Source organism: Pocillopora verrucosa, chromosome 11 (genome assembly GCF_036669915.1).
Source record: "Pocillopora verrucosa isolate sample1 chromosome 11, ASM3666991v2, whole genome shotgun sequence".
Lineage (NCBI taxonomy): Eukaryota > Metazoa > Cnidaria > Anthozoa > Scleractinia > Pocilloporidae > Pocillopora > Pocillopora verrucosa.
Genome location: NC_089322.1, coordinates 12836284 through 13119400, shown reverse-complemented (window position 1 = coordinate 13119400; position 283117 = coordinate 12836284). Strand labels below are relative to the sequence as shown.

The 283117-nt window shown below is 37.3% G+C and overlaps 25 protein-coding genes and 1 pseudogene across 44 annotated transcripts; 12 read left to right on the top strand and 14 right to left on the bottom strand.

The window, feature by feature from the left end:
• Nucleotides 1-703: 703 nt before the first annotated feature.
• LOC131769286 (collagen triple helix repeat-containing protein 1-like) lies at nt 704-2374 on the top strand. Its single transcript, XM_066158523.1, has 4 exons — nt 704-832; nt 1204-1429; nt 1467-1600; nt 1814-2374. The coding sequence occupies exons 1-4, from the start codon at nt 704-706 to the stop codon at nt 2171-2173; spliced, it is 849 nt and encodes a 282-aa protein (XP_066014620.1). The 3' UTR covers nt 2174-2374.
• Nucleotides 2375-6266: 3892 nt separating this feature from the next.
• On the top strand, nt 6267-10796 carry LOC131794424 (G/T mismatch-specific thymine DNA glycosylase-like). Its single transcript, XM_059111949.2, has 7 exons — nt 6267-6420; nt 6554-6740; nt 6976-7045; nt 7504-7636; nt 8229-8311; nt 8788-8861; nt 9914-10796. The coding sequence occupies exons 1-7, from the start codon at nt 6380-6382 to the stop codon at nt 10067-10069; spliced, it is 744 nt and encodes a 247-aa protein (XP_058967932.2). The 5' UTR covers nt 6267-6379; the 3' UTR covers nt 10070-10796.
• A 1575-nt stretch (nt 10797-12371) lies between these two features.
• On the top strand, nt 12372-18816 carry LOC131794399 (unconventional myosin-If-like). The gene is made up of 18 exons (XM_066174023.1): nt 12372-12479; nt 12894-13127; nt 13671-13759; nt 14320-14410; nt 14508-14597; nt 14868-14952; nt 15309-15415; nt 15636-15768; nt 16211-16274; nt 16407-16473; nt 16556-16621; nt 16736-16816; nt 17274-17360; nt 17500-17583; nt 17708-17794; nt 17954-18046; nt 18163-18248; nt 18693-18816. Exons 1-18 carry the CDS (start codon nt 12372-12374, stop codon nt 18814-18816), a joined length of 1776 nt encoding a protein of 591 aa, XP_066030120.1.
• A 289-nt stretch (nt 18817-19105) lies between these two features.
• Nucleotides 19106-23188, top strand: LOC131794435 (uncharacterized). Its single transcript, XM_059111957.2, has 6 exons — nt 19106-19186; nt 19820-19918; nt 20296-20440; nt 20920-21031; nt 22046-22093; nt 22437-23188. The coding sequence occupies exons 1-6, from the start codon at nt 19110-19112 to the stop codon at nt 23186-23188; spliced, it is 1233 nt and encodes a 410-aa protein (XP_058967940.1). The 5' UTR covers nt 19106-19109.
• Nucleotides 23189-24198: 1010 nt separating this feature from the next.
• On the bottom strand, nt 24199-27089 carry LOC131794397 (uncharacterized). Its single transcript, XM_059111911.2, has 3 exons — nt 27007-27089; nt 25694-25809; nt 24199-25196 (listed from the first exon to the last, which is right to left on the bottom strand). Exons 1-3 carry the CDS (start codon nt 27087-27089, stop codon nt 24199-24201), a joined length of 1197 nt encoding a protein of 398 aa, XP_058967894.1.
• A 1525-nt stretch (nt 27090-28614) lies between these two features.
• Nucleotides 28615-43583, bottom strand: LOC131794396 (unconventional myosin-If-like). The gene is made up of 27 exons (XM_059111910.2): nt 43476-43583; nt 43126-43365; nt 42602-42690; nt 42430-42520; nt 41976-42065; nt 41298-41375; nt 41077-41161; nt 40838-40947; nt 39672-39804; nt 39452-39515; nt 38958-39024; nt 36287-36352; nt 35899-35979; nt 35409-35495; nt 35094-35177; nt 34683-34769; nt 33953-34045; nt 33787-33872; nt 33508-33607; nt 32829-32935; nt 32058-32156; nt 31235-31379; nt 30398-30509; nt 29811-29897; nt 29401-29508; nt 28820-28875; nt 28615-28743 (listed from the first exon to the last, which is right to left on the bottom strand). The coding sequence occupies exons 1-27, from the start codon at nt 43581-43583 to the stop codon at nt 28615-28617; spliced, it is 2682 nt and encodes an 893-aa protein (XP_058967893.2).
• Nucleotides 43584-47278: 3695 nt separating this feature from the next.
• Nucleotides 47279-50362, bottom strand: LOC131794420 (protein rolling stone). Of its 2 annotated transcripts, XM_066174542.1 has the most exons (3): nt 50150-50350; nt 48766-48862; nt 47279-48433 (listed from the first exon to the last, which is right to left on the bottom strand). In XM_066174542.1, exons 2-3 carry the CDS (start codon nt 48850-48852, stop codon nt 47570-47572), a joined length of 951 nt encoding a protein of 316 aa, XP_066030639.1. In that variant the 5' UTR covers nt 48853-48862; nt 50150-50350; the 3' UTR covers nt 47279-47569. The 2 variants fall into 2 exon arrangements, with proteins under 2 accessions (XP_066030639.1, XP_058967930.2); XM_059111947.2 differs by lacking the exon at nt 48766-48862 and having other exon boundaries at nt 47290-48433; nt 50150-50362.
• Nucleotides 50363-51975: 1613 nt separating this feature from the next.
• LOC131794425 (protein rolling stone) lies at nt 51976-54334 on the bottom strand. Its single transcript, XM_059111950.2, has 2 exons — nt 54167-54334; nt 51976-53233 (listed from the first exon to the last, which is right to left on the bottom strand). The coding sequence occupies exons 1-2, from the start codon at nt 54239-54241 to the stop codon at nt 52487-52489; spliced, it is 822 nt and encodes a 273-aa protein (XP_058967933.2). The 5' UTR covers nt 54242-54334; the 3' UTR covers nt 51976-52486.
• A 1249-nt stretch (nt 54335-55583) lies between these two features.
• LOC131794426 (uncharacterized) lies at nt 55584-57331 on the bottom strand. The gene is made up of 2 exons (XM_059111952.2): nt 57157-57331; nt 55584-56579 (listed from the first exon to the last, which is right to left on the bottom strand). The coding sequence occupies exons 1-2, from the start codon at nt 57259-57261 to the stop codon at nt 55698-55700; spliced, it is 987 nt and encodes a 328-aa protein (XP_058967935.1). The 5' UTR covers nt 57262-57331; the 3' UTR covers nt 55584-55697.
• A 100-nt stretch (nt 57332-57431) lies between these two features.
• Nucleotides 57432-59352, top strand: LOC131794430 (mRNA export factor GLE1-like). Its single transcript, XM_059111954.2, is given in 3 exon segments — nt 57432-57473; nt 57644-57702; nt 58130-59352. A coding segment is annotated over 1 exon segment (720 nt). The 5' UTR covers nt 57432-57473; nt 57644-57702; nt 58130-58163; the 3' UTR covers nt 58884-59352.
• Nucleotides 59353-59399: 47 nt separating this feature from the next.
• On the bottom strand, nt 59400-60768 carry LOC131794395 (uncharacterized; annotated as a pseudogene).
• Nucleotides 60769-60881: 113 nt separating this feature from the next.
• On the bottom strand, nt 60882-63538 carry LOC131794411 (protein rolling stone). Of its 2 annotated transcripts, XM_059111933.2 has the most exons (3): nt 63159-63538; nt 62128-62679; nt 60882-61914 (listed from the first exon to the last, which is right to left on the bottom strand). In XM_059111933.2, exons 1-3 carry the CDS (start codon nt 63330-63332, stop codon nt 61849-61851), a joined length of 792 nt encoding a protein of 263 aa, XP_058967916.2. In that variant the 5' UTR covers nt 63333-63538; the 3' UTR covers nt 60882-61848. The 2 variants fall into 2 exon arrangements, with proteins under 2 accessions (XP_058967916.2, XP_058967915.2); XM_059111932.2 differs by having other exon boundaries at nt 60882-62679.
• A 4654-nt stretch (nt 63539-68192) lies between these two features.
• On the top strand, nt 68193-72101 carry LOC131794405 (cilia- and flagella-associated protein 251-like). The gene is made up of 3 exons (XM_059111924.2): nt 68193-68641; nt 69292-70362; nt 70832-72101. Exons 1-3 carry the CDS (start codon nt 68521-68523, stop codon nt 71128-71130), a joined length of 1491 nt encoding a protein of 496 aa, XP_058967907.2. The 5' UTR covers nt 68193-68520; the 3' UTR covers nt 71131-72101.
• A 1847-nt stretch (nt 72102-73948) lies between these two features.
• LOC131794407 (uncharacterized) lies at nt 73949-76056 on the top strand. Its single transcript, XM_059111929.2, has 3 exons — nt 73949-74385; nt 75019-75318; nt 75922-76056. Exons 1-3 carry the CDS (start codon nt 74031-74033, stop codon nt 75990-75992), a joined length of 726 nt encoding a protein of 241 aa, XP_058967912.2. The 5' UTR covers nt 73949-74030; the 3' UTR covers nt 75993-76056.
• On the bottom strand, nt 75622-82849 carry LOC131794408 (CCHC-type zinc finger nucleic acid binding protein). Of its 2 annotated transcripts, XR_009340969.2 has the most exons (5): nt 82679-82849; nt 82312-82419; nt 80304-80366; nt 78172-78910; nt 75622-75873 (listed from the first exon to the last, which is right to left on the bottom strand). XR_009340969.2 is itself a non-coding variant. In XM_059111930.2 (4 exons), the coding sequence occupies exons 2-4, from the start codon at nt 82415-82417 to the stop codon at nt 78459-78461; spliced, it is 621 nt and encodes a 206-aa protein (XP_058967913.1). In that variant the 5' UTR covers nt 82418-82419; nt 82679-82849; the 3' UTR covers nt 76148-78458. The 2 variants fall into 2 exon arrangements, 1 of the variants encoding a protein (XP_058967913.1); XM_059111930.2 differs by lacking the exon at nt 75622-75873 and having other exon boundaries at nt 76148-78910.
• On the top strand, nt 82823-102101 carry LOC131794406 (sugar phosphate exchanger 3). 3 transcript variants are annotated; one of them, XM_059111927.2, is made up of 25 exons: nt 82823-82929; nt 83828-83927; nt 86528-86560; nt 87156-87215; nt 88176-88207; nt 88736-88787; nt 89644-89722; nt 89974-90040; nt 90665-90731; nt 91081-91110; nt 91574-91658; nt 92146-92190; nt 92556-92620; nt 93549-93635; nt 94290-94365; nt 95155-95220; nt 95524-95549; nt 96208-96283; nt 96590-96637; nt 97092-97156; nt 97667-97753; nt 98379-98444; nt 99643-99695; nt 100121-100194; nt 101074-102101. In XM_059111927.2, the coding sequence occupies exons 1-25, from the start codon at nt 82868-82870 to the stop codon at nt 101079-101081; spliced, it is 1509 nt and encodes a 502-aa protein (XP_058967910.2). In that variant the 5' UTR covers nt 82823-82867; the 3' UTR covers nt 101082-102101. The 3 variants fall into 3 exon arrangements, with proteins under 3 accessions (XP_058967910.2, XP_058967909.2, XP_058967908.2); XM_059111926.2 differs by having other exon boundaries at nt 100118-100194; XM_059111925.2 differs by having other exon boundaries at nt 100094-100194.
• A 373-nt stretch (nt 102102-102474) lies between these two features.
• On the bottom strand, nt 102475-114663 carry LOC131794409 (glutathione S-transferase Mu 1). Its single transcript, XM_059111931.2, has 10 exons — nt 114563-114663; nt 110966-111041; nt 110313-110377; nt 109938-109985; nt 108603-108636; nt 106131-106180; nt 104684-104737; nt 104230-104325; nt 103329-103439; nt 102475-102691 (listed from the first exon to the last, which is right to left on the bottom strand). The coding sequence occupies exons 1-10, from the start codon at nt 114596-114598 to the stop codon at nt 102587-102589; spliced, it is 675 nt and encodes a 224-aa protein (XP_058967914.2). The 5' UTR covers nt 114599-114663; the 3' UTR covers nt 102475-102586.
• Nucleotides 114664-115545: 882 nt separating this feature from the next.
• On the bottom strand, nt 115546-141362 carry LOC131794394 (receptor-type tyrosine-protein phosphatase epsilon-like). 4 transcript variants are annotated; one of them, XM_066174459.1, is made up of 25 exons: nt 141063-141362; nt 138394-138600; nt 137419-137574; nt 136428-136562; nt 134251-134322; nt 133403-133474; nt 132473-132626; nt 130821-130936; nt 128543-128637; nt 127622-127715; nt 126980-127056; nt 126641-126677; nt 125610-125707; nt 125214-125366; nt 124448-124489; nt 123088-123257; nt 122106-122241; nt 121030-121176; nt 119941-120034; nt 119516-119592; nt 119019-119153; nt 118204-118332; nt 117866-118044; nt 117480-117615; nt 115546-116928 (listed from the first exon to the last, which is right to left on the bottom strand). In XM_066174459.1, the coding sequence occupies exons 1-25, from the start codon at nt 141208-141210 to the stop codon at nt 116857-116859; spliced, it is 2931 nt and encodes a 976-aa protein (XP_066030556.1). In that variant the 5' UTR covers nt 141211-141362; the 3' UTR covers nt 115546-116856. The 4 variants fall into 4 exon arrangements, with proteins under 4 accessions (XP_066030556.1, XP_066030558.1, XP_066030559.1 ...); XM_066174461.1 differs by lacking the exon at nt 134251-134322; XM_066174460.1 differs by lacking the exon at nt 124448-124489 and having other exon boundaries at nt 115697-116928.
• A 1426-nt stretch (nt 141363-142788) lies between these two features.
• Nucleotides 142789-143316, bottom strand: LOC131794413 (pituitary tumor-transforming gene 1 protein-interacting protein-like). The gene has a single exon (XM_059111935.2). It carries the CDS (start codon nt 143314-143316, stop codon nt 142789-142791), a length of 528 nt encoding a protein of 175 aa, XP_058967918.1.
• Nucleotides 143317-148359: 5043 nt separating this feature from the next.
• Nucleotides 148360-160518, bottom strand: LOC131794403 (potassium voltage-gated channel protein Shal). Its single transcript, XM_059111923.2, has 5 exons — nt 159068-160518; nt 154720-154882; nt 154319-154396; nt 153092-153193; nt 148360-151891 (listed from the first exon to the last, which is right to left on the bottom strand). The coding sequence occupies exons 1-5, from the start codon at nt 160156-160158 to the stop codon at nt 151448-151450; spliced, it is 1878 nt and encodes a 625-aa protein (XP_058967906.1). The 5' UTR covers nt 160159-160518; the 3' UTR covers nt 148360-151447.
• A 4378-nt stretch (nt 160519-164896) lies between these two features.
• On the top strand, nt 164897-180873 carry LOC131794401 (potassium voltage-gated channel subfamily D member 3). 7 transcript variants are annotated; one of them, XM_066158608.1, is made up of 9 exons: nt 164897-165295; nt 166493-166946; nt 167657-167741; nt 168333-168363; nt 168776-168853; nt 171205-171268; nt 174487-174666; nt 177327-178215; nt 179051-180873. In XM_066158608.1, the coding sequence occupies exons 6-9, from the start codon at nt 171244-171246 to the stop codon at nt 179274-179276; spliced, it is 1320 nt and encodes a 439-aa protein (XP_066014705.1). In that variant the 5' UTR covers nt 164897-165295; nt 166493-166946; nt 167657-167741; nt 168333-168363; nt 168776-168853; nt 171205-171243; the 3' UTR covers nt 179277-180873. The 7 variants fall into 7 exon arrangements, with proteins under 7 accessions (XP_066014705.1, XP_058967899.1, XP_066014706.1 ...); XM_059111916.2 differs by having other exon boundaries at nt 171158-171268; XM_066158609.1 differs by lacking the exon at nt 168333-168363 and having other exon boundaries at nt 171158-171268.
• Nucleotides 165379-167420, bottom strand: LOC131794402 (protein boule-like). Its single transcript, XM_059111922.2, has 2 exons — nt 166596-167420; nt 165379-166508 (listed from the first exon to the last, which is right to left on the bottom strand). The coding sequence occupies exons 1-2, from the start codon at nt 167349-167351 to the stop codon at nt 166356-166358; spliced, it is 909 nt and encodes a 302-aa protein (XP_058967905.1). The 5' UTR covers nt 167352-167420; the 3' UTR covers nt 165379-166355.
• A 376-nt stretch (nt 180874-181249) lies between the features above and the next one.
• On the top strand, nt 181250-192416 carry LOC131794416 (uncharacterized). Of its 2 annotated transcripts, none has more exons than XM_059111942.2 (3): nt 181250-181396; nt 187356-187493; nt 188685-192416. In XM_059111942.2, the coding sequence occupies exon 3, from the start codon at nt 188884-188886 to the stop codon at nt 191191-191193; it is 2310 nt and encodes a 769-aa protein (XP_058967925.1). In that variant the 5' UTR covers nt 181250-181396; nt 187356-187493; nt 188685-188883; the 3' UTR covers nt 191194-192416. The 2 variants fall into 2 exon arrangements, with proteins under 2 accessions (XP_058967925.1, XP_066014702.1); XM_066158605.1 differs by having other exon boundaries at nt 181338-181480.
• Nucleotides 192417-194306: 1890 nt separating this feature from the next.
• On the bottom strand, nt 194307-244077 carry LOC131794429 (dynein axonemal heavy chain 6). Its single transcript, XM_059111953.2, has 95 exons — nt 243743-244077; nt 243151-243183; nt 242240-242685; nt 240893-241105; nt 239697-239751; nt 239459-239593; nt 238636-238774; nt 237788-237929; nt 237090-237279; nt 236520-236704; nt 236014-236122; nt 235138-235258; nt 234880-235031; nt 234451-234603; nt 233898-233999; nt 233406-233555; nt 232740-232868; nt 232269-232382; nt 231322-231465; nt 230482-230691; nt 229888-230001; nt 229707-229805; nt 229013-229193; nt 228627-228723; nt 228217-228321; nt 228028-228107; nt 227320-227408; nt 227046-227192; nt 226272-226382; nt 225902-226027; nt 225121-225276; nt 224494-224589; nt 223611-223814; nt 223352-223505; nt 222065-222336; nt 221607-221708; nt 220928-221038; nt 220500-220589; nt 220307-220402; nt 219984-220180; nt 219728-219827; nt 218977-219060; nt 218507-218734; nt 217802-218023; nt 217292-217439; nt 216929-217035; nt 216547-216597; nt 216324-216455; nt 216155-216228; nt 215484-215581; nt 215148-215311; nt 214518-214649; nt 214076-214155; nt 213896-213976; nt 213562-213712; nt 212891-212944; nt 212525-212616; nt 212251-212406; nt 211649-211715; nt 211278-211432; nt 210668-210848; nt 210227-210352; nt 209796-209905; nt 209090-209162; nt 208648-208737; nt 207924-208006; nt 207613-207697; nt 206844-206996; nt 206358-206588; nt 206072-206143; nt 205577-205762; nt 205396-205454; nt 205061-205174; nt 204758-204938; nt 204490-204669; nt 204282-204388; nt 203569-203695; nt 203366-203434; nt 202818-202895; nt 202192-202365; nt 201546-201736; nt 201276-201369; nt 200843-201083; nt 199997-200097; nt 199414-199518; nt 198699-198813; nt 198375-198496; nt 197594-197764; nt 197269-197355; nt 196842-196934; nt 196381-196473; nt 196096-196156; nt 195468-195742; nt 195250-195361; nt 194307-195161 (listed from the first exon to the last, which is right to left on the bottom strand). Exons 1-95 carry the CDS (start codon nt 243932-243934, stop codon nt 195058-195060), a joined length of 12561 nt encoding a protein of 4186 aa, XP_058967936.2. The 5' UTR covers nt 243935-244077; the 3' UTR covers nt 194307-195057.
• Nucleotides 244078-245735: 1658 nt separating this feature from the next.
• Nucleotides 245736-249267, top strand: LOC131794432 (uncharacterized). The gene is made up of 3 exons (XM_059111955.2): nt 245736-245875; nt 246041-246216; nt 247411-249267. Exons 2-3 carry the CDS (start codon nt 246093-246095, stop codon nt 248400-248402), a joined length of 1116 nt encoding a protein of 371 aa, XP_058967938.2. The 5' UTR covers nt 245736-245875; nt 246041-246092; the 3' UTR covers nt 248403-249267.
• Nucleotides 249268-251180: 1913 nt separating this feature from the next.
• LOC131794415 (uncharacterized) lies at nt 251181-260325 on the top strand. Of its 5 annotated transcripts, none has more exons than XM_059111936.2 (7): nt 251181-251283; nt 252781-252922; nt 253414-253539; nt 254441-254814; nt 255546-255746; nt 256313-256381; nt 259191-260325. In XM_059111936.2, exons 2-7 carry the CDS (start codon nt 252790-252792, stop codon nt 259527-259529), a joined length of 1242 nt encoding a protein of 413 aa, XP_058967919.2. In that variant the 5' UTR covers nt 251181-251283; nt 252781-252789; the 3' UTR covers nt 259530-260325. The 5 variants fall into 5 exon arrangements, with proteins under 5 accessions (XP_058967919.2, XP_066030660.1, XP_058967920.2 ...); XM_066174563.1 differs by having other exon boundaries at nt 251192-251283; nt 252775-252922; nt 259194-260325; XM_059111937.2 differs by having other exon boundaries at nt 251192-251283; nt 252775-252922.
• Nucleotides 260326-283117: the final 22792 nt, after the last annotated feature.

Genomic DNA, 283117 nt, shown 5'->3' with positions numbered 1-283117 from the left:
GTAAAAATTGGCTTCACCCAAATTTCTCTTGCTGCTTTGCCTAGGGGGGTTTGTTGCAGCCCCCCAGCCCCAATGGCACGTATGCCTATAAATGCTATCACCTATTTTTTCTTTAAACACATTATAGTTTCAGTTCAATTTCATGTTAGTGAGACGGGTCTGCAATTTGTTCCATCATTAAAAATAATCAACAGATTTTTAGCACGAAAATCTAACCCACCACGTCATAATAAGTCTAGATCAAACACGCGGCGTTTGAAAAAGTTTATACAATTTTGGAGTGGTTCCAATAACATGAATACTGAAAAAGAGCTAAAGACAAATGAACATCATATTACAGACCATATCAAACTTTTTTTGCATCTCAATATGTCACGTTTGATTAGAAGGGGAAGATTTTTGTGGCCAGGTTGTACTGCGTAGTTTCTGAATCTGAGTAAAACATTGGTCTGTTGGTCAGTACGTGCTTTATTAGTGAACTGATAAGGATATCACAGTCAAGTTGTTTATCCGGTGTGTGAGTTCGAGTAGCTTTAGACATCCTTATCATTTAGCTCCAGGTTTCTTTATTAAAATTATTATTTTAACATGAGAACTGACAGTTCGCATTTAATGAAATTCAGAAGGATATAAATAGGCGCGTACATAAGGAGATATATATTTCAGTCAACACGAACTATTCGCGCAAAGTAACCATCGGAGTATGGCGAAGCTTCTGATCTTCGCTGCTTTGTTATTTTTCTCATCCAAAACAGGAGTAAGTTCCGTGGGAACAACGACCAGTCCTCAACAACAAAATCCACATACTGTCGCTGACAAAGACCCATGTGAGGTACTCTTAAGCACGCTTTATCCACGATTATTTACGACAAAATTAGCATGTACTTCATGACGCGTTCATTTGTCATACCTCAGTTTATCACTAATGTCTGCCGAGCTAAGCACAAAAAAATCCCTCATCAATCATAAGTTTTCAAAGACAAAGTAGAACATTGCTAAATAAAATTTCTTTTAAGGGATATCTCTACGTATACAACGTTACGAGATTATTCGATGTTCCGAGCTGTTTCTCCGAAAATGAAGCTAAATTCTCATCAAGATTAGTTTCTGAAGAAACTGCTGTGCTACTTCAGCTAACAAGTAAATATCAATGAACATCAAGTACGTCCATCAAATTACAATATATTCTTTTTTCTTCCTCAGAAATCCACTTTTGCTACCGGATTTTCTGGGATTCCAGGATCGAATGGAATGCCGGGAATTCCTGGCGCCCCAGGGCCACAAGGACAACAAGGAAAAGATGGAGCTAGGGGGGAGCCTGGTGTCAAGGGACCGAGAGGTATTCCGGGAACAAGAGGATTAAAAGGAAATCCAGGGTCACTGGGTAAAAATGGTGCACCTGGAATGATGGGAATAAAAGGAGAGAAAGGTTATGAAAGGGTCACGTGGCAACAATGGACCGCCAGGAATCAAGGGTGTGAAAGGAGAGCAGGGATCTAAAGGAGAGAAAGGACAAATCGTGAATAGTGCAGTGTCACAGACCAACTGGAAACAGTGTGCGTGGAAAAATGAAGATGGTAGAGATAGTGGAAAGATTAAGGTACAGAAATATCTGGAAAATGCAATGAAAAATGAGTTAAGCATTAGAGCCAATTTGTCATGGCCATCTCTGAAAGAGACTTTTGAGAAACGCAGCCGAACTAAAAATATAAATTAACAATTCTGTGCATTCTAGCAGGCAGGAAAAGTACAAGGTCATCATCAATTTTTTTTCTTTACCACTCTTAGACTGTATTCATGACACTTTTTATAGGATTGCTCATTTAACAAGCTGCAGTCTGATACAGCTATTAGAGTCTCGTTCCAGGGAAATACGAGAGTGAGAGGCACTTTCAAGATATGCAACCGGTGGTTCTTCAAGTTTAATGGAAATGAATGTAGTGGACCAATGACAATTGATGCTGCTGTGTACAACAATTGGCCATCTGGGAATCCTCAGCTGCTTCATCACAGATCATTTGAGGGATACTGTGAAAACATTCCACAAGGTAGGGTTACTGTTGAATTATGGGTAGGACATTGTCCCAGTGGTTCTCCATTAGGCGATGCTTCCACTGGATGGGCATCAGTATTCCGGATAATGATAGAAGAAGTGTCTAGAGCCCAGTCCTAATCAGCCTTGTCATCTTCACCTGAGGATTGGGGTAGAACATTCTCTCTTCATTCATCCATTATTTTTGATTATCATTTTCTCACATTTTCCATACTGCCCAAACACTGAAGTCAGCATTTATAACAAGTACTATTTTGCCCTGATAATGTTGGATGTTATGAAGATTGCTTTATTCCAATTTAAACCTTCTGCTTCTTTTAATCAAATGTACTTTTCTTTGTATTGTTTAGTTTATGCTATGTACTGTAGATACCTTTGTCCCCTCCTGAAAAGTTTTTCCTGAATTATTTTAAGTCTGTCTCTGCATTACAATAAAACTGTTTGACATGTGTTAGTTGAAAAAATGATCATTTCTTTAATCATTAGTGATACAACTGTATATGCTTCTTTGCATTTTTGGTTACATTACAAACCAGGTATGATCTTTCATAATTTGCCATTATTTCTATCATCTTTATCTCAGTATGTTGTAAAATAGTCTTAAAACCTTTAAAAACATTAAATGAAGACAAAAGATTCATAACGTAATTACAAATTGAAGGGAAAATGTTTTTCATGAAATTTCACAACCGATTCAATATTTTACAATTAGATGGTATACACTAGTCTCTTTTTATGGAAATATATTTTCTCCATCCTGTTTGTTCTGGAAAGTCCTTTGGATCTGGGGGTACATCTGGAATTTCCTTAAAATAAAAAGTAGATACAAAATATCAAAGGGTCAGTGAGCACAGACAGCCCAAGCCTATAACAAGAGTATCTATCATTTTTCTTTTTAATCAAAAGATGAGATGTAAAGTGGCAGTTTCATTAAGCAAAACATTGCTCTTGTCTTGGTGAAGAAGTCTGTTGTATCACAGATTTTGAAATATTTTGAAGTTTGAAAGAAAGTAAAAAGTTTTAGTTACAAAAGTAAGGTTTTATTGTAGATGTTAAGAATTCATGATTATAAAATAAACTTCCTTTGCTTAATCACTTTGTATTTTCCTTTACTTGATCTCACTGAATGTAATTAGGTAAGTTAATAAAACATATTATTCTCATTTTCCTGTTTAATCCTTACTCATTCTCAGTCCTTAGTCACTTTTTGTAACATAGGGCAGAGGAGAATTCAGTTGGAAGCTGATTGTGTACTTCATGAATTACAACTTGCAAAAGGTCTGCTTTAGAGAGAATCAAAACTTTTCATAACAATTTTGCCCAGGGTTTCCATGCCTGAAAGTGGAAAATTTCCACCAACAAAGAGCTTCACCTAAAAATGGCAGCTCCAGTTAATTATAGAAATAAGTGAAACCTACAATCAATTCCAAAAAGTGATTAATGGGAAATTTCTCTCTATAATTCCACTGTATCATTCAGTATGCAAGTGGTAAGAATAATTTAACTTATCAAATACAAGTTACAACTCTTAATTCCCTGAGCTTTATAAGAAATGTTATATATAGCAGCTAAGGAGGATTAAAAAAATCAAATATGAGAAGAAAGAGTCAAGTTTCTGGACTGTAAAGAAAAAAATATGATTCAGTTGATTTTTCCAACAAGTTTTGTTCTAGAAGTGCAAAAAGGGAAACCTTGCTGAAATATAGGTCAATCAAAGGGTAGTTTTTCCAGTCAGGATCTTCTATCTCCTATGCTCATGAACCATAAAATAAACACAACAAAACAACCTCACCAGATTTGGTCTGTAGTACAAGTGTACCATTTGACTTCCTGCCAGGCAAGTTGCTAAACTGACTGCAAAGAAAGTTAAATATCCAGGCCAAGATACCCCAGCAGGCATCCTCAAAAGTTATATTTCTACACTCTGCTGTTTATTTGTGTTTTCTTGTTCTTGTTTTCTTCTTTCTAGACGTCTTTCTGATTCTTTTCTGACATAAACTTCATCTGTAAGACATACAAGTCAGAGGTTTGATCTTCATTTGTCTACTTTTTGGTTAATGTTTTAGCTCTCAAGATCTCATTAGTAATTCTCCTTACTGTCTGGTGCACAATTCTTGTGATGTGAGTTGGGAGAACTTGGTATTAGATCTGTTAAAAATCGCTACTTAATATTTTGATATATCCTCATCACTTTTCTAGTAAATATTGTATTGGTATAGTAAGTAAGTATTTTTAACAGAACTAATGGTTTCCATCTATTATTTTGCTTCAGCTGAATCATTTTATACCAAATCTCTCTCTAAGATAATTTAAAATAAAAGGAAACAGTTAAAGGTGAGAGATTTTTGTAACATTTTGTGACATTTTGTGACTACGAAAGGAAAAATCTGCAAGCGATCCGTACACGGCAAACAAAGTCTCACCATTCAAAGTGGACGTGAATAGTTCATATGGAAACTTATGCGACAAAAATGACCCACTTAAATTAAAATTTGTTCGTACTGTTGATAAGGCTTTAATTAATAAAAAGAAAACAGTACTTTACAAGATCAACGTACACGATTAATAGTTAAGCTCACTTACAAAAAGTTTCCTTTCCAATGCGAACCTTTATCATAAATAGCTCAATTCCAGCTCCAGCAATGAAAAACAGCGGCAAGAATCTATAGACACCGAGGTGCCGTTTAATTGTTCTTATCTTTTCTTGAAACATGGAATTCTCAAAGGTGAAAAAGCCTGCTACAGTTCCATACGTAGTAACTCCCCATACGGGAGTTACTACATCACGGGCGACGAGCGGGGATAGAAAAAACGACCCAAACACGAGTGGTCAGCAGTGAAACAACTTTCATACTTCATATATAGACATATCATTTGTAGTATGAGGAAACAATCGTGTTGTAAAGCCGAAGTGTAAACAGTTTACTTCGCTAAATAAAATGTTAAGCAATTCAAGTGTTGATTGTACATATATCTTTTACTGCTTTAATAAACAATGAAGGCATCGGTGGCATCCGAAAGGTACCAAGAAGAATTAAATGTACGTTTTGTAGTTGCAGAAAACAATCGTGTTGTAAAGCCGAAATGTTACCAAGTTACACTTCGCTACTTAAAAAGTTAAGCAATTTTCCTCAAGCTTTAACTGGAAAAATACTTTTAATGCTCTATTAACCAACGGAGGCATCGGGAAAGGCATAGGTGACACCGGGAAAGGGATCAAGAAGAATGATATTCACGTTATGTAACTTGTTGTGTGACGAAAAAAACGTATCTTGACTTGTTCAAAGCATTAATCACAGTTGGCTTCCTTTTCACTTGAATTTTGTATCCATAGCCTAAGATGAGAAATTTACAATCAAGACCACTCGTTTAGGAGACCTTTTCTCAAAAGATCCACACGTGCAAATAATGCTGTTTTCCGTTCGAAATGTTTTTCTTCCTATTCAATTGAACAACTGACTTAGCTTTTAAGCCGAGAAAAAAATCACAAAGTTTGAATTCTGGGATGTTGTCCACTGTTGGCTCCATCAAGTTACGATTCTGCACCATTGACGCTCGTGAAAATCTATCTTAATTGACTACCAAGGACTGTATTTCTTATCTTGCAAATTAAGGTCTGTACATGACATTAAGTTCATCATCTGGTTCGTTGTTATAGTCAGCTTTAAAAGTTAAACTCTACTTGTGCTGACAAGAAGCCACCCTAAGGGCAGGTGAAATGTTGCGTAAGCGTCTCCGCGAAAGGCACATCCAGACAACTTGCATGGAAAAACTGGCCGCAGCTATCGCACCCAAGCCAATCCTCTCCATCGTCGTCTTTGCAAATCTTACAGACCAGCTAGCTAGAAACCATATATATAATTATTCTTGGTGCCTTTCCAAATGCCACTGACTCCCTCTCCGAAGCCTCCATTGTTTATTAAAGCAGTAAAAGATATGAGTTCAATCAACACTTTTGAAAAATTGCTTAAACTGTGAAGTAAACTGTTAACATTTCGGCTTTACAACACGATTGTCTCTGGAACAACAAATTATGTTTCTATATGAAGTATAAAAGCTGTTTCACCGCTGACCGCTCATATTTGGGTCGTTTTTTCTATCCCCGCTCGTCGCCCGTGATGTAGTAACTCCCGTTCCATACAGGCAACCATGTTGAAAGTCACCATATTTAAATTGCTAAATGCCTTTGACTTTTTACCGCTGGTCTCTTTACTACGGGCGCGTAACTTTCTTGTAAACAGAAAGAACGATAAGCTTTTGGGTTTGGTGAGTGTGAACGTTTGCCCTGGTTCAGGACTAAAACTTAACGCGATCACGGATAACAGGATGCAGAATCAAGAGGAATCTCTTCGTTACAGCCCATACTTGTGAGTAGTATTCATATTAATTTGCTGCCCTAACCCTGCACCAAAAAAAGCTTTCAGAAAAGAAAATTCAGCTGTTATTATACACTTTAATGGATTAAGCATTTTAACCAATTATAATTTTTTTGTTTTGCAGCACAAAAAAATCAGGAGCTTGTGATGAAGCTAAAGAAACAAATAATTTGAAATACGAAGGCAAAAGCACCGGGAAAAGTCCTAAAAAGCCAAGACGTCTACTGAAAAGATTTGGAGAAATGTCTGAAGAAGATGTGTTGAAACTAAAGCTTCCAGAACATTTAGACTACAACCTAGATATTCTGTTTGTAAGCATATTGATGTATCTTATATAGCAGTCTGGAACTTCCGAAAAAAAAGAGCGGATCAGAAACATTTTCATTAACCACGAGAGGGTCTCTGACATCAATTTTCCTGGACTAGTGTTAGAGTTAGAGAATTAATGGGACGTTTTATTTCAGATTGTGGTTGCTAGATTGATAAAACTCAATAAGTAATACGTGCATCTCTTTTGGAAAAATTTATCGCTCCTTTCTCTTACAGGTTGGAATAAATCCAGGCTTGATGGCAGCCTACAAGGGACACCACTATGCGGGAGCAAATAATCACTTCTGTGGGTAAATTATTTATTTGCTCACATTTAATGTATCCATTTTCAGAAATTCATCACTAGTTAATTTAAATAAATATAAAAGTTACACTGAGGCTCAATTCTAAGATTCCCATAAATGGTTCATATTTCTAGGAGATGAATTAGCCCCAGTCCTTTATGCTGCTCCTGGCTAGCTCTTGGCTGACATTTGGTGGTCAGATGATCATTTCGTTTTGTTGATTCGATCATTCGGGTTGCTTCTTTACTTTGCTTCTGACTCCCTGTCCTGGGACTCTCCATAAGTGCCAAGAGAAAATTAATTTTAACCTCCCTGTACCATACCAACCCCTGAAGTACACTAAACTCTCTTTAAAATTTAGGAAAGTGTTTTTCCCTTAATAAAATACATGTAGATGAAATAAAGGAGCAGATAAGAAAATGAAAAGCAGTACCATGAAGTACAAATGTTTATGTTGTAGGGCCTTGTTTATATGAATCAGGACTGGTTCCTGAGAGGCTGACATACCTGGATGATGTAAGATGTCCATCATATGGAATAGGATTAACAAACATGGTGGAGCGAACAACAAGAGGAAGTGCTGACCTTTCCAGGTGAACAAAGCTTGATTGATGAGTGAATGGTTAATAGGTCTTGTTTACAGTATACTGATTGTAATAGACAGTCCTTTTTCATTTAGCAGTACTTGTTTCACCCTAACATCTGTATGCACATTCGCCATACTGTTCTCTATACTTTTCATAAGGTGTTGACAAGGAGAATTTGTTTGACAATCAAGAGTTTCTTTAGTTGGTGATCATTTCCTTTATTGTGGTAACTTAAATGTTTGATTAAGGGATTCAGTGTGGAATTACGCACTAGTCACTTTAGGGGTCTTAGAGTTGAGAAATATTTTGGGCAAAATTAAATCCTGAAACTTTCCTTAAAAAGTGATAAAATGTTAGAATTACACAACTCTAAAACAAATGCATTCCCTTTCTTTTAATTCCTTCACCTGCATAGAAATTAGTTTTGCTTCAGACCCTCATCAAAATATGAAAAAAATATAATTGTTTTCACACCAAGAAATTATTCACTTCATTTTTTCATGTGGATTTCTACATGAACCTCTGTTACAGTCACATGAGATAATCCACAGAAATATTTATTGCTGTCAAATATTCAATGAATTGCGTTGTTTCATAGACAGGAAATGAGAGATGGTAAAGATGAGCTCATACGGAAAGTGGAGCTGTACAAACCATTGATAGTCTGTTTTAATGGAAAAGGTTGGTACATGAATGGCAGTAAAGAAGGCAATCTCTGCATGGAACTCCTTCATCTGTTCAAGAGTCTTGGTGTAAACTTTTAGGAATTATCCGTGTTAAAAAGTTAGTTCAGGACCCAGTTGTTTGAAGGCCAATTGGCACTAACCCAAGGTTTAATTTTCATCTTCATTTCTTTATTTCTTTGTTCTAAAGCCTTTTTCTGGGATAATTTTCTCCATTATTTTTAGAGCATCCAGTCTTCAAATTGTATGCAAAAAGAGTTACTGGTATACTGAATTTCTCTTAAAGCTTTCTTATCTGAAATTATGATTCACACTAACCCTAGGTTATCTTAACCCAGCTTTGAACAAACCTGCCTTGTAGAAAATGGATAGGCAGTGTTTCAAAACTGAGGAAAAAGTGGGCTGTCTTTAGTGGATAGGTAGGCAATTCCAAGAACTTTACTTAATTTGATTTATTTTTCTACATTCCTTCAGTTATATACGAGTTATTTTCTGGATCCAAGTGTACAGTTGGTCGACAAAAAGATCCTATACCAGGAACCAATACAGTGAGTTTGTTTCTGATTTTGTCTCATCTTCATATTAACCCCAAAGGCCTTCCTTAGAGTTTTGTAAATTGACTGGTCTGCATGCAATAAGGAAGAGTCGGGGGTGACCTTTAACATATTTTAAATAAATGTTGTCTTCTACCTTATGGAGTACTTCAGATTATTAATTTGTCTTAGATCCAGTGTGGTTGTGATTAGCTCAAAAATAGATGTGGTCTTGCTGAAGTTTTGAAAGTTCTTGGGCAAACTTTGGGATCACTGTCAGTAGCTGAGTAACTGTACACCTACCTCTTCCCTAACCCTACAACAGTCCAGAGTTACCATGGTTTTCAAATGTCTGCACGGGCTAGCTCCTGAATATCTTAATTCTAAGTTTAGATGGCGTAACTCTGCTTATGACCTCAGGGACTCTGAAAATAAACTCAATGTTCCTCTACCTCGCACTAACTATTATCGAAAAAGCTTTAGCTATAGTGGAGCCACATTATGGAATAGTCTTCCATGTGATATAAGGAACACAGAGTCTCTGGGGTTATTTAAACGCAAGATCAATGCCACTCTATAACGCACGGCATTCACGGAAAACAGCTTTTAGTTATTGGTTAGTGTTTTAATTTTTAAATAGTTTTAGTTAATGTAATTGCTGATGAATTGTTTCGTGCTTAAATAAAGATTATACATTATACATTATACATATACATTATACACTGGGTTAGGGGAGGGGTAGGTGAGCAGTTGCTCAGATACTGACATCAATCCGAACTTTGTACCTGGTTTTTGAAAATGATTACAAAAATAATCAGTAGCTAATTGGTATCTGATGATGGCAATTTCATTGGCCAAAGACTATAAACATAGTTGATAAGGTTTCAAGCTGCTAAAAGGGAAACATCGCTGAAAAGGTCCTTGTTTCCTTCGTCTTCATAACTCCCCATGGCATTTCACATGAATTGTGTGGGTAACTCATGTGATACAAGGGCCATCCTGAGTAGTGCTATAGAACAACTTTTCAACTTTACTTATTGTCTTGTTTTAATTCTTGTCATCTGAAGGTCGTGTATGTGATGCCTTCCACATCTGGTAGAACACAAACATATCCTCGGGCCAGTGACAAAGTTCCCTTTTTCTTGGAGCTCAAAGCTCTTCGTGAAGAAGTGAAACAGAAGTCTGCGGATACGTCTTGTTCAGATGGACAGCAAAAATATTGAGGAAAATTTTATATTACATTTATTTTTTTCCGGGCGGGGGAATGGGGCATTTAGGTAATTTTATTTTGAACAAATGTCTGAGAACATTAGTCATTCGGGTAACCGGTCGAGTCGTCCAAAATTTATCTCACCAGAAGTCGTGTCCCCGAAACTAGATTCATGTAACTTAAAATTTTTAGTCATGTCGCCCGAAATATGAAGTCCTGTAGCCCGAAGAAACAATTAATTTTAAGATCAGACTTATAGACTGTTAGACGTTACCTGTTCAGTGTAGTAATAATCTCAAAATCACCGATCGCTGTTTGCTTTTGTCTCATTACGTATTCAAAATCACTCCGGTTATCACAATTTATCTGTTGTAAACAAATAAGTGTAAAAGTCATTTTAGTTTCAAGGTTTGTTACAAGTTTCAGTCGTTTCAAATTTTCCGATTTATCTTTATTAAAATTATTTCCTTACATTTTTAAACATAAAAAGCGATGCCAGCATGGAATTCTATTTATAGTCAAAACTATTTATTGTAAATTTTCTTATTTCAAATTTATGATAACACATGTAAGGTCTTGTGACACCAAATAACCAAAAATCTGCAGTGTATAACATCAGGAGTTTCAATAAAACCCGGTTACCGGCGGTCTACCGCTGGCCGTAATACCTCTTACCGCCGTCTGTTTAAGCCCTGAGCAGGCTCTCGCGTTTGGATTTCACCTCGTGATCACGGCCCTCTTCCGAGCACAGTAACCTACAGTATTATGCCATCGGCCCCCGCTTACGGAAAAAGTTATTGGAAGCCTTGTCTAAGATAACGGATTCGCTCTGACGAAGGGCTAACGCCCGAAATGTTAGCTTTAGAAACTCTTTGCGGTGGCTAATTTACATTATCAAATCAATTGATAAAACAAATTTCTCTTGTTATACTCCTTCACCGAACTTATTGCCTCTACACTGAATTTGTGTCGACCACTCATTTGTTTCGATAGAAACACTTCTTCTTTCAAGTAAACTCTTCAGACTAAGTCGCCCAGGAGGTTTTTATAAAACAGTCAAATGGCGCACCTATGTGTTCAGCGAGATGCTAGCCGTCCACTAAGCACGTCGTAAATAAAAGAATGTAACAGTGACGTGCATATCCGACCTAAGCAGATTGGAACAAATTTGTGATAAAAAATTTTATTACCAAGGAACGAAAAGGGTTCCTATATTCTAATTTGCTACCCCGCTCAAACGAATATAAAGCATTTACATGTAATAGGCAACCGTATTTGGGGTGTGTCAACACGAGCCGTGTGCGACCCTTTTTGTTATGTCTTGCAAGCAAAATTACAGAAACTCTGAAAGGCTCAAAATATAACATTCAAACAACTAATAATACAAAAAACGCTCTAACTCACGCAAATTCTTTGTAAATATGTATGTGAAAAACTGACAGCAAAATTACAGAAACTCTGAGAGGTTCAAAATACAGCAAGCAAACGACTGTTAGTACAGTAAACGCACTGAGTCTTACGCATGCTCTTTGTAAATATGTATATGAAAAACTGACAGCCCCCACTCATTGGTTATTTAATTTTGAGGGTGCAGAGACGTTCGTATGACGTGAATGAATACGAACGAAAGCATCGCAGTACATATACCAGCTCTCTGCAGATCTGCTATTGAAGCAATTGTAACGACATACGATGCAACACTCCACATAATAGGTAACGTAACCCATGATAACTTCATTTGCAATCGTTTTATCGGTACAATCAAGATTACGAGCAGGCGCCATATTGCACGAATTTATTGCGCGACTAGTTGTGCGAAATGCTTAAAAATACAGGCGAATTATTTCTTAGTTTAAGCATCAACACACAAAACAGCAAAAAAAAATTCACAAGTAATGACGCTATTTTCCAAACTTGAAACATGCTCGCGCTGCAGTCCATGCGCATGCAGTATTGTGAGGCAAGTCCTCAGTGACATCATATACGCAAATCTTCATTTCCAAAGCTGTGAAGACGCGGAAGACTGTGCGGAATCTTGACAAAAAATTTGTGAAAGTTCTCGCATCAGGTAAACAAGATTGATTTTATATAGTTATGATGGTTGTTATTTGTAAACAAATGACCTTTCTCTCTGGTTAAAATTCAAAATCCGTCGCTCTTAGTGATGGCGCGTTCCGCTTTTGTTTTCTATTTGACGACTCCAACGTTTTCCGGAAAAAAGTTTATGTCACGTTTACTCTTTATTAAAGGTATAAGGCTTTTTCTTCCTTTTTTCCTACTTGTTAGATACAAGTGTATATCTAGTTTTTATGAAAATGTGGTCCAAACCAGTTGGTCAGGATGATATGACCATGTTGAGAGATGTTTCAGATGAAGCTGTCGCTGAAAACCTAAAACATCGCTTAAATGCTGGAATTATTTACGTAAGTATTCAATTCAACATTTTACTTACGAGGTGCTTTTCTTGATTCGCGTTTCTCTTTACTGGGAAAAAAGGTGTTTCAACGTACTATTCTTTTCAAAACATTCAAAACCTTAAACACACCAGTCGATTAAAATGAATTTGTATTTTTCTTGAGGATTTCGCGAATGCGGCTAGAGGCAAGAAAATGTTGATGACATTCTCTTGCCAGAGGTATGTTTACTGTCTACAACGGCGCCAAACCGGCGTTAAGTTCCAGACCACGCAAGTTTTTATTTTCCCGCGTTGTTGCTTTGCAGAGGACGGCTGGAAAATGTACAAAGTTATAGCGACGCTTTCGTTGTCTTTGCTGTATTGGATAGCTTAATGTCACTGTTAAAACTTTAACACATTATAGGGGGAATTTGTTTTTCAGACATACATTGGTCGAGTGTTGATTGCCGTCAATCCATACAAAGCCCTGGATATTTATGGCGCAGACACTCTTGAAGTTTATTGTAAAGATGGAAGTAAAGTTGATGAGCTTGAGTGTGAAATGAGAGGAATCACTGTACCTCTTCATAGAGATCGAGTATCACGCTGCTCCACAGCTAAGCTGCCAGCTTTTGAGCCTCACACAAAATATTTAGAAAATCTTAATACGCACAAGGTAAAAAGGCATCCATGTATTGAAACTTTAATCGATACAAATTAAGGATTTCACCATTTTTAGCTTCTAATTAAATCAAGAATCACGATCATATTACTTAAATTCTTTCCATTGGCTTGCAATAAATTACCGTATTATCTTTAAAATTTTACCCAAAACTTACGAGGCTCTTAAAAGTTTGGCACCTTCGTATATACGCGATACTCTTACACCTTCCACCTTTTGCTTAAAAAAAAGGAAGGTGCAAGATCCTTTTCCGAGGCAGCCCCAACACCGTGGAATGCTTTGCCATATAACGTCAGAAACAGTTCGTCACTGTGTACTTTTAAAAGCGGACTTAAAACGCTTCTTTTCAAAAAAGCATTTTAAACGTTTTTTTCAGTTTTTACATCTTTTTAATATTGAAAAGCACTTTGAACATTCGGATACCGGCGCTAAATATATATCTTTACCATCGTCATGATAATTTATAGATTATTTTAGTTTATTTTTGACTAAGCAGGAAGATAGCTAATTGTTATCGCTCTTTTTTTTTGTTTACAGGGACCTAAGCCTCCTCATATTTACGGACTGACAACTGATATGTATCACAATATGATGATAGAGAAAGAAAACCAATGTGTCATAATAAGGTGTGAGGGTTGATAAATGAATAACTATAGCTCAGTTTTAGGAATTATTCCTGGAGAATTCGCTTGTTATAAGAATGGGACAGAGTTAGTATGATCCTGATAAGGATACGAAGCACAGACCTACTACAGACTGTCAACACAGGTCTGGCCAATCAGCCTGTATATTGTGAGAGAATGAAATAATTTCAGTTTAAATTTTCGTTTTTTCAGTTTAAAGACTAATGTAAGTTGTGCCAGATGATAAAGTTTGAACCAGCTAACCATGATCAAGCTCAGAGCGGTACAATCTTTTTTCATGTGATAGGATTTTGAGTTTGACCAACAGGCTCAGTTGGTCAAAGGGCGGATAAATCTATCCAACGAATAAATCCATCGGATAGTGATTTATCCAATGGATAGCGTTATCCACTCTTTGAACAACCGTGGTCAGTACAGACACTACATCTGATTACTGCGTTCATATCGTGTCGCCGACCACTTTATCACTTATTTGTCGTTTGGGAAGAGAAGGCTCATTCTCCTTTAACTTCAACATGGTTTGTTGATTTCTAAAATTGCAGTGGTGAAAGTGGAGCTGGTAAGACTACATCTGCACGGCACATACTCAGTTGTATCAAAAAAGTTTCTGGCCGAGGATCCGATAGAATACAGGTAAATATGCCTCGCTCTGTGAGTACTGATTATTTTCTTTTTCCCCTCTAAGTAATCACAGATACTAAAGAACTTGTTTTATTTGTTTCCTGTTCAGCATATTAAGGACATTATAGCTCAATCTCAAGTTGTACTGGAAGCGTTTGGGAATGCAAAAACCATAAGGAACAATAACTCAAGTAGATTTGTAAGTTAATTTTGTACTCTCAAAAAAAGACAGAGACAGGAATGACGCAAAAAAAATTAGATTGTTTCCTCAATTGACAGGGAAAATACCTTGAGATACAGTTCAACCAGAACGGGCAACCAAATGGAGGAAAAATCTACAAATTTTTGCTAGAAAAGGTCAGCTATCCACTAATCACTAGTTCTGTTTACCATTATGTGTGTGTTGCTCTTTAAAGTTATCAGACTTATTTTTTTTCTTTGTTGCAATTACTTTTACATTAATTTTCAGTGTCGTGTAACTCACTTGACACAAGGCGAACGTAACTTCCACGTGTTTTACCAGCTGTTGTCCGGCTGTACGAGCCAGGAAAAAGGTAACTAAATTTTCGTTTTTATAGACATTTTAAATGCTGCTTTACACCGATGCATTTCCGTAAGTATGGGAAAATAGCTAGAAATCTTCTCGATTGAGTGTCGTAAAAAACAAAATTAAAGAAACCACAAAGGCCGATCAGAAGAATGGAGAATACATGTACCTTGAAGAGCTAATGAGAACATAAAGTAGAAACAACCAAACTGCCTGAAACGCGGGAAAATGCGAGCGATCAAGTCATATTTGGTTCTAGTTTTGCATCTGATTGGTTGAGAGAGTAGCTGGAGTTTTTCTGACCAATCACAGAGCGAAGTTAAGTAAGAGTACAATGATGTTAAGTTAATTTTTGTTTTTCAGGTCAGTATGGCCTTCAAGGAAACGCGGAGAATTTTTTCTATTTAAATCAAAGTGAAGTGTACACTACTGACAATAAAGATGACAAGAACGACTTTTTAGCAACAAGGGTGCGTTGATAAGAAAGTTCTACATACTTTGTGAAGGATAGCGCAACTGTTTTTAGATTTTCTATGTGGTAAAAACAGGCTAAAACACGGCTTACGCCCGAACGGACTTTTTTTGATTAAATAATGTTTACGATAAGATGAAGCCAAATTGATATGGGAGACTCGATTGAAATGATAGAGGAACACTATACTAAATAAGTGACTCACTATTTTATTTCAGACTGCACTAGACGTGATCGGCGTAGACACTGCGAAGCAACAGATAATCTTCAAAGTGTTGTCCGCTATCCTAACTCTTGGTAACATTGAGTTTAAAGAAACTGAAAATGTGGCCTGTCCAACTAAACAGAACTGTAAGAATTTTATTTTCATCTCGTGAAACCAATCTCTTGCGTAAAATTTATCTCATCTAAGACATAACTCTTGTCAATCATCGCAGAGCGTCGTTAAGGTTACAAAATACAGTTAAGTTCAAGTGTTACTTAATTTCCCCTTTGTCTTCCGTAGCTATCACTGTGAGTGACCTGCGCATTACAGTCATTAAACAAGTGCTTTCTGTCTTCTGCCTTAAGATCGTGATACTCAACGTAAAATGTTGATTAGCACAATAAAAGCAAGAACTTCGATTTTACATTTCCTTTAACAATCCTGTATATCAAAATGGTAGTTTGGATTTCTGTTGTTCTTCGTGACTTTTAGAGACACAAATTTTACCTTCAGACTCCGTTGATTTAACTTTTCCATAGTTTGCTATAAAACTGACATGTTCTGCTTCTATTTCGTTGTATACATCAGTGCTTGAAAGCCTCTCTCAAATACTCGGAATTAATAGAGAGAGCTTAGAGGAGAAACTAGTGAGGTAAGAAATAAAGAAAAAGCTAAGAAAAGTAAGGTTGTACCCATATTATGTTAAGAAGTTGGCACTTGAGGTTGAAATGACCCGAAGAGATTATTTTTTTGAGAATTTTTTTTTTTTTTTTATTAAAAATAGTGTCTTCGTGGAAACTCGCCGCTGCGGAAGAGTTGAAATAACAAAGAAAACCAACAACAAATGTCAGGTGGGTATCATTGAATCCCATTATTTTGTTTCTGTCCTGTTTTTTTTTTTATAATATGTTTCATATCTTTATACATCCACAGGCAGTGGCTGCCCGCGATACCCTGTCTAAAGCCTTATACTCACATTTGTTTGATTACCTCGTCAAGGTTCGTAACACTTATGTACTCTTGCTATCCGTTCCGTCCGTCCGTTCGTTCGTACTTCCTTACTTTTTTGTTTCAATCGTTCCGCTTAATTAATCATACTAACTTCGAGAACAGGTTATCAATGGTGCCCTAAAGAAAGATAACGACTATTTATCCATCGGAATACTGGACATTTATGGATTTGAATCTTTCAAAGTGAGTATACCTCTTCTTTCCGTCTGTCGCTCTGCCATGCCCAGTCGAAGTAACTTTTTCGTGTTCGTACTTTTTGTGCAAAAAGTAAGTAAGGTCTGTACTCAAGCCAAGTAGCCCACCTCCCCCCCCCCTCCAAAAGCCGGAGTTTATCTCAGCTTCCCTAGCATGAAGGGACTTGGAGTATCACTTCTCCTTTTGGATGAGATGGTAGTCCATCCTAAGGTGTTAACCCGCAGCATGTCATCAGACTCCCTGGCAAATTGCCTGCACCCATTTATACTCCTGTGTTGAAATAGGCCCTGTGAGAGTGAAGTGTTTTGATAAAGAACCTATCACAATTACCCAGGCAGGTCTCGAACCCGGACCTCTCGACCCGAGAGGTCCTGCACACCAACTATAAGACCACTGGGCTTCCCACGTTACTTTTGTGTAAAATGCGTTTTTGACTCATTACCAGGAAAATAGCTTTGAACAGTTCGCCATCAACTACGTGGACGAGAAACTTCAACAAGTTTTTGTGGAACTTACATTTACAATTGAACAGGTAATGAACGAATTCTTTCTAAATTTGAATTTGCTTTACAAATCAAGTGTCACCAGTTTAACATGGTTGTCATTTGAAGGAATGAAAACAGTTCAGTTGTACAGTGTCACTTATGAATAGCTAACCTTTATCTTATCAGGAAGAATATATCAGAGAAGGTATTGCCTGGAAAACCGTAAATTACTTCAATAATAAGATAGTCTGCGACCTCATCGAAAGCAAGGTATGCTACATTTGTTTTGTAACGTATTGTCTTTCTCAAGATCTGCCTCTCAATGTTGAGCATCGGTCATCAGATAATGTTTCGTGTCCAAGTTGCATGTATAAGACGTTTTCTTCTCCCATAGCGCCCTTCGGGAATCATGTCAGCCTTGGATGAAGCATGTTGCCCAGTGAAAAGCAAAAAAGAAGGATCTGAGAGGACTTTTGAACAGGTTAAACAGAAATTAACTAATTTTGATTTATATCAATTACTACTTGAAATCTATATTTGTTGCTCGAGTGGGTTCTATTATTCCTTACTATTATATATATTTATTATTACTTACTCTTCTGCCTTGCATTTGTTTTTTTTGAATAATTTTTCTCGTCAGAAAATGAGGGAGATCGTTGGTTCCAATAAAGCACATCAGGAATTACTTCAAGTTCACCATGACTACTTTACAGTGAAACACTTTGCAGGGAGTGTAAGTTTGTAAAGCACTTGTAATTCATGATCACCTCACGAAATTGTGTCGTTAAAAAAAAGTAGTCAATCTCTGTATGAGTGCTGAGTCATGGAATGTTTTCTCATTTGAAATAGGTTGATTACGAATTCAGTGGCTTTCGCGAGAGAAACAAAGACGAGCTGTCAAATGATCTAATATCTTTGATGCAGTCAAGTGAAAAGTATGAATACTAGTAATCGTTACGCTATTTGTTATTTGACCGTTAACTTAACAGCGACCGACCTCTACCTTTAATTTTTAAACAATGTTATTTACACCAATGAATCATAAAAGAAAGCTATCGAACGTTGCAAGCACAGTGAATTCATTCTGAAATTATGGACTGCAGGCTTCATGATACCTTAAATTTTTTCTTTAATTCACGGCATCTGAAATTAAACTTACATTGTGAGTTCGCGGGCTCAAGATTAGTTCACTTAAAAGTGAGTGCCTATCGAATTACCAAAAAAAAAAGATTAATAAAAAGGATGGAACCTTCAAAATTATGACTCATGATTGATTTCATTAATGCATTCTGTATTATACTCACGGAAATGGAATGTCGGAAATGTACCTTGTTTTTTCAGTCGTTTGTTTGTTTGTTTGTTTGCTTTTCTTTTTGCAGTTCATTTGTCAGAGACTTGTTTCCTGAAACAGTTTATGGCGTAGGGCAAGGAGGACATAAAACAAACACTGGCTCTGCTAAGATAAAGGTCAGCAAGCAAAACCAATCTAGACTCTATATATAAACCGTTATTTTTTTCCTGTCGGTCAATTTCTTTCTAGTTATTCTTCCACAATTTCAGCTGTGAGATACCATCGTCTGAGATATCACTCTTTCAACGTCGCTGAACATTAATTTTGCCCACAAAATTGTTGATCCTATAATTTGCCAGGTAGCTTAATTACAATTTCTGCAGCATTGATTTGTTTCTAGTTTCCATTTCTTACTCTCTATCCGAAACTTGTCTCCAATCCCAAAATAGAAAATCATTTTTTGTTTCATTTACAGTTTCAGACAAACGGTGTGATTGGCAAGATCATGGCATGTAGTCCACATTACGTCAGATGCATCAAAACATCGGAACAGAAAACTCCACTGGCCTGGAACCAACAAAGGTACACGACATACATATATCTTATTGAACGTTTTGGTATGTGGTATCCCTGGGTATTTTTACGAGTTGTGCCGTATTTTGACGAGCCCGTAGGGCGAGTTAAAATACAACAACGAATAAAAATACTCAGCGATACTACACGCCAAAACGTCCAATAAGTTCTTTATTATCCAATTGCTTTTTTTTTCTGCTGAGTCTTTCAGTTCATTTCTCATTAGGCGGTAAAAGCAAAGCGGATAGAGAAACGTAGTGTGTGCAGCTGACTGGTTAAAAGGTTTTTTTGGAGTACAAAATAACCAACTGTCCAAATAACAAATATCGCAGGATATTTGTACTTTATTCACGCGTTGTTTGTACTCTTCTTTGTGCAGTTTGATAACAATCACCTTTATTCTACTGCTAAACTAAAATGCTAAATTTGCCAGAGAAACAGCGTCTGAAAAAGTGCTTAGACCGCACTCATTTCATTGAACGAGCGGTTTTTATGCTTATCAAGCGCGTAATAGAAAGACTTCGGTAAATTGGGTGCTCACGAGAAAATTTAACGTTAGAAAGTTATTGTCCTCAAATTCGATTGATTAACTGTTACAGTCAGTTAGTATTTCTAAACCAGTCAACAATATTTTTCTTTTAGGGTTATTAATCAGATACGTTATCTTGGACTCAAAGAGAGCATTGTCATCAGAAAAACAGGATTTGCAATCCGCAGAAATTTTGAATGTATCTTAAGAAGGTAACCAAAAAGGGAAATAAAATTCCACCATGTTTCATTTAAGCATAAATATATCAGTGGTTCAAAGGGAGGATAACGACATCCTATTGACAAATCGCTATCCAGCGGATAAGTGTTCATAAAACGTACTGCACTATCCGCCGCATGGAGATTTATCCTCTGGATAGTGTTATATACCCTTCGAACAACCGGGCCAGGTTGTTAAGATTCAATAGTATTACGGGCACCCGACTCGAAAAAAGTATAATCATCTTTTCAAGTGCAATCAAAGTTGTACAAATGGAGAAATATTCTCTCAATAAACATCCACACGATGTTGTCACCATTGTAAAACTTTATCTAACTCAGTTCTTTCTTTAACTGTGCAAACATAACAGGTTTGGAATAATTGCTCCAGAAACCAAACATGGCTGGTCAGGTGACCGTGCTGAAGCTTGTCGCTTTATACTTAAAGCCGCTGGATTTGATTCTGGAAAATGGATAATTGGAAAAACAAAGTTATTTCTTAAAGAACCTGATGCGGTAAGAACACGGCTGGTGCGCCTTAAAGAGATTTTCAATTGAGTTTCGAAAGTGATCCGAGGTTGTTTTGGTTTGGGCTTGTACTTCGCTCTGTGATTGGTCCCTAAAACTCGTGCCACTTTCTCAACCAATCAAATGCAAAACTAAAACCAGCCAGGACTTGGTCGCCCGCGTTTTCCCGCGCTTTAGGCTTACTTTGAGTTCTAATTGGCTCTTTTTTAAAGGTATTTTCCTTTCTCCTGATTGGCCGTTGTGATAACCTTGGTTTTGGTTTTCGAATCTTAATCTAAAAGCGCTCTATTCTCATCAAGTAAATTACTTTTATTTTCTTAATTTCAATTGTTTTGGATACGTATTGCAGTGGTATCGACATAACCGACTGATTGATGTAAATAGGTGGTTATTGATCCTTATGGGCAGAACATTAATACAAATCATGAGCTCCACTATAGAGTTGATTGTTGATCTTTGATGATTAGCTTCATGATCTAGAGAACATAAAGAATAAACGCATCAACGAAGCTTGTGTCGCGATCCAAAGTAATTACCGACGTCACAGTCTGAAGAAACAGTACAACGAAAAGAAACAAGGTACGGCTTTCAATAGAATTTCGGTTGTTACTTTGACTTATGCCGTCTCATGAAGAATACTCGTGAAATACGAAGGCCTCCGTTATTGATTGTGACATTCTAAACATAATCCATTATATTTAGTTGATACCCTCGTAATTTGTCGAAAACATTGAACACAAGAGGTGGATGTCTAAAATATCGTATAGTTTTCACATACCAGACTTTTGGTCTATAAGCTTCCGCCCGAATTTGTTATTTCTTATGTTATTAATTTTCTACAGATTTTAAAATATTTCGTCATACAGTCTTTCGACTATAAAGACATAATTATGTGTTCGCCAACTAAGGCGAGCCGTGGTTACCCTTTAACTTTTAAAAGGGATTAACATGCAACGTCTCCCTAGGGTGTCCTTGAATTATCCAGCAAACAGGCAATGAGAATACTCAAACTTATCAAATAGAAGTTGTTATTCTGATCTAACACCAAATTCTCGTAACTCATGTTTAAAAAGGGAATGTGTAGCAGCTATTGGGGAGAATTTACAATCAGATCTTGGGATTCAAAGAGTTTCAACTCTTTAAAAGTACTGAACGAAAGATCGGTTATTTGAACGTTCATTAGAATGCATATATAAGCACAGGAAAAGCAGGTATGTGATGAGACCTTTCACCTTACGTTGCTCAAATAATTGTGCAAATGAACTGATGTCTACAAGTGAGTAAAGGGGGTAAGTTTCTAAAGAAACTATGGTGCTACGTCGGTGGGGGAGTATAACAAGTAATTTAGTGTTAACAACTGAGTTTAAACGTAAATTGGCCACCGCAAAGAGTTAAAAAGCTGACGTTTCGAACGTTACCCTTCGATTCAATCGCTCTGACGAAGGGCTAACTCTCGAAACGTCAGCCTTTTAACACTTTATGATGGCCAATTTACGTTTTCAACTCAGTTGTTAACAATACATGACCTGATGTCTACAAGTCAGTACACATATTCACAGCATGTCACTTACTCTTGGTTCATTCCTTTTCCAGCCGCTGTTTTAATTCAAAGACGTTATCGCGCTTATCGACTCAAAGTAGGTAGGTTGCTTGCAGCTAAGCTGAGGGAGCCTTTCTTTTTTCAAATTCACATCTTGTTGAGACACCTCATTGTTAACCACTTGTCTCCGAACCACCGACAAGGAACCGATTCTTGGCTAAATGAATTTCCCACATGCTAAGATTGTAAAATTTTAATTTAGTTTAAGCATTTAGAAACGCATCTCAAGTAAACGACAGGGTGCATTGCACGTATCAACAGATAAATTTTAAATACACTTCATCTATTTTTTGATGGCATGGTCATTTAAAATTATTGGCACGAGCTTAGCGATATAAAGACAACGTTGATACTTAAATTCGCCTTTTTCATTTTTAATTGCAGCCTCAGAATTCCGAAGAAACTCATTTGCCTCAGGAATGGAGTGGAAACCTCAGAATTGGGATATACTAGCAGAAATGTTTCAATCCACAAATGAATTTAAAAATGAAAGAAAATCAAATTCTGGATCTTTTACAATATTAATGAAAACGATATTTGGACCATCAGGAGGCGGGGTACACTGCAAAGGAATATGGCTTGAACTTTCGGAGCGATCATTAACAACAGCCACAAAAGAAGTTTGCCTCCATATCTGCAATTGCAAAGAGGAATTTGCACCCCTGAAAACTGGAGAACACTTCATAAGTGAGCTTGTGGCCTTAGGACCAAACAAAGATCCATTGAGAGCTCCCGCAAAATTGTGCCTTCCTCTTTATGATGATATGTGTGCAGATCAGGAATTGCTGCTACGATGGTCACCAACTCAAGTCGGTGAAGGGGCACAATGGAAGGACGTGTTTCCAGGAACTTTAAAAGGAAAATTTGCCGGACCCACCGTAATACTGCAGATTGTTAATACTAAACAAGTCAAAGTAACTACAAATACGTTTGGTTTATTTTGTATTATTTCTCGAGAACCGTCAAAAATAGATAGTCATCAGAATCATGATGAAGGTGAAGCAAGGAGGGGAAGTCTTCTTTCTCAAGGAATATCTGGTTTTATCAAACTAGTGGGTCAAAAGTTTAGGAATGAAAAGGAAGAATGGTTTGAACAAGATCAGGAAAGATCTGAACAAATTGCTTTGATAAGGTAGCGTAAGCACAATAAACGAATGGTATGGTCTGCATTGTGTGAAATCATGTTTCTAGATTTCAAGTTATCTAAGGATAAAATACTTAAATTTTTAACTCCGAATATTGCATTTCCAGTGTTCTGATTGGTTCATCCAACTCCGGTTAACAGGTCATATTCCGAGTCAACTTAAATGGGAATGCATTGCACCAATTGTTGCGGAGCTAAAAAAAGCTGCAAACGTTCAGGATTTAATGAAGTTTGATAAAACAATTAATTTATTCGCACTTGTTGGATACGAAACTAGTTACAGCCAACGAGTTGGCTATTTACCATCTCATATCCAACGCGCGCTCATGGAATAACTGTTAACTAACAATCCTTTGAACACGTCATCGAACTTTTGACAAAGGCCAGAGGTCAAATTATTTTAAATCAGCATCAACGTGGATTAGATTGGTTCGAATGTTTTGCAAAAGTCGTTTCATATTTCGCGTTACGTTAGACGCGCGTTCATTCAGTTTTACCTTAAAAGGCATTAGTCCTTTATAAATCCATATAGACGCTGCTACCCTCTCGTTTGGCCTTATTTCCTTTCTGCCCACCGAAATTCTATTCTTTTGCGAAAACATGTCCCTCATGAACGTGTTTCAGAAGCATTTGTTTATGGACAGGAAACTGCTCTCTGACTGGAAAGTGTTTACTTTGCCAAACATGAATAGTTTTTAAACCAGTTCTCGGTCAAAATTTCCTCCCTCGCGCCTCTTCGCTGGAAAGATCACCCACTTGCGCTGGTAAAGAGTTCCCCTTTATGAAATAGTTTCCCTACACAGTTTGAAAATTATTTTCGTTATTCGAGTTAAAAATATATAACTTTTTAGAAATAAGGTTGTGAGAAGGAAAGATTTTATTCATCTTTGATACGAAGAGCAGATTATTCCAGATGAGATTTTGAAGCTTGATTTCCGGTGAAAAGGAATACATTTTTCAACTCCTGTTCAAATCTTTACATAAAAGTTTTGCCTTACATTGTCAACGATCCATCTTTTTCTTGCGTGTTGCCAACTGAGTAGCCAGTGATTTATCTCCCTTTGAAGTTTTAGAAGATGGAGCCGAGACTGAAGAAGGTTTAGGAGGGGGAGGGGGAGGGGGAGGAGGAGGTGGCGCTGAGCCAGAGGAGGGAGGGTCCGGATTGGGCGGAGCTGGGGCGGAGGGGCCTGGGTTTGGAGGTGGGATAGAGGATACAGGGGACACAGGAGGCGGGGTCACAGCTGGATCAGCTGATGGAGATGTTGCACAGCTATCCTCAGTGTCAGAAACATGTGTTTGCGTGTCGCCTCTCTTAAACATGTTTCCTATTCGTTGAAGCAATGTAGGTGTATCATCCTCTCTTTGATGATTGGTGCTCGTGGAAGGTACATCATCTTTTATACTTGTTTGGTGTGCTTTGGGTTCCTCGGTAGCAATTATGCCAAATATTCCAAAATGTTTAGTGAACACCCTTGCCTTGCCCTCGCTAAATTCAAGAGCGATTTGACTCTCATCAGAGCGGTGTTTCTTGTCACAAACAAAGACGTCACTCCAGTTAGCTTTCTCTCCTGATTGTGTTGGGGTCCAACGAAGAAACTGTGCATGGCTCGCCTCAACGTTCTCTTCAATAGGTAGACAAAGCTCAGCAAACATACACAATGGCTTTCCAAGGGGGCTGAGTTCCACCACATGGCTGATAATCTTTTCCGCGTCGCTAAGTGGGGCAACTTGCTTTTTGTCTCTGCACAGCTGAATACAAACTTCTTTAGTTTCTGATGTCAAGGAGCCTTCTGGAAGGTCTACAAGTACTTCTTTGCATTTCACGCTTCCCCCTGACGGACCGAATATTGCTTTAGCCACAGCTGAGAAAGCGCTGGGATCTGGGACATTGACACCATATGTGGAACTCAGTTTCCGCTCGACTTTGTCAACGGACATACTAATGCTTGGAATTTTCTCAGTTTGCACTCCAGGAATTTCGACATCTTCAACTGAAGAACCTGTTGAATTTGATTCGGAAACTCAGTTCACACTAAAGGGGTAACATGACTGAAATGAATTATAATTGACTATCTGTGTTTTCACACGAAATGTTTGAATAGTTGAATGCATGGAATGTACCATAAGTGGTCAAGCTTTGCTAGTCAAATAACTTCAGGTTATTGGGAGTGGTGTCAACTGGGCAACCTATTTGTTTTTAGCGTTGGCGTTGACGAATAGATAACATTTTGCTATAATAATCAAAATGGTTTATGGCTAAATAGTAACGAGAAAGATTTAGCTTGCGTGCATTTTCTAAGCAAGTGTTAGATAGTGAGATAGTATGCATCTCAGAGGGGAATAGAGGACGAATTGGAGAGTCAACTTTTTTCATCTTATATAACAGGCTTTTCGAGGATAGAATGCGATGAATGATCTTATACTGGAACATTGAATTTTAGTTTCTTTCGAACTTATTTGAAGGTTATAAATGAAAAATCCACGACTTCATTCATACCTACATCAGCAGCAACAGTAAACGTCTTTTTAGACGGTGACGTTTTTAATTTCGATTCGCCTTTTTCTAAGAAACAAACATGGCGGACATCTCCTCCTTTTATGTGAAAATCAACCCTGCAAAACAAGTAGTACTGTTTCGTCAATGCAATGATCTATTAGCTTAATTTTCTTCGATTGTTTTGATCGGCGCCTAGATGTATATATATATATATATATATATATATTGAGCTCGGATAACGTAGATTCGTAGATATTCTCACAGAGAACACACGTATTTTTGTTGACTTGTTTCGTTGACTCCTTTTTAATCCTCAGTTACATGTTTTTTTCTGAAGCAATCCAATTGAATGTAGTCAAAGAAGTTGATCGTTATCATGCGTCCAGATCAACTATTTGAGAATAATTAACCCTTTAACTCCCAGATCAACTGTTTCATTCTCCTTACCGTCAACCATGTAATTGTTATAATGTTAATTCAGAGAATTTAGTATTGGATCACCTAATTGTCCCCGAATTGATATTTTTCTTTATTCTCATCACTTATCTGGTTAATGTTGTATTGATATTGTAAGGAGAAATTCTGTCTTGGTCACTCATGGGAGTTAAAGGGTAAACATAATACATGTTATTAAGCAGAATACTGCGTCATTCCTACAGATAAAGAGGTGTTTGGTATGCCTCGTAATAAACAATAGGGACCTTCACAGTCAGGACGAAAATACTGAGGATACCGAGTGGAGTTCAATTCGGTCTGTAATGATACGAGTGATTGACAAAATCGGACGACCGCATAACTTTAGCATAACGTGTGTGAGCAGCGTTGAGTCCTAAATGGAACCTTAGATAATTTGCCGTCGAGGTTTCTGCTCTCAGACTATGCAAAGTTTGGTGATTTCACGAAGTTGTTTTGCAGAGGACAACTAAGAAATGCACAAGGTTTTAAAATGCACGTGCTGAGGTATTATTCTGCACATTGGATCTCTTGTTTTACCGTGTCCTCGTTGCCGTCGTCGTTGGGGTTTTCCTAAGGTCCCTATAGTCCATTTTACAGTTGCGTGCTTGGTTGCCAAGCCTTTGAACAGGAGTGCGGCTAAGGGTGGCCTTCTTCTGATACAAATCTTGCTGCTTTTCAAATGCAAATGACTTTGTTATCATGCCAACTAAGCTTAACCAGATACTGGTTTTTATCACAACGTGGTCAACTTTAGCCTCACTCCAAATCAAAGGCATGGGAACTAAGTTCACAACTGTAAAATGACCTATTGAGGAATATCAAGTAAACTTGTAAAAGATTGAACAGACTAGTCTTACTTGTCAGACACATTAAGTTGCAGCTCAGAGTTTCTCTCCAGTTGATACACAACAGCTAATCTGTTTAGAGCTTCAGGAAGCATGCGACATTCAAATATGGTATCATATTCCTTGGCATGAAGTACAAAGAAAGAGTCGTCATTGGGGCTGAAACAACAACACAAGAGCTCAATGATTCATATATGAGTGCAAAGTAGGAGAATGCATTCTATTCATGTCGTTTTTCGGTCTCACCGGTTTTATGATATCGCGCGGGTATCACTTTTGATATGACGCCATTTTGGACTTACAAACACACACGTCCTTGATCTCATGCGGGTATCTAAACTTCCTTCGGCCTGGATGCTGTGGTTAGATATGTTGTTAAATTGCAGCCATTTTATTGAATGAAATGAGTTACTCTAAATAAATCAGAGTGCACATCAATCAGAACTGAGAGTCAAGCCACCAATGGATGTTTGTAGGTTTTGTTTTAGGGTGGATTTTATTACAAAAATATCAATGCTCCATGGAGCGCACTTTTATTATCCAGGATTATTACTGGTCTACAGTTATAGCTTTTAATATCACACCCGTTATGGTTTAATTAATTAATCAACGCAATTGTGCAAAACATGTTCGAGCTTGCAGCAAAAACAGCCTCTTCATTGCACTGCTTATTCAGTAAAATAACATACCTCACTGTTACATGATTTATGTTAGTCATGGGTAGCTTCCGTCTAACAGTGAAAGAGGAATTCGTCTGTGAAAGCAATTGTAAACTTAAATAAGTGCACCGCTCGAAGGTGTAAAGATGGCTTGCAGTTTCCAATGTGAAATGTAGACTGATTTTTCATTTACAATTCATCAATAGGCACATCCTTCAACTAATGTCTTTCATTTCATGTAGGATATGGTTAAACCAGCCAAGTATTGGTCCTCTGTGCCAAACTCATTAAAGAAGAAGACTGAGGTTGGTTAGTTCATGTTGTTAGCGCTGGAGTACCAAGCGGGAAGTCGAGGGTTTCAAGCCTCAGACCGAATCAACACTCAGGGTCTTAAAACAATTGAGGAGAATGTGCCACCTTTATTATGATATCCTCGAATATCCACAAATAGTTAGACATTATATAATCTTCTCAGATATGGACAATAAACTGTATACCCCGTCTCTTGCATTTTTTCTGCACTGGTTAGCAGGGGCCGTTAAAGGACTCACGCAATGCAGAGAGTAGGGAAGGCAGCTCCCGGTGCTGTGGTCCGCTGACCTTTTGTTATTAGGGATCTTAAGCAAACCACGACGGCGACGACAACGCGGACATGGAAAAACGAAAGATCTAATTGGCAGAACAATAGCTCAGCACTTGCGTTTTAAAACTTTATACATTTCTTAGCCGTCCTGTGCAAAACAACAACGTGAAATCACCACAATTTGTGTCGTCTGCGAACCGAAACCGCGACGGCAAATTATCTTAATTTCCATTTGGAACTCAACGCTTCTTTTATACGCTATGCTGAAGTTGAGACAGTAAACACATGCAGCCATTTTTTAAATTCTAATTAAAGGCAGAAATTCATTTTTTTAATCGAAGTCTTCATTGGCGTTGCCGTCCTGACTGCTTAAGGTCCCTAATGTTCATACAATCCCCCTCTTTCAGTTTTAAAGCTGAACTGAGCCAGCCTGTCTAAATATCCCACTCTTACTTGAGTAATGACGTATAAGCAACTCGTTGTCAAAATAAGGAGGCGATCTTGTTCCTGTGACAAAAGAAAATGAATGTCTTGAGAAACAAACTTTTAACGATAGAAACGAAAGCGAGCGACCAAGCCTTACCTTCCCATCACGGCAGTATTTTTTGACTTCAGCCGCGAACTCAACCCTGGTATCCGCTAAACACAAAAGTATCACAGTTTTTATTTAGAAAAGGAATTCAAAACACAGTTAAGGTCAGCTAGGTCTCGTTTGGATTGTGTAGGTCTAAGATAGTTTCAGAAATCGAGTTTGAAATTACGTTGATACATTGACAAAAGTCCAAACACGGGACCCGGCCTAAGTCTGAGATATCCGGGATAAAGTTACAGTGTTCATTATACTATCTAAAGTCCATACCCGAGGACCTCGCCCATATTTGAGATATCCAGGGTTTAATTGAAGTGATATACTGACATAAGTCTACACCCGGGGGCATTTACAGTGATGTACTGAAACATCAAGTTTGAGAAATCTGGATAAAATTACAGTGCTGTACTAAAACTAGTCTCTCCGGTTCCCCGCCTAACTTTGAGATATCTCGAATTAAATTGCAGTGATAAAAGGCACAAGCCTACACACGGAGATATTACATTGATACACTGAAAAAGGTCGGAATATTCAAGGTCTGAGTTAACAGAGCTTTAATGTAAAAAGTAACTTACCTATGATTTTCTGCAGAGGTTTTTGGTTCTGAAAACCGACGTAGTCTCCTTTGAAGCCCATATCCCATGAATCTCTTCTCTTCTTCTTATCACCAAGCACATCGACCTCTATAAAGGCAATGCTTAGGGATCGGTCATAATTTATTGCCGGGGTGGGGTGGGTGGAAGAGGCGGTAAGAGAGAGCTAAAAACCAGTAGAACTCGCTATCTTTTCTGAAATACATCATAAACCGCCTTTTATTGCACATAAATATTGTTCAAACGGTATATCGTATAACAGCACCTTAGTTTTCTCACCAAAAAAGTTTTCAAACTTTTCCAATTTCCAACCAAAAGCCCCCTTAGATGTAGCGTCTTTGTTCATAGTATGATTATTGCACTGTTGTTTCTTCTGCCTTGTGTTACGTTACCTTTTAACAATTTCTTAATGGCAATCATCCTGCCGAGAATATGACGGTCCCTGTATCGACGATAACCCTTCTGAATCACAACAACACCTTGAAAATAACATTACAGGAAAAAAAAATTAAATGGAAAAAGGGATCTTGTAGCTGACGTTTCGAGCGTTAGCCCTTCCTTAGAGCTAAAAGAGTATCTGTGGGTTGTGTGTTGTTTACCCAGAGAAGATGGAGCTGCGCTATTGGTGGCAAATGGTGTCGCGAAAAGCACAAAAGTAAATAAGTCGAATGAAAAGCGTTCGTTGATACTGAAGGGAATGACATTGACGATTTGAAAAATAAATTTTTGATTTACAGTTTTGTGGCCTAGATGTAGGGAAAGGCTGCAGAATGACACACTTTACTTAGGATAATACGTCCGAAGCTTTATTGAGAATACAGGTTCAAGATAAGTTCGCATATAGTTCGAATTTCTATGCACCTGTCGTAGCATGTCGTAGCATTTGACATAACTCCATCATTGGTCGATAAGTCAATGGCCTCACGCTACCGTGCAAAGTCCCACTCAGGGAATAAACACAAAAACAATGTGCACGAACCTTTCCGTATCCTTAGAAACCTTTTGCGCAGCCTGTAGGTCCGATAAACACCTTGAATTTTGACACAGTACTTCTCCAGGATTTTATTTTTTATATCCTCCAGTTCATTAAGCTGAAAAAAAATGACAACTTATCTAATCAATGTAATTTTATCTTATTCCTTTCCTAAATCCGATCTAGAAACTAACAATATGTTTACAACGAGTCAAACTGTCGGAGACTTGACATGAAGCGAAATTCATATTGATTAGATTTTAGTAATAGGTTTAGTTTTAGCGAGAGATGAACAAAAATTGGCCTTCGGTAAAATTCGAACCCATATTTCCATTACAAATCCAACGCTTGAAATAGCCAGGTTCAAATAATTATACTCGCGGTAAGTGTGATATCAGAAAAAATTGATGAGACAATAAGTTGCGATGCCTTTGTTTCTTAGCTTCGCTTCGACTTATTGAGCTACGGCAGTCTTCTCTTCGGAGAAAAGCGCGCGTGATCTCCGACCAATGGTAGCCTTCCTGTTTACGCTTCGCCGCTAATATTACAAGGCCCAGTTGTATAAAGGTTAGATAACGTTATCCAACGGATAAATCGCTATCTGGCGGATAAGTAACTGCAAAACGTACAGCATTGTTCACCGTATAACGATTCATCCGGTGGATAGCGTTATCCAACCTTCGAACAACCGGGGCCAGATCTGTAACATTTTCGCCGCTGCATGTAATTGTCGCGAGAACAATAGGGATTCTGCCAATGCGTTCGTCAAATAGCTAGATATGGTGACCTAACAAGAGTCTATAACTATACTAGAAAACAAAAAAAACCTCCTAATTTACTTACTGTATTTGGTTCTTTGAGAAACAACTTTGTTTTGCCAATTTTCCATCGAGAGGGATCGATGCCAGAATCTCTCATGACTATTTTACAACCTTCAGCTGGGTCACCAGTCCAGCAGTTGTTCACTTCAGGGGAAATAATACCGTATCTAAAAATACACACATCCAACTTATCATGGTCATCATAAAACAAATCACTTTCTATGCATATGGGAGAAAATTCATTATGACCAGACAAAACAAGCCATACTGTAAAGATACATTGACAACAGTGGAACAAAATGATAAATCAAGTGTCAAAAATTAGAACAGACAGTTTCATGTACAAATCATCGCTGACTGTTTTCGAGTAATGTGTTTCCAGTTTCGCTCTTTTACGCGGTGTGCGAGAACAACCACAAGTGTCGAGTTGAGAATAACCAGTCTAAATTTTAACCAAGCAGCCATAGTGTGCCAAAAAATGGGCCAGTTTTTAACTGAGAATCGAAAGTGATCGTGGATTTTTGTTTGATTTTTCTTTACTTCGCTCTGTGACTGGTCTAGAAATCTGGCGCTACCATTAGCACCAATCGTATGCAAAACTAAAACCATTCCAAACTTGGTACGTCGCTCACTTTTTCCCGCACTTCAAGCAGGTTGCCTATGTTGACTTTGAGTTGTCATCGGTCCATCATGATGTTGACCTTTGCTCTGATTGGTAAGTTGTGATGTCATTGGTTTTGGTTTTTCGACACATTTTTCGAAAACTGCTCTTATGAAGCAATAAATAATATGTTCTAGTCCTCGTAATATCAAACTCTCATAGTTAATAAGAAATTAAAACTTACCTGCGCACGACCTGTTCAAATTGACGACGAAATGCAAATCCGGCTCGTCTGACGCGAATATTTTCTTTTAAACCGAGGTATTGAATCTGATGAAGAACTCTAAAAAAAAACAACAACAAAAGCAATTTAGGAATTAGTCTTGATCGTCTTTATGTACGCATATGAACGAACCAACAAAGACTAGCACACAGAAAGAGATATATGTAACTCCTCGCTATTGTCACAAGTACGGGAGTGTCCCGCGATACTTCGAATCTCAGAACTTCCCATCTCCGGGTCGGAAACTCTACAAAACAAGGGTTACTCTTAAAAACATCGACGGGAGACGCGATGGATTAATGGTTAGTGCGCTGGACTCCGGCTCGAGAGGTCTGGGTTCAAGACCTTGCTGGGTCATAAGTGCCACTCTCCACCCATGAGTACAAATGAGTACAGGCGAATTGTCAGGGAAGCCTAATGAAATGATGCTGGGTAACGTTGTGATGGACTAGAATCTCATCCAGGATGGGGAATTAATACTCCTAGTCGCTTCATGCTTTAGGCACTTGGCTCGGGTACAGACCTTATTATTAAAACAAATCATCCAATCTGATATCGTGTTTATAAGGAACTTAGTATAAACGCCTTGTATAACAACAGAAAATTTTGAACACGGAGTCTGTTTAGAGGCTCTAGAACAAGGCTGGTCTTTCTTATAGAGTATTGTAACTTTTCAAATTTAACCAATCGAAATTCAAGAATCAACCTTGCACACAAGGTTTTTATATATACCTCTGGTCGTCCCAGTCCAGCGGTTTCTTGGACTCAGTGGGTTTGATACAACGAACGTAATGAGGAGTACATGACATAATCTTGGTGATCAGAGCTGCCGCCTGGGACTGGTGAACAAGTCAAAATAATAACAAGAATAGGTTTAGTGTTCTTACAATTCAATGTTATTATATCCTCATTGTCAAGGTCAATACAGTTACTGACACCATTCTCCTAAAACTCTTTTTCAAGATTTCCGGCCCTGAGAAAAACTGCAACTGCAACTGCAACTGCACACGTGTAAATTTACAATAATTTTTTGCGTTTGATATCGCCAATAAGTTGCTAACACGTCACTCGTCTTTTGCTCCACTCTGTCAGGTTGGCGAATGAATGGCAAGGCATTCACCACTCTCAATCCGAGGTCGTTTGTCGCAATTTTTGTTTTATGATATTACACAGAGAATACATGGTTGCTAGTAGAAAAATAATTTCTCTTCTCGTGTTCAACTTGATGTCTCACGAGTGAGCGCAGTGGAATTCCATTTTTACATGTACGCGCTTTCATGTATTATCCTCTATGTGATATTATATGACAAAAATTGCGACAAAATTACATTGTGACGTTACCACTGATGTAATCTTCCTTAGTTGAGCGTTTTATCGATAGTGACAGGCAAACAGACCCTTGGCGCAGTACCTTAATCTTTGCTCCAGCAGTATTTGATTTCGCACCACCACGACGCCCACCTCCGCTATCAGGGTTCGCAACTACAGGGAACAGGTCCTTAACAAATGCACTGAAACACCAATGTGTGAAATATTGTTCTTGAGAAGCCGTTTATTGTTTGTAGAAATAACTAAATGTCAAACAGTTTTATCATATGCTCAATTTGAGTCCGGCAAAGAGATGACTTAACACACTGATTAACTTATAATTTTTTACTTTCTTTAGAGATTAATATGAATTATGACTCACTCCTCACTAGACTGCATTAATACAACCATATCGTTTGAGAGTATATCTTTGTTTTTCTCACAAAATCCTTTGGCTTCATAATCCACCTGAAAGATAGAGCAAAATTGATCCGCTTAGAGCTACATGTATATCACTGGTTGATTCAATTGCTTTGTTGTAAACTCACATTTCCAGCGTAGTGGGTGATCGTAAAATAGTTTGACTGCGCTCTGAAATAACGACTGAAGTCTTTATTTGAAGCCACAACTGCTCGAAGTTTCTGTTAAAAAAAAAAAATGAAACAAAGTCCAGAATCATGAGCAACCCATCATCCACTAACCCTTTACAGTTTAACTATTATCCGTCTTCTTCATATTGTTTTCTATAATTTTTTTTTGGTACTGACAAGGAGAATTCGTAAAACAGTCAAACCTTCTTCGGTTGGCGATCAATTCTATTATTCTCGTGATCCTAGTGAATGATACAACAGTATTACTGTAACGAGAAATTAGATGCTGATCACTCTCAGGACTTAAAAGGGTTAAAGAATACCTAAGCTATGATTTATACCAGAATGTTACATGGTGTACACGGGAAACTAAAAGAACAACTACTTCCGCGTACATGAAGATGGCACTTCAGCCCTTTTTTGAGAAAAAAAAGAATGGTATAGTGACAGTCGTGCCCCGAGTCACACTGCTCATTCATTCTCAACACAGCTTAAACACAGACTACTACCAAAAAAACTACCATCGCAAAGACTTATTATCATAATTACGGCTGGGTTTATCTCTTTGGATATGTGTTACAAAGATTCCTTTGCCCAATTTATTTCAGTGTGACACACCTTTCTGACCACCAAATCACTCAAATGGAAAACATGAATGTTAACAAGCCCAAGTACTGTACTAAAGTACCTCCATTAGAGTTTTCTCCGAGCCTTCGGTCTTTGCGTGCATTGTACTGCAGACGTCATCAAGAGTGCTCATAACACCTGGGGGACGCTGTAAACATTCAACCAATCAAAACGACGAGCTTCCATAGTCATTATCACGTGGTGAACAGGTAATCGATTAAAAGCCAAGAGATTATCAACAGTTTATATTCCCTTGATTAGAGCACAATGTCTTGAAAACGTTTAATTAAAAAACTTCTGCTTTCATTCATTGTGGACCTTGATGTTCTCGTGTATAGGCGTTATTTCAAAATGAGTTTCCTTTAGTTCAAAAAAGACGTTTCCGATGTCGCAAAATAAAGAATTGAGTTAAAACTCAGCTGAACTACAGATGTTCCATTCTGGTGACCTCCGTATTAGGGATATGCAATACCTTGCTCTCAATAAGTTCGCAGACTGTTTTGTTGTCAAAGTACTTGACTTCCTGCCATGGGATTCCCTCTTGTACATATTCCTCCTTCGAAACAATTTACAGACACAATTCAAGTAAAACTTGAGTCACAGATGGAGAGAAATAATAATACCAAGAAGTGTTTTTTAATCTCTGCAAACACAATAAGGGGATTGAAAACGAAGCACATTTCGCTAGGGGAAAAAGGCTAAGGGTCAAGACATCATACTAATGTAGAGATTTCAATTTTTTTTTCCCATCGTAAGAAGCAGAAGTACGAAAATAAACCAAGCCTACCTGTTCCGTTTTAAGTGTAAGCTCAATAAATATTTGCTGCAGCTTTTCATTGACAAAGTTGATGGCAAACTGCTCAAATTGATTGTTCTGAAAAAAGAAAAGGGTGCATGTGTCAATAATAGCTAAAATATCCAACCGAGCGTGAGGGCCGCACCGGAGAATATGGTCCCGAGGTAGTATGGACTGAACGCAGCGAGAGCCGCGCAAAAACGACTGAAGGCCAACATTCCTCAGTCGGGCTCAAGCAAGCGAGGTTAGTCAGTTGTTTGTTATATGGCACCCAGACCTAGGTTGTTTATTTTGAATTTCCCGGCTTTCGCAAACAAAAATACGGGCTTATGACCGTTTTGGTGGAAACGGTCCGTATGGCAAAGAAAGGACCAACTAAAAACCAATCAGAATTCTCGGACTTACCTCAGGACTACCTTGCCATATAATATAGGTTTTTATTCAGTAGTGGCAGTAAAATCAAGCGATGGCGTGGCCATACCTCAAAAATCTCAAAGCCATAGATATCAAGTACACCAATAGACATTTCGTCTTTCTCTTTTGACATTGCCTCGTTTATACTCTGAAAAATATAAGCAGTTGTAAAATTACTGTATTTGTTTCCCGTTGACTTGAACTTCTCCCAGTCTCTGAATGATTTTACAAAGTATCACCTCGTGTTTTATTTATTATAATTAATTGCTTATAATAAATCACAAGATAAATTCCCAGTTAAAGGAAATACTTACATTTTCAAAACAAAACTATATAATCAATGCTTCTATCGCACTGTCTTTTTTATTATGTTATCATACTATGAATATCGTTTTTGAAATAACTTTTCTGGTGACCCTGAAACATGATAACTCATTGTCTGACCAGGTTCTTACCCGAACAAGATAATCAAAGACTTGTGAATACAATGCTTTCGCCAAAGCATCACGTGCAAACTGAGCCTGGAACAAAAATTAAATTGATTGGAAAAAATGTACAATTAATTAACAAGACGCACACTTCACTTTCCATGATTGAAAGTGTTTATTTAACAAATAGATTCCAAGTTGCCGTGCGTCTGTTCAGTAATAGATCTATTTTTGATGATGACGTCATTTATACGTCTGTCCTCCAATAGATCATAAGTGAGAACCAATCAGAATGCATGCATTACTGAGCTTATTATGTAAATCGCACTAGAGCTGGAATGGTAAAAAGCCTTAATGAAAAACAATGTGATAAGTATGGGGCTTCGTGGCGCGCGCGTCACTCGCTGAGAGCTCCGCGACAAATTTTACGAACAAAACAGGAATACGCGACTTTGCTGATACCGTCGTCAGATCGAACGCTGAGATTGCTTTACTCGGTACCATCTCCCTCAAAGGGCTTGTTGTTCGCGCGGTCTCGATCTTTGTTGTTGTTGAGTCTCGAAAAGTTTTGTAAAATCTTTTAAAAAGTATGTTCGCAAACCTTCTTTCGCTCCATAATGGCCGCGAAGAACATTATACACTTAACCGAAGATATCCCAATAGTTTCATAAATTTGATGAAAACTTTTAACCGGTATTCGCATTTTGCGGTAAAACTTTTTGTTTGTGATATTTCAGTTTTTTTTTCAGAGTGCGCGATAACGAATCCTGTAATCTGATTGGTTCTTTACGCGGTCCGTATTTTCCTATCTCTGCCCACGAGGAACGGTAACGCTTTCGTGAGTCGCCGAGTACATCCCTACTTTCGTTGCCATTTTTCATAAATATATCTCGTTTTCCCGGCTGGGCAGTATTTTTAAGCAAAGACGTCGGTCACTACCTTAGGCCGATAAATAACTTATAAATCCGCTCTTTTCTTTTTTTTTTTTTTTTTTTTTTTTAACAGCTTTATTGACCATTACACATGTAATTGACCATTACACATGTATTGACCATTACACATGTTCTCTCTCTCAAATCACTTTGGTTGACAGAAACATCAATGGTGTCATTACGTTGGTTGACCAGCGGCCTGAAAACTGTCCGCAATTAATTTTAATCGTTCAAAAAAAGTACCAAGAAAGTTAAAACGTGAGGTATTTGGTTACAGTTAAACTAATCAATGGAACTTTCATCCATTTAATATCTGAATTTTCTCAAACAATTTGTTCGTAGTGAAAGGGCGAGCGAAGTTTTAATTTCAGCTCTTCAACAAATAAACGCCCTCAGTGAGTCTCTCCAAGTCCGTTTAATTTGTACCGTAAATTGCACAACCGAAACTGAAGGAATTCAATGAGAAAAGGCCGCATTAAATCCCCTTGTGTCTCGTTGGAGTTTATCATTCAAATTTAGTTTTTGTGAAGGAAAGACCAGATTTACACACTCCATTGCATCAAACAAACGAGCAAACTCTCACAACTTCAAAATAAAAAATTTGAATTTACTTACAATTACTTTTCTCGCTGTTTACTTAATGAACAGAGGCAAATCCTCGTACATTAATTAATCGTCGATGAGAGTGAATGATACTTTCCGTTAGATCATTGACTGTTTTTGAAGAAAACACTGTGGTGACAGTCCTTGCCAAACTAGTTTCGTTGTTTTTCAAAAGTGTACATGCGCTATTTTTTCTTACGCGCTCTCTAACTGAGAGGTGTCAGATTGTGACAGATGCCTCTAAAAATAATGTTTCAAAGTTTGTTTGGAAGTCTTTTTAATCACCTTTATCATTACGCAAATGAAAATGTTTCGGTGAACCATCTCTCTTTAATTTGCATCACCTCAGAGTCTATTTTAACTACCATTTACTCGCTCAAAAATTGTTCAGTTTAAAAGATCTTGCCGTATTTACAGCCCTAAATCATTCAGTTTATTTCGGAAAGAATTTCGTGAAGTTAAAAAAAAAATGTTATTTGCCGGCTAAGAGTCGACCGAGGTCACAGTTTTTCACCATACGGACCTCCCAGCCGGCAAATAACACATGATTCTTTCGCAGTCGTATCAGGGTTTTCTTAATGAGCAGTCCCGTTCGTTTTCCTCTTTTTTGCCCGATTTTTATTAGGAAAAAAATTAGATAGTGATATTCCAAGGGTTTTCCTCAGAAATCACATCACATGCTCAAGGCTAATATGCAAATTTGTCAGGGTTATCAGATAATCGCATCAAAAGCTAACACAAAAATGCAAGGAAAAATGATCATGAAATGTCTCTATATTTAAAAGAGTACTAATACTGACCGCTCACAAACAAAAACCGAACGAATTTCTTTTATTTACGAGACCCGGGTGATGGATTCACCATGCTTCACAGTCAGAAAATTGCGTAGCGTTGTGTTGAAAAGCCCCTTGAGAGACCTGATACTGGGTTGGCCAGTCAAAGCATTCATTTGAACGCAGTCTTAATGAGCAAAGTTGCATACTGTGTTGACGTCTACTCCCTAAAACTGCAGTTACTGATAGGCTCAAATGGCTTTTAAACCATTCCTTTCTTTACTTTAGAATATTCAACTGAGCACAAACAAGGCAGCATACTAATCTCTTTCTCTTGCCAGTATATTTAGTTATCAGAGAACTGAAAAATTATCGGAATATTCACTAAACCTGTTCAGCGTTGTTTGTCTTCTTGGTGATTTCAACTTTGCCTCCCCATCTGGCTTCCATTACGGTGCTGAAACAGAAAATTTCAAAATTTCAAAATAAATAATAGATAAACATAATAATAAACAAAAAACAAATATGCAGTGAGAAACTTACAAAAATAAGGCATCGCTCTTTTTACATTAGGGCTGTGCGCAAATATTAAATTACTTATCCTATTAAATTACAACGAAATTGATATTTCTTAAGAGGAGAATCGATTGATAAACAATCATCAAAGTTGTGAGTTTCTAATTACTCCCGGAAGTACTAATCTAACCTGTTTCTCCGGAAGTACAGGTTTTTTCCGGAAGTACTAGCCTGGCCAGTTTCTCCAGAAGTACAAGTTTTTACCGGAAGTACTAACCTAACCAGCTTCTCCGGAAATACAAGTTTTTCCGGAAGTACTGACCCAACCAGTTTCCCCGGAAGTACAAGTTTTTTCCGGAATCACTAACCTAACCAGTTTCTCCTTGAGTAAATCCTTGTCGACACTGAGCAGTTTCGCGGGCATGGTTAACACTTTGAAGAAACAAACACGAAGTCGAGTGAGACATACAATTATGTTAGAAGAACTCGTGAAAGCATGGGTCAAAAATCAATATCTATCAACAAGGGTAATTATTATGAGATTTTTAGAATGATGATATCAGTAAACAGAAAGTTATGAATACTCACGGTCGTCATTGATAGGTACGGCCACGTTACTTTCTTCTTTAAACTGCACATTACCGAGATGTAAGATGGCCGACACCAGTTTGAGGATGGTCACTTGAGTCTGCGGGTCAAATCCTACCACAGTCATGGCTTTCTGTGAAAAAAATAGAACAACACAGTCCACCTTTTGATCATTTGTCTGTTACCGTTGTCGCAATTTTGTGGGTAAAAGAAAATTAGGAATTTCAATCGTGTATCAACTGTTAACCATCGAGAGATCGGAGCCATCTAAAGAGTCTTTCACTTCAGACATGAAAAAGCAAGAATCCGTGGAAAGTATTTTGCAATGTCTGAACTTGACGCAGATGTTTAAAAAAAGTAGTAACCCTCTCTAAATCATTTTCTTCAAATTATTCTCACGATCGTCTTGAAATGAAGTGGGTTGAATAGATTATGCCTAAATTGACAGGCTTAGGCACAAATAGGTAGATCAGAACTCAATCAATAACTTAACTAAGCAGACAGAGACATTTGTATGATAAGCTCAATTATACGCGCTTCTTGATTGGTTCTTACAAATGATCTTTTGGAAGTCATAAATATATGACGTAACCTTTATCACTAAAAACAAACACATTCCATGCTACCGTGGGTTTACACAGCAATTGGGACCTTTAGCAAACCGCGACGGCGACGGCAACAAAGACGAGGCAAAACAAAAGATCTAATGAGCGGAACAATAGCTCAGCACTTGCGTTTTAAAACTGTGAACATTTCTAAGCCGTCCTCTGCGAAATAACAACGCGAAGTCATCAAAATTTGCGTGGTCCAAGAAAGGAAACCCCGACGGAAAATTATTTAAGTTTCCATTTGGAACTCAACGCTGCTCTCGTACGTTATGCTGAGGTTAAATTGCGGCGTCGTAAGAGATGGTGAACAAATCCATTCAGTCGAGAAATTCCATCTAAATATATATATTCATTTTTAACTCGACGTCTTCCTTGGCGTTTACTCCTAACTGCTAAAAGTCCCTACTAGATCACAAAAGAAGTCAAAATGTGGTAAGTATATCAGTGACACACTTGTCTGGACATTGTGTGCAATTTTATGTTCCACAGACTCACGGTAACATGAAATCTATTTTTTTTTGAAGAGATCTGCTTATAAAAAATCAACAGAAGAGTTACTATTAAATCATGGTAATCATCAGTGTCGTTAGTGCCGTCCACTGTGTAAACACCAGTCTGGTTCAGATAGTAATAAGTCTCTGGTTTGGTGACCTCTATTCCGACATCAGCTAGAAAAAAAAGATAAACCATAAAAATTAAAAAAACAATTATGAATGCAGACAGATCACAAACCAGGTTAAGAATACGATCTTGTTTACATAGTAGGACAACGCATTAGCAAAAGAAACTGCACTCACTTCGATTTTCTTTTGCGCAGCCAGCAAGTAACTGATAGAAGACATGATAGTTCCTCTCATTCTGGTTCAAAGTCACTACACGGGACTGAAATGCAGATTCTACATCAATTAAGGATCATTGAAAACTAAACGGGAAGACTTAGAAGAAATTGTGCTTCATTAACAACAAAGAAAAATAAACGATTTCAGAAATTTCAAATTGATTAAAAGAACCACTTCACCTTTTCTAGTAGAAAGTTTGAAACCTTTCCTCCATCGGGATGGCCGGAATAGTTAAACTGGATTTCCATAAATTTACCCTGATGAGAGACAATGGTTAGAATAATAATAGTATAATAATAGTATAATAATAGTGTAATAATAGTATAATAATGGTGTAATAATAGTATAATAATAGTATAATAATAGTGTAATAGTAAGCGGCATCTATTGAGTGATAACTAGCTGCTTTTACTCTAGAAGAAGAAACCTCGCGTTCAAGCATAGAGTTCTGGTAAGTTGTTTAGGGATGTCTACTTTTCTTTTACATTTAGAGCAATTTCAATTGAGTGTTGGAAGAAATCCCAGATTGCATTGGTTTTGCTTCACTTCGCTCTGTAAATGGTCCAGAAAACTCATACTTCTCTCTCCACCAATCACATATGAAAACTTAATCCAGTCGCTACTTGATCGCCTGCTTCTTCCTGCACTTTAGGCAATTTTTTTTGTCTTTACTTTGAGTTCTCATTGGCTCATAGAGGCATTTACCTTCCTTTTGATAGACTGTTGTGATTCATTTGATTTTGGCTTTATGACGCTCAAGCGAAAAGCGCTGTAACGATGATTTGCCTTTTTGGAAATCTCATGGCTTCAATTATTTTTGTTTTCTTTTAGGTAACTTTGATTTCAATAAAACTTACAAATCTGCTTGAGTTATTGTTCCTCGTGGTCTTGGCGTTACCAAAGGCTTCCAGTAAGGGATTGGATTGAATGATGATGTCCTTAATATTCTGTTGTCACATATTTACACAAAATGACACAACAATATATTCAACATACTTGTTTGCTGTTTCGGGTAAAACATTTTAAAATAATCAAAATGTTCTCAAAAGCCTATTTAGAAATTGATCCAAAACCAGTGATATCTTTAGTCCAACCACTCTTTTGTTTTAGAGTCTCTCTAGTTCGAGCAATAAACTTCCGATTAGGTGTTCGAAGATCCTTTTGTTCTATTCCTGTTTTGTTTGTTGCTTTTGCTTCTTTGTTTTGTTTTGGTTTTTTTTTAGTATTTTAGAGCTCGTTCGAAAGGCTAGAAGTTTTCTCATACTATTAATAGCTTCATATTCACATATAGTAAGTGTATAGTAGCATTACCTCAACTTTTGCTGATCCTTTACCAGAAGCTTTAGAAATGAAGTTCATGATGTGTTTTGCAGAAACTGTCTTACCCGCCCCGCTCTCTCCACTGAAAATAAAACCACATGAGTAGCATAACATTCTAATAGCTAATATCAAAGCAAATAAAAGGAAAAATATTGACATGTACCTGATGATAACACACTGATTCTCATGTTCAATCATCATATTGTGATACATGGTGTTTGTCAAGGCATACAAATGAGGAGGCTTGGGACCCTTAAAAGGAAAATCTTAGCGTTACATTCTTCGAGCTGGTTGCTTCCTGCTTTACAGGTACAATAAACACTATTCAAAGAGAACGAGTCCGAATTTCTGTGAAAAATATAACAATCTAAACGTGGTAAACTTCAAATGATGTCAGGAGTTAAACGTAGAGCAATTTTCAATTGAGCGATGAAAGTAATCCGGGATTGCGTTGGTTTTTCTTAACTTCGCCTTGCGATTGGTCCAGAAAAATCGCACCACTTTTTCTCAACCAATCAGATGAAAAAGTAAAGCCGATCACGACTTAGTCGCCTGCGTTTTCCCGCGCTTTGGACAATTTAGTTGTGACCATTGGTTCTTAAGAGTGTTTTCCTTTATTCTAATTGGCTGTCGTGGTCACTGTAATTTTGGATTCATGACACTCAATCGAAAAGCGCCCTTATGTACCTTTATATTCTTGAACATTCCAGTCTCACTTGAAGTTTCTTTTTGTATACTTCTCCTTCTGCCATCCAAAATGTCTGCAGGCATCTGTGCAGTTGTACAGCGGGTTGCTCGGTCGTCAATTTTTGGTGTACCCATGTCGTCTGCTTCTTCACCCCCGCGGTAGAAATCCACGGCATCTGAGCCATAGATTTTCAGAGCTTTGAAAGGATTCACTGCTATCAACACGCGGCCAATGTATGTCTGACGGAGAAAAGGAATATGGCCATTTAGACAATTTAAACTTGTTTCTTTAGTAGGAGTTGAGGTAAACTTACATTTTGAAATCAATTTTTCAAAAAACACCGACTTACATAAATCACTTCTTTCTTGAGGCGAACGCGAAGGTTTTCCCCGATGTCTTTTTCATTGATTTGCGGCAACTCAACCATATCATCAAAACCATTTGAATTGGACGCCATTCTAAAAGATTAACTACAAACAAGCAAGAAATAATGCATAACCAATTTGTTATTTTTCAAAAAGTTTGTTAAGACTTTATTCCTATCCATAGCAAAAAGTCCTCTTTTGGCAGCGTAGTCTTTTCCAACCCATTCGATTTCTGGGCAATAACGAAATGGTTTGCTTGGAGGTTTAGTCGTTAAAAGTCTAATGATACAAACTCAGTGAGATAATTTCATCAAATTAAAAAGTGGCCTTACTGCATAACAAACTCGCTAGAGTAGTTTTCAATTGAGTATTAAAAGTAATCCGGGATTTCTTTGCTTGTGCTTTACTTCGTTATGTGATTGGTCCAAAAAACTCGTGCCACTTCTTTAATCAATCAGATGCAAAACTAAAACCAATCGCTTCTTTTTAACTCGCGCTTTCCCGCACTAAAGACACTTTGCTCGTTTAAACTTCGAACTCTCATTTGCCTCTCGTTGTACTTTCCTTGCTCTGACTGGCTGCTGAAATTAATTTGGTTTTGTTTGAAAGATTTGTAATATTTTTCTCCTTGTTTGCGTGTATAAAAAATACCAAAGTTTCCTAACCTTTCAGTGGTTTTTTTACGTTCACTTAAAAACTTTCTGTTTGTTCCCAAGGTTTTCCAGCAGTGGAAAAGCCATGTCCTTCTTGTTGCAAGTGTTTACATTGTGCGTATCTTTCACATTGAATTGAAAAGCTGAAAGATGAAAGTCCTCAGATTGAAGTCATTGCAACAATGACTTTCACAATAAATTAACGCAAACACGCGCGCCCAATAATTGCCTACGTTTTAAACGTCATCATAATCATGAAGTTACTAAACGTAATGTCAATTTCGAGCCCAGAGTCATTTTGGCTACTTGTCAGCGGTATGATCGCCAAATAATGACCTCTGGGAGAATCAAATTTTTATCCCAGGAATCGTGGGATTCCGGTTTAACTGCGCATATCTGCATTGTTTAGTTACTTCTGCACGTGTTCAAAATAGAACACACGGTCCGCTACACCAGCGGAAGAAGAAAAGAACGTAAATTACCTTTGTGTAGGTGAACTTAGGACTCTTCATAACTAATATAATGTAATTTATCATGTAATTTATAAACCAGTAGAAGGCGGTGAAACTAGTGCACCTTCCGGTGCTCCTAGAAGTTTGGAAGGGAAAGAAAAAGGGATAAGTGACGGCCTTTTATGCAGTTTTTACGCTGTTTTCAGCTTCTCGCGCGAGGTGAATCGATCGCAAGCTAGTTAGTTGTAAAAATAGACTTTTAGCAAGCATGGATGCAGCAGTTTCATCTACTTTAAGAGAATTGGGCTCAAAGGAAATGAAAAAAGAATAACGCAAAACTCTAGAAGCGATTGGTTTAGATTCCAGAGAAGTCCTCCTGCTTCTTCTCCTGATGCAAAAGCTGATGATTATACAGGTGACTGTACATGAACCGGGATGACTACAAAACAGAGAAAAACAGCAATGTTTTGAAACTCTTATAAAACCACCCGTTTATTCGCCCCTAACATACGGCATACCTTAGACAACTTTTCCAACTTTTCCTTGATCTACTTAACAATAAAAACATGCTAAACAAGTTTCTTTTGACACTGCTTTAGTATGTTCCTTTCGCATCATTAAGTGAGAATAAAATTATTTAACAATTATTGTACCATTTACTTGTTCCAAAATAACTTTAGGGAGTAAAAATAAAAGTTGTTACTTGATCTGTTATATTTTGCAAAATTTTGAGACTATTACTTGACCTTGAGTTTACTTAAAAAACATGTTTATGAATTATTTCTTTCAGTCTGTTACGACTTTTAGCTCAAGTCCCAATTTTTTAAATATTGCTTGTAGTTACTAAAATGATAGTTATATTATGATTAGAGTTTTCAATATCAAGGATGATAGAAATGAGTTTTTGGACAAGGTTTAGCTCCCAGCATTGGGTATTCATCTCATAACTATCTATCACACACACTGGAAGTACTTGACTAACATCTCCTTGTGCAACAGTACACCCACAGTGGCCATGAAATCAAGCAAGTCAACCTATCACTTCTTTAATAAGCTGCTCAAAATATTTTCTTCCCTTGAAATATCCAACGGAAGACTTGGTTACCATTCCTTGTTACATGTAAGACGTAAAAGCAAGCAGCTCCAGGTTTCTGCACACATAGGCTTCTGCGCTATTCATCAATCTCGTCTAGAAACTAGCATTTGGCACGTGCTTTGACGCTACAAGTAGGTAGCAACATAATAAGTTTAATTTTGCTTTTGCAGTTGCAAGGCTTGTCTGTGGTGCAACCCATAGCATATATACTTGATCCCTGAATTCAGTATTTGCATGTTCTGTCAACTAAATATAAACAGAAGGTAACGCTCCATATATTGGTAAATATTTTCATTTTGAATCAATTAAACTCTGTTGAACGTTTCTGATCATAGTAAATTGGACAAAAATATATTGACATGGAATTTTGAATGACATACATGTATATTGTAATTGTGAAAAAAATGCTTATCACAATGCAAACCAGCTGTAAAGGTAGCATCATATGAAACCTTCATACTTAAGGACCTCAGCATTTCTATGGCCAGCCTTCTCGAGTATTTCAATCCCTGTTGATTGCTTGTTTAACTTAGTGTTAAAGTATTGGTGTAAGAAAAAGAGAATTTATTTGTTGCAAGATTCATAGATAAATACGAAACGATTACCTCTGTGTTTCCATCTGAAGTGTCATCTTGGAGTACACGAGACGTGGGTATAATGGATCTTTTGAGTGGTTTACTTACGGTGAAGCAGATAGTGAAACTGTGGCCTGAGAAGGGCTTTGGATGGCGACAGACCTCATTTCTGTTTTTTTAAGAACGGAACCCTTTTCTCTGCGATTTCCTTACGTATTTAGGGTTCTCGAATTCTTCTTTGATACTGAATACTATGCCATTCTAATGTCGAACTATTTTACACTAGCACATTTCCGTATGTTCGCACGACTTCTACGATTCCTTCCTTTCTGCTTGTCACTCAAGTTAACAATTGGTTCAGCTTCAAACAAACTTCAAACAATTGGAACAGCTTCCCGTCATTGCAACACGCCGCGGCTTTAGCTAGATTTTCCCTCACGTATCAAAAGGCAGTTTATAAGTAAAAACTTTCACGCAAAAAAAAACAACAACAACAATAAAAACAATTCAAATTTATCGTTGCTAATGCTCTACTTCCGGCCCGATCGATCCCTTCCGTAAATCACACTTCCTGTGTGGAGTCTATTGTTTTCCTATCAACCAATCAAAAAAATTGAATTAATCGGTTCTCCCAGAGATCATTATTTGACGACTATACCGCTGGCAAGGAGACAAATGACCCTGGGCTCGAGATTGTGATAATGTTAGCTCGTGTAGACAGCGGTCAAACGTTGGGCATGCGCTAAGGGATTAATTTTGACTGGCTGCAAGCCAATTTCCCGAGCATAATTTCAGAGGAAAACATAAGAAACAACCGCTGTTTTGCAAAATAAGCGAAAGCAAATAGAAACGTTTATAGAAATCTGTCAAAGGAAACAAAAGTGGGAAAAAGGAAAACTCGGAATTTCTCCAAAATAAAGCTTATTCAAGTATTGGTATCCTTTTGATCTTTCATTCCTTTTTTTCGCTTTACCAAAAAAAGTTATGCGCTTTTAAAACATCATGACTTACTGGCGTGTGTGGTTGTTTGTAACTCGTGTAAGACAATTTGCCTCAGAGCCACCCAGTCAAACACAGCGGCAAAATGAGTGCGCATACTTGTCATTTACCACTACCACCGTTGTTATGAAATTTCTCAGTTTAACTACGCTATTTGACCAAGCAAACACTTTATTTTAAGCTTAAGATTTAAGACTTATGAATGATATCGGCAAATCTAAGATTTACTATTATCAAAGTGTCAAACAGAGGACAAATCTTGATAAAATTTCACCTGATGGTGTGTTGAATTTTTCCTTCCTTTCACCAAATAAGTTTTTTGCTAAATTTCTTGCTCAACCAATGCCGAACCCGAAACACAATGAATAAAACAAGTTGGGTCAGCGGATGACCAACAAAGAAGAACCCAAGGATGGTCCCAATACTCTGCGTTGGATTTCCGCTGTAGTCTAATTTTGAATAAATATAAGGTTGACCTAAGATGTTTGTACCACCATTCGCCCAGTAAACTACAGTAACCATGATGTAGACAGTAGTAAAAAGCATTGGATGAATTACGTGAAATAAACGAAGTGGAACTGTTCCCAGTAAAGTCTCGATCAAAATAAAAACAGTATTGAGGATTTGAGTGGTAACTATCAATCCATCCATTTGAAAACCAGAGTAGTCCCAGTTTGTTGCAGTAATGAGTAAGGCCGTATTTGCAGCAATGTTGTATATTACCCATAATGCTTCATGATAACGAGACATAGGAAGCTCTTGCATAACTTCCAGCGGATTTACCGAAGCTTTAACCTCCTCTCGACTTCTTGCATTCTCTCGCGTGGAATCTCGAGATTCTGACTTTGCGCGTGTCTCTTCACGCGACTTATCGCGTGTATCTATGTCTGATGAACGCGAAATTCCTGAACGAGATCGCCTCAATGGAATTGGTTCTGGACTTCTGATTTCATATTCGCCCTGTCTACATTCGCCTCTGTAGTACACCGCTGTTATTACAGTGGATAATACGAAGTATAATGTCACAAACAAGAAACTCCAGTTGGTGAGGTAAATAAACCACTTGTGATTTATGTTAGCTGGGTGAAAACCGCTGTAAATAATCCAGGCGAGGCAGTAAACAGCAACTATAAGGCGGTATGTGAATATCACGGAAACATTAAACCACTGAAACAGAGAGGAAAATTTCCTTCAATTTTGAAGGGTTTTTTGGAAATAATAACTGTGATATACATAGTTCTTGTTAACTGAGTTTGAGGTCCGCACTGTAACTTAAGGACTGGGTTTTTTAGCCCGGATTTATGGCCCAAGCGTGAAACGCGCGGGCCATAAATCTAAGCGCAAAAAAAACAACGTTCCTTATAGCAAGTACCGAGAATACGAAGTTAGTAACATATTTATTATATTTCTGGTCTTAAATAGAGGGGGAAGATTTTAATTCAAACAAACTAGCTTTTGAATTTACTGAGTTATACAGTGAAAGCATGCGAGTTTCTAACCTTTACAGGTTGGCTGTTGCTAATCAAATCAGTGAGTTGTGAATAACTGTTAGCAAATTCGGTTAAGTCGGGTACAGTAACCAACATTTGGTACTTTCTGAAATTTGACAATTGCATAAGAATTATATCAGTCAAGAAAAGGCTCTTACTTCTTGAAAGGATATGAAATTTCAGGTCACGCATATCCAAATAACTAATTTATTCATAATTATAGCTGGAGAAGGAATGGTAATCAGCTGAAAACTCAATCGATCGCGTGACACATCATAAAAGTTGCGTACTAATTGTTAATGGAGTTTTCATGGTAATTTTCGAGTGAAGCCCGTTTTCAGAAATAATTTGGGTGAAAAATTGGGCGCTAACAAACACGATTGAAGTACATCACGACATTAAAAAAAAATCAAACGATGTGTTTTCGTCAAAATTATGTGGATTTGTCACCTTCTGTGAGCTTCTGGTACCAGTAGATCTTTCACTCTTCCAAGCCACGATTATTTAAGACGGCGCTTTGTTGCCTTTTGGTTTAAGCTAGGTTTATGAATGTGCTCTAGGCCTTGAACTATGTACATTTTATATCTGGATACTGTTAATAAAGTTCGAAAAAAAAATTTGGACGCTCGTCCTCGAAACGAAATTGAAATGAGTGATGATACTTAAAAACTTCTGGATAAATTGTGTTGAAGCCGTAAATCCAGCGAAGCGTCGAAAAATATTCACATAAGTACTTTTTATAGTTTAATTATATAGTGAAGAGTTCCGGGTCGGGTATGTCGTTTTCGTAAGTATAATCAAAGAGGAAAGTAATGGAAGTGTCGACAAATGAAAACAGTTAAACCTCTATATGTACCTCACTGATCGATCTCTTTAAACGACAGCCGATAATTTAATGCGAACTATTCTATGTGCTAAATTTAAAATCAACAAATTAGAATAGTGACTATCAGAGGAAATAATCTAATGCTATCTCAAGTAAAAAATTCGAAATCCTAGCGATGTTTGGACACAATATTGTAATTAAAACGTGTATATGGACCTTAAAGTTGATTTTCGAAATACTAAGATCTACCGTTTTCAAAAATCTCTCCCGAAAAATGAATGAAGTCATACGAGCGAAATTATTTGCTGTCTTGATTCAGACGATTGAAGATCGATGAATCTGTTCGAAGACTTAACAGGAAACCGCTACGAGCTTTAGTGCCGACATTACACACAGTTTAAGTGAAAGTATTCAGAGATTCTTTAACTGACTATCTGAGTTCAGACTGAGAAGTATGTACTCATCTAAAAAAAGATACAGAGTAACAAGAAAAAACCGATGGCTGCTCATGCAAATACACGAACAATGGCGACATTTGCTGATACTCGAAGTCGATGACACTCTTACCGGGGACTCGGCAAAATCGCCAGAGTTTGAGTAGATTAAACGGAATTGTATAAGTTGAAATTCTTCCTTGAAGTCTTGAAGCTCCGTTCTCCACATTTCATCAGGTATATGAGACTAGCAGAACAAGAGAAGCGACCTTATTTAAAACCAACTGACACATGTCTTAATTCAATGGCGTTACACTGGACACAAACAATTCCGCAATGTTATGTTGATTTGCCTAACAATGATAATGGCATCTCCCGGGTGACTCATCAAGTCTGTGACCACATGCTTGAAACACCGGCACGCCACGGAATGGCTTTACGTCATTCCCGTGTTGTCCTTCTCAACATCGGCTTCTTGCATAGTTTACAGACTTCTTCCGATCTGTTGTTTTGTCAGTAAAAATTCAGAATAAAGGTGAAACAGAGGATAGCTCGTTAAAGATCGTCAGAAAACAAAAAAAGACTCGAAAATTAAATTGCAGCTTCAAAAGACCACTTATGAAAAGACAAGCCGACAAATTGACAGGAAGTTTAAAAATATTGGGCCATCCTAGGAGTATAAACTCTCTAGTGTGGGCCGCACTAAGAGCACGTTTCAGGCCTAGTAAAAAGATAATCTCTGACTGAACTGATAAAAGGAAACAAAAATAGACGCAAGTTTACATATTTTCATTCTTTATTAATTACCTATTTTTTTCTTCGCATAAAATATTCAATGACATTGAAGGACAAGAAAACAGTTAGGTGATTTACCCCTTCACACCCTAACATCAGTATGCATATTCTCCATACTTTTCTCTGTACATTTTCTAATAAGCCGGCAAGGAGAATTTGTTTAACAATCATAAGGTTCTTTAGTTACCGTATTTACCCGCAGATAGGCCGCACCCGCGTATTGGCTGCACCCCAAACTTTCAATGGTTTTCATGGGAAAAAAAAATTGTTGAGGTCGAGTACCGGGTAGTTGTATGTGTTGTAAGTTAGGAACAATTTAAAGCGAACATTAAAACGCCAATTTACTGTACTACCGTGAGTTCTCGTGCATATTAATGAGGTGTCAAAACGCTTGTACCCGCGTATAAGCCGCAACCCCAATTTCGGTCCCATTTTTCCGGGAAAAAAGTGCGGCCTATCCGCGGGTAAATACGGTAATTATCACTTCCTTTATTCTCGTGACGTTAAAGTTTGATTCATGGGTGATATTGAAGGGAGAAATTAGATGCTGGTCACTCTCAGGGATTAAAGGGTTAAGAGAACCGTTTTGGTCCTATAACCAGATGAAATTAAAATCTATTCATAAAATTTCTGATAAAATTAAACTTAGTCATTTACTACGGACAAATGTTAACCCTTTGACACCTAAGAGTGACTAGCATCTAATTTCTCCTTACAATATCGCCCCTGAATCGAACATAAGGGTCACAAGAATAAAGGAAATGATCACCAATTTAAGAACCTCTTGATTGTTAAACAAATTCTCCTTGTCAGCTGCAAAGGAAATGTATAGAGAACAGTATATGCATCCTGATGTTAGGATGTAAAGGGTTAACGCCGATTACTTAAAAAGTTGTGCTTTTATCTGTGCATATATGTTTGTATTCATTTTCTTCACATTCTTCAAGAAACGCGGTATGGTTACACAAAATCAAGATTATTTGGTTTTTTTTCAACTGGGTCGATGATAAGCAATTGTTGGATGAAGTTGAGCACGATATCATGAATTATTAATGCAGTGCGCTGAGATAACATGTTAAAACCGAGACAAAATATTTTTTTACTACCAAGTTTTTTAACACTTCTCTCTAAAATTGCAAAAGTTCAAGAAAACTACACAGACATGCGGCTTGGAAACTAGGTAGACAGTGAACTCGGGATGATAAATTGTATATCGATTGAATGCTCTCGACCAATCAGATTTTTCATGGTAAGTGTGATGCATAATGATTAGTGGCGGCCTACGAAATGAGTTTAAAAGGCTGACGATTTGAGTATTAGTCCTTTCCCCTTTCGTTCTGGCGAGGGGCGAACACTTTAAAGGTCAGCTTTTGAAACTCTTCACGATGGCTAATTTACGTTTATCAACTCAGATGAGGAAACCTTGTGTCTTGTAATACCCCACTGTTTAATAGAGACTCGCCACCTTTATTTATTTATAAAATCAGTATGTCGAGAGTTAATCTGCTACAAGTTTTCAACATCACGACCAAGGAGATATAATGTATTTCAAACAATACTTGGAAATAAATGTTTGTCTCGTCACATTTTTTTATCACTAAATTGTACTACAATCTTGCTGAAAAGCTATAGGAATAAATATTGTAATGAAGTCCTGTTCATATAAAGCTTTCGGTTACGATTTATTGCCACATTTCAGGCCCAGAAAACAGCGTAGTTTGTACAAACCGAAAAGGAGACTTTGAACCACAGGCTGCCCAACTAGAATAAAGCCGCACACAAGACCGATTGAAAAACCCGGGCTGTTGTTGTAATCTATGTAGGAATAGATGTATGGCTCACCACGAGCGTTAGTCGCATCAACTGCCCAAAAGATAACAGTTGTCAACAGATAACAAATACCCAAGACCAATGGATAGACAACATGGAGAATTCTGACAGGAACGCAGCTCAGCATTATGTCTGCAACAATCATAACACTGTTTATCAGATGGGTACTCACATCCAGACCACTAGTTGTGCCGCCAAAAATTAGTGTCCAGTACAAAAGGGTCACCATAATGGCAGTATTGGCAGCAATGTTAAAAACGACCCATAATCCCTTGTGATACCACGACATCTTCACTGCGGATTTATGGACACTATCGCCCAGGCCTTCTCCTCCCTCTGCGTCATTGTCATGGTTGCCAATAGCCTTCATTTGCATGTCCACCTGGTTGTTTGTGATTCCAAAGTGATGCAGAACGCTGACAACAGAAGCCCACAAGAAATACATCGTCACAAAGGTAAAAGCCCAGTTTGTCAAATAGATGAACCATTTTTCTGCGCCATTAGCGGGATGGAAACCGCTATATATGATCCAACCCAAGCAATACGCGCTAAAAATACAGCGATATGCCGTCACCAGGGCAGCTGGGAGCCACTAAGGAAAAGAACAGGAGAATGTGTGAATTATTGATATCAATACCCAACGAGAACAAATATTTTTGCCCTCTCACGTGACGTGCAAAACAAAGAGCTCAAATGAGGCTACTCTCTCGACTGAATAAATAATTCATATAAAGCCGAAGGTAAACCTCTAAGCGCTTCACATTACGAAAGAGGGAGAAACAAACAGTTCGAATAAACATTAAGTGCTTGAAAAAAAAAATACAGCTTTGAGTGACAAATAATTACTCGTCAACAGCGAGTTTTATGACGACACACTTGAACATCTCTCACACCCAATCATGTATCAACTGTGGTTAATATTGCCACAGGTTGACAAACATTTTTTAGATAGTACAAGTTCTTAATGAAGAAAATTCTCACGAATAACAGCTAATAATCTACAGTGAACAGCTCACCAGCAAATTGATAGATCACCTAATATGTTTAAAATGCTCTTTGCTGTAATCAAATTTAGGAAGTGAAGTAGAGCCGACGTGCAGATAGGACACACAGCGGCACGCTGGGTTCCATCCGCTCCTAGATTTTCACCCATAACTCCAATAGAACAGAAACAACTTCACTCGGCCAAGCGATTTAAGGAATCAATAGAATTAGACCATTTCTGCTAAAATTATTTGCTTTAAATATTAGCGTCAAAGTTATGCAAAATCGATCGAACAATAACACGCTTGAAAACAAACAACTGGTACGAATATCAACAGGATGTAGGAACACGAACATTGAGTGCAAGGGGCTGACATCAACACATAAATCCCCCTAATGGAAAATTTATAACGTGGCAAATGTGAGAGCTAAAGGTCAGCGATCATCCACTGAACCCTTCGGTCAACTTTTTGACTTAATAAAGCTAGTTATTTATTCGCATTCTTACAACATCCATGAAATAACTTAGATATGCACTCACCAGTGATCGGATGAAATCTTTGGCGTCAGAATGATACAATTTGACTTGAGACAAACGAAACTCGTCGCGGCACATGATGGACACTTGGTCAGTAACTACTAAATAGGATTCAAGTATACACCAACTCACTGGTTTTGATGTGCGTAAACAAACTTCAATTGTCACAAACGGTTCTTTGACGTCATGCGCCAAATACGCATTTCCGGTTCCAACCCAGTCTCTTCATCCACAGGCATCTCTGATCTCCAGCCCATCCGAGTCATTTTGGCTCTTTATCAACGGTATGGTCGCCATAGAGCTGTATATGAACGGAATTCGTGGGATTCCGGTTTTAACTACGCATGTTTACATTGTTTAGTTATTGCTTTCGGTTGACTTCTGCGCGTGTTCAAAATAAAGCACACGGTCTGCTACGCTAGCGGAAGATGAGAAGAACTCAAGATGATAAGACTCATTGTAACTAGTTGAAAGAGTAATTTTTAAATCAGAAGAAAATAACGAGATTTTTTCCAGTATGCCCTCCGGTGCTCCGAAGTTTGGAAGTGAAAGAAAAGGGGCTAGGGGACAGGTGATGGCCTTTTACGCAGCTTTTACGCTCTTTAAGAAATTTGACAAAAAAAGTCCGGCAGTGCTGACTTGAGTGGAACAGTCGAACTGCCAGACGTTTCAGTTATTGGCAGACCGTGTCCGGCAGTGTTCGAAGAAAATTTTCTAAGTGTCACGCTTGTATCTCTTCGTACATTGTGTACAAGGTCGGTGACAAAGACAACGTTCGAACTTTTCCACTTTCTTGAAGCGCTTGAGGATTCTAAATAAAGGTAGAAAATTATTCAGGGAAAATTGGGGTATTTCAAATAGAAATACGGAGTTATTTAAGGACCGTGTCCGGCCGTTCCATTGAAAGTGTCAAGCACTTAGATGGCTTCGCTCGCTGTATACAGGGTTAGCGAAAAACATCAAGTTCGAAATTTTTGGCTGCCTGGAAGCGCTTGAAGATTTTAAATAAAATTTGAACATTGTCGTTTAAATATTTTTTGGATTTCGAAGAGAAATATGGGAAAATATCGGACTGACGGACGTTTGGTTATTTTAAGACCGTGTCCGGCCGCAGGACGCTTAGTCACTTCGTATTTGGCATGATCCGTGATCCAGTCCGTTTGTTTTTAGTATTACCAAAACAGCTTTACGCTTCCAAAACACCGTGACTTACTAGTTTGTGTGCTAGTTTATAACTAGCGCGAAACAACTTGGTTTTGGCAGCCCGAAAACACGCCACTGTTTAGGACATGGGCAGACATTTGACCCCTGTGTGCAGAATCCCTCACCTTTTAACCCTGTAGGTGTGCAGAGCTTTGGACGAGATACAAAACAAGAATACTAAACCGCAAGATACTACACAAGAAAATATTTCTGTCAACGTCGCGATTTAATCAAAGATGCAAACTTTGGATACCAGTCTACCTCAATGCAGGAACATAAAAACCTATAATTTATTTGTTCTGGATGGAAATACAGAGTTTCTACTGTTCGATTATTGACGACTTCTCATCCTGTTAAAATGACACCGCAGTGTAAACATTCCGAAATTCCACAACTGAGCCAAAGGAAGCCCAACTAGTGCAATGACAGTGATTGCTAGAGCAGTAATATATGGTTTATGCCCATAATCTAGGAGTGGATAAATGTGGTCTTCGCCATTGGTGTCAGTGCCACCACTCTGCCAATACACCACTGTAAATATAACGTATATAATTCCATACAGCTCAGCGTAAACCACATGGAAAAGACATACGGGAATTGAACTAAGACAAGTTTCTATCAACATAAAAACCGAGTTCATTGCATGAAAAGCTATATCTATTTCATGAACAGCGCCTCCTGAATATAAAAAACTCCAGAACACTACTGTTACAACAGGCGCAATGTTTGCAGCGATGATGTAAAACAGCCACGTGACTTTGTGATACCATGTTTGGCAATAATCTACGGTTACAACAACCAATGGAATCTCACTTTCATCAATATCTTGAGCTTGTGCCGATGCTTCGATTTGTTCAGTATCCTCATAAGAGTCATAATACTGTTCTTGCTGCGAACCATCCCCTGAGTCACTTGATTCAGGAGTCACACGTGTGGTATGTGAATAAGGATCTCTCTGTGAAGACGTTTGTTCCTCTGGAGTGCACGCATGCCCTGATTCATTATCCATAAGTTTACCATGATGATGTGCCCAATATATAAGAGAAGTAAGAGTGCTGCACACAAAGTAAGTAGTCACGCACAGAAAAGACCAGTCTGTTAGGTAAATGAGCCATTTCCAAGTGTTGTCTCTGATAACACTGTAGATTATCCAGCTAGCGCAGTACAGGGTAACCAAGAGTCGATATCCTACAACACATGATACAGGGAGCCACTGTGGAAACAGGAAACAACTCAGGTTTATTTTTCAATTTTCGAGTCAAGTGGCCGTCGCTCTAATGCAAATTCGCTTGACGGGAGACAAGTGCGACGGCGGTATACAATACGTGGCCTGTCACGCTCGTGCCTTTCCATGCGTCAGGGCCTGTTCAACAGACTATAAAAAGAATACGTGACGGGCATTTGGTTCGGTGCTAAGCCTGAACGATAAGATTGAAAAAGCCGTTCTTCCGCAATAACTTCTGCCTTAACTGCCTCTTAATTTAGCTGTAACATCAAAAAATGCTTGGGCTTGTTTAAGACTCGTAAGTTTTATGATTTTAAGATTCACAAAGCAATTGCAACCCCAAAGTAATATGCTTTAACACGTTCCCTTTGTCAGCGACAAGTACGAACACTAATTTTAACCGGCATATTTACCTCTGCCCTTTTCTTTCGGCATAGTTTAACGGAGTAAATTTTATCCGGTACAACGAGCATATATTACTGATAATATTTTCCGCTTTACAATGACTCGCAAAAGGAAAATCTATGAATATACGAACGTAAACAGTTCACCCAAACATCCTCACCGGCGATTCAGCGAAGACTCTGCCATTGGGGTAACTCAACCTGAAATTCCGTAGACGAAACTCTCTTGTGAACACATCCATTGTAAGCGACATCGACGACCGCATGCTGTTAAACTGATCGTTCCATGAGAGTCACGAGTTTTTGTCACAAGCATTCAATCATCAACGGTTCAGTCATTTTCTGTCACGCAATAGGGACGGCTACCGGAGGTAAATTTGCATTAGCAAGCATGCACACGAGAGCTCCTCTCTCGCGTGTTTGCCGTCGTGGTCTCGTCGAGGACGCCATTTAGCGAGTTTCGCCGTCGTACGAGAACGTGAGTATTTTGCATCTTGTTTTGACATGAAAAACGTTGTAGTTGATTCCATTTCCAGATATACTGATGGGGATGTTTATAAACATCATATTTTTGGTGTTTTTGTTGTAAATGACTTCAAAAGGAAAAGATATTTATAAATGTATTCATTGTGTATTTGTTTGTTTCAGTCGCCATCCATAGATGCTCCCGCGCAAACGTTAACTACTGCGAGGAAAAGTAAATCAGTGTAAGTATTAAAAATTGAAGAATTCTTATACTAATCAAGTGTTCAAATCGATTAGAGAGAAAAAATAGAAGGATAAATTGATGTTAAATAAAATTTAGACAACTCGATAATAGTCCATTTTACAGTTGTGTGCTTGGTTGCTAAGCCTTTGAACAGGAATGAGTCTAAGGGTGACCTTGTTATGATACAAACCTTGTTGTTTTTCAATTGCAAATTACTTTGTTATCATGCTAACTAGATACTGGTCTCTATCACAACAAGGTCACCTTCAGCCTCACTCCAAATAAAAGGCTTGGCAACTAAGTACACAACTGTAAAATGGCCTATTGTTGTTTACCTCTTGTTGAGTTATACTGTAATTAAACATTTCAGTCCGGATTCACATATTCCGTTTTATTCAAGAATTGATTTTGATTATAATCTTCAGGAAGCCAATAGTGTGGAGTACTGTACACGACGAGATGTTATGCAGAGAAATATTGGTTGCAGATCCCTTTACTGGGACGAAAAAGGGTACAGTGACAAGAGGAACTAAGTGGAAAGAGGTCGCCGAAAACCTAAAAAAAATTCAGCAAGGTTACTTTAAAGTTGACAAGCGGGCAGTCCGAGATCGTTACAACCTCCTTTCAAAGGAACAAAAAAACTGAAAAAACTGAAAAAACAAACTGAAACGAGAAGAAAAAGAAATTGGAATCGAAACTGATATGAAAGAATTTGAAATGGCATTAGAAGAATTAATTGACAAAGAAGATGCAGCTGAGACCGAGCAGAGGGTTGTTGATGACCAGAAGAAAACGAAGGACAGTGAAGACAGGAAAAATGTTGAGAGCGTTCGAAAGAAGGCTATGGAAAGACTTGGACAAACACAGAAAAGGAAAGCAGACGAGAGTGAAAGCGATGGGAGAAAAAGGAAGAAAAGATCAAGCGGCAGCGACACAGTGAGCTTTCTGAGAGAGAAAAATGAACAGGCACAGGAAATGCAAAAACAGGAGTTGGAGTTGAGGAAACAGCAGCTCGAGGTTGAGTCAAAGAAGCAAGATAACTTCATGCAGATGATACTAAATCAGCAGCAACAGCAACAAAGACAGATGCAGGATTTTCAGGCTCTGATGAGTATCCAGACAAAACAGCAAAAGGATTTGATGCTAGCCCTTGTTTCTAAGTTAGTAGAGAAGAAATAAAATATGTAACCACCATGTTGTAATCGAAAAGGGCATTGGTGGTAGCACAAACAAAATTTGGGTTTACAAACTTAATTTTTAGCTGTTTTGCTGTTGTTATTGTTTATAAATCAGATAAGCTTTTTTGTTACTTGCTACGTAGACAGTAGTAAAGAATTTAATAGTCTACCTTGAATTTACACAATTTACAATTGCTGCCACTCAGTGAAGGTATATAGTTTATTTGTACATCATCACTTCAAAATGGTACTGTTGTTGTTGCACTGTAGTGGTTGCACTTTTAAATATTTTCAAAGAAAATATTGTGTTGTTCATCACACATATCTAGATAAACATTTGAAACATCTGTCTGGAGTAATCCTGTGAAAGAAAGACAGATGTTGTATTAAAATGATATGGATTTAACATTTCCATCTCTCTTTTAAACTTTGAAGTCATGTGATATAAAACTATTTTTGATTTTAGTCAATAAAAATTTGCACTGATCAATAAAAAGTATGGTCATAAAGTGAAATCCTATACAAAATACTCTTCAAGGGTTGGGGGATCTAGATCAAAAAATTCTGAAGTTTGAATTCCATTAAAGAAATTAAGGGCATTGCGAAATAGAGCACTGAAATGTACGTTTTCCCCACGGAGCTTAGACCAATTTTTAAATTCTTATGAAAATCCATAAATTTAAAATAGTTCACAATGTCGCCAAAGAGCCATTCTACCGATTCACGCACAGCACTCATGGAGGAATTGAAGGCTTGCATGGCAGGAGTTAGAACTGCGTTCCTGAAGGGAACTTGCAGGTGGATACGAAGAGGGTAGGCAGGGTCACCGTAAAGGCACATGGGTTGACCAGTGGAAGAAAATGCAAAGCGCTGTAGATCATTGAGTAGTCCGGAATCTGCCAACATACCGGCATCGTGTTTTCTTCCTTCTGCAATAAAATTGAAAACCAAAACGGCAAATTCATAGTCAGAACCCAAAATTACAAACATGAAGGGTTTTGAACACTTAGCAACAATTTTATTTGAGGTATATTCTGAACCACAGACTTACCTACAGGCCCGTACATATTTGCAATCATACCATTAGGCAAGGTAAATGATTGCAATTTTAGTGCGTGAACCCGCTTGTGACCATTGTAGACGACTCTTTGTAATTCCCCGGGACGACAGATTAGTCTCACAGTTCCATCTATGAACCCTATACAGTTATCCAGTGCTGCACCTTTGTTATGGATAGCTTCAGCATACCTCTCCAGACTCACAAGATCTAGAATTGTATTGTTCCACTGACTTATTCTATGACCATGTGTGTTGTAAATGTGATACAAAACAATGTTGTAAATCATGCTCAGCTCTGGTATTGGTCGCCCGAAACGAGGTATCAAGTCAGAGTAGCGACAAGGGTAAGTCAGTCGCCTTAACAGCAAACAAAGTCCTTCTATTCCAGGAGCTGTTGTGCCTTGGCAAAAAAATGTTTCAGGAATATCCAATGATTCTGCTAATCGGGGAATTTCATTTTTCTGAAGCGAAATTCAGATTTGCATTCCGTATCATCCATCGTATCCAAGTCGAACATTTCGTACTCTTCGTATGGAAATTCTGGATTCTTCGAAAAGTTTCCTCCATACAACAAAACAAATTCATCATCATCGATCGTTATGGCTTTCCAAGAGAAGATTCCTAGCGTCTTTAAAGGATGATATTGCTGTTATAAAGCGAAAATATCGGGATCGCCGTCGTACACGAAAACAATACCCGCTTAAGTATTTTGTTTTTGGCGGGCACGACGAGAGTCGTCCCAGTCTTACTCTTCCAGTACCGTCGCCGTCCTGGCTTCCCGTCCTGGTATCTTAAGGTCCCTAATGTTTACATCGTCTCAGAGCCATTGTGTGTCGGACTATTGAGGTTTGTACTGAAGATCATTGGGTTTGTATTGTTTCCTTATTCGGAACTGGTTAGCTTAAATGACCACCACAAACCGCATAATATCAAGCCAAGCTTTAATAATTATTCGATCTAAAAGAATACATTTATTATTTGCAATCAGAACAAACGCAAATCAGGTCTTTATCTCATAGCAAAATTAAAAAACTTCAATGTGAAATTACTTCTGTGACGGGTCGTTACAACAGTGTCACTTTACAAGTTAGCAGATTCTCCAGGTAAGCGGATTTAGACAGAGAAATAATAACAAAAACAACTTCTTTCTCATTTCGATTCTGCTGAAAAACTGATTTTAAACATAATAACCTAACGCTTTTAAATTAATTTGTAGAATTAAAGTCAATCACGATTCTCGTCATCGAATGAATCTATCAATAAGAGGCAACGCCTACTTGATAAACGGAACATGTAGTGGGGATCATCCAACCCTCCCCCTCACAGCGAGATAAATAAAATCTCTTACAGAGTGGTACTAATGCTAACAGACGTTAATTAGTTCTTTATAATAAAAAAAAACTGATTACAGTGTAAGATAGAACAAAACAATACATAGCCTGCGAGCAAGACCTCATTAATAGTACTACAGGACGTGCGTTTCTCCGCCCGTGAGAAGATGAGACGAGTCACCGGAGTCGGGGAGACTCCGAAATCTCTAAGATCTCTCAGATCTCAGAAAGCAGTTTTAGTAGTACTTTTAAGCGAGTTTTTGTAAATTTACCAGTCAATTAAGGCATAAGATGGCGATTTTTATCCTTATTTTAAAATACCCCTATTCAGTGGAACTTGTATCAGGCGGTCGCTCTGTATCAAGCGGTCACCCTGCCACTCCCCGCATGTGACCGCTCAATACAGGTTCAAATACACCAAAAAGACATAATGCTTGCGTTGAAAGAAAAAAAAGCACGTAAGTTGAATCTATTGGCATTCGAAGGCACTCCGAAATTTGGCAAAAAAATACAAGCCTAAAACCATTAAGGAGAAATGTCCAGTTCCGATTCAGGTTCTTTTTTCCGGTTAACTGTTCAAATTAGTCGATTCCAAGAGCGGTTCAACTTCAAGCGCAGCTCGTAAAGTCCAAACAGAAGCAACTGCGACATTGCATTACCAACAAAAAGAAACAAGCAAATAATTACAGCAGCCCTCTTTGGATGTCCACTGTAGTCAAGAGCAGGGTAGATGTACGGCTCGCCATATGGATTTGTTCCCCCACAGGCCCAGTAAATAATGGAAAATATCATATAAACAGTGATGAATATGATTGGGTAAATAACGTGCAATAACTTGATCGGAATAGAGCTTACCATGATGTCGATAACAATAAGCACAGAGTTCAGAGCGTGCGAATTCAACGTTACGAAGTCAAAATCTCCAGGTTTGTAGACTAGGCTCCAAAACATCACGGTCACTGGAAAGGCAATGTTTGAAGCGATGTCACAAATGATCCATGATACCTTGCAAGCTAATGGAAGTTGTGGTTCGACACTGAATATGAATTGTTCGTCATCAGAGTTATCATCGCTTTCACTTTCTTCCTCGTATTCTTTGTTACTTCCTTTAATGTTCATTCCGTTAATGTTACTTCCGTTACTGTTACTTCCGTTACTGTTACTTCCGTCACTGTTACTTCCGTCACTGTCACTTCCGTTACTGTTGGGCTGTACCGTTTGGTAATAATACACAAGAAACGCTTGAGTGACAAAATGTAGATTAATGAACGTGTAGCTCCAATTCGTGAGGAAGATCAACCATTTTAGACCCTGGTATTGCCTCTCAATCACAGCAAGTACTGTCATTGCTGTAGTGTATAGTGCCAGGACCACTCGGTATACAATAAAAGCGCGGCCGGTTAGCCACTAAGATAGGAAAAATTATAACAAAAAAATAAGTGAAGCGCCTCGTAAAAACTTACACAAGTGTAAGTGTGTTACGAAGTTCATGAAAGGTGGGAAAGAAACAGGGGACTACTAAAACAACATAGAGCGGACAAGCTTAACATGAGGAGACTATCAAATGGCTGCCATGTTATTAATTGAGAGCGAAGTTACTTATTTCCAACTTAAGCTGGAGCGTGTCACTTGAGGCATGATACAGAATTGTTGCAAGCCACTTCATAGTAGGTATATTTTCCATTGTCTAATTTGAAATTTTAAACGACCGAAGGTGGTACAGAAAATCTACAAACTTGTTGAATCAACGATGGAAATCTGCCAATTACTTTAAGTTAGTCACGAGGTCTCAGAAGTGACTCAGCTGCAGATCAGAACAAGAGGTCATTCTGCATCAGATGTCGATTAACTAGACGTACAGCACCGGCTATTGATGATGAACTTACCATTGACGAAGAAAAATCAGCGATATCTGCATCACATGGCCATAGATTTCTACGACGAAACTGGTCTTTCAAAGATAGGCACATGATTTGTTTTATTCGTAAAAGCTCATGAACCTGAAACCCGAAACTGAAATGAATGGTAATGAGCCTTTTTGGACGAGTCTTTGACGTCATCAAAGTAACACAACATAACTTAACGTCACTCGGTACGAGTCGGCGGATTATTTTTGGACTTTTGTCAACTCGATGTCATCGTGCTGAAAATGTCAGGAAAGTTCAGTGATGCACAATGAAATGCTTTTAGTGACAGACATGTGAACAACGAGAATAACCACAATTACTGATGTTGCTCTCTGTTCCTGCCTGAGCGGAGTTCATAAATGTTTCCACACTGTTTACAATGCATGAACCTTAGCTGATAGGACTCTATGGAAGCAAAAACTGCATTAAAATACTGTTCAAAATACAAAATCATTCAATCTAACATCGCGTTTTCTATTAAGATAGCGTGACAGTTTCAAACGACTCCTTAAAATTGTGAAATTGTGAATATTTAGCTCTTCTTTTGGTGGCTGGACCGCTATATAAATGGCGTTTTAAACCATCCTTATCTTTGAGTATTTTCTGCTTGGCAAAATCAGAATGGAACAAACCTTGCTTAATATATTTTGGCTTAGACGAAGTAACTTATAGATTTATAAATTGCAGATGGATACGATATGAATTATCTGTTTTGTAAGATTAGGATTGATAGGCTTAATCTTAAAATCCACGCTTGCCAACATAGCACATCTAAGAACCGGAATCTAGTCATGACAGGTTAATTCTCCTGCTGGATGGCATAAAACAACGAAAAGCTTTTCGCGGAAGGCAAAAATTGAAATTGTATCCCAAGTTCTAGGCCAAGTGTTCCTTCTTTTTTTTCCTCCATAATATAATACGTTAGATTTGAAGTGACGGTCACTGTTTCAAAAAAATGCTAATCAGGTGACGTTGATGACGTCAGAAATAAGCGATGAACACCTGTTTGTCTGTTCTTGTTATCATCATTTATTTTTCGTTCGCATTATTTCAATATCACAACACTCCGCTCCTCTGTATAGCGCTACTATGGCCCCTTGATCCGTTCCAAATCAGTTTGTCGCTTTGTTTTCGAGTGTCAAGTTATACTGCACAGTTAGCACCTAACTGTTCCAACTGACACTGCATGGCGCAGCGAACAAATTGATGCTCACTGAAAATTGACAACAAATCCGATACCTGAGCCGAAGAAGCACTTCACTTCATGAATCCGGAGTTTACCGAAGACTGAGTATCCATAAGGAGATAATTTTTTATCTTTTTTCTGATGACTTATACCGTGTAACTTTTTTATTCGTACGAGAAAATAAGAAATTTATGGCGGCTACAGCAAGACGAATCGGACTATCGACCCGCTTCGGAAGAAAAACATCGAGAGAAGATGACAGTAGCAATTGTAAGTCAAGAAAAATCAGTTCTGGGAGGCAAATATCACGGGAAGAAAATATTAATACTTTCTCTGTCAGAAAATCATCTCGAGGACTTCAAGAAGGTGAAATTCACTGCCAAGGGGCTTTGGAGGCAGCGTATTCTATTTCACGACCAGAGGCACATAGTTCATTTGATACAAAAGGAACAAGAATCAGACGGAAGATATCAGTGTATGCGCGTCCAGAGTCACTCGAAAGAGAAGTTAACCCGCAAGGGACAAGATGGCAAGAATTTTTGATGAGATATGAACCGATAATATTATCCTCTTTGGTTTTATTGATTGTGTCTGTTTCTCTTTATATCGTGTTCGTTGAAAGACAAAGTTTGTTTTCAAAATAAGAGACTTACTCGGTGATTAAAACCCTGAGTTGCAATAATTTTAATTACACGTTCTTCCAAAGAAGACTTCAAATGTTTATTGCCGGATTACAAATCATGTGATCTGTTCTACCGAACAAATTACTCAAAATAAAAATTTTTAGAAGGAAAAAAAAGTTCATCAGTGCTAAATAAAAAATCGCTGTAGACGCGATGATTAATTTCCCTGTAAAATCAACACAGTCTGGTCGCGAAACACAAAAACCGAACGCAAATAGATATTTCTTTTTATTTAGCTCATCAACTGAGCTGACATTTAGGAAAGGTTTGTTATTAGCAGACCGAATGTTCAGACCCTCAGACCGTTTCCTGGCAAATTGCTCCGTTCGTGTACGTTTTTTTTTGGGGGGGGACTTTTTTAATTATTATCGGATATTTCCATTTTGCGAAAAATTCGGGCAGCTGAACATCATTGAACTTGAAGACGCTTTTAGACGTACGACAAGTTGTTGATCTTGTCCTTTTCAGCTACATCTCATTACGATCTCTGCCAACAGCGATGCCGCAGACAAAACAATCAAGTAATCCACATAACAATAAAACAATGACTGATGAAAGGCAAGGAAAGAACAAAGGTATTGCTATAAGCTCGTTCGATGCTAAAGCAGAGAAGCAATCAAGGCAAGCTATCGACAGAAAAGTGTTGAATAGCCAAAAAATAATATCCTGAGGTATGAATTTCAATTATTTATTGCCTGGGGGAGGGAAGGGGTCGAGGATTTTTGGAGGGGATCACATGGTTTTCAGGGGTACGAGGGGGGGGGGGGCAGTCGTCGCTAACAGAGTATGAAGGGGGGACTTTTAGGAAATTAAAAGCTAATGGGGGGGTCATAAGAACACTACAGAGCGTATGGGGGGGGGGGGAACAGGTAAATTTTTTGGCTCAAAAAAAAATCCTCAAACCCCTGTCCCACTCCCTTACGCAATTAATCATGCTCGGTCCCTCAAAATTGTAGAAATTTTCAACACGTAGTTGAAACATTTGTTAGCTCAGATGAGGGCAGGTGCGAACTGAATGGTGTATGCTGTATTTCCCTCGATCATCAAGCACCATGCAAAGTTCTACGGTTTTCTTCACACATTGAGCTTATAAAATTTCTGTAAGAATACATTTTACCTCTGTTAGACTCGATTTACGTTCGCTTTGACACACTGCATCCGTTAACGGCATGTGACGTCAAAAGTTTCTCATCAAACTTGATTCCAGTGTCTTCCAATAAAACAATGACCGATGAAAGGCAAGGAAAGAACAAAGGTATTGATATAAGCTCGTTCGATGCTGATGCAGAGAAGCAATCAAGGCAAGCTATCGACAGAAAAGTTTTAGAATAGCCAAAAAATAATATCCTGAGGTATGAATTTCAATTATTTATTGCCTGGGGGAGGGAAGGGGTCGAGGATTTTTGGAGAGGATCACATGGTTTTCAGGGGTACGAGGGGGGGGCAGTCGTCGCTAACAGAGTATGAAGGGGGGGAGACAGGTAAATTTTTTGACTCAAAAAAATTTCCCTCGATCATCAAGCACCATGCAAAGTTCTGCGGTTTTCTTCACATATTGAGCTTGCAAAATTTCTGTAAGAATACATTTTACCCTTGTAAGACTCGATTTACGTTCGCTTTGACACACTGCATCCGTTAACGGCATGTGTCGTCAAAAGTTTCTAATCAAATTTGATTCCAGTGTCATGCCAAGCGTTATATAAAAGTTTTTCATCAAACATCTATTGTAATACAGCAGTCTTTGAAAGTAATCCATGCAGTATATCTTCAATTCACTCTGTGCCCATCTTATAGCCGATCAGAAGCAACACTAAAAAAAAATCACGCCTTGGTCGCCCACGTTTTCCCGCGCTTTAGTTAGTCTAGTTGTTTTTAATTTGACTCAGTTCTCATTGGCTCTTAAGGTGACTCCTCAGAAAAAAAAAAATTAGCCAACAATTTTTTTTCAACTTTCTTTAAATGTTCCCTTCCAATGCTTGTTTAGAAAAACAAAATAAAAAGATAGGTTATCGTGCTTGTTTAAGAGATATAATGGGCCAAACCTATCCAATTTATGCCTGTATTGGCACTAATCACGCGCGTCATTTCATAGCTTCAAAGTAAATTTTGCGTCAACTAGAAGCAAGGCTTTTTACAGTAACACTTGATAGGTACAAGGTCTCAAACGAATGTAAAAATTTTAATATACATTTTGAGGACAAATCGCCCAATATTAAACGACTTCGACATAAAGAATCGTGCATCGAGTCGTCGCTTAAAAGGACATAATTTGCGAGTAACGGGCTTCGTGCACGCTAAGATATATCTTATTTTTCCTTCGATTACTTCCTTATTTAATTTCTCCATTTTAAAGGGAATAATTTGAACACCGAAATTATTCGATAAAAAAATATACGTAATCGTGCTCATTTAAGAGCAAAAGACCATCGTACCTCTTTACCTGGTCCACTGATTGAAAACTAATACAATGTTCTCGGAATGCGCGCGCGCTTATCAGCCTGATTTCGTGATTTTTATGCTCAGTACAGCGGATTTTCCTCTCCTCTGATTGGCCATTACGATCACTATGGTTTTGAATTTGGTTTTACGACACCCAATCGGAAGACGCTCTATACATTTGTGGCTTTGATTCTGTTACGAAAGTATGTGTGAATTTTTAATGAAACTGCATTTCGTGAACTTTTTTTGCGGGAGTCAAAACAAAAATTGCTTTCCAGAAAGAACAGATTTGCAGTATATCGGACTAATCCATTTTCTTTCAAAAACAATAGACTATGTTGTTCAAAAGACGTCTGGTCACTTGGATAAACATTCCTCTTTTGTTTTTAAGATACCTAAAGTAAGTTTCATTTAATGCTGAGACAAAAGAAAGTTTGAAGAGTGGTGACTCCGGAATTTAATTTACAAACATTATAAACCAAATAACCGACTCCCTGAGAAACAAACGACCTTGATTGATTGAAGTTATAAAAAATATGGAGAACAGTTTCATGTGAAAAGTTGTTCTCACTGAAAATCTTATTTCAGTTAATCTGAAATCGCCAAAAAAAGCGTCAAAATACAAACACGAAAAGCCTTGCTATTCTTGGTTACGTAGGCGACCTTAATCCGTTACCAGGCAACTGGTGACAAACGAATAATTGAAAGATCAAGAGTCTACAAGTGACCGTGAACTCATGCAAACCAAACTATTTCTTTCGAGGCACTGCAGTTGAACTGCAGAAACTTCCCTTTTAAAGACAATTTAGCCGCGAAGAATACTGAAAAAGAACGGTGGAAGATTGAAAATAAGACGAATTTTGTTTGACGTGTCAGGGAATTGAGCAAATTCCAGTGTCGTAGAAAGGCACGATCCGCACTGTTCAGCAGCGTGCAGATGTCATTCACGCCATTAAGTTCCATCACCGTTGATCGTTGATTCGATTTTAAAAACGGTTGTTTAAAGCAACTGGTCACTGAAACGAAACTCAAAATGGCAGAAGAAGTTCAAGAAGGGCAACAGTTGAGCGACAGCGACAAAGCAGCCGAAAAACCAGCTCAAGACAATCCTGTTCAAGAGACGGAACAAAAAAACGTGCAGCTGACTTCGTCAGGTAATAACTTGTTTATGAATCCTACTCGAGTGCTTTTCATTATTGTATTTATTTTTGACAGACTTATAAACACCATATCAAAAGACCGATGTTCGGCGTTTTAGTCTGGTTACGCAAGATCCATCGCGAATATTCTTAACTTCCTATTTCCTCGTAAACGATGCATGAAATTTATCAAATATCGACAGCTCTTTCGTAACGTTCGATTTGTTTTAAGAGACCGTGATTGTGGTTTTATCCACGAGTAAACCCAAAACCCGAAGTAGCTGGTGAAAAGCTTTAAAAACCACCTCGAATGTTTCGATTACAAGGTTGCTTGCAATATAAACGATTGTGCAAGCGAACGAACTACCTCAACAAGGCAGTTTCCCTTAGATAATTCAATAAATCAGACTTCATTGAAGTACATAAAAAATCACGAAATGAAAATCAAGAATTTCAGCTTTACTTATCAGCATGAGCAAATTGTTGTTATGAATTGTATAGCTTTTATATCAAGATGGAAACAGGCAAAACTCTATTCTTTAAAATGCCTACGTTATAGTAACTACCTCACAGTAGAAGTACATATTATTCACTACTTTTATTTTCTCGGTCAATGGCTTTGTTGTTCCTGTCTAATATTTAGTTGTAATTGGGATTCTTTACAGAGCCACCACAAGGTAGTGATCCTGTGGCACAAGAGGAGTCCAAACCAGAAACAGGAGATAGCTCAGCTCCACAGGAGCCCGTCTCCAATGAAGGCGGTACAGAATCATCTGAGAGTGCAGAGCCTGTGAAAGATGCAGGTGAAGGACTTGCTGTAAGTGAGGAACAAGGAAATCAGAGGGAATCAGAGGAAAACACACCTGAGGAAAATGAGAATAACAATGTTAAGAGTGAGGAAAATTCAGAAATACCCAAGGAAGAGACAGAAGTTAACAATGATGGTGAGAAAAAGGCAGAGTTACAGGAAGGTGATAATGTGCCACAAGAGGAAAGTATTGCTCAAAAACCTGGTGATGAACAACAAGCCGAGGTGAAACCAGAAGAGAAGAGGGAGGAACCTACAGAGGAAGGAAACAAAGAGGAACAAGGTGCAGTCAGCCAGGAGGAAAACAAGCCAGCTGATGGAGAAAGTAATGTTCAAAAACCCAGTGAGGAGCAACAAGCTGAAGGAACAGCAGCAGAATCTGAAAATAAGGATATAGCAGAGAAGCAAGAAAATGAATCAAATGGAGAAAAAGGAGATGCTCCTGACATAACCAATACCAATCAAGAAGAAGCTACAGAGGGCACTATAACTACAGAGGATTCTTCTCAAAAACTCAGTGATAAGGATGAAGCTGATGGAGCAACTAAACCAGACATAACACCTGTAGAGACAGACAACAACAAAGATAATCAGATAGTACAAGCAACTCCAGAGAATGAACCCACGGATGTGAAGCAAGAAGAGGTTTCAGAGGAAGCTGACAAGCCTGTGGAGAACCAGGAACATATTCAGTCAGATGCTCCACCCACAGAACAACAGCCTGCTGTGACAACAACACAGATTGCTACAATACCTGCAAATGAAGCACCACAAACCAAACAAGATGAACTTCAAGAGGAGAACAAAAAATTGAAACAAGATATGTTTATGATGAAACAACAAGAGGATGCCTACAGAATCAAAGTCCTTAGCTTGGAACAAGAAGTTGGAAAGTTAAGAGCAAGAAAAATTGACAATAGAAGTACAGGTGTGTATTTCTTTTTCATGCAGGAAAGTAGGACAGCTGTGGGCCTAAATTCATCATAGACTCTTTACAGTTCTACTAGGTAGTATTGAACAAACCTTCACTCCTAAGGTCTCATTAGTAAATTTCCTTGCTGTCTGCCCTACAATTCTTATGATGTTAGATCAGAGAATTTGGTATTGGATCAAGAAATAATTTTGTAATTGGTGTTTTTTTCTATTCTCATCACTTGCCTGTCTAATGTTGTATTGATATGCTATGAATAAATTCTGTCCTAATCACACATTGGAATTAAAGGGTTAAAGAAAAAATCTGCTGTGACTCACATTTATGTTGGAAAAAAAATTACCAGAGACTCATAAAGGAAAGCCTAGAATTAAATCTTATTAACATAGTCTAACACCCAATCTATAAACTAGGAAAAAGTAAATGAAAAAATCTAATGTGATGTCTTTTTTTCTTTTGTTGTCAGATTCACTTGCCTCAGACTCAGACAGTTACTTAAAACAGAAATTGGCAGAAACTGAGAGGGAACTAGATACAGCAGAGAGGAAAGTGAAGGACTTGCAGCTGAGACTGAAACGATTTGCTAAAGATGATCAGATTAAGGATGAAAAAATCTTCCAAATGGAAAAGGAGGTCAAAGAATTATCAGAACATATAAAGAAATTAGAGCGCTCAGTGGAGGATTCCAAAACAGAGAACAATAATAATACAACCCTACAGGCAAACCCACACAAAAATGATTCAAAAGTTTGTATAATTCTCTGATATTGAAAATTGTTTTTATACTCATTTTTATTTATTTTTTGAATTGTTACGGTTGACTGTAAAGGATTTTGAATATTTAAATTTGCACAAATGAACTTTTTTTATTGACGAAGGCATTTCATTACTAAATTTTTTGTATTCTGTAATTATTAATATATTGACATATTATTTTCATCAGTTATTTGAGGTTTGTTAAAAGCATTTTACTCTAATTTATGGTGAGGAAAAAGAAGAATTCTAAGTTGAATTCCTCCAGCTCAACAACTTTAATTTGTACATTAATAGTAGGCAACCACATTTCTTTTGAGGCAATATACAGATCACAAGCATTTTCTTATACAAGTAGACAGTAAGCAGGATTTTGTCATTCTTGTTTCACAGACATGTAAGCCTAAAGATTATTTTTTGTGAATACACTATTTTTGATACATGTAAATACTTTTTTCAGATAGCTCACTTTGTACAATTGTCACAATCTGCATACCTGACAACTAAGTTGATCTGACATCTGGAATGTTTTACAGGATTCCTGTAGTAGACTTGACTCTTTCTGAAATCCAAACATCTCATTTCTCATTGACTTGAAAAAGGAACAAAAAATAACAATGAAAATTAAAAGCTTTTGTATATAATTCCTCGAAAAAAATCTACATTAACTTATTTCTTTCTAAGGCCCTAATGGTATTTCAGTATGTATACCATTTAATATTTTAATGTCAGAGTTACACAGGATGCCAAAAATAGTTGAATGTGTTTGATACTTATTGTTTGATGTTCTGTTTTGAAAACACAGTTTTCCATTATTACCTAGTAAACTCCACTAATCACAGAACCACAAAGACTAACAAAGTATCCATAGAATGGATGACTGCACAAGTAACAACCACATCAAGTTTCATTTAATCAATTGTTTTTTCACTCAAAAATTGCCATGTTGTTTCATGAGATTTAATTAAATCAATGAATGAAGAGCCATGTCTGGTTTGGTGTCAGATTCTAAAAACATAAATGTTGACTCATTTAATGTTTTAACTCTTAAGAGTGACAAAGACAAAATTTTCCTTACAATAACAATACAATATCAAGCAGACAAGTGATGAGAATTAAGAAAACTATCAATTAGAGGATTATTAGTTGATCCAATACCAATTTCTCCAAACCAATACAACACGAGGTGTGTTGCAGACAGAAAGGAGAATTAATGATGAGATCTTGGTAGTGAAAGGGTGAAGTCACTCTCAAGTACGGCATCATGCATCACTCTGCTCCCTCCTTCCCCCCCCCCCCCCCCTTTTTTTCCCTAACCATAAACCTTGGGACCCTCTAATGTAGTCATGGCGGCGTTTTTCTGTTCACGTTAAGGAAAACAAAAAAATAAACTTACATTTTCGGAGCTGTTTAGGGATTCTTATCGATAATAAACTCTCTTGGTCGCCACATATAAAATCTTTGAGCAAACGTTTTTCGGCAAGAGTGAAGAAACTCAAACACCTAAAAGGACTCGACAATCGCCTCTTAGAGTCAATTTATTTCAAAGGTATCATTCCAAGTATTGCGTATTCTATTGCATTATGGGGATCTTCTAAGTCACTTCAGACACTGGAAGACATTCACATTGGAGCCGCGAGATTTATTTTTAACCTAAAGGAATCTACCCCCAATACTGAAGTTCTGGCAGCGACAAAATGGAAGTCCTTATCATATTTCTATAAAAAGAGGATTGCCACTATATCCTATCAGGCATTTTACAATAGAGCTCCGGCTGCTATAAGCTCTTTGTTTACTAAACACTCTCCGTTGAGAAATCTAAGGGACAATCTGAAGCTATTCGTGCAACGCCCTAAAAGTGACTTCCGTCGATCTTCTTTTTCTCACCATGCGTCTGTTCTATGGAACAACTTACCCGTGTACTTGAAGAGCAAACCGAACATTGTTTCTTTCAAATCTGCTCTCAAAGCAAAATCCGACATTTTAGATAAAATAACATTTAATGGTTTACAGGGACTAAATAAAGACGTTGTAAATTACATATATTAAAGCTATTTTACTACTTTTATTTATTTTATTACTTTTTATTACTACTGTAAATCAACTGTATATTATATTACTAGGTCTTACATCCTTTCTTACTTACCATAATTTCGCAACTTGTTATTGTTATTATTTAAATTTTGTAGACACTCTTTAGTTTTGTAGGTCCACATCAGCTTTTTAGCTGCCATTTATCGACCTACGTGACAAATAAAGTATGTATGTATGTATGTATGAGCACCAAGACAGTGTTTTAACCCGGTAAACACCCACGAAAAAAGCAGATTATTTTATTTACTGTAAGCTACACCTCACAATTTCGTACAACGCTATGTTTTATTGCGCATATTTAAATCGCCTCAGGTCACCAAAACTCACCCCATGTTAAGAGTAGGGATTACCTGCCCGGTTTTACTTACAACCATAGCTCTGGTGGGGAGTTTTCCGCACTGCCCTATTACTTCATTAGCGGGCATACAGTTCTTGGATAAAAAAACAATAGCGAAAACTATCGATTACCTTTGGGACTACGGCCTTCTTTTAGAATATCATGGGTCACAAGGAAATTTCCTATTATACTTACAGATGTCAATACTCACATCAAATACAGCTGAGGTCATTCAATTTGACCAAATCTCTGTCCGTTAGGTAAACTATATCGCAACAGTTCGCAATCCTCTCCGTCCTCTCGCGCGGACAGTTCGCGCGCTCTTGTACAGCTTGGTTACTAAGATCGCGGGCTCATTGTTTTTGTTGGATTCCTCACAAATTACTCGTAGAATGGAACGTGAAGGACACAGTTATATTTTGCTTTTCATTTGTTCTGGTTTAGCTTCAAAAGAAAAAATTCAGCATTTCAAGTGTTAAATATGGGTTGTACCGTAAGTGGCGTCAACAGGAACAATTTTGAAAGAGCTCTTGTCAGAGGTGTTGCGAACAACAAAAGAGGACAGTTACTCATATGCGGTAGAGAAAAGAAGAAAACTAACCTACAGACGGAAAAAAGGAAATATTCGGGCAAAATCGAATTATTCAGAACTACAGATTTACCAAAGACCTTAACAACGAAGAAAATTATAGAATCCCCCCAGATGACAGCACTGTCCGATTCAATTTCGAACGAGAGAAATACACGTGTTTATTTGAGCACAGGTTTGAACAAAGAAGCCTTTCACAGACTAGATGGAAAATGGGAAGGCACCAAAACGGAGCAAATTATCCAAGGTACTGATATTATGTTTCTCAGCAGAATTTAAGATGTGGAGAAAGAGGAAGAGACAAGTCGTCCATCAGTTGCTGCTTTCCTTATTTTAAAATCCTTTACACTCTAGCATCAGTATCTGTATTCTCAACACTCCTCTCTGTACAGTTCTTTTGGTGCTAACAAGGAGAATACATTTAACAATCAAAGTTTCTTAGGTTGGCAATCATTTTTTTTATTCTCATGATTTTAATGAATGATTCAGGAGTATCGTAAAAAGGATTAATTAGATGCTGGTCACTCTTAGAGTTTAAAGGATGAAAAATATAACTTCTGTTACTGTTTGGTTATGAAGCTAACATGGTATGTTGAAAGGAGACTCTCTTTCCACTTGGTGACTGCATCTTGTGATAAAGATACAACTCCTCCCACCCAGAGTGAGAAGGGGGGGAGGAAGGGACATTAGAGGTAGACTGTCACCAAGGAGAATATCTGAGGGTTAAAGAAAGAGCAATAAAATTCATGTTCCTATGTACTAACTTCCTACCTCCCCACAAAAAAGTGAAGGTCAAATACATACCCCCCCCCCTCCATCCATGCTAAACTTTTTCCCAGACAATGCAGATTTGAGCTTTTTATATCATTCATCTTTTCAGAAGTTAACAGCAGCCATCAATGCCACAGTTACAGCCTTGAGATTTCATGGCCAGATAGAATTAGTGAAAACCAGAGTGGAAAGACCAGTGAAGCTGGACTGGACCAGAAACTTAAACAAGACAGTTCCAATAGTCCTTGTTTTAAATTTTATGTCTCTATTTCAAAGTCCAGCAATAGTTCAACACATCACAATGGAGCCACACAATCCATCTTGGAGTTCCGCAGTTGCATGCCAGATGATTTTCCTAGAGTGAAAAGTGGTCAAGTTGCTGTAGCTGTCCATGAAAGCTTCTTCAATTGTAAGTAACTATGAGATGTAGCATACATGGGGTGAGGTGAGGTGCAGTGGAAACTCTTTGTCCACTTACAAAAGTCAGAATTAAGACCTTAAAATAAGGGGTTAACTCATTACTCATTACAGAAGCCCCTTAGCCCATTAGTAATAGGCTTCTGTTTAATATCCTTCTCCATCACAAGACTACAGGAGTCACTTTGATACTAAACCAAAGCACTACACCAAAGTGTGCAGCCATATCTTTATTACTGTACCCAGTGTCACAGGAGTAGTGATATCAAAAGGAGTAGCAAAGAAAACTTTGGGCTACACAAGTCCAAAATACCTTACAAAGAGTCTACTGCTTAATAACTTATTTAGCTGAATTATGTCATCTTCAGCTTACAAGCAACAAGCATTATATATTTTTAAAATATTGTAAAACAAATTATAAGTAAAAATCCGATGAGTTCATGGAACAGCAAATATGAACAATCTGGTAAATGAAAAATCTGTCCAAATTCTCATGCATGTTTATCATTGATGAGCATGATCCATAGTCTTGTGTAGCAGCTTGAATCTAAAAAAAAAGGTAATTCATGAATGTATCTCAATTTTGTCTTTGTAGCATTTGGAGATGACTGTGATGATGATGAATTTACCAGCTCAAGCCAGGGGTTTCTACATTGGATCAACTAAATATATGAAAAAGAAATAGCAACCTAAAAAAAAAAATCCTTAGCTCTACCCATGTACTTATAGTGTACAATCCTCCAAGACTGTCTATGTCTGTAGCTTGCCGCTTGCAGTAGGCACAGCATTACTACACTGATAAGAAACAAGAGTTGTACATCTCATAACACCTGAGTCAACTTTATTTCAACTCCACAGCTTCTTCAGCACTACAAACATTTAGAAATACAATTTGAAAAATAATTAAATTTCTCTATTGTTTACTAATAAATAGACACTTTCGCTTTTGGTTTTGAACATTCTTAAAATCCCTCATTTTGTAAGGATGTGAAAAGGATTTTAAGTTCCAGGATTAAAACTGCTCATTTAATTAAAACAATGTATTCCAAAAGACTTCCACAGGAAAAATGAGAATTCCACAACCTCTTCGAATTTTGTTTGTCTGATTCTTGGTAGTCTGAAGTTGGTTGCACTCAATGTGGGTTAAAACTCTTTGGGTCAAAGTCAATATCTAAGTAACTGCACATCTACCCCTCCCGTAACCCAACAATAACCCTTATTTGATATCAGTCAACTGCTGTTAGGTTAGGGGAGGTGTAGGTGTGCAGTTACTGTAGGTGTGCAGTTAGTTTACCATGTGTAATAAGTTATGACTGACCCTCTCTTCAACATTATAATGTACACAAAGAACAAATCAATACCACAATCAGGAAGTGTTTTTCTTAATTTGCACCACCTCTTGGGCTACTAAATAGCACACAAATTAATAACTGGCTTAACACAGATTTCCCATGAAACTACATGTACTACAACACAGCAGTCCCATGTCTGTGCATGTACAAACATTGTAATGACTAAGTGGCTTGTTTTAAGGCAGTCAGAACCAAGTTGTCTCACTCAGGTGACAAAAACACACAAACCAGTAAGTCAGGGTGTTTTAAAAACATTTTGCTGGTAAAGCAAAGGTATATCAACAGGATACTCACATTAAAGCAAGCCTTTTGTTTGAATAATTATTGATTTTCCTTTGTCCTACTTTTGTTGCCTTTGATAGATTTCTGTGAACATTTCTGCTTTCTTTTGCTTATTTTGGGAGCCAGTTGTTGTTTTCTATAAATGCTTCCTTTTGATATTTTGCATGGGAAATTGGTGCACAGCCAGTCAGAATTACTCCTCTAGTGCAAGCCTGGTGTTTGACTGATGTGTTATGCAACACAAGGTATAAATTGCCAGCAAATACACAGTCTTGAAAAAAACCATGTCTACTGTTACCAGTATGGAAAATCTAAATATGTACGTTGTTATTTTTGTTTCACTAGTAGTTCACATAATCTGGAGTGCTCCAGTGCTTTGCCTTAACTCTTTAACTCCCAAGATCTCATTAGTAATTCTCTTTACTGTCTGTCATACAGTTGTAGTGATGTTGATTTGGAGAATTTGGTATTGGATCAACATATAATCTCCTAATTAATATTTATCTTTATTCTCATCACTTGTCTGCTTGATATTGTATTGATATTATAAGGAGAAATTCTGTCTTGATCACTCATGGGAGTTAAAGGGTTAATACAGGCAAAGTGAAAATAAAAATGATAAGTGCATCAGTAACAAATGGTGCACTTGAATCTGACCAGTGTTTCATTTGAATGACTGTAAAATGAAAAATTACAAATACTACATCCAAAATACACTCTCACTTAAAAAGCTGTTAACCCTTCCCACCCTAACATCAGTATGCATATTCCTCCATACTGTTCTTCATACATTTCCTAAGGTGCTGACGAGAAGAATTTGACAGTCAAGAGCTTCTTTAGTTTGTGATCATTTCCTAAGTTTTCTGATCTTTGTGTGTGATTAAGGGGTGATGTTATAAGGATAAATTAGATGCAAATCACTCCTAGGGGTTAAAGGGTTAACAAAATTAAGTGTTCAATAGATTCAATTAATCAAAGATCAGTAGCTTGCCAAAGAATGTTCTCAATACCTTATACAATAAAAAAAGACACCAATTTTCATTCATATTCAAACCAGTCCAATTACAATTTGAAACAACTTACATACATATAACGATTCTTCTAACAATTGAATTGAACTTATTATCAAACAAGGCATTGTAAAACTACACAGACAATAAGTTAAGGTAGATAAGAAATGAAGGTTTGCTAAAAAAGAGGAAACTACCTACTTTCAAGCTTTCAGCTATTGCAATGTTCCTCAAGTGTCACTGATCACTTTCATGTGTTGTACAGAGTGGAACACAAAGCACTCAAATGGAGGGAAAAAAGCCTCTAAAATGGCAATGAAACTGATCATCATTACCAATAAGCATATACACTTTAACCTGTAGAGAACTAATTTTAACAGATTCTTGACCCAAACTAAGTTTAAACTTGAGTAATTAGGGTTTTACTAGCCTCAAATAACTAAGTGGGGAGAGTTCAGTTCAGAATTAACACTTTAGGTCCTGTTTCGTTACTCAGTTGTGCAATCCCGTGCATAGTGTCCAGTCTCATTACAACGGTAACATTTCACATCATTTTGAACCTTCTGTGTGCAGTCCCGCTTCAAGTGGCCTTGTTGGCCACAGTTGTAACAGGACTGGCTTTCAGATGTACAATCACGAGCAAAATGGCCTGGTTTATTACACTTGTAGCAAACCGTTGTTGCATCCAAGGAACAGTCGCGTGCAAAATGGCCTGTCTTTCCACAACGGTAGCATTTTGTACCACAGTCCCGTGCAAAATGGCCCTCCCTACCACACTTGTAGCAGCCAGTTTCAGCATCTATCCCTTTATCTTCAGACATTGGACAATCTCTGACAAAGTGACCTATTTTTCCACAATTGTAGCACTCTCTCTTGCCATCTGTATTCTCTGGACAGTCTCTCTGCATATGACCCTTTTGACCACATGAATAGCATTCATCTGAGGATTTAAGAACATGTATATGTATATACATTTTCTAGTTTGCTCAATGCCTTTAACTTTTAACACCTCTGGAACACACTTAAAAGGCATGTGAGAAATCCAACATATCAATTTAAGTCTTTAACCAGGTTTCAAGGGTGGTTAAGTGTTTAGATATTTATGTTTTTACTTAGTTGTATTGCAGATGGAGGTCATTCTTATACCGCTTCCCAAAAAAGAATATGCTTTACCAGGTGTAGCACTGAACCATTGATCTGATCCTTTTAACTGCTTTATGGTTATCACTGAAAAGACCTCACCTTCTCTTAAGGAATTGAAACCAAATTTATTCAACACTTTTTTGAAGGCCTGGTTGTAAAAGCCCAATGGAATCTTAGAGCCATTAAATCCAGCAGCATTATCTATTTTAGAATGACGCACTTAAATCAATGTAAAGCTGTAGTGAGAAAACTAAGAAAAACTGAAGTCACTTGTGCACGCAAAGTATAGATTTTCTTGAATTAAGTGTTGTAGACATGAATTTTCATGTGATCTAGAAGAGCTAAAGAGTGACTTGATTTGAGCTCAAGCCCTGTTTAGAAGGAAAAGATTTGCATAAATGTGAGCAGCCTGTCATGAAGCCACATGTCAAGCTTTTTATCTTTGGCTATTGTTTGGCTTGCTAGATTTAAATCATTTCCACAAAACTGCAGTCATGATCCTCAAAAAGTTCTTCAAGCATGTTGAGCCTTGATTCTCAGTAATTTCAGGCATTGAAATTCGAGTCGAGACTGTCAACTCACATTTGAACTGTAATGTGGCATACTGATGTAAGGGTGTAAAAAGTTTAAAAGGCTGCCCAGTTCAACTTTGAATAGTGTTACAATGAGTCCATCTTGAAGTTTGCTTGAATTACAATCTGTCCTAATGTGGTTGATCTACTTTCTGGATCTATTCCTCTTAAACACATCACTGTCCCCAATTCTATAAAAAGAGTAAGATACCTGTACAACTTCAGTTCACCCTTTGGCCCCCTTACATCAGTATTCATATTCTCCTCACTGTTCCTGTTACAATTCCTATGATACTGACAAGGAGAATTTGTTTGACAGTCAAGGGTTTCTTAAATTAGTGGTCATTGCCTCTATTCTTGTGACTTTAACTTTTGATTCAAGGGTGAAACTTAAAGGAGAAATTACAAGCCAGACACTCTAAGAAGTTGAAGAGTTAACGAAGTTGGGTCATTGACAACCATTTCAATTTAAGAATTTTCCCTCTAACCTGACAAGCCACAAGACAATTTAAGTTGCCTGCCACTGCTGATGAGTTTCAATGATCTCTCAAAATTTCAATGAAGGGATAATGCCAGCTACTAGTAACTTGTTCACAACTGGTGTTTAATTAAACATACCACTCTTTTTGCTGCAGCTTTTGGATATATGTCCAGTTTCTCCACAAATGTAACAGCTTCTGTCTACAAATTAGCAAAAGGCAATTTTATGAATATTTGGAAAAATTAAATATAGGCCTTCAATTTATACACAATTTCCTCTTGATAGCATACATTTTTTATTAAATGCATTTGCATGCTATGACACGCAGCATGTACAGTTCACATGTGTAGTGCATCAGAATTACATGTGCATATAGGATGTCTAATGCTACAAAAGAAAAATGCAGTACTGTTTATGATACCCACTTAAATTATTTATCATAAAATCTCTCTGATTGATGTTTCAAAATCATTCAGTCCACACAATTATTGCAGAACACCTGAACCATGGTTGTCACAGCCATAGGTTTTTTAAATTACCTGAATTTTACCTAACTCTTTTCTTTCAAAAATGTAAAAATTTCCTTGACCAACTAGATTGCAATTTCACAAATAAAACCTGAAGATGGCCACCAATATCACCTCCCAGCTACCCTCTCCATCCATCTACTATATTTAACCACAGAGAGGGATGCAGCTTAAATATCATTACAAGTATTTTTCAATCATTAGGAGGGCCAAGACAAGAGGAGTGAATGCAATTTTTCTGTTGATTTATATTTTCACAGACTTGTTGTAAAGATTTAAATTATCTCTAAGTCATTGTAGAATTCACTGACTTTTCTCTAACTTTGAAGAGATACTTTTTCCCCAGACTTTTTCCTGATTGGTGACAACCATGTAAATATGGGATGAAATTCCAAGTTTACCTTTAATCTACAAATGGAATTGGTCAATTTGCATTACCTTAAGCCTAATTGATACACAAACCTTACCTTCCTTATTCAAATTTATTTACCAATGGTTCAAATGTCCAGTATTTCATGTCAAATGTTACTTCACCCTTTAACTCCCAGATCAAATTTGTAATTCTCCTTACTGTCGACCATACAATTCTTATAATGTTAGTTCAGAGAATTTAGTATTGAATCACTAATTATCTCCAAATTAATGTTTTCCTTCACTTATCTGGTTGATATTGTATTGATACTGTAAGGAGAAATTCTGTCTCGGTCACTCATAGGAGTTAAAGGGTTAATCAGTAACACAACCTAGATACAAGATGGTCATTACTACGCACAACTCATGAAAATTCAACCCTGCCCTACTCAAATTTATCGACCCAAATATTTTGCCATTTCAAAATGAAATCCAGGAAACACTATATTATGTCCCCTGTTCATCATGGACAGACAGCATCTGAACACAGATGAAACATTTTAATATTAAATTCGGTGTACTCCTCAAAATTAACTGTATTTACAAAATTATGCATTTTCAAATAAAAGAGCTTGAGTAAATGCTGCAAATTTCTTTGTGAATGGGTGAAAATGAAAGAAATTCAAATTTTGTTAGTTTTTATTTACAAGGCTTACAGGAACCTTGGGAATGTAACACTACCCTGAGATGCTGTAAAATGTACTATAAAGCTCTTCGAGAAAAATAGCAGAGTAGGTTTGAGTCAGAACCATTTGCTTAATATATTAAATTTCAATACTCAGAAGATTTAACTGTCAATACTTTGACACCTGAAATACGAAAGCTATTTAAATATTTACGCTAACTTCCTAGAGTACACGTTTACCATCTCAGCTAACGCACACTCAAAGTATTTCAAAACCTGGCTCATTTTCGTGAGAGATCTTCAGAAGAAATCGCAAATACGGCAATAGTGCACACACAAAAAAAAAACCAAGAAAATCCGAACAACGGGTTAATTTCAAGTCTTGATGTAATGTAAGTGTAGGTAGAAATTAAAAACAATAGTAAAGATCCATGAGGCATAACAAAGTCTAATAGGGCTCGGTTTTTATTGCCATGTGCCTTATTCAAAACTATCCCTTTACCTTAAATACACATCATTTTTATTCACTATCCGAGTGATTTTCAGTTATACTATCATAAAATAAAAAGGATCTTCACTCACCTCCAAAACTCGCCCCACTGCCACTTCTGTTCTCTGAGGCAGACCTACATTCCTTCGCAAAATGTCCTGGTTTGCTACACTTGTAGCATTTTGACTTCGATCCCATCGCTGGTAATACAAGTCAAACCATACTTACATCAAAAACATGAAAGACCAAATGCGACTTAACAGTTTTTCGCGAGTAACGTATGAATCCAATCAAGTGCAACGTATGTTTAACCTATCTGAAATATCGGTGAGCAACACACACCTTTTTTAACTCACGTAAAGAAACCCATGGTCATTAAAGTGTGAATATATTTACTCGCTAATGAACAGAGGTCATAGCAAATTTAAAGAGGAACATTAATGAGAAAGCCAAACATACCAAAACTTGAGGAAAATGAACTGTTCCAACTTCCACTTGCTATAAAACTTTCCACGTGTGTTCAAATTGTAGCTCGAAAACATCGCTGGGTAATAGACAAGCGCATGACTTTTTTCTGGAAGCTTGATAGAGAGAGATGCTGCAGGCTCAAACTTGTAACATCCATTCCAAGTTATTAGTTTGACTATCATGGCTGAGTATCGGAAATGGACAATCCACCACTTGATAGTGTTTTTACTCACATTTTTCAGGTACCAGAACTTCTTGTATTCTTAACTATTCAACGCATAGATATGAAGAAACAGTGATAGACTCGAAGTATTCTATTTTCTGAACAGAGTTAACGAATGATCACTGTTCAGCTCAGTTTTGAACTCACGTGATGTTCTCAAACCTCTGAATATACCAACCTTGTTTTAGTATGCCTTAGCGTTGCCTTATAAATTCGAATACTCAATTAAATCAATTCTAAACGGTACACTGACCATGGTGATTGCTGTTAGTTTGTCTACCTTATTATGTGCATAATAATCGTGGCAGTTGTAAACAACACTCTTTTTCGTAACTACTTACCCACTTTCAAGCGTTGCATTGCTAGCTTTGTTTTCACAACCAATGTAATATTATTTATAAACTATAGTTATTTTTACTCAATCTTTTTCGGAGGGTAGCTAGATATTATTACTTAAAATTACATTTCATAAATTCGAACTTTGATAATTAATCAACTTAATGGCTTTGTGATTCAAGCCGACGGTAAAATTTCTACACAGCCCCATACGATATTATGCATTCAGATCTTGGATAGAGAAAACAATGACAAAAACAATACATTGCCATTGGGAAAACAGATTTGTTTTAAAATAGTATGGGGCTGTGCGGAAATTTTACCGAAAGCAAATTCATGTGCTTTCACTTTTGCTGGGCACTAGCTAGTGAAATTAGAATCATGACTTGAAAGGGAAAGACTTCCATGCAACAGTCAAACAAAGTCTTATTCCCAAAGGCAATTCATCATTGTTGTGATTGTTTTCTTTTTCAAAGAACTGTATACACAATTAAGTAAAAGGTTTCAGAGAAAATCTTGCCTGTTCAACTTTAACAAGCTGTATCACATGAGCATGATGATGTGAATTGTTACCTTTACAGCTATTCCTGTTTCCATGCTACAAGGAAAGCTTTCAGTAATATAAAAGATTCAATGCAAAAAGAATGGACAAACAACTCTGTGACATTGGATCCCCCTGAGGTTGGTAACAATGGTGTCTTTTGTTGCGATTATAAGACAGTTATTGTAACACTTAAATCAGTTTAAGCCTAAGGACATCCTTGCTTCATTGGGCAATAAATTACCTGAACTTGTCACCAGAATGTTGTTAGTGTCTGATCAATAGGTAATTTGGTGTTAACAACTGAGTTGAAGACGTAAATTGGCCACCCTAAAGAGTTTAAAGAGTTAACTCTTTACAGTGGCCAATTTATGTTTTTAACTCAGTTGTTAACACCAAATTACCTGTTATACTCTCCCACTGACACAGCACCAAAGTTTCTTTAAAAACTTACCCCCTTTGTTCTAGTGTCTGATTAAGTTTGTTAATCAGTTGTGCAGAGATAAGGGGTAACCGGTCATTTCGCACAAAACACTTTTCGCACAAGTCTTTTAGCACAAGTTTGGGACCGTTCTCACAATTCTTAGTGGTCATTTCGCACAATAATCCTAAGTGAGAAACATCAATATAAAAGGTATACTGATTGATACTGATAAGACATTTCACCTTCACATGATCCAACGGCGAGAATGTAGACATTTATCTATTCTTTCTTGAAGAAAGGAAAGGTACAAATCTCTCTCTCCATGAAAATGTAAAGCACTCCCTATTTGAATGACTACTTCTATAACGTTTTCTTTGTCGAATGAAAAACCTTTTACTTTTGACAGTATCATCCACTACAAAGTTAACATGCAAACATGACGACCCACGCTAAGGACACCATGTTGATTTTGAAAGTAATTGTCTCCAGTCTTCCCTCCTTGTCGATCACCTTCAAATAGCATGTTTTATCGATCTGTAAGAGTTTCAAATAAAGCTATTGAAAACTTGCTTCTTATATCTTTGTTATATAATGAAAATTAGGCATACTGGTAATACGTACAGCAAAAACAGTTCAACGTTAATAACTTGATATTCAGAGGTGATTCACATCGAATGTCGGCACGTGCAAGTGTTGTGATTTGACAACTTGAACGCGTCAGTGTAGGTAGTAACTAGTGATCTTGTAGAAAGACAAGTTCGATCTGTAATCATTTTAAAGATCGAGAAGTTTAATACCTCTATCAAGTAGTAACCTTTCAAATTATTCTAATAACAATTACCTAAGCAATGGAGAGTTCAGTATCGATCGATAAGCGTCATAGCGACCGTGATGTAAACAAATTATTTCATGAGAGTTTCAAGAATTCAAAATAATTAAAAGATTATACGCTTGCCGTTCGATAAGTAATCATACAAGCTGAACATCAAAACAAACAAAGAAATTTAGATGTACTATAGCTTAAATGAATGCAGGAAAGAGCTAAATTTCTATGAGTCTTGACCGAGTAGTGAGTTAAAATTTGCATGATTCGTCGGGTAACATGGCCATGAACTTGAATTTTATATATTTACACAGAAATTTTGTAAATAGGTCTTTTCTCCTTTTAAATAAAAAGTGAAACAGTTTCCAGGTTTTTACTTTGTCTTCAGAGGAGCGAAGATTCGAGACAATTACTTTCGAAGTCAACATGGCGTCCTTAGCGTTGGGTCATCATGTTCGTTTGTTTGTAGTGGATGATGTATTGTCAAAACTAAAAGGTTTTTTGTTTAACAAAGGAAAATTAAAAGAAGTAATCGTTCGAATAGGGAGTTCTTTACATTTTCATAGAGAGAACGATTTGTTCCTTTCTTCAAGTAAGAATAGTGATCGTGTTCACAAGCGTTTCGACCTAGTTGAAGTTATTACGTAAATAAATGTCTACGTTCTCGCCGTTGGATCTTATTGAAAGTGACATGTGAAGGTGAGATGTCTTATTAGTATCAATAAGTATACCTTTTATATTGATGTTTCTCACTTATAATTGTTGTGCGAAATGACCACTAAGAATTGTGTGAACTTTCCAAAACTTGTGCTAAAAGACTCGTGCGAAAAGTCTTTTGTGCGAAATGTCCTGTATTCAGATAAGGTGATTTCAGCTCACAAGGTAAATTGTAGATATCCAGGTATTCCATGTTTATATATATATATATATATATATATATATATATGCATGCTCACTAGTTTATCTAGTTTGAGCACTCTGGCATGGCTTAGATGATACCACACGTGTGAGATCACTTGGGGTGGCTATATAGCCTTACCTCCATCCTAGCATCAGCACTGCACTGATGAGGCCCAGAAGGCCGAAACAGTACTGTCTGCAGTTAGTTATATATATATATATATATATATATATATATATATATATTTATATATATATATGCATGTATATTTCATTTTCAATTCTATTTACAAAGTTCACAATAGATTTGTTTTGCTATGAATTTCATTGTCGTAGTTATTATCAGTTTAGAGATCCTGCTTAACCATCTTTAAAGTCCATTTATTTTGTGAGCAGTTCTATTTTCTGCATTTTTTTGGTTGACTTTATTTTTGTGTCACTGCTTAATTATGATATGTTGCTTCAGCAAATTTCTCACATCGCTAGTTTAATCATAATTATACCCACTGGCTTAAAAAATTGAACCTATTACAGTTAAGTTGAGGTAGTTTCTCATGGATAGTAAAATATCACTTCTTGGTTTTCTGTCTTAGTTATGGGAAGACAGAGACTTTTTCAAAGATGAGGTTAGTAAAATAGTAGATACATGCATGTTTTGATTGATCTAAATACCCAACTTTACTCTTTGACCCATAGTGACAAGCATCAAATTTCTAGGAAATCATTTCATCTATGGAAATGATCACCTAGTAAAGAGTCACTGGACTGCTAAAAAATAATTCTCCTAGTCAGGACCTTAGGAAATGTACAAGGAGAGCAGTATGGAGAATATACATACTGATGTTAGGAAATAAAGTGTTTTGGAAGTATTAAATTTTTCATACAAGAGTACCATACTCTTAGTTACAATTTGAGTTTTTTAGATTGATAATAGAATATCCTGTGATATGCTTGATAAATAGTTGAAGCTGTCAGTCCCAACTGTATCATGAAGACAAATTATCCTTTAACCCTGGGAAGTGATTAAAATGTAACTTCTCCTCAGGCTATCCATACATTATCTAGTAAATAGGTAATGAGAATACTCAAATTGATCTATCACCAAATTCTGGTGACTAATTTACAAGGAAATGTGCAACAGGTTAGAGGGGAAAATGACCAATGAACAATCAGATCTTGGGAGCTAAGAGTTATTTACTGACTTGTGCATTGTTTACACAGCATTCTGCTGAACTCTTCCTTGGTGCAATGGATACAACATTCCTGCTGGCATATGCTGTGGTAAGGAACTAGCATTAATTTGTTTTCACAGGAAAGCTTGATTTGAGTATTCATGATTACAGTCCATGAATTTAACTCTTTAACCCCAAAGAGTGGTTACCACCTTATTTCACCTAATGTTATCATTCATGAATAAAACAGTAAGGTCACTAGAGTAAAGGAAATGATCACTGACTGAAGAAACTCTTCTATGTGAAACAAACTTCCTCGTCAGAATCTTAGGGTATGTTTAGAGAACAGTATGAAGATTAAGCATATGGATGTTAGGGTGTAAAGGCCTAGGGATAAAAGAGTCCAGATGTATGCTCTGTGTAGGGTATAGAGGTGTTTATTAGAAAATTTATTATAATATAGCTAAAGAGGTTGTGTAAAAGTGAGAAAGTATTCTCATGGTATGTTATACAAACTTTGTGTATTTGACAAAGGCTTTTCAAAACTCATGGATTTTGTTTATTGAGATATTGTATTTAGTCTGTTAAGTGCAATTTTGTAGCATCTCTGTTTTAATTTTGTCACTGTCCTAAGATTGAGTGTTTTGAAAAATTATCTATGGTTTGGATTCTAATCTTTCATCAACTTTTTCAAGTGTGATTATTATATATCTCAGTTAAAATGTGGGCTATGATTGGTCAATTTAGGGGACTGTATTTCACAGTACAACCTACTCAATTAAAAAGGTTTTTTGAATTGAAATCTTTCCCCCTCCATTTGAACGTAGAGATATGATAAATATCTTACTAACCTCATTTTCTCAGTCTGCACTGTAAGTAACAGAACCTTGTTTTTGTTTCATTGTGATTTATAGCCTGCAGGCTTCTCACATTGGCCATAAATCTGAGTGGAAACAATTTAGTTTGTAACTTACAGTACAGACCTCGAACTAAGTTAGTGAGAAATATTCATTACATCCCCCTTTGCCAGGTTTCATAACTTAATTCTCCTTCTACTTTTGTTCTGTAGGGTTTATACATCAGTGGTATTTTGGGCGACAGGTTTGTCACATTTCTTGTAATCATCAATTTAGACAGTCCGTGGTGTAAAAGCATGAAATGTTTGAGGACAATCAGAAATTAAACTTGCAAGTACCCAACACTCAATAACTATTTGTAGGACATGACCTTATCGCTTGATGAAGACTAGCAATGTACAAGTGAAATGTTGCAATCTAAATCCTAAGTGATCACGTCATGAGACAAACAGTTATATTTCTCTTTTAAAGGCACATTGTCAGGTAGATTTATCAACCATCTTTGTAAGGAAATTGGTAAAACCATCAGTGTCAGATTACTGATGTGTTTGCACCAGAGGCAACTTGTCAGGCATTCTGATTGTATTCATTTCCATACATGGGTAATTACAGTTTTAAAGCTTATTGAAACATTGCAGTTGTTTCCAATGAAGGAACATTGCCAGAGATATTCATCGACTGTTGTTGTAAGGGAATTTCAATAAAAAGCTTGTCAGGTATGACACTGTAGATTTAGTAGAAACCTTGCAATTGTTTTTCTTTAAATGAACAGGTTCAACCTGAGAAAAGTATTGGCATTAGGAATGTGTTCATCTGCAATTATGGTTGGTAACTTGTTGAAACAAGAGTGCATTATTAATTTGAATATGTGCATTTTGCAACCCACGGTGAATAAATTTCCTTGATGTGATGCAGTTCCTCTAGATCTTGGTGAAAGGACTTGCACAATTCTTAACCCTTAAAACCCAAAGAGTGACTAGCATTGAATTTCTCCTAACAATATCACCCCTGTATCACACATCAAGGTCAAGAGAATAAAGGAAATGATCAACAACAAAAGAGACTTTTGATTGGTAAACAAATTCTCCTTGTCAGTACCTTAGGAAATGTACAAAGAGCAGTATGGAGAATATGTATACTGATCTTAGGGTTTAAAGGGTTAAGCCATTGATCCCTAATAGTGACTGCCATCTAATTTCACCTTACATTATTGCCCCTGAATTAAACAGTAAGGTCATGAGAATTAAGGAAATGATCACCAACCAAAGAGGTTCTTCACTGTTAAACCAATTCTCTTTGTCAGCAACTTAGAAAATGCCTAGAGAACAGTATGGAGAATATTTATACTGATATTAGAGTGTTAAAGAACCTGTAGGTGTAAATGTTGATGATAATTTGATATGTAATGGTAATCACTATAATATCATCAGTCACACAAGTCATTTAAGAAACTGGTACACAACTAAAAAAATTGTCTGCTTGTTTTTATAATATGTAACCTCCCTTGCAGCATTAAAATTTTTTGCAGAATGTAGCATTAGTCTCCAGATAATGTAATTGTTTACCTATTGCTCTTATCAGAAACTAATTTTATAACATAGATGTAGATACTTTGCTAAATAAAGAAAAAAAAAGAAATGTTTACATCCTAAGTAAAATATAAACTAATCTTTTTTTCAGGTGTTCATGTTTGGAACTGTAAGCAAGTGGATTGGCGTTTACAACATTTGGTATTATGGGGTATTCATGGCCCTCAATGGTAGGTATTCATCATCCAAGCTTTTTAATCCAGTACTATTTCTTGATTTCTTGTTTGTGGTTCAACTACAAACAATTCATTGTAATGAAAGGTTGAAATTTTCATTGTTATGTTGTGCAGTCATGCACATGACCACAATTCTTGTAGTTGTACATATAGATACAGTGTATGTAAAGTATCAATGTATCACCTTTTTTTGGACTATTTATCTCTCATTGTTGCAGACAATTAATAATTACATAATTTTGCAGGTTTGTTCCAATCCACTGGTTGGCCATGTGTGGTGGCAGTCATGGGAAATTGGTTTGGAAAGTCAAGGTAATAAACAGAACAATAAATCATCTTAAAGAATTTTGTTCAATCGAGTTAAAGTAAAAGTAAGGAATTCAACACACAATTGTGTTAATTTTATACAAACAAAAGCCATTTAGCACAAAAATTTGCTTGGATATTTGTCCTTGGACATTGTTTGTTCCAAGAATCAAACAGTTGTCCAGGAGCAAAACTCAAGGAAAACTTTGAACATCAAAGAACAGATAATGTCTAGGAAAAAGTAGGAGCATATATTCACACCTAATGGAGGCTCAAGTGTTAATTATCCTTCAAATTTTACTGGAACATGTGAGAAAAAATTTTTACAAACAGCTTACCATTAACTGCGCACCCAGGATGTTCACTTTTCAATGCTGTCTGGTACAACTTAATGAACAAATAGATGCATCAGTTCTTCTGTAACAACAGCTAAAAACTCTCTCCTCTTTCCATATTTGACACAAGGTTTGAAAGTTGGGGAGTATCATTTAGGACATATAAATGGATATACACAGTCCCATGATGCATTTACACCAAATGCATGCAAGCAAAAATATTTGATGGATTATAAGTACTGTTATCTCTAATTGATATTTGGAGGGTAACTTAATTTATGATTTTGTTCTGTAGCCGTGGAATTGTCTTTGGAATATGGAGTGCTAATGCCTCTTTAGGAAACATAATTGGAGCTCTTCAAGTGAGTATTTGAGTTCTCATTGGCTCCTTGACATCTCTTTTAATTTTTTATAATATTAAACATTTATGATTGCTCTGGTTTTGGATTTTAGAACCCAAACCAAGGAGCACTATAAACTAACTTTTGTTATGTTAAATCCACGCTTCAAATTTGCAGATAAATGTTTTTTGATCACTTTGCTCTTGGTGATGTTCATCATCCAGTAGGCTCTGGTGCAGACTCTCAGACCAAGTGATGATCTACAGTGCATGGAAATTTCTCAATTGACAATGGAAAAAGTCAAGAATTAATACAATTTTCAATATGAACTTTACAAACTAATATATGTTTAAAAATTATTTTTCATTAGGTGGCAGCTGTACTGGATTATGGATATGAGGTCAGTAACATATGGATCATGTACAATTTGTTTGATATTCTGTTAAACTTTGAAAAATACTTATTGACTGAGTGGGAGGGCTGCACAGGAAATTATTTGCCCCTAGTAAAAGACATACAAAATGAGGGTTGCATGGTCTGTGCATCTTGACGAGAGCCAAATATTTTCCCATCCAGTTTGATCAAACTCAATCAACTAGCATTTATTATAAGAACACTGAGTGAAAGAGATTCTACCTTACAAAGATTTACCTTTTTCCCAAGTCAAAACAAGAATAAAATTCATCGAAAAAATGAACCTTTTTTCCTCATTTCTATTTGCCCTTAAGTTTGATCAACTGAAAAGTATCAACATATGAAAATAAAAACTGAAAAATTCAGGAAAAATCATTCTGTATAAACCTTGCTATAATTGTAAAATATGTAATCCTGTTAATGTATATGAATTGTTTTTTTCATTGCAGTATGCTATGCTTGTACCAGCTGTTGTATTATTTGCATTTGGCATTTTGATATATTTCTGCTTAATACCATCCCCAGATGAAATTGGTGAGTACAAATACGTATACAAGTTTGTGAGTCATATAGAAATCACTTTCATTTTCTGAAGTGAAAAGATTGTCAGTTCTAAATATAGTTAATTATTGATCTATTTATTTGTTGTTATACATGAAGTAAGCAGACACTAAGAACTTGTCTCTTCTTCATGTGTTGTTACTGTGCTTTTTACTTAACATGCAAACTATGGAGATTTGAATGCATCATTAAAAATGCTGTTGGTCATTATAAAGACTAACTAGAAACAATGTGCAGTGTTTCCTAGGGTTCAAGAGGTCATTTTTTTTAGTTATGACCATCTTTTGGATGGCAGTTAAAGAAATATTTGATAATGATATGACTAAGATTACAGGTTTAGATCTGCGTCTTAGTGATTGCATGTTATACAATGTGCAGTAATATATCACATTTTGCTGAACTTATAACCAGCCAGGGTAATGTAGAGGATATTGTTTATTTATTTTATATTTTTAAACAGGATTACCATTACCAGATGATGACCAAACCATACGAGCAAGAAATGGTTTGTAAACACTAATAGTAATGTTACATTGTGTGTAATAATTTTAATTGTTCTGAATTAAAACAATACAATCTTGTAATATGCCAATACAAGGACAGTAAGCTTTGAACCCTTTATCTCCCAAGATCTGATTCTTAACTCTCCCTGCTAGCTTCTACACATTTCCTTATATTTTAGTTATGAGAATTTAGTGTAAGATCAAGATAACAACTTTTACCTGATAAGTTTGAGTATTCTCATAACCTGTTAGCTGGATATTGTATGGATATTTTAGGGAGAAGTTACATGTTTATCACTTGTTGGAATCAAAGGGTTAATTGTGTACCATCAGTTTGGAACCTAACAATATGATTTACTATTTCTAGTTTTTAATGAACAAATTGTTGAGCAAGAAGCATTTGCCAGACATCCTGGTGAAGGTCTCTCTCAAGTGAGTAGCAAAACTTTACAAAAAAAAAAAAGATCTACTGTAGCAGCTCATGTCCACATAATTAAACATAGGATTAAACTTTGGTTGTTCTCCTTTGAATTTGCCCTTTTTAATGTAATGTTATTGCTTATTGTTGTGGCAATGTCTTGTCATTTTACAAATACTATGGCAGCATTGTGCTAATACAGTTGAAAAGTGCTGGCAGCACTGTGCTAATACAGTGGAAAGCTCTGGCAGCATTGGCCCAATACAGTCCAACCTTGACTATCCAGATTCTTGGGGACTGGACTGAGCGGTCCAGATAATAAAAAAATATGAATATTAATATTTATAAGCCAAACATAAAACTGGATACATGTCATGTAAACAATTTTAAGGAGTAATTATGGCACATTCATATATCACTGTGTATCATTACAGTGTATGTGCACATTGCTATTTCTATCATTGTTTGAAACTGTATGAAAGGAATAATGTCAACGATGTTTTTCTTCCATCTATGTTAATCACTCCCTAAAATGTTCATCAGCTTCAGAAAGCAGAGCATATTTAGTTTCAATGGGAGTTTCAATACATGTGCTTTGTTTGATTGAGGAATTTGCTATGGATCTCAATTATGAGTTATTAATATTAATTATTAAAAAAATGGGACCAGAGAATTTAGTCTGGACAATTGAAAAATCTGGATAAACAAGGTCTAGATAGTCGCAGTTTGAATGTATTGAGGTACAGATTTAATCTTTGGTTGAATAATACTCTTAATAGATGGGGGAAGGAACTGCATGGTGCTGACTCTGAGCTCCTTCATGCTCAGCTATATTCTGCAACACCCATTATGTCTCAACTTTTTAAAAAAAAAAATTAATGAATCACTTCAACTAAATAAACTACATTTACTGACTCTTTATTGCTTGCTTCATTTTTGTAGTCATCATCAGCAAGCCAACAACAACAACAACCACCAAGGAAGGCTGTGAGCTTTTTCCAGGCTGTTTTATTGCCAGGAGTTATACCTGTAAGTTCATTATTACAATTCTCTCTCTTAGTCTCAAGATTTCATTCATTCGTTTCCTTACTGTCTGCCATACAATTCTTGTATAAGGTTAGTTTGGAGAATTCAGTATGGGTTCAACTAATACTCCCCTAGAGTAGCTTTTTCTTTTCCTCATCACTGGTCCACTTTATATTGTATTGATATTTTAAGGGGACATTCTGTTTTGGTCACCCATGGAAAAGAAAACAACCTCTATGAAAAGAACAATAACAGGCAATTTCATGTGAATTGATCAACTCCATACTGCTGATGTTACATAGAGGGACAGAGAAGACCATATTTAGTTCTAAGTGAATAGAGCTTTCAAGAAATTGAAAAAAAATTCTCGAATGAGAGTTGGGAAAGCTTGTGTGTCTTTGTTATAAAAACTACATGTATGTCATCTTCCCATAAAAAAAAAAAAAAAAACTATTGGTAGCTCTTTCTTGAATTTCATCATATTTTCTTTGATTTTAAGAGGGGGCAGCAATTTTTAATCATGTTATATTAGATAATAAATTGTTATGGAAAAGGGTGTGGGTGCTTATGCAAAAGGTATAGGTGCATAAATTTACAATGTATGTACTAGATAATATTTTCACTGTAACTAAATAACGATCTTTTTTTTTTCATCAGTACTCATTGTCTTATGCTTGTTTGAAATTGGTGAATTATTCATTCTTCTTTTGGCTGCCTTATTACTTGTCAAACAGTAAGTTCTGTATTTTTTCATTTCTTGTAAAATCTGTGGGCAGACAATCTGTGGGAAACATATTGCCATTACTTATTATACAAGGATTATCTCGGTAATAGATAGCACATTAAATTGGTTTTATTAACAGTGTAATAACCCATGCAGGGTGTTTAGAAAACATGAGAAAAGTTTGTAAACTGGGAAGGAGAGGCAAATCAGTTACTTTGTGTTCTCCTGATATCCCATATGGATTATTATGCAGCTTAAACCAATATAAAGTGCAGTCTATTGCTCTTATGAAACTAATTCTAAAGAAAACACTTTTTTTTTCTTTTTTCTTTGTCCCATACTAATGACAAGACAAAAAGCATCTCTCTTTATTTCTTTACCAAGCATAAAACTTCCCATTTCTCTTATTCTGTTTACAAACATGATGCTATTGACATTGCTGATACTAGCAGTATGCAGGACGCTTGTCATATGAACTTTGTAATAAACCTCGTTACAGTAAAGTCTCTATGGCTCAGTAGTAGAGCATTGGATCGTGGAATCCGAAGGTCTGAGGTTGGATTCCTCATGGGTACTCAGAATTTTTTCTTTGTCCCATGCTTGTGACAAGACGAAAAACATCTTTCTCTAAAACACACTATGTTCCAATTATCAATGGGTTTACCAGTGCAATATACAATATTTTTTTGACCAATCAGGGTGCTCATAGTTTATCAGTGATTTTACCAACATTTTTGCAGTACTTACCATGAGTGATGCTGTGAAGGGCTACTTAATCGTTCCTATTTTTTTTTCTAGAATTTCATTGGAAGGACACAGTGGCAGACAAAATTTCAACATTTTATGATGTTGGAGGAATTGTTGGTAATTAAGTGTATTTTTGAATGCTGATTTTACCTTTAAAATATCAGCCAACATTTCATTCAAGAAGTAAATATTATGATCATTTCCTTTATCCTCATGAGCTTAAGCTTTGATGCAGGGGTGATATTGTAGGGAGAGTTTGGATGTTAGTGACACTCCTAGGAGTTAAAGGGTGTAGATGAACTGGTAGTCCTAATAAAAAAAGTGTCATGGTCAACAAAGGTTTTGGCAAGCCATATGAATATAGGAGGCTTCAATTCTCTATATTATGAATTTTAAATTGTTATATTTCAACACTTTCAGGTGGCGTAATTGGAGGATTAATCAGTGTAAGTTTTATCAATTTCTGTGTTGAAGTATTATTTTAAAATCATATCATCAGTAAAATATATCAATCAAATGCCACCCCCTTGCCTTACCCTTATTTGTGCTGTAACTGATCATTTTAAATAGATATATGAACCCTTAACACCCTAGCAACAGTATGCATATTCTCCATGCTGTTCTCTACCAATTTCTTGTGGTTCTGACAAGGTGAATTTGTTTGACAATCAAGAGCCTTTGGAACTGGTGATCATTTGTTCTATTCTCTTGACCTTTACATTTGCTTGAAGAATGGTACGGTGAGGAGAAAGTAGAAGCTGATCACTTTTAGGAGTTTAAAGGGCAAAAACTAAAAAATGTGTGAAAATCTAAAGTCGTAATTTAAATACTTAAATCTAAAATCTGAAATTTAAAATCCAGGAATGATTTAGTTATAATACAACTATTTATAAGGAAAATAAACTAGATATTTGCAAGATAATTTAGTGTTATCAACTGAGATGAAAACGTAATTGGCCTCTGTAAAGTGTTTAAAGGCTTGTAGAGCATGTACATTGCCAGTCATAATATGTGACTAATACTTTAAGGGTACCCTGATTTTTGTGTCAACAAGCATTAGGCATGCATTGTTATTTTTTGTTTCTTGTTTAACTAATTTCTTAGGATCTGATGTCAAGTCGGTCCCCATTGGTCATTGCAATGCTTGTGTTGTCCATACCAATGCTTTTTATTTATGGAAGTTAGTTGGAATTTCTCTCTTTTTTCACTGTTATTATTATATCATTCATTCATTCAGTTCATTGAAAAGCCATCAAGGCATTAAGTTTTACAATTGGTCAGCCATTTCTTGACTGAAGTTCAAATCTCAGATCAAATTGGGCATACAAGATAAAATATTTGACAAGAGAAATGTTTGTGTCAAGTGCAATAAGTTTTCTTTACGTGGGATATGCCTTTCAAAGTTATTAGAGGCTGTTATCATTTTATTATGATTGGTTCCAATCTTAAACCATTCATCTAACAATGTGTCCTTATATAATGGCAGATACTGGAGGCAGTTACACACTGAATGCAAGTTTGATGACTTTACTAGGTTTGTGTGATATATTTTGCCCCTTTTTGCAATGGTGTTAAATGGTGTCTTTAGTGTACATGCTTACTTCAGGTCACCCGTGCACTCTTAACACTTATTGCTTGCAACATAGGAGAACGCATGCTATTTATGTTGTTTTTCAGTCCCACTGATTTTATGACATCTCTCAGGTATCAATTTGAGGCCAGACCATGTCAGCTTTTCAACACCATTTTGGACAGACCAGATAACATGTATCCAGACTCACTTCAGTCTGGATGCCATGGTTAGATTTGCAGTTAAATTGCAACCTTTGAGTTACTTCAAATCAGAACTGCAATCCAAGCCACCATTCAATGTTTATATAAATTTTATTGCGTAGAGACAAAAATATTCATTCCTATGTAATATTGCAAACACAGGTTCCTAATCCATGGTTACTTCTAGTTTATTTTTCACCAACTCTATTATGCAGGTTTTATGGTTGGCGGTCCTGCAAACTTGATAAGTTCTGCAATATCAGCTGACCTGGGAAGACAGGTAAGAAGAGTTAGATGACCTCATCCATTAAGATTGAAACATGTTTTGGGCTGTGTTAGTATCTACTTTTATGAAAAAGATTTGTTGTACAGAAAATATTAGAACATGGGGCTTTGTGAGAATAGTGTCTGCTCAATAAGTGTGTGGGCCTTGTGTGACTTGCACATCACCAAATGTACTTATTGCAAAATTGCGTGTATTTCTGACTTCACTATCATTCTTTCTTTCTCTTTCACCTAAATGGTAATAAGTTAATGGAGGGTGGAACTCTGGGAAAGATTATCAACTGAGAAAAGAAGCTATCAATGATCAATATTATGGGCCTTTAGAGTTAATATCAAAGAAAATTATGAGCTTGATGTGTCTGCAGGATCATTTTGATACAATAGACAATTATTTTTTGGCAGCTCATTCCTTTCACAAAGGTCTAAAAGACATAATAATGATAATAATGATAATGCGAGTGACACTTTCTTTAAGATGCATATTTTGTGTTGTTTCATTATACAGAGTGCCCTTAGTGCCAACAGTGAAGCATTAGCTACTGTGACAGGGATTGTGGATGGCACTGGAAGTGTAGGAGCAGCCATTGGACAGGTGAGAATGACTCTTGGTTGCTGGTTGAACTGTAGGTTCAGATCAAAAAGGGTGTGAAGTAATTCTGAATTGACAGTCATACAAAACTTACTTCAAATTATTGGTACCTGTCTATTAATTGGTATATGACTTTCTGTCCTCAGTTTGTCTATGGCTCATCAAATTGCATCAGAAGCTGATGAGAAATAGCAGTTTATGCATTATCTTCTCTTTCCAGAATAATGTGCATACCAATAGTCAAAAGATCACAAAACTTTGTATCTTTAATACAAGAATCCACACTTTGTATTGACCCTTTAAATCCCAAGTTCTATTAATTGTTTATTTTCCCTGCTAGCTGCAAATTATTTCCTTGTAAATTAATTACAAGAATTTGGTATTAGATCAAGACCATAACATCTACATGATAACTTTGAGTTTTCTCATTACCTGTTTACTGGATGGTACATATGGATGCTACAGGGCAAAGTTACATGTTGATAACTAATGGTAAATAAAGGGTAGAGACAGTTTTGAGCAAGAATGATTTTAAATAAGCCATACAGATGATGACAGGATATAGAAAGCCATACAAAGCCATGATATTAATTTGCGGACATAATTTTTGCATTATCCAATCTTTCAGTTTCTTGTTCCTGTAATAAACACACACGCAGGTTGGAAGCCAGTGTTCTACTTTTTAATGGTGATGGTAAGCAACTTGGCTTGTTTTTTTGACAGAATCATTGATCAAGTGTGCTATGCTAAAAGATTCTTGCTACATGCACAAACTTAAACAAGTTGCCTGTTATCAAAGAATATTTTTGGAGTTGCTTTGGAGAGGTTGAGTAAATTAATTCAGAACATAAGTACAGCTACAATTTTTTGAGCTTTTGTTTTTTTGGTAAGCTTTTTGTTTTTTATTGCCATAAAAAGTGCGGCTAGTAATTTTTGCTCCAATTCGTAAAACAAGATGGAGGAGTATTGAATGAGTTTATATTAACATTTTAATATGCAAACACAATGATCCTGTCTCAAGTTGAAAGGAAACACCTCAATCTCATTCCTAGAGGTTGCACACCCCTAATCCCTTTCAGGCAGGACACAAGGACCTCGAAGTTCTTGTTTCTTGCCAGCAATATTAGATGGTGTCTTTTAACAAAGGATAGTGTTCGGAATTTTTCTTTATATCTGTTTTTCTCTTGGGAAACAAAGCTAGGCTAATTTAGGCAACAAACCACACTTTCAATCAGTTTACTGGCTAGTAAACTGCACGGGATGTTGGGAGAACACAAGAAAAGTTCATAAACCACAAGGTGTGGCTGAGTGGTTTACAGTCTCTGCAAGTGTTCTGATCAGTTCATAGGATTTTCAGTAAATGTCTGAATGAAAATCCAGTTCAACTGTGGTTGCAATTTTCTTGAAGCAAAAGCATGCCAACTTTTCCTTGTTGGCAAGCAGTTTGGGAAATTGCAGAAGAGAAGTTCTGAAGTTCTCTCACTACAACTATGCAGGAAAAGTAAAGGCTTAAAATGGAGCAACCAGGTTGTTAAGCTGAATTTTAAATAGAAAATTTGATCTTGTGTGAAAAATAAAATCTTTGTTGTTGGTTTTGACACTCAAAGTGTCCTCTTCGTTTTCTCCAAACCAAAGGCCTTTACCAAATTAAAATCTGGGAATTTCCACTGTGTGGCACCATTTCATGGGATAGGAAGATGTATCAGTTTTTTATCGTTATACAGGCAAATATTTAATATATTTTTGACCAATCAGAGTGCATGTTGTGTATATGTTATGTCATAAAATGTTTTGTCATTGTTTAGTTGATTGGTTGAGCACATAGCCCTATCCTCTCCTCATCTTTGTTAATATTATTGTGATCATTTTTCATTGCTTGTCTTCATTTGCAGACTTTTATGAGTTTTGTTTGCCTCATTATTCCAATTTTGCTCAAATACATAAGGTGAGTAACATGTACACTCTGTTGACCCTTTGACCCCTCAGAGTGACAAACATCTCCCATAAATTCTCCTTACAGTATCACCCCTGAATCACACATGAAGGTTTTGAGAGTAGAGGAAATGATCACAAAGTAGACAAACTTTTTGATTGATAAACAAATTCTCCTCATCAGCACCTTAGGAAACATATAGAGAACACTACAGGGAATATGCACGCTGATGTCAGGATATAAATAGTTGATCAAAGTTTTTTTAATGTATAATTCTTAGAGTTTCAGAAGGTGAACTTGTATTACACCAAGCTAAAGTATGAGACTCAGTTGACGATCATGTCACAAACTACTTTATTTTCTTTACTTTGCTTTATGATGATAATATCCCATTTTTCTTTAATTCATAGGGGTTTAAGAAGACGAGCAAGATATAGTTATGATCAAGTTTCAGTGGGCAATGACACTATGGAGTACCCCCCTAGCAGGCACATCAACACTACCTTAGCAAGTAAGTTGTGTCTAATAACTTATTTTTGGATTTCTCTCTGATAAAGCAATTTTCAATTGAGCTTTCAAAGCAATCCTGGATTGCTTTGGGTGGTTTTACTCTGTTATGTGATTGTTCCAGAAAATTCACATCACTTTCTGAACCAATCAGATGCAAAACTTAAACCAATCACAACTTGGTCACTCTCCTTCCCCTGCGCTTTCAGCAGTTTGATATTTTCCTTGCTATGATTGGCTGTTTTGATTGTTTTGGTTTTGGTCTTTCATAATTTAATCAAAAAGTGCTCTAATTGGGAATGAAAGAACAGATGTAAAGTACAAGAAAACCTTGTCTGGTACACAGTAACTTGAAACATTCAAATGAGAAACATTTGTTTTAGCACTCAGAACCAAATATTGTACAGATTTGTAGCAACTCTCAACTTCTGGTTGCCAATTCGTGTTTACAAAAAAATCTTCTTCTGAACCTCCTTATTTCATCATGTCTTGCCAATCTCTGCCAAGTGTATTGGTAAGCAATTAGTTACCCTTTAACTCCCAATACCTGATTGTTAATTTTCCCCTCCAGCTGATGCACATTTCCTTTTAAATAAGTTGTAAGAATTTTGTGTTAGATCAAGATAACTTCAACCTGATAAGTTTTAGCTCTCTCATTGCCGGTTTACAGGATGATGTATCAATATTTCAGGGAGAAGATATGTGTTAATCACTTTTGGAAGTGAAAGGGCTAAATATCAATAATGATTGTACAGGGGTTGGATTCATCCATACACAGTTCATATCCTGAGCTGTTTATTTCTGTCAGAAGCATGATTTTAGGTTGTGGGTACAATTTCCTCCTACATGACAAAATCACAACCTGAGTTTTCTGTTTTTGCAGATTCCTGAATGATGGCAAGCGTCATGTCACTGGTTCTTCAATAATATTGTTTTTTCATTCCTTTTTTGCCGTTTTTCACCTTTTAATGTATTTTTATCAGCTGAAATATTTCTAAGATTGAACTTTTGAGTAATTCCTGTACCTATCCCACACAAAGTCACCAGTGAAAATTAAACAGAGCAAGGCTTTTTCAAATAAATTATTAATATAGTTATTTCTCTCTTGAGAGTTTCGCCGAATGATTCCTTTCTTACACATAATTGTTGTCGTTAGTTCGTTTTACTCTTAAAGAATTAAACTATAGCTTTAAAGTCATTTGACATTTTTAGAATTTTCATCATTTCTGACAAGAAAGGCTCTGGTGTAAGGCTCTTTGGGAGCTTGTAACCTTATCTAGATAAGGTAAGACAAGTTATTTAGCCAGTAGGAAGCTGTCGATTCAACATGATTAATTATGTCATCATAAACATAACATGGCATAACATACAGCAAGCATAAAATTCATTTCTTGTCAGATTGTATGGTTTGAACCATTTCCGTATGAGCAATTAACCCTAGACAATTATGGCAAATGCTGTGATTATTTCCAATCAGCGTGACATCACACTGATGTTTTTAAGATGTCTGGTTCACTGGAAATTTTTGGGCTCTTTGGGAATAGAGAACGTTGAATTTCTTAAGTACAGTGTACCAAGGTGACCAGGACACTAGCCAATGGGTGATTGGGACATTAGCCCAAGGGTAACTAAGGCATTAGTCCAAGGGTAATCAGGGCATTAGCCTAAGGGTAACAAGGGCATTAGCTCAAGGGTAACCAAGGCATTAGCCCAAGGGTAATCGGGGCACTAGCCTAAAGATAACCAGTGCGTTGGCCCAAGGGTAACCAAGGCATTAGCCTAAGGGTAACCAGGGCACTACCGTAAGGTTGAGCGGGACATCTGTACTCAGTATTTGCAATTGTAATTTATAGTACATTTCTATTTAAATATGTTGATTAAAAGTGGCGTTAAATTGAAGTAATTGTTGGCTGACAGTTTGTTTTATTCTCGCAACTAATTTGTTGGGTAAAGCACGAGGGCAAAGTAAAAGTAGCACACGTGCGTTGTCAAAATTTCGTCCGGCTTGATTTTCTGTGATGCTTTTTTCATGTAAACTATAAACAAGTAACTATAATTTCTGGGGCAATTTAGTGTTAATAAGCACGATTACGTTTTTCTAAGACAACAAAATTGACGGAAGTGTTCACTGCTCTCTGATAAAAGTCACAGCGAATCATATTCTACCAATGGATCAATTGTTAAAACCACAACGAATATGAGATTCTTTTCAGGAGAATATGCATAAGGATGTTTAAGTGTAAAGTTAATCATATTATTTCCATTCACTAAGTAAGTTCACATGTATAGAAAAGACCACCATTTTTATTTGTGAACAAAGAAAAGTAAATCAAACTACGATATTCTTGTTTGTGATCACATCTGAGCGTGTCTGTTGATAAATCGTTCATTTTCTTTCACTGACGGGGAATAGGCTTGGTTCCCCATTGTGCCATCTTGTTGCTAATTGGTCGATTACGGAAGTACTCAGACTCCAAGAACTCTTTAATAGCAGGAATGCGCTGGTAAATTAAAAGACAGTGATATGATTTGTGAAAGACAAAAATCTAAAAGAAGAATAAACGGTTTTGTGTTTGACTGTGTAATTAGCAAATAGATATTCATGTTGCCGTGCGAATCGATTTGTTTCGTATGATAAAAAAGCAAAATCGTGATAAATGGTGAACTAATTGATGCGTCAGTATTCCAATGCGTGTGTAGTCAGTTCAGTTTATCAAACTATACTACACAGTTTACATAGTATCAACAGTATTTCATGTTCGTACAGCATCTGCACAATTTCACCTTGTTCGTACTTTTAGAGCAATATTTAATGAGGGTCAAAAGTAGTTAGAAATTTTATGGGTTTTGCTTTACTTTGCCATGCGATTGGTCCAGTAAACTGGCGCCATCTGCTTCACCAATCTGATTCAAAACGAAAACCAATCGGAACTTAGTCGTTTGCGTTTTCCTGTGCTTGATGCACTTTGCTTTTTTGTTACCTTAATTTTCCATTGGCTCCTTGTGAGATTTCCCTTCGCCCTGATTGGTCGTCGTGATTACCTTGGTTCCGTTCTACGTCACTCTATGATTTTTGCTTTCCGAGATCGGTTCGTTCATCGATCAGAAAATAGGCACCATTGCATCTTTGTATCTTACCTCGATTCTGGCCATGAAGTCCTTGATGTTTTGAAATAGATTAAGAGCTAATGGCTCAAAGGTTCGTAGTTGATCCAAGATTTCATACATCATGAAATCGGCAAAACTTAACTAAATAAGAGGCGGAAGAAATGGAATATGCGTCGATCAATTCGAAGCTTCAATATCCCCTCCGGGAAACCCCTCAGGCATTTGAACGTTTGAAGATTGGTTGCTCTATTTTAAATGCTGGATTTGACAGGGACGACAGCATGGACGACAGTCAAACTCTCGTGGATTGCACCGGAGAAGGATGTTGAAGCTTCAAATTAATTGGCACATAAATTCCACATGTTTTCACATGTCAATTACAAAGGTTGTTGGATCTGCCAGTTGGATCAATTATCAAGCTACGCGTGTCGAGTTTATATAGAATGAGCGACATCTTGAATGAGTTCTATCTTACTGTTCTAGCCTGTATTACCAGTAATTTTCAAGATTCGTATTTTTTTCGTATTATACAATTGTGGGATACGATATGCAATATACCGTTGCCTGGTAATTTTATCTTCCGGGTTCTTTCAAAAAATACGTATGGGTCCGTTTTAATGTCAGTTTTTTATGTGGACCTAGTTTTTTCGTGGTCGATCACACAAGATTGTCCTTGCCACCATCGTTTATTTCTGACACCAGTTTCTTTGTTTACATCCGTCTATTTGTAGAATTTTTGAACTTTCATTCCGTTGGATAGGCGCCTCGTATGGGTCTTCGTGTCCCATTAGGGCCTTTTCCTTTTATTCTTTTATTCCCTTTATTTGTCCTTCCTATCCTTCTTATCTACTAATACTCTCTCTTCATTTATTACTCAACAAGGATTTAAGGAGTAAGGGATGATTAGGAAAATGTACCATAGAATACTCACGTGATCGCCGGTGAAGTAAGGATACGTGCTGAGGAAGTCTGAGTGACGCTGAAGAAACACTTTGCAAGAATTCAAATACGCTTCTCTTCCCCCTTCCTGTAAAATAAATGGAGTGTTGATACCAAGTTGGTTTTACCAGAAATAAATACAACTATAACTAACAAAACTGTATTACAATCCTTAAAGGTATATTAATTCATGTCACCACTCAGCTGGATTAGTTTACGTTTTTTTTTGCTAATTTCTGATAACTCGTGTTAGTATATACTAAACCAATGGAAAGCGTTGAATGCACGCTCTGATTGGTTGCTCAAACCCCGGATAACAAAATCGTCAAAGAACAACATCAGAGACTTCGGAAGGCGAAAAATTCAGTTTTGTGCGCGAAAAAATTGAATGAAACCCTTAAAACGTCTTATTACTTGATTTGACTCAGTTATAAACACGCTCTTACCATGTCTGGACTGAAATAAGTGAATTTTATGAATCCATTGATGAAGTCCACTGCCTGTAATGATGATAATAACAATAATAATAATAATGATAATAATTATGATAAAACACAGACGGTTGCCAGTCATTTCGTACCCTTGGTCGTTTCGTACCCAGTTGTTTCTTACCCAACTGGGTCGTTTCGTACCCAGTCAGTTCATTCATTTCGTACCCAGCTCGGTCGTTTCGTACCCAAACTAATAAAGTATGTTTTCCAAGTTAGCAATTGGAGAAAAAATATCACACTAACACGAGCTGTTATTGTTAAAAAAGTGACAAGTAAAAACGATAGACTTTTCAACTAAAAATATCACACTTACCTTGCGTCAAGCAATAATTATATTGTTTTTGTCGAGAAGGTCACAAGTATACAGAACAGATTTCTCTTTGTGTCTTACTCGCTTGACTCTACTTATTTGTTGTACGCAACGATTGATATCTGTATGAATCGATCAGCGGATTGGGTAGGCAACGACTCAAACTTGGGTACGAAACGACTCAAACTTGGGTACGGAACGACTCAAACTTGGGTACGAAACGACTGTACCTGGGTACGAAATGACCGGATACCAAAAAGGCCGGACAGTCAATTGAAGTGGCCATTTTTTCTGGTCATCTAATTTTTCTCATCGGGCTTAGCAGCGAAAACAAAACATTTTTCTCTTGAAATTAAGTGTACCAAGGACTATTTCCAGCGAACTCTTTTTCCATGTCCGAAGAACACTGACTAACAAAGACAAGTTGTAACTTGTTGAGTTCATTTACTGACAGTAACCGCTCGAAACCAACTGCCATTAGAACAAAATACAAAGACAGTTTTTTTTAAATGTTCACTTATAAGAAGAGAGCAAAACTTCCTAGAGCTCGGGACTCCTGATTCACAGTTCACCTGGCACGAACACACATCAGTCTTTCGATCTTTAATGATTAGTGATCAACTTGTAGCCGGGTGAGATGTTTCCACATCTTATACTTTTTAACAACTTTTCAGAAGGTTTTTTTTCTTTCTCAGATTTAATTTAGTTCAAAATCCATTTTAATCATGATAAATTTGATACTCGATCCAATAAGCGAATAACGGGGTTAAACTTCTAAAGAAACTGTGAAGCTGTGTCGATAGGGGAGTACACCAGATAATTTGGTTTTAAAAACCGATTTGATAATGCAAAATGGCCACCGTAAAGAAATTCTAAAGCTAACGTTTCGAGCGTTAGCCCTTCACCCTTCCCTCAACCGAGGAGCTAATTCCCAAAACCAAATGATCTTATTAGACCTACTAAGCGTTAGAAATTGCATCCCTTGATCGACAAAACAAAGTACGTCAAAAGTCGTACGTTCAGAAATGTTAGGTGCTCCCATGTAACAAAAACCATAATACTATTAGAGTAAGTAATGAAATTCGTTTGCACCTCGGCAGCAATTACATCGGCTCTCATCATCTCTTCTTCGCTGGTTCCACCTTCAAACACAAATTTAAAGTTAAGATAATTGCCAAAAAGACGTCTGAGAGGACCACTTCAGCTTGAGATACTGACGATTCCCTAAGAGTGACTGGCATCTAACATCACCCCTGGATCCCACATTAAGGTGACAAGAATAAAGGAAATAATCACCAACTAAAGAAGCTCTTGACTGTTAAACAAGTTCTCCTTGTCAGTACTTAGGAAATGTATATAGAGAACCGTATGGAGAACATCCTCGAAGGATCGCCACCTTGTCGTGGTCGAGTGCCTCGGAGACCCCTAGAGCTATGCCGGCGGGAGCTTCGTCTCCTGGTAGGGCCACCCAAGCCAGACAGGTCGAAGGGTAGGGGTCCGACGAAGCGCGATCCGCCGGTCTTCCAGGTTAGGGGGTTGGGCACAGGGCTAACAACCCTGTCCCGTAAAACACCCATGTTACGGAGACAGCACAAAAAGCCGCCCTACGTGCCACACGGCATAATGGGCATGAGTGAGTGAGTAAGTGTATGGAGAAAACGCATACTGATGTTAGTATGTATAGGGTAAAGTACCGACTCACTTTTAGGAGGTTAGGAATTAAACAATAAGTGTAACACTACATTTAGGTAAGTGGATGTCCCTTAATGTTTCCTAATTTTTACGATCCCTCTTACATTAGGATGTTTCCCCTTCATACTCTAGGATCGCAGCTAAAAGGTAACTTCTCGATTCATTGTTCTGTTGCTATAATTTGTTTTGTCCAATAAGAGTTTTGTTACACACTTTAAATTCAACTTTGTACTTTGTAATATTCAGAACTGAAGATGACAGAAGAACTGTCGAAACATGTTTTTAAGAAGTGTCGTTCGTTCCCTTAAATTCGTTACATATCTGCTTCTATCCAGACCTTTTGGAAACTAATCGACAGTAGAGACCTGATAGAGATTAACGAGGAATGGATGGGAGACCGTATACACAATTTAGTACTTAGGCGTAAAAACTGAAAAATTTTAACCGTTACTCGTCAGAAAAGTTCACCGTACTAACAACGTTTCTTTCAAACGTATCGGAAAGAAGTTCACTGTTGGCTGTAAAAATGGTCAAATTTTAACCGTTAGCTGTAAAAGCCATCATCCCATTGAGATACTTATAGTTTTACAATCAATTATTTATTTCCAGATTCTCAGAAATTGCTCCGATGGAATTCAGCTTTCGAAACCACGAATTCGCGGAGAGAGGTACATATAGGGGTTAAGGCTTGCCACCGACGAAATCAACCGATGTTTACAAGTCTCTTAAGTTCAATCGCTCAGGCCATTTGCATTAGAAATGTTTCTTAAACAATTTCAGCAAATGATCCATATGTTAAGAGAAGGCAAATACGATAAATATCATGTCAAGAGAAGTGGCACAAAGATATCGGTGCCACTACCAATAGAAACGTTGATTGGAGGAAAGTCTATCAAACATCTGCCGTGTGCACAGGGAACTCTAAATAATAGATTTCAATTTCAGATTTTACAAAGACGGCTGACGACTAATAGATATTTACTGAAAAATGGGAATTAGACAGAGCGGAAAATGCACCTTTTGTCATAACGAAAAAGAAGATCTGATGCACTTATTCTGGCAATGTAAAAAACAAAAATATTTTGGCAGAATCTCGCGACATAGCTTCAGTCGCGACAGATTCTCCCAACAGACAACCAACTACACATAGAAACCGCTTTGGGTCTTATGCCTGACAGCTCCAATTTCAAACTCCAAATAAATTTTGCTGCCTAATGGCTAAACACTATATTTGGATATGTCGATCGAAAGAACTTTATCCAACTCGAAACAACTTCTTGATTCATCTAAAACATATACATCACTTAGAAAACAGGACACCAAGCAACACAAAAAAATGGAAGCCTTTTCTATCCTCGCTGGATCAGGTCTCCTGAGCCCTTGACTCCGAAACCAGTCTTCTCTTACATGTAAAACATATATTAAAATAGTATACTCTGTGTAGAATATCTTTTCGCCCCGAAAAAAGAAAACAAGAAGAGAATTTATCAAATAAAAATAACGGATTAGAAAAAATACCCAAAAAAACTTGTAGCCAACTTTCAGAAATAATGCAATTAGCCCCTTTAATTTAAGTTTTAAAGTATAAACTGTGTAACTTGTGATACCATTGAATATAGTGTTAGTATTGTGATGTAAATAGCGTTAGTCTTTTTAATGCAAGTAACAGAAATGTAAGTAAAGTATCGTTGTAAATAGCGCAACTGCTGTAACGTAAGCAGTGTCTCTTTTGTAACTCTGTAAGTAGTTTTTTTTCTGTTTTCGTTTTGTTTCGTCTTTTCTTTTGTAATTAAATAAATGTGAAAATAAAAAAATATATAATGACAAATAAGTGAATATTTAGTTAATTGTAAAAAAAAAAAAAACACTTACATAGATTGTGCTTTCGGGCGATGTGTCGAATAATCTGGGAAGATATAATATATAGATGTTAAAATAAATAGGTTATTCCCCCCTCTCCCGTAGTCCTGTTCCAGTGCTACGCGGATCTTTTTGTTCAGCACTATATATCGAGGACCCTGATTTAGTTTGATCAGAAACAGGATGCATATTGTAATTCTCCGTCTGGACCAGTTGTTCACCATAACGTAATACTCTGGGAATGGGTTTGGTTTTTGCTGTAAACCGTAGGATACCGTTTGCGGTATTAGATGGCTTGATCCATATGAATAAATTAATTGATATTATTTGATTGGCTGAATATTGAACAACTATTCGTCGAAGTGGATATTTACTGAACCGCAAAGAGGCGAGGTAAATATCCGCTGCTAGTAACTGACACTAACATGAATAACTGTTAAACTATGTACTTAGAGAGTGAGATAGAGAACGACGCTTTTCGTCTTGTCACGAGCGTGGGACAAAGAAAAAATTTTGAGTCCCCATGAGGAATCTAGCATCAGACCTGTGGATTTCGCGCTCTACCACTGAGCCACAGGGACTCTACGGTGCGAGATCCATTACGAAGTTCATTTAACACTCGTCCCGCATACTGCTAGGATCAGCAATGTCGATAGCGTAATGTTTGTAGATATAAATAAGAGAGGTGGTAAATTTTGAGCTCGGTAAAGAAATAGAGAAAGATGTTTTTCGTCTTGTCACGAGAGAAAAAAAGATTGAGATAGTATAGCACAAAAAGATGATTTCAAGGTGATTCGTCAGTATTGCACTGCACATCCTGTAGTGCGCATAAAAATCACGTGATGAGGTGAATAAGCGCGCGCATTCCGAGAAAATGGTATTGTTTTTCAGTTAATGGACCAGGTGACGAGATACGATGGTCTTTAGCTCTTGAACGAGCACGTTGATCTATATTTTCTATTGCATAATTTTGGCGTTCAAATCATCCCCTTTAAATTGGAGAAATTTAAAAATTCATCGAAGGAAAAAAAGATATAGCTAAAAGCTATGGGGGGATGCAAATTAAGAACTTAAAGCAACGACTCGAGGAACGTTTTGAATCGATGTCGCTTAAAGTTGCGTAATTTTTCCACAAATTGTATAGTCCTTTATTCCTGCAATAATTAAAATGTCATCGGGCACAAGTTCCGCGCGAGTTGCTCGGAGGTAAATAGTGAAGGATATTTGAAGTTTAAGTAATCAATCAGAGCGCGCCTTCAACGTTATCCACTGTTATAGTGCGCACTAAATTGCAATATTGTTCATGAGTCAGTTTATGTGATCTTAAACACATGCAACATTGCCTACCGCTGTCGTCTGTGTTAACTTCACATCCCCGTCGATGTAATAGGGTAACTGAAAGATAAACAGTACTAAAAAAAATCTGATTCTCTCCCAGAATTTGTACATTTTATTAATTATAAAGGGGAAAAAATATATATTTTGGACATGTAGAAAAGCAAAAAATCTAGTTTATTTAGCGTCTAATTCCTGTTTACATTATCACCTATCAATCAAACATTTAGGTCATGAAAATTAAGGAAAGGAATCCTAACTAACGAAGCTCTTGATTAATTGACAAATTCTCCTCGTCAACATCATAACAAATGTATAGAGAAAACTATGGAGAATGTGCAGACTGATGTAGGGGTGTAAAGGGTTTAAGGGTCGGCCATCACTTACGTTCGGAAAGGGCAGTCCTAACGTCTCTTTCACAGACAACCAACCGCTTTTGTCATAATCAGGTGCTGCAAAATATCAACAGACGGCGCTCACTGTCAGTTAGCATAGCACGGGTAAACAGCAGAGTCTAATGAGGTAAATCATACACGCATTTTGATCGGTTGTTAGTTTTTTGTCTATCGGGAGACAGACGCATGAATGACCTCACCATTACTAACAATTTTGCCTTTTTATCATATAAAACAAATTGATTTTATGTTACCGTGCTCTTTTCAGTAACAGATCACAGAAAACGACAGAACGCGATAAGAACATCAGTTGTACACCCGGCTGCGCCTCGTGTCGGCAACTTTTTTGTTCTAACCACATTTTGCCGACTTCAGCTGTGATCTGTTACTGAACAGAAGCACGGTAACATGGAATCTATCTGTAACCTACACAACGGATTGCTGTCAAGTTACATTCATTTTATCATTTCTTTCTTATTCAGCCTCTGTTGAAACCGCCTCACTCCCAAGCGTAACACGAGTTTGATTACATGTAACACGAGTTTTCGAGTAGAGTTTTATATGAGTTGAGTTTCACCGATTAAAGTTAATATTCTAACAAGCAAAAGTTCGAGTGATCACTACAGCCTCCAAGAATGTACTTACCGTCCCCAGTCACGTAGTCACAGTACTCGCACTTTGTTCCAGTATAAGCCATCAGATAGCGAATTGGTTCAGCAATCTGTCAATAATAGTGACAAATATGTATCCTTGGAATAAGAGTTATTCTCGTTTTTTATGTACTCATTTATTTTTATAAATAAAGGCCTAACCGAAAAGTTTTAAGCACTGGATATTTATCCTAATGATTCTATTTCCGACAATGATCCTATTTAACCGATAAACTGGTTTATATTCTATATTATATATTATTATATTATATGGTTGTTCAGATTTGAACTCCATGATTGGGTCTCTTAAAATCCACCATTGGATTTGCCTTCTGGTAGATGGAATTTATATATGAGTTAAATAATTTATCTATTTCTGAAAAAGAAAACATAGTCTTTAAAAACCTTTGCCTTAGTAGTACAACTCTCTGACTTTCTCAACCCGTTAGACTCAATGGTTAAGTTGAACCAAGAGTCAAACTTAATTTATTTCTACAGAGACTCCAGGTGTCCGTCTGAACTTTACGACGATCCCAAGGTGTGTAATATTTAGGCTTTATTTAGAAGGCATGTTTTTACACGTAAAAGGAAATTGGTAGTTCACCGTTGATCCAGTGATCTCCACAGAAACCTTTGACACAATTGATCCTTTGGCGCAACTTCAATTCTCAAGTACATCTCAGCAATATCACAGATAAGTGCAACAGGGTATCTTCTGAACCGGAGTAAGACATCGTTCAAATCTCTCTGAAATCCTTAATAAATGACGTCATCTAAGGAGACTTCTTCGTATCTAACTGTAGCATCGAAGACTATACGAGTTTTAGTTGGGGCTCTGTCCGGTCGTACTACAGGAAAATGAGGTAGGTACCACTCGGGGCTTTTTAATAGGCGCCTCTCTGTGTTTATCAGTCTTCTTAGGGCCATTTCATAATTGTCTGATAAAATTGGATTGTCTTCCTTCCACGGAATTCCCACTTGATATCTACCATCCACGTTCTTAAGAGACTTCTCGACTTTCTCTAGTGCACATTGGTCTTCAGGACTCATGAAGTAGTCTTCTGGTTTCGTTTGTGTCGGCACCCTCTCCCCTAGCTACCACGTTTCAAGCCACTAACAGGTCCGGTGCAGCTCCATCCTGAGTGGGTTAGTCTAGCCACCGGCTCGCCGGAATTTCCTCGAATATCCTTAAATGAGAAGTGTAGCTCGGCGTAGTCGACTCCAATCAGCAAATCCATTATGGAGCGAATACCAAGATTTGAAAACTGTATCAATTTCAGGTGACTCCACTTCACTGCATGTTTCTTCCAACTCATCACTTCCACGTCTCCTGTGACTCTCTCTGAAGTAAACGCACTTAGCTTCGTCTTCACGTTTCCATCTAAGCTTTCAAGTTCTTCTTCTGCTGGCGTAGTCTCGAACGTTTCTGTTTGACCATTGAGAATGTTTACAGCTACTTTCTAGGGTTGCCCTTGGAGACCTTATTCAGCTGCTACGTCGGCATATATATAAATCTTTGTAGATGCCTCGTCTAGTAATGCATTCACTTTAATTCTCCGATTACCATACTTCAGAATCACTGGTACTGTGCGCAATGCTACGATTATTACGTGATCGGCGGGTGCAGAAACTGTTGTGGTAGTGTGTTTCCTTTCCAATATTTTCTCTTCCGTGACCTAGGGAGAAGAATTAACCAGTGGACTTCTTTCCTGGCCAATAGTATCAGCTTCTCTTTCATTTTGACCCCCATCTTCTTCACCACGATCCATCGACTGGCGATTATCTGTTTGCTCAATGTGATTGGTTGGCCGCATATCGTTGTGTAACAGTCTGTTGTGGTTGCTCTTTCCACCCTTCATACTGTCGTTTATCTCCACTTAAGACAGGATTGGAATTTGTCCTCTACAAATTTCTCCATACTCTTATGCGCCACTCTTTCTTCGATTCGACGAAGGCGAGTCTCTTCTGAAGCATCAGTTGCCAAACTAAAGAGTTCGTCCTTACAACTTTCCAAATATTCATTAGCCTTTTCTTTCGCTCCCGAAAATTCCATTTCCAGTTCTTCCATTTCTTCTTCAAGTTCCTGCGTTTGTCCTTTTCATCAAGGTGTAAATACTCGTCCGGCGACAGTCACGGCATTGTCTTCTTAGCGCGTTCCTGCGCGACACTAAGTTTTTAACAAACTTCTCTAACTTCCCGCCGACGTGGATAATCTTCCTCGTCTATAAGGTGCAGCAGCTTTTTTCTCTATCCTGATAAATGCCGATTTAGTCCTTGCTTTGTCCTGCTTTATGCTCTCGATAAGTTCCTTATCCTCGCCCGTAGTTTCATCCGCAACTCTACCCAAATTTCCGCCCGTATTTACATCCATTGATTTAACGCTAACCTCGAAGATCCGTGATAATAACCACGCTGAACCGTGATGAAAAACCTCGCCCTGCTACCAAAAAATGTTCACTTGTTGAACATTTTATTATTAACTTGAACTAAGTATGAATAACAAAGTTAAACTGAGCACAAAATGACCGATCTCGAACGAACTAATCTTGAACGACCTCGAATAAATTCGAACACGACTTCGAATAAACTTGAACGAATTACACAAAACATGTTTTTTTTTACAATTATAGAACAAACGAAGCATAAAAAAACCTACAAATTATCTTGCAAAACAAAAGACGCTACATAACAAAAACCTACAATACGACGAAATAAATTTTAAAAATACGTAAGGTTAAATAAGCACGATCCATAAATTAAATGTTCTTTAGTCCATTAACCTTGTTTTTTATTTCGATCTTAAGTTTGTTTGCCTTGAGATCGAAGTTTGTTAACTAGTTACGCAAAATTTTAATTCAAAGGTTCATGTACTGTTCAAACATAGACTGTGTCTGTGCGAAGATTTGAACATGCATGACTAACATCACCCCCTATGATTGTTTTCATTGCCTCGAAGGGGAAAATCTTTCATTTTTTTTTCGCTTTTGTGAAGCTTTGGAATTGTTACACTGTTCGTTTGCAAAACTAGAGTGATATGCCACGAAACTTTTGGTGTGCGTGACCCAGGTGCTGAAATCTTTAGTCAAGTAACCTATTAAACGAGTTTCTACCTCACAGTCTTTGCAGCTAACATCCTTACACAACATCGTTGGACAATAGGATCGCCATCGCTGACACAATCTGCCTAGCGATGCAGGTATTTACTTAGCCATACTGTTTAGCACGGGAAAATAGCAAAATTTTCCATTTTAATTCAAATTTGATTTACAGAGAAGGTAAACAATAAAAACGAAATATAGACCCAGGCGTAAGATGAGTTACTGCCCACTACCTAACTTTTGCCTCTGAAGCTAACGAGAAACCTGTGGGCGTTTACCCAACTGGGCAGAGGAGCGGTTCCCCTGAAGTGACAAAATTCATCCCAGAGGCAGACTTAGACATGTCTCGGTAAGTCCGCTTAACTCGCATTTCAACTGCGTCGCCCTCTATGGCTTTTCGGTCGTTGTCCTTTGAATAATTTTCTTGTCAGCAATGCAAAACGGATAGTTAATAAAATGAAAACAAAACTAAACAAGTTTGAAATTATTCTTACCCCTCGTACGTTCCAGTAGCCGAGAATCGGAGCCATTATTGTCACTTTAAGATTTTAACACGGACAACTTATCAACCTAGAAGTGACGTCTAGACGCTAGCCACTGGCGACAGCGCGTCACCCAAGCCGAAAATGCACTGGACACTAATCAAAATACTCTAAAGGGGTTGGTACCTTATACTAGTAACGCCTGCTGATTCTTTAAGCTAATTCTTGCCTCTTGTTAGTATGTATACCGAAATGAATCCCTGAATTACGCCGAAGAAAAACGCCTGACGTATAAAGGAACTGGTTGGCTGGTTCGAGAGAGGATTTCACCGACCCAAAACAAGGCTTGAAATTTCGACATTTTCTAATCGATTCATATGTCTCCCACGGTCAAAAGACACTGAGAATTTGTAGTGAAATAGTAGCGCCTGTTTATTTCGACAGTTAATCTTGTTGTTTACCTGTATTTTCCTTCAAGTGAGGCAAAGTGGAACGTATTTGTGGTAAAATTTCCGCACAGTCCTATACTAAAACAAATCTGTTTTCCCAATGGCAATGTATTGTTTTTGTCATTGTTTTCTCTATCCAAGAACTAAATGCATAATGTAGTATAGGGCTGTGCGGAAATTTTACCGTATTTGCCACGAAGGGTCTACAAGAAAGGTTTAAGCTACCAAGACAGTAATGTTTGAGTAACAAAGTATGATGGCTAAAGCACACCAGTTGTGCTATTGAATATCATTGAACATTAATGGCCAAGTGGATCATCAAATGGACTACCTAGATGACTCCAGCCTGCAACATAAGGGTAACTTTCCTGAAATGTACTCATTTGACGTTAAGTCCTTTATCAACAATAAGTTCAGATTTAATATTGATTACAATAATCTTAATAAACAGACTTATTGTTGATAAACAATGATTGTTTCATAAGTCATATTACAACTTAGTATTTTAACCTGTGTTTATTGTCAAGCCCAAAACAATTGAAACGCTCAATCCCTCTAAAAATAACATACTCCGAAAATTAGCTTACCCGAAAATAAGTGTATCAAAAAAACCTTAGAACAAATATAAACCATGGGCTTATTATAGGAATTTTACAGTATCTCTGTTTTTTAAAGTTTAACTCAAAATGTATGGTAAAGTGATGATATCTGTGAATCGAATCAAAAGGAAATTTCACAAGAATCTGCTTTCAGAGACAATTGATTGGAAGTCAAGATCAAAGTGATTGAGAAAATCATTTATTGATCGATTTCTGTTTCATGGTGGCTTTGGTGGCTTTGGACACATGATAGACAGAGAAGATAGTCAATGTCATGTGCTTGCTGGGTGGTGTAATGTTACATTCCCTTAAACTTTCTGCTCGGTCTCATTTATGTTGAAGCATGACCATACAACATACAACTGCTTGTATTTTGAAATGCTTGCTTATTTATTTCTATATCATCTGGGTAATAAACTATTCTAAATATATGTTCAAGTTTCGTAATCGATCAGAATGTTCAAATGACATAATCTTTTTTCTTTTTTACAACAAAATCCACTGTACAGTAACTGGATAAGAAAAACTAAAAAATAAAAAAGTATTTAAAAAAAATAGCGTAAGATCCGACGTGAATTTAACAGAACGTGGAAAATTCACCTTGGAAATAATACAGTAAACTGTTTAAACTATACCTAATCTGCAATTCATTTGATTTTCAAACTTAGCGGCAGAGAACTTTACAATATACTTAACAAAAAAAATTGTATAAACGATGATCGAGACTACTTTTATACAATTCACAGTATATACCCATTTCCTATTTATTGCATAGCTAATTTTCTATGAATTATCACATTTACAATTTAAAACAATAAAAATTTCAAAGTTCTTTTTCAGGCTAGCACACTTGTAATTAACTTTTTCTTGGAAAATATCTACTCTAGCTGAAGGCTTGGTAATCCATTACCACTGTCGAGAAGCTTAAACAAAATCCTGTAACTAACAGCTTTCGGGGCATGACATCTGGCACACTTACATTAGGAAACGACGTTACAAGTTGGAAACAGATGCGCACTTTCGCTTTGTTAACCTCATTAACTTTGTCAGTTCAGTCCTTTATAATCTTCTCCATACTTGCCAATCCTCGTTTCTTTCTACTTCATTAGTGGTAGCTCTGGTTTTTTTTCCAGCAACCTTACTAAACTAAAATACTAAAGATCCCGATTTTCCAAAATCAAAATCGACATGATCCATTATTTTCCACCTCAGCCATTTATTTCTTTTTCTTTACACGACTTTAACCCAAAAGTTGAAGTCACACAAGATGTAAGGAACAGTCAGCTTCGATATACTCCACCAGTGTATCATAACAGAACTCGTACTGCCCCTGTAAACAACACATGTGCCTTTATTATAAATATTGTTCAAGACATGTTTGAAACAATTATTTTGTAACGTGCTTTGGTAGCTTTAGTGTTAAAGAAAAATGTGTTTCACTTTGAGCACGACGAACGCTTCATTGAAAGCGAATGTCTATCTAGAAATTAATTTTCTATGAAGTTGCGTTTTGTTTTGATACATTAATTGGAACACTTTGTAACATCAAAGAAGAGGCGTTAAAATCATGAACCGTCTAACAGTATTTTAGTGTTGAACTGCTGATGCAAACGGACAATATTCGCATTTTTTAGACGGTTGCAAATCAGGGTCAATAGCGGCGACAGACTCGCGATTTCAGCCAGAAAATGGGATGAGCCTCTGTCACTGAGATACTCACGAGGCCCACGAGCCAACAACCTTTTGAAAACGTTCGCAATCGCACTTTCTCAAAGGACATCCGGCTTCCATCCCAGCATAGAATAACTTGTAAAGTAACCAACCTTCTCAGGCGCTTTGGTAAAAAAAAAAAAAAAAAAAAGATCTATTCCATGTTCTTACCAGAGTTGATACACAGCGAGGTCTCTGATGATTGTATAGGCGAGCTATTTGATAGATGGAGACACTCTTCTCGCGTTCAATCTGATGGTACATTGTATGCAGTAGACAGTAAGCACCTGTCCGTCCTACTCCATAGCTGAGAAGGAACAACAAAGCATTGATTATTGTACTCCTATCAACTTACTGTTACGACATATAACATCATCTTAAGTAGTCATTCAGTAACGAACTCATTTCCTCCTCATTTTTATCACTCTATCGGTACTTTCCTTCATTCTCAACATATTTTCAAAAATGCTTGCTAGGACATTCTAAGTGAATTTGACATGAACAATCTTTCGTAAAAGTCAAAGAGTAAACCAAACACCATCTGACAAATTTCTTACTTGCAGTGCACCACAACTGGTCCGATCACTTCAAATGGTTTGGCATTAAGTCGCACTTCCCTCTCCCAGCTGTCCACTTTACAGATCAGTTGAAGAATAGTCTGACCAGACCATGGATTGTCATCTTCAGGCCAGTGAAGAAAGTGAAAATGTTGGATATTTCTGTACTCACTAGGGTCCTGCAAGCCCGAAAAAATAGAGTTGATTAGAGCTTGCTAATCCTCTCCTCTCCTCCACCCACCCCTCCCTTCACATGAAAAAAATGACATGGAGTTTAATTTAGAAATAATGCATAAGCATGATGTGAGTGGAAACGAAAGAACTTTTATATGGTGTACCTTGATGGAGACCATTCTTAGTTCTGTGATCAAAATGTCACCACGTGTAGCCTCGGAGTCAGCGGTCACCTCATAGTCACCGAACCTGGTTGTTTCATTTAAAGGCGGTAGATACCTATGGTAAAAACCCTGAAACAGAAAAAAAAAGTTAGTACAAACCTACAGTTATATCATGGCGTTATCGCTTAGTGTTCACAACATCTAGAACAAAAAAAATTATGAATAAATTAATTTGAAATAATATCAACAGTGTCGATCATAAACAATACAGACAAAAGAAGAATAACTCCCTGTAAAACTCAACACCCTGGATTGTGAGGGAAATACCAATTGGCTTACGCAGACTGTAAGCAAGAAGCACAAATCCAATTTGCAAAGCACTGTATAACACGCTACCTTCAATTCTACAAATCAGGTAAGCACGCAGTTGTTACGCCCCTTGGTTTATAACGATTTAAATTGCTGAAAATTACTTCATAATAAAACCAAAGTAACAAAATTAATCTACTCATATGGATCAAAAGGTCTCTAAAAACAAAAAGGAAAACAAAAGTACGCTTAGCGACACTCCACTATGCCCTGAGGCGAATTCTTTATGTAATTGGCTGCTTTCTTCATGTTACCCACCTTTGTCCTCTTTTTTTTTAAGAAGTGTCGATTCAAAAGTTGGTTAAAATGAGTAGGCTAAGAAAATGCAAGAGTTGGATGAAAAAGAAAACAACATTGCTGGATTCCACATTGAACAGGAAACTGACGCAGTGTAGAAGCATAAAAGGTATCACCAAACCGTTGAATGTTCTGTTTAGGTATAGTACCTCTTCCATCTCTGCTTTGCTGAGCAGCATGACAAGTGAGCGACAGTTCTCCTGCCAAACCATCCTCCAAAAGTCGTCCGTAGTCTCCGCCAGAGGATACTGAGTTGCTATGTAAGCTTCGGACTTCCAGAAACCCTGCAAGACATAATAGGCACACATGTACATTAAAAGCAATAAAGCAATTTTGAAGAAATTTTAGAATCCTTGCGAGGCTACAAGTATGTTACGCTTTATTAACTGAACAAAGACTGTACTCTGCCTCCCTGCATCCTAGCTCATTTTTTTTCATTTTGGTTTTTGTCTTCCCCAACTAGTCATCATTTTAATGCTTTTTACATAATTTAGGTCCTGAGGAAGTTTATCTACTTTTGTTCTTTTCAAATAAATGTATCCAAATCCTTCCTCTACCAAAGAGTTGCTAGATACGTGTTCTTGCACTTTACATCCAGCTCATTTCTAATCTATAATCTTCACAAATAAAATGGACTGATTCTTACCGCAAGGTAAGTTGCATTGATGTAATCTGAACCCTCCTCTCTCGGGCGAGGATACAACTCAACTCTGGAACTGTCAGCTAAGAAGGTAAGAACCAGTAATATGTTATCATTACCATTTAAGATAATTAACAAAACTCGTCACTTAACTGATTGATAGGTGCAGAGTAAGCTCACTGATTAATCTTTATAAAATACCAAAGATACTATGAGTGCCCTGATTGGTCAAAAACCTGTGGTTTCTGTAGCGGTAAACCTATAGGAAAAAGCACTCGAAAACTATGAAAATCTCTTGCCTCCGGTTCATGATTTATATAGTTTTCTCTTGTTCGCCTAACATCCTGCGCTGGTTAATTCGTCGGTTAAACGAAAGAAAGTGCAGTTTATTGATTAAAATAAATCATATAGCCTTAAGACTCAAATGTTACCTGGAATATAATCTACTGATCTATTCTTTGCTAAATTGCACCCACGCTTAGCTTGCTTCAAATTGTAGTATCTCACTTGAATTGCACTCAAGTCCTAAAGTAAACAAAATGAACACAGTGATCAGGGAAAAGGCTTCTGAGCTTTCTGCAATAGAAACATCAATCAGTCTAAACAACTAAATCTTAGATTACAAAATATGGTAAATTTTGAATTCGATCCTGGAATATGCGTCTTGTCACGAGCGCGAGACAAAAATAAAGTCTAAGTTCCCATGACACATCGAGCCCCAAACCATCAGATTCCAATCTCTGTTGCTCTACTTCTGAAGCACAAAAAATTCGTCAGTCAGTTAGGTCATTGCTTGCGCACTAGATACCGCTACAGTCAGAAATATCAAAAGCTTCGTGAGTGTAAATGTATTGAGAAAGATGTTTTTTTAGCTGTAGAGTTGATGACATGATTCCAGTAGCAGTACTTGTCATTCCGCAGTTCAGTCGACCAAAACTCCACACCAAGAAATTAGAATCACGATAATCATTTGTAAAATCATAAGAAAACAAACAAACAAACAAACAAAACAAACAAAAAACAAACCAAAAAAAAACAACAACTTCCACCCAGAATTGTGACCGGACCGTTCTATTACCCATGCAATTCTCTCACACTTAAGAGACGTTTCAACAAGTTTGCGACAAGTCTCAGCCACAAAACCAACTTGACATCAAGAGAATTTAAAGCACTGCCACGTATCTTCCCAAAACAAATAACAATACATAGAAATGAACAAACTAATACCAGCTTAGTACGGCTGCAATAAATAATAAAGTATTTTTTGACGGAAAGTATATACACTGACACGAAAAAGTCTGTTAACACATCAAAAAATATTAATAACAATTTCAAGTAGTCCAATTACTGTGAACATAATGTAATAACATGTTCAACATATACGAAAACATTTAGTGATTCTTAATAACTAAAGACTTGGGAGGAAATTAAGACAAAGAAAAACCTCCTTGCAGCAAATTGGTTTATGCACCACCCCTTCCCCTCCCCTCCCCTCCTGCCTCTGAATGATGAACGCTAACCTCAAATTCCACTTCAAGTCCGCTTGTACTCGAGCAGTTCTTCCTCAACTTCTGTACATGATCTTTCAGTTCATCTATGGGGATTGACAGCTGAAACCCACTTTCAATGAAATGTAGCAAGGCATCATGTACAAAAATGTATTGACACTGAAACAAGAACAAAAGATGTGTTCATGTCTAACTTCAACAGCTTCCAACATAAACTCATGAGGGCACGAAAACAGATGACTCAGACAATACAGGGTAGTAATACTGAGAGCGCTTTTGGATTGGGTGTCGTAACAGTAAAACCAAATTAATGACAACGGCCAATCGGAGGGAGGGACAAAACCCTCAACAGCCAATGAAAACTCAAAGTAAAAACATGTAAACTGCTTAAAACGCGGGAAAATGCGGGCGACCAAGTTGTGATTGGATTAAGTTTTTCCATGTGATTGGTTTAAAGAGTGGCGCGAGTTTTTTGGACCAATCACAGAGCTAAGTAAAGCAAACCCAATGCTACACCGGATGATTTTCGACACTCTAAGATCCTCTAAGACAACTCAGGTAATGTACTCAGACAAAGGGAAGAAATAAGAAGAAATAACTTTCACAAGGTCAGGTTTTAAGGGTTATGAAATTTTGGGGTAAAAAAGGTGGAAGAAACTTTTGTGGCATTACATGTTTGCGGCAACAATTGTGGTTAAAAAAACTATCGATAGTAATGTAGAGCGAAATGCCAAAAGTACAATATACATGTACGAGCCGACAGCCGGCATACATAAAGTTCACTGTAATGTATTATTGCATTGTGTTTTATTACGGACTGTTGCCATGGACCAGTCTTGTGAAGATTGTGAATTGAAGCTGCACATGACTCAGGTTTCTATACCTCAAGATAAAACACGACAAATGAATAGCGGGGATAAAGATCCTCGCAATACGAATAATTCAAATCAGTTGATTCAGTTTTTAACTTATTCATTTTTCCATTTCCTTTGGAATCCGGAGTAATCCACAAAGGAATGCGAGTCGACTGGTTTTAACTACCATGAACATTTTTAAAATTGCCACCCTGTAATGGTGGCTTCACCAACCTCCTCTTGTACAAGATGATTTCTCTGTTGACGTATCTGAGCAACAAAGTCAAAGATGTTAACATCCCTCATCTCTATCATTCTTTTCATCATGCTGTGGATAACAATATATGCCCCACTTCGACCAACACCCGCACTGAAACAGAAATGGAATCCACATCTCAGAACAAGAAGTGTTTTTAATCTTTTCACTCCTAGGATCTCACTAGTAATTCTCCTTACTGTCTGCCATACAATTCTCATTCTGTTACTTTGGATACTTTTAAATTGGATCGACTAATTATACCCTAAGTGATATTTTTCTTTATTCTCATGACTTGTCTGTGTGACACTGTATTGATATTGCAAGGAGAAATTCTGCTTTGGTCAGTAATGGAAGTTACAGGGTTGAATCAATTTTGATTTTTTTTTTCTGGTCAAAAAAATTAAATGGTACTTAAATTAGCCAAATATCAGATGCCATTCAAAGTTGTAAAACAGATTAATTAAAAAGACTGTTTCATATGGCAATGACCACTGCCTGAAAGTCTTATTCAACCTGAAACAAAAACACATTTCTAATTCAAAACAGAGCACTTACTCAAATATGAGAAAGCTGGATTGCAGATTCATGCAAAATAAATTCCTCATTCATTTTTAAATGTCATGGAATGTCAGGTACATTCTAAAGCCACAAAGTAAATTCATTTGCTGTTTAATTAATGTCATCAGTCTATGGCCAATGTTTAACACCAGAAGTTTCAATAAAAGCTGGTTACTGGCCATCTATCATCACCTATAACACCTCTTACCACCATCTGTTTGGGTTTCAACTTACTGCCCCTTTTTGGGCACAGTCACTTCCCACACCATCAGCAGCTGCTTTTGAAAAAAGTTACTGAAACCCCTAAAATTTTAGCACTGATAATTTTTCAGTATTTGAGAAAAGTTATTGAAACCTCTAAAACTTTAGCACTGATAGTTTTTCAGTAGCAATTATCACCTGCAGTGAACAATAATGGGACCTGCCCCTTCTTGACTAGCAGCACTTGACTTGAATATAAAGTCCAGAGCTGGGTACTCACAGCCATGATCTGGAGCACCATGGTCTGGCCAACCAGTGAAATGGTACTGACACACAATCATTGGTTTGACTTCGTCTTCTGTTGCATCCTGCCCAGAAAAAAAGAGAGAAAAATCAAGAATTAAATATACAGCCATGAGGAACTAGTTGATAATAGTATGTAATTCTTATAATAGGTTTTTTTTACATCTCAGAAAACGGTACATGGAATACATCTTTAGTAAATTAGTAAATTGTTATAATCATGAAAATATTACATGTCTTTTTATTACAATTTAAGGCATAATTTTAACACATCATCATAACACAATTAATCATGGTACAATTTTGAGCAGGGCCACCCAATTAAAAGAAAGGTTATATGTAAAAAAATCACAGTTTGTTCTATATAAGATCAATCATGGCCATGGCACTTGATTCCATACTTCATACATATGAACAAGTAGCTAGTTTTAAATTGCCAGGCATATACCAGTATTTATGTTTTGTCCACTTTTATGTATTGCAGAAATCTGTTAAAAAACATGGCCTTAAGTTTTGTTCATATTTTAATGAAAACAAAAAAGCCAATTTGTGTCAACCTTGAAGGTAAAATGGCAATAAAGCACTTATTTCCTTTTTTTCTGGGTGAATAATTATTTAACAAAAAGAGACTTTCACATAAACTTGACACTTGCTGCCATAGTTGAGTTTGAATCAAACTCAGATTCTCAAAAATTTAAGGTGGCTCATCATGAACTTGTTGTACTTGTTGCAATTAACCTTGTTTCAAAATAAGATTTTAAATTCAGTTTGCCTGCAATCAATGGATTTATCAAAAGTGTTATTAATTATTCTAAATCAAGTGCCTGGGTAAACAAGTTTGTTGAATTAAATTCAAGTAGTAAACTAACAATTTTCACCAAATATACACGTCAAAAATTTAAGATATTTGATGAAAGTTCACCTTGTAAATTTTAAATTTTTCAATTTTGCTTTGATGTACTATATTACCATTTTTCAGTTTTACTTTGGGGTTCTTTATCATAAAAGCAACTTTGAAAAATAATTACTTAATGAATCATCAATAGCTTATCAAAGGCTAATAGGGAGGTATTTCATTTTAAAACTGTAACATTTCATTTTCTTTCGTGCCCTCTCTGTTTACATGGCTCAAGATTCCTCTTGGCAAATGTTTGTTCATTTATTTTATTATTTGTTCATTGTTTTGTTGTTTTAATTTTATTTACTTCCTTGTTTGGCTGAGATGAACAAGAATATTACTGCAAAGGAGTCTTACCCAGTTTATGCCGATGGTAACCATCCTAGATGAATATTTATACTTTGCATGCAAGATAAACAACAGTATAAAAAAGTTAATTTTAAAACAACTGTTGTTCTAATTTATTAGACATAAGTTGAAGTGGACATAAAGGTGATATGTTGTACAATATACTGTGAGCTTACTGAGCTTCATGAATACTTATAATAGTGATAAGTTTTAAAATGACATTTGATGTTATAGTGAGTGACATCCATGTCATTGTACTGCAAGCATCCAAAGCAATGTTTCAAGCCTTAGTATTTGAAAGCCACCATTTGGTGATCATTTCAATAAGAAAAGCTTTGATTGCCAGAAAAAAAGAGAAAATAAGTGGCATATTGCACATGAACTTGTCACTGACCATATCACAGGTCTTTGGAATGAACGATATGACTGGCAATTGTTTTTTAAACTTTCCTTCCACAAAAAAGGCTTACAGCTCAAACAACCAAGGAGAAAGGAGCAAATCATAATGAACAAAAACAAAATAGCGTAAGAATGATATTTCAAGCCAAAATTCATCACACTTCAGCCCAAGACCATGAAAACTTCCTAATGAAAACACTGCACCTTGCTGTGTGACTGTCAAACACAAGTTGCAGAATTAGTGACTCTCACACCAAAATTTTTAAGACTTACCATGCATGGGTATAGGTACTGCCTTGTTGAATATAAAGTCAATTTTACTCTAATCGTACATGTTTATCTCATATCTGCTCAAAAATGTAAACTTCAAACATACCTGACTATAGTGTGTGCTGTGTTCAACTGGTTTTACTTCAAATCGACGCAAAGTGTAATGAGCAAAAGCCTCCTCATCTAAGTAGGTTACTCTTAGGGGACCATGAGCTTCACTCTTAGCTTGTTTAGAAGGCCAGTACATTGCACATTTATGCTGAGAGGAAATGTAAGGAATCTCAATCTCAATTCAAATGATTCATCATTATGATAGTATATTTGATTTACAACTTACAAATAGTAGTCAAATTTTAAAATTCCATAAAATCACAAGCAGAAATGTGTGCACCAAGTCAACACTGATCAAGGGCACCATTTGGCTTTAAGAGAATTTCACATCCCTATGGTACATTTTGTGATAAAAATAAACAAAAAAATAATTTTGACAAGCATGACTTACCCTTCCTTTTTCTATGATATTCGTGATCATGACCACAACTGTACAGTTTTGTTCCCAGACCATCCTCCAAAAATCTTTGATTGTGTTAGCCATGGGTCCTTCAAAAGACCAAAAATAAATGGGACTTAAGATGTTGTATAATTTCTTGTTAACTACAAGGTTTCCAGCAAAAGATCAATGCCTTTATTACTTGGAAGAAACATGAATATCTCCTTAAATAATTAAAGTAGTTCTTGAAACTTTAGCATATTTTTAGATGATAGTAATAGCATCAGAAAAGCATAAGGTAAAGTACCATTAATCAATTAACAATTTTTCAATAAAAAGAAACATGTGCAAACAAACACTGATTGAGGGAGATGAATTTTAAACTGTAGCAAATTCCTAGCTGGTATAAAAAAATTAAAATTAATTACCAAGGATGTTGCCAAAGAGCCCTTCCCTGCACAATGCCTCCTTTACAATCTCATAAATTAACCTTACAAATGCTACACTTTCCATACTTTACTTTCAAAAATTGTCACCTGATCTAAATTTAACAATTGGTTCATATCTCAGCATGCATTCATCGAGATATGAAGCATGTGGGAAATTTGGAGAGCACAAAAGATGTGTAAGAGTTGCTCGAGGCGTAGCCAAGAGCAACTCTAGCTTCTTGAGTGCTCTCCAAACTTCCCAAGTGCTTCATATCTTTATGAACGCACAGCTGACACATGAACCAATTGTTTTATAACATTTTCAACCCAATGGAAAATTTTTTTTTCGAGGGATTTGTTTGCTGACATCATGAGCGTGCACAATAGGAATATGAAGCATGTTTGTGCGATTGAATTTGATTAGACAAATTTACTCACTATGTTATGATGAAAGGTAGTAATTATGATAATTTTGTGTAACATCAAAAAACAATGTGAATGGATAAAACATAACAAAGTGATGATGGCGTATATCATTATGAGTATTATAGTGAGCTTGAAAATTATTTTAATTGTAATAGTCATAATCATTGTACATCAAAATGTCAACCTTACCTTGAGTTGCAATGTAAGCATTTACTTTCTTGAAGCTCTAGAAATCAAATAAAAAAAATAGTTATCAATAAAATGGAGAGATGTGTGCACTCTGATTGGTCAGGGATTGTAGCATATCTTGCTATAATCACCTCATGCAAGGTGATTATAGCAAGAGGGCTAAATTTCAAAATGGCTGCCTCACGTTTGGTCGATGTTTCCGAGAAAGTAGTACACTCAATAGAATAAAACTTGATTCATTTGCAAAGAGCACAAAAGATATTAAAGATTTAAAAACACTTTTTGAAAGAAAGATATGAAATTTTAGCTACCAACAGCTTACTACTAAATCACACTTACATCAACATAGTTTCCATTGATATAGTGTGAATCTGGTTCATTTTCTGTCAAAGACAGAATCACCCTTGAATGGTCATCTGTTCAAAGAGAAAAAAATTATGTTTATGCACACATGCATAAACATGCTTTCCTGATTCCAAGTGAGCAGTGGAATAAAAATTAAAAATGATGATAACAGTCAACAAAAAAGATGATAACAGAAATGTGTTACATATTATGGTCATGTCACTTAAAGAAGAATTGTTCTTCTCACTTGATCTAATGTTGTTCAAGGCCAAAATAAAACATGTAAGCTGTTACCTCAATGTCAAAAACAATTTTTTTTAAGGATTTTTAATAAAAAAAAAATCCATCCTTTAAAGATCATGTTCCAATCAAGAAAGCTGGATCTTATGGCAACAGTGACAACTGCCCACACCAAGACAGACATCAGCAAAATGTACTTCTATCACTTATGTAACAAACGTTCATGAAAATATGCTACTATAATTGCCAACATGGCAGTCTTGTTAAATAGCAACATGGCTACTCCATTTAGAAGCTCTAAAATACTTAATAGCAGACTCTCCAGTATCATGTTCGACATTATCATTCAAGACCCATGACTGTGCAACAAGTTTAGGACAAAAAATTGTTACTTACAAGCTACAATATTATTATATCTATTTTTGGATTGGTTCTCTGGTTTTTCACTGTTTATCCATGTCTTGCTCTTGACATGAACACTTTGCAATGACTAGAAAGAGAAAAACAATACTTAAATTATTGACTTCATCCAATTCAAATTGCAAGTATTTATTTTGCCCTCCAGACTTCACAAAATACAAAAAGGCAATTCATCATTCTTCTACTACCCTGTTTTACCATTATAGGGCAATAAAAGGTGTGAAATATGCCACAATATTACAGTATATGGACAAAAAGCTAAAAGCTGGGCAGACAGAAGGATCCTAACTTTCGATTATTTAAGCTTCACTTTTCACTATGAAAGAGCTTTTATTAAGTGCATCAAATTTTTTGTCCGTCAAACTGGTTTTTGTTTGTGTGTGTATTTGTTAACCCATGTCTAAGATAGTTTTTATATACTTCTGCACTTCAAATCTCATCTTGTCTATAATATAATTCACAATTAATTCTTATCAGAAGCATTAAATCCAGATGTATTTCTTAGTGTGAATTTGCTCTCCTCGACAAAATCTCATCTTATCTTCTCTCACCAGCACTATTCCCTAATCTGGGACAAAACTTTTTCATTGCAAACTTTGTAGCATTGCCATTACCAGAGATCATTGTTTCTGTCATCAACTGAAAAAAACTATAAACCAAGTTATTCTGAATCAAGATTAAAACCTAATTGTAATGATCTCAAACATTGTTCCCTTGTACCTTCCAGTTGAAATCTTTCTGTACAGAGACCTACACTTTTTTCAAAATAAAAAATTGCATTCCCAATTTAGCTACCTTCTGTCCACGTGTTTTCTTAACTTGCTGAATCATTGAAAGGAGGATAACCAAGCTTAAACAAATAGAGAAAACAGATAATATGAAAATGATCAACTTTACCTCAAATTCCTGATTGAATCTGTAGTCGCCATCTGTATGCATGAGTTTCACATGAGCAGCAAAATTTTCCACAGGTATAGCTCCATGTTTATATTCTGAAACAGAGCAATGAATTAGCTTTTATCCTGGATGAAAAGTTAAAAGAAAAGAACGAAATGCTGCTGAAAATACCCATAATAATTGTTCACAGTGTTAAGAGTCTTAAATATTTAATAGCAACAGCCATAAGTTCAGCTAATAAGTTCTAAGCCCTTTTTCCTTATGAAATACACCCTTGTCATATGAATCACCAACACCATCACCCACACACACCTTGATGCATCTTTTCTCATCCCAATTGTGAAGAGAAAATTTTAAAACTAAAACTTATCTTAAAGTTAAACTGATGAATATGCTATATGTGGCAAGTATGTCTATATTATCTGATTAGCATTTCCACATCACCAGAAAAAAATAAAGCTAAAGTAAATAAGTCATTGTGCTTATTCCTTCTAAAATACAACAGATTGATCAAATCAGTTCATGTAAAAAAAAAACCAAGTATTTTTTACAGAATGACAAATGGATTAAAACTGCTTAGATTTAAAAATCCTTGAAGAAATGTGAATTCAACCATCCAAAACAATAGGAATAATTTGCATACAGAATGTATCTATAGACCACAAAAAGTACAACAAATGATATAATCTGAGACAAAATATACAGCAACTTTGATTCTTGGGATTTCTTAAGAAAAATATATAATCTAAAGCTGTACAGTGCTGCAAAATCTAGAAAGTAACAGACAGTTCATAAGCTTTATATGGACCTGATGTTTGTGCGGCTGAAACTCTCCCCTCCATCTCTAGCTGAATTCAAAATTCATACAGATATCAAGATTTGTGCATAGAAACTACCACACAGGTAGAAAATGAAAAATGCTGGTAGACTTCAAGGAAATAAAAATTTCATTTTCCATCAAATTACTAGTGAGGCTGTTTATTTTTAAAAGTGATCCATCCTCCTAATTTTCTGGGTGTCATTTAGAGCTGAGAAATATGCCTTATGAACTTCTAATATCATGAACAGGTATTTCTCAATAAGAAATGATTGCCTTGGATTGTTAATAATTTATTTCAACCAATTACTAGATAAGATGAAAAGAGGAAACCATAATTAGCCCTTTTGGTGGCATTTGTGGCAAATACAGGTATGAACAGATTTATGAAATAACTTATAGTGTGGGGGAGATGATTTCAACCATGTATAACCCAAGGTAAAAAAAAAGACATTTTTTGAGTATCATCATCTACAGTTTCAAATACAATTACTTCACAGCACATGGAACCAAATGGAGTTGCACAAATACACATCGTGCAAGAAACCAATTAGCCTCTTACGTAGGCAGAACATGACAATAGTCTTCATCCATAATTTGGGATATTACAACTTGAAACAGAATAAAGATAACCCAACTGATATGATAAAACTGCCGAATGACAACATTCACTTGTCAGACAATGTACTGTTCAAGAAACCACAATGGCAGATAATTCGCTAAATATCACAGAGCCACAAGTCAAATATTAAGTAAGTATATTGTCTGTGAAAAGTCAAGAATATAAACTGTGAAATTATTATCAAAAAGTTTCAATCAATATTTAAACGATTCATTATTAGTATTATAATACATTTTGTCAATCTGCTAAAACAAACTAAAGGTCTACTGTAAAGTAAGAGAGATCTAAGAACAAAACACCTATGACATGAGATAGCTTTACTCTAACTCGTTCTCATAGAAAACCTACAACACTAGTAAACCTTGTGAACTAGAAAGTATGGTCAGGCTTACCCAGGGTAAATGACTGTGATATATTGTATTGTAAGTTACATAATACACATTGTTAACATTACACAGCTAATAAGATTAAAAAGCAACCTTACCATAACAAAAAGCATTCATTACGTTCAAAGTGCTCAAAGTCTAAAACACTGCTTTTTGTGGTTAAAACCCATGTACACTTTATACAAAATAAAAATACTATAACATGACTTAGCCCTTTAATTCCTATGAGTGACCAATACAGAATTTTCCTTACAATATCAATACAATATCAACCAGATAAGTGATGAGAATAAAGAAAAATATCAATTTGGGGATAATTAGTTGATCCAATACTAAATTCTCTGATTTAACATTATAAGAATTGTATTGTTGACAGTAAGGAGAATTGCAAATTTGATCTGGGAGGTAAAGGGTTAACAAAACTAAGTTAACATTTTCAAGCTAAGATCTTACTTGAATACCCAACAAGGCTTGGTCTTCGTGGCTTAGTTGGTGTGTCAGGAGGTATAGGGTCACTTGGAAAGAATACATTACAGTACTTCTTACAACAGCATTGGCATCTCCTGTACCTGATAAAAGAGAGAAAGAATGATTGAATTAGTTCAGCCAGAAGCTTTAAGTTCAGCTTATTTAGAATTAAAAAAAGGAAACTTCTACATGCTGCTATTGTGTTTGGGATGCTTCTTTGCCAATGCAAGTGCCTTAAAAAACTAATTTTGGCAAAAAACACTGCTTGGTCAAGCACAATGGATTCAAATAGTTTTCTTTGCTAGTATATAGCTCTAATTTGCCATTTTAAGTTAGCTGGCCCACTTCAAACAGCCAAGTGATTTGCATTGCAAAGTTTCCACATTAACATAGTGACAGACAAGATGACACAGCTTACAATGAGCCTTTTAATGGCAAACGGGGGTAAGCATTCACTCTGAGGAAGGGCTAATGATTGAAAGGTCAGCTTAAGGTCAAATTAGAATAAAAACCACTTGATAAAACCAAATTTGTTGATTGTTTTTAGTTGCAGTTTACCTGTCAGAATCAATCCTCTCCTCATCACCCGCAGATCAAGATATTATTTATTTTATACTTTAATTATTTAACTTATCTAATTTAACTTTGGCTGAAAAATTCTCTATGGGGAGTAAAGAGCCCAGTGAGATCTGCCCAGCTGCTAACCCTTTACATCCTAACATCAGTATGCATATTCTCCATACTGTTCTCTATACATGTTCTAAGGTGGCGACAAGGAGAATTAGTTGAACAATCAAGAGCACCTTCTGTAGGGGATCATTTCCTTTACTCTCATGACCTTAATGCCTGAATCAGGGGTGATATTGTAAGGAGAAATTAGATTTTGGTCACTCTTAGGGGTCAAAGGATTAACATATATATATAACTCTATGGCTCATAAGCTGGACATATGCCAAATTAACCTTTAACTCAACAATTTGAATAAGATTGAGTGACATTTCAACTTATTTCAAATAAAGTTACTAGGATATCATATCACTAACAATTCAGGTCATATTAAGCCTGTTTCAAAGGGTCAATGACTCTCCTCTCCTACACTGTCAGTGCTTAATTGTATATGAGGTAACAAAGTGTCAAATGATGGCAGCCACTTGACTTGGGTTGTGCAAACTGAGATTTATACTTAGTGAACCATGCTACAGAGCAGGAATCAGGCAAGCACACTGTAAGTAATGAAATCAATGGGCTCATTTTCTCTTCACTTTGCACCACTAAATACCTTTTTTTGTGTGTGTCTTTTTTTTTTAAATGTACATTACAGCAGAACTGGAAATAGTTGCTTCAACAACCTCTCTCCTTTAGCCCTTTAACTCCCACAATCTGATTGTTAATTCTCCCATCTAACTGCTACACATTTTCTTGTAAAGTAGCTGGGAGAATTTGGTGTTAGATCAAGATAACAACTTTTACCTAATAAGTCTGAGTATTCTCATTACCTGTTTGTAGGATAATGTATGGATATTATGGGGAGAAGTTACATGTTAATCACTTCTGGGAGTTAAAGGGTTAAGTCCAATATGGTTTTTAGGATTATTAAAAGATATACTAAATGAAATAGAAAAGCAGGTGAACCTCACCTCAGCCACAAAAATGCTCCCACAGCAGCAGCAACAACAAGTACCCCAACGAAAACTCCAAGAATAACAATACCTGCTGCATGTTTATCTGATTTTGTGGGTGTGGGTGTGGTGCTGTCACTTGCTGAGACAGTAGTACTGCTAACTGGACAACCTACAATAATAATAATTTCATGTAATCAAAGGTTATTATTAAATAAATATGAAGGCCTTCTAGTATCACCTACTGATTTTCAAAACTGGCATAAAATCTTGTTCAACCATAATTATAATTAACAAAAATCAAATATTTGCTAAAAAGTTGTTCAAGTTCATATAGAACAATGAACCAGGCCTAACTATGATCACAAGGTTTCCCATGTACCTTTGAAAATTTGTTTATAACAAAAAACAGCCAAACAACATATTTGCCAAATTTGTTTGCAGTTGTTGGTGAACATGAAGCAGCCACAGTCAACAACAACAACCTCTTTATTTGTAACCTAGATTAATTAACATGACACAAAAAACATATATTACATGAAAAATGAAGACAGTTCAGGCTGCCTATAACAACCGTGGAAGGCTAAAAGATAGGGCAGCCTTACTTAAGTTATTAACCCTTTACACCCTAACATCAGTATGTAAACTCTCTGTACTGTTCTATAAGCATTTCCTAAGGTGCTGATAAGGAGAATTTGTCTAACAATCAAGAGCTTTTATTGTAGGTGATCACTACCTTCATTCCCCTAACCTTAATGTTTTATTCAGGGGTGATGTGGTAAGGAGAAATTAGATGCCATTCATTCTTAGGGGTTAAAAGGTTAATAAACTATTATATTAAAGGGTGGAGTACCACACACACACACACACTACACAAAACACAAAAAGAAAATGCTCCCACAGCAGCAGCAACAACAAGTACCCCAACGAAAACTCCAAGAGTAATACCTAGTGTTGAATGTGTGGGTGTGGGTGTGGTGCTGTCACTTGCTGAGACAGTAGTACTGCTAACTGGACAACCTACAATAATAATAATTTCATGTAATCAAAGGTTATTATTAAATAAATATGAAGGCCTTCTAGTATCACCTACTGATTTTCAAAACTGGCATAAAATCTTGTTCAATCATAATTATAATTAACAAAAATCAAATATTTGCTAAAAAGTTGTTTGAGTTCATATAGAACAATGAACTTGGCCTAACTATGATCACAAGGTTTCCCATGTACTTTTGAAAATTTGTTTATAACAAAAAACAGCCAAACAACATATTTGCCAAATTTGTTTTCAGTTGTTGGTGATCATGAAGCAGCCACAGTCAATAACAACAACCTCTTTATTTGTAACCTAAATTAATTAACATGACACAAAAAGCATATATTACATGAAAAATGAAGACAGTTTAGGCTGCCTATAACAACCGTGGAAGGCTAAAAGATAGGGCAGCCTTACTTAAGTTATTAACCCTTTACACCCTAACATCAGTATGTAAACTCTCTGTACTGTTCTATAAGCATTTCCTAAGGTGCTGATAAGGAGAATTTGTCTAACAATCAAGAGCTTTTATTGTAGGTGATCACTACCTTCATTCCCCTAACCTTAATGTTTAATTCTGGGGTGATATGGTAAGGAGAAATTAGATGCCATTCATTCTTAGGGGTTAAAAGGTTAATAAACTATTATATTAAAGGGTGGAGTACCACACACACACACACACTACACAAAACACAAAAAGAAAATGCTCCCACAGCAGCAGCAACAACAAGTACCCCAACGAAAACTCCAAGAGTAATACCTAGTGTTGAATGTGTGGGTGTGGGTGTGGTGCTGTCACTTGCTGAGACAGTAGTACTGCTAACTGGACAACCTACAATAATAATAATTTCATGTAATCAAAGGTTATTATTAAATAAATATGAAGGCCTTCTAGTATCACCTACTGATTTTCAAAACTGGCATAAAATCTTGTTCAATCATAATTATAATTAACAAAAATCAAATATTTGCTAAAAAGTTGTTCAAGTTCATATAGAACAATGAACCAGGCCTAACTATGATCACAAGGTTTCCCATGTACTTTTGAAAATTTGTTTATAACAAAAAACAGCCAAACAACATATTTGTCAAATTTGTTTTCAGTTGTTGGTGATCATGAAGCAGCCACAGTCAACAACAACAACCTCTTTATTTGTAACCTAAATTAATTAACATGACACAAAAAAAATATATTACATGAAAAATGAAGACAGTTTAGGCTGCCTATAATAACCGTGGAAGGCTAAAAGATAGGGCAGCCTTACTTAAGTTATTAACCCTTTACACCCTAACATCAGTATGTAAACTCTCTGTACTGTTCTATAAGCATTTCCTAAGGTGCTGATAAGGAGAATTTGTCTAACAATCAAGAGCTTTTATTGTAGGTGATCACTACCTTCATTCCCCTAACCTTAATGTTTAATTCTGGGGTGATATGGTAAGGAGAAATTAGATGCCATTCATTCTTAGGGGTTAAAAGGTTAATAAATTATTATATTAAAGGGTCGAGTACCACACACACACACACTACACAAAACACAAAAAGAAAAAGTGAAAAAAGCTGGTAGAAAAAGAAAGACAACAAAACAAAGCAAAGTATACCAGTATTTAATATTATGGAAAACCAGAAAAAATATAATAGTTTGGGTAAATGTGCAATTAATATTTAGCAATAAGAATTGACTTTTCCTTAAAACATTTGAGAGAGAGAAGCATAATTATATCATCACTTGTATCATTCCAAACTTTAGCATCCTGGAACCTTATGTTGAAATTCCATAATTTGTTCTGGCTTTTGGGATGTCAGAAATAATGTAACCAAATGATCACATGTGAGTTCTGTCCCAGCCATTTTGGTAATTGAAAAGGCAAGCGGTGTGCTCAGAGGAATAACCATTGGGTGAGACCTTCCAATGGGGTTTTTGATGTCGTTTTGGTGCTCAATATCAGTATCTGGGCAACTGCCCACCTACCCCTCCCCTAACTCAACAACAGTCAATTGACAACAAGGTAAGGTTAATGTTGGGTTAGGGGAGGAGTAGGTGGGCAGTTGCCCAGATATTGATCCCACCCCTGTTGCTTATTTGGTTTGGGACAGATGTCTCTGTTACTTTTTCACTAGAATAGGATGTCCCTGTTGTACTAAATTAGTAAAATAGTAATGTCTGACTTGTGCTAGTGTCTGTAAGTGTTGTCTTTTTAACGTAAGATTAACCGCACATTAATTTCTATTGGCTTGAAAAGAAGTTCAGTTGAACCCTAGAGACTTGAACTGCCAACCAAAGTTAAAATTACCTTGAGTTATCAGGGTTTTGAACAAAAAGACCAGAAACACTTGATTTAAGAGGTTTTATGCTTATAAATGTTTTAATGTAACATTTCTAGCAATGTAAGGGTATAAAAATGAAAAAACAAAACCATGAAAACTACAAGTAAATGACATTAAAATGCAATCTTCTTGGGCAAAATGTTATGGCTCATTAGTTTGCAAAAGTAAAAATCAACTTCAAGTTATCAAGGGTAAAATTACAAAGAAAGTACAGGTACCCAATTACAGCCAATTGCCAGACTACATCAATACTAATTACTACTAATTCTTTTTGAACAAAAAGACCAGAAACACTTGATTTAAGAGGTTTTATGCTTATTAATGTTTTAATGTAACATTTCTAGCAATGTAAGAGTGTAAAAACAAAAAAACAAATCAAAATCATGAAAACCACAAATAAATGATATTAAAATGCAATCTTCTGGTGCAAAATATTATGGTACAGGTGCCCAATTACAGCCAATTGCCAGACTACATTGTCTACAGAATAACAAGTGAAAAATTGAGCAGCTAGTGCACCAGTCATATTTGGGTAAATTGTGATGATTATGATTAGAGTAGTTTACCCATGAACATAATATTTGACATGATAGGAAAAGCTTTCTCACCTTTAACATGCACAATTGTGGACCCATTTCGTGCAGTAAATCCAGGATTTTCCTTTAGTGTGTTCCTGGGAGAGCAAGTATAATTGCCTTGAAGATCACAACTTGCATTTCTGTATTTCAGTCGTGAGATGTTTCCTTATGAAAATAAATAACAAGTTAAATGTAATTTTCAACATTACAACACAATAAGAAAATTCTAGAAATTCTACCTTAACTCCAGGGCACACATCCATATATCTGGCTCAAGATACTAAATTTTTAAATTCACTAGGAGCTTGAGATACAAAAATCCAAAGGCTAATACAAAGTTTGAGTTACTTGGATTATACACAATAAGTAGAGTGTACTGTCAGTCATTGTGAGGGAGAGATGGAAAAGCCTTTGGTCACTTTAAAGTGCCAGTTCTCTCTGTAATTTCACTGTGGAAGTTTCAGTTCAGAATCTAACAAATTTGGTGACCCACTTCTGGGGAAAAAAAAAAGGGCAATAATGTTTTATTCCATTGAATGGGTTAGCCTAATAAAAAGGAATAAAAATGAGATACTAAAGATACTGCCAGTATTAAAGGTGTTTAATTCATAGATCTCTTAGTGTGTATATTTTACTTCCTGGAATAAGCACCCATGCTCTAATAAGCCCCCCCCCCCCCCACATAAGCACCCACCCCCTCCTCCCTCACTTTCTTAAATAGTAGGGATGCAAAGAAAACCAGCTTCTATTACCACTTAATTTATAACTTTTTGAGCTTCAAATACAACAAAATCAGTACAGGTTAATAATTTCTTAATAAGTGCACTCCACAATTAAGCACCTCTTCTTTAAGAACCCAGGCACTTATTCTAGTAAACACCCTAGTCATTATTCCTTTATGCTGTTAGAAAGGTGTTCAGGAGAAAAACTATATATCAAACAGTGAATATTGTTTTAAATAGCTTAAGAAACATAACCATTAATGACAGATAAAATTGAAATCTAGTCTGTGATGTCTCACCTGAAATGTTAGAGCAGCTATCATCTATGCTTCTGTTCCTAAAAAACCAGACTACTTCAGAAACTGGTGGTACACCATCAATTTGGCAAGAAATTTCAATTTTCTGACCAAATGTAAAATTTGTCGTCTTTGATGAAATGTCCCCTTCAGCCCCATCTAATCAAAAGAAAAAAAAACTCTCTATATGTTAGATTCCATAATATACAACTGAATGCAGTAATATTGTAATAAAAAGGCAAAAAGAAAAAAGAAAAACAACAAATTTTGAATTACTAAGTACATTCGAACTTGATAATCCAGACCTCGATAATCCAGATTTTTCAATTATTCAGACTCACTTCTCTGGTCCCATTTTTTCACAAGTATTAATTGGTCACATTGGAGTTTCCCATCAAACAAAAACACAGGGGAATAGGTTTTTACTACAGAAAACTAAGAGTGAGTCTTGCCACTGAAAGGTAAATTTTGCCATAGCAGACGAGAGGTAATGTAGTTTCTACAAGCTTTTCTGAAAAATTTTTTCTCAAAAATTATGTACATTGCTTATCAAAATTATTTACCAACCAAGTAGAAGGTCAGTATAGGAGAATCTTTCATTTAGCAATTATAACAACAGGAACAAGCCAAGTTTTCCTTTTTTTTTTTTTTGTATGTAACTTTTTGTGGACAGTCTTTTTAGGGCAACTTGATTGATCTTGATCCTGGTTTAAATGGAAAAATCTATAATACCCTCAATTTTTAATTAAGCTGATCAAATCCTCGAATTTGGTCATTTTGAGCTCTTTCAGGAAAAGCCATGCATATGATAAATGTCCCTAACCAGAGGAATATCATATAACCAACTGACTAAAGATAACTGGTAATCCAGGTTTTGTAATTAAATGGCTGGAATCTATCATAAAGAGCACAAAAAAATGATACTTTTCTCATTCTTAGAACTTACAACCCATGAAAAACCAACTAAATGTAACTTACATTGGACTATCACATTAAAAGAATGTTCTGATGAACTAGAATTCCGACACTTGTAGATTCCACTCATATTCCGCTTGATACTTGACTTAGAGAAATTCTGACCAGTATGGAGATGTTCCCCTTTGTTTCCTGTCCAATTGATGCTGGCATTTAAGGCAACCAGAGGGCACTTCAATGTCATATTATCAAACTCAATGAATGTAAGATCTAAAAATGAATCAAAAGGTTTAAAATCAATAAATTAAAAAATCAAAACTAAATCTTCTTCTAGTGTCAAGGAATTAAAAATAATTGTTCAGTTTAAGTGAGGTCTGAAAATTCAGGGTGTGAAATTAATTTTTTTTCTGATAACCACTTGGCTCCTAAATTTTTCAAAGTGGTAGCCAATTCAAAAAAAGTTGGTCACCATTTTTATAGACAAACAAAACCCTTTTTTTTATGCTGTCAGCATACTAGATAGACCCTCCAAAATTAAATTCTACAAAGTTCTACAAAGTGGACACTACGATGGCTGATATACAACATTCAAGCTCACCTCAATCCTAGATGGCGTCTTGTTATCAATCAAGATGCATTTGCCACATTTTGGAAACAAACTTAACAAGGAAATTTGCCGCAGAATTATCTTTGCAAATCTATTTAATTCACTATATCTCTAGGTATGGTCATGATGAAGCATTCTAGTCACCAATTTGGCCACTACTTTTGAGGATTCGGTCGCCAAAGTGAAAAATTTAGTCACATTGGTGCCTGTATTAGGCGCAATTTCACACCCTGAAATTGTTCCAAGCAAGATGGTTATTTTTTTTTAAAGAATTGTGTTTATAGCTTTCAGCTTGAAAAATTGACTTAAGTCTGCCATAATACAAACAGGGGTTTCATTAACCCTTTAACTCCCAGATCAAATTTGTAATTCTCCTTACTGTCAATCATACAATTCTCACAATGTTAGTTCAGAGAATTTAGTATTGGATCAACTAATTATCCCCAAATTGATATCTGTCTTTATTCTCATCACTTATCTGGTTTATGTTGTATTGATATTGTAGGAAACAATTCTGTCCTGGTCACTCATGAGAGTTAAAGGGTTAAGGACCAGGCAGCAGGAGGATTGAATAGCCGTCAGAGAAAATCTGACAAAGGACTAATGCTTGAAACATCAGCTTTAGAAACTCTTTACAGTGGCCAATCCATGTTATCAATTCAGCTGATAAAACCAAATTATCTTGGAATTCATCAATTAATTATGTATCAAATCATGATTCAATTATCTTAAGAAATGGCTACTGACACATGTTAGTTTCTGCTTAAAACTTTAGAAAATTTATCTCTGAAATTGAAAAAAATTCCAAATTGTGCCAGGAAGCACATCTCCACCTGGTGGGGGGGGGGGGGGAAGGGGGAAGGGGGAAGGGGGGAGGGGTAGGCTCTAAGCCTTCCATGAAATATGCGTGAGGGCCAAATCCAGTTACCTGCAGCTTGAAACCTAGTCAAACCCCTTACATTGCTATCTGATCTTAATGCTGCGGTGTAGATAAAAGTAAGTAACAGGGCTCTATTACCTCAAAGATCCCTTAACCCTTTAACTCACAGAAGTGATTAACATAAAACTTCTCCCTACAATATCCATACATTCTTCAACAAACAGGTAATGAGAATATTCAAACTTATCAGGTAGAAACTGCTATCCTGATCTAGCACCAAGTTCTCATAACTAATTTACAAGGAAATGTGTAGCAGCTACAGGGGAGATTTAACAATCAGATCTTGGGAGTTAAAGGGTTAATTTGAAGTCAGTATGACATAAATGGCATATACATTTTAAAACAATTTTAAAAAAAAGATTAGCCTCTATTATCCTAGAAAAGAATGAAAATTTGGTCTTTTCAAGCACCACACAATTTAATTTATTTGAGGGTGAGTTAACATGTTGCTGAGTAGAACATTGGAATGCCACCTGTCTAACAAAAATTGAGTTACCCACTACTGTCAAATAAAGATCAAAACAGATGGGCAGAGAAACACTGATATCACAATTTCACACTAACATAATTCAAGACTAGGTATAATTGCAATGCAATGACATCTTTATCAATTCCGTAGCATGACTTGTCAACAGAAAAGCTCTCAAGACAAAGATAAAAACAAAAGGATATGAAACTCTGTGGTTGATCTATTACCCAGTAAACCACAGAATCATAGAATATTTATCATGCGGATTTAAGGGAAAATAAGGCATAGGAAGATGGCTTAGCAAAGTCCCTATAATCTTCAAGAGTAGCGGGGCAAACAAATCTCTCACGATTTACTTCGCGACATAATCAAAAAGGAGGAACGTAAAAAATTTGATCATGAATTCTAAACCAATGATGAACAGTTTCACAATATCTCATGTAGTAACACGAATCTTTCTTAGGATGCACTTGTGTTCGTGTCCATGTTCAAAAGTTAAATTAAACGTAAATAAAGGAGGTAGAAAAAAGGAAAGAAAGACTGAAATACAAACATACTCAACTGGGGTCAATACGTCAAATAAACCATTTACTTGACTACCTCTTGAACAATCACGGAAGCTCATAGCTACTTGAACAAAATTAATCGACCACAGTCAACCCCAGAGGCGGAAACGAGAAAGAAAGCAAAAAAGAAAAGGTTTTGAGACAACTTACTTTCGGAAAGTGCGTTAAGACTACCCACAAACAGCCATAGCAACATAAAAACATTCACTAAGATCGCTGGAATAAACTTGACAGGTTGCCTCGCGCTGAAGCCATCCGGTGGTTTCACGCGATTTGAAGCCGCAACTAGTCCATGCATCGCTCTTGCTTCGAAGATTTTATCAAAATAATACCACACAGACCATATTGATGAATGACTTAGAGAAACAACGAAAACTGACGAAAACGTGCCGCACTCTTTGGAACTTCACTTCAGCGGCTTCCTTCACTTCCTCTAACGCCTGCCGCCATCTTCTTGAGGTCACGTGACACAATAATGGGAAGTGAATTAATTGTAATTCTGTTGAGGGTTGATGGTCTGAGACAAACGCAAATCTGTTCGATTCTGCTTACCTTAACTTGACCCAAAAATATTTATCCTTACATGAATCAAGAGGAATATCCCGAATCACAGTTCTGTTGCACGAGAAGATCAGCTAATTATACTGCTATTTAGAAAATTAATGACTTTGAAATAGTGATTTTGAGTTTCCCACTTGGATAACTTGTTTCATTTTGACACTGCACAATCCAAATCTAATTTCAAAATCATTAACCTTTCTATATTCTGAAGATTGCAGTGTCCGGTCGTTCCTTTTCTCGTTGTCATCTATATTGACATTCAAATAACATTGTATTTTGTCCATTATATTGCACTCAGACAAAAGAAACTTTTCTCAAATTTTGCCGACCATACAAACATATGAAGGGATGCAGGACTTTAGAAAAAAAAATGGAAACATACAATGGGTTTGTAGTGCTTTTCCCTTATAATTAACCACATCCTTGTTGGGTAACTTTCTTTTTGAAAGCTTTTCATTCACAAAACAGATGCACAAACAATTTCTTTGATCTTTTAAGAAAATATTGTTGCTGCTCTTTTCCTTTGTTTCTCTTTTGTTAAATTTTTCGTTTTGTTTGAATTTTCATCTCCTTTTTTTCCTGAGGATTACTACCAACACCACCACCACCCCCACCCCCAGCAATTCTGGTGGACAGCATTTTAATTAAAGACAAGAGACAAAGGGAGAATGAGGAATAACAAATTTTAACATTTCCTTTATATTAACTACAAGCATGTAACTGAAAACCAACTTATTCAATTTGGCTTTTTCTACTTGATTAATATCCACAGAAACACAAAAGTCATAATACTCCGTTAGAAAATTGATGTCAAATTATCAGATTTAATAGAATTAAGTAATAGGAAAATTGAAATACAACAGATTAAGAAAAAAAGGGCAGTGAAACTGAAAAGACCAAAGCAGTGCTGGCTTCAGCGAGAACAACAAAATAAATGTTGATTACGAAACAGGAAATTTTGAGTTCACTCATCCAGAAACGGGAACTTCACGTTGCAAAATTGCTTAAAAAACCCGACATTTAATATTAAAAAACATACGACTGCGATTTGCTACCTAGAATGCAATATACAGATGCAAAGAGAATAAGTAAAGAAGACATACACAGATTTCGTTTTTTTTTTACGTGTAGGGCGATATAATTTGTGCTCAAATAGCTAGAAAAATATACTTAATCGAAGGAATTCTCTTTCCGTAGCCGTCTGATAGAAATTATACTTCTACTATGTTTCTTCTCAAAAGAAAGAATTCTTCGTTCTTATTATATTGATAACAATATAAATTAATGGATCACCAAAAATTCCATAGCGACGAATTCAAGGGTTGTCCTCAATTCGCTGATAACCGGACGATCCAGGCCGAAGGCCGTACTTCTTTCTGATTTCATCTCTCTTGATTTCCCTTTCGCTTCGTTTCTGAGCATGAAGGGCCGTCATTTCTTCTCGTTTACGCTTCAATTTTGCGTCTTCCTTATCCATTCGGTTTTTCTTGCATTTGTTGCACTGGCGACAACAACAACAGTAGATACAACATCCGAGAAATAACAAGAAGGCACCGACCAAGGAAGGGACTAAAATGATGAGGACATAGCCTGATATTCGACACTGGCCATAAAACCATTTCTTGCTCGGGCAATTTCGAGGAACAATCTTCGTCCATCCAGGATACTTTATACAAGCCTCTGTTGAAGAACACCAGTAACATTGCGAATGCCCAGTGCAATCGCTGCAAGACTTGTTGAAATTCGTGCAATCTTCTCCCGCGGCTGCGGAATATGGGAAGGTGAAACAAACAACAAACGCAATCGCCCACAATAAAACGAACACACACTGGTCTACCTTCATGGTCAGAGTTGAAGCTTTCTCAGCTCAGTTTAAGACAATCGTTTAGACCTTTCTTACTATCGTTTCTACTCAACTCTATCCACTACGGCTGATCTTTTCGACGAATTACCGTGATTTTTCAACTCCAAGCGTATAATATAATCCCTTTCAAACGAATGTTTACTTAGTTCTTGAGAAATCTACGAGATTTGTCCCCGTGAAAGCCCTTACCAGCTATAGATCGGTGGCAGCTACCAGTGATCCGTTAAACGACTCCGTTCTTGAAAAATGTGATGAATTAGCTCCTGAGTTCCAGAAATTCTGAACGAGAGGAATTTATCGCGGCGCCTCACGATAGAAATCAAAAGTGTAACTGACAGCACTGATACGTCATAATTACTTCAAAACACATGGTCAACTAACGAGTGGAGGGAGGACTAGAAGGGCAACTATTAACACAAAACTTACGGAAAGGTGATATCTTTCACATTTCTATCCTTCTTATAAAAATCAATTTTAACTTAATAACTTGGTAGAATAATGGAAATTGTGAAATTAAACAAAGAATCTGAGCAACAACAAAATCAAAATACACCCTACCCCCTCCACCCAAGTAGCTCTTCAACGCTTGAGTTGTTAAAGGAACGCGAAATTCTAGCAGGCGGCAGGAGGTTAATTGAAGTGTATTTTAAACAAATCAAAAAGGAAAAAATCTAGTTTTTCTCGAGTAAATTTGCAATTCAAATGAATATGTTTGTCATCCTGTGGTCCTGGACTGCTCGGTTAACTTTCTTATACGTTTTGACTGATTTGGTTTTTATTTGCTTTGTTTCTTCCGTTTTCGTCCCTTTTGCTTCCTGGGCGCTGTTTTCTTTCCGCTTTCCTTTTTCTTTAGTCCTTTTCCTTTTGAAATATCTCAACGGAACAGGAGTTTCGAAAAACTTTCTATAAAGTAAAACCAAATGGTAGAATAGTATGCAGTCACTGAATGATTCCAATGCACAATGCATCTTTCAATCTTTTCGTCAAAGTTAAAAACAAGAGGCAATATATCCGAATTCTAGCAAAGGGAAGGATTTACAATATTTGAGACTACATACTTCTGTAGCTAACCAAAATTCGGTGGAAGAGGGGGTTAGGGGGAGAGGAGGGGAAGTAAGAGCTCTCGGAACTCGACAACAACAACAACAACAACCTTTATTTATGTGTCAAATCTAAAATAGCAGTTATACAACCACTAACTGGGGACACTAAATACTACCTAAAAATTTGAGAAATTTAAAAATAAAACAATATATATGTACAATTTAAAATCTAACCTAAGTCTTACATAAAAGGCAGTTTTCACATTTACTATCAGTCAATTTAGAAACAAGGTCTATTCTACGTATGTTACATTTAAAAGATGATATGGATGTCAGTTCTCTTACATTTCTTGGTACAATTGCCCATATTTTGGGTCCCATATATCTAAGCGAATGTTTTCCAAAAGTGACAGTATTAAATCTAGGTATACCAAAATCATTATTACGCAGTGTGTACCTAAGTTGTGGAATTTGAAAAAGGCTACATATGTAATTAGGAGATAAATTGTTCTTTACCTTATACATAAGAATGGCTATGTCCTGTAGTCTTCTGTTCTGCAGTGTACTTAGGTTAGCCATGTCTAATAATTTATCATAACTACTCCCCTTATCACAGTAAACTGCCCTAAGTGCCCTTTCTTGAATACGTTCCAATTTTCTAGTATCACTCGCCCTACAAAAATGCCAGACAAGATGGCTGTATGTTAAATACGGAAGAATGGCTGCCTTAAACAACTTCAGCTTGGTGTCTGTTGGTATCATATTCCTGAGCCTCATCAGGACTCCAACACGCTGGCTACTCCTCTTACAAATGTTAGCAATGTGTTCATCAAATTGAAGCCTATTGTCTATATATACCCCAAGAAGTTTTAAACACTTGGTAGATTTAACTTCATTGTCATCAATTATAATACTATCCATATCATTATTTTTATTCCCAAGTGTCATTGTCTGATACTTGTCATAGTTCCCTTTTAAGAAATTCGATCTATACCATCTGGAGGCTAATTCGGCACTTGCTATTAACTTATCATGCACCTCAGTAACATTACTGCCTGCAGCATGGAACTGGTGGTCGTCTGCATACATATTGATATTAGAATTAGAATTTACACTGTATGTCAGATCATTTTGGAACATGTTCCATATCAATGGTCCAAATGCGGAGCCCTGTGGACATCCCCTTGACCCCCTCTCCCACTCACTCACTGTGGATCCCAACTTCACCCTATTGTACCGATCAGTGAAGTAGGAGTCCAACAATTTTAGACTGTTCCCCCGAATACCATAAGCCTTTAATTTAGCAAGTGTGAGTGGATAGTAGAGGGAATCAAAGGCTTTACTCATGTCCGTAGAAAGAACACCTACCACTTTATGTTCATCTAAAGATATCTTCCAATTCTCTGTCATAGCCAGTAGAGCTGTTTCGCAGCTATGATTTTTCCTGTAGGCTGTCAGTTTATCACATAATTTATCATTGAAACTATAATTAAGCTGTTTACTAAGTAACTGTTCAAAAATCTTATTTATAGTAACTTGTACAGTTATGGGCCTATAGTTCTTTTTCTCATGGGGGTCCTCTTTCTTAAATACTGGTGTCCACTCTCCTTTCTTCCATACCGCAGGCCACTCACCCAATGTTATACATGAATTGTATAATGCTGTCAGAGGCCCTGATAGTTCTCTAGCACCCAGCTTAAATGCTTTGGGGGGGACACCATCCCAACCAGTACTCTTTCTGGGGTTAATACTTTCCAGTGCGGTCTCCACCTCAAGTATCTCCAGATTCCGAAACTGGAAGTCTTGATGGCCTATCATATTCTCTGTGATATTCCGAACACTTGAATGAGTCACAAAAGAAGAGTCAGTAATGCCTTCTGTGTCACCAATACCATCAGCAATGGTAGAAAAATAGTGACATAGATGATTTGCAATCTTACTTTGATCATGACTTATCGCTCCTTCAATGTTTAAGCTCAACTCATTAGTGGTACCCTTATTCCTCTTTTCACTCAAGAAGGGCATAAATGTTTTATAGAACTCACCAGGCTTACATTTCAATTTAGTAGTTTGATCTTTCCAATACTCCCTTATCGCCTTTCTCCTGAGTCTAGTGGCCTCGTTTCTTGCTTTACGTTTAGCCTCCCAATTCTCTCTGTTTTGCACCTTCAGATATTTCTTTGCTGCTCTTCCCTTAGCCCTAATGGCTTTTTTCCATTCGTTTGTCATATAAGGGACATCTTGAGTCCTCACTCTCATTTTCTTTTCCGGAAGATGCTCATCAACAATACTAGATAACAATGTTTCCAAAAAACTGGTCTTATCATCAGCAGTATCAAAAATTTCACCTACATGCCAGGGAGCCTGCATCAGTTCGTCCTTATACTTTTCTGCGTCAAGATGTTTAAATGATCTAAATTTAACAATCTTGCCTTTTTGAGGTTTTACCTTCTCATTCAAGAACCCATATACAAGTGCATGATCACTGATCTCTGGGTTATATACTCCACAGTCACCAAACAATTGTGGTTGGTTGGTGAGAATAACATCTATCAGACTGTGTGTAGTAATTGATCCTTGCATTTGTATCCTTGTAGGTGTGGTTATCATACAGTCAAATCCCTGTTCCACTTCAAGGTCAAGCAGTAGTTTACCCTCAGTGCTATCTGGCTTAAGCCTGTTCAAATTCAAGTCACCAGTCATTATAACAGTTGAGTACTGCAATCCAGCCCAGTTGGAAATATGGCTCAGTTCTTCTTCTAGCAATAGTTGATAACTTCCAGTGACTTTCTTTGGTGGCCTATAGATAGCCACGACTATTGCATTTCTTGATTTAAGGCCAATCTCTAGTGCCAGAGGCTCGATTGTTTTGTATTTCCTTTCAATGGATATCCTCTTAGATTGTATCTTGGAAGAAACAAACATGAGAACTCCACCACCTCCTTTCTTCCTATCATTCCGGTGTAAATAATAACCCGGTATGAGAAACTGACAATCTGGGTACGATCCATCAATTTTTGTCTCACTTACAGCCATAATTTGCACAGTTGATTTGAGAATAATATCCTTCAATTCCTCAAATTTATTCTGGATACTGTTTATATTTAAATGACACACCAATAAATCCTTGCCATTCTTTTGTCTGGCAGTTTGAAGTGGGTCAATCATCAGTGTAGCGTCCTCCTGTTCCAAGTCAGTCTCCACTACCTCCTCCGAAATTGCCAACGATTCAGTAATATAATTGCTCACATCATAGAATGGTAGCTGTTCCATTAAATGTCTAGAAATACACATTGGGCAGATCCAAACTTGGTTTGCAAACTGCTGCATGCGTTTGTACTCGAAAGGCTTCACACCACCACATTTAATGTGGTACTCACTTGAACATGAAGCACAGCATAATACACGATGATTACGAGCGATAGATCTTAAGCATGTGCTGCATTTATCAGGCCCTGGATTTGGTGAAATATCGCCACTGACTGCTAACCTTTCCAGCTGAAAAGTCGACTCTGAGTTCGAATATCGCTTGACCCTTGCTGCAAAGTAAGCGGTTGATGGTTTGTAAAATCCAATATGGCGGATAGCCATGTGGCGACGAATGTCGAAGAATATCACCAAATTCACGTTAAATGAAGCGAGAGTCGGCCGAGTTTCGAAGCCATTAGATTCACTGATGACTCTGCCAGCGAAATATACATCTGGCCAGAGTAAATGTGTGCAAAATACGCCAAGAAAGTACAGACTTACTGGGACTATCAAAGACACAGCCGCCATTACGCGTTATTGATGAAACGCCGAGGGAAAAATGGACATCTGGATGCTCAACTTTGCTGATGTTCTTAATCAATATCGCTAATTACTCCGCGGGAGGAATAGGTCTGAAGATCTTATTAATTACGTTGTGCGGATCTATATTTTTCAAAGGGACTAGTCAAATTTAGTAAGGCGATAATTGCAATTCGATCAAGACGATCAAAAGACTAGCATCATTTTTTTTTATTATTTTAGTTTATTGTCAAGGTACATTTTGCTCAATTCCTGAAATAAATATTACCTATGAACAAATGCTGCAAATGAGAAAACTTAAATAATACTTTCACATTGTAAAATCATATAACTCTGGGACTATTGTTAAACTGGTGACCATGCATAAACTTATTTTAACTACATATTGTATATAAATATATAAATATATATTGAGCAACAAAAGAGAACTTAATTATGTTTGCTGCTGTGGGTTAAATCTCATATTTTGACCAATTTACATCACTTTGTGGTAACTCTAGGGGTTAAGCTCTGCAATATATACAGATAAGAATGAAAAGCCTGAATTTATGGCTAAATCAAGATATTCCAATAACCCAAAACAGAAGTGCAAGTTTCACTGAAAAAAGAAGAGCTGACTTCACAAATCTTCCCTAAATAACACAAATACTTTATTTGACAGTTTACTTTTAAGATTAGTAATTGTCAGTAGACACTGTACACCTTCCATTAATTGAAGAAGCTTATCTTGAGAACCAACTTCTGCTTAAAGCAAAATTTCAAGGTGTAATTTCCCCACTAGTTTCTACCCATTCCAACAGTCATATCTATTTTTACAATGCAAAACATACCAAAACCCACAGGCTAACATTTGTTCTTATATACAATGATCACTAAAATAACAACTTCTGCACTAATAACAAATTTACTTAATGCAAAACCTGTTTGCAGACATTTTAGGAATCAACCCAAAACAGAAAAGAAATCAATTTGTGAAATTTCAGCAATCATTAAAAATAGCTTAAATAACGCCTTAACATAGGATAACATTTCATAGAAAGTAAGATCTCCAAGGAGAAAAAGAAGATGCTTACAGCCACGAAATAACATGTATACAATAAATAGATAAATAAATAAATACTTTCTATAAATTCAAAAGCACCAACAACTTAAAGGAGACTCTAAAGAAATAGCAATAGAGCAACTTTTCTCACAACATTGGGACAATATTGTGAGACAAGTAGCAGTAAATATTCCCTTATGCCTCGCATCACCCATGTTTAACCCTTTAACTCCCAAAAGTGATTAACATGTCACTTCTCCCTATAATATCCATACATTATCCAGCAAACAGATAATGAGAATACTCAAACTTATCAGGTAGAAGTTGATATCCTGATCTAACCCCAAATTCTTGTTTCTTATGCATGAGGAAATGTGTAGCAGCTAAAAGTGAGAATCAAAAATCAGATCTTGAGAGTTTAAGGGTTAACTCCATTCCTCTGTTCTTTACAAAAGTAAAATCTCTCAATGGGGACTGCAAATTACTTCTCAAAAATTCATCAATTATTCCCTGATGATAAATATCCAATACCCTTATCTCATCAGAGCACTTAAACAGCTGTATTCACCAGAATAATATTATAATAATACCCACGAATCAAGACTAAAAGTAGACTGGACTCATAAAATGACTGCATGAATGTGATTAAAAGAAAAAGAAAAAAAAAATGAAAATGATCACCACAAAATATGCACTTTATGCAACTTAAAAAATTGATTTACATACAGACCCTTGCATATTGGCAGAGTACCCCATAAGTAATTTAATTACATGCTAAAAAGGAAAAGAGCAAAAATAAAGAGCTCTGCCATGCTTTGTCTAAAGCAAGACAGGAAATTAAACAGCTACTGGAAGTACCTTGACATATAAATAATATGATTAATTTCATCCTTTTGTTACTGCAACATGCATGCCCTCAGTCTTTCATGTCTCTCAATTGAAGATGGCAAATCCTTATTTCCTATCTGCAAGTGCATGGTCATTGGACTACTGAAGCCTATTGGTACATGCCTAAATTGCAAAGAGATTACAATGAAGAAGTCCTCAAGTTTCCAGGTCTTAAGTTAAGAACACCAAGGTGATCAAATTTTGAAACTTCAGCCATTGGTCTTTTCACTTCAATTCTCTGACAAATTTGAGAAATTCACCACTTTTGCCATCTTGTATAGCAATTACAGAGTAACTTGCCTTGAAGGCTAAATGTAAAAGGCATCTGTCTGGCCTTGATCTGTAACATTGCATTTTGTCTTGTGAGCAGCCTGCCATGTATGCAGCTGATGAGGTTCCTTGTGCAATAATCAGCTGGTAATGACAATTAAACAGAGAAACTAGGTATCTCCTTTCCACTCCATTTGTACCTATGCCACATTCTTCTGAACTACTGACCCTGAGAACAGCTGCCAGCTGGTTGTACAAGCTTGTTCCACTAGAGTCAACTCTACTTCAGAACTAACATTCATAGTTTCCTGACTGGACGGAAAGATCAACAGTCCTGATGACACAAGAATTGTATATCCAAAAATTGGTACATAAGACAATCAGGTCCTATTAGATCCATATGATTGCTTATGTTTCTGTGCTTGTCACATTGGTATCTCCTTGACCTACACCACAACTATTTCCTTTAGCAGATGCAATATGTTTCCACTTATCAGTTGAAGTGTTCTGTAACTCAGTCATACAAGGTTGGGTGAAGCCGGGTCAGTCCGTGATCCTTTTCAATCTTGATTATCTGTACTTATAAATAGTCTCATAATCCGCTGACTTTGTAGAAAATATGTCTTCAGAATTCAACTTTTGTTTAAATATCATTGACGACTGTGCGCCCATAGCAAGAACTGTGCACTGCACATTCTGGTTTAAATGACACTTTGTTGAATTTGGTAAAAAGGTCACCAAAACTTTCCATTTGAAAAAGATGGACCAATCGTTTAAAGCTGCCACTGAATTTTGTGGCACTAAAACACCACTCTAAAAAACATTTTTAAATATCAATTTTTGCAGCTGTAGTAGACGATAATAAATTGTTTTTTTTAAATATCCAGAAAATTTCCAACTAATATTTGTAATAATTTTGAATCTCTTTGTCAGTAAATACATTGTAAGGCCAGAAGGTGAGCAAAACTTCTCATTCATCATATGTAACAAAGCTGATCAGGAACAACTTCTTGCCAAGATTTAACTTGCACACTACCTAATTCACTTTGGAATTTCATTTTACTTCATGAGCATCGATTTAAATAACTGTATGAGACCCTTTACGATTATTGCAATTTTCATATCTGCGATTGGCACCTCCCTCATGAATATTGTTTGGAACTGCCACAGTTTCAAAATCTGGGAGGGTCACAATAGCTGATGTGGTGACATTCATTGGTTGTTTATCATTGTGTGGTTTAGAATTCACTTTGTTCTTGCTTTTTACATCATTCATTTCCAGATGATCTGGGAAAAAAGCATTTTCATGCTGATGTGCTGGTTCTGAGAAAGATCTTGTTCGCTTCATGCATTTCCCTGTGTAGCTGTTTCGGTTATAGCAGGCATTGTCACACACTGCTGCTAGTGAAACAGATGAGGAAATCGGTGAACCAGATGGAGTACAAATAGGAGATGACAACTTGGGAGTCTTCCTCACTGGTTCTCCTTTGTATGAGTACTCCATTTCAACAAATTGCCGTGCCTGAAAAACACCAGCCAAAAAAGTAAAGAACATTGTTGATTTTACAATGTGCCAATCAATTTAAAGCTTCAACATTCCCCCACCTCCCCAAGCAACCCACAGGAATTTGACTGTCACAGGTGCCTGGGAAGCAGTGTTCTTGAACCTTGCCTGGCTGGGGTGGGCAATTTGAACTGCAAGTGTCAAGTCTTTACAGTGGAATATAATTGTTTTATCTTTAAAGTTAAGGTTAAGACTTCACATTTGTGAGCAAAATGCTCAGAAGAAAAGGTCTACACAGCTAGTCTAGGTTTTAAAGCTTGATCAGTGAGTAGAAATTGACTAGCACTAGCACTAGCACTTGGGTAGGGCATTTGAACACAATTTTAACCCACACCGCTGAAAATTTGAACAGAGGGATCTTCAAAAGTTCAAATGCATAGGACGTTGCACAGTAAGGGTGGGGGATGTTAAAGCTTTGAAATAATGAACATAATTTTTGTCCGAACATTCAACTACTTTAACCAATAGAGCCACACAATCAAAATAGTGAGATTATCTTGGATATAGAGATTTCCACAGAGAGTGTGGAATAACAGCAAGGACAGAAACAATTATAACAGCTGTACCTATGATTCCCTTTTCAAAACTCTCAACCCTTTCCTATCCAACAATGTTGTTTGACTGATAAAATCTTTTTTTCTTTTTTTGGCTAATGATTTAATTTTTAAAATTCTCTTTTAATCAACCAAGCAAAGAAAGAAAAATACATGTGTAGGGATGTGAATCATTATTCTTGGAGAAACTAACCAAGGGTAGCATAAAATTAGTTTGGGGGAGCGAATAAGTGTTGGAAATCTGTGAAAGTCCTTCAGAGACTATGCAACTGAAGCTCATGTAATAATTTCCTAACTTTAGACATAACTTCTTTAAATGAAGAGAAGGCTCTAGGGAACTTTTCACTGTTGAAGTTTTATGTGATACTACTACCACTATTTTGACCCTTTAAAAACTAGGAGTAACCAACATCTAATTTTTCCTTGCAGGAAAACTGCTGAACCATTCATTAAGATCATGAGTTGGTCTAAAGGAAAGATCACAAACAAAAGAGGCTTTGATCATGAAACAAATTCTGCTTGTCAGTACCAAAGGAAGTATAGATACTATATATAGAATACTACTGCTATGGTGTAAAGGGTTCACTGGCTTATAACTACATACCGTAGCCTTTTCCAGGCACTGAAGTAGATGAGTATGCTGTTCATCAAGATAGTTTTTCTCTTTATTGCTAACTGGAATTTGTGTCAACTCTAGGCCAGCACCCTAAGCAAAATAAATAGTGAAATGATTAAATAAAATGGTTTATTATGGATTAAGAGATGGTAAAGCTTTAAGAAGAGGCTAAATTAGTTTATAATTATACTTGTAGTTTCATTGAACAGAGCTTCTAATATTTATATATTCAGGAAAAAAAATATTTCCACAGCGTGTTTGCACAGTTGTGGTGCATAATTGCCAAACAGAGACTAGTAACCAAATTCAAACACCCACTCATAACTTTTTTACCAAAAACCAAAAACAAAAAAAAAGAGAAAAAAAGTGCAAACCATAACAGAAAAAAAAACCCATAAAAACCAGAGAGTTTTGATGCTATTACCACAAAGCCAATCCATAAATGGCCAAAACTCCCAACACAGCCCTGAAAATAATGAATCCTTGAATAATTGCCCAACCCCTAAATTACACGCTGCAGATAAAGGTAAAGCTATGAACAAACACCACACCCAACCATTAGAAGCCAAAACATTTATCTGAGGATTATGAAAAAAAATGTTTGAAACAAAAAGTAAGTAAAACTAATAATATTTCTTGGAATTTCAATGGGAAGACAATGAAACTTGACGTACATCTCTAGTTTATGTAACAATTACTGCTGTTATTAATTACTGCTAATTAATAATTACTGCTGTTATTATCCATGATGATTTTGGTTAAAAATTTAATTTGTACATAAATGCTACCCTTAATTAAATCTTGTGGGGGTTACACATAACATTAAATAAATGTTGTGGCATTAAATGCAGTAAATAGGTAACTCAAAAAAGACCACACATCTGATGAAAACGACATTCACTGGAAGGGTCACCTCATGAGGACATTTTTCCAAAATCAAAACAAAAAATTAACCCTTTAACTCCCAAGATCTCTGTAGTAATTCTCCTCACTGTCTGTCATACAGTTCTTGTGGCGTCAATTTTGAGAATCTGGTATTTGATCAATTTATAATCCCTTAATTGATATTTTTCTTTTTTCTCATCACCTGTCTGCCTGATATTGTATTGATATTGTGGGGAGAAATTCTGTCTTCGTCACTCATGGGAGTTAAAGGGTTAAAATATTATAAGTAAGAGTTAGAATCAACCAAAATTGTTCAAATGCTTGACTTGCCAGAGGAACATTTTCTTTATCAGGTGGGGAGACCAAAGCAGTACCAGCCATTGTCTTGGAAATGGACACACGTGCTTTCTGGAAAAAAAAAAAAAAAAAAAAAAAAAAAAAAAGTTGACATCTGAATACATACTCATGCAACAAAATACCAAATGTTTTTCTCTGATTAGTCTGGTAACAAACCCTTGGCATGATGTAATCCTTTCACTCTCAAAATCTCATTAGTAATTCTCCTTACTGTCTGCCATACAATTCTCATGATGTTTTGTATGGAGAATTTGGCATTGAATTCACCCCTAACTGATGTCTTTCTTTGTTCACATTACAGGTCAGCTTAATATTGTGCACAGTTCTAAATTGTAATTTTCTTTATGAAAGAGCATACCAAATCTATTTGTTACCTTGTGAGCTTTCCTTTTATCTGCTCTTTGGTTTTGCAAGTAAATTCTACTAAAATTTGACACAATCACTGGAACAGGCAGGGCAATCACAAGAACACCACTGAGTGAACACAGGCTACCCACAATCTTTCCAGGAGTAGTTTCAGGTACCATGTCACCATAACTAGAAACAGAAAATAATGTTAAAAGTATGTTATCCAGATCAAAAGCAGCAGGAACAAATAGGTGTAAAAGCAAAAATCCTTAAAAAATTTATTGTATAGAAGAAAACTACTAGCTTTTAAGTGTAAAATACAGTATGGACACTTGAAAACTAAGGTTACCTCCCTCCCATTTCTTTGCCTCTGAACCCCAGAGTTAATTTTTGCTGGGTTTGTGCCACTGGCCTCTCAGAGTCCCAACCCCATCATCAGTGGCCAATTATAGACCCCATCTTAGTCACTTTTGGAAATAACACTACACCTTTTTCACTGCAAATCCCAATCCGGCAGCAAATTCCTATTAGTCTATTACTAGGAATTACCATGCATTAAGAACAAACCTACACAATTGTGTACATAAATATGTGCTGCCAAATCACATTTTATGAAAAATATTCATGAATAATGTATCCTCAAAATCAAAAACAATTCCTTTTGCCTTTCATATCTTTGCTATCTTGTTTAATCAAGGGAAGTAGTTTGACTTTGTTTTAATATTAATTGCCTCTGTATTACTGAGTGACCATCTCCCTCAGAACTTAGAGCTGGATCACACAAGAGTATTTTTCGTTTGTTTCCATGAAAAGTCTGTCCACAGTAGCATAAAATAGGTGCAAATTTTGTGGGTTGCAAAAATTTTGTAAATCTTAAAAGGAGCTGATTTCCTGCTTCTGGGGCTTCCAAATTTTGGCACAACAAACAGTCACCTTTTTCAACCATTTAGCTGTCTTGTGAAGTAAGTCATGCCTGAATAAAATTTCAGTGGGAAACAATAATACTTTGGTCTGCCAGTCTTGTTTGGCACCAACAATGGCAGGATAAAAAAAAATTGTTCATGCTCATGTTGCACAGCTGGTAACCAAAATGCAAAAGATAAGTAGGAAAAAAAAGATCCATTTTCACATAGTAATTTGTGCAATATTTTTTCTTTGCCTTTTAAGAGCGAGATGTGTCTGTGATCTATGTAGATGGTAATCACTAAAGTTTTGATCAAAGGATGCATGACTGTGATGTCACCAAAATTTGGACAATGCTACATTTTTGCCAATTTGTGAAAATTGGAAAACATTAGAATTCACTCTGCTGCAACCTGGCCCATAGTACTGAACAGTAAACATTAACTTAATTTGGAGAATTTGAGGGATTTTCAAAAAAACTCATCAATTTTCAGATTTGCCAAATAGCCATTACTTTCAATCCCCATGATAATAACAGATCTTTAAGACATGCAATGACAAAAACAATTTGTACTTCATCAAAGGCATTAGGTTATTATTAAAATTACATACTTAAAAATTGGTCCATGAACAGCTCATGAAAAGGAAGCACTATAATAAGTGCAAATTACACCACAAAGATAAGCACTTCTTTACTATCTAAGAGTTTGATTTAAGTGTGACATTTTCAAGTGTTCTTTTGTCTGATCCTTTCTCACTGAAAAGGCAAGACGAAAAAAGACAAGCATAACAAACAGATTTGTTGAGCAATTTAAATCATACATTGTCATATTCAATCATTAAAACCAAAGAGAGTCTATTAATAACATGGTGTTAGTGAATTATCTCAAAGATAGAAAAACCACTTAATTCTCAAATTTTGACATTTCTCCATTCCTGAGACCAACAGGCTCTCAGAATGTATTTAGTTTAAAAATGAGGAGATAAAGGCCAAATTAGGGAAATTCATCCCATTATGTCGTAATAAATGATAAGAAAAAAGCTGACAACACAAATCTATTATACTTATGCATGCAGTTGGTAATTGTGCAGCAAATAAAGAGAACAAATAGAACAAAGTCCCATATCAAACTGTGGAGACCGCTATAAGATGTGAACAGCAAGCAAATAAAAGGAAAATACAGCATCTGACTGATGAATATAGTTCAGAATCATCCAAGGAAAGATGGTTGAATTTATTTACCAATTAGCTAGCCCGAAACACATGAATCTTTTTAGTGACTTAATGATGAGAAGGTACAACATTTGCTGATCAATCTTTGTCAGTAGGTTGTGAACAAGCAGGAACTTCTATAACATACAGAATTTCTTAATAAATAAATTGATTGGTAAATGAGTTGAATTTACATAAATGTAATTACTCTACTGGCTATTTAACATATGTGGTTGCTGGTTCAAAAAAGAAAACAATATAACAGATGTTTTTCCAAGCAAAATTATTACAAACAACATGAATGAAACAGTTGTGAATAAACAAAGATATTATTTCTTTCAATATTTATAATCACCTGAAAAACGAAAAGAAAAAATGATAAAATGTCTTGCTCTTTCCATAATAAAGAAATATTCACAGCCAATAAAATATTCATAAAGGTGAACTGTCCAGCCTTGCATTCTAAATGAGATAAAAACAGTGACAGACTCAAGGACAGTTTGGATCAGTGAACTTTGAAAACGAAAAATTGTGACAAGTCACAAATGCAAAGTTATGATCTAATGATACACATAGTGAACAAAAAGAGCTAGATAACTTAACTACATTTCTGTTGTCTAATGGTGACTTAAAAACCATTAATTACACAAAATTCGCGTATTGTTTTCAAGGTTTAAGGAACACTCACAAGCCCTATTGACTCTTATTTCATGCAAGAATGATCTCCTGACAGCAAATGCTTCCTTTTTACTTTAAATGTTAACAAATGAATAGAACTTGTGAGAAAGATGCTTCCTAGACTTGCGCTGATCTCAAACTCGTCATGTGAAAAGGAAATACACTATGTTTATAGTTGCTTTGCTTTGTATCTATCCAGCAAAAATCCTGAAAAAATTTTACTGAACTGTGCATTTTTATTACAGCGTAAACAATTTCCACCAGCTGTTAAATTTTTCCCTGTAAATTCTCGTCTATTCCTTATTAATTTACCACATACAGGGAGCCTGAATCTTCTGATTCTTAAGATCCTTTTTGCTACAAGTATTTTGTACACATATTCCGCAACAGAGGAAGACATAACTCAGTTATATTAACACGGGGGGTTATTATTGGCGTTCAAAATAACGCAACCAGGAAAGTGCATAGAGTAGAAACGTCTGTTTTCTAAGAAACAGTTGTTCAAAGACCCCACAAGTCTGGCCGTTTTATGAACGAAGAGCTTCGTCATTCCTCAAAACACAAAAAAGTGAACTTTTTGTACAGTCGTGTTTATAAGTAACTTATTTCAGGAAAGATAACAGAACCTTCTCCTAAATCGCGCGACATTGAAAATCAACAAAAATATAAATATGCAAAATTTTAGAATATCCTTACGGCAGATTTTAAAGCTGTTAAATTTTATTTTACAGATTTTAAAGAGTGACATCTCCAGCAAAAACACTGATGTAAGCTTAATTCATTTAAGAATTATCGCAACGTTATCAAGTTGAAGACCACAAATACACCGTGTGATGTCGACTCAAGTTTCTCTTCACCAGAAAAACGGAAACTGTGTAGTTATCCGAAATCGTCCACTTGAGAATTAAGTGTAAACATACACCAACAGCAGACATAGCAATATTGTTGTTGTAAAAGTATCTAGCTCAATTCATATCAGAATAAAGAAAAATCTTCTAATACAACATTTTTAACAAAGGGAATTTTTTTCCTTTCGCCACGGAAGTAAAAACTGGCGGGAAAAACGGCTTCAAGCGTAGCTCAAGGCATTGAACAACATGTTCTTAGTTTAAGATCGCAGAGTCATCAATAAGAAATGGCCGAAAGCAGAAAGAAAGAAATATACACATATGCAACCTAAATAAATGTTTTCTATGGTGAATTGAAGATTCGTTCGAACCCAATACTAGGATGTAAACAAAAGTTTAAATGAAAGCAGATTTGAGAGGAGATCTGTGATAGCCTGCGATAAATATGCACGTTCGACCCGGCATACGACTGTGTCAGTGCACAAAACTGTTAGATACTTGATAACTGCATTCCGATTAAACTCCAAGATTACGTCCCGTGCAAAAAATATAACGAACATACAAAAGGCATCTTCGAACGAACACTGTAGCTGTTAATTCATAAATTAATACAAAGTTCTCTCACAGAAGAGCTTTCCCTCTCAGGATAAGGCATAAAATGTTCTGAACAAACTTTTATATGTACATGGATTATCTAAGTTAACATAGCATTAGAAATAGAATTGAACTTACCCTAGTGTAGTCATTGTAACAATCGTGTACCAAAAACTCGCAGGAATACTTGTAAACTTGGTATTAGGGACTACCTTTTCTACATAGTACATAACTGTCGCAAAAATTATTACTGCCATCGACAACGAAAACAACAGGAAGCCCAACTCAGACGCGCAACTCTTCAGTGTATAACCCAAGATGCGGAGTCCTCTTGAATGCCTTGAAAATTTGAATATTCTGAAGATCCTAAATACTCTCAGGGTCACAAATGCTCCACTTATAGAATTATTTGGCATAAAGAGTCCAACATAGAAAGGCAAAATAGCTACCACATCTATTATGCTCATTAGATCTCGAGCGAACTTGAATCGGTTAGGAGCTGCATACAAACGCGCCATATACTCAACAGTAAACACTATAACACAAGCTGTTTCCATCGAGAAAAAAATCTGTTGATTGGCCTCCCCAAAAGTTTTCCCATCGTCTGTTGGAAGAGTTTCTACCACCGTGCTGATCACACTAACAGCAATAAAGAAACCTGTTATGTAGTATGCCAAAGTGGCTGGCCGCGAGCTTTGCGGATTTTGAAAAGCGGTCCACATCTTCTCGCGAATTGTAGAATCAGTGTTTTCTTCCCCATTCTGTGAACCATCTTCCAGTTTATCAGGTTCGAAAATTCTTTCTTCACACTCTTTCTTCCTTTCACGAAAATCCTCCCAACAACAATCGTGTACCACATCTTCAGAAATGCCGAAGAAACAAAGTTCGTCTTCAAAGGAAGACACACATTCTCCCCGCGGGTAGTGCAGCTTTCCATTGCGATAATAATTCAAGACATGGCGGAACAGGTCCGGATCTCGATCGAAGAAGTATTCTTTTGTTTCCGAATCGAAAAAATAGTCCTTTTCGTCACTTCCAAGCAGAGTTTCCGGGAATCGCGCCAACGTATTTTGCCATGTTTCAAACCGCCTCCCACTAACATTGATGGTAACTCGCTCGTCGTTTTTTGGCGATTCTGGCGGAGGTGGCATCGTAGACGTTGCTAAAGGAGCCAAACCGACAGCGGCCGCCCTCGCGAATGGCAGCCATGCTCCTAAATCGGTGGCCATGATTGATTGCGACGGCCTTACATCGAAGGAAGTGATCCAAGCTCACTTGTGAGTCGCGCATCTACTCTGAGCTTAAGAGACAGGTGTATAATGTTGTCGCTCTGCTGACAAACAACCACTTTAATTTATGCCAGCGCATCCACGGATTGATTGAGACTTCGATCTATTTGCACCATTTGTTCGAACGCTACCTCGATTATTCACCTGGGACGCGTTTGGGTTCAGGTTGACAGATGAATGGTAATTTCGATCAAATCTTCGATTTCTCGGGTGCTTCGAAATGTGGAAACAAATCGCCTTTAAAATCAATCAAATGTTGCAGCACACCGGGCTCAAATTGCGGCACAGTATTGAGAACCAAGAACCATGAAATTAGTCTTAATCCCCATCTTTTGTTCAGAAGTGAAGTACATAGAGCATTAAATTGAAATAGCTTTAGCACTCGAAGCCTTTGTACTTGTCTAACATCCCTCGCCAGAAAACAAAGTGAAGCACGCTAAAAACACAATTTTTCATCACATACAGATTGATGTGGTACTAAATTCCTCTTATATGTTTCAGAGAAGAGATACCTAATTGTAAAGGATATCGTTAATTAGCATTGGATTAAACAAATTTAAAGTCAGTAGCCAATGAATTTCGAGAAAGATGACTGTTTGATTGATAGTTTATCAAACATCAACAGGACATCTATTGTTCGCCTGTCAAACGTTCGCGCCAAATTTGCAAACGGTGCAGGCAAAAATTCTTTATTTTAAAATTTTTTTCCTCGTTACGGTAATAAATTGCGGGAAAAATATAATATCTCGTGAGAAGAGAAGAATATAAGTTTAGAGGATACTTGTAAAGGGGCCTCACCGAAAAATTGACACAAAACCCCGCTTTTGTAATTTTATTTCGATTCGTTTTCGCTTTCGAAGACGCCGTCCTGGTTTTCTGTACTTATAAATAATGGAGAAACCTAAAAACCCAACTATGTCGTGTATGAATTTTAAAATAAAGGAAGCATTACATGTAAAGCTTTTTATTTTTTAGCCTCCCCTTTTTCGGCAAAATACTGAAACGGCTCTGAAACGCATTTTCTTATCAACTCTAAAGAAAGCCACCGAAAACATGCAGTGACCTATTGTTCAAAATTATATTATTTTTAAGACACTCTTCGGTTTCGTCGAAAAATACTCATCGCTTTGGTTTCAATTTGTCTCTTTTTGCGATGTCATTAGACAATACCCTGGACTTTCCAACAGTTAAGATACACAACGTTATCGGAGACTGTAATTGTCTACTACGACTTCACAGTAATTTGGTTCCATTACCGACAATGTTTAGTTACCCGGCAAACCAACATTAGCAGCTTGTTCACTTCTGATAGTTTATGGCCCGAGATAAATTTGCTTTGCAAATAGCAACAAGAATTGGGGCTACGTACATTAACTTCTTCATCCTTTCAAATTACTACCAGATCACCATATTGCGCATTTATTGGCGCATGAAAAGTTTCATCTTTTAATGTTCGCATAAAATGAAAAATATAATTTAAATGGTTCTGGAACGACCTGGATGGTCAATGTCTGTCTAGGTGCCCAACCATTCTGGGTGACACTTTCAAGATACAAGTCGATTTGAAAATTTTAAAACAAAGGAAATCCACTCGAAAAAAAGTCTTTATGGCTATCGTTGTTAAAACTGCTCTCTTTCATACGACAACGGCATCTGTATGGGTGTTTTTACGATATATGTGGTTAAATTCATGTTCTTACTATCAATATACAGAAAGTAAAGAAAGAAAGAGCCTTAGTTTATGAGAAAGAATCATTGTGAATTTTTTTCTCGTAGACCCGTTTTTGAATTGGTTTAATGCCAGAGACGCTGGTACAAAAAGCTTATGTACTGACCGGAAATGAAATGTCACACCTGCTCTCCATAGACTTTTAGATGTATTTAGCATAAGAATCTTTAAACAAAACGAAAGGTGTTAATCGGTTTTACAAATATGCCACAACAAAGACTTATGTGGCGAAAGACCTGAGATAATAAGAACCAGGAGCTATTCAACTCTAACGGTGAATCCTTACCACCAAAGATGACATTAGAATTTTTTATTTTTATTTTACCGAATTCAGTTCCCGTGTAACTCATTTCCAAAGTTAGCAGAATCGTCATGTTCCTGTTTTAGGAATTCAGCGTTCATTATAAAGATGAAATCTTGAAACTTTTGCTTATTAATTAAGCCGGGACATTTCTGTCGTTGCTCAGAAAAGATATGCTCAGGGAAGTTTTCGTAATCTTCACATCGAAACACCAGGTGGGTACGCCGGCAATTTCTGTCAGTGCAGGAGTGTGAATATACATCAAAAGAAACATATCGCCTTTTGTTAAGGTGCTGCGTAAAGCTTTGGATTTTTATGGAAACAGGTATAAATTACGACCCGCAAGCATCAAATATTTCAATTTCGACTTTCGCAGTTTATTTCACCACGCCCTATATTTTTAGTTTCTTACAAACCCTCAAGGGCAAATTTAGATCACAATAGACGAGACTGAGTTAGACACTAACGGACGCTTTTACTTTCGTCGCTATCTCCTAATGAGCTGCTTAATGATTAGCACCTGAAATCGATCCTTTGGAAAATAGAAGAAGTTAACAAAAGTTGGAAATTCTACAATTTACTCTTTTGTAATTTAATACTCTTGTTTAAAAATACTGATGTGGGATTCCTAAAAATTCGCCTGACACATTTCTTATTTGGGAACATCGATGCATTTTCATGAGGGTTTTTATCATCTCGATAAAATTGGCATAATGAAGAGTCGCAATTTGTAGCTTTCAAAACTAATATGTGGTTCGAACGTGACCAAAGATGTTGAAGTCAGTCAACAAACAAAGCGATAAAATATTAAGAGAAATTTGCATTAGTACGTGAATTGTTAGCGCATGACTGCCACTTTTAGTAATAAGTTATTTCTGCAGCAACCCTTACGACAGAAAAGAATTCTTTATGGTTAAAACTACAATTATTTCAAGCTATACCTGTTACTGTTTTGTTTTATTTCTTTCCATTTTTTTTTCTTTTTGTTTGTTATTTTAGTTATGACGTCAAGATGACGTTCAGCGTAGGAGTGAAATTAATGCAAGCAAAATGTGCGGTTTTTAATGGGGTTCTTTACCTTTGAAATTTGCATTAGAGATAATTAAACCCAAATTGAAGGTTTTACAGCTCGGCAGGTGGATAGGTAAGGACAATTAATAATCATATCATGTCTTGCCATGGTCGCATTTTGACTTTTCATTTCCTTAATTAAGAGTTTAATTGATTCAACCCAGAAATGTTCTGATGCAAAGGTGTTGCGGTGCTACGAAATGAACAGGAACAATGGCGGTGTTATCGAGGCACGTACTTCATCTTGGATGATATACAAATTGTTTATTACATTTGATTAGAAGAGGATCTGTATGCAATGAAGAAATACCAATTCTTTGATATAAAGGGAACAATTTTGTAATCCCTTCGAATGACGCTCTTGAGAATCCATAGCTTGGTCATGCTGTTTATAGGTGACGCTATTACCCCCTTCTCCTCCTTCACCCCATTCCCCCCTCGGATTTCCTCATAACTGCCATCCCCAGTTCCGTATGAGAATATTCAACTCGCCCACGTTAGGATGAGGGTATGGTAAATTAGTGGGTTTATTAGAACTTGTTTCAACTATTGTTCTCATAATGAATTTCAGGTGTTATTTCAAAACTTGTTGTCTATGCAATATAGTAAAACCAAGAGATAACAAACAGCTTATAATCTCTTGACCGATGATAAGTTGCTGTTGCTGTATTTGATTTATAAGGAAAATGGAACTGAACTAAACTATGAAACTAATATAAAGTAAAGGAATGACGGAGAAAATAAATTATAGTTACCTCCTCTTAGTTCGCTTCTAAAGTAAATGAGTGTATAAACAAAGAAAGCAGACGAACAGCGAGTTATTAAAACATTAGTTGGGGAAACTCACTCGCTTCAAGAAAAATCGATCCGCGAATGCTTATAGTCTGTATAAAGTTCTGTAATAATCCATGAAACTCTCTCCAGTAATCACTCATTCCTTTCCCACTTTTAATCTGAAGGAATTGCGAAATGTAAAATACAACAGCGTTAAACTCAACTGCTTATGTGAAGATCCAACAGTGATGTTGTTTAAAGACGAGACCTCAGTTGTCTTGATTCATCTTCAAGAGTGTTCAATCAACTTGTTACCTTGAATAGGATCCGTATGTCTAGAAAAGCGTAACATTTCGGATCTGTATGAAGCTGCCTGAACAGGCATTTCCAAGCACTCATGATGGTGTCGCGCGGGTGCACAATATTTTTCCCGCACTGTTTCTAGGGCAAAAGTAACAACAATGAGGGAGGAGTGGGACAGTAGAAAGTCCCTGTTTTTTTTTTGTTTTGTTTTGAATTAATTACTATAAAATTTTGCCGGAGTTAGCGTATTTTAAAAGGGGCAATATCCATCCAGTTGCGTAGCTCTGAATCAAGGATAAAAGAATAAGAGAACTGGGCACATCGTGTACAAAGCTGGTCTGTGCCTGAAATAAAGAATAGATCTTGTTTCTCAGAAAGTTGTCCTAGCTTTGAGCCCCCCCCCCCCAGTCCCTCCCACACAGTTTGACCTACTCTAGGTAGCCATGTATTACCCCTTTACTCCATAAAACTAGTATTTATGTTCTCCAAACAGCTCTCTCTACATTCCATATAGTATCAACAAGAAGAATTTGTTTGAAAATCAGGAGTTTCTGAATAAAATTAGCAGTCATTCCTCTATCCTCATGAGCTTTATATTTAATTCAAGGGTGATCATGTAAGGAGAAGTTAGATTCAAGTCAGGGGTAATAAGGTAAAACTAAACAACATAGCAATTCAATCTAGCATTTAAGTCAGAATGCTCATAGAAAGGATCTGATCCAAATGTTCCTGAATCTTAAAGCTACTAAAATACCAGTTGTAAGGGCTACACCCTTCACCTTAGCAAGGTTTTGCTGACAAGTCACCACCATGCTACTCTCAGTTAGGTACTTAGAGGGCATCAAGCCAGACTTAAATGTTGAACCAAGACATCACATTGACCTTCTACACTTGGGAGGGTAAGTCACAGTAGTGAAAGTTCAAGCTATCTAATCAAGTTTACCCCATAAAATTGTCAACTAGGTTTAGATAGTGACTACTTTATTGAACAATAGCATTACAAATAAATTATACAAGCCAGGAAGCACTAGACAAGTTAAAAAAATAGAAAATTATTACAAAATTTATTAGATACCTGTGAGTTTGCAGCTGATAAATCCCAATAGGAACTAACTAAGAACTCAGTTCAGAATAAAATAAATATTACAATTGATGTTGCAAAGCTGAATAAATATAGTAAATTAAATTACACCAGCTTGGATGGACCTGTCTACAAATTCAAATACTAAAAGTTGTTTTGTCAGCTTACACTCATCTGGGCTAGTGATAAAATTTTTTGTTAGACTTCTCTTTCAGCATCACTGAATGATTCATCACATAAAACTGAGAGAAAATATGCCAAACTGTATAGACAGTCATCGAATTTTAGCCATAAGTTTTCATAAAAATTAAATACATGTTGAAATACCATAGGAAAGAGTCAGCAAAAATGTTGTTTTGGGTAAGTTGATGAAAAAGCTGATATTTGAGTTTGAACATCAAGTAAGATATCTAGACATTGCTCGTGTTTTCCATCCTCTTATAAATCGGTTATCACTAAATTGTTAGCCTTATAACTTTGCATCTTTCCAGGAAAAAATAAACCATAAATTTGGTATGGAATCGTACACAAATCAAAGTTTTGCTTTATTGCTTTGCGAAAATATAATCATGCTGCCTGTTTTGGAAAGACCCCGTGATTAGGAATAAGGAAGCGACAATAATTCTCACCAGTCAGAAATAAAGTAATGGTAAAATCGTTTGTTCCATACTCCTTGTGTAAATATCACTAATTGATTTCGGCGAGCACCTTAGTGCAACGGAGATGTCCATTACATAAGTTTGTCTTTGCAGATATTGTGAATGGCATTTTCAGCTCGACATGATAACTAAAAATTCTCAAGCGTTAGGTTAGTTTTGCGCTGATCTAAGGATTTAGTGAGAAATATAGTGCATAGGATTGGTATTCAAATGTCGACTTTACTGAGTGGATGGGACTTGTCCGTTAATAAGATGAATGGTAGCGGTTGGAGGTACTGATATTGCAGCAGGACTTGATGGTTCATGCTTCTTTAAAAACTTTATAGCCTGTACTTTTTTTTCTGTTTTTCCTTTAGGACTTTCAAAAACCAACTGAAACGAGACAGAAACAAAGACAAATTACATTGTTGCATAGAGCAAGGTCAAATAGACTTCCCGCGTAAATAACAACAAGCCTACCTCTCCTACGCCAGAAACTGCTCCGACATCTGACACATAATTTCCTTCAGGAATAGCCAAACTCACTATTTGAGCTGGTGGAGCATGAGTGCTAGCAACAGCAATTTCCGTCTGGTTTTCGGAGGGAAACTGATGATGGACTTTTGGTACGACTGCAGCGTTCACTGGAACTGCTGCCACCTCATTCCACGAATGTCCTGGAGAGAACGAATATGGCGTAGGCTGGAGATAAGAGTTTCCTAACACAGCTGTTGTTGTGTAGATCGGTTGAGAAGCTGAATGGGAAGGCTGAGGATACGGACTCTGCGACTGGTAGTGCATCTGTGGGGAATAGGCCGGGACCAAAACAAAGTGAGGCTGTTGATTCATCTGAGAATAGTACATGCTTCCATCGGATGTCGAAAATGCGTAATAGCTACCATGACTTGACGTGTCATGCACGTCTTGTCGATGGTAATAGTACTTGCCAAAACTTCTTTTGCTCTTTCTACGGACCGCTTTGCCAATGTTCAAGCTTTTCCCCTCAAATTCAAGGCTTTCTTGGTCGCGGACTTTGTCAGCCACCTCTTGCGATTCGAATGTAATGAAAGCGTATCCTTTGCTAAATCCGTTGCGGTCTCGAACGACTTTACTTTCCTTGACCGCGCCAAATCTCTCAAAATAAGATCTGAGCTCGTTTTCGGTCGTTTCCGGAGAAAATCCTTTGACGAAAATTCGCTTTCCAATGTCAATGTCACTCATAATGTCGCTCAACATAAAGAACAGGAGAAAGAAGGGAAACTTACAGTTCAGTCAACAGCGGAAAATGGATTTGTGGAAAGCGTGGTAAGGGCGTTTTCCTCTCTTTGCATCCTGGGAAACGAGATCACGTGCTACGTTCTGATATAAATTTTCGCCTAATCTTTCTAGGTTGCTTTACCATCTTTCAGTTGTGAATATATTTGACGAGAAATTGTGATACATCCCGATCATTTTCACTAGCATTTTAGTCAGAGCAGTTGTTTGTTTATAAAGCTGCGGAGACACGCAGTCTGAAACCGTCAAACCTCTTCATATTTCAGTTGCCAATCAAGGGGAATTTCACTGGATTTCTACGCTGTGGTTTGTCTGTCAAGCGAAAGGTCTTTACGCCGATACGTGTAAAAGGTCTGTAACATGTGAAGCTGGCTGATTCTTTGAACTACTTCCCTGTTTGAGATAACTAACTTTAATAAAGAAAAGTGTTTTTACTTCTTGTGATATGGGGAACTTCCATTAACGAAAGAAGATTTAGCTTATGTTATGATGAGGTACTCATGAAAAGAAGCCAGCACAATTAATACTTTTTCGTATTTTGTTCCGCTCAGTCGATTTGCGTTAAAACGATTAGGAGCGTTTAGGCGTTTGGTTCTTTGTATCATAATCCGTTTTCGGCAATGTTTTCAAGCACATTTTCTGGCGACAGAATGTCAAGATTTAACCGTACAAGCTGATCAAGAGCTTAACTTGATAAGAAGATAAGACTGAAGATTTGTTTGGTTGAAAACGAATCTAAACTTTTTGTGAAAGTTCTCGCAAGAATCTCTAATGCTATTATCTAGCCAAATTCTCGAGCAAATAAATGATGTCTAGAATCATTCAATCTGATTCTACTAAGCTTGAGATTCGGTGAAGATCAGCGGCCCACAGCAATAAGTGAATTCACAATAAGAGGCCAGTTGATACGCTGATGTTGATTTTTTTTACTTCCTGTCACAGGAAAGCCGCAATACTTTGAGGGACTGACTGTGTAAGATTATCCTGAAAATTAATTCTGTATTAAACAAAGGCAGGTCACGATGTTGCTCACGAAACACAACGACAGAAACAACCAAATTCAAATAGGGTATAAGTAGTTTACGATGGAACTCAGCACAGCGGTTTAAAAAGTTTTGAAGAGAGTATGAAATATTTAGAAACAGCATATTGTAATCAATGGCGATCTTTCATGTTGTGCAACTGAAAATCTACCTGTCGCTTTAAATGTGACAGTAAACTGGAAAGCCATTTTCTCGTGTTCTTAGCGCGAAGGTAAGAGATCCTTTATACTCTTAACAACTGTCCCGCGTGATTGAATTGTTTTCTTAATTAAAATAGTACAGTACATGACGATTACAAGGTTTGCGATATTTCGTAATTGGAGTGTTAATGTCAATCTGCAGGAAGTCGAAGGAAGTGAAGCGAAGTGATTGAAGCGAGGCGGGAAGAAGCCGTGGAAAAAACCTACAAATTCCAATTGTGTAAGTACACTGAATAAAACGATTGTTTCTAAATTTGCAATTAGCTTAAGTGAAAGGAATAAAAAATGTTGGGATTTAGATAACGATCGCTTGTCGATTGCCTCGCTTTTTCAACGGCATATCTCGAGGACAGTGACGCAAGCCTCCAACCATCACTTTTAATTTCACCAGTGAGAATCCTCGCTAAAGGTATTAAACAGCATGTACCTGGCTACCTTACTATAAAATAGTAAGACCTGTGTTTTTTGTCACTTTCTATAATTTTTTGTAGTAAATAATTTATCGTATATCTGTCGCCTATCGTCTTTATTAGAGACGACGAAAATTTTAGAAGCAGAGCAAACGCTGGTCTCTCCGTGTCAAATTCGATTGTTGGTAAACTCCACAGCCACTCTCCATGTCAAACTTCCTTGAATTCGATCGAGTAAAATAACTGAGGAATAATAGGACTTTGTTACTTTCATTTTCTATATTAAGCCTCAGAATAATCAACACATTTGAAATTAAATTCAGGCTTAGTTCGACGCAGTCGTACTGTGGCTGCGCTATGAATGGCTATCAGATGTGAAGTGAGTAACCGCTGCCGCTGAGAAACACGCACTATTCTCGAATCTTCTAGTACAAACAAAGCATTGAACAAATAGGATAATATTTGAAACTGCTCTTAATTTCATTATAACAATACGGTAATGGCTGACTCCTAAGCTGAGATCTCAGTCTTTCAATGAAAGTCATATAATTGATTGCCTTGATAGTAACATGAAAATAGTTTTTCTTAATCTTGTCATAAATTGCACCGAGTTTTTCACTGGCAGATACGATAATCAGACTGAAGGATACAACAGCCAATCACACCGAGTTTTAGAAGACAAAGGCAAAAAAAAAGGAACAAACAGCTTCCCAATGACATAAGGCGCTTTGTCGAAAGCGTGCAAAATACCTCAGATGTTCGGGAAGTGAAAGAGATATTTTGAACCTTGGCAACGACAACTAACAAAGGAAAGGAAAATTAAAGAGAAAACAGCTGAGAGATGTTTTCTCCTTAAGAAAGTTTTCTTTTCTCATCAACAAAGCTGACAAAACTTAACATTTCTGGCGTCCTATTGTCTTCATTTTGGTTTAGTTAATTTACTTCTATTTACCTTGGGCACCTTCAATGTCGATTTACTTGAGCGAATTTAATTTAACTTGTTAGCTGCTGTTAGTTTACTTATGTGACTAATAACCTCATTCGATCAATTTCATATTTTGTTCGCTTTTGGTTTAATGTGACTAGCATGAACTCTGTGCAGTTTTAGCTGTGTACAGAATAATTCCTGGAGTTCAGAGCGCGTGCTTTTTTTAATATCATAGTTTGGGGAAAAACATCCTTTGCAATAAAATTTTTATAAGGTGCTGGTTAGCGAAGAGCCACTTTTTTCATTCAGCTTAGTTAAGTCAGAATCAAATACAGTTCCAAGCTTGTTTTCATTTCAACTTATTTCAATAACCAAGGGAAAAATATCTCATTTCCTCTTATATAAATCAAATCGCAAACCAGATTTTCTTCTGAGAAACCCCGAAAAATAAAATTTGTCAAGAGAGGGAATCAGAGGCAGAGTTGAACAGGTTGATGGTGTTTTGGGCAATTTCCTTTTTTTCAGTCGATATCTCGAGTCTTTTGATCAAACAGTGCACAGTACTACAAGCTGGCTAAACAAACGCTTTTATTAACTTACTTAACTTTATCTTTGCACGAGAATTAATGCGATCAGAGGGAGTAGATATGGCGGAGCCTGTCACGGTTAGGCATGAAAGCTTCGCCTCCCCTCACTGATACCTCCACAAACCATTAATTTTCGAAGTTTATCATGAATCTTTTTTTTTTTTTTGAACTTACAGTCAAATTCATATTCTTTGTGGGATTTAAAGGCGACTCTTTGTCTAATCAAGAAAATATTAATCTGCAATTGATATTTCCGCCCTTCCCCCTCCCTCCCTCTCTTAAACCCCTACAGTGGTAGATAATGCGAAATGGGATGAAATATGATTTTGTCATCTGGAAGCTTCTCATTTTATGTAACATTTTAGTGTAATTCTGTCGAAATGTTTTGGTTTCTCAATCACATGAGCTTAAAAGCCGCTTGAGGCCAAATAACCAAAATTAATCAATATTTCCCGAAAGCTTGTGATAAATTTAGTTGAATCTTTATTTCTGACATCTTTTACGTGATAAACACAGTATCAATAACTTTAATTCTTTTCAGTTTTAATTCTGATCAAGAAATTTCTCAAAATTGGCTTATTAATTTTTTATAATGCAAGGTAACTCCAAAACAAATAGAAAATTGTGTCATTTTTTCTCGGAGAAGACATCCACCTCTGTACGTGAGCTGACTTCCCACTCAACGATGGAGAGTGGTATGTTTATTAAAGGTAAGTCTTTCACACGAATAATTCTAAGGAGAATTGAATTATTTTATTCATTTATCTTCACAGCAAGGATTAAAAAAGTGTTTGACTTTTCATCTTCACTAAGGTCTACAATCTTTGCCGCTTGTTAATTAGTAAAGTACAAAAGAACTTGATGTTTCTCAGTCTCTGACAACCTCTGTCAGGTAAAATAGGAAAAAAACTGACTCAGTAATAAAACTGCAATCCGACGAAAACTGTGCTGACAGCTTGGAGCGATGAAAATCTTTAATTTTTTTTGGTACTTTCATGCCAATTAACCCAGAGAAAGTAATACGGCTTATTTACATTTGATCAATCAAGACATCACAATAGGCTTAAGATTATTTTGTATCAGCCATTACTACATCTTAGCTTAAAAAAAATCAGTATAAATTTTCCATCCCCGATAAGATGTTTTTTGCAGTTGTGACAAGTGTCGTGTTCTGCTTTGCCAAACAAAAGATGAATATCTTCTATAAAAAATATAAAAAACTGACCCCCTCCGGTTGAAAGGTTATCTGAAAAGTTATCAAAATATTTCCTCTTTGTATAGACGTGCTTGTGAATTACAATTATCCTTAATGTGTTTTCCTGTGAGGTAAAGCTTGGAAAGTCTAAAAAATTTGCATAACATAATTTTTTTTTCCGACTTCTTGGGTAAGGTGCCCTACAGCCGAAAAACCTCAAGAGGAGGAAAGTCAAACTTGAATGTAATCCTGTTGTTTTACAGAAGTGGAAGGGAATAGAAGAAGCATTATCGGTTATATTCAGACTAAAAACTGCGTAGACAAACTTGATATCCGCTAAATGGGAAACACCGACTTTTTATTCTACGAGTACCATATCCTAAGTTCCTGAAAGCGTATGGGCTCAGTTCAGGAATTTTTAGCGGGCAGATCCCGACAAACTGAGCAACAAAGACACTGGGTAACAGAAAGTTTAAACCCTTCGTTCAAATTTTTTTGCAGCAAACTTGTAAAAAGCGGTGGCTACTATTTGTTGTAGTTGTTTTTTTTTAACTAAACCAAAATAAAAAAATCTGTTTTTGTGCACAGGTAAGACACGGAACTGTGATATAGTAAATATTTATGACGCTGACATGAGGATTCACGAAACGATCATTAAGTAGTGGGATAGCCTGTTATGAGGTTACGTTCACTGATTACAAGGGAATCCAGCCGGCGTGTTTATCAGTGAAGGATGTTTGTTCACTGAAATCCAAATTTCAACGAAGGACGCATGAAAGAATGACGCAATATTTATTGAAAATCCACAACAAAACGATGCAATAAACTCTTAGAATGAACTTCACCGATTGAATCAAGACTTTGCTTAACAATGCATTTGAAAGACTCATATAAAAAAATCATCTTTGAATTTTACGCTCGCAATAAGCAAACCATGAAACAGAAAACCTAAGATATTTCTCTTTCGGAGATGATTGACCCTCATCTCGTCAAAACAATTTTCAAAAATTAATGCTAATTTATATGAATATTACGTCTTCAATCTATCTCCCTCTTTTAGTGAGATACCAACAGAACTTCATAAATTTATAACTTAGATTTCGGACGAGATGTGGTATGGCTAAAAATTAATAGTGTTTTCACCATTTTGTGAATAAATACAAACAAAAGCCCAAATTTCGTCTCGAAAGGTACAGTGTGTGTCAGGTGGAGACTTCACACTGAGGTTGACACTCGACTGTCGTAAGCGTATAAGTAATGCATGGCTGCCTTGGTAACATTTGAATCTAAAGACACCCTCAGTGACACTCAGTGAAGAGTGTTCCATACAGACGTAGTATTTCAGTGATATTCCTGAATAGAAAGCCTTCCCAAGAAAAGTCTACATCGATAGTCATTAGGCAGTGTGCTCTGCATGCGTTATTCAATGACATACTCAATAGATAGTCTTTTTCAAAGTCTGTAGGGACAATTAGTAAAAAGAGGAGACAATTCGACTTTCAATTTGCCATTTACTGAAAAATGTGACGCATTTATCAGAACATTATCGATTATAACACTCTGCTTATTTAATTGATTTAGTCTTCTTGCGCCCGGAGTCGATAACTCAAACCAATATCTTTGTGAAACAATACACATAACAAAACAGTTACCCTGCTTAACATAAATTTCTTTTAAAAACACATCGCGAACGAGACCCTCAACCAAAAATATAAAAACTGATGTATTATTCCTCGTTCCTCGTGCTTTCATCATACGACCCATACGGCCCCGCACGCGTTTTGCTTATAAAAACATTAGAAAATATTTCCAGCATGACAGCTGTGCGCGATGGTGTGAACAGGGCCGCACAAAGCCGTACAGCACCGTGAGCTACGAGCCAAAAGAAGAAGGGAAGAAAAAGAAAGAATTACGTTCATACGATTAAATACTTATTGACTGAGTTTGGTCGGCCGAACGGGAAAATATTTGGCTCTTGGTCATGACGCACGGACCTCGCAGCGCCCAGCAAACCGAGCGCAGCGAGGTCCGTGCCGAGGTCCGTGCTTAAGCCAAATATTCTCCCGTCCAGCCCTCCCTTTCAGTCAATAAGTATTTTATCGCATAAAAGAAGCAGAAATTATGAAAGAATTACTCACATCTATTGAAGATAACAGAAGGACGCTGTTATCTTTTCGAACTGTTAAAGAGGCTCATACCACTTATACCATTAGAACATTTAGGGCAAACGAAACAAGGGCATTGAAAAAAAAGCAACAACTCCGTGCCTTCGAAAAATATTGTCAAAAAGCTCGTTTTGTTTTACAGTCCATTTCATTAATGAAAATTTTTACGCCGGAAATAATTAGTCGGTCCGTTTGAATCTCTTTTGAAACAGCGGATACAATGGTTTGGATGTCGTTTTAACGATATAGGAGTTCTCGGCAGGTGCAACTGATAATTTAATGGCACAATTTTGAATTTCTAATCAGCTTTGCGGGATGCTAGCTAATATATTTTTCACAAACCGCAAGTTTCCTTGGAATTAAATTCAACTTAGACCTCAAGCAGAAAGCAATAGTTTTGTAAACAAAAAGAACTCGAAATCACCAGCTAAGGTTTTGTAACCATGAGATAAAACAGTTTTTCTTCGAATGAATCAGAGATGGGACGGGGATTGCTGAAAACGCCAATGGAAACCTTGCTAGTTAACATTCATATCAAGTGAGACTATTGTGTTTTGCAATATTACAGGTGACTCCGCAATGGCCGTGAACGGGATTAGAGGAAACGGTCAGACTCAACCGAACGCTCGAAGAACAACCGTCCGACCACGAGTGACTTTCAAAAAGAATTGTAAAGGTGACTTCATAACTATCAATGTAAGCGGTCGGATATTTGAAGCAGACAATTCTATCTTCAAACAGCATCCAGGTAAAACACAGATTTCAGTTACTGAGAAAAAACGCTTAGTCGAACCGATTTACTTTTGTAACTTTCGATATGTTTCGTAGGAAGAAAGAAGAAAAAAACAGTCCTTCTTTTTATAATCGTACATTGTTTTACTTATTCATGTACTGGGGTATTTTTTAAGTATTTCCAAAACATCTACGAAAATTTACCACAAAAATATAAACAAAAATGACAAAATAAAAACCCGTCAATGACGTATTTCGGCACGAAAGTACACAATATTTCGCCTTGGCAAGAAATAATTGACCGATCGTTTTATAAATGCATATGAAAGATAAAACAAGTGATTTGCTTCTTGACAACAAAATTATGCTACCGAGCTCAACGTTATGATCCTCTGTTGATAACCGATGAGGCTTCATAAATTTAATAGATCAGTAGGTGACAACAAATTCAGTGTAAGATGTTTTGTAGTCAATACCATATTTCTTTTCTTGATTCAAATATCATCATAACATTAGTATGTCCTTTGAGTTTTACAAAGAAAATGAGGCGCACTTTATTTAAGCTTTAAAATGAGAGCTCATAAAATGTTTTTTTGTAATTCCAATGTCTGACTAAATTTTCCATAAGGATTATTCAAATAAGAATGAAATTAGCGGTGTTTTCAATACTAGGCCACCCAAAGGTTGTACTCGTGAAAAAAGAACCCTTCAATGGCACTCTAATGGAACTTTACCAAATGGTTGTTTATCTTCCAAGATTTTGAGTTCTAGTATCCTGAAATCGTATCATATTCATGCGATAAATTTTCTGTTTCTCGTAAAGTCGGAGCGATTTATGCAGGATAAAGGTTATTACTCAACGGCTCAAAATAATGATAGGTCACTGTGCTCGTTCTCGACGGAAGGATTACTCATCTATCTGGTGTGTTCCGTCTGCTACGGCCTCTCAAAATGAGGCGCAACTGATTCATCGATGTGCTTGCGCAGCTAGCAGTGGACATGCGGCGTGAAGTAATATTTAAGAACTGATATATCGACATAATAAGTGGGACTTTAAAAGTGATAAAGACTTAAGGAACAATGTTTTACCCAGTAGTCGACTGTCAATAACCGTTAATGATGCAATGCTGGCTTACCTTCCGAACGAGCATCCTGGCGCTGAAGGAAACCATTTCACAAGCCTTAATAAGCCATAACAACGAGAAATTACTGAAAAGGTCTTCAGGCTATAGTTTGAATATCCTTTAGGAGACAATGTGTCGGTACAATTTTTCTCGCCGCACAAAACAAGAACTAAGCACATAAAAATCAAAATATCTCAGGCTGAGGCAACAGTTACATCGATCGGAAAACGTCTCAGATCATGACACTCGTGTCAATAATTTTCAACATTTTTTAGAATGACAACAATAATTTCAGGTGTGTTCAAGATGGTGATTCGTTGCTAACGGACGTGTCTGGAACACCAAACACTGAAAATCGTTTCATTTTTTTGTTCATTACCATTTAACTTTTTACGATTTGATCGGTTTTTTTCAAGACGGGATTGACCTGCCTATTTTCTCCGCATCTTAACACTCGCGCACGCTCCTCTGTTGGATTGATGGTGGAAATGTGACGCAAGAAAGTCTCAGAATTATCGTCAGCATCGTCGAAACTTTTTCGAACGCCGAACGCAAAATAATCGTAATTTTTTCATCATCTGCATGAAATTTTTTGGATTTAACCGCTTCCTTTATTCAGGGAATAAGGCTCCCTAATTTCTTAGTATCTAAACATTACTACCCGTTCTTCTGTGAGACAGATGGTGGAGCAGTTACGCAAGTGAGTCTCTAAGCAATTCATCAGCTATTCAATGAATAAAAGAATCCAAATTGGATCTCGTCCAGATAATTCAAAATTTATTTTTATGTTGAAGTAGCGGTACCGTTGCGTGTTAAAACTGACACATTTCGTGCTGTGCAGCTCTCCCGTTCAATTACTTATTGATGTTGGTCACCAAACGTTATAAACAGGAAAGCCACTGAATCATGAAGTAGCTTTATACGTTAATCATTCAGCAGTGACTGGTTGCAAACCATTAAAACACTGCATCTTTTAGACACCCCTTCGGTTATAGCGCTTTTTGTGAATCCGAATCTAAACTTATGGGCTCGTTATATGACAAAACTTGCCACAATTCGACCTCTTAAAGCAGAATAAGAGAAGTGGATCCCAACAACGCTGTGCAACATCACAAGGAGGCGATGAAAATGAGGAGTTTGGTAAAGGCTAAATGACATTAACGCCACCTGCAACTCATTTGCATACTCCCCTATTAAGCTCAATGAATTCAAAGATTGAAAACAGGAAGACTGTACTTGAGGATTAATTTCAGTGTTACTCTGACTCTTTGATTGAGCCTCTTATCTTAATGCGATGTTCTGAGGTAATTTTTCGAGAGGAATTTTGGGGAAAAATAATAAAGAATATGTAAAAAAAGAGGCATAATAACTGAGTCTATCTATTTAGAGTACATTGAGCCATCATTCCAGTGGTTTACTTCTCGTCATCAGTAGGGATTGGCTGATTGGACGTAAACCTCTCTCCCCACCCCGAGACTCTTTGAGCCTGATTCCAAGTAAGAATGTCTTTTACTTTTGTAAAACGAATGTCTCTCAACTGTCTTTATTTCAGATACTCTTCTTGGAAGCACAAGACGCGATATGTTTTTTGACAGGAGTAAGAATGAATACTTTTTCGATAGAGACCCTGATCTGTTCTCTTACATCATCCAGTTTTACCGTAAAGGAACTCTTCACTATCCTGAAGACGAATGCGCCTGCTGCTTTGCCGGAGAACTCGACTTCTTTGGAATTGTTAGAAATCACTTAAGCGACTGCTGCTATGAAGTGTTCCAAGAAAAACATGAGGAGTTCATAGACTATCAAAAGCGTCATGCAAAACCAGAAGAAGAGGAGTTCGTTCCCACTACGATAAGGCAAAAAATGTGGCAGTTATTTGAAGATCCAGCTCAAAATGTCTTTGGACTATTAATACATTATGTCTCCGCAATTTTGATCGTTGTAAGTGTTGCTGCATCAACTGTCGAGACTTTACCTTGTGGGGAAATCCCCTGTGGTGACAAATACTCTGAACAATTTTACATTGTGGAGTCTATGTGCGTCATAGCATTCACTGTGGAGTACTTGGCCAGATTGTTTGCTGCACCTGTCAGACTTCAGTTTATGAAACAATTCTTAAGCATTATTGACGTCGTGGCCATCATACCTTATTATGTAGCACTGATTTTTCCCGAAGCAGTGGGAGGCCCATTCACTGTTCTTCGTGTTTTCAGAATCTTTCGCATCGTTAAAATGTCTCGCCATAACACGAAGGTCCGGGAGGCTGGCTCGTCACTGTTAGCCAGTCTTTCTGAACTCAGTTTTGTGTTTGTTGTACTCATTACTCTCGTCATATTATTTTCAACCATTATATATTATGCTGAGATGGGAGACAAAAATACAAACTTCGTCAGCATTCCAGCTACGTTTTGGTATACTATCGTTACCATGACGACGCTAGGGTAAGTCTTTCTCCGTTGCTAACCCAATAGTAATAGAGAGTTTGAGGTGGGGATGGTGATTACAGAAATGGCCAAAATGAACTCGCCTAGCAATAAAATAGTAGAAAAATTATAATACCAACAATCTGATTGCAATCATAATTGTCTTGAACATGACAAAGTCCCTTAACAGTATAAGAAATATGGTAAATTTTGAGCTCGTTGGTGAAGTAAAAAATTTATTATTCATTTTTGAAAAGGGTGTGGGACAAGAAAAAAAAAACGTACACGCGATGAACCATACCCAATGATTTGTTTTCCAAGAAAAATTTTTTAGCTCTGTTTTGTCACGAGCGCGGCACAAACAAAAACATTGGGTCCTACATAAGGAATCAAGTCCCAATTTAGACCAATAGATTCTGCCCTTCTTTTCTCCACTACTGAGCAACAGGGAATCCAGTCACAAGTGTGATTTCAGACCAAAATTGCATGACACAAAATTCAATCACCACTTTATTAGATCCACTTCGCCATCACAAAATTCAGTGACTCAACTACGGGATCTTTTAGTCTGTAAAAATGTTTTATTAATCCAGTACTGAGCTGGTGTGTAACAAGTTGCAAAGTTGTCTTCCATTTTCCTGCCATTTGGTCAGTTACTTCAAACAAGCCTTGAAATCTGTTTGGTTGTCATGTTTTAGTAAAGCTTTCTCATTGGCCAGGAAAGAGGTGTGACTTAGCGCAATGTAATTCATATGTAAATCGCACTAGTGAGAACCAATCAGATTGCAGGGATCACTGAGGATTTTTTAATGTTTTGTCATTCTCACTTGTCCAATCATATTACACTTTATAGATATGGTGATATGACCCCATTGAGCATATTTGGACGCATAACAGGCGTCATTTGTTCTTTGAGTGGCATTATGGTGGTTGCTTTACCGGCTCCTGTCTTGGAAAAGAACTTTAGTCGGAAGAAGGAGGAAGGAAGACCAGATCGTGATACCACAAATGAAAAAACCCGTGCGAGAACCATAAGCCACAGTCACAGCCACAGTCACAAGAAGTCAACTGAAATCTGAAGTATGACATCAAGTAAAGTGTGAGGGGCTGGTCTATTTCATCAATTGTCAAGCCAATGGAACAAACGAGACGCATAGTTATTGAATCTTTCAGAAAATGTTTGGTTGATAAGCAACTGATGTGATTGGCACATCAGAGGACAAGACTTAAGACTAAAAGATCAACCCAAGATTTGGAGAAAAATCTGAAAACCAGGGGCTGCATGAAGAACATTTGATTCATTTAACACATCTTGACAACCATATAATTTCTTGTCAGAAGCTGGTTATCCTAGTTGCTTAGCCACAAAAGATGACTAAATCTCTCTGCAATTGAAAGACAGCAGAAAAAGTTATGTGACTTCATAAGCTCACACATATGCAGTTCAAAAATCTTTTCCTTTCAAGGTTTCAGTTCATTTTCCACTTTCTCTGATTACATTGCATTTTACCCAGATTACACTAAACATTGAAAACCAGTATATTTGTTTGTATGTCAGTACAGTTACAGCTCAAAGCAATTTGTTAAAAATGACTGTGAATAACTGTTATGGAAAAAAATTTAACTTCACCACAAGTTAAAGGTTGACTATCCAAGGGAGGGCCATTTACAAAGCATTTCTGTGTGCGATTGTTCAAGTTGGATTTGAACCAGTTCGCTGAGTTGTTTCCAACACCATAGGCTTTTAATTTAGATAGCAATATAGAGTGATCAATGGTGTCAAAAGCTTTCTTCAGATCTAGAAAAATCACTGCATAAACATTACCTTTATTATCTGTGGCTTCAAGTGATGTGGTAGCAGTGGAGTGAAGGGAATGAAACCTTGACTGATTACAGGAAATTAGATTATTATCAGTTAAATATTCATAATATTGATTGTATACAATTCTCTCAAAGACCTTAGCCACAACAGGAATTATAGAAATAGGGCAGTAATTATTTAAATCAGAATGTTCTCTCTGTATAAATACAGGAACTACTCTTATACTTATGCAGCATTAGAACTGTTCGATCACATAATATCGCTCATGATTGGGCAGAGAATTTTAAAGTTGCCATTCCATATCATTGTTATCATTATTATTATCATTATTATTAAAGAGCTTCATTCAAAACTCAGTCACACTACTTGTAGATGGATATAGAACAAAAACAAATTGTGCTTTATGTGCAAAAATGTATATTTCCTGCAAAGAACTTGCATAGCTAAAGCAAAATAAAGGTTCACTCGTAAAATTATCAAAATAAAAAGCAACTATTTAAAGTTCAACCTTTCAAATACCCGTTCATGATAAACAGTCTAAAATTCAATATTTATTATTATTATTATAACTATTATTATTATTATTATTATTATTATACCTTAGGATCATAGCTAGAAAAACACCCATATTTATAATACCATCTTAAACGAATTTTACAAGATTCAGATTACTTTGAAAATTACTTATCATTGAACTACTTCAGAAATGTTCTAACCCAATACGTACAAAACACTTGGTTGATCAGATTAAAAGCTCTGTAACAAATTTTGGCGTTTTTTCAACCTCTTTCCTCTGCGCCTGCTTGGAGTCAAAATAGTCAATTGGTGTTATGCTTGTATCCTCCCAGTGCCTCTCTTCATCCAAGGAAATGAGCGAAGTATCAGGGAAACCTGAGAAAATTTGGGATTGGGAAGGGAAAACACAATCTGGGATAAAATGGCATTTTCAGTCACACCTTCACAAACCCTACAAGCACAGAAAGTCGCGAATTTCAGTTTCTCTCAGTGTCACATGGTTGATTTTCCATCCTGTTGCTTCGCGGCGATGTTTGCCTTGCTACTTTTCTTTCCTAGAGCAACCTCGAAAAACTCTGTACACCCCTAAAATTTTCGTCTTCGAAACACTGAAAATTGGAAAATGCATTCGATGACACCAAAATGCGTCGGTTTTAAACGCCAGCCCCTTTCGCTGCGATTATCGCGTAATTATAATCCTCGCACGCTTGAGTTCGCGTTGTTGACCGCATACCTGTGACGTAGTATTTCCTTATTCAGCTCTGCTCTTGCGAGGACCATTTGTGGCGTCGGTGAAGAAGACAACGTCTGAGACAGTGAATAACCCATTTGTCTTTTGGAATTCGCAGCAGAGGAGTGAAGGTAATCTTCTTGTGGCTTTGATGTCTTCTAGAGAGTCAAAAAGGAGCATACTAAATCGAAACAAAGCGCAATATCGTGTTCAAGGTTTGTGGAAGAACTATTCTACTGTTCGATGAAACCGTTGGCGACTTTTCCGCCTTATTTTGAGTCGATGGCAGAAGTGTAATAACTCCGCGAAATCCTTTTATTCCAAATTTTGATGTTACTTCTCGGAGAGTGTTAAGGGCTTAATCGACATCTGTCGACGTACGGATTGTTGTTAACTTCAAAGAGCTATTCGAGGAAAGGTATTTTCTCTTAGTCAATTCCTGACTCAACTACATTAGTTTTTTACTATTTTCTGCAGCTGAGTTGTGCAAATGAATGCTGAGGTTGAATTTTTTGCAACAACTTGACGAAATCAAACAACCAAACAGTCGGAAATACTGAAATCCGTTTGTAGCGCAGTGTCGTAAATTTGTGCGAACCAGATTCTATTGTTTTTTTTTTTTAATTTCTCTTATTTGGGAAATCGTTGATCACGAGTGTATCTTTTTGTCAAGGCTTCGCTCTCCTGATGTATTTTTTTTGTCTAAATTAATCTTTTGGCGAAACTTCTACTTTTCTCCAAGCTCTCCTCAGAAGAAATATTCCTTTTACATCGCAATTGGCCAGCTTGTGGAAAAAGGCGTTGTTCTGATCATTGTATTAATTTGAGGCCGCCATTGTTGTTTATAACTCGCGCCGCGCAATATCGCGGGAGGATCGCGCGTGGGGTACAGAATTCAAAACAAGTCGATAAAGCTCAGAACCGTTGGAGACATAGTTAGCAGCTTATGTGTATTCAACTTCAGAAAATCAGTATAATCAAAATCGAAAGTAACTACCCCTGATTTTTTCTGCCTGATCTTGTCATCATTTTGGGATTAAAAGAGGTGGTTGCTTAGCCATAGCTGATCAAGTAGAATTGCAATATATGGCTTTGTCACCAATGAAAAAAACTATCAAAACAGTCTTATACTTTTCCACCATGTACTAGCCAGGCTGTGACTTGTCCATGAGTAAATTGTGCCTCTGATGCTTGAAGAGATAACTTCACACTTTCTTCCTGTACATATTTTACTTTGTCAGGCAGTGTTGTAAATGGTCATTTGTCTTTGTTGGCTTTCCTTTGGAACTTGTGGGGCTCACTGAGTTTGAATTTGAGCTTCTTTATCTCTTTCTTTTGCATTTTGTACCAACAATTTCCTGTAAAAATCCTTCTAAAGACTTCATCAATTCCCTGGTTATCAGAGTATAGGAGGTCCGAGACCTTGTCTTCGGAATTTGATATGGCAAAAAAGAGAGAAAAGCTGATTTAAAAGAAACAGAGCTCTGACCAGGGTTGACTCAGAGGTCTAGATAACTATAACTTGCTACACTCCTTCTTATATACCTTGGTTTCCTTCCCATGATGTACCACCATGGTACCTAGACCAAGCAGTGTCTGTGCTGACAAAATTTTTGTCAAATTACATCTTAATTCAGTTGTGAGGAGGCCTTTTGGTCATTCATAATAACTTAAGTAAGCTTTTATGCAGAAGACCCAAACATATATATATGTTATTTGCCGGCTGGGAGGTCCATATGGTGAAAAACTGTGACCGAGGTCTTGAAAATACTGCCCGAGGCCGTAGGCCGAGGGCAGCATTTTCAAGACCAAGGTCACAGTTTTTCACCATACGGACCGACCCTTAGCTGGTAAATAACATATTTATTGTTTTTAAACTTGACGAAATTCTTTCCGAAAGAACCTGAATGATTTATGGCCGTAAATACGGCAAGATCTTCCATAAACTGAAGAATTTTTGAGTAGGTAAATGGTAGTTAAAATAGAGGTGATGCAAATTTAAGAGAGATGCCTCAGCGAAACATTTTCATTTCTGTAACGATAAAGGTGATTTAAAAGGCTTCCAAACAAACTTTGAAACATTATTTTTACAAGTATCTGTCACAATCTGACACCTGTCAATTAGAGAGCGCGCAAGAAAAAGAAAAGCGAAGGAACATTTGAAAACCAACAGAACTAGTTTGGCAAGGACTGTCATGACAATGTTTTCTTCAAAATCAGTTAATGATCTAACGGAAAGTATTATTCACTCTCATCGACGATTCATTCATGTACGAAGATTTACCTCTGTTCATTAAGTAAACGGCGAGGAAATTAATTGTGAGTAAATTCAATCTTTTTATTTTGAAGTTGTGAGAGTTTGCTCGTTTGTTTGCTGTAATGGCGTGTTTAACTCTGATCTTTCCTTCACAAAAACTAAATTCGAACGGCACACTCCAACGAGACACAAGGGAATGTAATGCGGCCTTTTCTTAAAAAATTCCTTCAATTTCTGTTGTGCAATTTAAGGTACAAATGTCCAAATTGAACGGAATTGGAAAGACTCACCAGGAGCGTATATTTATTGTAGAACTTAAATTAAAACGTCGCTCGCTCTTTCACTATGAACAAATTGCTCGAGAAAATTCAGATATTAAATGAATGAAAGTTCCATCGTTCAGTTTAACTGTAACCAAATACCTCACGTTCCAACTTTCTGGGTACTTTTTGTGAACGATTAAAATTAATTGCAGAAGGTTTTTAGGCCGCTTGTCAACCAACGTAATGACACTATTGTTTATACAAATTCATTCTGAAACCAATATTTTTCTGTCAACCAAAGTGATTTGATAGAGAGAAAAGAGAGGATTCATAAGTTATTTATTGGCTTGAGGTAGTGACCGACGTGTTTGCTTAAAAATACTGCCCAGCCGGAAAACGAGGTATATTTATGAAAAATGACAACAAAAGTTGGGATGTACTCGGCGACTCACGAAAGCGTTACCGTGGCCCGTGGGCAGAGATAGAAAAATACTGACCGGGTAAAGAACCAATCAGATTGCAAGATTCATTACCGTGCCCTCTAAAAAAACAATAAAATTAAGAATCAGACCAGTTAGGTTATATTCTTTGTTTATTTTGGTGGTGTTTCAACTAGGCCTTATTTCACCACCCACTGTATCATTATCTTGAGTGTTTTTTCGGCTTTGATGTAAATTTTTGTGGATTTCCTGTTATTCTCTTGAGCTGTCAATGCTAAATCAAGAAGTTGACAACACTGCAATGAAAATTAAATGCTCCCACTTAATTTAAGACAAAATTATAAAGTTTTTAGAGAATTAATTATGTAAACAAGAAAACACCCTAACCAAAAGTGATGAATACATAGTGATTTATTTTTAATCACGATGTTTATTGTCAAGGATTTTGGCAGAAGTATTTTCAAACCTTGAGACAGATTTGTTGAATATTTCAAAAAAAGAACAAACAGTGTGAAACTGAACTCCAGTAAGAATTTATTCCAAAAAGTTTTTTCCAAAATGAGATTTTCCTTGTATGAATAATGGGTAGTTTTTCAGTTCACAAATATTGTGGATTTTGATATTCAAAATATCTGTTTTATTAACAGTTGGTGCATTATGGCCCAGTTACCACTCGTTTTGTACCCACAGTTTTTTTGTTTTGTACCCACAGTTGTTCTATACCCAGTCATCTTGTACCCAGTTAGGTTGTTTTGCATCCATTCAAAGGCAGATTATGAAAGGGGCGAATTGAAACCTATTCTGGGCCAAGAATACATAAGTCAAGAGGAAATGTGAACCAGCTATAAAACCTATTGCTGATACAGCAAAGCAAAGAAATGATATGTCTCCTTCTCTTGCAAGCTTGCTGGGTCATACTCCAACTAATTGTCATCAAGAAACACCAACAGAGATTGAAAACATTCTAAAGCTACAAAATGTCCAAGCCCCAGTGTAAGACATTTTGTGGAGGAAACCAAGAGCAAGGTTTTGTCTCAATGAAAGAACCCCAATTAACAGCAAAATGAAATAACCTGCATTTCTATCAAAACATGATAATACATAAACTCTGATTGATAAATATGTATGGAGAACAGTACAAAAAAAAATTGTTTATTAACACCTTTTGCAATGTTGAAAATCATCTAATTCAGATTATGTAAATAATCACATGAAAGGCAGTACTTTGTTTTCACCAAATGCCATGATCAGAGTAGTTACAGTTTCATGTAAGATTAACAAAGATGGAAATGATGACCCAGATGTGCAGAAGGAAATTTACAGTGACTGTACATAAACTTCATAATCATGATCACCCTCAATAAAAGTTCCTGTTCATTGTTCATATCTTGTTTGAGTTCATTCACACACATGAAAAACAAAGAGGAAATTTTTTTTTTTAAGAGAAAATTTCCATTCAAATTATTATGTTTAATTTGAAGCACAGCCTTGACATCTTCATTAGAAACAAGTTTCATTTCTTCTCTGATCTATGGAGATTCTCTATCATTTAGTGGCATTCTTGATGTCCTCCCCCTGAACTCTGTCTTTCACAGTTGTATACAAAGATTCTACATGAATTTCAGGTCTTGGCTTTCCTTCCACAAAGTCTGCAAGTAGCAAATCTTGTCTGTTTTCCTCCAGTACAAAGGTGTTTGTCTTGCCCTTTGCCACTTGAGAAATTTGAAGGTGCTACATTGGGGCCTCCTGTGAAATATCTGCAAAGATTTATGTAGGATTTATGAAAATGAAACAATAGACTATCCAAAATAAACTAGACAATCCAAAACAGTAACATAATATGATATAATATGATAACAAATCATATATAATGTTTTCAGTTAACTTTGAGACAGAAGTATGTACAACATAGTTGCTACAGCCCAATTACAATTTCCCAAATTAGCTCTAGCGATGACCTCCAACCAACCCCACAGCCATCCTCTTCCCAAATTATTTTTGCGTAACACTTGCATCTCATTTATTTTTATGAAATGATATTTAACAATTAATCCTGCATATTTTTTGTCTGCTTTTCCTAAATTACATTCAATCTGGAAATTTGATAGATGAGCTACTATTCGTGGTAACCCAATTTATTTTACATTTCATGTCTATAAAAACTTACCGAAGTATCTGACATGATAAAAAAAATCCACTTTTCCCTTACCTCTCTGAGAATCATAAATTTCCCCTACCTTGAAGAATCTTTTTTTTTCCTTAAGAATTTTCCTGACCTGGCAACCATGTAAAGTAAAATCTGTACTTGAGCTAACTGGCCCATCCAACAAACAGAAAGATTGAAAGCATCATTGAAACCTCAAAATGGCGGTTGGCGACTGAATTAGACGTAAATCAAAACCACCCCATGCACTTTTTTCCTGCAGTTTGCATCATGATAACAGTTGCATCAATAGAAAATAGATTGAAGTTTAGTTTCATAATTTCTTTTGTCTGAAAATTTTATTTACAGACCTAAACGTAAAGATTAAGTCGGAACACACCACAATCAAACGTGCTCATTCAACTGCCCAGTGACTGCTCTGCCCAAAATTTCGCCTCTATCACCCCTTCATGACCACCATCTTGAGTACGCGCAAAGAACGTTATCTTTTTTCTAATTTCCAATGTAATTGTTGGTACATACGGTGAGCGATAACGAATAAACGGCGAATATTTCGCCGTGATTAAGAAAATCTTCGATTTTCGAAATGGTTGCCATGTGGTGACGTCACGTGGTTATCAAATTTGATATGGTTATGTTTTTTTAGAATAAAAGCACTTCATTAAACGATACAGTTTTTTCAATTATATTAATAAACCTTTTTTCAGCCAAAATTCGTTGCCAGCAAATCCCTGAGGAAGATTGTATTACCTTGACCCGTCGGAAGGAAATATAACGCAATAACAACCCCGAAGAATATCTGACGTTCATCTGACCTCATCTGGATGTTGTTTTGAGTTGATATCGACCTAGACTTCTTCAAAGTTGTCATTTTTCAATATTCAAGTGTGTGTGAGTCTCACAAAGCTTTTCGAGGTAACTTAAAAACCTTTTCTTTTGTTTGTCTTTTTCTTTTTTTTTTTTTAGAACTTCAAGTTTGCAGCACGACGGTGAAAATCTCGTATTTTTGACAGTGGACGGTTAACCACAACCAGACCGTAATGTGCAGGAGCCGAATGTTGTTCAGATGAGTAAGCATGTCTTTAAATCAAGAGGAACAAGCAGGTATATTATGAGAGTAAATATTGTTAATTTGAAAATACAAGATTAGACTTACCGAAAGTGTATATTTAGTAGGACTGTAAACTTCGCCACAACGAAAAACTTCTTTGAGAGAATTCAGACATTAAATGAATGAAAGTTCCATCGATTAATTCAATTGTCAACAGATATCTAACAGTTTTAACTTTCTGAGTGACTTTTTTGTGAAGGATTAAAGTTATTCGAAAACTGTTTTTAGGCCGCATGTCAACCCATTCAATGACACATTTGCTACCACAAATTAATTTCGAAAACAACTATCTGCTGGCAACCAAAGTGATTTGAGAAGACACGACATTAAGTTATTAATCGGCTTGATTTGCTTAAAAATACTTTGCTTGAAAATAACTTCCAGCCGGCAAAACAAAATTTATTTTTGGAAATTAAAAACGAAGCTAGGCATGATCTCGGTGACTCACGGAAGCCCGTGGGCAGAAAAAAAATCTGGACCGCACTAGGAGCCAATCAGATTGCAGGATTCGTTACCGTGTCCTCTGAGAAAAAAATTATTTTTTATCATTAGTTATGCAAATCCCTAAAAAGTACCCCAACAGAGGTATATGACGAGCAGGTTAGAAATGTGTACATGGTTTCACTTTCCTACGAGGGTGTCTTTCATTTCCTCGCTGTTATGTCACGCTCCGCGAATACAAAAATGTCATATTGCAACCCTTAAGTTGGAAAAATAAAATTCAAGCCACCTGGTCACATTGGGAAGCTTTCATACTCGGTAAAAAGCCGTGGCCTTAATGGGCCGGGTATTTAAACCAAGTTTAGCCTTTGTTTGACAAAATCGCGTCCTAAACAATCCTCAATTTAGCTGAACCTTTTATCTTACTTTTATTTATTTTGTGAAAAGTGTCAAGAAGGCCGAAAGCCGAAAACTAACATTTCTTAAGTGACTGATTGCGTGAAACCGTGGTTTGGGTTAGACCTCGTGTAAATAACCGGCCCCAAAAGGTTTTCAATGACAATTCACAATTTCTTTTGTTGTTAGGCATTAAAACGTGCTCTTTGCCCTAGAAAGTGAAATTCCTCGTCATAATTGTAGTAGTTCCTTTGGCGCCTCTTTCAAAGACTTTTCATAGCATCTTACGCATTATGAAAATTTGACACAAGCAACTGATATCTGTCCTTTTTATTTTTCTGTTTCAGTTTCCGATATCAGGTTCTCGTGAAGTGGAGAAAATGACGGCTTGTGAAAACACATTACAGACAGGTGTACCTTTGCCGAGAGTTAAAAATTTCATTTTCGTCCGTAAATTAACTTAAATTCTGAAACAAGGAGTGACCGAGATCACAACTTAAGCTGTAGAGCATTCGAAAACAGTGGAAATTCAAACCGAGTCTTGAAATGATGAATTTTCTCAAGGAATTACTTGCGCCAAAAGCCTTCAACAAATCTAGTCATGTCCTAGTTTTAATTTGGTACGTGATGGGTGTAATTTTCCTTGGCATTTTTGGCGAAATAGGAAACAACGAGTCCACGCTTGATTTCCATTGTGGTGGAGTAACGAGTGAAAATATCGACCTCGTCCGGAAAAAATGTTTCGAGAAATACGATAAGCAGTACAACAAATACGGTCTTCCTATCTATGGCTTCATGCTCATCAATTTCTTCCTAATTGGAATTGTATGTGCTATTTACTCCAAACTAATGAGATCTACAATCGATCAACTGACGCCAAGCACTCGTAACAGTGATCCCGAGAGAGAGCCGCTTGGCCAAGAGAACCCATCAACAAATGGAGAGAAGCTTTTCATCGCTTACTGCTGTCAACTATTCGCAAAAATGGTTGTAGAAGTCCTCTTTATGGTCCTACAAACTCAGTTGCTTTATCCAACTAAGTTTTCCTCTAAGTTTGACTGTTATTTAACCTTTGAAACCAATCCGCCAGAGAATTTTCACGAATGTCACAATCAACGAGCGGATAGGAAATCCTTCTGGATGCGCGCTGTCCTTGCAGTGAATGGAATTTTCGTTGCTGTCATTCTGATGGAAATCATCTACATGTTGGCACGGGCATGTAAAGAAAGGAGTTTCTTAAAAAACTCGAAGTTTCTAAAATCCCATCTTAATCCCAGTCATGAGAAGTTGCATCAGGAACCTAAAAAACGAGGAGGAAGAGTAGAACACGGTTCACGACAGTCAAGAGTGCGTGAAAGCCGCCCGACCCAATTCGAGTTACACCGAGAACCTCAGAGGCAAAATGATTTTGTCCAACAACAGCCAGATTTAGGGTCAGATGGTAAGCCTGTACAGCTTCAACGATTCATCGCGCAAACAAAGAAAATAATTAAAGAAGACACCCATCGCCTCGTCGAACTCCTATCACCGTTTTTAGGTCCTCCAGGGGAACAAGCAGGAGCTAAATTTTTGACTCTGGATCAGATTTACACAAACTTTGTGGTCATCCCCAACAGGGTTATGTACGACTTTCCACCAGACAGACGAGAGCAACTCAAAGTTTATACAAGGTCGCGGGAGGAGTCACGGCCGAAAAGCATGGAAGATCTCCTCGATGGTAGAGAGAAAAAAGTTTTGATTGTTGGTCGACCCGGAATCGGCAAGACATTTGGTTTTACGAAATTTTTCAGAGACTGGGCACTTGATAAAGTTTTTAAAGGGACATCTGATGCCAAAATCCATTTTGATGCTGCTTTCCTCATGAAATTCAGGAGAATCAAATCGCTAAACGACCTTACTCTCAGGGAACTACTCACTCACGCAGAACATTCCCCTTCAGATCACCTGGATGATGAGGTCTGGAAATACATCCAGCAGCACCCGGAACGTGTTCTCATAGTTTTTGAAGGATTCGACCGATTCAAATACGACGCAAAAATGGCCATGCCTTCTTTTCGTTCCACAAGCATTGAAGAGAAAATGCCGCTCCAAGTCCTTTATCAGTGGCTCGTGACCGGGAAACTTCTTAAAGGTGCTACAGTTGTGACGACTACGAGGCCTAGGGCTTTATCAAGCATCGCACATCTTAAGTTCGACAAAATCTATGAAATCCTAGGGTTATCATCAGAACAAGTTAAAGAATATGTCTTCAAATACGCTGGAGATGACAAGCAAGTAGCCGAAACACTATGGCAACACATCAGCAGTAACACGAGCGTACTTTCGCTCTGTTATATCCCGGTGAACAGCTTCTTGATGTGCTCATGTTTATGGCAAATAATGCAGTTCCACAGGTCCACTGATATTGACTTTCCTTCCTATTTCACAAAGGTTTACCAGATTGCAGTGAAAGCGTTTTACCTTAAACACGCAAAAGGATTCCGCGATAAGCATTTCGGTCGCAAAGACTATGAATCAGATGATTTGCCCATAGAAGTGGAAGACCAATTCAGTATACTTGGAAGAGTAGCGTTTGAAGGAATCAAAGAAGGACAGCTGATCCTTGGAGAAAACGAAGCACATGGAGTGGAAGACAGCGTTCTTTTGCACCGTTTACCCGACCGTCTAACTGTTACGTCTGATCAAGAAGAACAATTCTGTTTTATTAATCTAACGATACAAGAGTTTTTCGCTGCACGGCACATAGCAAACACCATGAATGCAACAGAATTGAGGAACTTTGTGTCCGGGAACATGCAGAACGGCAGATGGCAACTGGTTTTTCATTTCCTATCAGGACTAATGTCTAACCAGTGAACGATAAAGATTATAGCTACCGAGCGCAATAATCACAAACCTTTTTCCTGTAGAAACTGCGTAGTTACTAAAAGAAGGAATGACCTAAAATGATCTACAATGACCTAAAATGATCTAAATCATTAGAATAATTGAAATGGAGAAAATAGAGTTTTTCCTGGTATTCACACAATTACAGCAAGAGGTTGAGAAAACTACCAAACGTTCACCAAAAACTAGTCTTTAGTTCGTCATCGGAAAGCTTTAAGAAACTACCATCGGTAATTTTCATCAACCGAAAGTCTTAAGAAACCTTCTACATTCATTTATTCGTGTTAAGTTCTCTCGGGAGTCAATTATCGTTACCATCAGAAATCCGATCGTTTATTTGAGTCGTCACGCCATGCTTCTGCCCAGAGAAACCCTTTATGACGACTGACAAACAACGGATGGTGGGAAGACAAACTTGCCTCTCAGGTCCCGCGTTGTTCATAGGGTGGGTAACCCTGTCCATTGAATAAATCTCTATCTGGTGGATAGCACAGTACGTTTTGTTACTACTTATCTGGCGCCGGATGGCGATTTATCCATTGGATAGCGTTACCCACCCTTAAATAACTGGGCCCTAGTGAGCATTCGTCCTATTGTAATTTGTAATTCGTGGTAGATTGCTGAGGGTAGATTTAATTGGGACCATCGTACTAAAGTTTGGTAATGTATTCAAGAACATTTGTCAAAAGTTTTACCCTTACATTTAGAATGCAGCAACACTAACGCTTCAGGTCGTAAACTACTTAGGATTCGAATAACTGCGTGGTAACCAGCTTAGATAGAACTACAACCTTACAAATAGACCATGAATGAAAGCAAACTAAATTTGTGAAACGCTTACAGCAGTGGGATAATTTGAACCGGCTCCAAAATTCGAAATGAAAAGTTAGCCAAGGAACATGTTTAGTAGGAGCATAGGATGTAAAACTTTTTAATTAAACTAAAATTGAAGGGAAAAAACAGCTGTTTTGTAGGGTATAGTTGAGATTGATCACATATATCAATTTGAACATTTTTTTAGTTTTCTGCAGTTCTTGTAAGTATTAGTGTGTTTTTGCTAAGGGCCTGTTACTTGTATGATATAATAACATGTCAATAAGTTGCACTGAAAATCAGAAGATGAAGCAACTAGTACTTGTTAAAAGAGCTAGAACTTCTAAATAGATTATCGTAAAATAAATTTTCTAAACGGATGTGTACTTTTTGTTGTGATTGAGTTATTCCCTATAGAGAACAGCAAAGGCAGAAAGAACGAGTAGGGAGGGCAGGGAAACCTCACAAAGAATTTAAACCGCAATAAATTTTTTATTGCAGCTTTAAAAAATACAAAACAGAACAATTGATTCACTTTTAACTTTTTCAACATTTTTTTCTAAATTTAAGATTATTTTTTTTTAAATTTCCATAATTTTTGGACGAATGCGAAACTGTCTTAAAACTCAGTCTGAAAAACCAGTCCATTAAAATTCCTGTGTCCAATCACCTTCAGTCCACAAATCTCTTAATCCCATCAAAATGCATGTCACAGAATAGACGTGTGTATTTTAATTCTGGTGGTTACAAATTTCGTTTTGCACAGAACTTTTCCCCTTCCCTTCCCTTTCGCTACCAGAATTTATCAATAAGTAATTTCTCCTTACAATCTGATACTCTAAAATCAGAAAGATACTGATTACATCACAGCTCTCACCTCTGTGCCACCCACAAACATTTTGGAAATCTAGAAACTGGTTTACCACTCTAAATATTCTTCCAAATCTAAACTGTTGTTAGCAAGCGGCTGAAATGGAGAGATTCTCGAAATCGTTTGTCGTTTAATATTGACGGTTGACGATAAAAAATCTATCCTTTTTGACGGCTGTCGGCACTAGTAGCCCAACAGGTAATTTAGTGTTAACAACTGAGTTGAAAACGTAAATTGACCACTGTGAAGAGTTTAAAGGCTGATGTTTCGTCAGAGCGATTGACGAAGGGCTAACCCTCGAAAAGTCAGCCTTTAAACTCTTCACGGTGGTCAATTTACGTTTTCAACTCAACTTTTAAACACTTATTTACCTGTTATACTCTCCCACCGACGCAGCACCAAAGTTTCTTTAGAAACTTACTCCCTCTATTCACTAGTAGCCCAAGCTCGCAAAATGAGCTTCCGTGAATGTGCCAAAATGTTTGCGCTGGTTAATGTCTGAAATATAAGGATTTATATGGGAACAACCAGTCGTAGTCTAGACCAAACTTACCTTGTTCAAGTGGATGTTCTTTTGTATCGTGTGAGTTTCTTGGGATAATTTAGGGCCGTTTCGCTCGGTTTAAGTTCAGGTGCTTCGCCCTCTATATAATCCTTTCCCAAAGGTCTGGCCCTGTGTGACGTCAACCGAACGAATCTATTGGAATCAAACCGCTGTAAATTCGCTCAGGACGCCCCGATCACGACGAAATTCCATATAACTGAATCCCAGATGGCACTTCACGCTCGTGTTCCTCTTTCGAGGGTCATTTACAATAAAGTGGAATTAAACGCCGCCAATGCCTGCCTAAAGGTTCTCTAAGAGCCTTCAGATGAGGCGTTACTCTGATAACGCGAGACTCATGCCGAAGAAGCTTTCCAATTATGGTAAAATTATTTACGTTGGGGTGAATGGCTGCTAATCGCTCCTACCCTCAGGCCTGACTTCCCCTCTTACGCTGCAATTGCGCAACATGAACATAGCTGCTTATTTTGGGGAGGCTCGTTTTGCGAGCTTGGTATACTTGTGTTATCGGTTAAATTTTCAGCCCTTTGACGGGTAATAATTAAATCCCATACCCTCTTAACACGAGATATCGCCTCTCTAGGGAGAAATATAAACAAGCTGAATCAACGAAAACCAGCTTTCGCTGTTTTGTCAACTGTTATGGAAAATCGTGCGCTCAATTTAATATTCAGAAATATGAGTTCCACCTTCTTTGTCACGCTATTCTGAGCGAGCGATCACTTTGAATCCACTCGGTGACAAACAATGATTAAACCAAGTGCTGTTACTTACAGCCTTTACGTTGATGCTAATTGATTCCTCTACATATGGAAAGCAAAACACATTTTTTAATTCTGGGTACTAAGAGCCTTCAATAGTTTTAAAAATCTATTTTACGAAGGAAACAAGGTGAAATTATCAATTCGTGGGGCCAACGAACACAGACTGATTTTATCGTAGTCTATCTTTTTCATTGAAAGAATACGCGCAGATGCGCGAGATTTATATATGCAGAACTTTTCTTTTAATATGAGGTGATCTCCACATTCGTGAACGCAACTTTAAGCAGCTGTAACAATAAAGCTTGAGTTCATTGCTGCGAAGATCACTCGCATATCAATCTGCAGTTCACTTAAACGGTTTTCACATATTCACAGTCAGAGCTTTTCTTTGTTTACACATCATCATCATCTGAACACAAGGGGTTTTGGCAGAAATCGAAACAGTTTTCCAAACCCAAGACACAGCGGGAGGTTGAGTTTGCCTTTAACTGAAGGAGCAGCGAAAAGAGTGATACTTTTTTCCCTCTCTCCAAAACTTTTAATGTACGAATGACTGCTTAAAACCACACTTTTTAAAGTTACACAACCCTCGCAAGCGTAAAATATAAATATAAGTCCCTTTACTCTACATCGCAGGGATTTGATGAAACATCAAGCGAGTCAATGGCGACTAAAAACAAACAAACGAATGAACTGGCAAATATTGACAGTCACATTGCTATAAGGTTTTTTTGTCAACACCAAAGAAAAAAGTATTCACGCTAAGCAACTCGGGAGCATTGCTATCATATTTACAAGAATGCAAAATAACGTTGGATTTTCTATTCATTAAGCTGACACAAAAGAGCTGTCCCCTTCTCAATCCAGAAGTCTGAGGAAAGGTCTGTAGGAAGATATACCGCCACCACAAAATTTGTCGAATGACCTGCAAAGAAATTGGGTTTTTCAATCAATGTTTTAAGTCCCTCTTCACAAATGTACAAGTAAATACTTTTTTCGTGGTATGTGCCTACCTGTAGTGGACAGCACACCAGCTCGAGCAGAAGTTTTGTACAGTGGAGATGTATACAGCGAAGGATCTGGTGTGTAGTTCATCCGGGGTTCCATGTGCAGAATAGGGCACGGCTGAATACAAACACATCGGGAATGCAGGTTTAAGTACATAAATTTTTACGTGTTGCACCCCGAGCAGAGAACTTTTCCAACCAGCATTGATAAAACGAATACTTACCGGGTTCATCTCGCCATCCAAGGCATCCCCCAGCATCATTTTGTCATCATCCCAGCGAGCGGCGTCTATGAATAAACCGTGTACCAGTACTCCGTCCTCGGGAGACTCTATCTCCTCATCCATTGGCAGAGTGTCGTCTGGGCCAAGTTTAGCGCGCGCCTCGCTGACTTCCTCTTGGCTGCGATAGTGAGGCAGAACGTTATAGTGGAAAGACAGCTGGTCAATTGGTTGATTGTACTTGCGAGCGTGGTTTTGAAGTGTTCCGGTCAGGAAACCTGGCAAAACAATATAATCAAGAACTGATTTCTTCATGTAACAACAGTAAGATTGTTAGCGATTAAAATTTGAGCTCATTCCAAAGACATTTTAACTACAATTATCTGAATCGTCTAATGCAATGTGAGTGACACTTAGATGTTTGGAAACTTGCTGATTCGTCTCTGAGCGGTGTTAAGCCACTTAAAATTATGCTTCCGTTTAAAAATTATGCTTACGTTTAAACCGCTTTGTAAGCGAATCACATTCGGAGCATCAGCGACAGCTTTAGTAACGATTTGCCAAAAACGACTCAATGACGAAAGCAGAGAGCAGTGAAAATAAAAAGTACACAAAGAAATAAAGCACTCACCCTGAGGATAGAAAAAACCGGAGATCCAAAACGACTTGGGTGCTCCTCGTTCAATCCATTGCTAGAAGGGTAGAAATAAATAACACGCTAGTAAAATTGAGAGATTCAACCAAACTTTAGTATCTGGAAAGTTTAGTTGAATAACTTCATGAAATAGAACTAGGAAAAAAAAATAACAAACTATTAACATACAGTTTACCTTTCTCGCAGTTCAACCCCGGATTAAAAAAATTAAATTAAAAATACTGGGACACGCTCTCACAAAAATAAAAAGAGGTCACTTACTTCAATAAACATGCATCTGAGAAGCAAATCCTTCACCCACGAACCAAGGGGTTTCAATGATGGATAGGCAGCGTTCGCCCACATTGTTGGAACCTTGAAAACACAAATTTTACAGTTATCTGAGGAAAGACCATGTGAACTACAGTCATAACACCCTTAAACGGACTGACATCTTAACTCGTGGGAGGCAGGACAAAATGGGAGTACAAGCGTCTTTTTGTCTTCAAGTCTACCCTTAAAAGTGACTAACACCTAATTTCTCTATAACAGTATCACCCCTATATCACACAGAAAGGTCACGAAATAGAGGAAATGATCACCAACTAAAGCTCTTGATTGTTGAACATATTCTCCTTGTCAGCACATTAGGAAATGTATAAAGAACAGCATTGAGAATATGCATATTCATATTAATAAAAGATGGAGGGGGACGAAAACGGTGGAAATCGAACCTGACTCACCTGATTGTTCAAAAAGTTTGTGTAAACTTTGTCCAACTCCAGTGACATTACTACCAAACCCTTAATGGCTTTCTGAAGCTGCTGTAGAGAAGTCTGAAAATAAAAAAAGATATCAAACAAGATGTCCAAACTTGGAAGTTTTACAGTGGACGGATACAGCACTTGATTAGCACTCGCTTGAGACTCTCCGAATGGATCTATTAAATGTCCTTTAATACAACAAGTGAAAAGAAAAGTCGATATTGAGAAAATGGTCATTTCAGTCACATCAGTTGTAACCTAAATCCAGTTAAAACCCCCGAAACCACACACACACACAGTACCTCTTGGTGTGGCTCGCTCCCAAACGAGCGCCGGCTTCCACACACAATCAGTACTGTTTAAGGATAGACCCGAGTAACGGAAAGGAGATAAATTATTAGCTCACCTTGATAACTTTCAAAAGAGAGTTAAAACGATCCACTTCCTGTCCAAGCACAGTGGTGAGTGAGTTCACTCGACCTTTTTCATCAGTCTGAAATGTAACAAGGAGAAAATTAACAGGGGAAAGATGGCAAAGAATAAGAGCCTACGGCAACGTAAATAGCATCATCGACAAAAACAGAAACATGTGGTTCAGTTCTACTTTTCTTTTTTCAGAACTCCTCTCTCTTCATACCATATCAAAACGTTAGAAAACGAAATGGCTTTTTGAGCTACCATATTACGATAAAGCAAGGTAGGACGAACATCTAATTAGTTTGAATTCTTACGTCAAATATTGCTTTATCTGCTTTCTCCATGTCCAACAGAACAGGCAGCTTGGAGAGAATACTGTCAGCTAGTTCATACACAATCTCGTCACTTGTTTTCCCACTTCCTCCGCTGGCCAAACGAGGCTGTACCTCTAACACTGTAGTAATCAGGGCATTGGTCTCTTGAGTCTGTCGAGTAATGTGTAATGCAAGTCACTTCAACGTTTAATAATTTCTTCCCTCGTGTGGAGATTCACACCCCTTACCGGGATGCAAGTTCAGGCTTCCCTAACGGATCAAAAAATCCGATTCTATACTCCTTTGGATGAAGAGAAGCACTGTGGGAGGAAAATGTCTTTTCAAAGAACACAAGGGATAGAACCTAGACCTCTGATATGGAGAGAACTGCGTTAAAACACCAGGCCACCCCGTTTAACTCCCAAGGGTGGAGTGGGGAGTGGGGGGGGGGGGAAGGGCAGCAATGTTGCGGCTCGAGATAAGCTTCTGCCATCTAAACCACTACGCTCCTGTCCGTAAGTTTTTTTTTTTTTAATGGTGTTTAAGTTTACCCGTCCAAAGCTAAATTAGTCTTACAAGTACATGACCTGGAGCCAAAAAGACGCAACAATTTCTGATATGGACTTCTACGTCTTAAGCTACTCGAGAAAATGCAGGAGGCTAAATCAAAAAATAAACTTTGTTCTTACCTGGACGCAACAATTTCTGATATGGACTTCTACGTCTTAAGCTACACGAGAAAATGCAGGAGGCTAAATCAAAAAATAAACTTTGTTCTTACCTGGAAAGCGATATTCGCATTGTTGTGCATTCCAAACACTTCAGGTTCATCAGCGATGGGAAGACTGTCAATGTAATCTCTGTACTCCGGTAAACCGTCAAATCCGGGTGGGAAGTAGATACCTGATGATATCATACATGAAAGGGTATAATGGTCAGTCATCATGTAACATGAGAGAAGCTCAGCGTACCAAAGATTCGTTTTCAGATCTTATTATGATATATCTCATAACACCTAGGCCGTATGGCTTATGAATTGCCAGACGTAACTTCTTCACATCATCATAACATAATTCACGATCGGTGTTATGCTGTCTTGTAGTACCTGATTCAGAAAATTTGTACCCATCTTCCAATATTGCTGGCGCAAAGAATCTTCCGAGGATTGTGGTCAAACACCGTTGATCCCAAGCATCAGTGACTCGGCCTCCATAGGTTATCTGTGAATAAATCAAAGCCACCTTGTCAAGTTTCCATAACTACTGGTGGGCAAAAGGATGGATATAGTAATACTTGGCGTATTTAACCCTTAAACTCCCATGATTGACCCTAACAGAATTTATCCTTACAATATCATTACAGTGTCACTCATATAAGTGATGAGAATAAAGAAATTGTCTATTATGGGATTATTGGTTGATCTAATACCAAATTCTCCGAACAAACATCAAAAGAATTGTATGGCAGACAGTAGGGAGAATTACTAAAGAGATCTGGGAGAGAAAGGGTTAACTATTCTTAGATGAAGTGCGCTCTCTAAATCCATGGTATATTAAGACAACACGAACGAGGCGAACAAGCTAATAGCCACACTACGAAAGAGGCTTGTTGGCAAGCGAGTGCCATTTTGTAGTCAGGAAAGTGACGACGACAGCACGAGGAAAAGAGGAAAGGAAAAAAACGTCCTTCACTTCCCTTCCCGCCCCGCCCCTCCCCTCCCCTCCTCTCCCCTGTCCCTCTCCTTACTGATACTCTTCAAGCTGTTATGTACGAATTTCAGTCCACAAGCTATCTATCGAGATAAGTAATTAACACGTCACCTCTCCTGTGATAAAAGTAAGTGCATCCCATGGAATCTGTCCTTCTGCTAAGAACATCTTTAAATTGTCCAGCGCTGATTCACGATCAGAGTCGTTAAACTCATACTAGCGATGAAAGTTTTGACAATAAAAATTATCAAGTAGCGTAACAAACTAAACATGTACTTAAAGAATACTAGAAACACATATAAATGTGCTTCAAATACTAATATTCTACCACTGATATCTTTATCAAATTCACAAAAACAGAAACGAATAAAAAAAAAACACAAAGAAATTTGATACGTTAGCAACTTTTATGATTTAACATTTAAGACTTTAGATTCAAAAATCTGTAAGGAGTCTATCTCTTAATTTTCTTTTACGAAGAAAAACAGACTTGCAAAACTGAAAGAAGGCATCCAAACTGTTTCACATCTGAAGAGTCCCTTGTATAGTAGCGCTCATAAGGAACCTACAGTTTGTGTATCTCGAATGATATATCCCATTTTTGTGAGGATATTTGCATTAAAAACAGAAAAAAATCAATTCAAAATTCAGCATCCAGTCGCTTACTAGTTTAAGAGACGAATATAACACTAACCTTGATGTTCCAACCGAGTGGACCAAACTTCTTCCGTTCCTGAATGATGGCATGAAAGAAACAAATTCCAAACACCAGCTTCCGCCATGTTACGCCGAGAACTACGGGTTAAAAGAAATCGTATTTAAAGACAAGGCCACACATCACTCAGGAGAAAAAGACACAAGAAAGTCCTGTTAAGTAGCATGAAATTAACAGAGAACCTCTGAGTAGTTTACAACAGTGCAATTTGCGTGAAGTGATGTGAAACGGGCACAGCAAGGTTGACCAACTGAGTAAAATGTAACTGGCCAGCGCTGAGCCATTTAATTTTTGTCTGCGCAAATTCGAAGAATGAGCAGGATGGCTGATTACGTAGACTAAGAAATTATTGATTTTAACATACTTATTAAACACCTGAACTGGAGAAAAACACTTTATGCAGATCACAAGAAAGAACCTTTCAGCATTCATGTAAGCTACACCCAAACGTAAATATGCATATTTTCCACGCTGTCATCTACAAATTCATTTTGGTACTAAAAGGGAGGAATTTTTTTAACGATCAAGAGCTTCTAAAGTTAGTGATCATTGTCGTTATTCTCATGACCTTCATGTTTGATTCAGGGGTGATACTATCAGGAGAAATTAGGTGCTTGTCACCCTCAGCAGTAAAAGCTTAAAGGAGCTATGGTGTGTTTTAAAATGAAGATATAGTATATTAGTATATTAGTAGATTAGTATATTTGGTCAAAAGCAGTATTATTAAGATTTTTATTCAATAGTTTTTGATTAGTCACGTTATTCTGTCAGAAAAAAGTGTTGCGCGACAGTCTCAATAACGAAAAGATAGGAGGTAGCTCTTACTATGGTTTTCAAAAGAGTCAGAGCTGAGTTCTCCAAATGCTCTCTTAGCATTGGCTCTGAGTCCTTTTGGAGGCTCATTCGTCACTTTGACACTGTTTTGTAAAACCGTTACTGGAAAACTTTTTGTTGGCATGGAGCTCAAGAACAACCGGAAGTCCTCGTGCACTTCCGCTTCTGGTGACGATAGATTCTTTATAAGGGTTTCCATTGCCAACATCCAGGAGGCGGCGAGATGACAATTCTAGAAAAATGAAACGACAAGTATAATAAGAGAACAGAACAAATAAAAACTTCAAGCAAGACAAAACACACTTGCAGGAGAATTGTAGGGGGAGAACTTGGAAATAGAGTGAGCTTTTTTGGATCTGCTTTTGTTCTCAAAACCAGACCGAGACCAACTGATCAAGTCACGCCTGGTAAAAAAAACTCTTACCTGAAGGAAGATCCAGTCTCCTGTCTTGGTTGCATTAGCGATCATTTTCTCTGCTACGGGCCCTTGTCCTTGACCCAACGAGATCGCCTGTATCCTAGATAGAAAGTGCACAAATATGTTTATTAATAGTAGAGGCTAACCTTGTAAAACCCTTTTGTGTCATCCCTTAGAGATCATTCATAGTCAGTCACTTGTAAACCATTTGAATTGCTGAAGCAATAAACCGGAACAGATGTACAAATATGCCGTAACGAAGCAATTCGATTTTACCTCTCGCTGTAACTCATGTCTCTGGCGAATCTGAGGAAGGCGTTCATTGGATCGGAGCCAGTGGAAAGAATGAATATGAGAGGCGTGGTTGGCCCTACGTCAGAATATAGAGTATTAAGGTCTATGGACGGACTCTCCACAAATGTCTTGCCCAGGTTCTCACAAACGAAATCCACGGCAGCAAACACCACCTGCGGAATAATGAAACACAATGTGAAAAGTTGTCATTAAAACTAACTCTCCATGGCGCTGCCTCTCATCTTAGCAGCGAAAAACGAAATTTGTTGTTGACACGACACTCAACGAAGGAGGAGAATGCTGCAGACACCGTACATGTACATCTCCAACATTGAATAGTACATAGGAAAATTGACACTGATCAAGTTTAGGGATACCAAGAGAAAATAGTAAATTGCTATACATAATTTTAAACATGGTTTTCAGAGCATGCTTCTTCTATAAGCAATGTGGTAAAAGAAAAACCTTATCATGTGTAGCTGAAACACCCCACTTCCCCCTCAATGCTTTACTTTAAATGCGTTTCAAATTTTGCCGTCTACAATCTTGACAAGAGGGAACAGTAAAACGTTTCAACGATTTCAGGGTTGGATTTTTTTTCTGCAACACACACAAAAAAGACATTTACCTTCTCCTCCCTGAATGCTTTGATAAATACCAATTTTTGAAAACTCGAGAGGCGATCAACCAGACTGGATTGTTCTTCTGCCTCTTCAGTCGCCTCTGTACTTTCACTTGTTGCTGTTGATCTACCATCACTGTCCTCTTTACCCGCCGTTAATAGTGGAGAGTTTGCGCATGCCTGATACAGGGGAAAACGGGTATGACTGTTAAGACTTTATCTAGTGCAAATATATAGTATGTCCTGATTCAAGAACACATCTTCTTAAAAATTTTCAGTCGTAGAAGAACAATGATCCTTTCACCCTTTTCACCCTAACATCAGTATGCATATTCTCCATACTGTTCTCTATACATTTCCTACGGTGCTGACTGGGAGAATTTGTCGAACAATCAATAGCTTCTTTAGGTTAGTGATCATTTCCTTTATTCTTGCAACCTCGATAATTGATTCAGTGGTAATATTGTGAGGAGAAATTAGATGCTCGTTGCAGGGTCAGTGGGTAAATGGTTTGGTTAACAGATTGAAGAGTGGTAGTTGACGGCTTGATGGGTTTGTTTATTTAAGAGCCAGGAAGGTTATTTAACAACAAGTGTGAAGATAATTGAGCGTAATTATAAAACAGTGTTTACCTCAATCGAGCCAATCTTGACTATGACAGGTTTGCTGACTATTTCCTGTTTCAAGCCACCAAAGGCCGGTAGGGAATCCTAAAAGAAAGCAATTAAATAACAAAACAAAAAGAGAATTCAGCGTAAAGAGAAACAAACTGTTAAAAAAAGAAAAAGATAGATGGCCACGTGCTATAAAGATCTCGTCAATTTCATTGCAATGTTTACTGATTCAGAATAGCTATTTATTTTCAATCCTCACCGGTATATTAAGACCTGACCTAACTTAGCTTCATGGCTAAGTAAGTGAAAGCGCCACACCGGTATGACAGGAGGCTTATGGGCTCCAATTGGTTCAAGCCTCAATTTGTTTTGACAAAAGCCATGATTGTGTACATAACTCTTACGATTTCTTGTTAGCCAGAAGAAAACTTCATTTTCTTCACGTAAACTGTGGTAATTTTTTATTTCGTAACATGTTTTAGCCTGTTTGTTTGGGCGCTTCGAATAAGTTGAAACGGTGCTGAAGCCAGTTCTTGTAGTGGAGTCTAAAAGTATTCCAAACGCACCTCTAGATCACAGCAAGTGTTCCAGGTTTGTTCTGTTAGCCAGGCAATATCAGGCTTCGATGGACGTTCCTGTGATAAATGATACAAAAAAAAAACCAATTTGATTCAGAAATGCTGCGGGTGTTACGAGAACCTCTTTAACATGCCAGATGTGCAGGACCCGTACACACGTGTCCTTTGACAAGTGCCTATGACTGACTTACCTTGTCTAAGCTTCCACTCCCTCTGAGGAAAAAATTCCATTCGTCGTCTGATATGTCTTCTCTTTGACGCATGATCTCACCGCACAACATGAACGAGAACACAAGCTTGTCTTTTTCAAACAAACCCCTGAAATACAAGGGCACGCCGGCCAAAAAAAAACACATATCAGACATTAATATTTCAGCTTAAACTATAAAAGCAACCTAGCAAAGACTATGTTAAAGTCTTTAAGGATGTTAAGGATGTATTAATTGGTGTAAAGCCATGGGAGCAGGGGTGGGTGTTTAGTCCCTTTAATCGTATAAGGGGCATGCATTGAAAGCTAGTTACTAAGACCCACAAAAACTGCAAATTTTCTGCGTAAACGATTGAAAATAAATCAAACGTGCGGCGCTCTTCTTTTAACACAAAGCAGGAATTTGACAGTAATCAGACAAAGACACCGCATAACCGCGAAAGAGGTCGAGGGTTCAAACCCCAGTATGGAGCAACTGACCCATTCTGACTGAAAACCTCAGAGACCTTTGATTGCTTCCAATAGCGGACTCCGACCACAGTCAGGTGATCTCTTCGGTTCTCTAACTCAGAGAGCAATGAGACAGCTATAACCTTATGTTGGTCTTGGCGGGAGACTGACAACCTACTTTTAGGAACTTTTTTATCAAATGACGCATCCATTCATATCAACTTTCATAATGAGTAGCATTCTCACCGTGCGACGTTAGTGTAAACAGAACTAGTGCAATTGGCGAGCAGAATTTGAAGTCGCTTGTCCAAGTCATCTGTCTTCTCGCTGTTCTCGATACAAGTGTTGAACAGCTTTAAGATAAATAAACAAATAAATAGAATAAATTTCTTCAATCAAAGTCAAAATGGCACAACTGTTACTCGTATGCTTAAAAACGAGGCGCACATCACACCTGCTTAAAGTACTTGAGGGAGTATTGGTACATAGTGTCCACCTCGGCCATGCTCGCTACCACAAAGTACATGACAGAGCCGCGTGTAGCCACAGGGCGGTACTTCTCACGCGCTAATGTTATCTTCTCCTCAGTCGTCTCGGCCTCTTTCAGCCGAGTGCTAATCACACCAGAAGTGACCTAGTGATAAGGCAAAAAGGATGTCATAAATAACCTGTCAAACTGTCTAATAATGATCGTTGGAGGTGATGTACTCGTGTGCTCTCACCTTGGATTCATTGAGAGTGTTGATAAGCACTTCGTCATCAAGAATATTTCCTTCAGAGTGAAACAAAAGTTTAAGGATTCTGTCCTCGATGGCCTTAAGTTGGTTTTTGTCGGAGTTTATTCGTACAATAAGCTGATTTCTCTGATCTTCCAGATCTGGTCTTTCCAGACGAACAACATCACTGCAAAGGAAATTTGCGGAAATCAGCTTCGAGTAACACTCATACCATGAAAGTTCAATTTCGCTTTATGTCAAAATCAAACATTCAGCCCGAGAAATTCCAGCAATTACAAGTCAGAATACCTGAGCAGCTGATCTTCAAGGCCTGACTTAGTAACAGTGAAGTTAATAATGGTCACTTTGATGCACACTTCAGGTAGATAATGAGGATTGGCCAGTTTAGTTGTCATATAAAACCTGACGTCAAAAAAACAGATAACAATTAATGTGTGACGTTTAACAATTTTTTATCACATTTATCCAATGTTGTTGAGCTTATTTTTGTGGAATGAAAAAGGTTTTTTAACTCCCTGAAAGTGAAAAATGTAAAGTTTAACGATGATAGCTATTGTAACAGAAGCCAAAAAACTATTCTCCAATATTTTAGTTAAATGTAAAGTAACAAATGAGTAACATACTTGAAGTTCTTGTCATAGTCAATATCACTATCACCCAGACGGATCAACAGACGTCCACCCTACACGAGAAAAGAAAATCTGCATCACAAAAGAAAACAATGAAGATGACAAAAGACAACCATAACACTATGTCTACATCACGACTGGTTGTGGCAGTCAAGACAACATTTTTTCAATTTACCTGTGTAAAAGTCTGTTTCAATAAGATTGGTTCCAGAGCAGGGTCCAGTGTCTCGCCGACTTCCTCGAGTAACACAGGCATCCCAATACGGATACAGTTCTCAAGGGTACGCAAGAAGTTCTGGTCGGTAAGCTTGATCACTTTAAGACCATTCTTGGCTTCTTTTGCTCGGATCCAACGGTTGGCCTACACAGTTCGTCAAAAAACAAAAAACATACTTGTCCTTATCGTTTTGACTCCAATAATCTGTCTGTCTGTCTACTCTGTGTTTGTCTGTCCAAGTCTGTCTGTCTGTCTGAATCAGTCTGTCCGTGCCTGTTTGACTGAGTCAGTCTGTCTGTCTAAGTGTCTACCTGTCTATCTGTCTGTCTATCTGTCGGTCTATCAGTCTGTCTGTCTGTCTCTCTTTCTGTCTGTCTGACTTACTGACTGATTTCTCTTCGCTCGCTAGCTTATTTATTTGTTTGTGGTTCTGTAAATCTTACTGAAACTAACCTGATCCTGGGGATCGATCATTAAAGGCCATCGCCGGCCCCTGGTCACCAAAATGGCGTTCTCGATTGACACCTACAGGAAAAATAATTTACAAAAGCTGACAAATTAGCTATTAAGTTAAAAAAAACAAGAATGTAAGAAAAAAATTTCTCTGTTTCTTCGACAACAAAAAAAGTGTGAAATGCAAAAAAAATGTTGCGAGCTTTTTTTTAAGCAACACCTAAGGGGAAAAATCTGAATTGGGGCGTGTATCACGACTTACTTTCGGAAGCCTATCCCAACTTACCGAATCCCTCGGAAGCCCATCTGCATTCCACTGTCTTATTTCAAAAGGATCGGCCAGCACATTGATGAGACTAAAGTCATCTGATACAGGAATTTCCAATTCTTTACAGCGTTGGATCCAAGATGAGATCAGCTCCTGGCGGTAGAGACTTGTAAACGCACCAAAGTAAGCCACACAAGCTGCTGCCACGAAAACATTTCCGACCACGTTACCAATCTCTAATTCAAATGCCTGACATTTGAAAAGGGAAGTAAGCATTAAATTTCGCTCAGTAATGTTCAGACAAATCTACCCTTCTCCCCACCCCTCTCTCAGAGGAGTTCACCTCCCTGCGAGCGATTCTCCAAAGAACAAACCAGATTATGAAAGAGTGTACTGAGTTCGAAAGTAAAATATAACGCTGTTCGAACTTTGTGAAACAGGGATGTGCCTTACTACAGACAAACCGTTAAATGAAAACATTCTGATTATCTATTGATGACATACCGCCACATTCTCTGTCCAGCGTCCCTGTTCATCTCCCAGGGCTGTTGTCAGCTTGGATGCCCTCTTCAAACGAGCCGCAGTTTGTGCGATGTTCTTTGTCAGCGTTTCCTTCTCAGCAATACTATTGTCATAGGCTGCTTGAAGCTCTGCAATCTTTGGTTGGAAATATGTAAGTATTAATAATCGAATGGAGCATACTTATTCAAAATATTGTCTTTGAGCGGCTTGTTTTGTGTACAATCAGTATCTGAAAGTCGCCCGACTCTTATCAATTAAATTAAATTTTATGTTGGGCAGGTCTCATTCGATGCTAATCGAAGCAGCGACTATTGACGCAGTTCTTAGATATTTTTGTTTACAAAAATTATAGTCCAAATCACCACTGTAATTTTTATTAGACTCAAACTTTAAAGGAAATAAGATGGTCTGAGCAGAATAGCAGTTTTCAAAACCACGAAATGCTCCGATTACGCCGATCACACATTTTGTTCATGGAATTTTTTCGCCTATTCAGCTACCTTAAAAAGAATCTCACTCAACAATTTTTTTTCCGTCCAGGTCCTGAAATTCAGTTGGCAAACTTCAGCCCTTTTTTAAGAATGCAAGACTTAGCAAGAGCCCTACATCTCACTCTTAAATGTGTATTTGATGCTCAAATTTAAGGAGAAATTGACAGAAAATGAAAAGCAAGAACCACCACAATCGTCAACCACAAATAATCTGAAGAGAGAATCTTTGTCTCGCACCCTATCGTTTTATATACGGGTACCTTTTCTTCCACCGCCGCCAGGCTATCTTGTTTTTCTTTTAATGTCGCCATAACAGCATCTAATTCCACTTGTGCAGCAGCAAGTCTGAAGAAAGGCAACATGTGATTAAGGACGGCTCAAGGGTTGGTGTTTATTTATGCTCGTTAAAATGACTGTACTTCCAACAGCCACGTTGATCAATGACCAAACGCGCTAAAATTATTGACTGTCACAACATTAGTTGATAATCAAATTTGGAGTCGAATGATACAGACTTACGTTTGGAATATAACACTGGGAATGACATTCAGTTTTAATTATTAATACATACCTCTTTTTCTTTGGCTCCACCGTACGGAACACCCGAGCATACAAATCCATAGCGCGTACCCACATCACCATGGACCGGCAAGCCTGAGGAAATAAAGTCCGTTGCACTGATTATTAAGAACTAAAACAATCACCGCTACATGTACCCGGCTATCCGAGATAACCTTGATCAACTACTGACTTTGAACCCTCTTACCAAACAAAAATCTGGCAAATGTCCTACGAAAAAGCCTTGTAAAACGTTAGAAAAGCACGTGCGTAACTTTTCTGATACGAAGTTCCTTTACTCCCTCTCCCTCAAGTTGAATTAAAGGAGGCTCTAAAGGGTTTTTGACCGCGCGAGATCTAGATGCAAACATAGCGCGAGCTTTAATAATATCAACAAGCGAAACAAACGTTGCGGCTCGAGACGATCGCACGACTTTTATCCAAAAGGTTTATTAAAACAGTATAAAACTACGTAGTGTTCATGTATTGAACTCTGGGTTTTTCCAGCAACTATACCCATAATATCTATAGGCCTTCTACACCTGAAAAAGAGGTCAACAGAAAAGAAAACACGGGGGGAAAAGATTGCTAACTGGCGACAGACTCAAAAGCTTTACGGTTTTTATCGTCTACAAGCAACATCTTTTTCCGGCTGTTTCAGTCACTGGATTTTTTTATTAAGACAATTATTCGCCGCAAAGACGGACTAATTATTGATATTTGGCTGATTAACACACCTTCGAAACTTTCTCCACATTTTCTGGCGTGAACTTTGGGTTGTCGATGTATTTTTTCAGTTTCTTCAGAGTAGAGTCAGGGATATTGTCCTAGGAAAAAAACAAGCAGGGGTATATAATTCCTATATACAATTTGTTACAAATTCAAGTTCCTGCACAAATAGGGGAGCAGAACGTCATAAAAAGAATAGTTTAAAAGAATCAAAATTTTGCAAAGAAAAAACGAGGTGAAATCTTAATCGGATGGTAGGCACATATTTCTAAGCACACGAATACCAAGTAGATGTTGCATCACACATCTTAAACAATTAATCAGTAGTTTGTGGCGATTTGTAAAGCTTGGAAATACCTTACTAAACTAGCTAATGTGCTGATGAAACACTCTGAGTAATAATAAATATTTAATTTGAAAAGAGTTACTTAGATATGAAGTATTCAGTACCTTATTATATTCCATAAGCCTGGTCAAAAACTTGGCGTCACCCAGCAGAGATTTTGCCGCTGCCCAGTCGGGCCTAAGGAGTACATTATTAAATGATCAACAAAATATCAAACGATGAAAAGCAACATTCCTATGAAAACATTCCACGAAAATCAATACGTTCCACTCAGATTCTTCAACACATTATGTCTTCGGAACGAGGAATGAAAATTTTTGCTCTAATGCCCAATTGCAAGTTAGTAATGTAGATTTCTACATCGAGCAAAGGAATGAGCCTGAAAAATTCGGATCAATATCAGTATCTAGGCAACTGCCCACCTACCCCTCCCCTAACCCAACATTAACCCTAACTTGTTATCAATAGACTGTTGTTGGGTTAGGGGAAGGGTAGGTGGGCAGTTGCCCAGATACTGATATTGATCCAAAAATTCAAGCTTCAACAGGAATTGAACCCACGCCTCCCTTCCAGATACTATAGTTGGGTGCTACTACCAACTGAGAAACGAAGCCACATTCCCCTTAGGAATTGAATAGTATCACAAAAACTCGCGTCTCTCCTACATAGGATGACTAATGCTGGCACGAATGCAGCTTGACAAAATTTGCAAATTCGGAAAAAAGGCCTTTGATTAATAATAACATCTATCAAAGACACCTCCGGTTGTTTTGCTAAAATGAACATCTTCTACAAACAGAATCAACTTACTTTGAGTTCAACAGAATACAGATGGACTCCATAACAGTCATGACGAGCTCAGGGGGACTGGTGAACACACGTAACTCAGATATATCAGACTTGTCCAAAGAGTCAAGGGCCTAAAAGTGACAGAGATAATCAGTTACCTTCAAACTTCAATGAGCTTGCAGCTTTTTATCAGCATAGCCAGAACAGGAAGCAAATAGAACTTAAATGGGCTTACGAGCAGTAAGGCTCAAACTGCAGGAATTTATTCCCACAGTAGTCGCAAGAAGCAACAATGCGTGGTGATATTTTCCACTGAACGAGCTACAAGTCCATTTCATTATTGTCAGTGAAGCACACCGACCTAAAAACCAGCAGTGCAATACTGTATCATTAATTTCATTATTTACAAAGCTTCAATTCTGCTTAACCTGGGGGCTAGTCTAGAAATATACCTTGTTAGCGGCGTCCAGAGCAGGTAAAGCCTCGTCCAAGTCTTTCTGAGCTTCCGCTGCAATAGCTTGGGTTTCATCTGCCTTTCCTTTGGCTACTTCCTCTTCCGCTGAAACGACTTTTCTCACCTGAAGAAGTGAATGGAAATTCTCCAATTGTCTAATTGGTAATAATAAAATAAAAACTTATTTGAAAGATACTCTAAGCCTTTTAATGGTTAAGTTAAAGAAGGGAAATTTTTCAGGTGTTTATCAAAATACCATGGAGAGGAAATAAGGCAAAACTACCTAGAGATGCTCACAAACAAAATTGAGGTGTTCATAAATTGTGATGTCAGCATATTCTCAAATCCAAGAGCGGGCCATCATAATAAGCGCGAGGACAAAGGAACACAGCTTAAACATAAAGGTAGAGAACACATTCGTTTTTAATCTGACACAGACCTTGTCGGCTTCCTCTTGATCAGTCTGTAGTTTGTCCATCAGCTTTTCTACATCGAGTGATTTTTGTTTTAACTGCGGTTCTAAAGCCACTAACTCGACCTGCATGTTATCTACCAAGTCGTTAGTTTCTAGAAGCTTCTTCAAGCCATTCTTCACGCGGTCACGTGCACCAATCAGCTGTCTGGAAAATACATGAGTGATACAGTGAGTGAAAACACGACAGAGTGGTAGCTCTCAAACCTCTTCACTGATGCGAACAGAAAATGCGGGCGAGTAGCATCACTAATCCCCCCCAGCATGAGATGCTAGTCCATGGTAAGGTTAGACCCCCCCCCCCCCCCCCCTGGCATTTCATCAGGCTTCCGTGACAATTCGCCTAGACCCATGTATGCCCCTGGGTCGAGAAAGGCATGGGGAGAGCAAAGTGTTTTGCCAAAGAACACATCGCTTTGAATTAGTCAGATCTCAAATCCCGACGTCCAGAGCGCTAGCAATTAAGCCACCGTGTCTCCCAAAATAAAAAAGACTTTGATCTTCTTAGGAGGAAGGTCGAGAGTAGTCGGTGATGTTCGCTATATTTTGGTCATCAAGAATAGTAAAAATATCATACCTTCGTTTGTCATCTAACATGGACAGGTACAGGTTTATAAGCTCAAGGTAACTGGTTGGGGTTGTGTAATATCGACGACGCAGTTCGGCGTAAAACCTGTCCGCCATAGAGCTAACACTGGTGTGAATTTCAACACACATTTCGGCAACTCTCTCCTACCATAGAAAATAAAGAAACAGTGTCAAAAGCAACTAAAAAGGTAGAGAAGTCCAAGAGCCAACAACTGGAAAGGCCTCAAGGGTCTCTAGGGACGGTTTGTCTTAACATCGCCAAAATGCTAAGCAAGGCCTTTTCTTGATGACAAAACAACAGTTTTGGCGAGCAGTTGACCTTAAAAAATTGAAGGTGAACAAAATGTAGGACGTTCTGACCTTAACATCTCCTGCTCCCAAGTCCACTTCTTCGAAAAAGTTCTTGGAGACAGACAATAAAGCCTCCCTGCCAAAACGAAAGGTGTTTCAAAACGGTCAGCCAGAGATGACACAACACAAATCAGTCGCCTTTTCAATGGCTTTCAAAACAAATCCATAAAATTTCGGCGATTAGTGATGGCAATAGGACTAATGGGATTAAAATGCAGGGATTAATCTCCAGACTAAAGCATTTGTTATGGGTGCAACTTAGACTATAAGGTGATATCTGCATTAGGGTTATTTTGGTGATAGATGCTTAAGTTATCCGAAAGTACGCTAGCCGGACTGAGAGCATGTCTATGGTTAAAATTCACGTTTGTTCTATACCTAGACTTTCATTCAACAAAACGAGCGATGTGATTGATTGATTCTTGGTCACGTGCCCCTAATCAAATTCAAGTGCATCCCGACCGGGATACAATTGCGCAGTTGTTACCCGCGCGCCGAATACAACAGCACGTTTTTCCATATGATTGTCTAAGGGAAAGTCTAAATGTATAACAAAGCACTTAATGTATGGTCCCTCGGGAAACTATTTAGTTTTGTTGCAGTGAACTGACCTTGGCCACTCGGTAAACCAGTCAATAGTACAACAATTAACCAGGGATGGGAACATACGGCAGCGAGTACGGAATGCATCTCCCACAGGACTCATGCACAGTACCACATGAAGGTTATTCCGAACACGGCTGATGAAGTGATTGAACACGGCATCCCTGACATTGAAGAAAACGACAAGAAATTGAAAACCCTACATATCAATAAAACACAGCCATAGATATTAATGGCAAATTGTAGTGAGCTGTGAGGTTCAACATCAGAACCAATACTCACCTGTCGCCTTCAGGAACACCAGCGTCCTTCGCATGCGGTCGGGTTCCATTCAGCACTTGTTCATACTCTTCCGCTTCAAACAGGTTTGGAACCTGATGACAAACACAATGCAGACTGCTATTTTATCCACGTTGGTGCACTAACACATTTTGACAATTTCAAAAAACCAAATTCAGGGAAGCAAGGAGTACTTGATGGAACGGTCCAACTTTCAATTCATCAATTCCTTTTTATATTTTTGCCTAGCCCGTGGAACTTAGAAGCAAGCCCAAAAAAACAGAAACATTCTTGAAAAGTCATTGGATAACGAAGGAAGAAAACAGTAGTCGTATAAACTAGTATTTATTCATAAAACATTATCAGTACCTCGCCAGAGTTCAAGATGTTATTGATGTCTTCCAGAAACTCCTCAACAACGATCTGCATATAATTTAAATTGAAATAAAGATTTAATAATATGACCCTCATTCTAGGGCACTTGCTATCGTTTAATGTTTCACTTTAAGAGTAATACCACAAGTCTTTTTACAGCACCAAAGTGATCGTCTTAAAAAAAAACCCTGGTGTTGAATGTCCCTCAAAAAAATGGCTTTGCATTATTAAAAAACTAGCGCCAATCTCTGAACAATCGAAAGCAAAACTTAAACCAATCGAGACTTGAGTACGCGTCCTTTCCTGTGGTTCAGGCATTTTCATTGTCTTTCGTTGGCTCCTTAACCCCTTAACTCCCAGATCAAACTTTTAATTCTCCTTACGGTCAACCATTACAATTCTTATAATGTTAGTACAGAGAATTTAGTATTGAATCAACCAATTATCCCCAAATTGATAATTTTCTTTATTCTCGTCACTTATCTGGTTGACATTGTATATATATTGTAAGGAGAAATTTTGTCTTGGTCACTCATGGGAGTTAAAAGGTTAAGAAATTTTCCAATTTTTTTAATTTACAACCGCACTTACTTAGTTACAGCTCTCCGAGTGGCACTCAAAATGTGCACACATTAATAACCTTGACATTCAACAGACGTAGGTACCTGAGTATCAGTGAATAAGAAAACTGTGTTTTTTCCTTCCACTCCAGCTGACGTGTACAGTTTCTTAAGATCTTCCCGGAAAGAGGAGTAGTCGTAGCCACGAGTCAGCTCGATTTGAAAGCAAAGGTAGCCAGACATATGACATGCCAACCTAAAGTAAAACGCCAGAAAATTAACTATTTTTCAAATCTGTTCATCCAAATATTATGATTAGCCATCACGACCTAGATAAAACTTTTTTTGTGATGAATCGATCGCAACATTTTGACTTTAAAAAATTCCCGCATTGTGAATTGTGGAGAAGTTTTAAGAGAATGATTACGAGGCAAGTTACCTGGTAAGACTCTGTTTTCCTGTTCCTCCTACACCAACAAGCAGAGCATTCCCGCGAGGCTGGCGAACCATTCGGGCGATTCTACAAAAAACAAACAAACTCTCGCTCAGATAAACCCGTCGATTGCTAGGAAGGAGCTTTTAAAAAGCTTCACAGACAGTGTATGCACTAAAAACTGACCTTGACACGTGTTCTATGGCATCCATAAAGAACACAAGCTTCATTTCTTTGGAAGAGTTCATATTGTAGTCATCAAGATACTAAATAAAGAGACGATCAGATCAGTTTCCTCAAAAAACGGAAAGTCAGAGATTGTCTAAAAGAGCTAAGTCATATCTTGAGCCATTTCTATGACTACCCCTCAACTTAAAACAGACATCAAGGCATTACTTCGGTAAGATAGAGAAACACAAGATGTAACAATAAGCTGAGAAGACAGATAGATACTTAGGATGATGATTCAAAGAATGGCAAGAGACTCACTTAACAAATTTAGCATCAAGACGTTGTGGTTGCTGTTATTATACGTGCACGAGAAGTAAATCTTTAAGATTCACCTTTTTGACCACAATCATTGCTAAAGGTTACCAAGAACATCAAAGAAAGATATGGGTGAACTTACATCAGCCAGAAGATTTTTCACTTTTGAGATATCAGCCAGCTCTTCGTAGATTCGGTCAGAGGGGTCTGCACCCATCTTCATAAAGTCTCCAAACAGAATAGGGGCCGTCTCAAATTTTTCAGCTTGTACATTCTGGTTACAGCATAAAAAGACACAAAAACATTATGTTATTGAAAATTGAAAAGGCGTGTATTGTTTGCAGTTTATTATTTTTAAACTGCAGGACTGAAAACGATGGATTAATGTTTAAGGCGCTAGACTCTAAACCGTGAGATCTTGGTTTTTAGTTCTGGCCGAGTAATTTTGATATGTCCTTAAGAAAGACACTTTATTCCCACAATGCCTATCTCCACCTGGGAGTTAAAATGAGACTATAAAACTGCTGGAGAGACCATGCGAATTGCTGGGGGTAGCCTTTTAATGGACCAACAGCCATCCATATGGTATGAAAATTGGGAATAGAACCGGCGTAGGTCGCTCAACTCCCGAGCAGAATTCACTTTACGCTTTCTCTTTACAGTTACGAGCTCCAAAACTGTAATTTGGTATAAAAAAGGATGATTTTTCTTATCATAGGTTGCTAAAACTGGTTGGCTGTAGACAACATATTGTTCATACTTAGAAATATACCTGCGAGAAGTGTTTCTGTGCCATTTCAGACATAATGGCGTTAAAATAACGTTTGTCTTCTTTGTTAATGAGACGATCGTGAAAGACTCTTTGTGCCTCGTGACAGAACAGGCGAAAAATCTGTCCAGCGTCTCGAATAACTCCAGGATCTGCCTGAAGTACACCTGAGAAGAAATGATAAAGGATAGATTAGCACAAAACGTATTATAAAAATCTTTGAAATGATTACCAAAGTCACTCAAGTTAAAATGTTCGGAATTGCTCATGTAACTGAAATGGTAGATTGATTTTTAATGTGTCAAAGCCATGTAACCGTATTATGACTGGCAGACCAACCTTGAATGCATTTGGACAAATCTCTCAAGTTGAACACATAGTGAGATTTAGCAGGAGTCGGTAACAGATCTGTACTCATACGAACATAGATCTCAACACTAAAAGAGAGCAAACATGGACAAAATTAAGAAACAAAATATCATGCGACTGCAAGTAACGGCATCAACAGGTGGATCATCAGTCTTAGGGTTTTATTCTGTAACAGTCATGCTACAATATTTTGACAAACGTTTCCTAAGTTCAACAGTAACTTAAGTATAAATAAAACTTCGCGATAAAGGCTCGTTGAGTTGAAAAGAAACACCAAAAGGGAAGCTCAAAACCAATAAAGAATACGAGTTTTAAAGGATCGACACAAATAACAAACAATGAATTAACCCTTGTATTCCCAAGACCTCATAAGTGATTCTCCTTACTGTCTGCCATACAATTCTTATGATGTTAGCTCAGAGAATTTCGTTTTGGATCAACTAAAAATCCCCTAATTGACATTTTTTCTTTCTTCTTCTCACTTGTCTGTTTGATATTATATGGATACTACGAAGAGAAATTCTGTCTTGGTCACTTGTGAGAGGTGAAGGATTAAGAACCGAAACACAGAAACTGGAGACTACTGTTCATGAATAACCTTTTTTTTTAAAGGAAAATAAGAAAGTAAACAAAACTTATACCTCGCCCCAACAATCGCATCTGCACATCCCCTGACATCTTGAGGAAAGTCAACTAAAAAGCCGCTAACAATGGACTGAAAAAAGGAATGAAATGAATATTTGTCGATAATAATTTCAATAAAGGAAATTAATTTAGTCCAAAGATTTGAACTAATTTGATTTCCCTAACCTTGAAGATATGTTTCAGAGTGTGCTCGGCAGACGACGGAATACTGAACATACTGAAGTGACGTAGGAAACGAGGCGTGACTGGATTTCTACCCCCGCCAGGGGGAGCACAGGCTGCACAGATGGTCATGTCCTGTCATAAAAATAATGGTTAAAATCTCCCACACCTGAATAAAAAAGTTAAGGACATAAGGTCTAGCGTAGCACAGACGTAGTGCACTTACATGAATTTCCTTCCAGAAAAGTTTCTCTCTGTCGTAAAATCCACGAAAATCCTTCAAAAGGAAATAAATTCACTTAATATACTAGTAGTCCTAAGTATTGATATATACCCCATTCACATTCCTAAACCGATGTTTGTCGACTTAAAATTTAGCACATTTGAAATTAAAAGTTAGTGAATACTTGAAACCAAAAGAAAATTCAGTTTTTCAATTCACTGTTTCTGATTTTCATTCGCAAAAAACCTGGTGTACCTAAAAATGTTTTGCTGGTTTGAATGGGGTATATATGGATATGAAATCTTTTCTAATAAAAAAACAAAAAAGATTCAGATATTCCACCCTTCTGAAAGAATTAGACTTTATCAAATAAATCCGAGGGTACCTGGTACTGCCTGAGTAACTCTATGGGAGGCTGGGCGCCATACGTGTCCAGCTTGGGCATGTTCAAGTCATCAACAAAAATGATCATTCTTTTTCCAGCCGGTGCACCTTTGAATATAAACAAAACCTTGTTTAAAAACCTCCTCATATGACTCTTTAAAGAAACAAGAGGATCGTGCAACTCACTATGACTTCCGATCACCGATCAAAAGTCACAGGATTCTATGTTACTTTCTTCAAATCAAATCTTCTCTTACACACATCATAAAAGTCTGTGATGTTTATTCAGTAATCAGTTTCTTGAATCATAGGTTTCAAATGGTATAAAGTTTTATCACGTCTAACTACATCAATGAATACAAACCTAAAATGTTTTTTCGTTTCTTTTCCAGTTTGACTTCAATCATTTCCTGAGTTCGTTGGCTGCTTGTCTGAGCAGAGAAGTTCATCATGATGGGAACATAGTTCGCCTTATCGCTTATGTCGGTCAGCAGTCCTTTCGCCACCACAGACTGTAAAATAATAAAAATTGAGTTCAGTTAGACGCCTTTTCTATTCGTCATCCTCAGTGATATTATGCGGTTAATGTCAAACTTCTGTCTAACTAATTTTGTCATAAAAATTTTTTCGTCGTGTCCAATATTGTGAAAATGAAAACAAATCGTTCATGCGATAGCCCGTACCACCTGACCCAGGCTCCTTTGTCAAGGAAAGAGCGAATAACTGGCAAAGGAACCAAAAAAGGAGCAAATTGTGGGAAGCTGAGGAGCAGTTTCTCCGCTTTGTTTGATTCCGGTTCCTAGATATCCTCGCTATCTCCAATCAAGGAACATGGATCGAGACGGCAATGTCAGATGGAACTCCACTATCTTACCTTGCCAACGCCTGTCGTACCAGTAAACATGACGGATCTATTTACAACAAGCAGCTTCTCCATCAGGAATCCATATCTGACCGTGTCCACAGTGGGCACTAGTAGATCAAAGTATGGAATCTCCGGGCTGTACTTGAATGATGGAATAATCTTCTCCCATGGTTCAAGACGGCGTGTGTCAAAATCCACAAAGTAACTGAACAGATCACCTGAACCTGGAAGCTGTGCAAAGGGAAAAAGCCATTGTGGGAAAACCATGGGAAGACTTGCAGAGAATTTCTGTTTTTTTGTTTTGTTGTTGTTGGCTTTTTTAAACGATTTACTTTATTTATCCCTTACCTAAACTACAGTCAAAATTGTCTCCGTGTCATAAAATAGTGAGAATAAACGGTAACTGACAGCCCGAAAAAAAAGCAACAACAATAACAACCTGAACAAGTTAAAGAGGCCTGGTTACCAGTAATTGAATAACTTTCCAGTTAATGATCGGTAGTGGAAATAAAGAGTTTACAACGTAAGGATATGAATGCGCTCAATAATATTAGTTAAATAAACGTTGGAAAAAGAATAAATTGCTTCAAGATAACTAAATAAAAACTATTGGTAAAATGGTGCTCTAATTTGCACTTGAGAGGGTTGACTGTAGTGGTTTTAGTTTGCGATCCAACAGCAATTCATTTATTAGTTTTATCATTTTCCCCTAACCTTCACATCCTGTGTATCTGAGAATAAATCCCTCGAAAACGTATCAAAAGCGTCCATAGAAGACTCTACTAAGTTGCCCCCAATACTCCACAGGAAAGAGAAGAGGAAGGCGGTGCAAATAAGGGAGTGCAACTTGTTGGCGTCCATGTTAAAATCTGGGCCTCCTTTCTCTGGGAAGAAAAAGCTCTCCAGAAGGCAGCACATAGTTGTAACTTTATTTATGTCCACCTGAAAAAAGAGAGGTTTTCAGGGTTATAGTTGGGATACACCTATATCGTCCCGTCGCCTGTTACAAACTTTCCACAAATGTATGAAAGGACACGAGTCTCCTTACAAGACTTTAAATGTCTTCCCTGGAAACTACAGAGCAATGGGCACTTTTCAAATTTCGTCCTGGAACTTGTAACAATTTCCAATCATCCAGTGTTCCAATGTGGCCTATCTAACAATGATATTTGAGCCCAGTTTACCTGCTGCATGGCTTGTACACATTTCTTCCTTGCAAAGTTGAGCCCGTTATCCACGTAATTCTCAAACAAATTCATCAGATACTCCTGCAAACAAAAGTTGTAAGAAAAGGTGAGCAGAAATCAGAGTTATGATCACGGTACTCTATTACGGCTGCACTTATAAGACGTAATCACTCAATTTTGGCCGGAGTAAAAGAAAATTCATGAAAAGTGTTTCGACCGGGGCCCCAAAGGTGCAAAAATGTTTTGTGTCCTCTTGTACTAGATACTGCCACTAAGACAGGGAATATGTTTCATATATATTTAATCAATTTTGTGAACCTTCCTTTTAGACTCAAGGTATCGTGCCTTGGACAGTGGGTTTATAAAAGCCGAGTATCAGATAAGGTATTATATCTGGTAACTCAGTACAACCCACTCAATACTGTCAGCATCTTCAGCCGATAGAGAATTGTACGAAAAACGGTTGGAAATTTGAAAGACGTACAAGAGAGCAGCTGGAAACAAAACCCAGATTTGGTTAAGAATCGAATTTTGCAAGCTTCACTGCTTTAAAACCGAATGTCCAAATACAGACTTCTTACCTAAAAATTCTCGCGACAAATCCATGCCATTTTTTTTTCGATAATTGTGGATTTGTCCGCCTGTGTTTGAACAGCAAACCGAATACGATATATTTCCTAACCTTCTGCGATTGATTTGACACCTATGGATGGTGAACTTACACGTACACACGGTAACAGGTAGATACCTTTGTTTCGTCTTTCATCTTTGTACACGTTCTTTGCATCCAGGACTTGACATAAGGCCTCCAGCCCAATTCATAAGGGTCCATATATACCATACCACACCTGAAATAAACACACACAAATACCGTGAAGGACTGTACACGAGGATGCTGGCCACCAAATACGTCAATTGAGCCTGTACTCAAAAGTTTAGATGACAAATCATTTCCAAATAGCATTTTAAAATCAAAACATTGTTAATCGGCGTAGGAGCCATACCTGCTGACTGTAGCTGGGGATGCAACAGCAAGATCCTGCACCTCAAACAACATGTGTATGGTGTTGTTGAGCTTTATTCTCTCACTGTTAGCCAAGCAAAGCATCTTGTTGTCATCCAAAACAGTGTTCATGTTTTCGATCCATAGAGCGTCCACAGGACCATCGCAGACAATCCACTTGTGATCCTCAGTAGTGTCCTGTGTTATACCGGAGCAATAAAACAGTTGTTAGTTTAAGGAGAAGATTAAAATGATCAGCTCATTTCAATACATGCAGCTAACATTACCACCAGCCATGTCACAGGCCATGACATTGCATCGTACCTGAACACACACTCTAACAGTGACGGCCATGAGTCCGTCTCTCCACTCCATTGTAAGCTTGTTAATTTCCCCATACAGTTCTCCCATGCTAACAGCCTGTAGTAACAAATAAGAGTAACTGATAAATGTGCTAACAAAGCGCAATGACTCGCTTGGAAGAAGCATTGTTAACAACGGCAAAAGACGACCATACCTTGGGATTCAGCACGTATGTGCGAACTTTTTGGTAATAAGGATTTTCGTCTCCTTCCTCGTGTAACGTTGTCAGAGTGTCTTTGAGAACCTAAATGTTATGCAAGCAATGATAAGTGTGGCCTCCATCGAACAATTAACACATTTTTATAAAGAGCAGATTAGAAGTTTAATTCCGTACTAAGTCCACACACAGTTCATCTTATTCATTACGATTTGTCAGGGGTTACATTAAAAGCCAGTTACCGACGGTCTACCGCTGGCCATAAGACCTCTCACCGAGGTCTACAAGCAAACTTTCGTGTTTGGGTTTCGCCTTACAGCCCCTTTTCTGGGCACAATCGCATATTACACCATCGCCAGCCGCTTATGAAAAAGTAATCGAAACCCCTGCGTATGTGATCATTGAATGACGTACTATCTGCTCACCTCATAACTCGTTGTCTTTCCTCCTCCAGTGGGTCCTACAGTCATCACACCGTGCCGAACAATCATTGTCTCATACAACTGGATCGTCTTTTTCACCATTGAAGGAACAACCTAGATGAATAAAAATAAGTTATATGTGGAATTCCATAACCACTACGATTGACAAGCTTTGATTTGTGAGATGAGCAGCGTGTGATGCAAAATGATGAAATAGATTTGGCATAGCACTGTTATCATCTGTAACATATTTCAACGTTCTCTGGTGAAAAAGTCATCCCACACAAGCATCATTTATTTGGCTGGTCATTCTGTCATTATCACCATACTAATGAATCCTTACGAGGCCGAAACAGCTGAACATGGCTGTAACAATCCAGCTTTGACACTCTTTACGGTGGCCCATTTACGTTCTCAACTCAGTTGATAATACCAAATTACCCTGACGACAATAACTCACATTTCAAATCTTTTTAGTGCAAAAGACGTGGTGTCAGTGTCATGGACACTTTGGTGTAATTTCTGCCGCCTCAAAACACCACTACAACCATTTTAACAACCAAAAAGATACTTATTTCCATTCACGCACGAGTCAAACCATATTTTTACACTACTCCAACGAACATTAATTAATTCAGATTCCACTTCACTTCGTTAACTGTCAATAAAGAGGATGCCGTACCTGACAACCTTTCTTGAGCAAGCATTCCTCTATAGTAGCTTGTAGCTTGCCATAGTCGTGATCTGGAATTTCTTTACCGGGGAAAAGATCTGATAGGATGGCCTTGAGAAAAAATAATAACGGAACTAATCAGTTTACCCTTTCACTCACACGATCTGTTTGTTAAATCTCCCCCCCTAGCTGCCACGCATTTCCTTTAACGTAGCCATGAGAACTTGGTGTTAGATCAAGATAACAACTGCTACCTGATGAGTTTGAGTATTCTCATCATTTCTTTACTGGATAATTTGTGGACATTGTAGGGAGAAGTTACATGTTAATCACCTCTTAGAGTTATGGGGTTAAGAGCAACATTCAAACAGAACACAATTCAAATATATAAGCGATCTTCGCAATACTGATTCGCAGAAATGACAATTCCTTAAAAATATATTACAACTGTTTCCTGAAGTACTTACTCTGAATAGCTCGGCGTCCTGCTTGAGAAATTTGGGCAAGTTGCTGTCCCGAAGAGCTCTGATCAGCACGATATCTTCATTCAGATTAGGATTTCCTCTCTTCAGCGCTCCAGCCATAACAAGCACAGATTTGACAGCTCTCATACCAAAGTCATAATGATCTTGTTGAGAAAGCTGTTCACTGCACAGTCGGTACATCTGCACCATCTTACGAGCCAAGTTTTTAGAGGATTCAAAGCCTTCGGAATACAGAATCACTTCCGCAATCAAGGCTACAATGAGAGAAATAATTGTTATGACTCTCCTATCAAAAATAGTTTAAAGGTTCATTAATAGACATATCTTGGGCTTCAAATTTTTACTTGAATTGAAAACTTTTAAACCGAAGAAACATTTGAACCATGACACCAACGACAAAGCCACAGAACATCTAACTGGTAATGGTAACAAATATACTTCAATAAATAAAGGGGAAAAATGGTTATTTTTTAGTTCAGTAATAAAGTGAAGAAGAGATATGAGGTGAAATGTAGTGTGTGAGAGAAAGGAAAAACTAAGTCCTCAGTAAGAACTAAGCCCCAGACCTCGTATTAAGCCAAAGAGAACTCTACGGAACACAGCGGTCAAAAGTCAGACATAGTCGGCCAATTCTGGCCGCCTGTGCACCAAATTCCCGCGCAAACTTTCGAAGGAAAAGAAGAAACAACCGCTGTCTCGCAAAATAAGCTAAAGAAAATTGAAACGTTCACAGAAATCTGTTAAGAGAAACAAAAGTAGGGAACTCGAGACTTTTGGAACACAACATTTGTTCAGGTACGGGTATCCGTTTGATTTACCATAGAATATTATATTACAAGCTCTTAACCCTTTACATCCCAACATCAGTATGCATATTCTCCATAGTGTTCTCTATACATTTCTTAAGGGTCTGAAAAGGAGAATTTGTTTAACAGTCAAGAGTTCTTTAGTTGTAAATCATTTCCCTTGGTCTCGTTAACTTAATGTTTGATTCGTAGCTGATATTTGAAGGAGACATTAGATGCCAGTTATTTTCAGGGGTTACAGGGTTAAAACACCGTGACTTACTTTTTTTGTGTGGTTTTATGCAACTCGTGTTAGATCATTCAGTTCTAACAGCCAGAAAGCACACCACCTAGTCTTACAACCTTCGCACGTGTGAAGACGTTTGACCGCTATGCTACTCTATGGCAAGCTAGGTTAATACTCGAAAAAGGTTCCATGGTTACCGACCGACTAAGGAGTACGCTGTAATACTCGTTTACTCACCATAGTCTGGCACCATCATAGCCATCGGTCTGAACAAAGCTTTTAAGTTATCTGGTAATTCTGTTCGACCAGCATATCCAGGGTTCATTGTGATGAATGCCGCACAGCTTGGAATAAGTTTGATTTCACGCCCCTCAAACATGAAACGGGAAGCCTAAAGGAACAAAACATCTTCTCAAAGATTTTTAACTTAAAAATTTAAAAGAGCGTCAAGCTAACCAGCCGTGATTCCAGGCCATAGGATGGTATAAAACTTTACCTTAGCCACTTTGGCGTTTCTTATGGTGAGAAGTTGCTGAGCAATAACAGACAACACTTCGATGTCAATTCTGTTAAACTCATCAAAACAACACCAGGCTCCTGACTGAGCCAAGCCAGAGAAGAACCGTCCCATCATCTTAAAGTCCAATCCTTCAGAGCAGTTGAACACCACGCATTGTTTAGCAAGGGCCTTGGCTAAGTCCTGCGTACAAAATCACACAAAAAATATTGAACTATGATTACAAAACAGAACACTTCTTGTACGGGACGAGGTCTATGAAATTTTCCATACATAAGTGACCAACTACCGAGAGCGAAATTTGACGAAGGCCCTTGATTCCGGAGCTTTTCGACTGACGAATTCTAGTTTACCGGGAAAGTTAGAAGGAAACCCGCGAATATACAGGATGATTACTGTCTTGGTTGAGGAAAACTTCCGGGTGATAAATTTCAAATAATTTCCAGCACAAATTTTGCTTAAAGCGTATTTTCTTACATTGAACTTTCATGATTTTCCCTGTACGACAAAATAAGTACTTAGTTGACAGCAACATCACTGTGACCTAGTGGAACTCACTACGAAACAGCAAATCCTCTAGTTGGAAGTGATTTGACCACAATTCTTAGACTATAAAAGGAAAGTTTAAAAAACTGACTTCGAAGTTTCTTATATTATATTCTCTCATCTCATTCAGTTCACGTTATCAACTGATCAAAGAAGATGTTCCACACAGTTGTTAGTTTAACGGACGCAACCAGAAATGCTAGAACTTTAGATTTCTCATAATATTCTTTTGCTACCTCTGACATAACATAACACCAAGAGTGAAACTATGGCTTATCAACAAATAAAACTTTGTTATGCAGGTCTGCAGGATTACCTTAGTAGTTTCTGTTTTTCCTGTCCCGGCAGGCCCTGCGGGTGCTCCTCCCAAGTCAAGCTGTAGTGCTCCCATCAAACACAAGTAGCACCGATCCTTCAAACAAAAAAAAGACACCTTTTGTTCTTCTCTGACTGAGTTGGTTCAAGTACGTCCCTGGTAAAATGCTTCTCTTTTGAAAGAAATTTAATTCAGGTTGGAGTTACGACGTTACATATGTGTCTTGTCACATGTTGAGGTACGCACAAATTAATCAACAAACTATTGCAATACGTCACAGCTGCTCTTTTTGTCAAAAACATTGTCTCTACGACAGAATGTTGTGCTGCAATGAGTCGCACGAATTCAAACTGGTTTGAATCTGTGTAATTTCAGCTGTGCAATAAATTCAAGCAATTTGTTTGGTAAGCAATACCTACCTAGTGGTTTACCACAAAAACCTGTCGCACTGATCTGTCGCCGCGAGAGTCGCGATGTATTTAATGAAACATAAGCAACGTATACAAACGCAGTAAGGGCACCGAGCTAAGATATTTCCACGCGGCAGCGATACAAAATCCTTTTTAAAAATGTACACATAGGTACACAGATAAATCAATGAAGATTTGTTATTAAAGTATGTCTTACTGTAAGTGGTGTGATGACCAGTCGAGGTGAGGCACCAAGGTACTCATAACCATAGATGTACAAGGAGTTGGACATGCGTACAACACAGTTGTCCAGGTCTGGATCCCAGTAGTAACGTAACTGTTTTACCCATTCAAAACTGTTCACATTATCAACCTAAAGTATTCAACAAACATTAGGGTCAATTCTATGTAAGACTGAAGGTTCGAGCCGTCTCTCAGAGAACTAACTTTGAGTGCAGAGGCTCGAAAGAAATTATGTAAACTTATTTTTATTCAAGCGGTATTCATTTCGATCAGAATTTAGGGGGCAATAAAGAGACAGGTCAAGTGTAAATAAATTGTGGAAAAGTTTGATAGGCAGTGCAACTTTATGGGGATTCAATGCACTTTATTGTATCGCTCAGTTAGTGCGCGCCCTGTGATTGGTCAATTTAGCGGGCCGTATTTTACTGTAAGGCCCACTACATTCAAAAGTTTGCGCCGATTTATGACCTGCGCGCTTAACGAAAATTACAGACTTTGAACTCGGTTGGTAAGAGATATCTAACTGATGACTTTTCGTTAGCTGATGCAAAAATTCATCGTTATTGATATATCATTTAATGAAAATGGAACACACAAAGCTGCACATACAATTTCAGACTGCGTCTAACTTAATCGTAACAGCAAGGTAAAATATGCAACATCGCCTATTTTATCATCAAGCATCAAGATAAAAGTCAAGACAAGACGAGTTGAGATTTGCTCATGCAGCTGTATACAATTAAGAGGTTAATGACCTGATGTTCCACCATTCCTGTGACTATATCCCTTGCATGCACATCAATAGTGATCAAAGCACACAGAATGTTCCTGGTCAGTTTTGGAAGCTCTCCACGAACCAGTGCAGCAAGCTTGTTCAAATTCTTGGGGGAAGTTGGAAATAAAAAAAAATTAGTAAAGCATCACAAAACTTTTGTATCTTATGAGTTAAAAAGATAAAGTGGTGACCATCTCCCCTTTTTAACGCCTTCCTTCATGTTTCTGTAGCATTTAAACAGAAGTTATGTTGTAATGTGCTCGATCAAAGGTCATAGCGCCCTTGCGAAATCTATGAAAATGTAAACCAATCATAGGTATCAAAAATAATAAAAGTTTGTTTTGTCTTACAGTGACACACATCTGTTCTGCTTCCTTCATGGCCTCTAGCCTGTCACCTTCTGTAACCAAACATTCCGTGATGTCACGACACCACATGGTCTGAGAAACGGTCAGAACAACCTACAACAGAAAAACAGTTGTGTAACAAATCAAACGTATTTCTAACCATTCCATGATACATTCCGTAAGTGAAAAAGCTTAACGGTTATGAATGGATAAAAGCTGTTTAGAGGAAAGAGTTAAACAGTAACCTGTTAAAAAATAAGCGGAACTCTTAGTAGTAAGAAAAAACATCAACTATAATGAAATAAATTAGCATGAAATTCATTGAAAAGCCTCTAAAACATTTTTGCTCTCCAACAACCAAAATGTTTTCCTTTATATCGTATTGTTGATCATAGATAACCAGAACATATGGCTGCGTATTAAATAACAGAATTCAAATAACACACAGTGTAGACAAGTAAAGAAATAATACAGATATGATTTATTAGAAAATACCATACAAGTGAATAATGCTTTTCCCGCCCGCTGATCGGCTAGTCCGGAGGTAAATAGCAAGTACTATTCACCTCCGAGAAGCCCGTCAGACAAAATAGCACGTCAGGGGTTTAATTTTTGACCATTTTTTGGTATATTGAAACAAATAAACTAAGTTTTTTGATATGTGTATGGTATACACTAAAAAAATTATTCACCTCAGTGTCAATGAAAGTGGTGGATATTTACCTCCACTTAGATGAGAAATTGTTAATTATTGACTCAGTATAGCGTTGAGTTTACCTGACTAGGATGTAGTGTAACCCACTCTTCTCTCGGTCTGCTCTCATAGTCAGCTATGGACGCTTTGGCTAGTTTTCTGAGTGAAGAAACCATAGACTCTTCAACCTTACCAAGCCAGTCTTCCACATTACCACGAGCCTTCAAACCCTTGAACAGATAAAAAAAAAATTATAAGATTCTCTATGACCTCAGACGGAAACGACTTCACTGTGACGACCACTAGTTCTACAATTATTTAAGGAAACAAGGACAGGAATGAAATATTGTTTTTCACCTTTGTAAGACCAACTCTTTCTCCTTCAGGTGAGATCATTGCAAGGATATCATTGGTCTTTGTTTCAGCAGCCTTACCAGCTGAGGCGGCTGAAAACCAGACAATACAGCAAAGGTTAGAGAAACTTGAGACAAACGCTTGTCGCTTGAATACAAAGGACATAAAATTAAAATGTAATATCAGTTGCAAAGGAAGGATATCGCAAGGACCGGAGTGAGCCTTCCTGATTTTGTAGCTCGCTTGAACTAAGTCTGCAATCTTTTGTACATGTCAAGGAAGTATTCTGTGATCTATGACCGGAAATGACTAGGACTTCGTCCGAGTTCGCTAATCGGTCTAGTCAAATCGGACAGTTAAGCATCCAATATAACTCAACTACTCAGCCAATTGTGGCCAAATAAAATAAAGAAAATTTCTTAAGAGAGCAGGTTGAGAGGTCCACATTGAAAACAAACATGGACGAAATAAACCTGTTCAATGAATTTATTCCGTATATTATCTTACATTAACTTTTTCATTCCTGAGTTCCCCGCACCTTGTTAACGACACAATTAATTGGTAATCGAACTGAGTGGAGTACAAAGCATCGGTAATCGTGCTTTAAAATTACTCTCGCGCTACGCCCTCGGCCAATTTGTGATCACTCGCCCGATTACTCCCTGAATTGTTCTCCACACAGACCTATTACTATAACGTAGTAAAACTTACGTCTCTCTCCAGTTGGTGTGACTGGTTTTTCAGCTGCTGATGGTGTGGGAGGTGGCTGAGCAGCACTACCAAACTCAAGTCTGAGAAAAGTTGAATAGATTGGAAAAACATAAAGTGTTGGAAGGATTTTTCTTTTGACCTCCTTTATGATATATTGATAGTTGAAAGCTAAGAAGTACAAAAACTTACTTTGAAATGGCATCGAAACACTTTTGCAAGTGAGGCTGCACAGCATGCGGATTACGCGTCTGTGATAAGATTTCCAATAACTCGTCATTTGAAAGGAAATAGAACCTAAAATAACAAAGAATTGCGTTATTGACGATCAAACACCTAATCACCCAGTGGCGGATCCAGATCTTGAGCTAAGGTAGGGGCCGGTTTTTTGTCGCTTGCCTTGACGGCTTTTCTTCCTTCTGCGATTCTTTCTTTATTTTTTAACCAAAATAAGGGTTACATATTGTTGCTACTTTACCAGGATGAGTGGATGACTTGCAACGTAACTGACAAATAAGGCCTAGATCCGCTACTGTCACCACTCACACTAAAAATGAGCCGACAGCGAAAGAAGAACCTTTCAGTTTTCATCTCATAACTACCTTGGAAAGATAACACACTTGGACTCCAGGTAGGCCTCAAGGCACTTCTGAATCTGATCTAAAAGGGCATTGTTATTCTGGAATATCTCGAGCAGTCCTGAAACAAGTAAGGAAGCATTTCAAATTTCATTTATCAGAAAAAAATTGAGCCATAAAACCACAAAGAAACGTCAGCTTTGGAGAGTGGTCCAGAAACTCTCTACTGTGTTCAAATTACATCGCCAACTCAGTTGATAAAACCTAATTATTCTATTTTTATAATTAACGCTTTTTTCGTGTAATGTTTAGCCAGGAACAGATCAGAAACCTTCAGTGGCGGCTGGCGGTTATAACACACTCTGGACATGAAAATATTAATATCCAGTTACCTCTACGTGAACACTCACCTGGTTGGGTGGCTGCTCGGAGAGCGTTGGGAAGCCTGTGGACTTTTCTCATGACTTCCTTCCATGACTTGTCAACTGTCAGAAACATTTTGGCTTCAGCTGGTAGCTGACGCTGGATATCTGGAGCGCTAAAAATGCTCTCAAGGTATAACCAGTTACGCTGACAAGTCATCCACTCATCCTGGTAAAGTAACAACAATATGAAAGTCACGTCTTTGTCATTTGTTCCCTCTGATAATGATTTTCTTTTCCAAAACCCAGCAGGTGGACAAACACTGGTTGAAAGAGTGCGTTGCGTAGTTATGGGTTTTAAAATATTTTGCCTCTAAAAAATTAATCAAACTTATCGGTACAGCTTAAAAATTTGGGAAGTAACTCTGAAAAATACGCTTCATAACTTAAAAGAATTGGCTTATCTACTATGACTGCAGTAACAATCATGATCATAACATAGCTTCACCGGAAAAAAAAAACTTTGATTCATTCCACTCCTCCATAGGACTGGTAAGTCTTGACATTTGAATCTCTTTGCGTTGTTTTCGCATGTTTACCCATCCAGTCAAACGAGCGATTTATGAGTTTTGGTTTCCTTGACGAAGACTTCTTGTCTCAGACAAACTGGCAAATGCATGATTTGAAGGCATCATATGCAAGTAACAATAATTTTGGAAAGTAGACATTAATCAAATCTTACCAGTGTTTCACTAAAGAGGTGAAGTTGCCTTTGCCAGTCATCCACTCTTGGTCTGATTGGGCCAACATGTCGAGAACCAGCAATAGTGGATATATTTATCTGTAGAGAAAGTGAAGAGAGTTAACACAAATGACCGATCATTCCCTTCAAGTATAAAACAATGTTCAAAAATTCTAATCACCATGCTGTCATCAAGCAGAGCCTGGATATCATCGATTCCACCCAAGATAAAAACATCTTTGGAGTCACGGTGGGGTAACACAATGAATTCTGTTTGCTTCCATGAATCTTCAACCTGAACAACATTACAAGAAAAAAAAAATATTATGTATCAGCTTTTTCCATGACTACTTTATTTGCAACCCACTTGCCAAGATTGTTATTTTGACTTCAGCGACATCTAAACATTACGTCATTAAAATACATAACTTGGTAAAATTCGATATCTGAGCATGCGTAAACTTAGGATTTGCCTATTCGCAATTTTTCCCCCGCTGGTTTCCTTTCTATCGATTTTTTTTTTAGGCATAGGAGGCCTATGGATATTATGAACATCGTTGCAAGAACCCTGGAGTTCATTACAGAAAATCTTTATTATTTCATAAACCTTTTTAGCAAAAACTGTGCCATCGTTTCGAACGCCATATTTGTTTAGCCTGTGGACATTTTTGAAGTTCACTCTATGTTTGTGATCCAGATCCAGATCCAGATCCAGATCTCGAGCTTTATGATAAAAATACAAAACAAAGTCACTAGCAGGATTATTTGTCAAAACCTTTTTGAGGATTCCCTCAAGTGATGCTTCACTAGACGCCTGCCCGGAGACTTCTTCAATAGCTTCTGTATGATCAAATGCATCAATCTTGTTGAGTAATCCCAGAGTAAGTGGTTCTTCCTCAGTAAAGTGGTAACCAAAGATCTGTTGAATGTGCTCCCAGTGGCGAGGTTTCAGAGCTGGGTTACGCAGGTTGGTTATGACTGGTAACTATATTAAACCAAGTCAAGAACACATATGCGTAAGTATGGAAAATGAACTTTTATACAGCCATACCACTGACAAGCTCAAACCACTACTTCTCTTAATCACAACCTGACTGTTAAACAGTACAAACTCAAGCTAATTGCACTTGTCATTTAGCTCGTGTTTTTTCGATGAAGCAAATATTTAAGTAAAAGCATTCACTGAAGGTTAATTAACCACTACAGCTGTGGTTCAATCACATCATGATGATTTTATTCAAATCTACTGGTCTAAATATAGATGCAGAGAAACAATTAGATTTAAAATTTCCTCTTTATTTCTGTATTTCATCAGCCTTTTCTTCACATTGAAATGCATTTTGATTTGTGATCATTGTTTTATGTCTCCTTTAAATTCAAATTGTTTCAAACTACTTTAAAGCCATGAGACTGCTCTAAAAATAATCAATACTCATATCTATACGATATAAGAATAAAAAATAAACTGATTTGAAGATGGAGTACAATTCAAAGAAAATGATACAACATGTAAATTTAGCCTTGCTGTCATGTCTTCACTTGAGTGGGTTCTATTGCTTTTATGAAAAAGAAAAAGTTATTAGTTTACCAGTAATTTTCAATTATAAAAATCTACCTTATGCCTCATCCCTTCCACTTTATCTTTCAGTATTGGCACCACTGAGTTGGGAGGCAAACCTTTCTCCAATTGCATAACTGTCTTAGCATACTTCATCACTTGGTTGCTCAGAGTTTCTGGGTTGAGCTCTTCAAAAGGAAGCTGAAACATTTTTCATGCACAGTTAACTTCTTCAGTTTGAGAAAATAGATTCAATTTCAATTGGCTGTCAATTTTTGTAAGAAAAAAAGAAAACAACAATGACAAGCCAACAGACAGACAACTAAAATTTCATTGAGATTAATAACAGTCGAACTTCAATCATCCAGACTCATTGGGACTAGATGAAATAGTCCGGATAACCAAGAATATGATTATTAGTGAGGAACAAAACCTGATTAAATTTAGAAAGCGACATTTCATCATCAAACAAAACATTTAAAATCAAGGACATGATGATCATGAATAAATATTTGTGATGCTGTGTATCTTGTTTATCTTGCATACGACACCAAACAAACCAATAGAGGGAGAAATCTCACTTAGCAACAAAGCAACTCTAAGCCAATCAGACCTCATTCAAACGTTCTTCATTATATTTATGTCAGGCACGCAAGTGCTGCTTTTGCTTTTTGAAAGCAAAACAAGCATGCATTTACTTCACTTTTCAACACTATAGTTTTAAAAAACATGGTTATGGATCTTAATCATGACTAATAAATATTCATAAAAAAATTGGGATCAGAGAAAATGTCTGGATTATCAAGAAATCCAGATAATTGAGGTCCAACTGTACCAGTACATGTATGTACTAAGGTTTGCCAACCACTGAAATACTTAATTGAACAAATGTGAAACAACTTTAATTTGCATGATAAAGTCTCAACTGGAAAGAATTTAAAGTGTTTCATAAGATGTTTTTCAATGACATTTCAACAAAAAGAATGCAGGATAGTAACACCCACCTCAAGCCATTCATCAGTGACAACATCCCATTCCACAAGTGAGTTCCACAATGCCTGTTTGAGCTTGAGCTCTGCATGAACTTCTTCAAGTTCTTCGAACTTGGCCACCTCAACCTATGTGTAGTGCAGACTTGTTAGATTAAACCTCATTCTTGCATTCTTTAAATGACAGCATCAGCACAAGATTATGTTTTTACTAGCTCTAATCTAATGTCAGACAAGGAGAAGCTCAAATGAAAAATGCATTATTGAGGAAGTTTTCCGGTAAATTCATGAAGCCATTGCTAGAAGGTCAAAAGAATCTATAAACAAAAAGCTGTTTGCATATAAATATGTCTATAAAAAAATATGCATTTCAAGGACTGAAAAAAGGAACCCTTAAGCTAATTTGCAACTCAGAAAATTCCCTAATAATCTGGTTATGTTGTATAGGCCAGTGAAAGCTATTAGTTCATGATCCTTGTTCAATACCTTGAAGTTCTTCTGGTGTGATTTGTATGTGAGCGCCAGGTTGTTGAGGCTATCCATTTTCTCTATGAGAACTTCAAGGTAGTGGATAATGTCCTGTGACTGTGAACTGGAATCCAAAATCTTGGGGTCCTGTAACAGAAATGAGTCTTGTAGTATCATCATGAAAACAAAGAAATACTGGCCAAGACACTAAACACTTTGACTTCCTTCTTGGTTACTTCTACTTTAAAAGATAACTAGAGATACAAAACATATTTTAAGCTTAAATTGTATTTAATTTTCCTCCAGTAATTTTAATCTGAGTTCTAAAATTTTCCTACAGAGACCAAAAACTTTTAGGTCTTCCAAAAGCAGGATTTGATCACAAAATAGGAAGAGAGGATAATGACGACTTCCATCTTCACCTCAGAGAAGGAAAGGTACCACTACCATACACATGAGGGATCATTCATTGTTTGCAAAGGCAAAGTGACAGCCTTCAGTCATTTTCAGAAATAACAGCTTTCAACCCTTAAGTGAGATGTTTATCTTGGCTTTCATTACTCAAATTTGAAATGACAAATGAATAAAACAAATCTACTTGTACAGTACAAATATTTTTCATAAGTGCTGAGTGTATTTAGTGTTAGCTCAATAACCTTTATAAACAATATGTGCTACACCAACCTGAGCTTTTTGCTTCACTTCTTTCACCTCCTTACCCAGTACCACGATATCTTTGTCAATGTGTGTACACATCTTGTCAATATTGGCATCCCTCTCAGCTAATGATTTGTCGATTACATTACGAACCGCTGTAACTGTGGGCCTCAGAGTCTACAAGGATCATGGAATTTATTCAGTTTTTTTAACTGTTCAAGGACTTCTGGTACTTAATATTAGCAACATGTAAAATCCAACTTTGATGAAGTAACCAGACACTATAAAGAAAATGGTTTACAAAAGCATTCCAAATTTCTCAATACATGTAGTTTTGACAGGTGATGATGATCACCTCATCTTGAGGTCACTGACACTTCCTGATAGAAAAACACTTTGATAATTAAACTGTGATCAATGTGTGTGCTTTGATGCCAAGGCCAGGATCTCTGATTTGGACACTCACACTACAGTTCTATTTGCCACTTTAAATCTTAATTCTACAGACAGAACCAATACCTGGTACACAGCAAGATCCTCAGGTGGCGTTGGTACTTTGTATGTCTCAATCAAGTCATACAGCTCTTTTACAACAGTAGCATCTCTTTCAATATCATCAACCTAAAAAGAAAGTAATAACTCACATTGATTCACTAGGTGGAACACAGGTTAGATCCTGAAAATGTTAGGACTGACAAGACCTACTTGTAGTATAGCTTACCATTTTATTTTCAGTATTCTTTACAGATTAGATTTAACAGTGTTTCAGAAAAGTACAGAGCACTTCCTGAGAGATTTGACAGCAATGACACCCGACTACTCACATGATTGACAGGCTGTACAGCTAGCTATGCAGTGTGTAATACTAGCACACAAATACCACATTACTTTTGTAGTGCTGTATTTACATTTACAACTAAACTTCAGCATGTGAACAAATTAGCACAATATCATGATTTCACCTTGCTTTACATGTAGGTAATATAAAAGTAACACACTCTGATAAAGATTGAGGATAATCAGTTTAATGCTATTTGTGGTATGTAAATAAAGACTACTGAAAAGACACTACCTTCTCTTGAATGGTGTCAAGAAATGAAAGGCTTTCAACATATTCTGTGGTGCTACTAGGCACAGCTTCTAGTTTAAACTGAGCATCTTGACAGAATTCCATCAATGTATCTGTTCGCATCTTGGCCAACTTAGGCAATATATCATTTATCACCTACAATAAGGGAAAGAGTGCTTACATTATGTACATGTACATCTACCAACAAAATAGCACATGATGCTTAGTTGAACAAGTTACCTATCACTGAAAAGTTACATTTACTTAAGAACAACTACTTCCATATTGCAACATGGAAAATGGAAACAATACAATATTTTGTCAAGATCATTAATAATTGTTTGTCGTAAAACCACACACAAAGAATCTCCAAACCCAGCTGATGAAATATCCAGGGAGATGGTTAATGGAACAAATTTGGACCACACTTACCTCTAAACATTTCAGTGGTGATGGAATAAGGACTTCTTTCAACTTCTTACAATCAACAAGGATCATGCCAATTGGTCTGTGTTCCAAAATGCTGACTGCTTGTTCATGTTCACTATTGTATTTGTCCAGTGAGTTTGAGAAGAAGTGAACATCTGATTTACAAAATGAAAAAAATTTATTTCTTTAGATAACCACTTCTTAGGTTAGAATTATCTGTCAAAACACAACCATAAAAAGGGTATTTGCAATCATTATTACCGTGCTCTTCTTGTCTAATTCCTTCAAGATCCAAACTCTCATTCTCTTGATAAAACTGGCGATAAGGTTCAAATGTATTGGCATACTGCCATGCAGAGTCAAATGCTGAGGAAATTGCATCCTAAATAAAAAGAAAACACTTTAATTCAACAAATCTTTGGTAGGTCATTATAAGAAAAATAGTACAGATGTACAGTATGTACGCAAAAGCAAACTTTTGAATAACATCTGTTTAAAATTGTTCAAAAGAGAAAAAGCAAATTAACTTGATTTTCAAAAAGGCTATGTCATCAGACACACTTTCCCAGATAGATGAGGCACACCTTTAAAAATAATAATTGCTAATCATACGACCTTCAGCACTGCTTACACAATACTATAGAAAATCATGATGAAAGCTGTGTAGCCCTGCTCTGTCACATCATCTGAGATTGTGAACTCTAATTGGGTGTGCAAAGAAATGAAGTGAAAGCTTTTATTGTAGAACCTTGCTTGTATTTGTGAAGTGTGTGCCCTTCTAATACTTCTTATCACATCCTATTTATGTTCAAACATAATTTCAGAAATTATAAGACTTAGCAGTCATACAATAAAAATCTGACTGTGTTTTGAGCAACAGACATGAAAATATTTTGCTCTCGGTCATGATGCACAGACCACACAGCCATCAGTCTGTAGGTCATGACCTTATGCCAAATATCTTTTTGTCTGGTCCTCCCACTCAGTCAATAGCCACATATCATCATTCAGATGAAACCCTAAACCATTTGCAAAAATACTTTGAAGTTTGACTCAACCCCTTTATTTCTCATCAAAATATCATGTGCTAAAATTTCCTTTTTTTTTTCACCACTCATAAATATTAAAACCACGTACCTTGATACTCTGTATAATTCCCTGAAGATGTCTATCATCCTCAAACATGGTAGCCAGACTAGGACCATCACCAGCTGTTTTCTCCTCAACTTTACCATTGATGAAAGGTCTATGTTGCAACAAAAATTAGAAGTCAAAATAATGTATTTTCCACAGATTTAAAGTGTTACTCTGTCTTCAGTTTATAAGGTTAAACAGCACTGTATATACTGTAAGTTTTCCATGACTGAAGATAATGGAGAACATCAAAGAATAGACATATCTGGCTTTCAGTTTCCAACTACATGTTTTTCTTCCTAAACCTTGAAACTTTCAAACATGTCCAATACACCCAATCTCACTCAATTTGTCTATGGTAGTTGATGAATAGACTGACTGGAAGCCGAATGGTGGGTTAACACATGGTGAGTTACAGTAACACAAGATGACTAAATCCCAATCGATTCAAAGGCTGCCTTAGTTGAATTGACTAAATTAAAATGTATTGGACAACCCTCAAAACTTACTGCGTAAAAGCATCAAAATATTGGTCTGGCACCAGGTTTTGAACACTTAGGACAGCATCTTGAAACTTTTTTATGACTTCCCCTAGTCCATCCTGAAAGTCATCTAATCCAGGGGAGAAAAGCAGCATTTGAGGCTCAAGAAGCAGCTCTGTGGTGTACAATGGATGGAGTTCCCCTTGTTCATCCTGCAATAAAAAAGGAGCATGCTCTTATCCTAGGATCTACCAGGGTCACATTAACACATTAACAGCCCTTCTTACTCACCCAATTAACCACAATTTGTGGTTAATTGGGTGACACAAATAATTTAAGAATCACTACCACCCAGAGACATCTCGTTTGTATTGAGTAAGATATCATTCCAGCATAACAATAAATTGTTTAGATTCACCCAAAATGTGTATAGTTATATTCTGCAGTCAGGGAAAACAGTTGGGTGACGACAAATATTGGCCCAGGGCACTTTCATACATCTGCACATTTAGCGTACTCCTATAAGTTTTAGTTAAGAACTAACTTCTACTATAGTGAGTAAATTATAAAATCATAACCTGTGAATCGAGGCAATACCTTTTGCTCTATACCCTCTCCTTCTGGTTTCTCTTCTTCTTGCTCCATTTCTTCACTTGTTCCCTGGATTTGCGCAGGGGTGGGTGTGTGCTGTAGTTGTTCCTCCAAATAGTTTAGCAGAGTTGCTACAGAGTTTGCTGCTAGGACATGCATGGTATTCACAATGAGGTAGTCAGCAAGCCGGATAAAGCTGAAAACAAATTCATAGCAACATAAATATAAATTATTCAATTTTGAGGCCAATCTGTTTTCAGATTGCAAGGCTGCAAAGTTATCTGACACATTCTTATCACATGGCACCCTCCTTAGCCATTTTTTGAGAGCAGCAATTAGTCAAGTAGCACCATTATTGTGTACAGTGTTGAAAAAGCATACTAGAATATACTTGTAACATTCTATGGTTAGCTCTGCCTCAAAAAAAGTTCCCGAAAAGTTACAATAGACATACTTGAAAATGTTTATTTCAGATCTTGTACAATCTATTTTCATAATAATGATTGGAATGCTATTATTAGCTTGGCTTTCCCAAGAACATAGTAAAACATGATAGAAAGTCTGTATTTATGCAAGTATCTTAAAAGACATTATTATAAATTCATCTTAAAATAACAGGTCTTTCATCTCATTTCATTTCTTCTTTTCTGAGGAACTGCCAGTCTTGATCCATTTATACAGCAACTGACACAACTGATGTTTACCTTGTAAGTCTTTTGCAGTGGCTTCTTTTGTTAGCCTGCTCTGTGTAAGTCATCTTGTCTGGTGCATCACCATACATATCCATCTCATACCCACTTGGCATAAGATAGGAGGACATTGAATGTGCAGGGCCTCCATATTCATCTGTCCAAAGAATCATTAAAAATTTACAAGAAACAACTCCAGAACATATATAATTTGTTAAGTGTTGACATGTAAACTAAAATGCTTTGAAGACTAAGCATTCTTACAACAAAGAAGATGTACAACAAACCTCTACTGGATAGAGAAAAAGTATGTAAAATGACCTGTTGCTAGTGATTCAAATTTTCTTTGGGATGAAACATTTTGTGTTAAATATTTTGCATTTTAAACTGTTTGAAATAACATTGCATGCATTTTGATATATATGAAGGAACTACCAGGGTGTTAAATAGCTGAACTCATTTTCATGTTGAGGTGTTAAAATTATTAATATAAAGATTAAGCCAAGCCTAAAAGTGGAGCTCCCATTTTTTTTTTCCCGCACATCTCAAGGGCACAATGCCTTGGCCAGGACTAGAACCCAGGTAGTCTGACTCGGAGCCCTATGCACTGACCACTGAACTACTGAACAAAGCCGTGGTGATGGCATGCCCATGGTACAGTTGATCACACATGTTAAAAGTAGCACCTTGTACGGTTGTATGGTTGTTCAGTCATATATCCAAATTTTTTCAGCTTGATGGGTTACTACTATTTTGTATTATTATGGGGCTGTGCTCAGCGAGCTCCACTATAATTCAATCATCTTAGAGAGTGGCACCTCAGTCTATAAATGAGACATCAATAATCATAATTTCATACTAACCTGCATACATGCCCATAGGACTTTCCATGTCCATGAAATAATCATCAGGTGTGAACCCAGCCTCTAGCAGAGCTGTTCGACATGCACTTCTGACAACTTCTTTGACAAGGTCACGGAACTCTGCTAATCTTCCAGCCACCTGCCAATACAAAAATATCCACATTTCAGCGACTGAAAAATACTTTGGCAATATTTCTGTCTTTATCAATTTGATAAAATGATTAATTTTACGTAAGGCAACTAAAAGAGCCAAGTGAAACATGATTTACTCAGGCATAAAAGTCACAATGAGGTATGAGTAAGGTCAAACATTACAACACAGCTTAATCTCATATCTCACACAGAGGATACAAACATAAAACTAGACCCAAAATCAGTCCCAAGACTCAGGATGCAACCCAAAAAATCATTTCAGTCTCTACCTACATGTATGATTAAAATGATCATTATAAATAAGAAAATCAAGTGCACTAATGTATGCAATTGTGCTGATGAAAATATGCCAATTACCAGTGCTGTAGTTGTGAGAAACTATAACTGTATAAAGTAACACCAGCTGGTCTGTGGTTGGTGGTTTGCTTACATGTCTTGCTCTTTCAAGGGTTGGGTTTTAAAACAAGGCACACTCCACATGCATTTCATGTGTTCATGGTTTAACAAGTTTGGAAGTATTAACAAGTCTTATTTTGCGTTACAATTATGAAATGGCTCATAGTGACAAGGATTACTTTGCTTACAAATGTAAATATCACACTATTAGAGCTCTAGACAGAGAGTTATGAAACATATCATTGATTAATTAATAGTAATTTCTTCTACATACTTCTTCAAGCTGCTCAAACTGAGCATTCCTGAACTCATCCAATGTGTAAGTGTGCCCTTTCTCCACTCTGCACAGACCCATGTCACTGATGCGGTAACACATCTCTCGCACATTCAACAAAGCTGGGCGTAATGACTAATAAAAGATAAATTCTCACATTCATTGTTTAGGACTCTACATCAAAACATCTGAGAAAAAATTCCAAAAAGTGTACTAAATTAGCATCACATGTACTTACAGCATTTACAATGAAGAGATTCTCTTGTAGTTGATTTTTACACTGGGTCACTTTTCTGTGTTTGTGACAAAGAGGAGATACGTTATTAAGTCCTCCAGTAAAAAAGGGAAACATTCATTAAAGAACTTGTCAAAGTCCACTTCTTCCTGGTTCATAAAACAGTACTCAACAGATCTCAAAAACTACAGGGTGTAGCTCTGTCAGTTAAGAGCTTGATGGATGTAAAATTGAAGTCAGACTGAAAACAACAATTATTAAACAATATAACTGGATTGCAACAAAACTGAGAGTTGTAATTTCTTGGTATTCATGTGTAAGTATATTCTAAATATATGTTTTCTATTTGATAATAGCATTTTGCAAGGTCATTATCACAACATCCATTCACAATTTTAGTAAAATAAATCATGTTTGTTCACTTGTGGATCAAATTTCAGCAAATAAATGCTGCTTGTAGATGGGCTGCAATTTAAGTAATTGCAGAAAAGAAGCCTGGAAAAAGAATTCAAGCTTCAAAGGGATTTGAAACTGAGCCTCCAAGAAACATGTACTGTAGCAGTTGGCCACTATTACCAAGTGAGCAACTAAGCCGCACATTAGGAATGAGACAGATTCTAGTAAGGCTTTAGTTCCTGCAGAGGAATGTGATCATAATTTTAATTAAATAAATCGTGAAAAACCTAAGAACTTTGCCTTACTCCCAAACTGTGGCTTAGTAGCTCAGTCCATAGTATTGCTCAACCAGTATCTGGGAGGCATGAGCTCAAAACCCGTTCAAGCAATAATTTTTTTCAGGCTTCTTTACTCCAACTTTTTAATAACAAACCCCCTGCAAGGATCTTTTATTGACTTGAACATCCATTAACCATTTAACCCCCTAATAGGGGTTAATATCCAATTTCTCCTTACAGTACGACTCCTTGAATTAGACATCAAGGTAATGAGAATAATGGCAACAATGAATAACTACAAAAACTCTGGATTGTTAAGCAAATTCTCCTTGTCAGCACCTTTGGAGATGCACAGAGAACAGTATGGAGAACATGCATACTGATGATAGGGTGTAAATAGTTAACTTTGCAAGGTTATAAGGGGATACAAGACACACAAAGACATCAGCTTGCCTCTACACTTACACATGTCATGCACATCTACTAGTTTCTTTGTTTAGTTTACAGATTTTGTTGATGTCTTACTTTGTCTTGACATTCTTTCTCCAGACAACAAATGCCTTCCACATCCTAAAGTTAGCAAATGTTGGAATTTTGACAAGTCGTTTGTAGTCCTTGTATTCCTTCTCCCAGCGTTCAAGACCAGTAAACTCTGCTTCATTGTCACAAGTGTGAGTTACTCCTTCAAAACTTATGGTGTAGTAATCTGAATGGTCAATTTCTGAATGCTTTACAATTCTGTTAATTAAAGGAAAACATAAACTTTCAGTTGTATGAAAAAACCTTTCATTAAACAGATCAGTTGAATGTCACTGACTCATAAATCTTAAAATCAAACACTGTAAAGTGGTAATGATTTTAAAAAATAATTAATAATACACTATAGTATGAGATACGTCCAACATCACAATAGTCTTCTTAAATTACATGTACTTACAATGTACATGAAATATTTTGATTCCTGCATCTTCAATTAAATGGATAAAGATTTGCAATCCAGGTACTTGTATGATGCAATTATTATGTTTAGAAAAGAGAGAACTAAAAATATCAGGACATCTCATCCTGAAAGATGTCAAGGTCTAGATGCTGCCCCCTGCCTCAACACGAAAAAATTATTTTACAGGTCACTGGCACACAAGGTGATTCAAATGTGAGGGACATTTGTGTATGATCCTCTTTTTTATCTGCTAGGGTGTCAATGTGAGTGATAAGATATGTTTCTTGAGGAAAGTGTTGGACAAAAAAGAATTAAATTCTATGAGGAATCAGACGAAAGACCATAGGATTTCATGTGTCATAATTTGCTCTACCTCTGAGCAACAGAGAACCCTGTGGTGGGCAAGGCCGTTGCTAGGTTCATACAAGTACATGACATGCATTCTGCTTCAGGCTAGAATCAGCAATGTTGATCGTATAGTGTGAATGAACAGAACACTGTGAATTTTGTGTCCAGTTGTCAAAAGAGATTTTACTTATCATTTGCTTTTCCAATAAGGAATAAGGTCATAAACAAAAGCTCCACCTCATTTGTTCCTGACTGTTGCCATAATCAGTTCCTTCTGCTCACTCCCAGAGATACATGTATTATGGTTACTTTATCTTTGTAAAAATTAAGACTAAACTTCACCGTTTTTTACATCTCTTAATGTACTAAAAATTCAATATTGAATTTTATGACAATCCTCTAACCACACACCCTCCACCGAATGTTTACAAGCACATCTTACTTTCAAGTAAAGCTGCAAAGAATGTTAAAAAATAGAGAGTTTATTTGTAAGTAACTGACACACTCAGTTGTCTTATGATGAGAGAACTGAACCTAGAAACATTCCTATACTTACAAAAATATATGCATTGTTAAATACTTACTTAAGGTTGTATGGGTTGTATTCTATTGATGACCTATCAACAGCAGGTGTCATGTAAAGAAACCCCAGTTTAGAGTTCTCCTTGATCAAACTGATGATCTGAAGTGGATCTCTCAATCCCTCAGGTATAACATCAGTCTTCTCCACTACAGCTCCTCCATTTGCAAAAGCATGACCATTTGTTTTTTGCTTTGGTGATCCCTTCCTTTGAGGGGCCCTAGCATTAACTTGAGCTACTGAGTCAATTTTGTCTTGTTTATTCTTTAGATCATCTGGTAGGCTTGGTAATGGAGATGTCACTCGCTCAAGAGGTTCTACCACATCCCTTCGGCATGCCTTCTTCTTTTCTGGTTCAGAAGAGGAGGGTGGTGTTGGGGTTTTTGTCTTCCCTGAAGTAGGAGTGTAGGGAAGACTTTTTTGCCTTTCTTGATATCTAGCAAGGTTTGGCTGAAAGAAAAAAAAATTCCATTATTGTTTGTATTTGTTATTTACAACCACTGATAAATTAACTGCAAAGTTATGGTTCAGTCAGTACTTCAATCAACCTTGAAAGGAAAACAATATTTTTCTCTAACAATAAGAAGCATTTTGCAAAAGTTTAGGAAAGCAATAAATTTAGTAACTATTTAGTGACCTTTATATGGCTGGGCACAATTTTTCCAACAGTAGATAAAGTGATTTGACAGATAAATCACTATCCAGGAGATAAGTGTCAACAAAAAAACCTAGTAACTGCACTATTGAGTGGAGAGAAATTTATCCTGAGTGAATAGTGTTATCCACCCTTTGAACAAGAATTGCCTGATAATTTGTCATCATCTCTTAATTCTCCTTGGTCACAGGGTAGGTCTTCTATGGTACTGGTGAGATTACTGCTACATTTTATCTCAATTAATTAGTTTTTCAACTTACCAAGGGCTCAAGTCTTGGTGCTGTTGGTATATTCTGAAGAATAACAACAGAAAATAAATCATAGTATAGGAAAACTAACCAGTATATGATTTAACTGTAAGTCAGCCATCAATCAAAGTCTAACAAACATGTTGTAGGCAGTTAAAATTGTACCTTAGTGTAGACAGGACCCACACACGCAGCATTAGTTCGCAAAATTGCCAAAAAGTTGCACAAGTGACGAACGTACAGAAATAAGTAAGCCTAAACTACAGTATCATTAAACAAAACTTGAAAGACGTGTCACAGGTCATTATTATAGCTTGCGCATAAAGTTAAATGTAGCTGTGTAGGCATTCCTCTTCTTTTCTTAATTTGACAGAGAGAGTTCAGAAATGAATTACAAAATTGTTTAACTTTCGGGGTTGAGACTCAATCTTCTGGAGGGAAGGGTCATTTCTTGTATATTTTGATGACGATTTTTCGAAGCTGTGTAAGCTCTGCTGAAAAAATGTTCGTGTTTAAACTTCTCTGAAGAATATTATGTTCCTCCGCACGTCCATAATTAGGAAAAAATAGCTATATGAAGTAGGTATTTCACACTCGAGCTTACCTTTTTGAGCTGCACCGGGGTCGGACCACTGAATCTAAGAGCCTTTGGATTTGGTTTTAATTGTGGTTTTGCATAAATACGAGCGCGAAGCTCATTTTCGTCAATCCCTGGCAAAGAAAATGCATCGGATCTTGGTTTGTTAGAGGGTTTCCTACCGCCATTCGCGAAGGTACTTGCACCGTTTTGAGCCATTTTCTCCAAGAAGACTTTTTCTTTGATATTTACACAAACAAAAATCTGTTGTGCATCTTAGTGAACCACACAAAGGAGCATAAATGTCCTAATTAATCGCGGGAAACCTCCATACTTGACTTTGTTTTCCAAACTTTCCGCCATTTTGTTTCTGGAGAAAGTTGCTACGTAACGAGATTGTCAACTACGGGAGCCTCGGTATCATGCGGGAAAGCTCAAGAACTTGTCTCGACGTTTTTTCCCGTGTCGCCTTTGTAATAAAAAAATAATTTCTAAATTTAAGAGATGAACTACAAATCGAGCCAAAAACTCAGAAACTATATTTGCAATAGAGTAAAAATGCCAAGCAAAAGAAATGAGGGGGAGAGGGCATTCACGAAGTTTGGGTGTGCTGCCAAAACCCTGACGCGGATTGAGACAAAGTTCGGTCATATTCCATCCTTGTTAGAGATAGTAATTTAAGAAATTGTGGCTTACCGACCTCGTGAATTCATCTGGTACATATCCAGAAAGACATCACTTTTATTCGTGGCCGTTTGGGACATTTACATTTCACCCAAACAAATAAATTGCAAGGCTGTCACACTCACGAAAGGCACAGGCCAACATTGTAGATGTGACTATGAGGTCAGATGATGTTGGTTGAAATAAAAGTATTTCCCGAAAATACTAATCAATATGATAATCTCATGATAAAAAAAATTATTCTACACGGTTAACGAAGTTTGTCAGTTTCTACTCTTGGCAAATAACTGAGCTCCTCTTCACTGACAAATCACCGTTGCTCCAGGCTAATTGTTTCATAAATACCGTGCATCTGTCGCATGGATGCAGTGATGTCGAGGGACACGGATTCAACTTCAAACCACGGGAAGTTCAAGATATCCAAGTTTCCTGACTAACGAAGCCCTTCTAATGTTAATTTTATTTTAGTGAACTAACCGAATAGTTCAAAGTAAACTGGAGTGGACGCAAACCGGAATCTTGTTTTGTATCAGGCTTAATTTCCGTTTCTCGGTCCTCCCATTTGAAGAAGGAGCGTGGGCTCATTTTCCGAACAGCGGCTTGTAAACAAGCCCATCGATTACCCCGCTCCGGCTTCAGTGACTGTTCAGTTTGGTGATTTCACGCATGAACGGAAATTTGAGTTAGGTGCTGAATATTTTAAGACCTTACTTCGAATTCAAAACAATCCCTGTTCATTTTGCCTGCGGAATGAAAGTTATAGTCTGCAAATCTTCCCCTGAAGTAAATTGCCTAAAAGGTAGAAGATGAAACCGTTTTCGCAAATGTTCAACGTCGTTCAATTTTCTTTTTTTGTAGCCTATTAGTAATAAAGCCCGTCGATATATTTAATAAAGTATCAGTTCTTTAGTAATCCTCACCGATTGGCTTTGCATGATTTGTTGATACCATTAAAATGACAGTGATAATCTGAGAGATGTGGGAAGTGGTTGTTATCGCCATTTTGAAACAAAATCCGAAAAATAATTGAGAATGATAAAGGATTAACGAGTTCTTACCCTCTCATTTTGAAAAATGTTCTTCATTTTATCAACTAACAATTCTTACCTTTTCGTCATACTTAACATTATCTAATCGAATAAAATAGAAAAATTCAACACACTTCACTGAATTTATGATTTTAACGCTCAAAGGGCGGAATGACCTAGTACCTTTTGCGTCAGAAATGACAGGATTAACTCAGGCAAATCAATCCATCAACAAGATTCAATGGTTTAGCAAAGATTGGTAAATTCTTTTTGGGCTACATAACTTCTAATAATCACGGAGAAGAGTTCGATTTTCAAACTAATGTCACGTTTGTATTTTGTTTAGTTGAACAGGAAGTAGAGTTGAATCCTCTTCTTGTGGAGCTTTCTCCTGGACCGAGTTCCGTTGCAGTCACAAATGAGCAACGTAAATAACCCATTTCTAGAGGTAAAGTGACAGTTTCAAGAAATGCGACATGCTGTGAATTTGATTATCTGTTGATTCTTGTGATAAACTCTTGGATTGTTTTGTCCTTGACTGAACTGAAATAATGATAGGAAGAGTACTTGGAGATGTGCATAATACTGCTAAATTCTTTAATCTTTTGAATAGAGATACAGTCTGGAACACGATCGATGTTTACCGACACGTTTTGACGAGAGATATGGATGAGGGGAAGCATGAACAGGTCAGAACAGAAACTCTCCTTGACTCAGTGGTGCGGCAGTTGTCGGTGTATGCAGTCGCCGCTATGGGTTTATTTCTCATAGTAAAAGAACACTTTATCGGTAAGTACATTTCGAAGTCTCTCAACTTACCATATAGCTTGAAATCTGGTGCTTTCGTCAAGTATTCAATAATAGTTAACTTGCGTACCTTATTCTTAAAGTTTAGTCAGTCAGTCCTTTAATTTCTCGGAATGAAACAGTTTTTTTCAGTTCGACAGGGTTTATTATTTATCATTTACAAACTTTTCTCGTGTTCATCCAACACCTCGCGTGGGACATTACGCCGCTAAGCTAATAGAAAATATTAATATTACAATGGGTTTACCATTGCAATAAATGATAGGTTTTTGACCGAACAACACGAGCTGTACCTCGATTACTTCATAAAATTTGTTAAAACCTAAAGATAGAAAACGCCCGACAAACCCGTACCAAACATCTTTTCCGCATCAGTTTACTACTTATTTAATAAGAAACAAGCACCGGGAAGCAGAAGCAGAAGATGTATACATTGATGTCGCTGCTATAAAAGCAGATCGAACGCGGCTTTTGCTTCAAGTCTTGGCTCGTGATACCTTTTCTGTGTGTGGCTCGCTTAGCTTCTACCCACACGTTTCAACATGAACAGTCGGTCTATTTCGTTATCTTGTCAGTAATGGTCCTCATGCCATATCGCCATGACTAGGTTTCTGAATCTGAAACTTAAAATGAAAGGATTTCCTCCTCTTAATGATTTTTTATTCTCCAATAATACGACAATGCGACCGCTTGTGACAAGCTATAAACACATCTAAAGAACACCTCTAAATGCCGATATTCTAACCCTTTGCTATTCTTATGCTGGACATTACAAAGATATCTTAAGGATATGGGGAGACCTTGTGGATGTTACTTTAGTATTATTCCCATTAACTCTTTAACTCCCAGCTGTGATTTATATTAACTTCTCCCTGTTACATCCATACATTACACTGAAAACAGGTATTGAGAATACTCAAACTCATCAGGTAGAGGTTGTTGTCTTGACGTAACACTAAATGCTCGTGACTAATTTTCAAGGAAATGTGTAGCAGCTAGAGGGGAGAATTAACAATCAGATCTTGGGAATTGACCATAAAACTTGCTTCTGCGACTTAGTTTTGAGAGTTTTCGAGAAGCAAAACTGAAGGGTTTTTGTGAAATGTAGCTTTGATGTCTTCTTCTAGAAATCTGTTTGATAAACATGGTTTACAACATGGTTTCTTTTCGTTAAAGGTTCGCTCATTGTCTGCCAACCAATCAACAGGGGTGTTAAAGAGAACCTGTCCTACAGCCAATCACAGGCAGATTACGATAAAGCTTATTGCTTAATGTCAATGACAGATACCCGGGAAAACCTGATCGTCGCGTCAGGAGGTGAGCCTAACACAATCCCTGGGGTCACCATAATGGGGATCAAATCTGAAGAAGGACGCGTCATTTATCAGAATTATCTTCCATTTGCTTTGGTCATTCAAGCTGCTCTTTCTTGCATTCCAACGATTTTATGGAACACTTGGGCTTCCGATATTCTTCGTACCTGTATAAGATTCGTGGCTGACAGCTCAAGTAAAATTTGCCCTGTTCGAGTTGATTCAGGCCATTCACCGGTCAAAAAAGACCAAAGTTTTGAAATTCTTAATGAGTATCTAAGCGCTCAAGTTGAACGCTGGGAAGGAAGGAAATTCCTTATAAGAGTTTACACTACAAAGCTTATGTTAAGTCTTGGTATCTTCATCTTTATGGTGACCTTTTATGTAGCATATCCTGTACTGAACTATGTTGAATTCCAAGGGTCTTTTGTTTGTCACGTGCACAAGCAAACCTTGGTCACGTGTGTATTTCCTGATGTAGACCTATTCAAGTTAGCGTGGATTGTGAATATCGTGCTTGTCGACATATCTATTGCTATCGTAGTTCTCCAATTGTTAAACGTTGCTTTCTGTCTGCAACGAAAGACAACGTTTTTCTCCTATTTCATGGGAGTCGAAGAAAGAAAAATATCACGAATACCCAACGATTCGCATTTGATCTCTCATTTTTGTTATGAAAACGCTGCTGTAATGTGTCCAAGTTTGATGAACAGGTCTTCCAGTCCCGGAAAGACAATGCACACCCCGCTTATTTCACTGGGAAGTTCCGAGGAGGAGTTACACTCTCCCAGCTCAAGTTCATCACTTTCATACAGCACGGCACCACAGCTTTTCAGACGACAAACTGCCGACTGAGAAAGGGATTTTCCAGTGACAATAAAAACAAACTTTAATTTGAGAGGTTAATAATAATTAATCACTAGTTTTGCGTTAGATAGTTCCTGATTTATCTAATGGAAAGGTAACGAACGATGCGCATATCCGTTAGGTAACTTGTGATTTATCCGTACAACAGCTTATGATCTACCTTCCGTGTAATGGCTAATGCTTTACCCGCCGGAGTGCTGGTGGTTCACCCGTCGGACACCTAATAAAGAAACCGTCGCATTGATAGTAGGGAGTTTAAGAAAACCACGACGGCAATGGCAACGGGAACGTCACTAAACAAAAGGTTTAATGAGCAGAACAATAGCTGGGCACGTGCGTAGTAAAGCTTTGTGAATTTCTTTGCGTCCTCTGCAAAACAACAACGTGAAATAACCAAACTTTGCGTCGTCTGGAGAACTTGAACGGCGACGATTCTAATTTAACACCGTGTTCCATATTCAGTTCGAGATAGTTTTGAAAGCAAGAAACAAGATAAATGACCTAAGAGTATCGCGAGGTTCGAAGGTGAAATATAAGTTCATTTTTTAACCGACGTTGTCCACGGCGTCGTCGTTTCTTAAACTCCCTAATAATTTGTCCGACGGATAACTGGTAGTTTATCCGTCGAATATCTAATTATTTATTCGCGGGACGGCTGATGATCGTTCTGTCGGATGGCTGGTGATTATTCGTCGCATTGCTAATGGAGATATTAAAAGAAAAATAGTAATTAATAATTATTCACCGAAGTGGAGGTGAATTGTGGTGGATATTTACCGAGCCGCAAGGCGACGAGGTAATTATTCACCACTTTTATCGACACCTGATTGAATAATTGTTTTAGTATTCAGTATAGCACAGTGATACCAGAAAATTAGTTTTCTTCTTTCAATATACCAAAAAATGATGGGAAATAATACTCTTGATGCGCGATTTTGTCTCATCGGCTGCTCGGAAGTGAACAGTACTTGCTATTTACTTCCGAACTAGCCAATCAGCGCGCGCAAAAAGCACCATTCACCTGTGTGGTATATACTAAAAGTCTTTATTCACCACAAGATAACGATACATTACTTATGTTGTAAAAGCTACGAATGAATAAACCCGGATCCTGATATATATACAAACAGAAGTCGTGATAAGAAATAAATAGGTCTATTTAGACCCCAAATGTGATGGTGGTTTTACTCGCTAATTTAATTTGAACAAGTGTAGTCATCAGCCTTTTTCACAACATATGCCCATGCACGAACGAATGCTCTTGAGGAAGAGAAAAAGAAGGCTGAAAGGACGGAGGAGAAAGTGAGACCGACTATGGTTCTGATGAGCTTTTCTCTGCCCGAGTCAGGGTTGAGTTCCTGTTTATTCAGAATTTCAACTTCCCCATACTATGTGTGACAATTTAAGAAGATTCTAGATAGCCTGTCGATTCCCTTTCTCTATATAGAGATTATTCACCACAAGATAACGATACATTACTTATGTTGTAAAAGCTACGAATGAATAAACCCGAATCCTGATATATATACAAACAGACATAGAATCTATTCAACTGAGGCCACAACGCGGTAATTACAACTGAATCGTTTCAAGTCTTTTCAAAAGTTTGAAGGCTCAAAACTGCTCCTTGAAAACATGAATTGACACTTGAGAACTCCTGTATTTCGATTCTAATCCCCACAGCGCTGAGAATGCATTTGAAATTAACATGAAACAAAAGCAAAGAATCGTCATGGTAATGTCTTCATACCTTGTAAAATGTCCCTACCTAATGAATTTTATATCGCGACTTGTTTACTCCAGGGTACGTAACAACGAACAGATACTTTTGGAATTAACAATATTTCCGATCCGATCTAAATAGAAAATGGCCGTAATTACAAAGCAAAATAATTATAAAAACGAACTAAACTTAGTACTAGTTTAAGCACCGACGCCATTACGATTTTAAAAATATTCCATAAAACGTTAATTATCACTTTTCTTTACATTTTTTGCTATTTTATGTTGCAACTTTGTAGCTATGATACATCAGTGGAAAAAAAAGGGATTACATATACATTATAATTAATATGACATAGCTGAAAATTTAGCATGGGGCGAAAAAACCCGTAGGGAAACCAAGAGGCTTATGCGAGCTACAGGCTCCTCGTATTTTACCAAAATGAGGTATCAGTTATATGGCGTGATTTAAGTACAAAATATTTTAGGTTACATGCAACATGAAACTAATAGAATCTCAAGTTTATTCCATTTTCAAAATATTCGTTTGTCAAACATTAAAACTTCACACCAGGAGTAGAGAATCAAGGTTTACCTGTTGCTTATAACTTTCAGAGTTTCATTTCACTCCTACATCAACTCGGATGATATATAAAGCCCCCTGAAGTCATATCAAGACTACTCTAAACGTTTTTTACGTGATTTTTTAAAAAAAACTTCACGCTTAAGAGTAACAAACAAAGAAACTGAATAAATTACCACAGGCGATAAACCAAGAGAGATGGAGATGTGTTTTCAATTGCCTCTAAACAATAAGTATAATACCACGGGATCATTTAAGACCACATTAATTTGCTTGCTGAAGGCTACACTCAAAATTAATCAAGGTATGTTCATAACTTCTCGTCCAGAATTTGTGTCTGACGTAAGATTCACCTCTACTCAAACTTGCGGCAAACAAATTGAAAAGGCCAGTTTAACTAAAACATAAATAAACATTAAGCAGTTCCCTTAGCAATATGTCTTTCACCACATGAACGCTCAACAATTAGCTGATTTCAACGAAAAAATTGACGCTAGTGAATAATTTCAAGATACAAGAAGGACCAGTACGTCGGATACCGGAGGCAAAACCAGCGTAGAAAAGGTAATTATCTCTATAGATTTTTATTTACACTCACCCTTCTTTTCCCAAACCACAATTGAGCCTGCGAGTCTATCGAAACAGGTTGCTCAGAGTCCGAGATATAACCTGATTTTTCTCTCTTACCCTCAAAAAAGAAACCTTAGATGCGTTAAAAAGAGAAAAATGGCTTGAATCTTCCCACATAAATACTATAGTCAGTTTTAACGGATGACATTTGAAGTAATACATCTTGTTTATTTCGGTAAGTGATCTGAAATGTCTCGTTTGAAGACATTTCTTGTAGAGATCTCAACTCCTGATTCTGGCTAAATTTCTCATATGAAATTAGGGACAAAATTCATATAGCTCACCGGATCCATTGATTATTGCTTATGTTGATGTTCTCGCGATAAGAAAATCAACATAAGCAATAATGAAAGCGCAATAAAGTCTTAGTGACCTCGTGACCATTGCTCAATTTCATGTACAGAAGTCAGTGCTTTATTGTTAATTTTATTTTGTACGTTATCTTTTATTGTAAATTTTCTAACTTCTCGGGTTGTATGGGTTTAACCGTAAAGATCATTTTTTCTCTCAAAAAGGAAAGTTTGAATTCAGGTAACAGCTTGAAAATGATTAAAAGGAAACTCAATTCAATTGCAAAATACACATAAAATCATTTCGATTGCGTGCGCGCGAGGAATTATGCGCCGATCAATAGGCCATTTTCGAGTTACCGTTGACCTCATTTTCAAAGCGAGTCCTAGTGCTGATCCTTTCATATGATTATAAGTTTTCATCCACATGTAAATTAAACTCATTTTCATAGCAATGGTTGAGCACCAGGCCTCGTTTAGAAAAAGAGGCTAAAGGTAATTCGGAAATGGCCTCTTCGAAGCTTCAACATACCCCCTGGAAATTCCCCCACGGGCATTTCACCGTCGTCTGTGCCCGGGGGGGAAGGTGAACCTTGCCTAGGTGGGGTGGGGCGTTTGAACTGGATGTGTCAAGTCTTTCCGGCGTAATACACGTGTTTTCATGGAGGAGTTTAAAGTTGAAGAGTCTGCCTTTGTGAGCGAATAGCTTAGAAGGACAATTTTCGCATACGTGACCATAACATTCGCTGTTGATCACAGAAAGAATCGTTCAATAATGGGTGAGGCATCTGAACGCAATTTTGGCCTGGGGGGGATGGAGGGGGAATTTAAACGAGCCAATCTTTGAAAGTAATACCCGGGGAATTGGCTGCCGGGGGGGGGGGGGAATGTTGAAGCTTCGAATTAATCGACGCACCACTTGTTTACTTTTAAGCTGTTTTTCGGCAATGATTGGTCAGTTTCTCAATGATATCAAAGTATTTTTTAATCAAAGAGCAACTTATAGGCATCAATTTCGAGTGACAGAGAGTGAAAAATCTTCATCTCACTGAGATACATGGTGGCAAACAGAACTTTTTAAGGGTTTTTATGAGTAAATCAGTAAACTGGGTCTCATCAAAATCATTATTGTGAGAAACAGGTAGTGAAGATGCCCAGTTCCAGGGCCACACGCGGAGTTCTTTTGGGTACAGTTATTGGCTTGGCATTGGCAGGACTTTTTATTGTGTGGAGCGACAGATACACTCACATAAAGTATCAGTCAGGACCCTTGGCGAGCTCTGGTATGGAAGATAGAATCACTGTTCCAATGATTATCGCCTGAAATTTTATCTGCCTTCTGTGCTAAAAAGTTCTTTAGTTAGCCATTCATTTCATGAAAATCGTCTCTATCATCTAAAACAATAGAGGTATAGCCTGAACAAAAGTTGACTAATTTTGCCAGTCACCTTTAGAATAGCGTACTTTTGTTTGTGGAAAGTTGTTAGTACATCAACTTGACATATTCATTCAAATATCTGTCACATGTCAGAAATGTACCACATTCAGTCATTGTACAGAATGTCTGTCTGTCTCAGTCTCTGTACATTGCTCTTGATAAGAAACGCCGTCGTGTTAACTGCAATGCTGTTAATATATTGTCTTGTTAACAGCTAACTTGAGAGCTTACTTTTTCTGTGATAAACACTTACTGTCGCTAAGACTATCGCCATAGTTCACCTTCGATTTTGTTTTCTTTACCCGCTGATCGCCCTGTCATCATATTCATTCAAAGGACAGTTATTATGGTATGGAGATCGTGATATCACGTCACTAAAACCGTCAACGGAAAATGAAAAGGATGAATTCGGAAGGGAGAAATTGGAAACACAGCAAACTACGGGAGAAACAAGAATAGACGGTAAGGAGTTGTTCAGGCATTTTCCTTTGCCAAATTTGTCTTTGTTCCTGTCTTCCTGGCCGAAAATTGAGTATATTTTAGCTGATGTGGTTAGAGCAACTACGACATTCATGCTTTTTAATTTATCTGTGAGCATAATTCGTAGATGTTGCTCAGTAGATTTGTGTGAAATGAAATCCACGTACTCGGGAATTAATGAATTTTAAAAAACAGAGAGCCCTTGGCCGTGTAGCAGGCCAAATTTTGCGCTCAAAAATTTCGATTATTTTCTAACGTTTTTGTTGTGTTGAACGGTAACGCATCGAAGAATAGCTATTGAACTGCCCAGAAAGACGAAGTAGGCTACCATAAAACGATCTAAAACGTGAGTGGCGAAATGGAGAAAACATTTTACTGAGCGAGTCAGGAAGTAAGAGGAGGCTGGAATACCAATTGCGATGTCTATCACTGCAAACTTTCTGGCTAAGTAGCTGGTATCGCAGTCTGCAGTCAACTGGTCGTTGAGAGTGAAATAACTACAGTTTAGTCATTCATACCACCGTTAAAGCGGTTCCATGTCCCTTGGTACTTTGCGTATGAAACGAGTTTTTTACTTTCTTTGGTTGGGTCTTCGCTCATTTTCAGGACGCGTAAAAAAAGAAAGATTATATCGTGTGTTCAGCGAGACGATGTCTAGATTCAAGAGGGACTTAAAAATACTGTTATCGTAGTGTCAGGGAAAGAAAACATTGGCAAATGACATAATATGACATGAATAATGTCGCAAGTATTTCCATTAGTCAGGAAAGCTTTTGAATTGGAAATTGCAGCTGGCTCATAAAATTTTACACAACTTTTCAAGTTTGTGATCGCAGGAAGTTGCTTACTTTTTACTGATATAAGTTACCAATTCATATTAAAGATCCAGGTTACAATGCAGATCATCCAGTTTCAACAAATGACTTGTACAAAGCTTATGGTCACGTGCACACCATCGTGTTTTTCATTGGTTATCCACGTAGTCGTCACAGTCTTCTAGGGTCGCTAATGGATGCCCATCCGCGCATGGTTGTATCTGACGAAAGAATGGCTTTCAACGCATGGAGAAGAAGGTCTGGCTCATTCATCGACAGCTCAATATACAAATTTTATGATATTATGTTCCAAGCTTCAGAGAAATCAGTTTCCACGGGAAGACGGTCAAGAACCTTCGAAGGAAATGTCACGAACAAGGCTTCAAGATATGGATATATGGTACCAAACCAGTGGCAAGGAAGATTTGATCAATACATTGAGGTAAGCCGCGGAACCTAAAATCTACCTGATGTAACTCAAACTCTGTCTTAATCCCTATCTTAGACGCCATAATTAATATCATTGACAACTAGGCCTAGTTCAAACGTCGAACTTCGCTTGGCTAAACTGAGAGAAGTAAGTACATCTTAAGTTTCGACGTTAGAATCAGTTTAATTCTTCCAACTGAACTTTGGATTGACCAACACTTTTCGCTTAGGATGGATAAAACGTGTGAAGATCGACTGTGGGACAAACCTCGATCTTTTTCATGAAACAAACTTAATTCAAAACCTTATTTGAAATCCTGCTGATCGAGATATTCGTTTTTGCGGCCCTAAATTGGGTTCAAAGAATTGTGTTCGATGGTCGAACTTAACCCGGCAGTTAGGGTTTGACCAAAATTGCCATAGAGTTCGTCTCAAGAGGAGTTCGACGTCTGTACTGGGCCTCAGAGATGATTAAACTGGTTCCTTAGTAGACTAGCTCTGATGCTTTTCGAAGCGGGGTTGACCAACTTGTTTATCTCTCTGCCTATATGCGCAATTTTTTCCTCATCGCGCAGAATGCTGCGGCACATCCGGGTACTTTTTTAGTCCACCGGCGGTAACTTTGAACGGTCTTCCGAGAAAAGAGAGCGGAACAATGCCTATAAAATGACTATAAATGCCTACTTGCGCCTAGTGATATGCATTTCATCCAGAACTCTATCAATTTTCCTTTTCCGTACTAAGGTGATTGGAGACAAAGCAGGTGCATTTACGGCCTCCGCAATGCTTAACGACGATGCTATTGACGCTGTACGTCTGTTAGAGAAAACTGCCGCTGCCAAGGTGAAGTTCATTCATGTCGTAAGAAATCCATTTGACAATATTGCGACCATGGTTCTACAGCATAGTAAAATCAAACAGCGTGAAGGGAGCCACGAAGTCAAGGTGTGATAATATTTCAATTACTTTAATTCAACTTCCTTTGATGTACAGTGTTTGAAAATGATTATGACAGTCGTTTAAAGGTGGGTTCAGCAATCCGCGTTAAGATAAGAAACAAATTCACCAGTGAGCGATCACAACGACACTCCCTTAACGCAAGCTTCAGTTCTAACCTTAATAATATACATGAAGAAATTACGCGCTTCTGATTTGCTGAAAACGAGTGCATTCTCATATAACACGAGTGCAGTTTTAACGCGAGTGCAAATACAAATAGCGCACGCGCTTTAAATTTCGTCTGTCTTGACGTTCTGCGACGGTTTTTATGCACATTTTTTCGTGTCCATTTCATGAACAAGTAACAACATGATTTCTCCTATTTTTTCATATCAAAAATTCTTCGAAGGAAAAAAAAGATAAAACTAAAAGTGTGCACAAAGCCCGTTACTAGAGGATGCAAATTATGACCTTGAAGGGAACGACTTGAGGAATGTTTTGCGTCGATGTCGTTTAAATTTGCGTAATTTTCAAGACTGTTTCAAGTGTTACTTTGAAACCTTTGCTTCCAGCTGCAGCAAAATTTACCGAGAACAGATGAAATGAAGCGCGTGATTAGAGCCAGTACAGGCATAAATGGGGTAAGTTTGGCCCATTATATCTCCTTAACGAGCACGGTGACCAATGTTTTTTAATTGTATTTTTGGAAACAAACATTGGTAAGGAACATTTAGGGAAATTTTTAAAAATATTTTTTTATTCAATCACCTTAGCTGTCTCTTTAAATGCCCTTCTACACTGTCCAATTACAAGCATGACGCGTATACTGTCCTATTAGTATAGGTAATCACATGATTTCGAGTGCAATTTGGAATAAATAAGCACAAGTAAATTTTTTTAAAGACTGACAAAATTGAACGAGCCCGTAGGGCGAGTGCAATTTGTGGTCTTTGAAAAAATTAACAAGTGCTTGTTTATTCCAAATTGCACGAGAAAAATCATGTGATTACGTGTTAATGATATACATGGACAAATACGAGATGGCTAATCATAATTAAACATAAGCAAAGCGTGCGCATCAAGAGCAAAAATAATTTATTCAAACCGTGCGTTCGGTCAAAACAACAGCGTACGATCAAAACAATAATATGCAACGATACCTTCACATCTTTAAGGCGCAAAAAAGTTCAAAGTCCGCCCAAACAGTTCAAGGAATTGTCCAGTCTGTGTCCGAATCACTTTCGATGAAATGGAATCGTCGTTTCCGAGGTTTAACCATGTTTGTTCGGCTTTGGATCGCTCGAGCAAAGTGGTATGCTGGGTCGGCTCGTAATTTTCGATTTCCTTGGCAATTCCCTTCTCTAAACACCACTTTTTCCGAACCGACAACCAAAAAGCAGTGCTTTTTACAGTATTTTCGTTGTTTGAACTATTTTTCAGCTGCGGTGGCGAAAGAAAACCTACTTAAAACGCCGGCCATTGTTTCGCTCGCAAACGTTCAAATTTCCAAATTTTGTTGCGACATCCAAGGCTTGCATTTGATTGGCTATCCGTGAGTTTCTTTAATTATTTACCAATCAGAATGTCTGATTTGTTACTTTCTTTGCGCTGAATTAACTCTCTTCTGCACTGAATTACCTAAAAACTGCATTTATCTTAACCAATCGGAACTGAGTAATTTTTCCATGTATATTATAAGTGGTCAAATCGGGCTGGTGATAATCAATCACAATCAAGAATTTTGTTATAGTTTTGATTGCTCGAGCAATTTGGTGTAAATAAGCACTTGCACATATTTCTAAGACTCCAAATTGCACTCGAAATCATGTTGTTACCTTACAAAGTTGTTTCCGATGTGATCGTGAGAATTTGTAATAATTTTCAGTCATAGCCCTGTCGATCACAAACATGTTTTTGTTTCAATCCTAATTTTCTTAACGCGAAATCTTTTTTGCGATAACTTTTCGTGTTCATGTGTTATAATTGGAGCTTTGCTTATTGGCAAGGAAGATATGATAAACACTAATAAGGTGTGCCAAATGGAAAAAGCTTGAGGAGGATCCACTAACTTCATGTGAGATTTGGCCTTGTTCTTTCAAAGCTGATTGAAGTCTTTGCAGATGGCGTTTTGTGTGTCTTCTTTTTATCCCTCTATTCACAACAGCCCAGCAATACGACGGTTTTACAACACCTTCTCTGAAGGGTATTTTTAAAAAGGCACGTTATTAATGGCCGTATTCATATGTCGACACAAGGCCAAACTGGAGAGACAATCTCCGCTCAAAAATAAACAAAAGGATACTGAGAACAAGAACTGAATTCAGTTTAATGAGGTATTGCCCACAAATTTTCCCATACTCCTTACGGCGCAAAATGGGCAATCTATTGTTTGTGTGAAAAGAGGGAGCTAATGGAGACAGCGTATGCTGCAAGTTTGCCGGGAATCCAGGTTGAAAATTCTTCCACAAGCTTTTATAATCAATATCCACACTTTTTTTTGCTGAAACATTCGATTAGAAAAACTTGCCAAATTTTTGTAAGTCGCCAAATTTTCGCCAAACAAACATTTTGGCTAAACAAGCATTCATGTTAAAGTTCGGTTAGACTGGCGGCAATTTGGAAAAATATGTCTTCAACGAGAAATTCTTCTTCCGTAGCATGTATTGAAGCCAGCACAAGTAACGCAAGTGTCAACCAAAACGCAAAAGATCAGTAGGAAAAAAGGATCCGTTCCTCTGTTACAATTCGTGCGAGGTTTTTTTTCTACTTTGCTTTAGAACGAGCTGGGTTTGTGATTGACGTATGATTCAATCAGTGAAGCTCTGGTCTAAGAATATTAGTTTGATACGACCCTGCCAAGTTTTGGTTTGCGAAAAAGTGGAAATTATGTGAATTTACTTCAGTGCGACGCGGCCCAAATAGAGGTTTTCTTGATCTGACACAAACCACTTGCCCCACTTTGTTGCTGGCGACTGCAGCGAAACTGAGAAATCATATCTAAGAATAATCTCACGACCTTAAGACGAGCTGATAACTAATTTAAAAGGTTGCAAGTGGTAGTTTGCATAAATACTGATAGTGTGTGATGCATCAGGCTCCTGAACTTACTCGCTAAGCTTAAGATAGTGGCCTCCCCATTCTCACTTTTACTAACGTCTCTAAATAACCTAGGAAATTGCTTTTCGGGTTATTTATTTCAAGTTGAAACTACTTTTCCACTTGCCGCTTACAGAATGGAACATTTAGTGTAACTAAACACACTAAAACTTCGTTTTGTTTTTCCAAATTAGTGGTCTTATGGCGATGCGTCTCAAATGAGATTACAACGGCTGAAAAATGAGAAATTGGCACGGGAGTAGTCTACTCCGTGGGTGTTTTTTTTCTGTTGATCAGCACAACGAATAACTCTGAAAATTCTTACAATGCAGAACTGTCTCAAATTACTTTCAGCAGACTGAAGCTCCTGAAATACTTGATGACAAAATAGACGCTTATTTCAAGTGGGCCAAGGGAAGTAACAAAGCAAGAGAGGCTCTTCCTGGAAGTGTTCTTGATATTCCAAGCATAGAAATTGTTCTTCATCCCGCAGAGGTTCTGAGAAAGATCTGCAAGTTCCTAGGGATCATATGCACTGAGAAATATCTACAAGACTGTGCAGACACTGTGGACCCAACTCCTTCAATAACACGTGACTATGTAAAGTGGACTACCAAACAGAAGGAGAGAGTGAACACGGAAATGAAAAGATTCACGTTTCTACAGGGTTTTTCTTTCGATAAGACGGTTTAGTAGAGGAGAAAATGAGAGGAAAAACCCTGCAGAAGAATGTTTATTAATTAAATTTATATCTCATTAATTCAGGAATTAAAGAAAAGAGATGGAGAGGATTTTAAAAATCTCGTCACCTCTACGAAGAGGAGAGTAGTCATCAATCAGCCTCGTTTCCAGTTTCTCTCTTCAATTTTTTAAAATGAGAGACCCTGGGAATGACGTGCTCACTTTTATTCAACCTAATGAAGTCGGCTTTTCTGATTGGTTGAATTTCTTCCAATAGCTAAAAAATTAAATTGTATTCGCAAGATCCTAAAAGAGTGTTATTCACAAGATAAGCGTAAAGTAGTCTGTTATCATTTTCTGCATCGTTCCTGTTCTCACTTATAACCACCTTGAAATAGACTAAATCATAATAGGTACCATAGCAACCGTTAAATGTCTATGTCATAAGGACCTGTTCTTCTGGGGTGGCAGCCGTATCCATATCCGGGCCCTTGGTTCTTTCCTGAAGGAGAATGTTACTTCGAAAATTGAACCTATACGCAAACGTTCTCTTGGGATTGAATTACACATTTCATTTTTCTTGGTTAGGTGAACAGTATTTGATCTTTTAGGCGAGAATGAAAAAACAATCAGGACACTAACAAGTGCTAAGTCCTGGGCCTAGAAATTTAAATCCTCAAAATTTAATATCAATGCTTGTTCTTAGACCAAAATGGCTCAAAGTAACACTCTTTATGTGCAGCACATACCTAGTTAGCTTATGCTGCGCAGTGTCTCTTTCTGAAACAAAAAGAATAGTATTAGTGTTTGTAGGGGACGCTAGAATCACCTGCTGCTACTGTTGTTAGAGTCGTTAGAAAAATTGCCCAAGACTTGTATCGGACGAGTAAATGCCTCTCTTAGAAGATTTAGCCAACCATTCAGGGGTAGGGTTCAACATCCGTTCATGTTGACCGAAGAAGGTAAATCTCCTAGTAGGTGAACTACAACGGGAGGCATCGTCTTTTTCTGTCCATCTTTGAAAGATTTCTTTCCAACGCATTTGGTTTACAACGACGGTGTACTCTCCCCTTTTTTGCTCTCAGCTGGAGTACTTTCATTGGTACCGTGATGACTTATAAAATCTCTTGCACGAATGTTGTCTTCTAATGAGAGTACTAGCATACAAAGGCTGGGCTGGGTGATAGTCATCCATTCGTTGACAGTTTAATTAGATTGACAATTTTCAGTAGGGCAACTTTGGAATTTCCATGTTGCCTTCTGAATCTGATTGATATTATCGAGGCTCTCTCTATAAGGGGCGCGTGTTCGTTCATAACTCATTTTCGTTCGTTCATAAAGAGTTCCACATTCTGTTTGTTCAGCAGCAAAACTTCGGTTTGTCTGTACAGCTTTGTTAGAAACCCGGAGGTAATGCCCAGCGCAAAATCACCGTAAATTGCCAAGAACCTTCGATGCTAAAGCACTATCATTGCAAAGGCCAGAGCCGGGAGTTGCTGCATCGATGCCTTCTCGTTCAACGCCAATATCAATAATTATATCCGTGAAGCAATAGTTGGCCTCTGACATACTCAATCCATACAGTGAACCGACAGATTTTGAGTGAATACAAGCAGATGCTACCGATAGGAAGGCCACAATGTCAAATGCACAGATTTAATCAAATGCACAGATTTAAACAAGGCGAGTGTGTGCGCGTGTGTGTCGGATGGGAGAATATCGCCCGCTCCTAAAACCAATCAGATCACAAAATTGTAAAACACCGCCCGTTCATGCACTGAGAAAAAAGAGAGAGTAATCATAAGCTATTAACTGGCTAAGGGAGAATCCGTATGGTTAAAAACTCCGACCTTAGACTTGAAGTACAAGTTTCTTGAACTTTGTTCACAAAAACATGGAATATCCCACAAGTTGGGTAGTCTCTCATATAACGGGTTCTGAAATAGCTAATAATTGAAATATAGATGTAGCAGAAGGGTAAGGAGAGTTGGTACTGAGGACTAATGGAATAATCATTTGCTACCACAAATTCATTTTGAAAACAATTTTCTGCTGGCAGCCAAAGTGATTTGAGAGTAAGAAAAGAGACGATTAATAAGTTATCAATCTACTTGATTTGCTTAAAAATACTTTGCTTGAAAATGATGCCTAACTGGAAAAATAAAATTTAATTATGAATGGCAACGAAGCTACGGATGTTCGCGGTGACTCACGAAAGCGTTACCGTGGCTGTGGGCAGCGATAAGAAAATGCAGACTGCGCTAAGAACCAATCGGATTTCCAGATTCGTTACCGTATCCTCTGAGAAAAAATAAATATTTAGATCAACCACTCTTTCGAAGTTTCTTCAGAAAGACAGGGGATGTGTCCAACGTTTTTCAATCGACGCCGATGTTAGTCATTTTACTTCACCGTTGTTTTGTAGAGGAAGTCAAGAAAATCTACCGACTCACTTGCACATAACTTGTTTCTGCTTGTTAAACCCTTTGGCTCACGACTTTAGGGCTTTGTATCCATTAAAACGATACAATTCTTGAATTTCCCTATTACAAGTCGTCGGTTTCCTGCTTAAAACCTGTTGAACCTATCTTTTCGCGTGTGCGTCCCTTAAGGCGTCTATTGAAATTTTTTATGGGTCTTTCGTCTTTGGTTCTTTGCAGATACAACAAATGCAGTCAACCTAACTGTGTTTCTTCACCGCAATCGTTTTTGCAAGCGATGGAGCGCAAAGTGCGCACGGAAGAGCGAACGCACAGAGAGAGGGAAAAAGTTAAATCTTCTGAGGCTCTCATTTCACTCGCGTTATGGAAGGTGACTTTACAGAAAACTGAAAAAGACTGCAAACAAACTAAACATTTTCAGCAGAACCTCTCAGCCACGTTCGCGTTATTTCCCCTTTGTTTGGCACGTCGTAAGCATAAACTCTTTTGACCAGAAACGCGCGAGCTGAAGCAGGAAAGAAGGTTACGAAAGTATTTCTTCAACTTAGATCTTACCCTCAATGTAACCCGGAATTTTAAAGAGCATCTGTTTGAGCATCTAAAACCAATTTATAGTGATTTAGCACAGACATTTCTAGATGTTCATCTGCAGTTCGTTTCTGTATCTCCTCCATGTTCCACTTGATTTATTCACTGGCTCCTGAGTGTTTTCTATTCATTTGCAATCGGTATTAATCTTCTCTATCCTTACCCATCCTTTTCCCCTCTGGTTACTTGTCACCTCTTTTAATGTTTTCCTATCTTACCGAACTTATATTCTGTAGTCATTTGTAGTCTTCTCCAGTTTTGTCATCCATCTTTCTTCTTGGCTTATCGTTACTTCTATTTTCTCATACTATTATTCTGCAGTCATTTATAATCCTTGTCAATCTTTTTCAGCCTTGTTACTTTTGGATTTCATTGTTGCCTGGCTCTTTTGTGTTTGCGTGTCTTACTAAACAGAAGTTTGGTAGATTCCCTCGAATTAAAGAAAGTTTTTCGAGGCACAAAATCTGACATTGCATGTCACGATACAACTTCTTTGAGTTGCAAGAATTTTGCAACTCTGAAAAGTGCGCTCTTGTGAACCTAACTTACACTCCTAAAAAAGGGCCGTGATAGATATCTACACTTAGGGAAGTTACCTTCACCGTTCTTGAAACAAAGGTACGGAAAACGCCAATTCCTCAGGCCGACAGCATAACCGATACATGACGCTATGAAATCATTTTTCGAGGTCCATTTTTCGCGCTCTTCATCATGACTCGCATCGGAGCTTTCGCCCACCGCTGTAACAGGTTTACACCTTATTCGTCATTTGTTCATCTTCTTACGTTATTTTTTAAATCAGCTTCCCAAATTCAAGCTCACATCTCCCAATGAATCTGCTCCCTTGCTGACAGAAACCAAAGCGAGAAGTGATTATGATGTCATAGAAGGTAATGAAGCAATCTGGTGCTGACGTCATTGATCAACCGATTGTTATGGCGGGAAATTGAGTATAATTGACTGATAACCCGAGCTCTCTCTTGATTGAGCAGCTCTGTGATCAATCTGCTTCTTTATTGCATTAACGAGCTCAAAATGACTGATCTTCATTTCTTAATCTGCTTCCTCACACGACACTTTCGACATGGATATCGTAACAATTTACAGGACACGTCATAAATGAACCTAGTAATGGCCTGTTTCTGTGGCTCACTAGTAGATCACAAAAACTAAAAACCACCATTAAAATGGCATCACAGACACAAAATCCACATAGAACGACCGTTCAACCACAACCTCCAATTGGCTCACGTAATAATCGTATCCGCCAAACACAAAACAGTGTATGTGCGCGCGCCTTGCCACATCGTTTCACTGCGCATGCCACACCAGTTCAGTCGTCTTGGTTACAGTCCCTATCCGCACGTCTCTGCTGCGCTGTAAGAGTCTTAAGCATTGAGCCACAATAGAAAAATTAAAATCCGAATAAACTAAGCCAGTCAAATAATCCATCTATTTTTAATAATTTCAATTTTACCTGCCAGGCATAACCCGATGACTTATCAAGTGTGGAAGCTTTTATAGTTTGCCAGGCGATTGTTAGTATGCATGTGTCGGTGATTGAACTTTTGTCCATTCGCGCGATTTTACTAAAATAGTGATATTAAAGAACTAGACCCATAGTAACCCCATCTTTTCAATTTAAAGCAGAAAACAACTGAGAACAGGATAAAGCGTAAACGGCCTCTTTAATTTTCATGTGACGAAAGAAATCTCTAAACAGTGGTATGATTCGTGAAGGATGCCTCTGCACGTATTGCACGCACATTTCCTGGCTTCGATTTGAATAACAACAGTTTGAGCAAGGGAGTCGATACACACGGTCTTATCTCAGCTTGGCTGTTACTACGGTATGTGCATTAGCATCTTTTTCTTTGGTAGTTGTTTTTTCTTTCTTTGTTTTCGTTGGATGCACGGACTACCAAGCGTTAGGTCACAAGGGACTCTTAGACACTCAAACATCCTTCATTATGCAGATTTTGTACCTTTCACGGTTAGTTTTAGTTCAGTTGGCTTTCAAGTTCAAGTCGTGCCGTTTCTTGTTTACGAAAAACGCCGATAAGGTTTGTATGTTTTGCTTCTAGATTTTGTACCTTCGGTTTTTGTATTCTACTGTATCTGCAACATTCGTTCTTTTTCGAAGCGCAGAACCGACTCTAAAGAAAACGACTTTTTCTTTTTAAACCTGACAATAATTGATTGCATCGTCGGTGGACTGTTCAAGAATAGGGTGAAATTCGTATCCGCGAATTCTTTTGTGTGCGGATCTTATGTCAGCTTAGGTACTTTTCTGAACAGGTTCCCCCTGCACACAAAAAGGAGAGAGCACAGCATATTTCTTATTTCACGTCGTTCCCCGTGAATTTCTTAAAGGAAGGCCAGAGAGCAAAGGAAGGAAAATTACTTAATTGTACGCACACACTACCGCTGAGGAAAACTTCCGAGAAAGGAACAGAAAAAATTAAAATTATCAACAGTTGCTGCAAGTTCTAGCCAGATGAGTTAACCACGGTGTAATATTTTCCACAAAGAACGATCCACTTAAAACGGCTTTGGAATAACTCACACAATCTTAAAACCACACCCCCACGAGGTAAAATACCAAAATTAACTGTTTCCAATTTTTTGGCATGTAGCATTTCAACCTTCAGTGACCGCATGAACGCCACACAAGATTTTTTCAATTACGGCCCACGGAAAGGTCTGTTTTTCGTCGTTGAATGGGAGTAATCGTCATTCTTTCGACTGTCAGACACTTTAATTAATAATCTATGCAGGTTTCTCGTCTCTGTTCACTTTTAGATGGCAAGGAATTCACTGTAAGTAAATTCAAATGAGTGTTCAAAACATTTAAAAAGTTGTGATAATTAAAATGTTTGTTCCCTTTAACGATGCATGAAAATCTTTTCTTTCTTCCGCCGTAAAACTGACGTTGAATGAGACAATTTCGCTGAATTCGAGGGAACTATTGCAGATTCTTTTCACTGAATTTCTTTAGATTCTACAACGCAATTTATGGACTGAGATCAATACTATGACCAGTAGTAAAAAGCGAAGTAAAGAGCAGGATAAAGGGACAGGGCAAAACTGGTTAAAAAGGAACTCAAAATGACATGACCTTTTGAATGTGTGTTTTTTTTAAGGATTACAGTGAATAAGGCATTCTTCCCTTGCAAGCTGTTATGTTTGCGTGCTGTCAACTTGCCTATTAAGCGCGCGAGAGGAAAAACATAACCCTTGGGAAATCGTCTTCGTCAGGAGGTAACGCTCTTAGATTTATCAAAACTCGCAGGAAACGCATCAGTCTCAACAGTACGAGGCTAAAACAACTTGTGATTGTCGGTTAGTACAACAACACGCTCTACTTATTGTTGTGTAAGTAATGATAGCAGTAATTTATGTCGTCCAATTCGGTCTGCACAGCATGAAATAAAACACGTGTGTTGTTTAACTCCAACATGGTGGTCGAGTGTTGATATGTTACATGGTGTCAGAATAGTGGGCTAGACATGACTGAGACAAATAAGTTAATTCGAAACGCCATCGCGTGTAAATCACTGGATGAACGAGTACGCCTGGAAAAAAGCAAAAACCTTACTCTCGAAACAGCCATCAGCATCGGTCGAATGTTCGAGGCCACAACGGATGGACTACAGGTGATGTCAGGTGAAGACCCGAGAATTGAAGTTAGTAAAGTTACATGGAAGAAGGACTCTTCTAGGCAGCATAAAAAGGCGAGAAATTTCAAGAAACCGAAAGGCAACAATGAGCAGGCCCAGAAATGTGACAGGCGTGGATACAATGCACACAAGCCCAAGAAAAGTGTCCAGCAAAGAATGAATCGTGTAATAAGTGCAGGAAAATTGGACACTTTGCCTAAGTGAGCAGAAGTCGGAAAAGTATTGTTAAGGTGTTGAATGAAACACTATTCGGGAGATGAATATTCCAGTGATGAGGAAGGTGCTGACAGGGACTTACAACTACTACATGAAGCAAGTCTAGAAATAAACAGGATCAACGACAACTAGAACCCAGGTGAAAAGGAAGAATGGTGTGAATTCCTGAAAGTGGGCAATAGCACCCTGTTTTGTCAGCTCGACACTGGTGCCTATGCAAGTGTGATTAACACCACCCAGCTCAGACAAATAGCACCAACAGCCCGTATTAAGAAAACCAAGAAGACTTTGGTTTCCCATAGCCAACACCAGATCAAACCAAAGGGTTACGTCAACCTTCCAGTGCGATTTAAAGACAAGGAGTTAAATGTAAACTTCTATGTTGTAGATAGCAAGCAGAAACCAATACTGTCAGGCAAAGTCTGTCAAGCCCTTGACTTGGTCCAGCGAGTGCGTAAAATAGATGTTAGCCTTAAGGAGTTGTTGAATCAACACCCTGATCTGCAAAATGCATCTGGAGTCATGCCAGGAACCTATTCAATAAAAATTGACCCCACAGCAGCGCCAGTAGTACATGGTCCTCGCAGACAACCCGCTGCACTCCTTTCCAAGATCGTTTCCAAGCTTAAAGAAATGGAGAAGGAAGGGCATCTAGCCAAAGTCACACAGCCCACTGATTGTGTCAATTCTATGGTGGTTTCAAGTCGAGGTGACAAGATCAGGATCTGTTTAGACCCAGGAGACCTGAACAAAGCCGTTAAGCGGGAACATTATCCAATACCTACAGTTGAAGAAATTTCAGCCAAAATACCTGATGCCAAAGTGTTCACAGTCCGTGACGCAAAGAGTGAGTATCTCCAAATGAAACTTGACTACGACTCCAGCCTAATAACAACTATGAACACTCCTATAGGCTGATACAGATGGTTGAAGCTACCTTTTGGAATCAAATCAGCTCCAGAGATGTATCAAAGGATCATGAATGAAATGTTGGAAGGTATCGATCATGCATATGCCATTATGGATGACATATTAATCACAGGTCGTAACGTTGCTCATTATGACTCGGTGCTAGAGGCAGTGCTCCAGCAAGCCAAAAGCTACAACCTCGGATTGAATTTTGACAAGGTTGAAGTGCGCAAGCCTGAAGTCCAATATGTGGGCCACATTATCTCAGCAGAAGGACTCAAACCTGACCCAGAAAAAGTGAAAGCCATGAAGGATATGCCACCTCAAGAAACAAGAGGATGTACACCGATTCCTGGGATCCATACAATATTTGGCCAAGTTCGTCCCAATGCTTGCAGAAGTTGAAATCCCGTTGCGAGAGCTCACTAGAAAAGAAGTAATTTTCCACTGAGATAAGCTACAGGCAGATGCATTCCAAAAGCTCAAAGATATGTGCTGTAAAGCCCCTGTGCTAGCCTACCATGATGTCAATAAGGAAGTGACTATACAGTGTGATGCCAGCAAGGAAGCAGTGGGTGCGGTCCTACTCCAAGAAGGAAGGCCAGTAGCTTACGCGTCTCGCAAACTTCGAGAATCTGAAATCAACTGGGCCCCAACTGAGAAAGAAATGCTGGCAACTGTGTTAAGTACACAGAAATTTAGAGAGTACTTTCTAGGCAAAACGACTGTGGTTCAGACCGACCATAAGCCCCTAGAGACAATTCTCCGCAAACCAATAGCAACGGCACCATTAAGATTACAAGCAATGATGTAGAAAATAAGCGATTATGGTCTAAAAGTGGGGTATTTCCAGGCAAGAAGCAAGTTCTCACTGATACCCTTAGCCAAGCAAGTCTGAATGAACTACAAGCGGATGAGGATGAGATACAAGTAAACATGCTGGAAAGAACATCCATTTCAGAGCCAGAGTATACAGAACTCCAACAAAAAACTGTAAATGAGTTACACGAGCTGTACGCTATGATTCAAGCAGAATGGCCAGAAACAAAATGACAGGTCCTTCACAGCATACGAGAATACTGGGAGTCGCGTGATGAACTTGCAGTCTTAGGTGGTGTAATCTACAGAGGGATGAAGATTGTGGTACCCCCGTCCATGAGACCAGCCATGCTCGCCTTAATACACGGAACACACCTTGGAATTGTGAAGTTTAAACGGAGGGCCAGAGAAGGCTGAGCACTCAAATAGAAGACAAAGTAAAAGGCTGTACCATGTGCCACAACTATGTGCCTGCACAGCAGAAACAGGATGTCCCATGCTGCCAAGTCCTGTCTCGAATCTGCCGTGGGCGATGGCTGCTTCAGACATCTTCGCCTTTGAAGGTCATCATTACCTGGTACCGGTTGATAATTACTCCAAGTACATTGAAGTAACTAAACTCAATGACCTTACTTCCCAGGATACCATCGAAGCACTGAAGGAACATTTCAGCAGACATGATATTCCAGCAAAACTGGTGACTGACTATGGTGTCCAATACACAAGCAAAGAATTTGAGACCTTTGCCAGAAGCTACAACTTTGAACATGTCCTAGTGAGTCCCAAGTATCCCTGTGCAAATGGAGAAGCAGAAGCAGAAGCAGCAGTCAAAACAGTAAAATCACAATGGAGGAAAAACAATGACAAGAACAAAGCACTTCTAGAGTATAAAGCAACCCCAATCCAAGGGATCAACCTCTCTCCGTCTCAACTCTCCATGGGACGTAGGCTAAGGACAACACTACCAATAGCTTGTGGTCTGCTAGAGCCTGAGGCACACAGCATCAAAGAGATAAGAGCAAGAATGAAGTATGGCAAAGAGAAGCTGAAATATTACCATGATTGCCAAGGTACTAAAGAGCTACCCCCACTTAAGCCTGGTGATTTTGTTAGAGTGAAACCCGAAACCGGATCAAAGGACTGGAAAGCAGCGACAGTTGTGCAACAGCATACATCACTCAGATCTTACATAGTTGATGTAGGGGGCCGAAGAATGGGACGAAATAGAGTGGCACTAAGAACAACCTCCCCCAAGTCACATGCAGGGTATCAGAGCTGTCATGCAAACATCAAGGAGGCAGAGACAGATCCTGAGAAACCATGTGTGGTGCCGCATGCAGTGCCACCACCCATGCCAGACGCACATCTGGAGAAGCTACCATTAGATTACCAGCCAGACCAGTCAGTCACAAGGAAAAGCCCAGCAAGAAAGATACCACCTTCACCTGAAGTAGCAGCAACTAGGGGCTTGACCCTATACACAACTTGAAGTGGCAGACAAGTCAAGAAGCCAGTGAAACTAGACCTATAATTAATTTTCAGAGTTGGACAGGCATTGAAAACATAGCAATAACAGACACTGTTAATTGTGCAAACACTTTCTGTTTCTGTTCAGTTACCATATATATATATAGTTGTTGTTGTTGTTGTTGTTGTTATTATCAAGAGAGGGAAGGGGGGATGTTATGTATACCACTGACCTCTTGTAGGCACAGCATGAAATAAAACATGTGTGTTGTTTAACTCCAACATCGGTAGAGTGTTTATATGTTGCAGGGGGGCCGTTTGATATTTTAAACTTAAGGAAATTGCATCAAACTTTTCTCTTTTCCTTATTAGATTTGCTATCTTTAGACGAATGTTGGATGCAGAAATGAAGGATGGGACTTGAGCTGGCATTGGTTTGAAAGCGAAACAAAAGAAAGAGCCAGTCACTGATGAAGAAAGGCAGTTGTGGCAAAGTGGAGTATTTGGTATGGAGACAGCTAAATCTTTGTTAAATGTTGTATATTACTATAATGGCAAATTATGTGGTCTCTATGGAGGGGAGCATAGGCAAATCTGCTTAAAGAATTTTGAAATAGGTGATAATTACATCTGTTTTAAAGAAAATGAATCCAAAACATTTGTTGGAGGCTTGCTTGATTTGAAATATGAACCATGTGTCATGAGGCATATTTGTCATTCTGTAGGTGAACATCATGAGCCTTGTCTTATTGAATATTACCGCCTTTATTGTTTATTGCCTGATATGTGTGGTCTGCTTTGCTTCACTGAGATGTTCCACAAGCTGGAAGGTGTTGCAGCTATTTTAAAAAAAACCATGCAGTCGATATTCAACAAATGTACAGTCTAACCTCTTTTGCCAGAAACTAACAAAATTAACACAACAAGTTTTAGAGTCAGTTCCTTCAATGACAAGGTATCCACAGGGGATAGAGACTGTAGATATATCAGGACAATAGATGCATCCCAAATTTCTGTGTACTTTGGTCTTGGAGGTTTTTCCTGAAAATGCCTTTCCTCAGCCTGGACACTAGTGGGTGTTTTCCTACACATGTCCCATCCTCTAAAGTAACAGAGCTAGACAAAGCATTTCTGGTAGTGTCAATTGCATTGTATGTAAGGCCTTGTTGATGTAGTGCAGTGAGAAAGTCAAGCACAGGCACTAAAGATGGTTGAATGTGATTGATTTGCCTCAGAGTGCAAAAGTTTTGCCATTTTTTGATGCAGGTACTGTTACAGTATTTTTTCTTTGTTCTATTTTGCCATGAAGCCATGATGAGCTTTGCAGTTGCTTGTGAAATCCCCTAATCCTGGATAGACTACCAGGCAGGAGGTGAAGCTTTTGGAGAGAATGTGACAGTGAGAGTAGGTCCTGGTGCTTTGGTTACACAAATGGAATTGCAATTATCATTCTTAGAAGTTGTGGCCACCAAACTTGAGTGGGCCAAAGTGGTAAGATCATGATTCCCTTAGGTACTTGTTCCTCCAAAATGTTTTGTAAACATCTTTGAATTTGACAAAAAGGTGGAAAAGCATAAAAATACAAGGAATCTCAGCTAATAGTATATGCATCCACAAAACAAGAGGCTGCGTCAGGTTTCCAAGAGACAAACCTGAGGAGCTGTTTAAGTCTGTTGGCAAAAAGATCAATTTCTGGGGTGTCCCAATGGGTGGTTATTTGTGTAAAGATCTCCCTTTTTAAGGTGCATTCAGTGCAGTCATTAAACAATCAGGCCTCTTTGTCAGCTTCAGCATTTTCTACTCAAGCTATGCAAGTTGCTGTTAAGCAGGTGTTGTTATTTACACATCAATCCCTTATGTCATATGCCTCTTGATTGCAACTTGGAGATTTTGTTCCACCTGTAGCATTAATATATGTTACAGCTGTTGAGTTATCACAAAGTATTTTGACATGCTTATTTTTTAGCCTTTTACCAAAAGCTTGCAAGGTGAAGTGAGTTGCTTTCTTGGATGTGCAACTGGCTTTCTGTACCAGACCACAAGCCTTGGGTGGTATCACCATCAAGGTATGCACCCAGCCCTTTTTCGATGCATTGGTTCTAATCTCAGTGACAGGATTTCCATGTGATATTGGCTTAAAAACCTTGTCCATATTTTCAATACACCAAGCAAGGTCTTTTGCACCTAAGAACAGAGGTATGAGAGCCTCATAGATACCCTTATGCTCTTTGAGGGCCAAGTTCCTTTCTATTTCTAGGTTCCTATAATGAAGTTTCCCAAACTGTACCCTAGGTAAGCTAGAGACAAGTGTGCCAACTAATTGGGCTAGCTCAGTGATAGTGGTTTCATGTTATTGTTGCATTAATGCTTTACAGTTAGCTTTCACTTTGGCTTTTTTGTCATCAGTGAGAGTAATTGTCATGGACACAGAGTCAAGGACAATACCTAAAAATGTAATTTGCTCAGCTGGTGTGACAGATGATTTCTGCACATTGATCACAAACCTCAAGCTGAAAAATAATGTATGTGTATAAGAGATATTAAGCAGGCATTCATTGGTATCTCTACCCTGGAGGTATGAATCATCTATGAACCCACATTTAGGTGAACTTTCTGTCTTAAGGTAGAGTATACTGGTTTCAACAGCCTAGTAAATTAAAACACCTTGGTGCAGATGAAAGCCCATCTGGCATACATGTGTACTGGTAGAGAAAACCCTCCCACTAAAATCTCCGATACTTGCAATGTTCCTCAGCAATGGGAATTAAGTAGTAGGCATCTTTTAAATCAATTGATGCCATGAAACAATTTGGAGTCATGAGTCGCACAGCAGACCAAAGAGTACCCATTTTCAAATGGTGTTTCTCTATGTGCTTGTTGTGCTTTAAATTCAAAATCATGAAGTCTTGACTGCTTTTCTTTTTCCTGACAAATATAGTGGAAATGTATTCATCTGGAGTGTGTACATCAGGCTCAACGACACCTAATTCAAGCAGGTGAGCAATTTCTCTTGAAATTAATTATTTCTTTCCATGCCAACCATGGTGTTATTGGCTACTCTTTGAGTGACTAGAGCTGCTGTCCTTGGTGAGCTTTAAACTTAGCCTGTTTGTGTCTAAGATGTCTTTAACAGCCTTTGGGAGATCATCTCCAAATAATTCAGCTGTCACTGGATTTGATAGACTGCAAAGATGTCTATAATTTGTATTGAGTTGGGGTCTCATCAACTCTCTCTGTTGATGCTTTAACTCCTGGTTAGCATTTGCTAAGAGGAGCACCCCATCCATTAGGGCACAAACAGTCTCTTCTTTCTGAATTTCTGAGTTGCCCATCAGCTTGTTCACCTCTGACATGACTACTTTAATCAGACTTTTCGGAACCTTTTGGAATTCAGTCAGTTGACAGAGCCCACTTGTCCAAATTGTTCCAGACACCTTGATTGACCTTGGTCTCTGAAAAGGTGGCATAATTTTTGAGAGTTTTGTGTTGTTTCTTTAACTCCATTATTTTGTCTTCCTTAGCTTTCTCTCTCATAATTTCATCCACAAGTGATGCAAGTTCCCCATTGATAGTGGAACCTACATACTTGATGAGCTGTAGAGTTTTGGTCAGCTTAGTAATCAGGGGAATGCTTTTCTTTCCTTGTTTGTTCAGTCTCTTTTTCTTGGCAAGTGGCTGTTCTTTGACAAGTGATTCATTGTGGTCCTTAGACACGCTCGAATCACAATTATTGGCAGTCTTCATCACCATTGCAGCTTGAACGCGATGCAATCAAATTGTTCAAGTCATTTAAATCCGCATTCATTGAATCCCTTAGGCCATCAAATGAGCCCTTAAGGGCTTCAGCAATAACGGAACTAAGAGCTGCTGTGTTTAGGTAGCTAGCTATTTCACATTTATTATAATTGCACACTATTGAAAACTTGTCCAGACATGAGCATGAATACCTAGGGAACCTGTTTGCTACAGTCGTCCTTGCACACAAAGGCATTGATTGAATATAGCTGTACAAAAGGTTGGCAACAAAGCTTGAAAGTACTGTCCACATACCTGACAACAGAGAAAGTAATTAATTGAAATTTATTTAATTTTTAATTAAGTCTCTTGACTGTATGACTAAATGTTATTCATCAATGGTAAGTTGCAATGTTATTATTATGCATACCAATACTTTGTTTCTGCCAATAACTTCAGTTGTTCTTTTGTCAAGGAAATCAGATGGTGACGGTCTTTAAGAAAGAAGGAATTCATCAGGAAGGCAATTGAATTCAATAGCAAGTTAAACATACCTTCTGCAACAGACAGAACAGTGACATGTGAAGGTGAAATATCTTATCAGTACCAATTAGTATACCTTTCATATTGATATTTCTCATGAATTACAGTCAAGTCACCGACGGTTCAACTCGCCAACGCCTGCTCACCAACGCCAACTCGCCGACGTGTAAAATCGAGTAGAGACGTCAGCAAGTTGGTCTTCAATCCAGTACAACCTATTAGAAGATAGACATATAAAAAAGTAAAAGATATTTAGTCAAAAAACAATTTTGTTTTTTCCCAACAAAGTTTTTAAGGATCTCATGGCGAATAAAGCTAGGTAAACATCACCAATGAATATAAAAGCTTCAGACGTGAATGAGTTATAACTTGTTCGCGTCTGAAGCGTTTTAATGGCAATGTTTACCTTGTTTACCTTATTAGCCTTAAGATCCTTATAAATTTGGTCGGAAATAAAAAGAATTGTTTTTACTTAAGATCTTGTCTAGAAAGCCCAGTTTTTTTTTAGAAAATCTGACTGATTGACATAATGAGTCTTTACAGTGTTGTTGTCACACAATAACTCATTCGTGTCTAAAGCTTTTTTGGTCATTGGCGATGTTTACCTTTTTTCTTTGCCTTGGGATCCTTATAAACTTTGTTGGAAATAAAAAGAACTGTTTTTTTACTAAAGATCTTGTCTAGAAAGCCAAGTTTTCTTAAAATAATCTGATTGACTGACATGGTGAGTCTTTACAGTATTGTCACACAATAACTCACATTCGCATCTGAAGCTTTTATATTCATTGTCAATGTTTACCTTACTTTATTCACCATGAGATCCTTATAAACTTTGTTGGAGGAAAACAAAATTGTTTTTTTCACTAAATATCTTTTACTTTTCTGTATGTTTAACTTCTAATAAGTTATACTAGATTGAAGACCAACTTGCCAACGTCTCTACTCGATTTTATACGTCGGCGAGTTGGCGTTGGCGAGTTGAACTGTCGGCGACTTGACTGGATACCTTTCTCACTTATAATTATTGTGTGAGATGACTACTAAGAATTGTACAAAAAGTCCAAACCTTGTGTGAAAAGATATGTGCAAAAAGTCTTTAGTGTGAAATGTCCAGTTACCTAGGAAAATTTTCATTTAGAAAAGAGGCAGGACAGCAATTCCCCTGTGGAATATCTTTGTCAGTGTTTCTACCCACATTAAAAAAAAGCATAGTGGAAAATGTAGGCAATAGCACAGGGATTGTCAATAGATTTGCCACTTTTTTAAAGGGTGGGAATATAGTCAGCTTTAACTTTACGGATGTTTATGATTGATCTAATTCCTGTCCAGATTTTTTGAATATCATTCCTGTTACACAAAAAGTAATTCTAAAGTAATTAGACTTGCTAGATTTGATATCTTTAACAACACTTTTCCTGAATTCTTGTGAAGAGATCTCAGATTTGGATCTGGTTGCTTACTTTCATGATCTGGGAGTAGAGCTTATCTCTGTATCTTAGCATGCACGTCTTTTGTTATCCATGGTTTTTAGTAGAAAACTTTTTTTCATGCTTTAAGAGCTTCCAGTGTGGAGCATGACAGTTAATAAAAAAACCATCAAATTTAATGTTAGCATCTAAATCATTAAGAATGTTTGCCCAGTTAAGAAGTGAGAAATCATTGATAAATTTTTCTTCATCAAACTTAGAATAATTATTTTTATAATAGTTTAGAGTTTTATAATTTACCTTAACATTATCTACAATCAAAAATTGGGGAAGGTGATCAGAGATTCTTAGGACTAAGTTACCACTAGTAGCATTTGCAGCATAAGTGCAAATATGTTATTGATTAGGGTTGCAGATCTTTTGGTAATACGTGTTGGTCGTAAAATAATTATTAGCAGGAAATCATTGGATTCCAGATGGCTTTCACAGTTTAATAGGTTAAGATTTAAGTCTCCCATAAGGAAGACATTCTTATTTTCTCTTGATAATTGAGATAAAATTGACTCAAAATGTTCCTTAAACCTTACAGGGATAGACACAACAGCAAAGGACTAGCGGTTGAGCTATCCTCCTCTCCATGGTCTCCTCAGCCAGATCTTCAAAGATGTGAATTCCCTCTGGCTTTATTCTCCTTGCTGTCTTAAGAATGGAATCCTTCGCTTTGTAGCCGATGAATTTGCACACAACCGCTCTTGGCTTTGGGGTTCCATCCTGTCTTCTTGGACAGCCAGTGAAATGTGCATGCTCAATTTCAGGAACTGACTCAAAATTAAGTTTGTAGACAAAGAAGTTCTTCACATTCTCTCCAGTTTCTTCCAAGCTTTCACCATCATCTTCCATTAATCCTTCAAAATGGAGATTGTTCCTCCTACTTTGATTTTACAAGTACACAGCCTTCTGTAGATGTTTGTTGGCAAGTGCCTGAAGACTAGAGACATTGATGTTGATTAACTTGATCTTCTCTTCATGGCTTGAGGTCAAGCTGAATGGGTTGGCTGAATTGCAAACTGGCCTTAAAATAAGCAACATCCTTAATTAGATCATCACTACAAGAAGCTATACACTTGCAACAATGGACTCCATGAACATTTTCATGACGCATTCCTGGGCTTTAAGAAGTTCTTGAACAACACTCAAAGATATCTCCAGCACATTGCAATTGTGACTTTCGTCTGCTTCTGCATATGGAAAAATTTCTTTCCTTTGATTTTTTTGTTTATCAGGAATCATGAAGTAGTTAGAATTGAAGTAATACTATTAAATTTGTCAAATTTATAATAAGTGAACAAGATCAAGTGCTAACGAGTGGGAGCAAGAAAAGACACAACTGTCATCTTTGCTGACTGCTTACTAGTCAGCGAAGATGATTGAAAATGCACTTTCTTGTGAAAAAAACAGCAGTCATTTGGAGGTTGGTTAGTCCATGCACCTGTGTGGTGCTGTAGATTTGTATTATAGATGCGTTATTTGTACACTTCTTATAAATACACTAACAACTAACACAAGTCTAAATAAATGGCGCTCTTGTATGCTTTCACAAATCTGCTGTACTTCTAATGCATTTCGCTCATCTGTGACTTTCTTTGTCAGCACCACTGGTGGGAGAGGTGACTGAGGAAGATTAAAAATGGAAGTTTTGACTTTACTTTGTGCTGATGCCAAATCAACATCAAAGGATTAATTTAAGGAAAATGTGGCTTCCCTACAGGACAATAGCCTTTGGATGGCAAATCCAAAGCTCGAGAACTGGTTTGATAAAACATGATTGGTAGAAACAAAGGTAATGATTATTTCACACTGTGTACATGGCATAGCACTGCTAATAGAAACATTGGTTTGATATAACTGTTTTATTGAAGAACTTGAAAATGAAATGCATCAACTTAAAATAGGGAAAGGAAAAAAAAAGTTATAACTCCTAATTCTTCAGTTTTGACCATTGGCTCCGGCTTCTAACATTATTACTTTGTGTGTATTTCTTAAAAAGGAAACTCGGCCTATTTCATTTTTAATTTTGTATATATGCTAATTTCATTAGCATGAAATAGTGATCAGATAGACCCATATTTATCTTTGCCAATTTAAGGATGAATGTGAGCATTCAGACGATTAAAGACAGGTTTATGATCAATACCATCACCAACGACGGCATTGAGCCTCAGATTAAATCCTAAAAATATCAATACCTCAAAGATCACAATAACAACAGTCTAAGTGGAATGATAACATTACTGAACCGGGAGATCGTACGTAACAAATACGAAAGGTAGGTGCCAACATTGCCAACAACAATAACAATTACGTGAAATGTATTTTATGTGACGAGAAAATTGGCTGATTTAAAGGAGTCATAGCAGTAATGAATCATGATAAGATTGCATCTGATGTAAAAGATATCTGCAGAAGCAGCTCCTCTTGATTCTTGGGTTCTTTGTCAAAACTTGTGATTTAAAGGGACATCATCAATCAGAATGTATTTATTCAGTTAAGAAATAACATGACATCCCCACTGATTTTCTGTTTCTGTTGTTTATAATGAGTTGCTATAACAGTTGCACACATTATAAGAATAGTAAAGAGTGAACAAGTTAGAGTTAAGGTACATTTAAGGTGCCCTGAATGTTTCCTCTCATATGCATTGAAAATATACAGACAGTGAACTAAGTTACAATACATTTTTACTTGCCTTGTCACTTTTTGGTACATGTAGTTCCTCTAACCCCTAAAAGTGACTAATTCTCCTTAAAATATCACGCCTGAATTGCACATTAAGGTCACAAGAGTAGAGGAAATGATCCCTAAATGAGGAGATTCTTGATTGTTAAACAAATTCTCTTTGCTAGCACCTTAAGAAATGTGTAGAGAATTGTGTGGATAGAGATTAAGCATGCTGATATAAGGGTGTAAAGGGCTAAGCTTGTCTTTGGAAATTTTATTTTGCAAAGTTGTTTGTACCTACAAAGCTGTACCAATATTCATTACCATATTCTACTTGCTTGTTCAGAAGCTTGACTTTAAACCTGAAGCGACACCAAGGAAAGATGTTCCTTGTGAATGAAAAATCAACAGCCACTGGTGATGTGATTCTCAAAGCTCTAAAAAACACACTTGTCACAAAAAAGGTCCATGAAGGTTTAGACTTTTTTCTGCTTTTCCCTGACCAGACAGGGGTGATGAATTTATGTGGCACAACAGAGGGGTTGAAAAATGCAGAGAAGACAAAAAATTGTATAGCCATTTCAATTTTTGTATTTCCATTAAAGTGACTTTTTGTCCTCTGAGTTACAAGGTTTTATGAAAGTGACAATGAGTGGGAAGATCAGCTTGGTTGAAGCAATGATGAAACACAGAAAAATGATGAGGAACAAGTGTTCAGAACAGACCCTGCAAGTAAATATTCAGTATTACATACAGTAGAGATAATCCCTGGTGACAATGATGTGTAATGTCTCACATATTGCTTTCTCTCTTGTCCCGTAATTACATTAGAAGAATGTGCAGATGTGTGCTGCAATGTTTGGGTGAGAAATCTATCACATGATGAAAGGATCAAAATTCAAATTGTTAGATGAAGGAAGAGAAGTTTGTGTAATAGATCCAGCCCTACAGGTTACTCAGCCTGAGCTCAAGGGAAAGCATCAAGGACATCCTCCATGGGTTGCTCAACAGCATGAGTCAAAAAACAATTCAGAATTAACATCAGGCAGAGGCACCTATGGAAAGATGTTAAACAGGCTGGACAAAATCATCAAGGAGGTGCAGATGGCCATTGTATTCATTGGCAAATTGACAATAGAGAGTGGGGAGCATGGAGAGAGTGGTTTACAGGTATGCCTTTTTTTGCCCTTAAGTACTTATGAGACCTAGAAAATTTTGTGACCAAGTTTTAGGAGACTGAAATTTAAGAGGATTTTGCAAAAAAAGGTCTTCATGGAATGAACGATTTTCTCTATACAGAACCTTAATGGTACTGGGTGTGTTTGCAATGCTTAATTTGCAGCATTTAGGGATAATGTCCATATGCAGAATGTCAAATGGATGAAGTTTTAGGAGAATTTGTAAAAAAGATCTTGGAATGAAAGACTTTCTCTAAACTTTAACAGTACTGGTTGTGTATTCAGTGGTCTCTTTTCAGTATATAGGGACACACCTGCAAAACCTTTGCACATTTTTTGCATTCTGAAAAAAAAAAGGCTTGTTAAAGGGCGTGTCTTGAGCACATTTTTGCTCTTGTTCTTAAATGCAGTCAGCATGCTTTGCTCTGCATTGTTTCAGAAAAAAGGTTTTCTGTCTCAAAATGTTGCCACCAAAGCATCAAATCAGCGATTACATATCTTAACAACTAAAGGATGCAAAATGGCTGCTGTTTCAATGAAACAATAAAATGACTTGACATGATTCCACAAGAAGTTCATGAAATATTTTTTGAAAGTTTTTAGAAGGTCAATAATTAACTTGATTCCAGCCTGAGATTGTGACAACTTTGTCTGAGGAATTTGAAATCTCTATGAAAGATGAAACTCAGCTGAGAGGTTGGCGATATCGACTGATGCCTGTGTGTCTTGTTTACTTTTACTCTGCACAAAAATATTTCTCAGTTTTCGTTTAATTAATGTAGTTTCTTATAATTCAGGTTCGAGTGTCTAAGGCTACTTGCAAGATTTTTGTGTCACAAAGAACTTAAATGCGCAAATCAACCCAGTTTTTGAAGGTGTGACTTGTAATAAAAAACCTTACTTCCTAATAACTGTTTTTCAATTTTTTGTTCTTTAACCAAAATAAATTGAAGCAAACAAACACTAAAACTGAATGTTTTACAAAGAAGTTATTTAAGTTAAAGCTATTAAGGTAAAAAATGTAACATGCACTTGTCTAAACATTGGGATGATCAAGCTTGTGTGATTGGAGATAGGTGTCAATGGCTTTTTGTCAGTCATGCGGAAGTAGCTCATGTTCAGATGGTGATGGTGTCAGGAAATACTTATAGACAACCTCTTTAATCATATCTATATTTCTGGTATCCAATGGCTTCCTGTTTCCTACTCCATGGACATTGCAGCCATTGAGCTCAGAAGGCTTGAACACAATCGTGTCGTACTGGTAGGACAGCAAAGTTCTTTGCCGAGGTTGCCTTTGATTGGAGTGCCAGGATTTCATCTGTGCTGAACAGATTCACTGTGAATGATGTTACATCAAGTGCTTTAACTGTTTCCAGAGAAGGTGCACATGCTTCCATCACAGTAGGAACTGTGCATAGAATAATGTGGGAGGGTTTTGGTGACTGAAATGTCTCCTTAGTGCTACACAGAATGGAAATATGGCTGTCTATATGCTTGAGGATTTTTCTTAGGGTCTGTTTGATCATTGCAGTGTCTTCCCTTGTGGCAGGCTGTTTTGTTCCAGGTGATGAGGTCTGCATCGCCGTAGCCACTTTATGTGGAACAGACTACATGAAACTGCTCTCTTGTAAACTGGACTTGTGCTATTTACCAGGCTTGGTGGATTCGGAGATAGACACACATGTATTTATGAAGGTGATGGTGCATGAACAGAGTGCACTGATGGTGGTCCTGTTAAATGTGAGGTGGGTTCTGTCACTGAAGGTAGGCCAGCCAGTTTTATGAAAGATACTGTTCTGTGGAAGGTATGATTAGTGCTGTTCAAGGTTTATACTGTGAAATCAGGAAGTGTTGAAGATAACTGGCCCCCTTACACTCTCTACTGAAACTTAGAGGTAGTAGACAGTATCAACCTTATATTTTGAGATCACATTTTTGCAACTTCAAAATATTGTCAAATTAGCAGTATCAATTTATGCTCTAAAATAAACAAGCCTTCTTTGCTGTCAAAATTGTGGAAAAAAAAACAAATAAACCTTTCTTACAATGGTGAATATTGATGTGAATAAGAGTTCAAGGGTTGCACCTTAGTTGATTTGTTAAGTTTCAACTTTTACCAATTAGTTGAGAGAAACCAAATGAATCATGTTTAATTTGCATGGTGATGGATGATGACATAAAGATAATGGGTGTTTCAATATCCAGAAGAAGAAGAAGAAGAAGAAGAAGAAGAAGACCTTTATTTATTCAGGGTAGCCCATTCAGATGCCTTAAGCACTGCTATCAATTGGAGCCCTGATAAAAATTAAAATGATAAGAACTATACACAATCATGCTAAAATACTACTTCCACAGGTAAACCATAAGAAAACTTGAGTTAATCTTAAAATATGGGTTATATACAGTTACAGTACGTAAAAATGTATCAAATCTTAAAACACTGAGAAGTTAGCTTACTAAAATTTACAGAACCATTATATTAAAGAGTTTTTAGCCGAGTCAGTTCTAACCCTTGGCAAGTGTGACATGTCCATTTGCCTCATAATTCCATTGTGGACAGAACTGTTAAAAATGAAATAATTTTTGAAAAATTGTGGACAATGTCCTTTAATATCTGTCTCGTTACAAATAAATGGAACAAGTTAACTCTACAAATAAACTGACAGTCAATTTGCCATGGATGATCTACCCTGTCTGTTCAGAGATTTGGATTTCACCATCAAAGTGTTCATATATATTGGTTTGTATTGCAACAACATGAAGTTGTTGAAACTTAAAATATTTCATTATCATACCATAAAATGACAGTTTATTTTCTGCTGTAAGAAGCTTTTTCACTGCTCTAAAGAGCTTTCCTTGATCCTTGCTATTTTCTTCCATGAATTTTGTGTAAAACTCATGCCTTGCTTTATTTATTATACTAGTTGTACTCGTTGGTGAGTGCCAACGAGTGAATTTAGGTAGTAAATAAGAGTCAATTGAGTTTTGTAATATTTATTCATTATTGCTTCTGTGGTGGTATACTTGTTGCAGGTATAGTTCTCAGTTTATATGGTGTGTCGTGGATTGAATATACCAGGCATGGACATGCTTGGCTGTTAGTTTGTTTTTTCATGGCTTTGGGTCAGCAAAATGTTAGAGATAATATTTTTGGGATGTTATACTTAATGGTGATGTCTTGGAGATTCATGATTGCATCCTCAATACCCTCTTTGGTGTTGTGTGGTGTCATTGTTTCAGAAAACAGGTTTTCTGTCTCAGAATGCTGCCGCCAAAGCATCAAATCAGTGATTACATATCTGAACAGGATGCAAAGTGGCTGCTGTTTCAATGAAACATTGAAATGCCTTGACATGATTCCACAAGAATTTCATGAAATAAGTTTTTGAAAGTTTTTAGGAGGTGAATAATTAACTTTATTCCAGCCTGAGATAGTGACAACTTCGTCCTAGGAATTTGATATCTCTATGAAAGATGAGATTCAGTTGAGAAGTTAACGATATCAACTGATGCCTGCATATCTTGTTTACTTTTACTCAGCACGGAAATATTTCTCAGTTTTCGTTAAAATAATGTAGTTGTTTCTTATAATTCAGGTTTGAGTGTCTAAGGCTTTTTTGCAAGATTTTTGTGTCAAAGAGAACTTAAATGCGCAAATCAACCCAGCTTTTGAAGGCGTGACTTTAATCAAAGGCTTATCTCCCAATAACTGTTTACTCTTTGATTTTTGTTCTTTAACCAAAATAAATTGAAGCAAACAAACTAAAACTGAATGTTTTACAAAATATTTATTTAAGTTGAAGCTGTTAAGGTAAAAAAAGTAACACGCACTTGTCTAAACATTGCAATGATCAAGCTTGTGTGAAAGGAGATAGG

Excerpts from the sequence above, each read along its gene's own strand:
- LOC131794413 (XM_059111935.2), bottom strand. The coding sequence starts at position 143,316 with ATGAAGGTAGACCAGTGTGTGTTCGTTTTATTGTGGGCGATTGCGTTT.
- LOC131794426 (XM_059111952.2), bottom strand. The coding sequence starts at position 57,261 with ATGCGGTCGTCGATGTCGCTTACAATGGATGTGTTCACAAGAGAGTTT. Across the intron at positions 56,580-57,156 it reads GAGTCTTCGCTGAATCGCCG|TGGCTCCCTGTATCATGTGT; the intron begins GTGAGGATGTTT and ends CTGTTTCCACAG.
- LOC131794416 (XM_059111942.2), top strand. The coding sequence starts at position 188,884 with ATGATGAATTTTCTCAAGGAATTACTTGCGCCAAAAGCCTTCAACAAA.
- LOC131794406 (XM_059111925.2), top strand. The coding sequence starts at position 82,868 with ATGGCTGAGTATCGGAAATGGACAATCCACCACTTGATAGTGTTTTTA. Across the intron at positions 90,732-91,080 it reads ACATAATTGGAGCTCTTCAA|GTGGCAGCTGTACTGGATTA; the intron begins GTGAGTATTTGA and ends ATTTTTCATTAG. Across the intron at positions 94,366-95,154 it reads GCCTTATTACTTGTCAAACA|AATTTCATTGGAAGGACACA; the intron begins GTAAGTTCTGTA and ends TTTTTTTTCTAG.
- LOC131794415 (XM_059111936.2), top strand. The coding sequence starts at position 252,790 with ATGCCCAGTTCCAGGGCCACACGCGGAGTTCTTTTGGGTACAGTTATT. Across the intron at positions 252,923-253,413 it reads AGGACCCTTGGCGAGCTCTG|GACAGTTATTATGGTATGGA; the intron begins GTATGGAAGATA and ends ATTCATTCAAAG. Across the intron at positions 255,747-256,312 it reads AAGGGAGCCACGAAGTCAAG|CTGCAGCAAAATTTACCGAG; the intron begins GTGTGATAATAT and ends CTTTGCTTCCAG.
- LOC131794435 (XM_059111957.2), top strand. The coding sequence starts at position 19,110 with ATGGCATGTAGTCCACATTACGTCAGATGCATCAAAACATCGGAACAG. Across the intron at positions 19,187-19,819 it reads CTGGCCTGGAACCAACAAAG|GGTTATTAATCAGATACGTT; the intron begins GTACACGACATA and ends TTTTTCTTTTAG. Across the intron at positions 21,032-22,045 it reads GTACAACGAAAAGAAACAAG|CCGCTGTTTTAATTCAAAGA; the intron begins GTACGGCTTTCA and ends TTCCTTTTCCAG.
- LOC131794403 (XM_059111923.2), bottom strand. The coding sequence starts at position 160,158 with ATGGCCACCGATTTAGGAGCATGGCTGCCATTCGCGAGGGCGGCCGCT. Across the intron at positions 154,397-154,719 it reads ATAAAAGGAAAGCTCACAAG|AAAGCACGTGTGTCCATTTC; the intron begins GTAACAAATAGA and ends TTTTTTTTCCAG. Across the intron at positions 151,892-153,091 it reads AGTGCCTGGAAAAGGCTACG|GCACGGCAATTTGTTGAAAT; the intron begins GTATGTAGTTAT and ends GGTGTTTTTCAG.
- LOC131794401 (XM_066158609.1), top strand. The coding sequence starts at position 171,244 with ATGGAGAGTGGTATGTTTATTAAAG. Across the intron at positions 174,667-177,326 it reads TATCTTCAAACAGCATCCAG|ATACTCTTCTTGGAAGCACA; the intron begins GTAAAACACAGA and ends TCTTTATTTCAG. Across the intron at positions 178,216-179,050 it reads GTTACCATGACGACGCTAGG|ATATGGTGATATGACCCCAT; the intron begins GTAAGTCTTTCT and ends TACACTTTATAG.
- LOC131794397 (XM_059111911.2), bottom strand. The coding sequence starts at position 27,089 with ATGCTTCCTGAAGCTCTAAACAGATTAGCTGTTGTGTATCAACTGGAG. Across the intron at positions 25,810-27,006 it reads CAACTTAATGTGTCTGACAA|GGTTGATTTTCACATAAAAG; the intron begins GTAAGACTAGTC and ends CTTGTTTTGCAG. Across the intron at positions 25,197-25,693 it reads TACTGTTGCTGCTGATGTAG|GTTCTTCAGTTGAAGATGTC; the intron begins GTATGAATGAAG and ends CAAATTCAACAG.
- LOC131794394 (XM_066174459.1), bottom strand. The coding sequence starts at position 141,210 with ATGCATGGACTAGTTGCGGCTTCAAATCGCGTGAAACCACCGGATGGC. Across the intron at positions 132,627-133,402 it reads ACCCACACATTCAACACTAG|GTTGTCCAGTTAGCAGTACT; the intron begins GTATTACTCTTG and ends TTATTATTGTAG. Across the intron at positions 118,045-118,203 it reads TAAGAATGGTCTCCATCAAG|GACCCTAGTGAGTACAGAAA; the intron begins GTACACCATATA and ends TCGGGCTTGCAG.
- LOC131769286 (XM_066158523.1), top strand. The coding sequence starts at position 704 with ATGGCGAAGCTTCTGATCTTCGCTGCTTTGTTATTTTTCTCATCCAAA. Across the intron at positions 1,430-1,466 it reads GGGAATAAAAGGAGAGAAAG|GAATCAAGGGTGTGAAAGGA; the intron begins GTTATGAAAGGG and ends ATGGACCGCCAG. Across the intron at positions 1,601-1,813 it reads GAGATAGTGGAAAGATTAAG|GATTGCTCATTTAACAAGCT; the intron begins GTACAGAAATAT and ends CACTTTTTATAG.
- LOC131794396 (XM_059111910.2), bottom strand. The coding sequence starts at position 43,583 with ATGGCGTCCAATTCAAATGGTTTTGATGATATGGTTGAGTTGCCGCAA. Across the intron at positions 42,066-42,429 it reads AAGGATCAGCAAAAGTTGAG|AATATTAAGGACATCATCAT; the intron begins GTAATGCTACTA and ends ATGTGACAACAG. Across the intron at positions 40,948-41,076 it reads CTGCGCAAAAGAAAATCGAA|CTGATGTCGGAATAGAGGTC; the intron begins GTGAGTGCAGTT and ends TTTTTTTTCTAG.
- LOC131794425 (XM_059111950.2), bottom strand. The coding sequence starts at position 54,241 with ATGTGCCGCGACGAGTTTCGTTTGTCTCAAGTCAAATTGTATCATTCT. Across the intron at positions 53,234-54,166 it reads AAGATTTCATCCGATCACTG|TGGCTCCCAGCTGCCCTGGT; the intron begins GTGAGTGCATAT and ends TCTTTTCCTTAG.
- LOC131794429 (XM_059111953.2), bottom strand. The coding sequence starts at position 243,934 with ATGGCTCAAAACGGTGCAAGTACCTTCGCGAATGGCGGTAGGAAACCC. Across the intron at positions 233,556-233,897 it reads AGGATCTTGCTGTGTACCAG|ACTCTGAGGCCCACAGTTAC; the intron begins GTATTGGTTCTG and ends TGATCCTTGTAG. Across the intron at positions 210,353-210,667 it reads ATCAAGAGGAAGCCGACAAG|GTGAGAAAAGTCGTTTCAGC; the intron begins GTCTGTGTCAGA and ends TCACTTCTTCAG.
- LOC131794409 (XM_059111931.2), bottom strand. The coding sequence starts at position 114,598 with ATGGCTCCGATTCTCGGCTACTGGAACGTACGAGGG. Across the intron at positions 104,738-106,130 it reads CCGATGTAATTGCTGCCGAG|GCAGTGGACTTCATCAATGG; the intron begins GTGCAAACGAAT and ends TCATCATTACAG. Across the intron at positions 104,326-104,683 it reads CTTATTTCAGTCCAGACATG|GAAGGGGGAAGAGAAGCGTA; the intron begins GTAAGAGCGTGT and ends TTTATTTTACAG.
- LOC131794420 (XM_059111947.2), bottom strand. The coding sequence starts at position 50,245 with ATGTGGAGAACGGAGCTTCAAGACTTCAAGGAAGAATTTCAACTTATA. Across the intron at positions 48,434-50,149 it reads GCGATTTTGCCGAGTCCCCG|TGGTTTAATGTTTCCGTGAT; the intron begins GTAAGAGTGTCA and ends TCTCTGTTTCAG.
- LOC131794407 (XM_059111929.2), top strand. The coding sequence starts at position 74,031 with ATGGGTTGTACCGTAAGTGGCGTCAACAGGAACAATTTTGAAAGAGCT. Across the intron at positions 74,386-75,018 it reads AACGGAGCAAATTATCCAAG|AAGTTAACAGCAGCCATCAA; the intron begins GTACTGATATTA and ends TCATCTTTTCAG. Across the intron at positions 75,319-75,921 it reads CCATGAAAGCTTCTTCAATT|CATTTGGAGATGACTGTGAT; the intron begins GTAAGTAACTAT and ends TTGTCTTTGTAG.
- LOC131794411 (XM_059111932.2), bottom strand. The coding sequence starts at position 63,332 with ATGACGTCAAAGACTCGTCCAAAAAGGCTCATTACCATTCATTTCAGT. Across the intron at positions 62,680-63,158 it reads CTGATTTTTCTTCGTCAATG|TGGCTAACCGGCCGCGCTTT; the intron begins GTAAGTTCATCA and ends TTCCTATCTTAG.
- LOC131794408 (XM_059111930.2), bottom strand. The coding sequence starts at position 82,417 with ATGGGATCGAAGTCAAAATGCTACAAGTGTAGCAAACCAGGACATTTT. Across the intron at positions 80,367-82,311 it reads CAGTGGGGCGAGTTTTGGAG|ACAGAAGCTGTTACATTTGT; the intron begins GTGAGTGAAGAT and ends GCTAATTTGTAG. Across the intron at positions 78,911-80,303 it reads AAGCTGCAGCAAAAAGAGTG|ATGAATGCTATTCATGTGGT; the intron begins GTATGTTTAATT and ends TTAAATCCTCAG.
- LOC131794424 (XM_059111949.2), top strand. The coding sequence starts at position 6,380 with ATGCAGAATCAAGAGGAATCTCTTCGTTACAGCCCATACTT. Across the intron at positions 8,312-8,787 it reads AGTCTGTTTTAATGGAAAAG|TTATATACGAGTTATTTTCT; the intron begins GTTGGTACATGA and ends ACATTCCTTCAG. Across the intron at positions 8,862-9,913 it reads CTATACCAGGAACCAATACA|GTCGTGTATGTGATGCCTTC; the intron begins GTGAGTTTGTTT and ends TGTCATCTGAAG.
- LOC131794405 (XM_059111924.2), top strand. The coding sequence starts at position 68,521 with ATGGCAGAAGAAGTTCAAGAAGGGCAACAGTTGAGCGACAGCGACAAA. Across the intron at positions 68,642-69,291 it reads CGTGCAGCTGACTTCGTCAG|AGCCACCACAAGGTAGTGAT; the intron begins GTAATAACTTGT and ends GATTCTTTACAG. Across the intron at positions 70,363-70,831 it reads AATTGACAATAGAAGTACAG|ATTCACTTGCCTCAGACTCA; the intron begins GTGTGTATTTCT and ends TTTTGTTGTCAG.
- LOC131794399 (XM_066174023.1), top strand. The coding sequence starts at position 12,372 with ATGTGGTCCAAACCAGTTGGTCAGGATGATATGACCATGTTGAGAGAT. Across the intron at positions 16,275-16,406 it reads TTAGAGGAGAAACTAGTGAG|TGTCTTCGTGGAAACTCGCC; the intron begins GTAAGAAATAAA and ends TATTAAAAATAG. Across the intron at positions 18,047-18,162 it reads TGAAACACTTTGCAGGGAGT|GTTGATTACGAATTCAGTGG; the intron begins GTAAGTTTGTAA and ends CATTTGAAATAG.
- LOC131794432 (XM_059111955.2), top strand. The coding sequence starts at position 246,093 with ATGGATGAGGGGAAGCATGAACAGGTCAGAACAGAAACTCTCCTTGAC. Across the intron at positions 246,217-247,410 it reads AGTAAAAGAACACTTTATCG|GTTCGCTCATTGTCTGCCAA; the intron begins GTAAGTACATTT and ends TTTTCGTTAAAG.
- LOC131794402 (XM_059111922.2), bottom strand. The coding sequence starts at position 167,351 with ATGTTGAGCGACATTATGAGTGACATTGACATTGGAAAGCGAATTTTC. Across the intron at positions 166,509-166,595 it reads CAGTTTCTGGCGTAGGAGAG|TTGGTTTTTGAAAGTCCTAA; the intron begins GTAGGCTTGTTG and ends GTCTCGTTTCAG.